General features: G+C 41.2%; 7 protein-coding genes and 1 pseudogene across 9 annotated transcripts; 6 read left to right on the forward strand and 2 right to left on the reverse strand.

Annotated features, from left to right (window-relative positions):
- The first annotated feature begins 4,937 nt into the window (after positions 1-4,937).
- camsap1b (calmodulin regulated spectrin-associated protein 1b) lies at positions 4,938-40,731 on the forward strand. 2 transcript variants are annotated; one of them, XM_083979667.1, is made up of 20 exons: positions 4,938-5,275; positions 9,364-9,529; positions 15,651-15,913; positions 22,187-22,348; positions 24,453-24,533; positions 25,349-25,381; positions 28,018-28,159; positions 28,450-28,589; positions 29,178-29,274; positions 30,175-30,298; positions 30,796-30,881; positions 30,994-31,078; positions 32,109-32,662; positions 33,467-35,217; positions 35,348-35,484; positions 36,295-36,536; positions 36,870-36,972; positions 37,103-37,215; positions 37,356-37,474; positions 38,866-40,731. In XM_083979667.1, the coding sequence occupies exons 2-20, from the start codon at positions 9,364-9,366 to the stop codon at positions 39,160-39,162; spliced, it is 4,695 nt and encodes a 1,564-aa protein (XP_083835793.1). In that variant the 5' UTR covers positions 4,938-5,275; the 3' UTR covers positions 39,163-40,731. The 2 variants fall into 2 exon arrangements, with proteins under 2 accessions (XP_083835793.1, XP_083835794.1); XM_083979668.1 differs by lacking the exon at positions 25,349-25,381.
- A 13,839-nt stretch (positions 40,732-54,570) lies between these two features.
- On the forward strand, positions 54,571-56,052 carry LOC310991919 (nuclear factor 7, ovary-like; the record flags this gene model as incomplete). Its single annotated transcript, XM_083979848.1, has 1 exon — positions 54,571-56,052. One exon carries the CDS (start codon positions 54,571-54,573, stop codon positions 56,050-56,052), a length of 1,482 nt encoding a protein of 493 aa, XP_083835974.1.
- Positions 56,053-62,694: 6,642 nt separating this feature from the next.
- LOC310991920 (nuclear factor 7, ovary-like) lies at positions 62,695-64,176 on the forward strand (the record flags this gene model as incomplete). The annotated part of the gene is made up of 1 exon (XM_083979849.1): positions 62,695-64,176. The coding sequence occupies one exon, from the start codon at positions 62,695-62,697 to the stop codon at positions 64,174-64,176; it is 1,482 nt and encodes a 493-aa protein (XP_083835975.1).
- Positions 64,177-66,986: 2,810 nt separating this feature from the next.
- LOC310990758 (nuclear factor 7, brain-like) lies at positions 66,987-68,443 on the forward strand (the record flags this gene model as incomplete). Its single annotated transcript, XM_083978249.1, has 1 exon — positions 66,987-68,443. Exon 1 carries the CDS (start codon positions 67,016-67,018, stop codon positions 68,441-68,443), a length of 1,428 nt encoding a protein of 475 aa, XP_083834375.1. The 5' UTR covers positions 66,987-67,015.
- A 3,136-nt stretch (positions 68,444-71,579) lies between these two features.
- On the forward strand, positions 71,580-73,092 carry LOC310991922 (nuclear factor 7, brain-like; the record flags this gene model as incomplete). Its single annotated transcript, XM_083979851.1, has 1 exon — positions 71,580-73,092. The coding sequence occupies exon 1, from the start codon at positions 71,617-71,619 to the stop codon at positions 73,090-73,092; it is 1,476 nt and encodes a 491-aa protein (XP_083835977.1). The 5' UTR covers positions 71,580-71,616.
- A 4,960-nt stretch (positions 73,093-78,052) lies between these two features.
- LOC310991923 (E3 ubiquitin-protein ligase TRIM35-like) lies at positions 78,053-87,535 on the forward strand (annotated as a pseudogene). Its single transcript has 2 exons — positions 78,053-79,476; positions 86,400-87,535. The product of its transcript is annotated as an E3 ubiquitin-protein ligase TRIM35-like (transcript).
- A 4,279-nt stretch (positions 87,536-91,814) lies between these two features.
- Positions 91,815-171,707, reverse strand: LOC310991924 (potassium channel subfamily T member 1-like; the record flags this gene model as incomplete). Its single annotated transcript, XM_083979852.1, has 31 exons — positions 171,092-171,707; positions 167,130-167,178; positions 166,056-166,226; positions 129,809-129,888; positions 128,323-128,428; positions 127,253-127,315; positions 127,111-127,159; positions 126,834-126,893; positions 124,957-125,031; positions 124,569-124,652; positions 123,084-123,178; positions 121,648-121,828; positions 119,660-119,824; positions 118,596-118,732; positions 117,347-117,410; positions 117,042-117,150; positions 116,164-116,272; positions 113,593-113,742; positions 113,256-113,491; positions 110,768-110,981; positions 109,516-109,621; positions 108,688-108,860; positions 107,594-107,665; positions 106,322-106,456; positions 105,825-105,940; positions 103,955-104,052; positions 103,219-103,302; positions 102,974-103,102; positions 101,716-102,013; positions 93,591-93,675; positions 91,815-91,935 (listed from the first exon to the last, which is right to left on the reverse strand). The coding sequence occupies exons 1-31, from the start codon at positions 171,156-171,158 to the stop codon at positions 91,815-91,817; spliced, it is 3,681 nt and encodes a 1,226-aa protein (XP_083835978.1). The 5' UTR covers positions 171,159-171,707.
- Positions 171,708-172,491: 784 nt separating this feature from the next.
- LOC310991925 (uncharacterized protein) lies at positions 172,492-187,871 on the reverse strand (the record flags this gene model as incomplete). The annotated part of the gene is made up of 8 exons (XM_083979853.1): positions 187,708-187,871; positions 187,400-187,554; positions 184,935-185,118; positions 177,508-177,651; positions 176,906-177,039; positions 175,002-175,213; positions 174,278-174,384; positions 172,492-172,549 (listed from the first exon to the last, which is right to left on the reverse strand). Exons 1-8 carry the CDS (start codon positions 187,728-187,730, stop codon positions 172,492-172,494), a joined length of 1,017 nt encoding a protein of 338 aa, XP_083835979.1. The 5' UTR covers positions 187,731-187,871.
- Positions 187,872-212,308: the final 24,437 nt, after the last annotated feature.

The following is a 212,308-nucleotide window of genomic DNA, read 5'->3' on the forward strand; positions in this document are numbered from 1 at the left end:
TACCATCAAATTCTTGATAAATACATTTTCAATCTTCCTGAAAAAAAATGACAATATTCTGGAGTCATGGTTGATGAAGTTTGGCAAATATCAGAATTTTATCTCAAAAACTGAATTTTTGAGAACATTTTGAATTCTGCTCTCATGGGAACAACTGCAGTCAATGTGAGTGTGGAATTTTTAAACATCATATTTTCTCTTATGAAGCAAAACACTTATCATTAAAAACAAATCACCAACATTTCCATGCTGTCAAGATGCAATTTATGTATTATCAGATTTTTGTTTAGATAACTGAATTATTGACATTTTGACCATTTCATCACAACAGCTGCCCGGGCACTGGCTCACCTGAGTGGATAAATGAAGCTACACAGCAGGTCTCACTACCAGCCAATTAGCTCAGTGAGTTAGGAGCTGGTTCTTGGTGTCAGAGATTGTGAGTTCGAGACCCAGCAAGGGTGATGATGATGATGATGACGGATCAAAATGTCACATGTCCTTAAGCTGTTTTGCTGTCTAAATGCAATTTATGTAGCCTATTAACAGATTTTTGTTTGGATAATAGAATTTCTGACTTTCTGAAATCTGCCTTGACAACAGCTGCCTGGGCACTGACTCCCTGAGTGGATAAATGAAGCTACAAAGCAGGTCTCACTACCAGCCAATTAGCTCAGCGAGTTAGGAGCTGGTTCTTGGTGTCAGAGGTTGTGAGTTCGAGACCCAGCAAGGGTGATGGTGATGATGACAGATCAAAATGTCAGTTGACCTCAATATGAAACACAAGACAATTGTCCTAATGGTGGCATCACAGCAAGCCTCTAAATTAAAAAAAAAAACAAATAGCTTGGACTGGTCCATGCGCGAAGGCTCCTAACATCTTAGACTCATAGTAGATGTTTGACAAATATCATTATTTTACCTCAAAAACTGATTTTTCTTTTTACTGTGGTTTCAAATCTGCCTACACGACAGTGAATGGCTTACTCAATTTGTGAAGCCACTGTTGATCTGCCACTTGTCAATTAGCTCAGTGTGATAGACAACGGTCTTTGGTTCCCGAGGTTGTGGGTTCAATCCTCAACTGATGCAAATTGAACATTACAAGGTCTACTGTCTTGTCTTCCTATTCTCCTGTTTGTTGCTCAGAATTGCCTAAATTTGCCCAAAAGTAGCCCGGACCCGACCCATCGCTGCGCAGCAGCTATAATTATTCTCCTGGTTTTCCTAAGTCAGATGGTCCAGTTCTTCTGCAGCCTGACGGTCCCTCTGGGATTAGCAGTTTTCCATTCATTCGTTCTTTGAGGTCTGATGACGCCCACCGGTTTACTTTCTCCCGCAGTGAGGAAACAGCGTTTGTCCTTGCCTTCAACATCACCTTGGAGATTCTGAATATTGAAGCTGATTTACTGTTTCTGTTGCTCCATGAGTTAATCTTTTGGTGCACTGACTGGCATCCAGATCATTTTCAGTTTGTCAATCAACTTTTTACTGTCATTTTTTTACTGACTTGACTGAGACCTTTCTCTAGCATACAGGGTTGTTGCATAGGGGAGAAAAGTGAAGGTGAGGGGGCGACAGATTTAACACAGTAATTACACAGGAATTGCCTAAAATGTGATATAACATGATAAATAAACTGATAATAATACTGAATCATCCCATATTGAACATACTTAATCAGCAGTTCCTTCTCTGAATCGATACAGGATGCATTTTCACATGCTCGTATGACATTAGAAACAAGAAAACCAAAAGTTTCATGAGACATAGTGGAGAAGTATCAAGATGACAGGCACGTTGCCTTTTACTGTCACTCACCGTCATCGTTGCCCTGGTTGAAATAAATAAAACATGATAATTAAGTGGCAATAAAAAGTCAAGGGATGGGGGCCCACTCCAGTATTTTTCCCGGGGGGCCAGAACTACTAGCAACGGCCCTGCTGCTAGCATATCAGTACAATAATTAATAATCCCAAATGTCCATATAGCCATAGTACAAACTAACTGCAAATGACATATACATTTGTATATCACATTTTGAATATGTGGTAACAATATCCTTATTCTTCCTTTTATCCTTCTTCCATCTTTTTTGTTTTAATATAGGCCTATTAGCGTATGTGTAAAGAAGCACTGTTACACAACAACTTGATACTCAAGTGTACATTTTTATCTGCTCCAGTTCACTACAGGCACTAATGTAAAAATAATAATTTGCATGCAAGACAAACAAATGGCTCCATGTTATGCTCCACCTCATGTCCCTCTGCTCTGTAATTACTGCACATATCACTTATATCACTTACTGCACAAAAAAGGAAATTACAAGTGAAAACACACACACACACACACACACACAGAGACACACACGCAAACAAAGAAGTGGTTCGTTTTGTATTGAAGCTTTGTGTAGCTGTGACCTCCTCAGATCAGACACTTGTGCCTTCATGTTCTTCCATTTCATTTTTTTTCAGCCTCTTTCTTCTTCAAAGTCTTTCTAAGAGCAGCTCCGTCTCTTCTCTCCTGCTTCAGGGCTTCTCTGTGCTGAGTTTGATAACTTTTTTTTTCATACATAATCTTTAAGTCGCCCTCTAGAATAGTCTTGGCGTTTCTTTCCTCCTCTAGGGCTTCATGGTGGTGACCTTCTCCCTATATAATATGAAACACAAAGCAATTATTAGTTTGAGCAGTATTTTTTACCCCAACTGTGTTCATTCTTGAACCATGTTTGTGATGTGTAGCAGTGCAGAAGTGACAACAAAAAACGCAACAACAGCATCACTTGGACAAGAAGAAGTAAACCAGAAAGATCAACACAAGCTACACGTTTACATATGACTGTAATGAAATAGTAATAACTCATGTTATGTAAATAGATGAGTTGTGTGCATAACAATAAAAACACTATGTACTTTCTGCACACATTAAATATAATCTCAAGTCTACTCATAAATAAACCATAGATTTATATATGTACATAGGCCTATATTTGCTTTTTTCTAAGGATGCAGAGTGAATTTATTCTTGTGTATGAGGTGATTTTTGTATTATAGTGAACATACTTTATGTATATTGTGTGAATTTTTGCAAACTCTTATGTCAAATACTAATATGTTAGGTTTTAAGGATGAATCATCAGCGTCTCGTTGAAACAATGAAGGTTCAGGAAGGTTTTAAACAAATTTCAACTGCTTCTTTTGGGTTTCTCGCCGTTTTGATGATCTTATCTGCCACCTCGCCGAGTGCAGCAGTAACTCTCTAACCTGCTCCTCAGTCTCTTTCAGAGCATCTTGAGTTGTTCTCACAGGGAGCCACAAAGAGCCGAGGAAAAAGTCCTCCTGATTTATCTCTGTACATTTTTCTTATCCTGGAAAAAAAATGCCTCTGCCTTTTTGAGAATTCATCATGAATGTAGCTGGGATAAATCCTGGGTTTTTAATAAACAAGTCGTGACATATGGATTTAATCTTTACTTTACATTTTAAAATGTCAGCTTACCCAAATTTATAAAGAAAAATGTCTTCTTTACCTTTTCCATCAGCTCCAGGAGTTATTACTGTATTTTAACTGCATTACTGTACCACAATAAACAGCTTTATGGAGTCACTCAGTTGTTGTACCACATCTCACCGCTAGATGACGTCATTGGTCAAAGTCACTGTGACAACATGGACCTGTGATAATAATAAAACGTGGACATACTGTACTGTACTGTATGTTGTGAACATCTCCACAGTAACAGACACACACACACACACACACATTGGAAATGATTAATTGTGACTGTATGAGAAACTGTGTAGCAATTTATGAGAAAATTACAAAAGTTGTTGATGAAATCATTTTTCCAAAGAGGAAAAAAACAAAAGAAAGAAAGAAAAGATAACAGTTATTTAATCTGAAGAACAAACAGGAAACATAAGTCAGGGAGTGAGTAGGCTAAGTGCCGGTAAATTATTGTGAGTAATTTAAATAACTATAGCCTATCTCTCAGCACCTGATAATTTCAAAGGAGAAAGAATGGTGTCATTTCAATTATTTTAATTAGCACTCATTGACTTGCAGGTGAATATCTTATAGAAAAACCTACATTTCATTGATAATTGCTCAACCAGTTTCTCTATAATTAATCTAAATAACAGAAACTGTGTAGAAACAAGAGAATGCATTTCCTGAAGGAAATACAGATGAATGCTGAAAGCTGAATAAATTGTTGAAATAATGCTGAATTAAGTGAAGAAATTGTTTAATCAATGTTGAAAAGATGAAACAATATCTGAAAAACTAAAACATGTAAGAAGAAGGCTGTATGAAATGGTTGGAAATTACTTGAATTGTTGAAGATTAGTATGAAGAAATTGAAAGTCGGAAGTCTATTCATATAGAAACTGACAGCTTGAAAACATTGTTGAACCATTACTAATATAGTGAAACAATATCGGAAGAGTAAAAGTAGGACATGTAAGAAGCTGACAAGAGCATTCACCCTAATTATGAGAAAATTACAGATCTCTAGGCTAAAATAAAACAGTTTGAGAAAAAAAAAAGATTTAAAAGTGGATAAAGAGGTTTTTTTTTAGCTTTAAAATGAAAATGAAACCTCAGTCGGACGATGAGTAAGTGGTATATTATTATTGTCAGAGTATTTATGACCAGTGCTGCTTGTAATAGTCTGGAAGGTGATCACGCATGCGCAGTCGCTGCCCTACTGGAGAAGGCTGGACCATAATTACATGTCTATGGGCAGAGCGCGAATACACACACACACGCCGCCGCCGCTGCTTCTTCTTGCTGCATAGCCCGAGTGTGTGTGTACTGTATGGGTGTATGTGTGTGTATGTGTTTGCCTATGTGTGTGTGTATCTATCTAACATGAGGCGTCTAATTCAGAGATAGTTTCACACACAGGGAATCGGGAAAGCCCTGCCCTACTGCTGCTGCTGCTGGAAGCCTTGCGCCGGGGAGCGGTTGTCACGCAGGCCGCGGATCGGGTCTTGTTGCTGGGAGGAGACCATTCAGACCTCTCCCCCCTCCCACCACCACCACCACCCTCTCCCTCTCTCTCCGCCTGCTAGCTAGCATTATTAGCTGGCTATGATGCGTCGCTGCTGCTGGGGTTTTTTCCACACAGCAGCAGCAGCAGGCCAGTCTACAGCGAGGCAGCAACAACAACAGCGGGTCCTCCTTGGTTGATTGTTCCCCAAGAAGGGAAGGGAAGTGAAGGGCGACGTGGAGGATACAACACACCACCACCACCACCGCACCTTTCAAGGTAATGTTGCAGCCGGCTACACTAACGTCATCCCCGGGGCCGATGGGGCTGCTGCTGCCGCTGCTGCTGCTGCCGCTAACCGTTAGCTCATAGGTAGTTAGCTCATTTACATTTCACCTCCTGCTGCTGCTGCTAAACCACCCTCACCTCACTCACGTTAGGCAAATAATATAACGGTAACACTTCCGTCACTGATAATGTTATGTTGTGGTGTTGTTGTACTAACATAGTAACTATAAAACTGAAACTATAAGCCAGATAAATGTAGCAACTATTATCATCAGGCTACCTTTAGCATCGAGCCGTTAACGGTTAACGTCACCACGATTGTGATTGTGCTACAGGTAACACAACAATAACTTCACCCAGGTGAACTTTTTTAGGGCAAATACAAGTTAAAAATCAAGTCTGTAGTGAGATATTATGTGTTATAGTCTACACTTAGTTTTTCTCATCTGCATACCATAATAATAATCAGTATTATCCATAAGTAACTTAAGTGAATTTGCCCACAATGTTAATAAGGGAATACATGTGCATGTAATTCTCACAACACGTGAGGTAGATGTAATGATAAGGCATGATGATATCAGGATTAACATTCAATGCTAAAGGTAACACAACAGTAACTTCACCCAGGTGAACTTTTCAGGGCAGAATACAGGTAAATCTCAGGTATACAGTGAGATATTATTATTTGTATACACTAGGGATGCAAACAATTAATCGACTATCGATTAATTGTCGATAAGAATTTAATCGATTAAATTAAATTACTTGCAATTAATCGTTCCTTTTCAATGGGAGTTTTACTGTGGAATGTAAACAAGCAAAGCCGACATAATGTAGCGGATCTCTGTGTAAACGTGTGCAGCGCAGCCACTGCAGCACTCAAGGGAGAGAGGGAGAGGAGGTGAAAAGAGACAACAACACCTGTTGTAGCTTTACGGGACTCAGGCTGTACCATCGCTAACACACAGACGACCAGTGAGTAACGAGTCAAAAAGCCGCCGACACGGAGCTGCCTGAGGAGTTGTAATGCAGCCTGAACGCAGCTCAAACCCACGGTGCCTCAGCACGGCGACCAAGCTTTGATAAACACACCGGATCCGCGCTGGTTTACAGTATCCTTCCGTAGTTTAGCCGGTCGCTACCGGAGCTTAATTTAAAAAAAAAAAAGAAAAAGAAAAAAAAAGCGCTCGTTGCGGAGCCGCGGAGAACAGCGCGTGTGTCCACGCTGTGTTGGTTTATGTAACTTGAGGGGACAAATGAACCACATATTTATTGTCATGCATTGCTGACCTGGGCATTGTTTCTCATTAAATTAGAAAACCCTTTCCTATCATTCCCCTTTTCCGTGCATGGTTGAAGGAGACTGGCTCGCATCCACACTCCCACTCCCTCCTGCGCCGACATGTCACCTTAAGTCACATAAACCTGTACGGGTGTGTGGACACAACCACCTATATTGTTGTCAGCACCTCATCACCGCTGGTGTTTAAAAGGCTCCGTTCTTTCTGCAGTCAGGTTAAAGCGCACATCCGCCGTGTTGGTAAACAAATAGTCCCTCTGTATCAACGGAGGAAACCGTGCTTGCAGGCTTGGGTTGGAGGTGGTGTGAGTGCGGGCCAGCGAGGGACAGAGGAGGGGGCATTAGAGCTTCAGCGCGGTACAGAACAACTGGCCCTAGTGTGAGTGCGCCCTTATCTGTGGCCGCTGCAGCGCCACACGGGCTTTGCCTTTCAGCAATCAAGCGCTGTTTTTGTCAATGTTAAAAACAATAACAGTAACAGCTGTCGGCAGCTGAGATCGCTGTGCCGTCACCATAGAAACGCAAGACGCATTACGGCTCATTAGCAAAATACCTTTCAATGGAAACACCCGCAAATGGCAATTGCACTTTTTCGAAGTTTCAGAAATATCGCTTTTATTTAGCAAAAATCTGTAATGGAAACGCAGCTCTCTCATCTCATCTCATTATGATAGGACTTCAACCTCAGAGCTCTATGTCCCAATAACGTGCTACTTAAACATTTTCATTGTGCTGTGCTCTTAAAATAAACTAACAAATACTAGTGTAAGTCCATAAGGAATGTTGATCTTAAATTTTCCCCTAAAATTTAGGTTCTCAGGAAAATCGCCGCTTATCAATTAATCGATCATCGATCGATAAGGTCTATCAACTATCGATTAATGAATTACTCGATAATTTGCATCCCTAGTATACACTTTTCCCCCCCCCCTCATCTGCAGAGTCCAGACTAACATTTTTATACTAGGGGCACAGTGGCCACAAAGTTACAATTGTAGGAGCACAAGCAGAAAATCTAGGAGCATAAAATCAACTTATTTACATTTTTTCATTCATGATCCTCACACACATTGGCCTGCTGCCACCTGCAATGATGCTTTTAGCCGCACCTTCAATGTTAAAAAAAAAAAAAGTTTGTTGTTTAAAGGGGCAAATTTACTGGTTGCACATCACACAAGTAGATGAAAATGTTACTTTCACTGTGTCAAATTTTAGGAGCAAAATGCTCCCATTCAGGAGCAATCTGGAGCCCTGATTAGTATACATAAGTAACTTCATTGAATATGCCCCCACTGGTAAGGAAATAAATCTACATGTAATAAAGTAGTCTAACAAGTAGGCTAATACTTGAGGGTAGATGCGATGATAAAGCAAGATATCAGGCCTAAGGTGGAATTGAAAGTGAAACAGCTCAGATTGATGTTGGCACTGACTGGAAACATTAGTGCATCTAATGTATCAGAGCTCCAGACTGCCCCTAAATGGAGGCCTTTTGACCCCCTTGAGACAGTGCAACCAGTAGGCTAAATGTACCTTTTTTTGTTGTTGTTTTGGTGAAACATGGAAGGGGCGACTCAAAGAATCTGGTATTCTGTCATTGCAGAGGTGGCAGCAGGCCAATGTGTGTGAGGATCATGAATGAAAAGGAAATGTGAATATTTACAGTGTGTGCATCTAAATCTTCTACTTGTGCTTCTAGGCATAACGTGGAATTGAAAGTGAAAATGCTCCGTTTGATGCACTGATTGGAAACATAAGTGCATCTAATTTACTGCCTGATGATTATGATGATGATGATCATAACAAGGATGATAATAGGAGCCTTGAACAGCATAGTTTCTTTGGAAACTAGTATCTGCTTGCTTCTTCAAATGACCCAAATTAATAATGATGATGATGATGATGATAAGAATAATAAAAAGGGACAGGGTGCAGAGAGATTTACAGATTTAAACACAGTCACCGAGGTAACAACACAACTCTTTTTCCAGAGTTTTTTTGGCTCTGACAATAAGATATAATCATTTTTCACTTTGAGTCTAGACGGGGTAATCGCTGCCAGAGTTTAGTTGCACAATCCCAAATTATCCATTCCTGTGAAAGTGTGTGTAGTTTTGCTTCTATCAGGTCAGAACATGTCAAAATGTGCAATTTCTCAGTGATTTTAGTCCAAGGGCCTAGTCTATAATCACAAAAGTTCGACCAGTATCTTATTTATTTTGCAGTTGCGGACTGGTACAGTACATGATACAGTTATGATGTGTGATTGTGAGCCACTGTGCTCTCACATACTGTCCAGAGTAGTTTCAGAGACTGTTTTAGGTCACCATGGCCTCCCCGTAGGTTAATTTAACCACCAAATACTTGCAAAGACACCGTCTCCACTCTGTCAACAAGCATTTACCATAATGACTGTGATTGTGCCTGCAAGGTTGCTACTTTGGCGCTTGTTGTGTCTCAACCACTGGATTGCAAGCTCTAATTAACCAGGGAAAGGGCGATTAAGTGCAGCACCCAAAACAATGATCTCCTTAATAATAATCAACAAACACCATGCTGGATGAGATTTTATTTATTTAATTCATTATTAAAGAATGACTCTAATGGAGCGTGCCGTGCAGCTATTGACAACCCATGCCAAAGGGATTTTTGCATCGTGGCAGATTGTAGATGGCTAATGTGCTGTTATTTGGCTGTGGCTCTTCACTCTGCAGTATGTTCAGTATAATCGTGACTGTAACATCAATGTTTTTTTTTTTTTTTTTTTGTTTTATAGATGGATGTTGATTTTTGTGCTGGCGGGGACAGTACCAGGAGAAAAGTGGATTTGTCCGGGGTCGCAGAAGGCACAATGGACGTCGTACCGTTGGAGATGTACGACTCGGCCAGAGCAAAAATAGCTGCCAACCTGCGGTGGCTGTTTGCCAAAGCTTACGGCATTGGTAAGTAATGCAAAATTTACATTAAAAGTATGTTTTCTATTCTTAGATTCAGAGTCATCCATATGACTTCCCCTCCCTGTATATCATCATATCTAAATGTCCTACTGTTACAAATGAATCTGAAGATAGTGCCTGGAAATTTGCAGCATATTTCCTTCATACTCTAATAGTTATTTTTGAAAATTCAGACGTCGTCGTCGTTTTTGTTGGAACAATCTGTTTACTCGTCGTCTCAACACACTGATAGTCAGCACATTGTGTGGTGAAACACTGACAGCAAAAGGCCCGAGAGAAAGAAATATTTGTGCATGTGTACCCTGCACTCAGGCCAGCACTAATTCCCAGTTGACACTTGGCAACTGAAGCCCTTCCTCACTGACTCACCAGATCCTTCCTTTCTTGTTGGGTGGCCAGCGAGATTGAACCCGAATCGGGCCGAGCGACAGACACCGAGGATTAGGCTATATTTGTTAGACTGTACCGTAGAGCATGGAAAATACTGATCTGCAAGGGTTAGAGTTAGGTGGCATCAGCATTAGCATCTGGGCCTTTATGGGGGGGCAGATTTTTCTGTAGTTGCAACAGACAAGAATCGAATTGCATAAGTTTCAGGAATGAGATGTGTGAAATTCACCGCAGGCCTTTTATGGATGTGTTTTGTTGTGGCTGTAAAACCTCTCGCGGCCCAGCATGGCCACTACTTAAATCTAGTTATGTAGTCTACTTTCAGAGGATACAGCTGATCAAGTTCACAATGAAAGACGGCTATTATTCACCAGATTCTTCTTTGTATTAGACAGGTTTGGCAGACAATCGAAGGCATGTTTCATAATCCTTGCTCCATGCAGAAATGTATTCAGAAGTTTATCTGCAAACTCGCTGTAATCAAATGGATGTTGTTGGTTGTTTTAGCACAGAATCCCCTTGGAAACAAACAAAGAGCACCCTTGCAATAAATCTTACCTGCTCTTTTACGCTTAATATGTTTTATTGAAATGTGTTTGAACTCATTTTAGAGGCTAAAAAATGTTCAAAACAGGAAGAGAGCTTCGTGGACTCCTGTCTCAATACAAGGTGCTCTTTGAAGAGGGATATAGGAGATGTTAAAACAGAGAAACAGTTTTTTTTTGACTCCCTGATAAAGGTTTGATGCTGAAACGCATCAAAAGTTATTTTTTAATATGTCATTGTGACAATGCCAGATGAATAAAGGTATTTTATTGATTTAAAGAGAGTGCCTTGGAGTTTTCCTCTGTTTTTACATCATTTTAGAGGCTGTTTTGCTGTTTTTTGTGATGTATTGAGAGAGGAGTGTCGTGAAAGTGATGGACCATCTCTGAAAAAGCACCATTGACAAAAAAGAGTCTAATAACTGGAGTGTGTTGGTGTGTAAATAGAGATACAAACTGCCTGCATATCTCTGTAGTGGTTGGATCACTGTCCAATGTGTGTATGTGTGTGTGTGTGTGTGTGTGTGTGTGGTGAAAACCTTACACCTCTTATCAGCAGCTGGAAGTTAACCGTCGCGTGCAGGTTTCCTTGTTCTACTTTTATGTAACCAGACCCTGTAAAGAAGAGCATTTGAATTTTTTTTGAGTTGAATGTGATTTATTATTATTAGAGGCTTGTAAGTCCAGCTTGAAAATAACTCTCTGCTCTGAGAGCCTCGGCCTCCACTCGCATAATAAATGTATAACCTCTAAGCTCAGACATGTCGGCAGGGAACATCCTGACTGTTTGGCAGGTGTTTAATAACCAGCCTTCAAAAAAGTGTTGCAGGATTAACATGGCAGCATATCGTCATTGTTTCACTGCGGAGCTGCTAGTTAGCTTTTCCTTTCTTTTCTTTTCTTTTAATGTTCTGCAGGGAGGGTGTCTCCTTATCATAGCAGCTAAGCTCAGTCCGTCAGTGTTGTAGCTGTGTCGGCTATCTGATGCTCAGTTCCCATCACTCACTGCTTTGCATGTCTGTGGTATTGATGCAGCCTCGGGGTCGAATCAGCCGTCATTATTTCAGATGTCCGTAAAAGCTTCCCTTTGTGTTCTGCGGCCTCTTCCATATCTGTGTGGTCATTACACTGATTTCCTAATGCAACTGAGGCAGTCGTACTACTCTATACAAATGACCATAAGTTGGTTTTAATGGTAATTGGTGGCCTTTTTTCTTGGTTGCATTGTTTCATATTTTTCTCAGAGTTCATATTGAGGCTTGTGAGCATTTGTTTGGCTGCTCCCTTCAATCTCTTGTCATCACAGGCCCTCTGCTAATGATGCAGGCCTGCAGATGGAGCATGACAACATCTCTGTTCAAACAATAATGATGTATCACAGATGAACTTGGGTGGAGATCCTGTTCGGTTACAAAAGAGAGAGAGAGTGTGAGAGAGCATACAGACAGAGAGTAGCCCCATGAAGCTGTGGCAGCCCAGAGGGAGGCAACTCTCAGGTGCGGCCACAATTATCCTCCTCCCTCCCTCCTTCCCATGGGAACTGAATATATTAGCCCCATTTAAATTTCACCCGATGGATCATAAGTTGTTTACTTTGCCAACACAGTGGCTGTCGGACACGAACGGTGCAGCGTAAACAGTCTTGATTGAAGTGAAGTCGGGGATTCAGGTGCATTATCTGGTTTGTGCGAGCCCCCCCCCCCCCCCCCCCCCCCCCCCGCCTTGTTAAGTCTCTGATCAATCATGCATGTCTTGTCTATGTTTGTTGTGTACATGCTCTCCTGTCCTGCTGCCCTCTGCATGTGCCACAGCTGCTCCCAGCCTGAGCGACACACAAACCAGACACACACACACATACAGACACACATACAGACACTGCCAGGCAGCGAGAGTCAGCAGCACCTGTCATGGTTGCAGGCATGTTGTTGCACTGTGCCGTGTTGTGTTTGTGTGGTGGTGATGATGATGATGATCCTGGTTGGCTGGTTGCGTCGTAGCACATCCTGGTTCTTGTTGTGGTTAGATGCTCCACCCCATCCCAGTTTGTACATTTTTTTCAGACTGGCTCGTGGTAGCAGGAGTGTTATTGGGCAGGGAGGAAGAAGAGGAGGAGGAGGAGGAGAAGAGGAGGGGGGGGGGCAGCTGCCAGACAACATCAGCGTCTGCGAAATGAAGTCAAACGTGAAGACTCGCCCCGGCCAGACCCCCTTTTGTTTTCATACACAATTACTCCCACTGTTCTGATGTGTTTAAATACCCAGACGCACCTCCTCTTCTCCAGGAACGGCGTTTCAAAATGATTGGACGACATCGTTATTAGCACCGTGTCCGTGTGTATTATGTTATGAAGGCAGAGACGGTTCATCTGTGAGGCTGACACTGTCCATAATTCATGCAGAGTACAGTTTACAGGATCAATATGCTTGGAGCATTAGCAGCTACTGAAATACGGGGCAGCACGGTTAATCTTATTAAAATTGCCGTGTCAATTCATGTATCTTTGCAATTTCATTCTCACATGTAGTTTGCATGCTGTGTGCATGAGCAGAGAGACCACCGAGGCTACGTGCTTGCTAAGTTGCATCAGCAAATATAACAAACCTGCAATAAGCCACATGATCTGTGCACAAGGAGGGCAGCAGCTTAAAGGACGAATCCAGGTAAATTCAACCTGGGGCTGTAGTTTCCTAATATTTTAGGTCTCAAATAATGAATCTGAAGATTTTCTTTTTATTTGCTCCTGTTCTGCAGTAGTTCTGTCTGTTCTGTTTTGAGATCGGACGGATCTTAGACTGTTTACATCCCACAAAAACGCTTTCTTTCTTTTCACGGACCACTTCAGATGGCTACACTGAGGGGTTTGTTTACTTCAAGAAAGCCGACATGTTTGTAAACAGAGCTGTAATATAAAGTCTCGCACGAGAGTCAAGTTGACGGCTGCAGGTCGTCTGAAGCTCCCGTTTGTTTTATCAACAGAGGAATATCAACTCAGAAGCACCACGTTTTGTAGCAGTAAGAGCAAAACTTGATACTGTTTATTCTACCTTTAAACATACCGAGCGTGTCAACTTGACTTTGTATTACAGCTCCGTTTACAAACAAAATGTGTTTTTGTGGGATGTAAACAGTCTAAACAGCTTAAGATCTGTCCACTCCCATTATACGCTGCTGTGGCGATGCAAGGACAAACTGCAGAACAGGAGACATTAAAAAGAAAATCTTCAGATTCATTCTTCTTTCATTCTTAGGCCTAAAATATTTGGAAACTACAGCCCCAGGTTGAATTTGCCTGGAATGATCCTTTAACTCAATAGGCATGAAAACAACTAGAACATCCTGTGCACCATCACATACCTTATCTCATTGAAAAATACTTTCCCCAGGAGTTTTGACAGAGAACCAGTAGTTAATTTTGTCCACAACTGGGCAGCTGTAACAGAGATTTAGATACCGGTACCTCTCTCTCTCTCTGTTGAGCCGTGGTTTTACAGCTCATTATTCTCTCCCACCGCATTTTAGACACTTCCCTAAGCCTGGTGTGTTTGTTGCCTCCGTACTTGTGCTGCTCAACTTTTGTCCTTGGTACGTTATCGTCCACAAAAAGCAGCTGGAAGAAGCCGCGTTCCTGTTTTTTTTTGTGAGCGGGCTAGATTGCTGACGGAGTTGCTTCCTTTTATCCCGTCTGTCAGAGCAGACGCTAAGAACACATCACATACTCGCATGCAGCTTATGCTCTGTTTCTGGAGCTCCGGCTGAGTTCAAAACAGATTTAATGGAACTGGGTTTTTTTTTTACTATCATTGCACCATTTTTGTGGGAAAACTGTGATTTTTGGACTTCTGTTTTTCTTTAAAAATCTTCTGTATGAGTTTTACCTTGCTGTGTAAATTTGGGTTAGTGCATGCCTGGAGTGAAGTGCTCCCTCCGTCCTCCTGTCCTTATATGGCTCAACTGTTTGGTCTGAGTGTCTGAATGACTTCACATCCAAAGCAACAAGAATCTCTGGTGTAGGTCATAGGTTTCTTTTAGTTTTTGTTGCTCTGATAGTTAAATAATTTGCGCTGGCCAAGCCAAACAATGTCACCTCAAAGAGAGAGAGAGAGGGAGGGCCGCTCTCGTTGCAGACTCGGCTCAATCTATTTCTCAATGCACTCTTTAAGGCCGAGTAAGCTGTGACTTACAATTACAGATGGCCATGTTTGCTGTAAGTAAACTGAAGCTGGCATACAACTAATATTTCACTTTAAGTGCTTTGCTTTGTTGCATTCCTGCAGTGCGTGTTGACATTGTAGAAATATGATTGATGTAAGCTGAGGCAGACGGAGTTGTTGACATAGAAGGTCAGGGTTCATACGCGTCCTGGAAAACCTAGTTGAAAACAAGTGGAAAGTCAAATGTCCTTAGGGCTCCAGACTGCCCCTAAACAGTGAAAGTTTCATCTACTTGTGGAGGTGCAACTAGTAAATTTCACCTTTTTTCTGTGAAAAGTGGGAAAGGCGACTCAAAGAACCGGTATCTGTCATTGCAGGTGTCAGGCCAATGTGTGTGAGGATCATGAATGAAATGGCAACTTGAATATTTCCCCTGCAAGTCGATTTACAGTGTCTGCCCCTAGATTTTCTGCTTGCACTCCTATAATTTTAAGTTAGGGGGACACTGTGCTCCTGGTAAAAAAAAGTTAGTCTGAGGCCTGATCATGGAAAAGCTTAAGTTGCCATGATATCAGCTACCAGAGCTCTATTTGACTTTTTCAGGCACCGCTAAGGATTTCTTTTCCAAAGAAGTGCCTTGCGAGAAAACTAGAGACTCTGAGTTGATGCTGTTACCATGTGTTGGACCACAAGCATGAGGGTGCACATCTTTAAATCAGATTTCTGGGGGTGAGAGAGGAATAAACATAGAAACAAACAGGTGAAATGTACAAAATAAGGGACACAACTGTAAAAACAAACTCTTCCCCAAAGCATGAATGGGACAGGGGGATGTATTAGTGTATGGCGTAATAACATGTCTGTCAGACTGTAGCAGGTGGAAATGTCCTGGACAATGATTTTGTGGAAAGAGTGGGAGGTGTTTGCCATGTTTTCTGTCCTCAATTCAGGAAAACTGAAACACACATACGACTTTGAGAACACACGGTTGACCTGACCCACTCTCTCTCTCCGTTGCAGATCACATCCCAGAGGATTTAAGGGACCCGTTCTACACAGACCAGTACGACCAGGAGCACATAAAGCCGCCTGTGATCCGCCTGCTGCTGTCCTGTGAGCTCTACTGCCGCGTCTGCACCCTCATCCTCAAGACGGAGCAGGCGGCGTCCCTCCAGTCCCACCTGTCCGTCATCCAGGCTCTGTCCAGGAAGGGCATCTACGTCGTGGAGAGCGACGACACGCCCGTCACCGACGGAGACCTGGCCTGCGTGCCCATCAAGATGGTGAGTGAGTGGGAGCGAGCTGAAAGTTGATATGCAGCGCGTTTACATGGCACAGCTGAGATTTGAGCCTCTCGTCGGACTTCTGTCCTTGTCCCAGTTTACATGCAAAAGGGAAAAACCAATAACTGGCGGTGTCGCCTCCTCAACGTAGGTGGTGGTTTCAGCAGGTCGATCCAGTTGACTTTTCTGTCACTGAGTAAAAAATGGAAATAAATCACTTGGAGTACCTGACCGGACGCAGCAATTGTCTATAACCAGTACAAATGACTTGGGCCAGGTCGGTCCACAGGCTTCCCTTTTTTTGTTGCTCGTCGCACAGTATGAAATGCACTCAATCGGTGCTGATGCCGCTTTTTAATTTTTTTTTGCCGGGTTCCGGCCGGCTTCTGTGCTCCACTTTGTGTCATCTTAACTGTTGCCAGTCATGTGCACATGCACTGTCCAGTTTCAGTCCGACGGTTCTATTAGGCCACATTTTGAAAACACACAAGTCAAAAGTCCCAGCCCCTTTTTCTCAGACTTCTCTCTGAAGCCACGCCTTCACCTTTCTGCGGACGTGGGTGAAGATACCCGACGTGCTTTGCCACAGCTACACTGCCGCCCATCAGACTGGAGTGTGGCTTTTCCGCGGACGTAGGTGAAAACGAGGACGGAGAGAGACGGTAGCTTGATTGGGCGTAGGCAGAACTAGACATGAAGGCATCTGATTGGTTTCTTGCTCTTACAGTGAAAAGCATGGATTGGTCAGAGTTTTGTCAGTCCTGCAGCTGCCACAGAGATCTGATTATTTTCGTTCCTTTTTCTGCATAGTGCATACATAATGTATTGACTACTCTCTCAGGACAGAAGCACCATTTCACCCAGTTTAACAAAAAGAGTTTCTGAACAGGGTTATTAGGCTACATGCAGAAGAAAATCGATTTCCAAGATTATCTGGGCGTCTTAGTCGGATTTAGAGAACTCCAGTATTAGTCGGACTAACACGTTTACATGCATTTCAATTGTCCAGTTAAGGCAACAGTTAGTTTTTTAACCATCATGTAAACGTACTGATGGACTTGTTGCAGAGTTGCCTGAATAAATGAATGAGAGTCGTCAGAGGCGTGAGCTGGAAATTACTCTTTTCAGTTTCACGATCAGTGATTGAACATTTTGAATTTGAGCTTCCGTCCTGTGTGAAATTAAATAATATTGTGACTGTGACTGTGATATGTTTATACTCTTTAAACTCCTCGGTGAAACACCCTGCAGCAGCAGCAGCAGCAGCAGCACCAAGGCAGGCTGTGATGTTGCGGTAGCTTTGACAAAAAGCACAGATTTGCCTGTCAGAGAAGAAGGAAACCAGCGTGAAACTAAAACAGCCTTTGCACACTGCACCTGTAACATCCCCAGCTCTTCCTGTTTCTGATGTATTATCTTACCACAGTGATGCCGACGCTCGTATCCTCGTCCAGCAGAGCAGCCAATCCCGGCCACAGGCATTTGAGCCACTGGGAAAGCTCCTATCTGTTTAGTAGAGCAACTTTAAAACCTTGTGCAGAAGCATTTAGTCACTCGTTTAGCTTTAAGCGCTCTGTATAGAAGCGAGTGGCGTGTTGCCTGTTGACGTGATGTTTTGCTGCTTGTAGTAGTAGTGCAGGGAACTGTTTCCGGATGATTTGGGTGTACCCTTATCATTTTTAAGCAAATTAGTTGTGTGAGGTCTTCCATGCCTGATAAGCCTGAGATTAGGGTTTGTGATGATGTGTTATTCGCAAAGTTGTATCTAGTCTGTGGAGTTTATTGACTTTATTTTACTCTTTAAAACACGTTTTTATGTTGTTGTTTTTTCATATTTGTCTAAAGCTTAATGATAGACAATCTTTACTATAAAAATATATTGAACAGTTAACAGCATCTCAATAGTTTTGTCACTTTGCTCACAAAGTTCACAGTGCGTCATCATTACTAATTATGTTTCCTTTAAGGATGCGAACGGTGATAGTTTAGTTATTGATAAGTTTGCCTTTGGAAAATATGGATTAATGGTTTGCAAAATGACAGAAAACTGTGAAAAAAGGCCAAATTGATGTTTAGATTGATTGTTTTGCTCCTCATATTAGTTTACACAGTGACTGTAAACTGAGACAGAGTTGAGCACATTTGTCATGTTCATTTCACATGACATGCAGCTGTATTATTATTATTATTGTGACAAGCTCGTGTTTAAAATACCACGTTTTAATCGGAGGACATAGCTCTGACAGCTGATAGCTGAACTCTGCTGCAGTTGTCACATGTGGAACTAGCTGCTGTATTACCGTGTGAAAAATATCACTTCCTATCTATCTCATGCATGGAGAGAAAAAAACCCTTCAAATCCTCCCAATAACTGAGGCCTGTGCTTTGCCCTCTCTGAACAGGAGGTTTAATCAGGGGCATCAGTGTTAAGAGGGTTACTCCTTTGCTAATACTTCTACGAATGGATTTTATTGTGCGTGATATTTTTCTCAGCTACATTTTTTTTTTTTTTGCCAATCTCTTAAGCGTATTATATTCTGAATGTTGGCACTTGAAAACCTTCAAATCTTCACCGGTTAGTCCTCGAGTTGAATAAAAAAGCCTTTCTCTTCTTTATCAGTTTGACAAGTAGGTCGTATCTCGTTCGTGCAGGAAACTGGCGGCTTGGCTCCGCTGACCTGCTCTCTAGTCGACATCACGCTGTGAAATACTCATAATATTTTCACAGATCAGCTCATACACAGGTTTAACGTCCTCCTCCCTGTGTGTGTGTGTGTGTGTGTGTGTGTGTGTGTGTGTGTGTGTGTGTGTGTGTGTGTGTCCTGCAGCCTCCAGGTCATCGCCTGAATCAATAGCAGCGTGCAAGCCCCCGCCCTCCGCGTGGTCAGTCCGATCTGTTGTATCATGATCTCACCAAGAGCAGCTTTACACACACACAAACACACACACACACACACACACAGGATACGATAAAACACCGACCGGTTCTGTTGCTCTCTCTCTCTCTCTCTCTCTCTGCCATCTTTCCCTTTGTTACCTTGGAAACCAGCAAGGGTGTAGAAGAGCAGGCCTCCTCTCTGCAGGCAGGCAGGCAGGCTCACTCGTCTGGGATGTGTGTGTGTGTGTCTGTGTGTGTGTGTGTGTCTGCGTTTCCTGTGAGCAGGCCTGACAAAATAATCCACACACACACACACACACACGCGCAGGCCTGTGTGTGTGTGTGTGTGAGTGAGCAGCAGCCAGACACAAAGCCTGGTGAGGGGACGGAAAATCCTGAGCAGGACAACGCTTATCTTTGATAGACTGGTTGGATGGATAGACTCCCCCCCCTCCCCAACCCACCCCCCCTGCAACTCTCAGTTTGCTGACTTGACAAGGCGTTTCCATAGCAACCCACATTTTCAGACTTTGTGTGTCTCTCTTTCTCTCTCTCTCTCTGTGTGTTTGTGTGAATGAAAGTCAAGAGATCCCTCCCATTATACCTGCAGCAGACGGTTTCCCTCTCTGCACCTTCTTTGATTCTTGTTGGGGGCAGGAACAGCTGGGGCTCGCTGGCCGTACTCTGGAGTCCACTTAAACTTTTGTGTGTGTGTGTATGTGTTTTTGTGTGAGAGAGTGTGTGTGCACGCTGTCTGTCTGTCTGTCTGTCTGTCTGTCAACGTGCACACACAGCTCAGGGCAACAGCAGCTCTCTGCTCCCCATGGGGCTTCACACTGCGCTGATGAAGGGCAGAGTTGGTGTTTGGTGGAGAACAAAAGATTGAACAGCTCTGTTGTTGTTGTTGGACTTATCTTTTGTGTATTTACTGAGCATCATTTATTACACACTTAAGTGCCATCATCATAAATGCATTATGCTATACTTACTGTGTTGCACATGCACGCTTAAATCAACATTTTCCCCTTCTTTTCTCCTATTATAAAACATCTCAGTGTGACATGTCGGTACGTGTCAGTCTCAGAGATCTGGGAGTGTTGCAAACTCACTGTAAACAATGAAAAACAGAAACAATGGTCCAACCTTTCCTAATGAGATCAGCATCTTAGTAAATCCCAGTTATCCTTCAAATAAAGGCATAGCAACAGCAGTTTCTATGCTGGTCTGCCAGCGTAAGACAGACTAATATTTATCCAAAATGTCCTTCCTTAACGCTTAAATAGCCTCTGAAAACAAAACAAAAAGCCAAATCAGCTTAACAGAAGCTGCAGTGTAAGTGAATTAAATGACCCAGCAGAGACTGTGCAGCTCTTGGCTTCCACTTCCCACTGAGTCTTTCCTCTGTCTTCAGTACAGTGAAGGTTGGTCTGGAAGTAGACCGTCACCGCTGGTGTTTTCCTGTGTCCATGTAGGTCGCGCCGCGGAGAAAGCTCTGAATAGCTTCTCATTTGTTATGTTAACCAGCCCTAATCTCTGAGCACTTCCACCACCAATTGGATTAGACTAGCAGCCTGTTACACAAACAATGACTGAAACAATGGCATGTATATATTTCCTCCGTAATGAATTCAGGTGCTCCATATTTGGCTGCGATGCTGTGGACTAAACCCCTAATTAAAGAGACTTTTACCTAGAATGAGGGTTTGAAATTAAGCTAAAAGACCAACATTGGGTTTTTCCAGCTGGGGACAAGGATTTCTCAGTATTTGGCCGGTGTTAATTCCCACTCTGGCCGTCAAGGGATCAATATTTTCAGAGGGAGGAGGCACCAGGTGTTAGGCTACTTGCAGTAAAGACGCCCCTGCTGAGGCTCTTTATTGCATTAGCATGTAGAGAGAGTGGGTTTAAGGTCGGACACGCTTTGTGCTGAATCACCTTTTGATTAAGACTTGGCGTTTATTTAAAGCTGCGCAATTGTTTAGGAACCGCCCACTCTGAATTAGTCAGTGCCCTTATCCATTTATCCACACCCCATAGTGACTGTTCATAACTCTTCTTTTCCACCGATACTGAGAACTTCCTGCTTCTCATAACCAATACAGATACCGATAACATTTTTAATAGTTTATATATATATATATATATATATATATATCAATAGAAAAAGACGGCCACCGCACACTGATAAGACTCTGCTGATATACTTTATTAATGAACAGTTCATTAATAAAGTATATCAGCAGAGTCTTATCAGTGTGCGGTGGCCGTCTTTTTCTATTGATTTTACGCACTCCTGCTACCCACCTGCACCTGAGGAACTGTGGCTGTGCAGGGAGATTTGCTTTTCTTCAATATATATATATATATACACACCTGAGGTTAAGAAAAAACATTATATCTCTTCCTCTGACTAACCAAATCATATAACCGACCATCAAATATAATATAATGTAATCACAATAAAAACAAAAACAGTTATGGCTCTTCAATATCAATATTTAGTATAGTTTCCAATCAACTTTGTGGGCAAACTGATAAAAATCAAGGCAATTTTGGCTAATTATAATTCTCTAGTAATGTCATTATCACACTTAATTGAGATAATTATTTGCTGATGATTATCTGTACCGATAGTTTTTGTGTATCTCTAGCCAAAATAATAGTTTAGTGTTAATCTGAAAATGTTTGATGGCTGTTTGGAAAGTTTAGTGGTTAAATCTATGGTGGTTAAATTTATTTCTTTTTTTTTTGGTGTGGTGCTGTGAGTGTGAGAGAGTTTTTCATCTTCACATGAGAAACGTGTGAAATCTGATAAATTGCCTGAAGCGAAGGAGTGAGGTCACCAGACTCGCTGCTCATTCAGTCTAGTGACTTGACGCTACATTAGCTGCAACTAACAGTAAAACATACCTGAAGAGTCAAATGGCACAGTGGGTTAATTAGGAGCAGGTTTTACAGGTGTGTGCAGTCAGTGTCATGTGGGTAACAATTATTGTGGTATTGAAAACCAGGGCGAAACACCCAGATGTGACAGAGACACTGACCAAACATACTGCTACTATGACGGCATTTATGAGGTCATGTGTGATTTTAAACGGAGATTAAAGCTGCATTCAAGCACACCGACTCCTTAGGTGGTGGAACGAATCATATGACAGAGCCTTGCTACATTTATTATGAGTGTATACTCAAAAAAGAAAGAAAAAAAGCACGATCTTCACATAGTCTTCATTGCTTGTTGACGAAATAAATTAATATTTGTGTCGTTTAGGTTGTTAGGTTGGGTAAATCTTCCATCTCTTTATGTTTGCCTCCAGCTTTGATCTGAATTATATTGGAAACTGGAAATTGAACTGTCCTCTGTGTCTGTGTCTCTCTCTCTCTGTCTGTCCCAGAGCGCTCACATGCCGATGATCGATGCCCTGATGATGGCCTACACAGTGGAGATGATCAGCATCGAGAAAGTGGTGGCCTCCGTCAAGCGCTTCTCTACCTTCAGTGCCTCCAAGGAGCTGCCCTTCGACCTGGAGGACGCCATGGTCTTCTGGATCAACAAGGTTCGGACACACGGATTATAAACTAAAAACAGCGATTTTCAATTATCTCTTTTTTTCTTTTCTTTTTAGAATATTTATTTCAAACATGTAAAACCAAATAAGGCACAATTTCAGTTTGTTCCTTCATATGTTATAACAAGTTGAAAAACCAAAAACACAAAAGCATAATCATACATATTCAAAAAGGAGTGAGAAGAAGCTGTGCTTATTGTATCCAACCCAATTTTCACAAATCATAAATAAATTGATTACTTGTCCCACTTCCTTAATTGCCCTTCATTCCATTGTTAGAAAAAAAGAGGAAATGAAAAATATAGGGCTGTCACTTTTTATTTGATATTCGAATATTAATTTGAACGTGGGGTGAAAAGTTCATATTCAAGCGTATTCGAATTTATCCTAACGAATTAGGGGTCATTTTATATTTGTTCGAACCTAAATTTTCTAAAAAAGTGACAGCCCTAGAAAAATATAACATAAATAAAGATAAAAATGTTTGAACACCATCTCCAGAGTTATGTTTTTGTACTTTTATTTTGAAATGCTCCATGTTGGGACATTGCTTTAATTCATTCTTTAGGCTGTTCCATAGTTTCACACCACATATAGACACACAGAAACTTTTCCTTGTTGTTCTTACTTTTGCTTTCCTCCGGTTTAGTCGTTTTATTGTTAGGAAAAAAAAATCCAGCTGGTTAAGGTCATGGCCTGCCACTCATTCATCACTCAGCACCATGTGGGATGAACGATGACATTGACAGCCCGAGTAACAGTCGTCCACTTGTCTTTTTAGAGACCGGCATGTCACTGGTGCTCAGAGATGTGCCAACACACACACACACACACACACGAGGCTCAGGCTCATGTTGCACTCATCTTTCAATGAGATGAAGTCCTGAGGCAGCGAGCGCCATGACGCAGCTTGTCCATGAATCATCATGATGTGCCACACCATTATTATCTGGAGAAAGGAAAGTGTCTGTCTGTAATGATTCCCAAGTAGTGAAGAATGTTTTCCCGGTTTAACTTGCATACTTTCCAAAAATCACACTGACTAATCTGTGAATTGTTTAGCCCATAAAACGCCATAAAATGTTATAAATTATTATAATATCATGTTAACAAAGGCAGCACATTTTTCACTTTGAGTGAATGAAAAGGTTTTTCTTTTATAAATTACTGAGATAAGTAGGTTAGCAAAATTGTTGTTGCTTCATTTTCTCTTCTTTTACATGAATTTGCAACTATTAGGGCTCAGGACTTCATCCAAAAATAATCGAAACCGACATTTAGACAACAACAACACTGTAATCTGTCAAAAAAGTTCAATTCATCATGATTTTTACCATAATCGCCCAGCTCTATAGGAACTATGTGATCAGAAGGAAATAAGAAATTCTGTAGCAACTAGTTTATTTCTTTAATAGCCTTGATAGTGAAACCAAAGTACAATCTCTGTTGAAAACTAGTCGGCTTAGAGAAATTTACAGTGAAGCACAGACTTAAACCAGATATTTAGAAAAATCAATTGCAACATTTCACTTTTCTTGGTCCTGATATAAAAAGTTGGTGGTATTTATTGTTTTATGTCATTATCTCATCACTCACACAGAAGATGATTTCATCCGAGGGTGTGTTTTTCATTTTTCCACTGAAGTAGAAACTCAAGTCTGCTCTTTATATGTCTTACTCTCTCTAAGCTCCTTTTTCTCTCTCTAAGCTCATTTCCACTTCTCTTTGTTGCCTTTGACTTCCATCAATACACCAATTTCTCCACCTTAGACAAAGTTTTGGAAGAGTTTTTTGTGGACTGAGAGGAAAAAAAAATTGCATTCGGCAAACACAGGTGGCGTAAACCCACCGACCGGCTTAAAAAAAAGAAAGAAGAAAAAACACAAAATGATTAAAAACAAGTACGTCAATCCTCCTAAAAAAAAAAGAGAAAAGGTTGAATGTTTGGGAGAAATCTGATTGCTGCCGTGCTGTTCGTGGACACAGAACATGTAACAACTCGTTCTTCGATTATCTGCATGACCTCGTTTTTCCCTCTGAGTGCATGTAAACGTACTGTACTGAACGTGTTATTACTTTTTTTTTCCTGCAGTTGAACATGAAGATGAGGGAGATTACAGAAAGGGAGCACAAAGTCAAGCACCATCCGCTCGAGTCCCCCAGCCACCAAAAGGTAAAAAAAAAAACACTCATTTGTTTCTTCCAGATGTGCCTTTTACCTGACTTTTAATTAAATACCTTTTTTTTTTTTTTTTTTTTAAATCTGAAGCAATTTCCTCATTAAGTCTTTATCCAGGTGGGTGTCGTCGCCACAAAAACCATCTATCAAGTGAAAACGTGGTTCAAGACAACAGGATTGTGTCTCTTCCTTTTTCTTTCTCTCTCTCTCTCTTTTGCTTTATTGAGTACAATAGGAGTATATATACACAGGTTAACAACAAGACAGGAAAAAAATTAAATAAATACTTATTCAGTGAATATTTTGTAAAGCTTACAGAGATCGTATGTTTTTACAGCTTTTTTATTTTCACAATAACTTATAGAGGAGATATGATGTTTAACATACGCAGACAGTTCCACAAAATTTGGCCGGAAAATTTAAATTTGTATGTAAACTTTTGATTAAATAATAAATGAATGAATCAAATAAAACTGGGAATTTAGTTTCTCATTAAATTCAGTGTAACCAAACAGAAGATTTTCCCAGCATAAATGAAACTGGGGGTAAATATGATCACTGATAAAACGTGCCAGTTTGCTCCAGAGTTGTCTGGTGTGTCTCTTCTTCCCTGGTGACATTTCAGAGTTGTTCTGACCCTGCCTCTTTCTTTCTTTTTTCCTCTATGTGAAACCGGAAGCAGATAAAAAAAAAAACTTAAAAAAAAATCCTTTTTGTCTGTGAAACTCTGACCTGTTAATCTTTCTGCTCCTGTTCCTCATCTGTCCCTCCCTCCCTCCCCCCTCTCTTATCCCTGCAAACTTGGATAGTCTCCCTCCAAATGGTATTGGAAACTAGTCCCTGTAAGTTGGATGCCAGCCCCCCCCGCCCCCCCACTCCTCCTCCAACCGTCCTCCTCTTGCCCCCCCCCCATAACCCCATTTTCTCAGCCCCCTCCCTCCTGCCCTTCTCCCCCTTGCACGCATAGTTATGTGTTGATGTGCGCGCACACACTCCACCATGGCTCATTCAAGCTCGTACTGTGCTGCTTGTAGCCGGTGTGTCAGCGAGGGGGAGAAAGCCGAGTTATTTTTAAGTAGTTATGTTTATTTTTATTTTTTTTCCCCTTGTGGCGAACACGTCACAAAGGTGTGAGGTTATTACAACCTTGGTTACAGCGCTCAAAACATATTCCTTTAGCTGCGCTTTGTCGTTGTTGTTGTTGCTGTTCGCTACCTCATTTCAAGCTCAAGTAGAGGCTGTGTGCGTATGAATGCGTGCATATGCGGTATGTGTGCGTATGCGTGTGTGTGTGTGTGTGTGGTATTTGCCTGCCCAGTGAGAATAAAAGCAAATCCATGATGCCTACACCTCTCCTCTGCTTTGCCGTCCCATCCCTGGCCACCTCCTCCTCCCTCCTCACTGATCTGCTTTGTCATCGCCCCCCCACCCACCACCCCACCGCTCCGGACTCTCTCTCTTCTGCTCTCACACACTGTTTCCTCTGTGCTCACGGTCTCTTCTGACAGTATCTCTGCTCTGTGTGTATGTGTGTGTGTGCGTGCGTGCGTGTGTGTGTGTGCGTGTCAGCCTGATGCCGTGCACGAGCTGGCCCACTGCATGCTGGAGCCAGAGGAGCTCTCTGAAGCGGTACAGTGTTTCATCTTAGACAGGAGAAGACTCACTTCTGTAGAGGGTGTTTTTGTAATCGAGCTTCCTGTTTGTAGGTTTAGTTTCACCTGTGACTTGTGACAAAAAGCTGCTGCCTGACTACTGTTGCTGTAGTTTTGTGGTATAACCTCCAAATAGATAAAGTAAATATGCAGTACTGTAGTATGTTTAGACCCTTAAATTGTTTTGGGTAACCCTTTAATTTACAGGCTGTTAATTATGTGATAATGTGAGAAATGGACAAGAAATAGCCTAGAAACAACGGTCAATTTCATATTAATGTCATGTTTTTCATGAAGGTAAAAGATTACACATGCTTTTCATGCTTTGCAATTTTTTGGGAAAGGCCAAAATTTTTCTCCACCAAGTCCCTGCAATGGACCGATCAATATTTTGTGCTTTTTCTACGCAATCAATCGTTATTTCTTGGCTATATTTCTCAACATTACTATGAAATTGTTAATTATTTCCAGGCTATTTCTAGACATTATGATGCAGTTAATTGTTATTTCTTGGCTATTTCTTGAGAATTATCACGTAATTAACAGCCTTTTAATTTAAAGGTTTACCTTGTTTTGCTTTTGAGCTGTTTTGTGTTGTGCATACACATTAAATAGTGTGTAGTTTCCCCAGACTTCCACCAGGGATCAGTTTGTTTTGTCAGCCTTGACAGGACAAAAACCATCTCTTAGGCTCTTTGTTAAGACTTTAAATTGTTGATGGATAATCCCCTCCCTTAGTTACACATCTATAAAATCTAATGCATATTATACCTTAACAAAATTCAATCTATATCTCTCAGACCTTGTCAATCCAAATATATATATATATATATAGTGTACCTGAATAAAGTCCACAGCTCCTATTCCTGTTGGAGTCATTTCCAACTCTGCAACATGTTTGTTTGTCTCCTTTACCCAGTTATTCTCCTTCAGGTCTCTCTCATTAGTGTCATAGAAGATGTCAGGTTGATTAGTGGCAGCGGTATGTACAGTATAATGTGGATATATGTAAGTCGTGCAGAAGCATTTGACAAGGAGACAAGCAGCAGGACCAGTCGGTACAGAGTCAGACTGCTTTGAGATCCAGGACGGTCTATATATATGTATGTGTGTTGCTCCAAATCATATGTAGACCTGTAAGTGATCTCTATTTTTAGTTACTGTATCATATGTACACGCATCATTCGAGTCTTGTTATTCTATCTAACAAGTTTGTGCTTGCTGGAATAAACACAGATATACTGTATTACTACCACCAGCTGTAATAGTAATAGAGCATGTGTCCCAAAACTAAAGCATCTGGGGTGAGTGAGTTGAGTTCCTGCACCAGCCACACACTCATTTCCCATAAGTGGGCCAGTGATTACCCCAGTTTCTGTCCCAGTCAGCTGCTTCACGCCGCCTGGGTGGACTGGGTGCCACCGCTGGCTGGCTGCCTTCCCCGTTAGAGCCGAGGTGGGGGGAAGGCTGTCCATCTATCTACTCTGTGTTGATCATATCACTGCTCTAACACCTTTCACCTCACCACATCACCTCCCTGGTCTTCGGGGTTCTCCCTAAAACCTGGTGATCACATTTAGACCTGCCGTTGTTGAGATCAGCTGAAGAGGAGTTTCAGCTTAACTTGTATTTATAAAAATGAAACCAAACAAACAAAAAAAACACATTTTTTGCTTTGAAACTCCCAGGGAGAACCTTGATCCGATGCTTTACTGGATTTGCCAGAGCATTAACTGTCATTTATTGTAGTACTGTGGTGGTATGTGATGTTGCTGGAGCTTTTTCTTCTCTCACATGCCCCTCTTCCTCCCCCACCTGGTGGTTAGGTGCGGTATCGTCGCGAGCACGCCTCGGGCCGACAGCTTCCCTTCTTCCCTCTGCTGGAAGACCTGATGAGGGACGTGTGTGACGGAGCTGCGCTGCTCACCGTGGTCCACTACTACTGCCCCGACCTCATGAAACTGGAAGGTACGCTTTGCAATGCATTCACACATACTCGCAAAAAAAAAAAAAAAAACACGCCCTGGTTCAATATGCTGTGTCATTTTTCAATTATCATTTGGCCTCAAAGAATCTAAAGAGCATCCAGCTTTTTTCTCTGCTAACATTGGATTTAATATCTATGTGTGATACTATTTCTGGCGCTCGGCACATGGCTCACAGTTCCAGTGCAGCCCAGTGTGACATTTATAGACATAAGGTCATCGAGTTGCGTCCCGGTCTGACCTGTTCTGCCGTTCGTTTGGCCGCCCGATCAGATATTTGCCTGAAGGAAGTGCCCTCCATCGCTGACAGCCTGTACAACATCCAGCTGCTGAGAGAGTTCGCCAGCGAGTATCTGAACAAAAGTTTCTATCTGACAACAGAGGACATGCTCTACTCGCCGCTCGTGCTCAAGGTATAAAACTCGACATACAGTGGTTTAATCAAAAAAAAGTTGCAGTTTTTTTTTTTTTACCTGTAAATTAAAAGTGTTTTTTTAATATTTAATTGTGAAATACAAGACAAACAACAAAGTGGACATACATCAATGTACACAAAGTGTGAACAAGGTGTGTGTGTATGTGTGTAATTCAGGTATAATATATGTATGGTGGTCGTAATAGTGATAGCAGTAAGAAAGAAAGAAATGAATGAATAATAATAGTAATATTGGTTATAATAATATAACAGTATAAATGGTATTAACGATAACAGTTGTGATAGCATTAGCTTGACAGAAATAATAACATAACTCATAATAGTGATAATAAGAGTTATAAATCTGAAAATGAGAAAGAAAAGTAAGAACAAAGGGTGAAAGAAGGATGTGGGAGCGGAGTGAAATTTTGAAGAGAAAAAAAAAATCAAATACATCAGTCAATAAAATGAATGAAGCTGTGAGAATGGAAAAAAACAAACAAATACGTGGCAAATCGGCAGGGCATTTTAAAAGTGTTTTTGCAAGTCTGTCTGTTCACTATGTCCCTTTGTTCTCTCTTTGTAGCACAATGTGATGGTGTTCATTGCCGAACTCTTCTGGTGGTTTGAGACCGTCAAGCCAGAGTTTGTGCAGCCCAGAGATCTCCAAGAGTTTAAAGATGGTAAGCATCATCACAGGGTGACGACACAATACACAGTGAAAATATAACATCGATGAAGGTTTTGTGGATTTGAAGGTTATGCAGGTTGTTGTGTGTTAAAACCTGGACCATGGTTTCAGCATCATTAAAGTCAAATCAGTCATTTCAAATAAGACATGAAAATTAAGCACTTTTCACATAGTAATGGCAGTGAAGGAGAGGTCATGTTGTGCTGTTCAAAATGATCTGTCATTGTGTTGAAATTTTGTATACTGTACATATATGAAGAGAAAAGGAATCCCGCACACTGTGTAACTTGCTCAAGATTATTTATTGCAACATTTCGGTCAACAGACCTTCTTCAGGCAAACACTGAACAGTGGCAAGAAGCCATCTTTAAATAGGGAGTGGTTGCATATTGTACCGTATATATAAAAAGTACAAGTGGTATCGGTGAGTACTCGAGTGAGTCTAAGCACTCGTAAAAAAGTGGTATTGAACATCCCTAATTAAAAACCTGCCTAATATAAATAAATGTATTCTTATTTTCATTACCATTTTTTTTAAATAATTGTCTTTACATTACAAATAATTAATGAACAGAAAATGAATGGGCAATCTTTTTCCTGTTATTCCATCATCTCTAATATGAGGACTTTCAGTTTCTATCCCTTTTTACAGTCGGTCTGACAGAACAGTCAAAAACAAAGATAATTTGATTAGGAAAAAAACTGCATTTTAATGTCAACTAGTCTTTCTTTTTTTTATTTGGGTCCTTTATTTATTTAAGCCTTTATTTTTGAGCATGTAAGGTAATATATAAAAAGAAACTCAGTGACTCCAGGTTAAACTTTTTCTCTACTAACGTAACGGTGAACCTCAACCAGTAACCTGATCCTCCGTCCTTCCTCTTTCCCGCAGCTCGAGCCATAGCTCAGCCCAAGAGTGCCCGTCCATCAGTGCCCATCTCCAACGCCACCAAGCGCAGCTTCCTCGTCAGCCCCGGCGTGGCTGACAACCAGAGCAGCCCCGAAGTCTGTAACAGGTACTTCCTGCACCCCGAAGACTCTGACCCCCTGTAAGTCTTCTCTCGCTTTCCTTCTCATTCCACCTCATCATGATCCTGTCTGCTAACCAGTTACAGTAACCCTGCGAGGACGGGTAGCTATGCAGACTCTCACTTTCATGTGCCCTTCACCTCTAACCCTCGTCCTGCACTGAAGTGAATAATTATAATAATGATAATACGCACTAAGTAAAGCTGGTTTTTGGATTGTCTCTGTCTGTGGGTGCTTACTGTGAACTGTATGTTGGGATTTTTCATGCCACGTTCTCACCTGTTATGTGTTAAAACACGTGTGAGCTTGTGTGTGTCTGGTCTCTTTGTCTCGGGGCGTGTACCGATCCAGTGAGGTGTTTGTGCTCATCTGTTCTGCTGCCCATGTTTTTGCCACAATAAACCTGACACAGTGATGGGGCATGTAAAATCTTGCACTGATTTCTGATCCTTTTTTTGGGGGGCTTTTTTTTTGGCTTTTTTAGTAAAGGGGGTCCGACCTTCAGCCCCTCCCACCCACTTCTGCCCCTACGACAGAGGCAGCAGAAGCAGCAAGGAGAAGATGGTGCAGGTCAGGAAAAACCACACATCTCGATCATCCTATACATAAAACCAGCCAATGATGCAGCTTAATATATTTAACTTTTTATACCTTCCTAAATTACTCGTGTGTTTCTGCCCAGGTCTGAGAAACCGTTCAAACTCTCTGACTCAGATGGACGGACAACCCCGAGGCTCTGTTGTCGCATGGCCCGACAAGAGGCAGAGGTAAATGAAAATATTATAATAAAACAAGTTGGAAACTTTTTATTTTACATACAGCTGTAAACACCACTCCAAAAGTTGTCTTAATGAATCAGCTTCTCTACATGTATGGCAGCCATTTGATTTCCGTGTCTACTTGATGAGGTACTGATTAGGTGTTCACCTGAACCAAATCATATTTAAAAACCACTGCTGTGATTAAAATTGGGGTTATTCCACTAATGTTAATTTCTGAACTCTTCCTAAGTTAAAAAAAAAAAATTCTATAAGTATTCTTAAAAGTGAATATTAAAGAGGAACTAGCAGGACTTTTCCCATGGCTATGCTACATTTTTACCTTAATTAAAAAGCTCCGGAGTAATTATGATAGTTAACTACATGACTTGTGACTTGTTACTAGTGAGAACGGAGTCTCTCTGCCTTCCACCTTCTGTCTCATGGCTGAAAACCAACCTTGCAACAACAGTCTCTGCGGCACTGCGACACAAACGCACTCCGTAACCCATAATCCTTTGTTTATGACAGTTAAGACTACACAAATATACACGTCATAACGTTGTATATGTTATATAATGTTATCCGCTGCTCCATGGATTGATTTTTCGCCGGTTTCGTTAAAAACAAATGCACATGGCCTCTTTAACTTATTTTCTTTCGCATTATTCGAGGTCTGAAAACACTGGGACTTTTTTGTTCTTGGAGCAGTTGCCATTTTCTACAAATAAATGTTGTAAATGACAATATTTGTATTTCAGATTTGGGAGAAATGTTGTCAGTGGTTCACAGAATAAAACACACCTTTATGCACGCTGTGAAGCACTCTGTGTATTCGAACTGGGAAGGGTGCTATATAAATAATTACTTACTTACTTAAATGGTAAAAATGAGAGAAATGGGTCATTTTAAAGTGGTCTCTTAATTTTTTTCCAGAGCTGTCTATAGATCTCCATAGAGATTTCTCAAAAAATGGTGGATTTATGGACAAATGTGTTTTATGTATGGCCTAAACGTCTCTCTCTGTGTCTCTCTGCAGACCACTGTCCACACTGAGCCCCTACATGTTGCACTCGGCTACAGACGGCGATGCAGACCTGGCCTCTGGTGACAGTGTGAGTCTGGCTCGCTCTATAAGTAAGGACAGCCTGGCGTCCAACGTGATCAACGTCACACCCAAGCACCAGACCTCTGTCCACCCGCCCTCGCAGGCGGCGATGCGCAGGGTCAACGGCCACGGCCTGCTCGGCAGCGTCGGAGCCGAGGGCCAGGAAGAAACACTAATGGCGGTCGCAAGGACTGACGTTGCCGCCACTCCCACTCCCACTCCCAAACGGGCGGACGGGGCGCAAGCGACTGCCAAACCCTCCGCTGAGTCCAAACCTGCACCAGATAGCTTTTACTTAGAACCACTAATGCCTGCCGTGCTCAAAGCGGCTAAAGAGAAGTCTGTATGCCTAAACAAGGAGGAGGAGAGCGGCGAGGGGCCACGATCCTCGGGCAGGGGCTCTTTACGCCGAGGCGACGGATCTACGGCGGCCGTTCGCAGAAAAGCACCCTGCACCCTAAACCAAACCTTCAGCCCTCCTCCAGGTATGATTTTATAACTTATTGTAGTGGCGGAAAAAACTTTTCGGACACCCCATGCATTTGTGAAATTTCATTATTGCATTGCAAGAATCACTCTTAGGTCTTCAAGTGCAATTTTTCAAGTGCAACAGTACAGTCATAGCCAAAATACTAAACAAATCCTTAAAAAAAGGAATTAAAAACTTTAAATTGATTGGTTTCAATAAAATACATAAGACATTTTGAGTATTGGGTCATTTTGGTACCAGTGATCCACTAATGAAGGTCGTGCTCTTTATTAAAAGACACAATTTTTGTTGCCGTGCTTCAAGTCTATATAAAGCGTGCACATTTGAACGTTCTTCAGTGATAAAAATGGCTGAAACAATGAACCTAACGCAGGAAACACGCCTAAAGATACAGATTCTCAGCCAGGAAGGGTACAGCTGCTGCTAGATAGCCAGGAAGTGCAGCTGCAGTCCTTCGGCAGTTGGATACACTCTGCAAAAATACAGACAAACCAACAGCGTGGAAGACAAATCAAGATCTGGGTGTCCGAGGGTTTCTTTAGAAAGAAATGACCACATCCTGATCCGCATGTGCAGAGAATTTGAAAATATTAAGGGTGTCCGAAAACTTTTTTCCTTCACTGTATATTGAATTAACACATAAAGTACCTTTACCTTTTATATGGAGAAGGGATGGGATTCAATAAGCTTCGGCTTCTTCCCACTCCTTTTGAACATTAATAATTTCGTTTTTTATGTTTTTATGTTGTTGTTCTTTTATTCTGTATTCAAATAAACTTTCATTTATTCATTCATCCAGTTGAGGACGCAGACCTGCCAGAGGAGCCTCCGGCCGGTTTCAGACCCGCGGCCACGAGCAGCGTGGACCCCTCGTCCAGAGAACCACCCGGGGGTTTCTACCTGCATTCAGATTCAGAAGAACCAAAGTCTGGCCCGGGCCCGGAGGCTGAGCTGGAAGACCTGGACGAGGAGGAGGAGGATTTGGACGAAGCGATCACCACTAAAGACCCCAACTGGCCGAGGAAAACCTTCGACGAGGAGGACGAGGAAGAAGAGGAAGAATCGGCCAAACTCCAAGAGGATATGAATGTGAAAGAGCACGAGGACAAAGACTTGAACGGGGGCAGCGGGCGCTCCAGCCCCTGTCTCAGCGCCCACTCCCAGGCCAGCAGCATGGCCAGCGGCAGCGTGCGTATGACCTCCTTTGCAGAGCGCAAAGCGCAGCAGCAGCGCTTCGGCAGCAACCACGACCTCCGCTCCAGCGCCTCCAGCTCCCAGAGGACGACTCCGGACGGGTCGGAGAGCAGCGGGCCGCTCGCCTCCTCCTGGAGGATGAAACGAGACCAGAGCCCCTCCTCGCCACTGGGGGGATGCAACCGCACCGGGGATGGCGGCGGCGGCACTAACGTGCTGGCTTCCGAAATCATCCAGCTTCGTATGCAGCTGGAGGAGAAGCGGCGTGCGATCGAGCACCAGAAGAAGAAGATGGAGGTGCTGTCGGCGCGGCAGCGGCAGAAGCTGGGGAAGGCGGCTTTCCTGCACATCGTGAAGAAGGGCGGAGGAAAGAGCGACACGTTGCCCAACCCGCTGAAAGCTGACATCCCTAAAGACGAGCGCAACGGAGAAAAAGGTCCATCGAGTAAAGACGACATGTGCGTCGACGCCCTGCGGGGCGACAAAGAGCTGGAGGGAACGACTCCGACCGGTGCCTTAGAAGCCGACAAGAAAGGAAACGGCGGGAGCTTCTACCTGGAAGAGGAGCTGGACCTGAACGAGTGCAGCCGCTCCATCGAGCTGCTGAACGACGCCATCGGCAGCATCCAGCAGCAGATGATGCAGCTGTCGCTGCAGCAGGACATGTTGATGAAACAGAATGTACAGTCGCCCCCGGGCGCCGCCCCGCCTCCCCCCGCCGCCGACAAAAACAGTGACTCTAAGGCGGCGGCCGCCAGCTTTCATTATGTGGAGCATCTCTCCGGCTCAGGCTCCGCCCCCGCCAGGAAACCCCCCAAGCTGAGCTCCGGCCGCAGCTCCAGGGCCAAACCCTCAGAACTGAAAATCGCCAAGGAGCCGGGTCGCCACGGCCCCCGGACCCTCACCCCCACCCAGAGCGGGTCAGACACGCTACCACACCCGAGGCCGTCGGCCGGGGGCCGGTCCCCCCGGGTGGAGCAGCCCGGCAGCCCCAGGAAGCCGACAGCGGGAGAGACGATCGACCGGCCGGGCGCGGGCCACATCCGGAGCGCCACCTTCCGGCTGCAGGACGACGCCAACATGCGGCTGCCGACCCGCGTGGACCCGACGGCGATGGCGGCCGCCCCCGAAGTGTCCTTCGACGAGTGCCTGTCCAGCACCATGAGAGAGTCGGAGCTCAACTCCTCCGACGGCTCGGGGAAGGAGAACATCCCGTCGGACGAGTCGCAGCGCAGCAAATCCAACCTGATCGAGGTGGATCTGTCCGACCTGAAAGAGGACGAGGAGGGGGCCGCGGACCGGACGACAGAGGGAGGGGACGGAGAGCAGAAGTCAGTCTTGGGCTTCTTCTTCAAGGTAAAGCTAAAAAATATTCATGTACAGGTGCATCTCAATACATTAGAATATCATGGAAAAGTTTATTTATGTCGGTAATTCAATTCAAAAAGTGAATTTCAAATATAAAAACGATCATGTGATGTTGTAGGACGAGCAGAAGGCGGAGGACGAGCTCGCTAAGAAAAGAGCAGCGTTCCTGCTGAAGCAGCAGAAGAAAGCCGAGGAGGCTCGAGTCCGTAAACAGCAGCTGGAAGCAGAATCCGAGCTGAAACGAGATGAAGCACGGTAAACTACCATGTACCAACATTTACATTAGAATTCATACTATTCTTTTTTTTTTTTTTTAAACAATATCTTTATTACATTTTTATTTTATAAAAACACATACAAGAACACATGACAACAACAAAATGACACAAAGGTGTGCAAACATACTGCATCAGAGTCAATTTTTTTCATACAGTACAAACTAGGTCCATACAACAGTACCAACAAAATGAACCCTTTTTCCAGAGGTAAACGAGGTTAGGTCCCAAACTTTTTTTTTTACATCAAGGACCCCTAAATTGACATAAGTTAGACCACAGATCCCCATTGGACAACATTTTGAAGCAAACACCAGAAATACACAAATATTTACTTAGTCGATGTACGTTCAAATTAGGTGTGAATTTTTGGAAAGATTATGGAGAAATTTCTGGAAAAAAGTTGTAACTTTTCTAGGAAAAAAGTGGTAAAAATTATCCCCTCAAAAAAAAGTTTAAAAAAAATTATAGTGGTAATAAAAAGTGGTAAGACCCCACAAAAATCTAGAAGTTGGGGGCCCCTTTAACCCTCTCAAGGACCCCTGAGGGTCCCCGGACCCCACTTTGAGGACCATTGCTACACGGCAATAGCGGGTTTACCCATGTTTCCATGATAAGGCTATTGTCCTTTTTGCTTGTAGAGAACACGTTTATAAACGTGTTTTCATGACACTTTATTCTACGTCCCTCTGGGTGAAGGCCGAGCAGGAAGAGTCTAGGTTCCAGTTAGGATTCATACTACTCTACCATGAAGACGCTATAACGGCTGTGTGTTTGATTTCCACACCAGGCGAAAGGCGGAGGAGGACCGGCTGCGTAAAGAAGAGGAGAAGACGCGGAGGGAGCTGATAAAGCAGGAGTATCTGCGGAGGAAGCAGCAGGAGATGTTTGAGGAGCAGGGGCTGGTGAAGCCCAAAACGCCCAAAACGCCCCAAACGCCCAAAACGCCCAAACCCAAGCAGAAACACCGGCCCAAGTCCGTCTTCAGGGAGGAATCCTCCAGCGACACTTTCTCCAAGTGCTCTTCCACACGTAAGATCATTACATCAGCGGTTTGACATTTAGCTACGAGCCACATTTTTCTTCGTACATGTCTCGGCACGGTTGCTGCTTGCTGCTCTTCATTTGTTTTTTTTCTGAGCCCAGGGACGAGTTGAACGACTGCCAGTTATTTTCCTTTTTATTACAACCTGCACATGGCCCACAGTTATTCATAGCACATTCATATCGAACATGACTGTTGGTTATGAGGATTTTTCTGACTGCGGAAACCCTGTTGTCTCTCAGTAACTCCTGTAGGTTGTGAAGTCCTAACGGTGTCTTTTCCAGTTGCCTCTAAATGTTGTGTAATATTATTTCTTACAGCCGACAACCTGAGCAACGCCCAGTCAGGCTCCAGTCTGTCTCTGGCCTCGGCCGCCACCAACGAGGCCGACAGTGTCAACTCTGGAGGAGCTGGTTCGCAGCGGTAAGAGAAGCTCCGGGTGTTTTCACTTTTCTTTTTTCTTTTTGTGAGCTTGTGCTTTCATAGAAAATAAAAAAGATTATTATAACCATGTAATAATTCATGTTGTTCCTCGTTCCATTATCTCATCCAGCTGTGACTCTGTGGAGTCGTTTCCTGGCAGTCGCAACAACAGTCGAGCTGCAGAGAGAGACTGGGACAACGGCTCCACGGCTTCATCCATCACTTCCATGGCTGAGTACACTGGTGAGTTCACAGGTGTCGAACTCAACAGCAGCAGCCGTTAATTTACTGTCATCTCCGTCATTATTGTCTTTCTTGTTTTATTTTGTGTTACATAACACTCGTGTGGCGTGTCGTTGTCTAACTGGCTTCTCCTCCTTTAGGTCCCAAACTATTCAAAGAGCCCAGCGCCAAGTCAAACAAGCCAATCATCCACAATGCAATCGCTCACTGCTGCCTGGCTGGAAAAGTCAATGAGCCCCAGAAGAACCAGATTCTAGAGGTACTTCCTGTTCCTGACAGGAGCTGTTTGGTTTAACCGTGTCTGTCTAAGACTGTGTAGCTGAAACATACAAAACAAATGTTCATAATTCGCAGTTTCATGACCTGATCCTTAGAGCTGAGATGTGATTAGTCATTAATTACCGAGGCCCTGAGAGGAAGGACAACACATTCTTTCACTTGCCCGACACACAAATATGTCGACCATGTTTAATCGTGTTACATAACTTTACTAAGACACAATTAACAAACACATGATGGAGCAGACAAATATCACCTGGGGAAAAAAACACTTCCACTGAGGTGGTGGTGCGCTGCTGCCTCCTGTGGCCAAAGTCGGTGTTAGAAAAACAAACATTGTTTTTTCACTTGTCTCAAGGCTTTCATGGGGAATGGGTTAATCCCCTGACAAATGATTCATTAATTACTGAAATACTTCCTTTCTTTGTTGTAAATCAGTGTTGATGTAATGTTAAGAGGCTTTTGAACATTTGTTGAAGCAAAACAAAGGAGTTTCACAGAAGATGTCGCCTTCACCTTCATTGTTTTTGACACAACACAAGAGCAGGAACTCTGTTCAGATCTGCTTTTATGATCAGATAAATATCTGATCTTAAAATATAAGATGCCATCTAATTTTTGAAAGGTGGTTTCCTAATAAAATAAAAATACATATTTTCAGCCAGGACAGACGGGGATATTTCTATTGCTCACTCAGCTTTATAGGTCTTAATGCTACCTGCACATCAGAAGACTTTGAAAAGATTTGGAAAATACTCTTGGAAAACTATCCTCTCACACCTGCTCACATCTAAAGACAAGTTGTAGAGTTTTTAGTCTCAGACTGAGATTTTACAGTCTGGCCTTGTGACGCCACCTAAAGCCCCGAAATGCGAAATTGTCCCGAAAAAAATTAAATAAAGTCATTTCAAGCTTGTTTTGTAGCGGAAGCTTCTCAAAGCTCCTCTTCCCGGTTCGTCAAATTTGGACGAACAAATGTTCAAAAGCCTCTTAACATTACATCAACACTGATTTACAACAAAGAAAGGAAGTATTTCAGTAATTAATGAATAATTTGTCAGGAGATTAACCCATTCCCCATGAAAGCCTTGAGACAAGTGAAAAAACAATGTTTGTTTTTCTAACACCGACTTTGGCCACAGGAGGCAGCAGCACACCACCACCTCAGTGGAAGTGTTTTTTTCCCCAGGTGATATTTTTGGGTGAACTATCCCTTTAACGATTGAGATGACGGGAGAGCGCCATGACTCCTAAATTTACCTTCCGACTTTCAGTTTTTAGTCTGTGACTGTGAAGCGTGTAAGCCCAGGATTAGACTTAGCCTCCAATATTAACCAGTGTTTTTTTTTTCTGTCTCCCCTCTGAAACCAGGAGTTGGAGAAGTGCGAGTCCAACCACATGATGATCCTGTTCCGCGACGGCGGCTGCCAGTTCAGGGCGCTCTACTCGTACTTCCCCGACACGGAGGAGATCCACAAGCTGACGGGCACGGGGCCCAAGAGCATCAGCAAGAAGATGATCGACAAGCTGTACAAGTACAGCTCGGACCGCAAGCAGTTCACCGTCATTCCTGCCAAGACTGTGTCCGTCAGCGTGGACGCCCTGACCATCCACAACCACCTGTGGCAGGCCAAGAGAGGCTCGGTGCCAAAGAAAAGTGTAAAATAGCAGGCTGGATTTTTAACCCCTTCCTTCCTGACAGTCATCCAAATCATCTTCATCTTCTTCTCCCCCTCCTCCCATCTCGCTTGTGTCCTGAATAGACTGCATCGACGCTCTCCGCCATGTTGGTCTGGAAACCTACTCAGGAGTCGCCACATCTGTGAGCATGTGGTCGTGTGTAGGTGGACCGAGACAGAAACAAGGGAAAAGGTGTGCGTGCGTGTGTGTGTGTGTGTGTGTATGCCTGTTTGTGAATGTGTGTATGTGTGTGTGTGTGTGTGTGTAACAGGTGGTCTGAGGAACTGGTGCTTGCAACAAAAAGAGGAATGCCGGCTGAATCTGCTTCTTCTTATTCTGCTTCTTCTTATTCTCCGTGTGATTCTCTGGATCTCGGAGCGTGGATCTGTTTCGAGGGGGGGGGGTTTCTCCGTTTTTTCTACGACAACCACGAGTCAAGCATGTGGCATTTTGTTTTTCTCCCTCCCTCCCTCCCTCCTCTCTCTGTCTCTCTAGTATGTGGTGGATGTTCATTTTTTTACATGGAGTATTTATTAGTTCAGCACTGTCATGGTCAGGAGCTCAGCTGCAGCACTAAAATCCTTCCTCCTCCTCCTCCTCCTCCTCCTCCCATCCGGAAGCGCCTCTCTCCTTTTGGACTTTGGATTCGGACAGAAAGGAGAGGGGGAAATCGTCGGTGGGGAGGGGGGGATTTCTGTCGCTCCTTTTCAGGATAATCTGAAAAGCGAAGGGACCTTTCTTATCGACCCTTTAGGACCGTAAAAACACCAATCTCTTCCTGTGTGGACTGTCGAATCTGTAAAATCAGGCTGGCATTACCGATTTTGCCTCACCAGGGATCTCCAAAAAAAACCTGCTGCTCTGAACTGTCTTCTTTTGTCTCTAGACATCCGTTGGCCTTTCACGCATCGTGGTACTATCGTCTATTTATTCAACCGCTTTTTAAAAACTAGACGCTGATCGTGTAGCACTGGATATGTGTATAGCTGAGAAAAAAACTAAAGAAAACAAAAAAAACATAAACAAACGACGGTCATTTTAAAGATAAATGTTTGATCATCCTTTTTCTTGAGGGTGTCAAAAGAGGGCGAATGATAGGCTTTGGTACAGAAATGATGCTTTTTTTTCTTTTTGTTTTAGCTTTTTTTTAATTATTATTATTATTATTATTATAATTATAATTAAAGCAATGTGGTAATGAGTTGAGCTGATGTTATGTGTTTTCATCATAACAGGAATTCTCTGATGTTTAGAGCTTAGTTGTGTTTTCTCTCCACTGGGCACTCTTGAATTGTCCTGTATAAAGGTGCACTCATGAACACTTGTCGACGGCTTCTTTCATGCAATGTAACTCCCTCTTCCTCCCTGTCTCCTCCCTCCTGCCCCCCCTTGAGTGTTTTTGTCGGCCTGTCCCATCTTTATTAACCACAAGAGTGGCACACACACTAACACACACACACATACACACATACACTCTTGTTGTGAAGAGTGTTTTCGTGCTGCTCTGTAACCGGTTCAAATGACAGTATTTGATATATTCACAAAGCGGGGAGGGGAAGGGGAAGGGGATGTCTGTGTGTGTGTGTGTGTGTGTGGGGAGGGGGCTGGGGGTGGGGGTGGGGGGGCTGGTTGGTGGCGTGGAGGCGGGGTGGGGGGCTGTGGTTCAGTTATTTACCAACATTAAAGAACATTCCTCCAAGGTGTTGACAAACACTGCCACGTCGTCTCTCTCTCTTCTCTCTCTTCTCTTCTGTCTTTAACATTCATCAAAGTGCTTTCTTTGCTTTTTTTTTTTTTTTTTTTAGAAACCGTTCGTTGGCCTCGAGAACAACCAGAAGTGTTGCACAAGCACTTTACTTTCTGTTTGTTTTGGGAACTGTTACCCTTTTTTTTTTTTTTTTTTTTTTGAATGGGCATAAAAAAAACTCAAGATGAACTAATTAATGATAACACTGCTGTCGTGCGCTCCGAAATAATAAATCAATAAATAAATGAAAATAGTGTGAAAACTAAACCAAACGCTAAGATTTAATACTGACACATAAATCTGAAGGGCCTCCGCTGAAATGATACTACTGCTGTCTCCAAAAACTACAAAATACTTGATTTGCCATTTGCAACATTTTGGAGTTTATTTTGGGGGGGTGGGAAGGGTTTGGGTTGGGTTGGGTTGGGGGAGGGTGGTAGATCTTTAACTGTATGTGAGTGTATTTTTATGTTAACTAAAAGATTGTATTGGCATTTGGTCACCATTTTTGTTACACTAGTGTACTTTTCATCCTTGTTGATTTTATCTTTGATCCCATGCCATCTATTTATTTTGAAATGGAAGCACTGAAACAGAATAAATTTTCAAGTGAATAAAAGTCACATTTTTTTCATTTTTTTTCTTCTGTTCTTTCTCTCATGGCTTGATTTGTTCATCTGTGAGACTCACTGTTTGATTTTCTTTTTTTGCTAGTTTCACACACCACACTGATTTTAACCTTTAACAGCTCACCTGTATCACAGTAGTTTGTTGTTTATTCACTCTTTTTTTGTCTGTTTTTTGGTGAACTAAAAGTGTTGCTGCACCTTTTCACTGGCATGTTAATTTATCTTTTTACAGTGTTTAGTCTAGCTTTACATTTACATCTCTCTGGAGCAACAACAGGTCAGTGTCAGCCAATCAGAACAGAGGAGGTGCAGAGTCTCTCTTCTGATTGGCTGACTCTATTCTGAGCGATCAAATAAAAATAAGATACTTGCTGTGTCCCAAGGACGATTACATGAATTGGGACACAGCTACAGTAGATTTCAAGTAAACATGCAGAGAAACCAAATCCTACACATCCTGACATCACAAAGTTACAGAAGTCCTAACAGCTCGTTTTCATTTAAGCCTTTAAATTTCTGAATACAGGCTGTGTATTCCTCTGTGGACTGAAACTTTGATACTTTCACACTAGTATTAATATAGAACTTAGACCGACTGATTTATAATTAAAAGAGGCAGAAATCTCACTTCATCCATTTTGGGACCTTTAAAATGAGCTGAATCATCTCAAAGCAATTAAGAAGGGAAAAAGTATCATCCGTCATGACACCATGTTTTCTAATTTAAGCAACTTACATTGTCAAAATGTCCCCCAGACCTCCCCTGGAGCCTCGCACTCCACCAACCAACTGGAACAGCGGCTTTCGTGATGATTCCTTCACGCCAGAGCTCATAACCATGGCAAACTCTGATCTGCCATAGCAACCGTGTTTTCTCTTTCCACACCTGGTAGCTAGTTCAGGTGATCACAAGACCGTCATCACACTCAGTAAACTGTCCGAGCTGTAGAACCTGCATCCTGCGTTGATGAGACCGATCACTATGATAGGTGAGTCTTCTTGTTTCATACTTGTACCACACTTGGAAAAACACCAAGTGTGAAGAATCAAGAATCAGGTGAATCCTGTTTCTCCACAGTCGTAGCCGCTCTCGCTGTGTTGCTGGTGAATGTGCCACTGAGCCAGTCATGTGACGGAGAAGGACCAGTGCTCATCTGCCAGAACACCCCCTTTGGTAAGAGCTCAAGGTTTGATTCAGTGTTTAATAATCAGCTGCATTACATGAAGTAGATATTGTTGTTAAAGGGATAGTTTAACATTTTGACAAATTAGCCCATTGCCTTAATCCCTATAGTTTTAGGAGTAGGTTCTTTACTGTACCTTTAATTGTCGGTGCAAACTGTTTTTGCTCAGAGCTACGCTATGGAGGCTCATGGGATTTCTTGGTTTCCCTCATCAAACTCATCAAATACACAATCCAACAACTCCAAAACGCTCTGGTGGACAAGTTGTGACCTGCACATTCACCACACTATGAGATAATAACAGAACATTACGAGACAGAGTTGTTTTAGAGGTAAATTCATGCAAAACCGCTGATGCACGTTCCTGTCGGGGGCAGTTTTTCAGCAAGCAGTCTCTGTATTTACCTCTACAACAACTCTGTCTTGTACCGTTCTGTTATTATCTCATAGCGTGGTGAATGTGCAGGTCACAACTTGTCCACCAGAGCATTTTGGAGTTGTTGGATTGTGTATTGATGAGTTTGACGAGGGACACCAAGAAATCCCATGAGCCTCCGTAGCGTAGCTCTGAGCAGCTCACGGCTCTGCTCTGCTGTTCTAAAAATAGCTTGCACCAACAATCATAGGTAACGAACCTACTGCTAATAGGGATTATGGCAATGGGCCAATTTGCCAAAAATGTTGAACTATCCCTTTAATTTTAATCCTGATATGATTGGTTCCTTCTTTACTTTAGTTCTGTTCACTGGAAGAAAACCAAGGTTAAGATCCCAAATCCTTTTTGCATCTTTTCCAGTCAGGACCAATTGAGTCTATTGAACTTCCCTCTGCTGAGAAAAGCAGGTCTGAAAAAATATTCTGAACATGACACACCAAGGTGTTTAATAATAGGTATCTGAATTCTTTTAGATTTCACCCCCGGGTTTTCGACCCTTGTGATACTCCTTCAAGACATTGGGGAGATCAACGCCACCGTGTTTCGCAGCAGCAACCTCGCCTCAGTGACCAGACTTAAGATCGACAGTGCCGGCGTCACAGGGATAGCTGACGGGGCCTTCGGTTCGCTCCAGAACCTCACAAGTGTCAGTCTAAAACGCAACGAGCTCACGCAGATGAACTCAAACTGGTTCGGCCGGCCCGCTCTCCTCAGGGAGATCAGCCTCGAAGAAAACCAGATTGAAGTCCTGAGTGAGTCCACGCTGACTGGACTGATCGGCCTCACCAAGCTCAGTCTGAGGATGAACAGAATCAGGACCATTGAGTCCAACAGTTTCCTCTCACAGACCAACTTGTCCGAGCTGGACCTGTCCGGGAACAGACTGACTCGGGTCTCACCGCAGGTCTTCAGGACTCTCGGGTCCACCAGGATCAGGCTAGACGGGAACCCCTGGGACTGCTCGTGTGCAGCTGAAGAGTTTGTCCTCTACATACAAGGTTTGTGAAACACAAGACAAACAACAACAGGGCCTGTGTGTTTAATGAAAACTTAAAGGTGACATATTATGGAAATACTACTTTTGAAGGCCCTTTAACATACATTTGGGTGTTTGTCTTGCCATCTGGTCCCCAAAATCTGAGAATTGACAAAAAAAATCTGTAATTTGCAGGCTCCCTATAAGCTATGTGGATTTATGAGCTGTTCACTCAGTTGTCATACATGATGTCATTCATTTTAAAAGTACTACCGGTAGAGGGGGGCGGGGTGGGGTGAGCAATGGCTCATTTGCATTTAAAGGGACAGGCACTGACTGAGGCCTGGTCCACACGAAAACGGAGCTACACCCAAGACCTTCTTTTTGTGTTAGTTTTGGAGAAAAAAACAACAACTCCATAAACATGGCATTGTTTCAGGAAGTATCTGCATACACGCAAAGATTGACTCAAATCGCTGTAGTACATACTTCAGGCCTGTGTGTGGTGCTGTAACGCTTCCACACATACAGTAAACATCACAATCAAAGAAGGAAAAGCTTCCCATTGTATTCAAACTCCAAACAAGTTGACTGGGAGTCGTGTCAGTGTGAATATGACGATTGATGCTGATCTAACAGGCGCAATTCAGCCGCGGTGTCTGGGGGACCTAGTCGACCGTTGTTGTTACGTTACGTTATGTCCATATATATATATAGACTGTAACGTGTAGCGGTGTGTCTCAGGTTACAGAGTGGTGGGGGGTATGACATCATCGTTTTTAGAAAAGATCAGTTTTGGGCGTGTACATGAAAACGCTGGAGCAACATTTTCAGATATTCTCACTCTGGGTCCCGTTTCCAAAAAAATACCGTTTTGACCCCCTGAAACACCGTTTCCATCTGGACAAAATGCCAAAACGATAAAAAACGTATATGGATTAATTAAATTCGTATCTGTCTAAACGGCTCTAACACACCTGGGAACTATTTTAATTTGTGGAAAAAGGGCCATTACAGTGTATGTCTCCTTTAAAGCTGCTTCCCTCCTCAGACCTTCAGAACAGATCTCTGCTGGACCGACCGACGGACGTCACCTGTGAGACTCCGCCCCCTCTGAGGGGTCGACCTGTGTGGAACGTGTCGGAGTGTGTGACGTCACCTTCGTCTGAACCACCGTCAGCATCACCATCAGCCGACCTCAGACCCACTGATACACCCCCAACAGTCCCTGCAACCTCTGGTACATCTGGGTCCTCTCCTCTGTCTTTGACTTTACTTTCAAAGGTCTCATATTAAAGCAGAGAATTTACTGAAAACTTTTCGTAGCTGATTTTTGTGTGATTTCCAATAAAAGGCCAAGGTGAGTCACAATAGTTGGTGTCAATATGCATCATGTTCCAGTACAAATAAAAATAAATACATCATCTTTCTTGATCAAACATAAAATGTGCCAGTTTTATAGCATGTGTATGTTTTAGTCAATAATCAAAATGAAACATAAAAACCAAACAATATCCAAAGTAAGAGATAACAGCATCTAATAATAACAACATCTATTGAAACTCAAACACTCAGATTTTTTTAAATTTTTAATAGGAAACTCTGATCGATATCGACATCTAATCATGATCTATTTCACTTACAGTACCTACTGTAAAACATAATTTCTTTTTGTTTTGTTTTTTAGAACAAAATGGAAATGTTTTTTGTTTTTCCAATCCAATAAACAACGTTAGGAACAGGCATTTTCTGCGTTTCTCTTGTGAATAGAACCAAATTGTGTTGGCACTTGGCCTGCATCCCAGTAATTTGCATCTTGAGTTGAGCTAATTTTATCATTTCCTCATCTAAGACTAACCTAAGAATCCAGAAAAGTCAGAGGAAAATAAACTCCTCCTTCCATCTGTTCACTTTGGGTCTTTTATGTCTCTTGTTTCTTTTAGCAGAAGTTGTGACAGCTTCACCTCAAACAACCTTCATTCAAAACAGATCCACTGTCTCACCCACAACAGTCTCTGCACGCACGGGTACTTGTTGCTTCTTCTCGTTGCAGTTTTTGATCTTTAAAATTCTTCAACACAGTTTTATATTAAGTGTTGTTACTGATGTTGTTCTCTGCAGCAACAGACCCAACACAACCGACATCTGCCCGACCATTGTCCACTGATGAAAGCGCAACACAAACTAGTACTTTTATTTCTTTTTGTCACAGTTTTCCTCAATTTAACAAATGTTTAAGCATCACATGTGTATTAATTTCAAAAAGTTATGTTGTGCACTTCAAAACTGCAGCTTTAGTTTGAGGACAGGTACATTCACTTACTCTGGATCTCTGAATCTTCCTGAAATTTAGTGTTGTAGTATTTTACCTACAGATGGCGCCAAAGCAGCATGTTGAAATAACTTTAAACATTAATTTTTGTGGACTTTTCCTGTCTGGATTTTCTTCAACTTTAACTATGTTTTGCTGCTTATTCAAAATCTAAAATCTATCTATTTTCTGTAACACATTTTGAAGACTCTGCCTATTGTTTAGCATTTCTCTTGTTTCTCATAGCAACTCATGTGACTGCACCACCATCAGAGACAGAAAGTTTGACCCCTCCTCCCACTGGAGTGACCGGTGAGTTTGATATTTAAAATATAAAAATATAAGATTCAGACACTGGCTTCAGTCCTTAATTAAATAAATTGTGCTGTTTGTTCTAGAAACGTGTGTGACCTCAAATTCAGATACAAATACCGTCTGCACACTCATCATTGTGATAGGTAAGTTTGTTTTACTTCTTTTTTTTTTTGCACATTTCTGTTTAAGTGCTGATTAACTGACAACATCTCGCCTCCCCTGCAGTCGTCCTGTGTGTGCTGCTGTTTGTGGTGTGTTTCCTGGTGCTTCGGCACAGGAGGAGACGCAACAACAAAACTGTGATGCCAGGACGTCCAGAAGAAGAACAAGAACAAGAACAAGAAGAAGTGAAGGAGGTGGAGAACGACAACAGCAGATCAAACCTTGATCCGTCGCCAGAAGAGAGCAGAGACCCGGAGGGGACGGGGTGGAGGCCTGTCACTGGAGTCAGAGCTAAGTCGGCCGGTGCTGTTCTCTTCATGTCTCCTTCTTGTGTGTCTGTGAAAGATCAAGTGGCGTTGCAGCACGAGACGGAGGCTCAGTCATCATCAGGCAGAGAGGCAGCAGGCGGAGAGCAGAAAGTGGAAAATGAAGCAGGAGGAATTCAGACAGAAAATCTCACAAACACTCCCGACACGACTCAGAGACGAACCGACACCGGCGGGAGTCTGGATGACAACTCCCACTGTGTTTCTGTCAGCACTGACACTGTAGCATATCTGAGCATCGGCGGCATCACCAGCAGCAGCGTCAACAAACCCAACCCGGATAATCTCAGCAAACAGCCCACCGACAGCTCAAGGTGTCAAAGGTCACAGATGGGGAAAATTATAGGGAGGATCTCCACCTGGCCTCCTACTGCTGTTCAGTGGCAGGCGAGATGTAAAATGATGCAGGAGGAGGAGGAGGAGGAGGGGAAGGAAACTGAGGAGACAGGTACAAACAAACAGGAGCCTCCGAGTTTTCGTGATCATGAGGATGAAAATGTGGAAAATCAAATGGAAGATGTAGTAACGTCTCCAAACAAAGATCCCCTGAACATAAATACACATGGCATGAAATTGAAATTCTGTGAGGTTCAAGCTCAACGTGACACCAAGAAAGAGGAGGACCAAGCCAAAGTGGCACAGACCGGAAGTAGAAACCAAACTGTAAATAAGGAAAAACGCAACCAAAGGCAGCGGGGTGTCAAGTCTGTGGAGAAACCTGCACAAAACAGCCGCAGCACCAAGAGAGACGAGGCCAGCAGGCCGGACAACACCGGCTCCGGCTCCAGGGCTCGGTCCAGCGGGGCCTCGCCGGACGACGAGACGCTGTTGCGCGGCAACGAGTACGCCTTCATGGACCTGCTGCACGAGGTGGCGCAGAACAACGGCCGCTGGACGCGAGAGAGGTGGAGGCAGGTTCACGTCAACAAACAGCGGCGTTAGCACTGGGGTCATTCCGATGTTCCCACAGCCTTATGTTCCCACATTTCTAACTTTTTTGTGACTGAAAATTAGGCCCTATATGTTCCCACAGCCCTATGTTCCCACCATTGGTTGGGTTTAGGCAATGAAGAAAAGAGTTGGTTAAGTTTAGTAAAAAGACCCGGCAGAGGCTAGACAGGCCAGATAGATAGAGTCCAGATAGGTAGAGAGAGTCCAGTGGGAACATAGGGCTGTGGGAACATAGGCATGGACCCGCAGAACCGACCCACGGAGCCTGGAGAGAGATTCAACACAGATTAAAAGTTTTCTACTTGTTTGATTAAAAAGTTAAAGTTAGATTAAAAGTTTTCTACCCTCCTGAGTTACAGGGGCATCACTTTTTGGCAAAGCCTTACTGAAAAGTGACTGCCCCTGTAACTCAGGAGTTCAAAGGGTGGCATTGACCAAATTCACTGTACAGTACATGCACCTGGTACCCTCTACAATCACTCCAGAAAATTCTGTCAATATCGCCCCTTGCAGTCCTGAGTTACAGGGTGCAGCCAGTCAGTCACTAACTCGATATGTTTGTATAGCTACTTGTTGTGGATCCTTGATAATTAGCACATTTATTTATCCTCCTAAAATCATTGAAACTGAAATTGGTATTTAAGTCAGCTGTAACTTCATTTATAGGTTAAAACAGTGTAAATTCACATGTCACATTACAAAATATTATGTTTTTTTTTATTATTATCTTACAACAGCAGCAGCAGCAACAACAACAACAACAACAATAAAAGTATATACCACCAAAACTCACCTCATGATTGTTTATTGAAAGACAAGTTGTATGACAGAATGACAAACGCGCAGTTCTGCTGTGGATAGACAACACGCCGGTGGGCGTTCCCGTTGGGGGTCAGATCGTTTTTTGGCACGACACCGGCAACAAACGTAGGCCTAGTCCTCTCGCATGTGACGTTGCGTCTAATCTCCCGCTTGTTTACGTGATATTCTCCCGCAAATATCTTCAGTTAGAAAATGCCCAATTCCGTCCTTTCCCCTGTGAACACTCGATAATAACTTTCACAAACTGATAGACAAGATACATAGGAACTTTGGCTGCATTGCATTGAGTAATCACACATTCCTTTAGCTGCGGGAATGTAATGCTTCCATGCCAGCGGACTACCTGTAACCATGGCAACAACAAGCAGACATCACAGAAGGGACAAGTTTTGCAGAGTTTATGCAGTTTGACAACAACGACGACTGGTTTCATTTCGATGGGCGCCCCTATCAGTGTGAGACCGAGTTTACCGAAGACGAGCTGAAGGAAATGGAGGAGAAAAGTGAAAGAGAGACAGCTGCCGGTGGAGTCGTGCTGGGCCTGGGGGAATCAAGTGGTCAGTGTGGTCGACTCTGAACGCTCACCGGACGGATCTCTCAGTTACGGTGGCAGTGCTTCCACCGCCGGCTGCGCATATCAGACTAAACAAAAATAAGGCTATAGCAACCTATAGCGGTCCTGAAGCGTGTACACGAAAAAAATTGCACAGTGTACAATACATGTAGCCCAGGCTATAAAGTGACATTATTTTGTTGAAACTATTCCTTTAAAATAATTCCTTTTATTTGTGAAAGAAACAATTTATTGAAAAAAGTCATTAAAAATTCTAAAAGCAGTTCATTTTAGTTTGGAATAAATAAATAGATGATTCATAAATAGTTCATTTTATTTTTAAATAAGTTGATATCCATTGAAATTGATTTAGCTTTAACTGCTAAATTACAATTTAGGTCTGATGTTTTTGTGAGGAGGTGGCTATCTATAGCAAGATACCTCTCTAACTGAGGGGAACCCCACAGTATGCTGGAATGTCTTAACTGTACACTTTTATTTATTTATGTATTTATTATTTTTTCATTCATGTGTATTATTAAGCTTTCTGGGCCCAAAAGTTTTTTTTGTTTCTTTTTTCTTGTCTTTAGCAGTCATACATAATTTGTGATGTTGTCAAGGAATGTTTGTGTTTCTCTTTAATAAAAATAAAGTTAGAAAAAAAGAAATTGATTTATATGCACCAACAACTGTTAAAAACAGGGTTAAAAGTGGTTAAAATGGAGAAAAGGAGAAATAGAGAGAAAAAGGAAAAAAAAAAAGAGTTGCTGCAGAGGGCTACGTAGAACGAGCCAATCAGTGAACCCCTGTGAGCTCAGGTGGTCAACCCCGTAGGGTCACGTCCGGTCTTCTCTTCCGGTTTTGCGGTCATGTTAAATTGTGACCTGGCCAGGGTAAATGCTGAAATGGTGCTCGTAGCTTGATCAATCGGTGAGTGAAAATACCCCTTAACCTGTTCAGTTAACTTGGAATGTATCTTATATTCATGTGTAACCTGTTTGGTTGTGTGTAAAGCAGCTAAAAGTCGCGTTAATCTGCGCAGATAGCCATGAAAAAAAGTGCTAACGGTGCTAATAGCCACCATAGACTGTGTGTTGTGATGCTAATGGTCCATTGACTGAAGCATAGCCACTTAGCTCATTTGGTGTCATATGCAAATTATCATTTAAATGTGTTTTATAGTTGTTTACTTCAGAATATTTTCCTAAACTATCGTTCACTACATATGTTGAGAGAATAAGATGATGGTGAGACTATTGATGTGTGTGTGTGTGTGCTTGTGGTAGGCTAAATGCAGAGGTGAATGTTTGGTGCAGTTTCTCACTGTTACTGGTGCAAGGGGAGACATATAAGCACAGTAGGCCTTAATGCCTCTAAATTACCATGAGTTTCTCTGAATTTAATGCAGTTTTCTACAAAAATTAAAGGGGTACTATGCAATATTTTTTTGTTTTTGTAAAATTATATTGTCTGTGTTACTAATGTAACTACGACTGTTTCAGATTTTTAAACAGTTATTAATGTAGTTACAGTACTTGAATATAATTATAAAATGCACTTTAAGGTATTTATAGTTTCACAACTGTAAATTAATATTAGAACTGAAGATTTTTGTTGTACAACTGAACCTTTTGAGAGCATGATTTAATCCAGTTAAAGTGAAGTAGTATTATTGATTGGTGATAATCAACATGCTATTTGGATTTCCTTTGACTTCTTTGTAGGTCAGGTTTTTTTTCCCTGTGACATCATTAGATGACATCCCAGCCACATCCCACCGTCCAGTGGAGAGCTTCAGCTGGTTCGTGTGAAGTTTCCAGAGATCCAGAGATTGTTTCCAGAGATCCAGAGATTGTTTCCAGATCCTAGATCCGTAGATTCCCAGTGTGAGCTGGGTGGCGAGCCGCATCGAAACTTCTGATTCTGAACTCTGAGAGTGGTGAAGGATTCTTTCATTCCCCCTTCCTCACGGACTGTGTGGTAGGACAGAACAAACATACACTGACACACTTGACACGGATCTGAAGAAACAAGGGCCCCAACGGTAACTTTGGGACACAAAGGGTTTTATTTTGCCGGCTTTATTATTTTAGTTTGTTATTTTTCATACAATGCCTTGCAACAAACTGTTGTATTTTCATTGTGTTATTGTTTAATAATAACAAGTGGCCACACAAAAAAACTCTCAAACCATTGCCTGTGTCTTTTGGTTACACAACAACAAGGGCTCTCACTAGCTAATAGTCTTCTATTACTGGTCCATCTCTTAACATTGACTATTACTTACCTGTGCTCTGTTATAACATCGTAATAAGGGTTACATACACGTGTACATATTTTTAGTACACATTCACATCCCTAGTTAAACTAACTCAAAATTTAAGTGAATGTCAGATAACATCAGCTTAGTTTTAGTTTTATGTGTGGAGATGTCTAAAGCTGCATAGAAAACGCCACAGCTCAATATGGGACGACTTGGTGTACGACCCACAGATAGATAAGATAGATAAGAGAACATGTAACGTAATGAGGACTGGAACATTATGGGATGCAACTAAAATGGAAAAATCCCACAAACCCACAGAAGTTCATCTCACAGAAGCTTTCTCCTAATACCTAAAAAACTAAGATTAGCTACATTAATAAAAAAAAAGTTAAAGGATCATAGGGCAGGATTTGTGAGAACGGCTAGTGACGCGATGGCCGCTGCGGGTAACTACAGCAACCAGCGAAGCCACCGGCACGGGAGCGCGCACAAACCCTTCACTGCAGTGCAGGTGCTGACTATACTTGACGCTGTTCTCGGACCCCATGTAAGCGCAAGCATGATGTCAAGCGACGAAGTAAGTAACAAACATGTTTATTTTAGTCGAACTAGTTATGTTGAAGCCTGCATCGTGTCGTCATTATCAGCTGTTTCCCCCGGCCTGTGATTGGTGTAGTGATATGGTAGTGGTGGTGTTTGTGGTTGTCATGGTGATGATACCGGCAAGTAAAGACGAGAGCAGACCTTAGTAGTGGACATTGGACGTTAGCATGCATAGATAGATTGCATAGATTTCTCCGTTCCTGTTTTCCTGAGCATCAAGATCAGTACCACCACAACGTACCCTCAGTTTACACAAGTTTACCTTCCACTGGCCAAATGGTCACTAAATGTTCAAATTTCACCACCCAGTCTAGCAATTGTTTTGTTACTGACGAGTGAAGCTAATTTACATGGCACTTAGGTGATGGTATTGTACGAGCATATGGCTTTGTGGCTGACTGTGGTAATTACCAACATAGCTAGTATTTACCTATAACATTTTATAAAGCTAGCTAACAAGCTGATGTAAATGTGCAGTCATTATCATGTAACAGCAATAGTATGATTCAATCTTTCAAGCCTGACTGACTTATATACCTGGGTGAATGCATGCATGTATGTGTATGGCACTATGATAATAAAAAAAGAAACCCAAGCCACTGACATAATTTGTGAAACCATTTCCATTATAAGGATTGATTGATTGATTGATTGATTGATTGATTGATTGATTGATTGATTGATTGATTGAGTAGTTTTATTTTCAGAATTACTTCTGAAATTTTTCTTGCATCCAAGACACTTGTTCCTCGTGACAAAGAAACATCACAAATATAAACACAATAAAACACCAAATCAAAACACCAAACAACCATCAAACAAGATATCACATCAAACAATGCACCGAAAAAAATACAATACAACAGAATAACAGATAATAACAATAACAGAATACGAACGTTATGAATATCACTGTTATAAAAATGTAAATACAAGAAAAACTGAAATGTCAATGTTGAATCAGAAATAAAATTGCATCAAATAGAATCAGAACATCCCATATTATTGTTCTCATTGTGTTTGTTTTAGGATTTGGAATTGACTCTGGAAGGAGTGGCACAGATGGAGAACATTTCAGAGGAGGAGTATGTGCCTCAATCTCGTCCAGACTCTGATGAACCATGGGAAAGTTTGAGACCAGGGGGTAAAGGCAAAGGTGGGAGAAGAAAGGAGAAAGGAGGAGGTCACGCTGAAGGTTGTGCTCAAAAATAAAAACAAAACTCTGCTTCATCACTTGTTGATATAACTAAAACTAAACTGAAAAAAAAATAAAAAAAGAAAAGTGGAAAAACTAAATAAAAACGAATGAAAATTATTTTTAAAAAACTATGGCCTGATAACCTTGCTCTGTGGACGGTATGGCGGACACAGCTGGCTCCGTGTATGGCCCCCTATAGCGGGGTGGGGTGTGGGTCATAAGTGCCATGATAAAGTAGTAAAAATATATCAGCCTACTTCAAAATACATGAAGGTTTGTCTTCAATTTGTTTTTATTTACCATCTTTACAATGAATTGTACATTTCTGTTATCTTCAACCATGTGGATCTTTGTCCTTCATATTGTATAGTATCCTAGTTAAAACATTAGTTTATTTAGTCTTAGTTTTTTGATCCTTTTGATTATTACATGAAATTTCTATTCTTATATTCTAGAATCAGACAACAGACTTTTTTACTCTCTGGTTTCTTTTATTTGCAATGATAATGTTTATTAACAAACTGACATATAGTAGCCTATATGTTTTATTTTTTTCTCTTATTTCAGTTGAATTTTTGTTTGAATCTCCTGCTTTGTGTTTTTCTTCATATTATATTACAATAAAAGCAGATGTGATTACCCTGATGTTGTTTTGAAAATATTTAACCAATAAATGTAAAAGATCCACATGACTTTGAATGAATGAAACAATAATGTAAAAACTGCTGCAGATAAACAAGAAGAACAGGACAGGTGACATTCAGTGACACAGGTAGAGAGGAAGTGAAAATAAATCAGACAGTGTTGATCGGAGCTGAGACGCCATTACAGGGAGTGAGATCTCTACTGGAAAACACACGTTCAGAGGACTATAAGAGGAAAGTTGTGGACTCAGTAACTTGGTGAGTTTTGCTGAAATGGCTGAGAAAGCTGCTCTCTTTGAAAGTTTCCTGAGTTGCCAGGTGTGTTCAGAGACTTTCAGAGATCCTGTGTCTCTGGGCTGCAACCACAGTTTCTGTTCAAGCTGCCTGAACAAATTCTGGGAACAAGCTGAAAACAAGAACTGTCCCATCTGTAAAAGGAAATCGTCAAAGGATTATCCAGATATCAATCTTACACTAAAGGATCTGGCTGATTCCTTTGCTGGGAGCCAGAAAACTGCATCATCAGAGACGGACTCCATCTGTGTTGAGGGGGAAAGCAGTGGTTCACCTGTGAGAAAAAGGAAGAAGGAGGATGAGGTGGTCTGTAGTAAACATGAAGAGGAGCCTAAATTGTTCTGTAAGGATGAAGATCGAGCTGTGTGCACCGTCTGTGAGGTTTCTCATGACCAGAGTCACAAGGTTGTTCCTGTAGAAGAAGCAGTCAGTGACCTGAAGGAGCAGCTGAAATCTGACTTAAAGTCTCTGAAGGACAAGAGGAAAAAATATAAAAAAGTGGCGAAAACATACGATGAAATGTTTCAACACTCCAAGAAGCAGCTGTCGTCCACAGAGAGGCGGATCAGAGCAGAGTTCAACAAGCTCCACCAGCTCCTGAAAGAGGAAGAGGAGTCCAGACTGGCAGCTCTGAGGGAGGAAGAGGAGCAGAAGGGGAAGACTATGAGCAGAGAGATGAAGATGATTGAGGAGCAGATCTCCTCTCTGTCAGACAGTATGTGTGCTGTTGAAGAAGAGCTGCAGAAACACAAGGCGGCGTTCCTCAGCAGTTATAAAGCCACTCAGACCAGAGCCAGAGCCCAGTGCTCACTGTCAGATCCACAGCTGCTCTCAGGAGCTCTGATAGATGAGGCCAAACACCTGGGCAACCTGTCCTTCAGAGTCTGGGAGAAGATCAAGGAGAAGGTCAAAGAGAAGGTCCACTTCACTCCTGTCATCCTGGACCTGAACACTGCATATCCCATCCTACATCTGTCTGATGATCTGACCAGTGTGAGAGATGGAGACACAAAGCAGCAGCTTCCTGACAATCCAGAGAGACACACTCAGTATCCCAATGTTCTGGGCTCTGAGGGCTTCAGCTCAGGGAAACACAGCTGGGAGGTGGAGGTGGGAGATCATCCTGGCTGGACTGTGGGTTTGGCTAAAGAGTCAGTTGACAGGAAGGGAGAACGAGGAGCTTCACCAAAAGATGGAGTCTGGTGTTTATTGTATGGTGATGGAAAATACACCAATGGTGTTGGTAAGCCTTTGACAGTGAAGAAGAGTCTCCAGAGGATCAGAGTCCAGCTGGACTATGACAGGGGGGAGGTGTCCTTCTACGACCCTGAAGACATGACTCACATCTACACTTACAGAGACACTTTCACTGAGAAACTCTTCCCATTTTTTGAAATTGGAAAATCTGGTGATGCTGAAACCTCTGATATCAAAATCTGTCGCGTTGAGATCAGTCTGTGATGTTCAGGTACGTTAAACATGATGGTTTCAGGTTTAGTAAACTCTAAACTAATTTTTCTGTCATTTTGTCTTTAAATCACAATTAATCAGTATCTCATTAGACTGATCAGCAGTCTAGTTTAGTGTGTATACTGTGTAACATTCACTGAAAAGTTTTTTTTTTTTTGGATCATGTCCATTTTTACCATTATGATTAACATCTGAGAAGACTTAAAACAAAATGCTGAGAGTCACATGATCATCAAGAGATAAACTTGTTCACATGTTTATTGTACTGGTTATCAGCATCTTGTTCCGTGTCACACAACATAATAGTATATAGTTGTTTATCCACACATCCACTGTACTGATGTTTTGATTTTCTTTCCATTTTTGTGGCTGTTTGTGAGCAGTTTTAGTTTTAAAGCCTCACATTATTTTTTTATTTTTTATTATGATTTCATCACTTATTGATCTGTTGTTTTATAGTTGGGAAACAGGTGCTAGTAATGATACATTTTATCATCAGATGTTTAAAATGAAATGCTAATTCCTGTTAAACTGTCAGACATGTTTGATTCTCTATCATCATTACGACAATTTCCGTTTCATCTCTCCTTGTGCTTTTTTCTTCACAATGAATTAATACTGTATCTTGGTTAAAACATGACTCAGTTTGTCCTGATTTACTAAAGCTGTACTACACAGATAGACAATGAGGGTTTTGCATTTAGACCTCTCAGATAATCTTGTTTAAAAACTGTGTGATGTCATGGAGGGATATGGGTTTTGTTATATTGTGTTTCTCATAGATTGATACCACATTGCTGTAAATTATGGTATGAATGTCTGTTTTCTATTTGATTTAAAAAAAATCTTTATTGTATTTAATTTACTTGTATTATTTTAAATTCATGAGCTCTTATGTCATTTTTTGTAAAAAAAAACAACAAAAAAAAACAGTGATGTCAGTAAAAAGCAAATGTTATAGAAAATTTACAAAACTATTCAAATTCATGAACTGTGGCAGAATTTTGTTTAATCTCATTTAACAACTTCACTATGATGCCACAACTTTTTACTGCCTGTTGAACACGTCGTAGCAGTTGTTGAATTACACATCAACTGTGAGTGATCACTGTTTGTTCTGTTACCTGAACACCTGAGAAGAAATAAAAACACCCATTCATTCATTAGATCTGGCTGCATGCAGCATTTATTTGTTCATATTTTATATACGGAGAAGGACACTCGCTTCTTATAAGAAATAGTACAAAATGGATCAACCCCTTTTTGACACGTGACTTAAAAACAAAGTGGAGGTAAACATAATATGGAGGTTTCTGATAACACCGAGACGACATGCATGTTCCATACATATAAATACACAGTATCAAATAATGGATCCAACTTGCAAGCAAGTGACAACAGAGCAGTGTTATCTAAAAAATGTAACAAGGAAGCTATCTGCTTTAAGGCTCCTGCAGCTGTCAGTATATAAAATACAAAGTAATGGAGAAAGGACACATCCTTGTGGTGAACCAGTGTTAGAGACCAGAGTTTTAGACAAGACCCCATTGACTAAAACCTGCCGTGTCCTGTTTGTTAAAAAATGTAAAAGCAAGGCTAAAAGCTGATCAGGCACATTAAAATAAGACGCTAGTCTCTCAATTAAAATATGTCATTGAATCTCAAATCAATCAAATCAAATCAAATAGCCTTTATTGTCATTGCAGCAGACAAGTGCAACGAAATTTGTGGTGCCACATCCATTCCAGGGCTAAAACAGACTAAAACAAGCTAAAAAGGACAACCTCAATGACACTAATGTATACTCATACAAGAAAAAAATAAATAAGTAAGTCATCCAGTTATTAAAAATCAGGATTATAATAAAAACCTGTAGGAATAAATAGATATTGTACAATAACATTAAGAAAGTGCTGTTTGGTGCAGTGGTGCAGGGTTATTTATTTTGGCTGGTTGCTGTGGTTAATAAGTCTGATGGCCCAGGGGTAGAAGCTATTTCTGTGTCTGTTGGTGCGTGACTTGAGACTTCTGTATCTTCTGCCAGAAGGAAGGAGGGAGAACAGACTGTGGCCTGGGTGTGACTGGTCCTTTCTTATTCTCCGGGCTCTGCGGAGGCAGCGGGAGGTTGCAGTGTCTTCCAGGGTGGGCAGAGTGCGGCCGATGGTTCTCTCTGCCATCTTAATCACTCTCTGTAGGGCATTTTTTTTATCTGCAGCCGAACAGCCACAGTACCGCAGGGAGATGCATTATGTCAGCACGCTCTCGATGGTGGAGTGGTAGAAGGTGACCAGCAGCTGTTGGTTGAGGCCGTTCCTTCGCAACAGTCTCAGGAAGTGCATTCGCTGCTGGGCCTTATTCACTATGGCTGTGGTATTGGCTGCCCAGGTGAGGTCCTCGGAAGTCTGTACCCCCGGGAATTTGAAGGTGGAGACCCTCTCTACCCTGACCCCGTTGATGCATAGTGGGGCCAGCTCTGCTCTGTGTCTTCTAAAATCAATAACCAGCTCCTTGGTTTTGTCAGTGTTGAGAGAAAGGTTATTGTCTGTACAACAACCCGTCAACCTCTGGATCTCCTCCCTGTACTTGGACTCGTCCCCCCCCTGAATGAGGCCCACCACGGTGGTATCATCGGATAATTTGATGATGGTGTTTGAGGGGTGAGTTGGAGTACAGTCATAGGTGTATAAAGAGTAGAGGAGGGGGCTCAGCACACAGCCCTGTGGGGAACCGGTGCTGAGGGTGCGGGTGGAGGAGCAGAGGGGGCCCATTTTCACAGTCTGTGGACGGTTTCTGAGAAAATCACTGATCCAGGCGCATGTGGAGGGGGGAAATCCAGGTTTGACAGTTTATGGATGAGTATGTCAGGGATGATGGTATTACATGCTGAACTAAAATCAACAAAAAGCATTCTAACGTAGTTACCTGGGAGCTCAAGATGGGACAGAGCTGTGTGGAAGGCTGTGGTAATGGCGTCCTCAGTTGATCTGTTTGCCCTGTACGCAAACTGATGGGGATCGAAGGAGGGCTTTGATGTGGTCAGCCACCAGCCTCTCGAAGCATTTCATGACTGTGGACGTCAGTGTGATCGGTCTATAGTCATTGGGGCTGACAGATGATTTCTTGGGGATGGGGATGATGGTAGCTGATTTCAAACAGGAGGGGACAAAGGCTTGTGACAGGGACTGATTGAATAACTTGGTAAGGACCCCTGAGAGCTGGACTGCACAGGCCTTAAGTACTTTCCCAAGTACTCCATCAGGTCCTGGGGCTTTCCTGGGATTTACTCTTGCCCAGTGGCGTGCACAGGGGGGGCGGTCGCCCCCCCTTGTGGCCCAATTGTTGAAAAACGCGTGCTAAAGTGCCCCCTGGGAGCCAAAACGCGCGTTAAAGTGCCCTCTTGGAAGCCAAAACACGTGCTAAAGTGTCCTCATGGGGGGCAAAACGTGTGTTAAAGTGCCCTCTAGGAGCTAAAACGTGTGCTCAAGTGCCCTCATGGGGGCCAAAACGTGTGCTAAAGTGCCCTCTAGGAGCCACAATGCGTGCTAAAGTGCCCTCTAGGAGCTGAAACGCGTGCTTAAGTGCCCTCTTGGGAGCCAAAACGCGTGCTTAAGTGCCCTCTTGGGAGCCAAAACGCGTGCTTAAGTGCCCTCTAGGAGCCAAAACGTGTGCTAAAGTGCCCTCATGGTAGCCAAAACGTGTGCTAAAGTGCCCTCTAGGAGCCAAAACACACGTTAAAGTGCCCTCTTGGAAGCCAAAACACATGTTAAAGTGCCCTCTTGGAAGCCAAAACACATGTTAAAGTGCCCTCTTGGAAGCCAAAACACATGTTAAAGTGCCCTTGGAAGCCAAAACGTGTGCTAAAGTGCCCTCTAGGAGCCAAAACACATGTTAAAGTGCCCTCTTGGAAGCCAAAACACATGTTAAAGTGCCCTTGGAAGCCAAAACGTGTGCTAAAGTGCCCTCTTGGGAGCCAAAACACGTGTTAAAACAGGCCACATCGATGTTTTTTAGTCTTAAGGTATTGATATTATAAAACAGGCCAAATCAACGTTTAAAAAGGCCAAATTTTTTTCGCCGCCGACCTGTGGTCGCCGGCCAAACGCACCATGTCGCTACAGTCTCACTCTTGTCATTTTCTGAAACTTGGCAGCCCTGAAAGTGCCCTATATAGGAGCCACATCTAGGAACCAAAACGTGTGCTAAAGTGCCCTCTTGGGAGCCAAAACGTGTGCTAAAGTGCCCCCTTGGAAGCCAAAATGCGTGCTAAAGTGCTCTCTAGGAGCCAAAACTTGTGCTAAAGTGCCCTCTTGGGGGCCAAAACACGTGTTAAAACAGGCCAAATCGACGTTTTTTTAGTCTGAAGGTATCGATATTAAAACAGGCCAAATCGATGTTAAAAAAGGCCAAATTTTTTTCGCCACCGACCTATGGTCGCCGGCCAAACACACCATGTCGCTACAGTCTCACTCTTGTCATTTTCTGAAACTTGGCAGCCCTGAAAGTGCCCTCTAGGAGCCACATCTAGGAGCCAAAACATGTGCTAAAGTGCCCTCTTGGGAGCTAAAACACGTGTTAAAGTGCCTTCAGGGAAGCCAAAACGCGTGCTAAAGTGCCCTCTTCAGTGGCGAGGACGCGCTATTAGGTGCCCTTTTTTTTCCTTTTCGCCCCTGCCCTTCAAAAAGTCTGTGCACGCCACTGCTCTTGCCAGCACTCGTTCCACTTGCTGTTCTTGGACAATGAGTGGGGGGAGGGAGTTGGTGGAGGAGGATGGCGGGGGCCAGTTTGGGAAGGGCCTGTTCGTTTTGAAGCGGGCAAAGAAACTGTTAAGTTCCTCTGCCGAGAAGGTGTCGCATCTTGTTGATCCATGTGAGCTTCCCTTGAAGTTGGTCAGCTGGTGTAGCCCCTGCCACACTTGCCTAGGATCGTTGTGTGCAAGGTGGTCCTCAACCTTCCTCCTGTAGTTCTCTTTGGCAGCTCTTATGCCTCTCCTCAGGTTTGCTCTAGCCACGTTGTACTGGGCCCTGTCACCCATCCTGAAGGCTGCGTCGCGGGATCTCAGCAGGGACTGTACTGTACATGTCATCCAAGGTTTTTGATTAGGGTAAACACGTATGCGTTTCTCCACAGTGACAACATCTGTGCAGAATGTGATATAGGATAGTACAGCCTCTGTGTGCCCATCCAGGTCCAGCTGTTCAAATACATCCCAATCAGTGCGTTCAAAACACTCCTGTAGTTGGGGCAGCGCATCCTCAGGCCAGGTCTTTATGTATTTCATGGTGGGCCTAGTTTTCTTATTGTGGGGGGTGTAGGATGGGATTAAAAGCAGGGAGAGGTGGTCTGATAAGTCCAGGTGAGGGAGTGGTACTGCTCTGTATGCAGATTTCAGATTTGAATAGACACGGTCCAAGGTGTTTTTCCCCCTGGTGGCGCACTTCACATGTTGGAAAAATTTGGGGAGCACAGTCTTAAGGCAGGCATGATTGAAATCTCCAGCAACAATGTGGACACCATCAGGGTAGGACCTTTGCTTCTTGCTGATGATGCATTGGAGAAGGTCTAAGGCTTTACTGGCGTTGGTGTCAGGTGGAATGTAGACAGCAGTGATGATCACTGCCATCAGCTCTCTGGGGAGGTAGAATGGTCTGCACAGGACAGTCATTGCTTCCAGGTCGGGAGAGCAATGAGTGTGGATTGTTCTACAGTTTGTGCTCCAGTCATTGTGAACAAACATACACAGACCTCCTCCCCTGCTCTTACTGGAGTCAGAGTTCCTATCAGAGCGATGGAGAGAGCGCCCCGCTAGCTGCACCGCTGCGTCTGGGATCCGCGGATTCAGCCAGGATTCCGTGATGACCAGTACACAGCAGTCTCGTACGCTGTTGTCGGCTGCCAACCTTAGCTCCATCTCCTCGATTTTGTTGGTGATTGATCTGGCATTAGCGAGGAATATGCTGGGGATCGGCGGTCTGTGGGGCTGCTTCCTTAGCTTAGCAAGCAGACCCGCCCAGCAGCCTCGCTTCTGCTTTCGCTCACGCCGCCACCTGCGCTGCCTCTCGGGGCCGACAACAATCCAGGGGCTCCCCGGCGGTCTCGCTATGTCCGGAGGTATATTGTTCATCCGCTGGAAATCGGCCGTTACCCCGGGTCGATGCCTCCAGCTGATGTCCAGTAGGGTTGTCCGGCTGTAGAGCTGCTCGGCTACGGCGTACCCATACATCCATAGTACAATCAAGCACACAAACACACACTGGAATAGCGAGCCAAAAGCCACTGCGTCAACGCGCGCCGCCATCTTCTTCATTAAAAGCTGAAGAAAAATCGGCAAATAATTAAATAAAAGCGGATGTGTTTACCCTGATGTTGTTTCAAAAATGTTTAACCAATAAATGAAAAAGATCCACATGACTTTGAATGAATAAAACAGTAATGTAAAACTGCTGGCAAACAAACAAGCAGAACAGGACAGGTGACATTCAGTGACACAGGTAGAGAGGAAGTGAAAATAAATCAGACAGTGTTGATCGGAGCTGAGACGCCCTTACAGTGTGTGAGATCTCTACTGGAAAACACACGTTCAGAGGACTGTAAGAGGAAAGTTGAGGACTCAGTAACTCGGTGAGTTTTGCTGAAATGGCTAGGAAAGCTTCTGTCTTGGAAAGTTTCCTGAGTTGCCACGTGTGTTCAGAGACTTTCAGAGATCCTGTGTCTCTGAGTTGCAACCACAGTTTCTGTTCAAGCTGCCTGAACAAATTCTGGGAACAAGCTGAAAACAAGAACTGTCCCATCTGTAAAAGACGATCTTCAATGGATTATCCAGATATCAATCTTACACTAAAGGATCTGGCTGATTCCTTTACTGGGAGCCAGAAATCTGGATCATCAGAGACTGACTACATCTGTGTTGAGGGGGAAAGCAGTGGTTCACCTGTGAAAAAAAGAAAAATGGAGGATGAGGTGGTCTGTAGTAAACATGAAGAGGAGCCTAAATTGTTCTGTAAGGATGAAGATCGAGTTGTGTGTCCTGTCTGTGAGGTTTCTGTCCACCAGAGTCACGAGGTGGTTCCTGTAGAGGAAGTAGTCAGTGACCTGAAGCAGCAGCTGGAATCTGACTTAAAGTCTCTGAAGGACAAGAGGAAAAAATATAAAAAAGTGGCGAAAACATACGATGAAATGTTTCAACACTCCAAGAAGCAGCTGTCGTCCACAGAGAGGCAGATCAGAGCAGAGTTCAACAAGCTCCACCAACTCCTGAAAGAGGAAGAGGAGTCCAGACTGGCAGCTCTGAGGGAGGAAGAGGAGCAGAAGGGGAAAACTATGAGCAGAGAGATGAAGATGATTGAGGAGCAGATCTCCTCTCTGTCGGACAGTATGTGTGCTGTTGAAGAAGAGCTGCAGAAACACAAGGTGGCGTTCCTCAGCAGTTATAAAGCCACTCAGACCAGAGCCAGAGCCCAGTGCTCGCTGTCAGATCTGCAGCTGCTCTCAGGAGCTCTGACAGATGAGGCCAAACACCTGGGCAACCTGTCCTTCAGAGTCTGGGAGAAGATCAAGGAGAAGATCAAGGAGAAGGTCCACTTCACTCCTGTCATCCTGGATCCAAACACTGCATATCCCATCCTCCATCTGTCTGATGATCTGACCAGTGTGAGAAATGGAGACACAAAGCAGCAGCTTCCTGACAATCCAGAGAGAAACACTCAGTATCCCAATGTTCTGGGCTCTGAGGGCTTCAGCTCAGGGAAACACAGCTGGGAGGTGGAGGTGGGAGATCATCCTGGCTGGACGGTGGGTTTGGCTAAAGAGTCAGTTGACAGGAAGGGAGAACGAGGAGCTTCACCAAAAGATGGAGTCTGGTGTTTATTGTATGGTGATGGAAAATACACCAATGGTGTTGGTAAGCCTTTGACAGTGAAGAAGAGTCTCCAGAGGATCAGAGTCCAGCTGGACTATGACAGGGGGGAGGTGTCCTTCTACGACCCTGAAGACATGACTCACATCTACACTTACAGAGACACTTTCACTGAGAAACTCTTCCCATTTTTCGAAATTGGAAAATCTGGTGATGCTGAAACCTCTGATATCAAAATCTGTCGCGCTGAGATCAGTCTGTGATGTTCAGGTACGTTAAACATGATGGTTTCAGGTTTATTAAACTCTAAACAAATTTTTCTGTCATTTTGTCTTTAAATCACAATTAATCAGTATCTCATTAGACTGATCAGCAGTCTAGTTTAGTGTGTATACTGTGTAACATTCACAGAACTGTTTTTTTTTTATCATGTCCATTTTTGCCATCACGATTAATATGTGAGAAAACTTAAAACAAAATGCTAAGAGTGTATCACATCATCATCAAGAGATAAACTGTTATCAGCATCTTGTTCCGTGTCACACAACATACTATTATATAGTTGTTAATGTTTTGATTTTTTCCCCCTTTTTGTGGCTGTTGGTTTGTGAGCAGTTTTCGTTTTTGAGCCTCTCTTTTTTGATGATTTCATCACCTATTGATCTGTTATTTTATAGTTGGGAAACATGTGCTAATAATGATACATTTTATAATCAGATGTTTAAAATGAAATGCTAATTCCTGTTAAATCTGTCAGACATGTTTGATTCTCTATCATCATTACGACAATTTCCGTTTCATCTCTCCTTGTGCTTTTTCTTCACAATGAATTAATACTGTATCTTGGTTAAAACATGACTCAGTTTGTCCTGATTTACTAAAGCTGTACTACACAGATAGACACTGAGGGTTTTGCATTTAGACCTCTCAGATAATCTTGTTTAAAGGGACAACGAGGAGTTTCTCCATCAGCAGAACGAAAAATTCTGCGACAATAAAAAAGTCTCATATTAATGTGGATGAATCTACGTTACCCACACTTGTTAATGGGCCCATTTTCGATAAATATATCGTTTTGTCTCTATCATCAATTTGTTATTATTAGTGGTGGCGGAAATGCTGGGTGAGCCGACCAGTGTTTCCTTACTTTCAGTTTCGCGGCGGGTCATGAGAATAACGCCGCCGAATCACCGTTTATGGTCGGGACTACGACAGTATCTGATCGTCTTCGAATCTTGATGAATGAAAACATGAGTCTGTCTTGCACCAGTCAAAGAGTTTCACGGTGCGCGCGGAGGCTCATAAATGTAGTGTGAAAACGCTTCGCTTTTGACACGTGACTTAAAAACAAAGTGGAGGTAAACATAATACGGAGGTTTCTGATAACACTGAGACGACATGCATGTTCCATTCATATAAATACACAGTATCAAATAATGGATCCAACTTGCAAGCAGTTGACTTGATTATGGGTTTCTCTAAGGACGGGACATCACATTAAATGTCCTAAATGTACAAAATGTATCGTTCTTGGCAAGCTTGTATATCAAAACATGCTTTTTTCTTTAAAGTGTTTGCATTTTATCATCAGATGTTTAAAATGAAATGCTAATTCCTGTTAAACTGTCAGACATGTTTGATTCTCTATCATCATTATGACAATTTCTGTTTCCTCCCTCCTTGTGCTTTTTTCCTTCACAATGAATTAATACTGTATCTTGGTTAAAACATGACTCAGTTTGTCCTGATTTACTAAAGCTGTACTACACAGATAGACACTGAGGGTTTTGCATTTATTCCTCTCAGAAAAACTGCGTGATGTCATGGAGGGATATGGGTTATTGTTGTATTGTGTTTCTCAATGATTGATACCTCATTGCTGTAAATGATGGTGTGAATATCTGTTTTCTATTTGATACATTTTTTATTGTATATAATTTACTTGTATTATTTTAAATTCATGGGGTCTTATGTCATGTTTTGTAAAAAACTAAACAAAACAGTGATGTCTTAAGAGAGTAAAAAGCAAATATAGAAAATTTACATAACTATTCAAATTCATGAACTGTGGCAGAATTTTGTTTAATCTCATTTAACAACTTCACTATGATGCCACAACTTTTTATTACCGGTTGAACAAGTCGTAGCAGTTGTTGAATTACACATCAACTGTGAGTGATCATGTTTGTTCTGTCACCTGAAGACCTGAGAAGAAATAAAAACACCCGTTGATTCATTAGATCTGGCTGCATGCAGCATTTATTTGTTCATATTTTATATACGGAGAAGGACACTCGCTTCTCATAAGAAATAGTACAAAATGGATCAACCCCTTTTTGACACGTGACTTAAAAACAAAGTGGAGGTAAACATAATACGGAGGTTTCTGATAACACCGAGACGACATGCATGTTCCATTCATATAAATACACAGTATCAAATAATGGATCCAACTTGCAAGCAGTTGACTTGATTATGGGTTTCTCTAAGGACGGGACATCACATTAAATGTCCTAAATGTACAAAATGTATCGTTCTTGGCAAGCTTGTATATCAAAACATGCTTTTTTCTTTAAAGTGTTTGCATGCCCCTTGTGGTATTGTAAGTACGGACAGTAGGAGATCTGAAGTGATTTTGTTGTGGAGTGTTGTGAAGTGAGGACCCAGGAAGACGTTGAATGAATGGATCAACACACCGATCGTATCCTCCATCGTGGTCGCTCGTGCTTTCACTCCTCAGCTCTCCTGCCCTGTAAACTGACACTTCTGAGGGGCTGCTGAGCAAAGATCAACAGTTCAATTCAACTGGACTCTTTGCTAAATGTATCAATTGTAAAACATAGAGAGAGAAAAAAAAAAGCTTATCCTGATTCCTCCTCAAAAGGCAGATTTCAAAGAGAAAAAAAAAGTGTGAGACTGTGCAAATTAAGATCAAGGTAAGATAAGACAAAGATATTTATATGATTCAACAATTTCTACGTCCTCACTATGAATCGGAGCTGAGACGCCATTACAGGGAGTGAGATCTCTACTGGAAAACACACGTTTAGAGGACTGTAAGAGGAAAGTTGAGGACTCAGTAACTCGGTGAGTTTTGCTAAAATGGCTGAGAAAGTTGCTCTCTTTCAAAGTTTCCTGAGTTGCCACGTTTGTTCAGAGACTTTCATAGATCCTGTGTCTCTGAGCTGCAACCACAGCTTCTGTTCAAGCTGCCTGCAACAATTCTGGGAACAAGCTGAAAACAAAAACTGTCCTATTTGTAAAAGGAAATCTTCAAAGGAGTTGCCTGATGTGAATTTTACTCTGAAGGATCTGGCTGATTCCTTTGCTGGGAGACAGAAATCTGGGTCATCAGAGACAGAAAAGCAACATGAGAAACGAATGGTGGTTTGTAGTAAACATGAAGAGGAGCCTAAATTGTTCTGTAAGGATGAAGATCGAGCTGTGTGCACCGTCTGTGAGGTTTCTCATGACCAGAGTCACAAGGTGGTTCCTGTAGAAGAAGCAGTCAGTGACCTGAAGCAGCAGCTGAAATCTGACTTAAAGTCTCTGAAGGACAAGAGGAACAAATACAAACAAGTGGAGAAAACATACGATGAAATGATTCAACACTCCAAGAAGCAGCTGCTGTCCACAGAGAGGCAGATCAGAGCAGAGTTCAACAAGCTCCACCAGCTCCTGAAAGAGGAAGAGGAGTCCAGACTGGCAGCTCTGAGGGAGGAAGAGGAGCAGAAGGGGAATACTATGAGCAGAGAGATGAAGATGATTGAGGAGCAGATCTCCTCTCTGTCAGACAGTATGTGTGCTGTTGAAGAAGAGCTGCAGAAACACAAGGTGGCGTTCCTCAGCAGTTATAAAGCCACTCAGACCAGAGCCAGAGCCCAGTGCTCACTGTCAGATCCACAGCTGCTCTCAGGAGCTCTGATAGATGAGGCCAAACACCTGGGCAACCTGTCCTTCAGAGTCTGGGAGAAGATCAAGGAGAAGGTCCACTTCACTCCTGTCATCCTGGACCCAAACACTGCATATCCCTGGTTCCATCTGTCTGATGATCTGACCAGTGTGAGACGTGGAGACACAAAGCAGCAGCTTCCTAACAATCCAGAGAGATGCAATTACTTTGCAGATGTTCTGGGCTCTGAGGGCTTCAGCTCAGGGAAACACAGCTGGGAGGTGGAGGTGGGAGATCATCCTGAATGGAGTGTGGGTTTGGTTAAAGAGTCAGTTGAAAGGAAGGGAGAGTATTTACCTTCACCAAAAAATGGAGTCTGGTGTTTATGTCATCGTGATGGAAAATACACCAATGGTGATGGTAAGACTGTGACAGTGAAGAAGAGTCCAGAGAAAATCAGAGTGCAGCTGGACTATGACAGGGGGGAGGTGTCCTTCTACGACCCTGAAGACATGACTCACATCTACACTCACAGAGACACTTTCACTGAGAAACTCTTCCCATATTTCAGTATTGGACCGTCTAGTGATGCTGAAACCACTGATATCAAAATATGTCCCACTGAGATCAGTCTGTGATGTTCAGGGATGTTAGTTTTTCTATCATGACGGTTTGAGGTTTATAAAACTCTAAACTCATCATGACACTTTACAGCCAAGCTGCTTCTACACCTGCTCACCTGTTATGTTGTCTTTAAATCACAGTTAATTAATATCTCATTAGACTGATCAGCAGTGTCGTTGAGTGTGTATACTGTGTAACATTCACTGAACTGATTTTTTATAATCATGTCCATTCTTACCATCAAGATCAATATCTGAGAAATTGTAAAACAAAATGTTGAGAGTGTATCACATTGTCATCATCAAGAGACAAACTTGTTCACATGTTTATTGTCCTGATTATCAGCATCTTGTTTCGTGTCACACAACATACCGGAAAATATTTATCCACCCCCACTGTACTGATGTTTTTCCATTTTGTGACCGTTTGTACATGAGCAGTTTTAGATTTTGAACCACGTATTCATTTTTTTTTTTTTTTGAAGATTTCATCACTTATTGATCCGTTGTTTTATAGTTGGGAAACAGGTGCCAGTAATGATACATTTTATCATCAGATGTTTAAAATGAAATGCTAATTCCTGTTAAACTGTCAGACATGTTTGATTCTCTATCATCATTACGACAATTTCTGTTTCCTCCCTCCTTGTGCTTTTTTCCTTCACAATGAATTAATACTGTATCTTGGTTAAAACATGACTCAGTTTGTCCTGATTTACTAAAGCTGTACTACACAGATAGACACTGAGGGTTTTGCATTTATTCCTCTCAGAAAAACTGCGTGATGTCATGGAGGGATATGGGTTATTGTTGTATTGTGTTTCTCAATGATTGATACCTCATTGCTGTAAATGATGGTGTGAATATCTGTTTTCTATTTGATACATTTTTTATTGTATATAATTTACTTGTATTATTTTAAATTCATGGGGTCTTATGTCATGTTTTGTAAAAAACTAAACAAAACAGTAATGTCTTAAGAGAGTAAAAAGCAAATATAGAAAATTTACATAACTATTCAAATTCATGAACTGTGGCAGAATTTTGTTTAATCTCATTTAACAACTTCACTATGATGCCACAACTTTTTATTACCGGTTGAACAAGTCGTAGCAGTTGTTGAATTACACATCAACTGTGAGTGATCATGTTTGTTCTGTCACCTGAAGACCTGAAGAAATAAAAACACCCGTTGATTCATTAGATCTGGCTGCATGCAGCATTTATTTGTTCATATTTTATATACGGAGAAGGACACTCGCTTCTCATAAGAAATAGTACAAAATGGATCAACCCCTTTTTGACACGTGACTTAAAAACAAAGTGGAGGTAAACATAATACGGAGGTTTCTGATAACACCGAGACGACATGCATGTTCCATTCATATAAATAAATACACAGTATCAAATAATGGATCCAACTTGCGAGCAGTTGACTTGATTATGGGTTTCTCTAAGGACGGGACATCACATTAAATGTCCTAAATGTACAAAATGTATCGTTCTTGGCAAGCTTGTATATCAAAACATGCTTTTTTCTTTAAAGTGTTTGCATGCCCCTTGTGGTATTGTAAGTACGGACAGTAGGAGATCTGAAGTGATTTGGTTGTGGAGTGTTGTGAAGTGAGGACCCAGGAAGACGTTGAATGAATGGATCAACACACCGATCGTATCCTCCATCGTGGTCGCTCGTGCTTTCACTCCTCAGCTCTCCTGCCCTGTAAACTGACACTTCTGAGGGGCTGCTGAGCAAAGATCAACAGTTCAATTCAACTGGACTCTTTGCAAAATATATCAATTGTAAAACATAGAGAGAGAGGGAAAAAAAAGCTTATGCTGATTCCTCCACAAAAGGCAGATTTCAAAGAGAAAAAAAAAGTGCGGGACAGTGCAAATTAAGATCAAGGTAAGATAAGACAAAGATATTTATATGATTCAACAATTTCTACGTCCTCACTATGAATCGTGCTTACAGTGGTGTTTGCTTTATGTTTCCTAAAAATCAATAACCACTGTCTTAGTTTTTGAGACATTAAGGTCAAGAAAATTGTTGCCACACCACTTAATGAAATCAGGAAGAGCATTACCATGATCTGACTCTGTGCCATGAAGAATGACAACAACAGTGTCATCTAAAAATGTAACAAGGAAGCTATCTGTCTTAAGGCACCTGAAGCTGTCAGTATATAAAATACAAAGTAATGGAGAGAGGACACATCCTTGTAGTGAACCAGTGTTGGAGACCAGAGTTTTAGAAAAGACCCCATTGACTAAAACCTGCCGTGTCCTGTTTGTTAAAAAATTTAAAAGCAAGGCTAAAAGCTGATCATGCAGATTAAAATAAGACACTAGTCTCTCGATTAAAATATATTGTTGCATCTTATTAAAAACCCCAAAAATAAATTTAAAAAAATCGGCAAATAAAAGCCTGACATTAGGTTTCTCCAGGTGTTTATATATTTTATCAAGGATAAAAAGTTTTGCATCATCCACTCCCTTATTTCTTTGGTGGGCAAACGGAAGAGGATCAAGTTTGTCTACAACCAGAGAGAGAACCTTGTTTTTTTTTAAAGACTTTTCACTACAAGAGAAGTGAAGTGGTCTGAATGCTTGTAATTCCGGGGGGTTCATAACCTTGGGAATGGTAATTATTGTGGAACATTTCCATGCAGCCTTTCTTTCCTGAGGTTCACCTGAGAAAAATATATTTTTCTTTTTACAATAGGCTACAATGTTTACTGACAAACTGACACAAATGTTTTATTTTTCTCTTATTTCAGTTTCATTTTTGTTTGAATCTCCTGCCTTGTGATTTTCTTCATATTATATTAAAATAAAAGCGGAAGTGTTTACCCTGATGTTGTTTTAAAAATGTTTAACCAATAAATGAAAAAGATCCACATGACTTTGAGTGAATAAAACATTAATGTAAAAACTGCAGCAGATAAACAAGCAGAACATGAAGTAGTAAGTACTCCACTGGACGTGTCCACAGCTCTACCTGCTGGTGAAAACACAACATGACTGTGTGTTAAAGTACAGAGGTCGATGAAACTGAAAGTATATGTGACATTGTCGATCGGAGCTGAGACGCCATTACAGGGAGTGAGATCTCTACTGAAAAACACACGTTTAGAGGACTGTAAGAGGAAAGTTGAGGACTCAGTAACTTGGTGAGTTTTGCCGAAATGGCTGAGAAAGTTGCTCTCTTTGAAAGTTTCCTGAGTTGCCACGTGTGTTCAGAGACTTTCAGAGATCCTGTGTCTCTGAGCTGCAACCACAGCTTCTGTTCAAGCTGCCTGCAACAATTCTGGGAACAAGCTAAAAACAAAAACTGTCCCATTTGTAAAAGACGATCTTCAAAGTCTTATCCAGATGTCAATTTTACACTTAAGGATCTGGCTGATTCCTTTGCTGGGAGACAGAAATGTGGATCATCAGAGACTGACTCCATTGCTGGCTCCTTTGCTGAGGGGGAAAGCAGTGGTTCACCTGTGAAAAAACGAAAGAAGGATGAGGTGGTCTGTAGTAAACATGAAGAGGAATCTAAATTGTTCTGTAAGGATGAAGATCGAGTTGTGTGCACCGTCTGTGATTTTCCTCACCACCAGAGTCACAAGGTGGTTCCTGTAGAAGAAGCAGTCAGTGACCTGAAGCAGCAGCTGAAATCTGACTTAAAGTCTCTGAAGGACAAGAGGAAAAAATACAAACAAGTGGAGAAAACACACAATGAAATGGTTCAACACTCCAAGAAGCAGCTGTTGTCCACAGAGAGGCAGATCAGAGCAGAGTTCAACAAGCTCCACCAGCTCCTGAAAGAGGAAGAGGAGTCCAGACTGGCAGCTCTGAGGGAGGAAGAGGAGCAGAAGGGGAAGACTATGAGCAGAGAGATGAAGATGATTGAGGAGCAGATCTCCTCTCTGTCAGACAGTATCTGTGCTGTTGAAGAAGAGCTGCAGAAACACAAGGTGGCGTTCCTCAGCAGTTATAAAGCCACTCAGACCAGAGCCAGAGCCCAGTGCTCACTGTCAGATCCACAGCTGCTCTCAGGAGCTCTGATAGATGAGGCCAAACACCTGGGCAACCTGTCCTTCAGAGTCTGGGAGAAGATCAAGGAGAAGGTCCACTTCACTCCTGTCATCCTGGACCCAAACACTGCAAGAGGATGGCTCCATCTGTCTGATGATCTGACCAGTGTGAGATATGGAGACAAAGAGCAGCAGCTTCCTGACAATCCAGAGAGAAACACTAAGTATGCCACTGTTCAGGGCTCTGAGGGCTTCAGCTCAGGGAAACACAGCTGGGAGGTGGAGGTGGGAGATCATCCTCGCTGGAACGTGGGTTTGGCTAAAGAGTCAGTCGACAGGAAGGGAGAACGAGTAGCTTCACCAGAATATGGAGTCTGGTGTTTATTGTATGGTGATGGAGAATACACCAATGGTGATGATAAGACTGTGACAGTGGAGAAGAGTCTCCAGAGGATCAGAGTCCAGCTGGACTATGACAGGGGGGAGGTGTCCTTCTACGACCCTGAAGACATGACTCACATCTACACTTACAGAGACACTTTCACTGAGAAACTCTTCCCATTTTTCGAAATGGAAAAATCTGGTGATGCTGAAACCTCTGATATCAAAATTTGTCGCACTGAGATCAGTCTGTGACGTTAAGGTAGGTTAATCATGATGGTTTCAGGTTTATTAAACTCTAAACTAATTTTGCTGTCATTTTATCTTTAAATCACAATTAATCAATATCTCATTAGACTGATCAGCAGTCTAGTTTAGTGTGTATACTGTGTTTCATTCACTGAACAGTTTTTTTATCATGTCCATTTTTGCCATCACGATTAATATCTGAGAAAACTTAAAACAAAATGAGTTTATCTCTTGATGATCACATAATCATCAAGAGATAAACTGTTATCAGCATCTTGTTTCGTGTCACACAACATACTAGTATATCTATAATGATTAGATTTTTTCCCCCTTTTTGTGGCTGTTGGTTTGTGAGCAGATTTAGTTTTTGAGCCTCTCTTTTTTGATGATTTCATCACTTATTGATCTGTTGTTTTATAGTTGGGAAACATGTGCTAGTAATGATACATTTTTAAAATGAAATGCTAATTCCTGTTAAACTGTCAGACATGTTTGATTCTCTATCATCATTATGACAATTTCCGTTTCATCCCTCCTTGTGCTTTTTTTTCTCTTCACAATGAATTACTGTATCTTGGTTAAAACATGACTCAGTTTGTCCTGATTTACTAAAGCTGTACTACACAGAGAGAGACTGAGGGTTTTGCATTTAGACCTCTCAGATAATCTTTTTTTAAAAACTGTGATGTCATAGAGGGATATGGGTTATTGTTATATTGTGTTTCTCAATGATTGATACCACATTGCTGTAAATTGTGGTATGAATGTCTGTTTTCTATTAGATTTTTTTTTAAATCTTTGTTGTATTTCATTTACTTGTATTATTTTAAATTTATGGGGTCATGACTCAGTTTTTCCTGATTTACTAAAGCTGTAGGCTACTACACAGAGAGACACTGAGGGTTTTGCATTTAGACCTCTCAGATAATCTTGTTTAAAAACTGTGTCATAGAGGGATATGGGTTATTGTCATAGATTGATACCACATTGCTGTAAATTATGGTATGAATGTCTGTTTTCTATTTGATTAAAAAAAAAATCTTTATTGTATTTAATTTACTTGTGTTATTTTAAATTCATGGGGTCTTATGTCATGTTTTGTAAAAAAAAACAAAAAAAAAACAGTGATGTCAGTAAAAAGCAAATGTTATAGAAAATTTACAAAACTATTCAAATTCATGAACTGTGGCAGAATTTGGTTTAATCTCATTTAACAACTTCACTATGATGTCACAACGTTTTACTACCGGTTGAACACGTCGTAGCAGTTGTTGAATTACACATCAACTGTGAGTGATCATTGTTTGTTCTGTCACCTGAAGACCTGCGAAGAAATAAAAAACACCCGTTCATTCATTAGATCTGGCTGCATGCAGCATTTATTTGTTCATATTTTATGTACGGAGAAGGACACTCGCTTCTCATAAGAAATAGTACAAAATGGATCAACCCCTTTTTGACACGTGACTTAAAAACAAAGTGGAGGTAAACATAATACGGAGGTTTCTGATAACACCGAGACGACATGCATGTTCCATTCATATAAATACACAGTATCAAATAATGGATCCAACTTGCGAGCAGTTGACTTGATTATGGGTTTCTCTAAGGACGGGACATCACATTAAATGTCCTAAATGTACAAAATGTATCGTTCTTGGCAAGCTTGTATATCAAAACATGCTTTTTTCTTTAAAGTGTTTGCATGCCCCTTGTGGTATTGTAAGTACGGACAGTAGGAGATCTGAAGTGATTTGGTTGTGGAGTGTTGTGAAGTGAGGACCCAGGAAGACGTTGAATGAATGGATCAACACACCGATCGTATCCTCCATCGTGGTCGCTCGTGCTTTCACTCCTCAGCTCTCCTGCCCTGTAAACTGACACTTCTGAGGGGCTGCTGAGCAAAGATCAACAGTTCAATTCAACTGGACTCTTTGCAAAATATATCAATTGTAAAACATAGAGAGAAAGAGAGAAAAAAAAGCTTATGCTGATTCCTCCACAAAAGGCAGATTTCAAAGAGAAAACAATACATTTTAAGATTCCTTCATCAGAGCTATCACTTCATCTTTGTCGTGAAAATAAAAATGGCACGTAAAGTAAGCTTTGCAAACATCTGCAAGGTGTGCATGTGCACAATACTGCACATCTGGCTGTCTTTGCTTCACAGGAATGGTTGAATACTGTCCGCTGTGTTGTACAGATTCAGCTTAAAGGGTCATGCTGTTTTGCTCTAGACATCCCCGCAGAGCTTAGTGCAAAAATAGTTCAAGTCCTCTTTCACTTTTTAAATCAAACAGACAAGACTGAAAGCAAAACATTTTTTTTTTAAATGGCAAACGGTGAATATCATAAAGATACTATTTACAGTCAATGAACCAAACATAGAGCTGAACAAATGAAAAGATTTTAAATTCTGCACAGCAACGCTCTTACACACACACGTGGCCTGTACAATCTGGAAAAGGAGAGCACTTCATCTCAAGTATATTTCTAAGCTCATTTGGAAACAAGATTACAAGACTGAAACAGATTCAACTGTTGCATGTCAATATCTGTGCAAAAACTGTTCTGCTGCCACTTCTACTGCAACTCATTAAAGAGTTAGCCTATGTAACCGGAGGATTAACGATCAACTCCAAATAAATTCAAGTTAAAACTAGAACCTGACTAACACTGGATCGATACTTGATATTTGACTTGTCTGATATTGATATATCAAATCCTTTTTGAGAACCTGTAGCACACATGATTAACTTTCTCAGAGTTCAATGATTCTCGTCCCTATAAACTAAATAACCGCCAACAGCCAAAATATGTTAGCCTAGCTTAGCATAAACACTGGAAGTGTGGGGAAACAGCCAGCCTAAGATCACAAATTAACACATTGCATTTTGTTTAATGCTCCGAAAAGTGAAAACGGTCACAACAAGATACAGTATGACATGTTTATTACAGTAGCAAGCTTTAAAAGTGCTACTTGATGTTTCCCTCTACTTCCATGTTAAACTAAGCTAAGATAAGATAACATATCTCCTGCTTCCTGTAGCTCTATATAATTCATACCGATGTAAGAGGCGTCGAGCTGCTCTTTTAAATATCCAATGAGCAAATAAACACGTTTCACTAAAAAAAAATACAGCTTTAAACAACTGAAATGAAACAATATTCCTAAACTTATCGACAAAAGTAAGACAAATATTTTCATAAAAATATTTTATTATCATATGGAAAAATCAGAGGTACGATAAACTATAGGCTACTGGCAAATTAAGTAGTGTGCACTGTGGGCTGTTTTATTAAAATTAACTTGATTTGTGATTGTTTCATTAACTGATAGGCTACTAAGTAATTCATATTTTGTATGAACGTGTCCCTCATTTGGGCCTACTGGTATTCTTTTTACTGGTATTTCTATACAGAAGATTTATGTAGGCTACTCGTAATGGTCAGGCTCATAAATAAAGACAAAGAAACCCCACATCCCTACATTTCTATTCCTTTATACTCTAGAAACAGATGGTCTCATTTAAATGATTTTTTTTACGCTTTGATTTCTTTTTTTTTTCAGTTAGTTGAATTGAGTTGAGATCACTTTACGTATCCCATACGACAGTTCTGTTTCTATAGTTGACCATTTGCAGTCATTTACACGAACATTCATACAAGTGAGGAGGAAAGTGCGAGACAGTGCAAATTAAGATCAAGGTAAGATAAGACAAAGATATTCATGTGATTCAACAATTTCTACGTCCTCACTATGAATCGTGCTCACAGTGATGTTTGCCTTATGTTTCCTAAAATCAATAACCAATTCCTTAGTTTTTGAGACATTAAGGTCAAGGAAAGTGTCGTCACAAATGAAATCAGGAAGAGCATTACCATGATCTGACTCTGTGCCATGAAGAAGTGACAACAACAGAGCAATGCCATCTGAACATTTAACAAGGAAGCTATCTGCCTTAAGGCACCTGCAGAAAATACAAAGTAATGGAGAAAGGACACATCCTTGTAGTTTTAGACAATACTCCATTGACTAAAACCCGCTGTGTCCTGTTTGTTAAAACATGTAAAAGCAAAGCTAAAAGCTGATCAGGCAGATTAATATAGACACTAGTCTCTCGATTAAAATATATCGTTGCATATTGTTAAAAGCTGATGAAAAATTGGCAAATAAAAGCCTGACATGAGATTTAAATTTCTCCAGGTGTTTATATATTTCATCAAGGACAGAAAGTTTTGCATCATCCACTCCCTTATTTAATAGGTAGGCAAACGGAAGAGGATCAAGTTTGTCTACAACCAGAGAGAAAACCTCATTTTTTAAAGATTTTCTCAAAACTTTTCACTACAAGAGAAATGAGGGCCACAGGTCTGAGTGCTTGTAATTCCCGGGGGTTCTTAACATTGGGAATGGGAATTATTGTAGAACATTTCCATGCAGCCTTTCTTTCCAGAGGTCCACCTGAGAAAAAGATTGTTTTCTTTTTACAATGGGCTACAATGTTTACTGACAAACTGGGTCAAACTGACACAAATGTTTTCTTTTTCTTTTATTATTTCAGTTTCATTTGTGTTTGAATCTCCTGCCGTGTGATGTGTTTACCCTGATGTTGTTTTAAAAATGTTTAACCAATAAATGAAAAAGATCCGCATGACTTTGAGTGAATAAAACAATAATGTAAAAACTGGCTGCAGATAAACAAGGAGAACATGAAGTAGGAAGTACTCCACTGGACGTGTCCACAGCTCCACCTGCTGGTGAAAACACAACATGACTGTGTTCAAGTGAAAATCATTGATAGAAGTGAAAGGAAGTGAAAGTAAATGTGACAGTGTCGATCAGAGCTGAGACGCCATTACAGGAGGTGATATCTCCACTGAAAAACACACGTTTAGAGGACTGTAAGAGGAAAGCTGAGGACTCAGTAACTCGGTGAGTCGTGTTGCTGCTGTTGTGTATGAAATGGCTGAGAAAGCTGCTCTCTTTGAAAGTTTCCTGAGTTGCCACGTGTGTTCAGAGACTTTCAGAGATCCTGTGTCTCTGCGCTGCAACCACAGCTTCTGTTCAAGCTGCCTGCAACAATTCTGGGAACAAGCTGAAAACAAAAACTGTCCCATTTGTAAAAGGAAATCTTCAAGGGATTTCCCTGATGTGAATTTTACACTGAAGGATCTGGCTGATTCCTTTGTTGGGAGACAGAAATCTGGATCATCAGAGACAGCAAAGCAACATGAGAAACAAATGGTGGTTTGTAGTAAACATGAAGAGGAGCCTAGATTGTTCTGTAAGGATGAAGATCGAGCTGTGTGCATCGTCTGTGAGGTTTCTCATGACCAGAGTCACAAGGTTGTTCCTGTAGAAGAAGCAGTCAGTGACCTGAAGCAGCAGCTGAAATCTGACTTAAAGTCTCTGAAGGACAAAAGGAACAAATACAAACAAGTGGAGAAAACATACAATGAAATGTTTCAACACTCCAAGAAGCAGCTGTCGTCCACAGAGAGGCAGATCAGAGCAGAGTTCAACAAGCTCCACCAGCTCCTGAAAGAGGAAGAGGAGTCCAGACTGGCAGCTCTGAGGGAGGAAGAGGAGCAGAAGGGGAAGACTATGAGCAGAAAGATGAAGATGATTGAGGAGCAGATCTCCTCTCTGTCAGACAGTATCTGTGCTGTTGAAGAAGAGCTGCAGAAACACAAGGTGGCGTTCCTCAGCAGTTATAAAGCCACTCAGACCAGAGCCAGAGCCCAGTGCTCACTGTCAGATCCACAGCTGCTCTCAGGAGCTCTGATAGATGAGGCCAAACACCTGGGCAACCTGTCCTTCAGAGTCTGGGAGAAGATCAAGGAGAAGGTCCACTTCACTCCTGTCATCCTGGACCCAAACACTGCAGATCCCATCCTCCATCTGTCTGATGATCTGACCAGTGTGAGACGTGGAGACACAGAGCAGCAGCTTCCTGACAATCCAGAGAGATTCACTAGGTATCCAGATGTTCTGGGCTCTGAGGGCTTCAGCTCAGGGAAACACAGCTGGGAGGTGGAGGTGGGAGATTATCCTAACTGGAATGTGGGTTTGGCTAAAGAGTCAGTTGACAGGAAGGGAGAGATAAGTGCTTCACCAAAAGATGGAATCTGGTGTTTAAGGCACCGTGATGGAAAATACACCAATGGTGATGGTAAGACTGTGACAGTGAAGAAGAGTCTCCAGAGGATCAGAGTCCAGCTGGACTATGACAGGGGGGAGGTGTCCTTCTACGACCCTGAAGACATGACTCACATCTACACTCACAAAGACACTTTCACTGAGAAACTCCTCCCATTTGTCAGTATTGGACGGTCTGGTGATGCTGAAACCACTGATATCAAAATGTGTCCCTCTGAGATCAGTCTGTGACGTTCAGGGATGTTAGTTTTTCTATCATGATGGTTTGAGGTTTATTAAACTCTAAACTCATCATCACACTTTACAGCCAACCTGCTTCTACACCTGCTCACCTGTCATTTTGTCTTTAAATCGCATTACACATTATGCTGATGTACACTTGAAACTTTCATTCATTTTTTTGATCTTGTCCATTCTTACCATCAAGATTAATATCTGAGAACAATTGAAAACAAAATGTTGAGAGTATCACATCATCATCATCAAGACATAAACTTGTTCACATGTTCATTATCCTGGTTAGAGAACAAAGGGAATGGCGTGCTCGACTCTAGTGTAAAGATAAAACTGGGTGCCGGCCCAAAAATCGAAACACTGAAAAAACTGAAATGGCAGCACTCACAAAATAAACTTGAAATATTTATTTAACGCACAGCAGTGCCTGACGGACGCGTTTCAGCCCTTGGCTTTCTTCAGTGTGAGGAGTCCTCACGCTGAAGAAAGCGTCCGTCAGGCACTGCTGTGCGTTAAAAACATATTTCAAGTTTATTTTGTGAGTGCTGCCATTTCAGTTTTTTCATTATCCTGGTTATCAGCATCTTGTTTTGTTTGTTTATCCACACATCCATTGTTCTGATGTTTTGATTTTTTTCCCTCCATTTTGTGACCGTTTGTTCATGAGCAGTTTTAGTTTTTGAGCCTCTCATTAATATTTCTTTTTTTATGATTTCATCACTTATTGATCCGTTGTTTTATAGTTGGGAAACAGGTGCCAGTAATGATACATTTTATCATCAGATGTTTACAATGAAATGCTAATTCCTGTTAAACTGTCAGACATGTTTGATTCTCTATCATCATTACGACAATTTCTGTTTCCTTCCTCCTTGTGCTTTTTTTTCTTCACAATGAATTAATACTGTATCTTGGTTAAAACATGATTCAGTTTGTCCTGATTTACTGAAGCTGTACTACACAGAGAGACACTGAGGGTTTTGCATTTAGACCTCAGATAATCTTATTCAAATGATGTCATGGAGGGATATGGGTTATTGTTGTATTGTGTTTCTCAATGATTGATACCTAATTGCTGTAAATTATGGTATGAATATCTGTTTTCTATTTGATACATTTTTAAAAAATCTTTACTGTATTTAATTTACTTGTATCATTTTAAATTCATGGGGTCATAATGTGTCATGTTTTATAAAACTAAACAAAACAGTGATGTCTTAAGAGAGTAAAAAGCAAATATAGAAAATTTACAAAACTATTCAAATTCATGAACTGTGGCAGAATTTTGTTTAATCTCATTTAACAATTTCACTATGATGCCACAACTTTTTACTACCGGTTGAACAAGTCGTAGCAGTTGTTGAATTACACATCAACTGTGAGTGATCATGTTTGTTCTGTCACCTGAACACCTGAGAAGAAATAAAAACACCCGTTGATTCATTAGATCTGGCTGCATGCAGCATTTATTTGTTAATATTTTATATACGGAGAAGGACACTCGCTTCTTATAAGAAATAGTACAAAATGGATCAACCCCTTTTTGACATGTGACTTAAAAACAAAGTGGAGGTAAACATAATACGGAGGTTTCTGATAACACCGAGACGACATGCATGTTCCATTCATATAAATACACAGTATCAAATAATGGATCCAACTTGCAAGCAGTTGACTTGATTATGGGTTTCTCTAACGACGGGACATCACATTAAATGTCCTAAATGTACAAAATGTATCGTTCTTGGCAAGCTTGTATATCAAAACATGCTTTTTTCTTTAAAGTGTTTGCATGCCCCTTGTGGTATTGTAAGTACGGACAGTAGGAGATCTGAAGTGATTTGGTTGTGGAGTGTTGTGAAGTGAGGACCCAGGAAGACGTTGAATGAATGGATCAACACACCGATCGTATCCTCCATCGTGGTCACTCGTGCTTTCACTCCTCAGCTCTCCTGCCCTGTAAACTGACACTTCTGAGGGGCTGCTGAGCAAAGATCAACAGTTCAATTCAACTGGACTCTTTGCAAAATATATCAATTGTAAAACACAGAGAGAGAGAGAAAAAAAGCTTCTGCTGATTCCTCCTCAAAAGGCAGATTTCAAAGAGAAAAAAAAGTGCGAGACAGTGAAAATTAAGATCAAGGTAAGATAAGACAAAGATATTTATATGATTCAACAATTTCTACGTCCTCACTATGAATCGTGCTTACAGTTGTGTTTGCCTTATGTTTCCTAAAAATCAACAACCACTTCCTTAGTTTTTGAGACATTAAGGTCAAGAAAATTGTTGATACACCAGACACTTAATGAAATCAGGAAGAGCATTACCATGATCTGACTCTGTGCCATGAAGAAGTGACAACAACAGAGCAGTGTTATCTAAAAATGTAACAAGGAAGCTATCTGCCTTAAGGCACCTGAAGCTGTCAGTATATAAAATACAAAGTAATGGAGAGAGGACACAACCAGTGTTAGAGACCAGAGTTTTAGACAAGACCCCATTGACTAAAACCCGCCGTGTCCTGTTTGTTAAAAAATTGTAAAAGCAAGGCTAAAAGCTGATCAGGCAGATTAAAATAAGACACTAGTCTCTCGATCAGGGCCGGTTCTAGGCAGGCGTATATGAGGGGGCAGTCAGAAATGTGAAGGGGGCATCATGTGAACACATTATGCTCCAGCACTTTTTTTCTCTGTGCTTATAGTAACTTAATTGCATTGGGTTGTTGACTATGTGTCCAACCCCAACCTGGGGCCTCATTTATCATCGTGGATACACCTTTTTTTTTACGCCATTTTCCCCTCGTTTTGTGCGTACGCACTTTTCTCCGCCAAATTTGGGATCTATCAAGCCAAAACCTGACGGGGAAAAGTGCGGACATTTACACCCATTTTGACCCTGGCGTACGCCTTTTTTGAGGAACAGGAGGAATTGGCGACACCGTTGCTGAGTCAGAGAACTGCAGTGTGAGAGGGAGAGAGGAGCGGAGTACATTTAGAAGAGCACAGAGGATTTTTTAAAGTAATTGTGGTAGTGGTGGACCGGTGCTGGCAATCCAACCCGCTCTATAATAACACTAGGCTTTATGTTAATTGATAAACAGAGCGCATTGTGGATTTTGCTTTTTTGATTAGGCTATGTGTGACGTCCGACAAGGATCAAACCATCCAAGTTTAAAAACACACCGGCAGCAGCGCCCGTGATCTGCAGCTACTGAGACTGTTATTATTCTGTCACCTGAGTTAACGAGGTGCACGTGTGTTTGGAGCTGACGAGAGGGGAGAATAAAGAGCTAGACAACGCGGCCCTGAGGAGGAACTGTGAAGGACTCAGCTGTAATGGAAAATGACCTAAACCGAGTCCAGTAGAGCTGTAACTGTGTAGTGGGAAGGCCTGCAAAGTAATGGTAACTATCGTCCTGCTTCCTACATTGTTTTAACATCTAGGTAAAAAAAAAAAAAAAGATTTTCTGGGATAAACGGGCAGATTATATAAGATTCTTCTTCTTTCTGCTCCCTTTTGTTGAGATTTGGGAGGTTTTTGTTTTTATTGTAGCTTATTAAAATGCAAGATCATTTTTCTGACTGATTTATTGCCCGTGTATCTGCTTTCGGAGAAGCGGAGAAGTTCCGCTTCTTTCCCCCGTCCTCCGCCCGTTGTCTCCGTTGTCACTTTGTTGTCACAAAAGTTGCTGCGCCACAGAGAGCACATGGCTAATTAAATATGCACGTGCTGACCATATAGAGTTGTATATAGGCGTTCCGGGGGCGGAGTAAGAGGTGTGTTCACGTGTGCACCATTCTTGAGTCCTGTGTGATTTTTTGCGGAGAGTTGTGCGTACGCACAGTTTGATTGATCTGAAAAAGGTGTAAATATTTAGGGTGTACGCCATTTTCGTCTTTTCGCCGTACGCAAATATTTAGTAGCAGTTTTACACCCTCTTTGATAAATGAGGCCCCTGGAGAAGTGGATTGCACTTTGTCAGGCCTCTACCTTCAGACCTGTCCAACTAGGGGTCAGGGGGGCCAACCAGGGTCTCAGAGCCCAGATTTGTTACTGTCGTAATGCAAAGAGCCACATTATATGGGGGGTTAGGGGTGCATATGAAGATGCATTGCAAACCCAGAGGGGGTGAAAAAGGTGAGTAGCTAAACCCCTGTAGGGGGGTCTGGGGGCATCCCCCCCAGAAAATGTTGGTGATTTTAACATGTAAGTGAAGCATTCTGGTGGTGGGGGGGGGGGGGGGGGGGGGGGGGGGGGGGGGGGTCTATGGTCAAGATTTACAAAACTGAAAGGTAGTCTTATGAATACTAAAAAAGAAAAAAACAAACAGAACATTTTAGAAAAGAACAGTGTCCCTTTTTGGCAGATTTTTGTGCTACTGCAGATAATTTTGTCAATTTATAATATACACATTTTTGAGTATATTAAAATGTTCTTTCTCAACTTCTAAAATTTTGATTTGAGGGGGCAAGAAATTTATTTGAGGGGGCGCTGCCCCCTCTTGCCCCTGCATAGAGCCGGCCCTGGTCTCGATTATTATGTTGTTGCATCTTATTAAAAACCAAAAAAATAAATTTAAAAAAATCGGCAAATAAAAGCCTGACATGAGATTTAGGTTTCTCCAGGTGTTTACATATTTTATCAAGGATAAAAAGTTTTGCATCATCCACTCCCTTATTTCTTTGGTGGGCAAATGGAAGAGGATCAAGTTTGTCTACAACCAGAGAGAGAACCTTGTTTTTTTTAAAAGACTTTTCACTACAAGAGAAGTGAAGTGGTCTGAATGCTTGTAATTCCGGGGGGGTTCATAACCTTGGGAATGGGAATTATTGTGGAACATTTCCATGCAGCCTTTCTTTCCTGAGGTTCACCTGAGAAAAAGATCCTTTTCTTTTTACAATAGGCTACAATGTTTACTGATAAACTGACACAAATGTTTTATTTTTCTCTTATTTCAGTTTCATTTTTGTTTGAATCTCCTGCCTTGTGATTTTCTTCATATTATATTAAAATAAAAGCGGAAGTGTTTACCCTGATGTTGTTTTAAAAATGTTTAACCAATAAATGAAAAAGATCCACATGACTTTGAGTGAATAAAACAATAATGTAAAAACTGCTGCAGATAAACAAGCAGAACATGAAGTGGTAAGTACTCCACTGGACGTGTCCACAACTCCACCTGCTGGTGAAAACACAACATGACTGTGTTAAAGTGAAAATCATTGATAGAAGTGAAAGGAAGTGAAAGTAAATGGGACAGTGTCGATCAGAGCTGAGACGCCATTACAGGAAATGAGATCTCTACTGAAAAACACACGTTTAGAGGACTGTAAGAGGAAAGCTGAGGACTCAGTAACTCGGTGAGTCGTGTTGCTGCTGTTGTGTATGAAATGGCTGAGAAAGCTTCTGTCTTTGAAAGTTTCCTGAGTTGCCACGTGTGTTCAGAGCAGTGGCGGCTGGTGACTGAAAAAATTGGGGAGGACAGGAGGAAAACCAGTCCACGGTGTCATGTTATTTTAGTCAACTACCTATCTCTACTTTCTTATATTCGATTTAATTTGAGTAATAAAACAATGACGTACAAGACTTCTTTAAAAAAACATTTTATTAAATGATAAAAGTCTGTTGACATCAGGACCATGAGTGGAGGTGAGTGACTTTGACATCAGGACCATGAGAGGAGCAGAGATCCTGTTGACAACATCAGAGGTGCAGAGTGAGCAGAAATCAAACTTTGTCAGTTTCATAGTATAGTCACCGGCATGCCAGCCATCTGCTCTACCCACTACGCTACCGCAGCAGTTTACAAAGACTGCAGGACAGCACAGCACATCACACAACACTCATTAGTACACTCGCCCAAGACAAAGTGCGTTGCTGTTCCGTATTATGTCCCGCTGTTGTGCCGCTAAATATCTTCTCCTTCCGCGCCTCGACCCCAGGTTACCGTTGTGACAGTCAACGCGAATGCAGCTGTCAGAGTAACTACACGACAGCAGCATATCACAACAAAACAACTTCGTTGCTGCTCCGTATTGTGTCCCGGTCGTGCCGCTAACATTATGTCCTCCAACCGATTCCAATATCGCTGAAAACTCCATATTTCTTGTCCGAGCATAGCTGGTAGTGAAAGCTGTAAAATACATAGCGGTATTTCCTGTTTACAGCTGTATAAATGTGAGAATGAAATTTGGGAACTGTTATTGGACCAACCTGCTGTCAATCTTGTGTTCTGATTGCTGATTGGTACAGAAGAGCCTCCTCCGTCATGACGTCATTTTACGTGTCTTAGCCAATCACAGGTCAGGATGAAGACATCCTAAATGCATTGAGTCAATGGAAGAAGATCCCGCCCCGAGGCCAGTTAGGGAAGTAAAAATCTTGCCACCTCCGTAGAGCCCCCACCTTCCTGCTCCCTGCTCCTCACACAGCCTGCTCTGTCTCCTGAGCCTGCTGGCGGCGCAGTTGAGCCGTTTTAAGTGGATTTTCTTCCAAAAAACAAACTTTTTTTATGATAAAATACATATATAATATTTTATAAATTATACTGAGATTTGGTAATGATTTATTTCAACCAGTTACTCTTTCTTAAATAAAAAATAAATTTTCCTTTTGCCTCTCAAAAATAGAGGAGGACCAACCTCCTCTGCCTCAATGGACCAGCCTCCTCTGGTTCAGAGACTTTCAGAGATCCTGTGTCTCTGAGCTGCAACCACAGTTTCTGTTCAAGCTGCCTGAACAAATTCTGGAAACAAGCTGAAACAAGAACTGTCCTATTTGTAAAAGGAAATCTTCAAAAGAGAATCCGTGGGTGAATTTTACACTGAAGGATCTGGCTGATTCCTTTGCTGGGAGACAGAAATCTGGGTCATCAGAGGCTGAAAAGCAACATGAAAAACAAATTGTGGTTTGTAGTAAACATGAAGAGGAGCCTAGATTGTTCTGTAAGGATGAAGATCGAGCTGTGTGCACCGTCTGTGAGGTTTCTCATGACCAGAGTCACAAGGTGGTTCCTGTAGAAGAAGCAGTCAGTGACCTGAAGCAGCAGCTGGAATCTGACTTAGAGTCTCCGAAGGACAAGTTGGATATATACGAGGAAGTGGAGGAAACATACGATGACATGATTCAACACTCCAAGAAGCAGCTGTTGTCCACAGAGAGGAAGATCAGAGCAGAGTTCAACAAGCTCCACCAGCTCCTGAGAGAGGAAGAGGAGTCCAGACTGGCAGCTCTGAGGGAGGAAGAGGAGCAGAAGGGGAAGACTATGAGCAGAGAGATGAAGATGATTGAGGAGCAGATCTCCTCTCTGTCAGACAGTATCTGTGCTGTTGAAGAAGAGCTGCAGAAACACAAGGTGGCGTTCCTCAGCAGTTATAAACCCACTCAGACCAGAGCCAGAGCCCAGTGCTCACTGTCAGATCCACAGCTGCTCTCAGGAGCTCTGATAGATGAGGCCAAACACCTGGGCAACCTGTCCTTCAGAGTCTGGGAGAAGATCAAGGAGAAGGTCCACTTCACTCCTGTCATCCTGGACCCAAACACTGCAGATCCCATCCTCCATCTGTCTGATGATCTGACCAGTGTGAGAAATGGAGACACAAAGCAGCAGCTTCCTGACAATCCAGAGAGATGCAATTACTTTGCAGATGTCCTGGGCTCTGAGGGCTTCAGCTCAGGGAAACACAGCTGGGAGGTGGAGGTGGGAGATCATCCTGACTGGAATGTGGGTTTGGTTAAAGAGTCAGCTGACAGGAAGGGAGAGATATTTACCTTCACCAAAAAATGGAGTCTGGTGTTTATGTCATCATGATGGAAAATACACCAATGGTGATGGTAAGACTGTGACAGTGAAGAAGAGTCCAGAGAAAATCAGAGTCCAGCTGGACTATGACAGGGGGAAGGTGTCCTTCTACGACCCTGAAGACATGACTCACATCTACACTTACAGAGACACTTTCACTGAGAAACTCTTCCCATATTTCAGTGTTGGACCGTCTGGTGAAGCTGAAACCTCTGATATCAAAATCTGTCCCACTGAGATCAGTCTGTGACGTTCAGGGATGTTAGTTTTTCTGTCATGATGGTTTGAGGTTTATTAAACTCTAAACTCATCATCACACTTCACAGCCAACCTGCTTCTACACCTGCTCACCTGTCATTTTGTCTTTAAATCACTGTTAATTATGTCATTATGCTGATGTACGCTGGAAACATTCATGTCATTCATTCATTTTTTTGATCTTGTTCATTCTTACCATCAAGATTAATATCTGAGAAAAATTGAAAACAAAATGCTGAGAGTGTATCACATCATCATCAAGCGATAAACTTGTTCACATGTTCATTATCCTGGTTATCAGCATCTTGTTATAGTCGTTTATCCACATCCACTGTTCTGATTTTTTTTTTCCTTTTTGTAACCGTTTGTTCATGAGCAGTTTTAGATTTTGAACCACTTATATTTTTTAATGATTTCATCACTTATTGATCCGTTGTTTTATAGTTTGGAAACAGGTGCTAGTAATGATACATTTTATCATCAGATGTTTAAAATGAAATGCTCATTCCTGTTAAACTGTCAGACATGTTTGATTCTCTATCATCATTATGACAATTTCTGTTTCCTCTCTCCTTGTGCTTTTTTTCTTCACAATGAATTAATACTGTATCTTGGTTAAAACATGACTCAGTTTGTCCTGATTTACTAAAGCTGTACTACACAGATAGACACTGAGGGTTTTGCATTTATTCCTCTCAGAAAAACTGTGTGATGTCATGGAGGGATATGGGTTATTGTTGTATTGTGTTTCTCAATGATTGATACCTCATTGCTGTAAATTATGGTAGGCCCTATGAATATCTGTTTTCTATTTGATACATTTTTTAAATTTTTTTTATTGTATTTAATTTACTTGTATTATTTTAAATTCATGGGGTCTTATGTCATGTTTTGTAAAAAACAAAACAGTGATGTCTGAAGAGAGTAAAAAGCAAATATAGAAAATTTACAAAACTATTCAAATTCATGAACTGTGGCAGAATTTTGTTTAATCTCATTTAACAACTTCACTATGATGCCACAACTTTTTACTGCCAGTTGAACAAGTCGTAGCAGTTGTTGAATTACAAATCATCTGTGAGTGATCACTGTTTGTTCTGTTACCTGAACACCTGAGAAGAAATAAAAACACCCATTCATTCATTAGATCTGGCTGCATGCAGCATTTATTTGTTCATATTTTATATACGGAGAAGGACACTCGCTTCTCATAAGAAATAGTACAAAATGGATCAACCCCTTTTTGACACGTGACTTAAAAACAAAGTGGAGGTAAACATAATACGGAGGTTTCTGATAACACCGAGACGACATGCATGTTCCATTCATATAAATACACAGTATCAAATAATGGATCCAACTTGCAAGCAGTTGACTTGATTATGGGTTTCTCTAAGGACGGGACATCACATTAAATGTCCTAAATGTACAAAATGTATCGTTCTTGGCAAGCTTGTATATCAAAACATGCTTTTTTCTTTAAAGTGTTTGCATGCCCCTTGTGGTATTGTAAGTACGGACAGTAGGAGATCTGAAGTGATTTAGTTGTGAAGTGTTGTGAAGTGAGGACCCAGGAAGACGTTGAATGAATGGATCAACACACCGATCGTATCCTCCATCGTGGTCGCTCGTGCTTTCACTCCTCAGCTCTCCTGCCCTGTAAACTGACACTTCTGAGGGGCTGCTGAGCAAAGATCAACAGTTCAATTCAACTGGACTCTTTGCAAAATATATCAATTGTAAAACATAGAGAGAAAGAGAGAAAAAGCTTATGCTGATTCCTCCACAAAAGGCAGATTTCAAAGAGAAAACAATACATTTTAAGATCCCTTCATCAGAGCTATCACTTCATCTTTGTTTTGAAAATAAAAATGGCACGTAAAGTAAGCTTTGCAAACATCTGCAAGGTGTGCATGTGCACAATACTGCACATCTGGCTGTCTTTGCTTCACAGGAATGGTTGAATACTGTCCGCTGTGTTGTACAGATTCAGCTTAAAGGGTCATGCTGTTTTGCTCTAGACATCCCCGCAGAGCTTAGTGCAAAAATAGTTCAAGTCCTCTTTCACTTTTTAAATCATACAGACAAGACTGAAAGCAAAATGGCAAACGGTGAATATCATAAAGATACTATTTACAGTCAATGAACCAAACATAGAGCTGAACAAATTTCAAATGCTGCACAGCAACGCTCTTACACACACACGTGGCCTGTACAATCTGGAAAAGGAGAGCACTTCATCTCAAGTATATTTCTAAGTTCATTTGGAAACAATATGACAAGACTGAAACAGATTCAACTGTTGCATGTCAATATCTGTGCAAAAACTGTTCTGCTGCCACTTCTACTGCAACTCATTAAAGAATTATGTAACCGGAGGATTAACAATCAACTCCAAATAAATTCAAGTTAAAACTAGAACCTGACTAACTGGATCGATACTTGATATTTGACTTGTCTGATATTGATATATCAAATCCTTTTTGAGAACCTGTAGCACACATGATTAACTTTCTCTCTCAGAGTTCGATGATTCTCGTCCCTATAAACTAAATAACAGCCAACAGCCAAAAGATGTTAGCCCAGCTTAGCATAAACACTGGAAGTGTGGGGAAACAGCCAGTCTAACATCACAAATTAACACATTGCATTTTGTTTAATGCTCCGAAAAGTGAAAACGGTCACAACAAGATATGACATGTTTATTACAGTAGCAAGCTTTAAAAGTGCTACTTGATGTTTCCCTCTGCTTCCATGTTAAACTAAGCTAAGCTAACATAAAATAATCTCCTGCTTCCTGTAGCTCTATATTATTCATACCGAGCTGCTCTTTTAAATATCCAATGAGCAAATAAACACATTTCACCAAAAAAAACAAAAACAAACTACAGCTATAAACAACAGAAATACTCCTAAACTTATCGACAAAAATAAGACAAATATTTTTCTAAAAATAGCTTATTATCATATGGAAAAATCACGATAAACTATACTGGCAAATTAAGTAGTGTGCACTGTGGGCTGTTTCATTAACATGAACTGAATTTGTGATTGTTTCAATAGCTGATATTAATAAGTAATTCATATTTTGTATGAACGTGTCCCATTTCTATACTGAAGATTTATGTACTGGGTAATGGTCAGGCTCAGAAATAAAGACAAAGAAACCCCACTAACACTGATATCATAAAAAATAGATGCAGAATGGCACATAATGTAGAAATTTAAACATTTAAATATATTTACAAAGAAAGAAAGAATAACAAAATGGCACATAGAGTAGAGCAGACATGATTGGAGACTAATAAAATAATTAAATAAATTAACAATAATCACTTTTTGACAATAGCTACAACAAAAATGAACTTTAAAAAAAACATAACAGAACCTTTTCTTTCTTTTTACATGGCTGATTAAAAATGCCAGAGGACAGTTTGTCATAAAAAAGTTTGTGCTCGTAAAGAAAATTAAAATCCTGTCTGATAAAGAGAATGCAAACAGTCAATACAAACCAAACGAATAACAAAGTAATAAATTAAGGAAAAGTGCACATGTAGTGATGTCATAGTAAATGCTTGAATACTAGCGCCTTATTTCAGAGCATTTACCGTTCTCGAGAATTCGGGTTTAGGTAGAAACAGGTGTAGAGGAGGTCGGTCGGTCGGTCTGAGTCGCGGCGTGAGGGAAACTTCACCCCGGAGCAAAACAAGTCGGGTGAAATGATGATTTGATTTCTTATACTGTATGTGCACAAAAACAAAAAAGAAAAGAAAAAGAAAAAAAATCCTCATTCTGTCCAAAGAGCCTCTCACAACAGCAAATCCAGTCTCTCAGACCTTTGGTTAGAGGGGGGAGGAGGAGGGAGGAAGGGGTCGATTTCCAGTGCCCGTTTCTCAGTTTCAGATGCGTGTTAGTAGAGTTAGTTAAGGTGTGTGTGTGTATGTGTGTGTGTGAGTGAGGGGGGGGTCGATGACGAGGCACTCTTCATGCATCCTCCTGTAGCAGCTCAGTGGGAACCAGCCGGTCTCTCAGCGCCGTGGCGATTGTTTCTGGTCTGAGCCCGAGAGACACATAATGCACATTCACTACAGACTGTTCCTGTTCTGTTCCTTGGCCCGAGACGAGTCTTCTTCATCTGCGCGAGACAAACCAGCTCCGTCTTAAAGAGAGTTAAGGGTCAGGGTGTCGAGGACTGGTTGGGGGTTGGGGGAGGGTTGGGGGGGAAGTGGGGTAGCTTGGGTTTGGGTGTTTACAGTAGGTGTGTTGGGGTTTCAGAGGTGAGTCTCGTCTCTCGTCTCTGTGCCAAAGTCCTGCTGGTTCCTGGTGCTGTGCGGCTGCCCCGCCTGCGAGTCCTCTGGCATGTGGGCCAGAGGGTCGGACCGGATAATGTACCTGAAGAGAGGAAATCCACATTATCAGGCAGAATGGAGCAGAGAGGCTGAAGGATTATAGTGTAACAGCTGAAAAACAAAACTGGACTCAAACTTTAGAAATGAAAATTAATCACAGAAATCAAAACTCAAATGTCTCAGAGCTAAAGTTTAAAAAAAAAATAGCTGGTTGTTTGACTGTGGTGTGATACTACTGTCACTTAGTGATGCTATCTTAACCTAAAACTAAATAAATGTATTTGTGTATTTCCTGTGCACATCTGTACAAAACCGTATTAAACAGTAGAAAGTTTTAAGAAAATCTGAATGGGATATAATACATTGGCCTGAATATAACCCAGGGTGTTTTCATTTTCTTCCTTATGAATATTTTATGAAAAAGTGAGGTCGCCCTATATTCAGAGTCTTCAGACTTGTAAATACAAAACAATACACGTCCACAACAGCAGGTGGCGCCTAATACCTCCTTCCTAAGGCGGCCTGAATAATGGAGAAGCACAGAGACTTCCTGAACGTCCTGAACAAAGTGGCTCAAAAGTAAGGCGAGTTCGCAAAGAGATGAAGAGAAGTCTCGATGCAAACTTTTAAGATGACAGCGATAAAAGCAGCAGAGAGATATGGTGTCACAGAATATAATGTATCAGAGATGGTAAGTCCAAAAAGACCTCGCTTACTCAGTGTGTTTTATTATTTTCAAATATAATACGGACATATATTTTAAGTCTTACAAAAGTGGAGGTTTGAAAGGTTTTGAAAAGGGAAGGGGCTGTTGTTTACATTTTTTCTATAGTTGCGGTGAATCAGGACCAAAACCTCTTGGCACAAAAACAGCTTCTTCCCCCACTGCTACCATAATGCCTACATTGTTTTTTTCTTCTTTTCTTTTCCTATTTATTTATTTTATGTTTAACTGTGTTCTAACTGTATCCTTAACTTTTCATTCATATATTTAACTGTGTTTTTAATGAAATTCGTATTGTTTTTACCGTGAGCCGAAGGCAATTTTCCACCATGGTGGACAGTTTTATTGTATTGTATATTTGTAAATTATGATTGTAATAATATATTAGTATTTAATCATATTACAATATTACATTTATATACCGTATATTACGTCCATGTGAGTATTACTGTCTTGTGCTACTACAGTATATGTCATACATACACCTTGCCTGTCACCAATCACCAAAGGAAATTCCTCGTAGCTGTATAATTAAGTTGTACTGTAACTACCTGGCAATAAATCAGTTTCTCATTCTGATAATCAGGGTCTTATATTTAAGTCAGTACGGTACACAATTTGGTTTATTTATTAAAACATCAGACTCACTACAAATTTAAACACAATGTATTTTTGTCTACTTGTGTAAAAATGTGTGCCCTTCCTGCAATTATCAACCTTTTTAGAGATATGCTCTTGTGTAACTGCTGTATCCTCTGATGGCCTGTTCCTCTCCTCCTATCTTTGCCCACATCTCTAATTCAAACAGTAAATTACACTGTGAAATGAAACGGCAACCGACTCTTGAAATGAGGCTGGAAACTAACACTCTCACGGCAAAGGCAAAGTAAAGTCCAGTGAATAAATGTAAAAAAAAGAAGAAAAAGGAAATAAAAGATGAAGACAGTAATATATTCTTCTGTTCTGGTTCTTACACGATGTCATTGAGCTCCAGCATGGTGTCAGGAGGAGGATTGATGAGGACGTAGGACAACGTGTTCTGGTGGTCGTTCATCTCGTCTGTAAGAAGAGATAGAAAAGACCTTCAGAGCCGCTCTGGAGCCCTCCCTCGTCCTCCCCCCCATTAAACAGTACATCAGCCAGGAAATGAGCCCTCTAACCACTTTCAACCTTTCAAGTGAGGACAAAGGCAGAGTAACCCACATACAGAAATAAGACCAAGTGGTTCAAATATCTGACATAATTAGTGGTGGGGATGATGCTCTTTTCCTAGACTGGCTGTAAAGTGAAGAGAGATGCTTGTTACAACTGTTGATTATGATTAACGATCACATTTCTTTTAAAACGAGAGCGCACGTTGCTGACATCAATCAAGCTGACAGTACGGTTTTAAAAGGGAAACAAAGAGCTGAATGTGCAGTAGTTTGGTCACTGATGGGATGGCAGACAAGATATGAACCCAGCAGAACATTTTTACTGTTTACAGATTTTTTTTTGTTACTCATCTGCCTTCATAAACGTAAAATAATGCAACATTATACTAACATATATCTATAGGAATAATGTCATTTGCTTTGGATCTGTTTTTAATGTAGCTACAAATGGTTTCATTAATTAACGGTAACCTTTGTATGTAGCAGGCTGCGGACATCAGTAGTAAACACATTTGTAATCCAAACTGCAGTGACAGTAAATCAGTCAGTTATCTATTATTCTATTAGGCTATTAAAAACTGTACCGCCAAGATGATTTATATTGATTATTTTGACAGATTGTTCTATTGTATATTCTGTAATACATTACTCTTAATTAAAAAAAACAAAACATCAACAAATTAACTGGTTTTAGAGATATTTTTTAAGTTTTGCTATTGCTATTTTTTGCTAATTGTCAAGAAAACCAGTCGGCTCCTTAAGTTAGCATGCAACTCTCTTGACCTTATAAAACTAATTAGTATCCAGTGTTGCCCTGAAGAAGTAGCACTGCTCAGAGAGTGTATAATGACCTTTCATCATATAAACAACACTGCTAAGTGAACAGCTGTTCATACTAATCCTGTCTATTTAGCAACAGCACAACTTAGAAAAATTTACATTGGACGCCATTTTATTTGTGCATTAAATTAAATCTGTTATACACACATCAACAGTTGCAACAATATCATTTCATTGCATCCACAGTGTAACTGAATAAACTATGGAAACTATTCTGCACAGTGTTTGATGAAAGTCTTAATCAATAAGAGGAAATCGATTTAACAGTCATTCCCCAGATACTCTGTGTGTGTGTGTGTGTGAGTGTACGTACGAATGTGTGTGTTATTCATGTCTGTATGTGTGTTTGTTTGCATGTATGGGTGTTGGTGTTGTTGTTGTTGTGTGCTCTCTCTGTGGCAGTGGCTCCTACAGTACTTGCGTTGTTGTTGCGTGATGGACAAAGGAAGGCAAAGGAGGGCAACATGTGTCTCCATGACAACCCACCTGCTTGTGGCCCTTTTTTTTTTTTAAAGCCAGGCGAGGGGGGGCGGGCGGGGTTGGGGGGGTGGAAGAGAGAGAAGGGCTAACCGTTACTGACAGGGCACTTGTGTGGCATTAAAGGGGGGGGAGAAGGGCGGCCCATGCTGCCTGCTGACTCAAACAGGAAACCTCATGCGCAGCTTCAGAATAATAACGGAGCCAGCATGCAGACAGCGTCCGCGGCCACGCAACATATCGATCTCCATCGCATTCCCTTTTTTTATGTCGATCATCCTGCGCATTCCACACTGGACCAACAGGCTGGTGAGGCGGGCGGCAGGTTGCCATGCCAACGGACGACACTCAGCATCCCCGTCCGTACCCACTACCCACCCCCCCCACAAAAAAAAACAAAAAAAAAACAAGAAACACATCCCCGCCCCCCCCTCCCTGAGTGACATGTGACACACCCACAGACACAGAGGACATGCTCCAGCATCCGTCAGACTGGACCAAAACGCAGAGCGACTCAAACCAAACTGAGAGTGAAGCAGAACACATCGGGAGTGTGAGAGTGGAAGAGGACGACCTGCAGCTGGATCATCACCTGGGACAATCAATAACACTAAAAAAAACAAAACACACCCTATAACAGTGGTGAGTGGAGAGAAGAGATGCCGGCAGGATTCATGACTGTACCAATTGTCTCCTCCCTCCTCTAATCCACAATTAGCTGGTGCAGACTACAGTGTATTAAGTATAGATTATACCATGGCCACAGGAAATACTCATTTAACATTAGTGGAGAAGTGTTTTAAAGAAAATAAATCACACATACCGTATACAGTGTGATGCAGTTAAACAGTGTTTTCATTGTTGTGGCTCTGTGATCCAGCACATCAGGTTTTACACATCAAACAACTCAACTCAAATTTTTATTTATCTACCACGTTTAAAAACAACCTCAGTTGTCCAAAGTGCTGCACAACATAAATGTAATCAAGTGTCAGCAAATATAAATGACAGTAAGAAAACAACATAAATTACCAATATAGATCAACAATAATAGTTAAAGGGATAGTTCAGCATTTTGGCAAATTGGCCCATTGCCATAATCTCTATAGTCATAGCAGTAGGTTCGTTACCTTTATTTGTCGGTGCAAGCTATTTTTTTGAGCCACAAGCTGCTCAGAGCTACGCTACGGTTGGAGGCTAACAGGATGTCTTGGTTTCCCTCATCAAACTCATCAAATACACAATCCAACAACTCCAAAACGCTCTCGTGGACAAGTTGCCTAGCTCTGAGCAGCTCACGGCTCTGCTCCGCCGTTCAAAAAACAGCTTGCACTGACAATTAAAGGTAACAAACCTACTTTTATGACTATGGGGATTATGGCAATGGGACAATTTGTCAAAATGTTGAACTATCCCTTTAACTATTATTGTTAATCTATACTGGTAATTTATGTTGTTTCTTACTGTCATTTATATTTGCTGACACTTGATTACAAAATGTTGTGCAGCACTTTGGACAACTGAGGTTGTTTTTAAATGTGGTAGATAAAAATAATAAATAAAAACAATCACTAAAATGAGGTCAAATCCAGATAAAAGATATACTAAACAATGACCAAGTTTTATAATATGTTGACTTTTGATGTTTTGCTTAATAAGTATATGTAGATATTGTATCCTAAAGATCCAGAAATCATCTTTACTGCAAAAGTCTTACAGCCAAATATAGAGCATTTTGAGCATACACCACAGCCTGTATGTAAATCCTGTGTCTATACACAATATCTATAATTCCTTATAAATCACTACAGTAAAAACCCTAGATGTCAGCAAAAATACAGCCCTTAAGATGCTATTTTTACACCTTTAACTGTACCAATTAAAGATTTAACGTTATGATTATGTTTCATTTAAAATCCCGTGTGCTGGAGTACAAAGCCAGTGCAGTGAAAAGCGTTTTTCTGTCCTAATACTTGCAGTCAGGATAACCACCACTCTGCTGTCAGTGAACCCTTTGGAATAATCTGTCTCCATGTATGAATTTGTTTTAAAATATGGTCGGATGGATCTAACAAAGTCATATTCAAACATTCACAGTGCAGGATGGAAAAGGTCTGTAAACCCCTTAGTGAAAGTTGAAAGCTAATTGGAGTCAGGAGTTCCCAAACCTGGAGTCCAATCAATGAAACAAGATCAGAGGTGAAGGAAGGTTGGAGCTACTTTGCCTTTTAAAAGAAGCTCTGAGATCTCAGAGGACTCGTCTGGACAGCTCCCAAATCATCGGGGCTGAAATGAATCTAGCTAAGTTTATCCTGTATCTGGACAGGAAAGGATAACGACAGGGTGGCTGCGTGTAGCAGAACAATGACTGATCTACTACAGAATCAGCTCAAACAAAGGAGTTGGAGCCCAGAGCTTAAACTAACAGATATGTTTGTCCACGTACACTGATGCATTCAATTTACTTTTAAAGTTGGGCATTTCAATCATGAGTTTGTAAAAGCAACTGTTTTGTCAACCATTGTTTGCATCGTTAGCTAATATCACCTGACAATACAGTACGTGGTAGTTTATTAAAACGTTATGTCTAATTTAATGACACAAAAACAAGACTAAGTGTCTAATAAACATTGTCATGTACGGCTTTTATTCACTGTTCAAGGTTACTGAAGTTCCTCCGAGTTTCCAAGTTGGAATTACGACTTTAGGTAGCGTTTCTCATGACGTAGCTAACTGGGAACACAAATCCTGAACCTTAACCCCTGTAAGTTGAACTGAACATACCATAAATCCAAGGCTTCTTTCTCCCAACCAGTACTATGGATGTTTAATGTGTGTGTTCAATAGTTTATATACACACTTATGATGAATTCATGCAGGAGACCAGATCATTTCAAAGGGTTCACCTACTTCTCTGTAAATCAGTGCACAAACTGTATTAAACTGCAGGAAGCCATGACAACAATACAGGTTAATAAACTCTAACTAGCAAAAACTACCTTAAACTTTAAGAAAAACATAACAATTTAAAGGGGTAGTTCAACATTTTGGCAAATTGTCCCATTGCCATAATCCCTATAGTTTTAGGGAGTAGGTTCATTACCTTTAATTGTCGGTGCAAGCTATTTTTAGAACTGCGGAGCAGAGCCGCGAGGCTAATGGAATTTCTTGGTTTCCCTCATCAAATACACAAGAGACAAAGTTGTTTTCGATGCAAATGCAGAGACTGCTTGCTGAAAAACTGCCCCTGACAGGAATGCTCATCAGCGGTTTTGTATGAATTTGCCTCTAAAACAACTCTGTCTGGTAACGTTGTGTTATTATCTCATAGCGTGGTGAATGTGCAGGTCACAACTTGTCCACTAGAGCGTTTTGGAGTTGTTGGATTGTTTATTTGATGAGTTTGATGAGGGAAACCAAGAAATCCCATGAGCCTCCGTAGCGTAGCTCTGAGCAGCTCACGGCTCTGCTCTGCCGTTCTAAAAATAGCTTGCACCGACAATTAAAGGTGACGAACCTTCTCCTAAAACTATAGGGATTATGGCAATGGGCCAATTTGCCAAAATGTAGAACTATCCCTTTAAGCACTGCTTCTCTTTTTACCTGTGACTATGTGGCCATTGTATAAAGTGATTAATACGTTCTTAGGAGTGTGGAAATAAAAGAGACAAGATGGAGGTGAAGGAAGCATCGTAGCTTCTCCTCCTCCTCTATATCATCAGGAAACCTCTGAGACACATTATTCTTTTATATGTGAGGTTGATATTATTAATCTACACCTACGTAGCCTTCCATCCACAGACATAACATGTTCCGCTCCACTCTTGAAGCCATACTCTTGTGCCCTGCAGTACTCTAGCCAACTGGGACGTCACCTCACGGGAACACAATGCAGAAAAGACCAGATAGAGAGATAGTAGAGAGGGATAGTAGAGCGAGATAGATTGGCTGCTGATCTACCACTCAGTCCGGCAGGATACATATATACACACACACACACACACACGCACACGTACAGTACACAAAAACGCACACGCACGCACACACTCATGCAGTAAAGTTGCAGTACTGTGATCAACCAGCTAACCTGACGGCCTGGTCCCCTCTGTATACGGATGCTCTGAAATGTCCTGCAACTCTAAGCAATGGCATTCACTGTTAACTTCAATGTCCTGATGTGTTCATTCATAAATAACTAGAAAATGTAGAGTATCTATAACAGATAAGGCAAAGTGTGAGGAAAAGAAATATCTTCTAGTGGTGAGTCGTTCGCTATTCTTCAATGGATGCTGGTGAAAGGACAAAAATCTCTTTCTCCACAGGATGGTAACCACTCACATGTTGTAAATGAGTTATAAACAGCACACAAATTACCTTGCAAATATCCTAGATTTACTCGATTCATGACATCGCTCGCAGTGAGATTAGAAACATCCTCTACAAGCCAAAAGGGGGGAAGATAGTCAGATAGTCAGAGAGAGAAAGCAGGAAGAGGAACAGTAGTTGGAAGAGGGGGGAAAACAAGAAAAAAAGGGAAAACAAAGATCAGGCAGGCAGCGAATGCATTTGCAGTTTCGAAAAGAACTCTTGAAAAAGGTGATAGCGATGCAAAGAAGCCATGCATTGGTGTGTGCACAGAATCACTTCCAAATTATTCATTTGTCACATGTTGCAGTAATCCTCACTGACTTTCATGGATCTTAGGAAGATCTTGGGCTTTTGAGGTTCTTCCTGAAACGTATTTAATTGACACGTTACATTATATTTAGCAAGTGTGCAACACATCTGGAGCATGATTCTGCTTTTTGTTGTTGGTTTTTTTTTTTTAAGCATGAAGCTGGGAGGAGAGAAGAACTAAAGAAACAAAAAGTCCAGAAGTGAGCAGCTAAGAATGCAGGCAATTGCACAGTCTGTGGTTAAAATGCAATTGAGAAACAAAGGTTTAGTGCTCCTGCATCTTCATGCATGATGTGTTCACATCTACATGTCCGTATGATCACGACTGGTGGGATGAACGGTGGTGTGTATGATTTATGGCACACAGGTTGATGAGTGTGACTGTGATGTGAGAAAAATGAGGATTTCTGAAGGTTAATGATGATGAGGTGTGATGTTAATGATCTGCCCTATCAAGACCCACTGCACCACGTCTTGATGACTACACAGAATGACTGGGACCACAGATTGGAGTTTTAAATAAAACTTCATGAGCACAGCGTTGTTCTTGTGGCAGAAATAATCTAATTGACTGGGAAAAGCCGAAGTGGGTGGAGCTACTGTAAAGAAGCACCGCATGGCTTTTTCTACTGAGTTTAAAGTTAAACAGAGCAGCAACCTGGCACTGCTACTGCACTAAACAAACATCTATGGTTGTATGTAATCACCTGCACCTTTCACAGTCCAACAGGGGCACAGAACGACCCATTATCCAGGTGGGCTTTCCTAAGGCGGACTGAGGCCCGGTGGTAACAGAGCAGCTAATGAGGAGCTTGTTATCCTCAAAACTTAAACTAAATGGAGTGCACTGACTGCAACTTCTGGTCCTAATGATGTCTTTGTGAGACCCATAGAGCACATGCTCCTCATATGAAGCAATAAAAACAGATGTAACTCCGCTGTAATGAGCTCAGGCCCGTGGCCCGGAAATCAATCGCGCGTTGTTCTCTGTTCTCGGGGTAGTACACTGGTTTCAAAACGCTCTAATTGTCAGTTTCAATGTTGCAAAACCAGAGTGTTTTGTGAGTTTGCGTCATTAGGTCTGCTGCAGACAATTTCCTTTATCACTCCATTTGACATTATTAATCTGGAAAATGACTTCCTCAATTTTTCAGCCAGTAATATTTCAAGGAAAACGGCACTCACGTGTCCCTACTGTACATTCACTATTAAAAACACATTTTACAGTCGAAAACTCAAACAGATTAAATCTAACTACACAAATTCACCATCAAAATGGTTTTAATAATTTTCTTATCCATCAACTAAATGTTCAGTCTGTGCCTGTGTGTATCAGCTTTACTAGAGTAATAACTGATAAGATACGGATAATAATTTTTATATAGCAATTATCAAAATCAAGATTAAGTAAGTAATTTAAAAGACTTTTGTTGCTAGATGAAAAAAAAACACAGAACAGTGTTGTCCCTTGTGAGGTACAAAGAGGATCATCCCACTGACCTTAAGTCCAGCCTACCCATACGAGCTCACAGCTACAGGTCTGCTCATCTTCTCAGGCTACGATCATGAATATGAAAATGAGCGACCATCATTTGCATTTTATTCTTTCTAAAAGAAAAGAATTCTTCAGCTTCACCCGCTGAGCCTGAACTCATTATTTCTGCCACCAGAGCTGCTGTGACCTTACACAAATGTTTTTAATGAACAGAGACTCCAATCTGCAACAAACATAATTTTCATTATTATTCATTTTCAGTTGTATAATCACTTATTAACATTACACATTTTAGTAGAATATAGTAGAATATCCACAAATAAATAACTGTTAATCATCAGTTCTACTGTATTTTAGTCTTATTTACTGTATTACATATAGAAACTGTTACATCTAACAAGTCAACTTCTACATATCAGCCAATCACGGCGTCACACCATCAGCTGCTTTACTCACCATATCCCACGGTGGGCAGGCCCAGGTGCTTCATGCGGTTCTTGACTAGTTCGGAGAGCTCTTGTCGCTCGGAGCGCCGGTACAGGTTGAGTCTCTGCTGCGAGATGCGCTCGGCTCGACTCGACGGTTTGTTGGACTTCCTGCTCAGGCGCCGCGCCCACTGCATGCTCTTCTTCCTCAGCAGCGGATGCTCCGACTGGTCGCTGGAGCTGGAGTTTCTGTGGGCCGTCTTCTCCTTCCAGGACTCTCCGCGCTCTCGATGCTCCTCGCCCTGCTCCACGTTGATGGACACCTGAGACTGGGAGAGCAGGGTGACGGCGGGCTTAATCCTGTTATCTTAGTTGCATTTTTCAAAAGATACATAAAACTATGTGACATTAATTTTACAGGTGCTATTTCCGGAGGCCTGCCTTATAAGGAAATTATAATCATGAACTTTGGATATTTATAAATGCCAGAAAAATGCCAACAAAAGAGCATTTTTCATCTTTGCTCGCTTTAAGCAAAAGATGTGGACTAAAATATCCAAATTTAAAAAAAAAAGCATGTTTGGATCTTACCTGTGCATAACTGTCCTTGCACTGAAACAAAAAGAAATGCAATGAAAGATGGGGGGGCATCCAAAGCAAACAAAATTATTAAAGCCTCAAAAGGCAGCACGTGAAAGAGAAAATATGACGGATTTCATATTTGATAAACAATTAACAGTGGGAAATTAACAGCGGCCAGCTTAGGCACATTTCTGGCTGATGGCTGGTGAGTTAGTCTCTTGTACCAGCCACTTAAACAACTGATTTTAATAACCACAAGACAAAAAAAGTTAATTTCCTTCCCTGTTGTCATATGAATGTCATAAGACATGAAAAAAACAAAAACAAGAAAACAATAACAGAAGCAAACAGAAGATGCATAAAAAAAGGTTCAGAAAAAGCGAGGCAGTGGAACAAAGACAGGAGAGAAAGAGAAATAAAGGCAAAATGGAAAAATACAAAAACAGAGGGAAAGAAAGGCAGAAAGTGAATTTAAGAGAGGAGGGAGGAAACTAAAAGATAAGGGGAGAAAATAAATGACACGAAGATGAAAAAAATGCAATAAAAGCAGGAGGTGAGAAAGGAGAGGAAATCCCTGAGAGATATAAAAATGGAGGGAAGCCAAAGATGCAGCAGAAGCCCAAGCTGAAGCAGAGCCTGAGCCTGAAGCTGAAGCCGAGGCCAAGGCCAGGCGTCTGATCCAAAGCGTCTGATCAAACTGAACTTGCCTCCGAGCTGGAGAACATGTGCGACTCGGTGCGGTAGATCCCGATGGGGATCTCGGCGCTGGAGGAACAGAGTTTCTGGAAGAGTCTGCCGTAAGTCCTGATCCACAGATCCTCTTCTGTCACCTTCATCTGAGGAGAGAGGGGACGACAGCTCAGTCGATGCACATCTCACACACACACACACGCATATGTTACATACATTTACTCAAATCCCAGGTTTCAGGTGCAGGAGGATTCCTACTTACAGCACACAGGTACCCGGAGCCAGGCGTGGTGTCGAGGCCGAGGAGAAGCCTGGCGATAGCGATCATGTAGTCTTTAACAAAGGACTGTCGACACAGAGAGAGAGACATTGACTGTGATGAATACCTTTTCAACTCCAGTAAATCCAGCCGAGCAGCAATTAGTTTAAAACATGAATGTACATATATACAGTGGGGAAAATAATAAGTATTCAACCCTCTGTTGATTTTTCGCATTATTTCACTTGATCAAATGTAAATTCATTTATCAACTTTTATATAATGACATTATTTCTGGAGTATTTGTTATTATTCTGTCTCTAAACATACCATTAAAACTATAGACCGTCCATGTCTTTGTGGGGGAGCAAACTTACAAAATCAGCAGGGGATCAAATACTTATTTTCCCCACAGTATGCTCCCCCACACATACTGAGCAAATCAAGTCTTTATTTCATTGCATATATGAGCATTGTTCATTATCACTCCATTATAATAATTTCCCTTTTATGAGCAACCATTTCTAAAAAAAACAAAACAAAACAGACTTTGCAGCTGTTTAAAAAAAAAAGCAATTACAGACTTTTCAGCTCTTTGCTTTACTTGCTTTGGGCGACTGTACAGTAACAGCACAAATTTCAGAGATTTGACTGACATGTGTGCCCCCCCTCAGGTCTGTACTTATCTTGACCTCGTCCATAATCAACCAGCGTTCAGCCCCAGAAGAAGTTTTCCCACCTGGTAAAGCAGCGTATCCAACATGCTGATACTGAACACCCTGCCTGCAGCGAACGGCAGCCGGAACATGAAGGCCAGGTTGGAGCCCTTATCTCGCTCTATCTGGATAAACAGATGAAAAAAATGAAAAAAATTGAGAAACTAGATGATGAAATATCTTCTTTTTTTTCTCCCTGTCTCTATTTGATTAACTATTGCTCTTTCAAACCATTTTCAACACCATTTTTGTGGCTGCTTTCTAATAACTCTTACTTAATAATCCGCATCCACAGCCACAAGAGACATTAGAAAACATCAAATTGCACATAACAAAGAAGCTAGAGTTGCTCTCAATTGTTCACTGCACACACATATCTAAAAAATGCACCATAATTTAACACGGCTTCTGGTTAAAAACAGACTAAAAATCGAGTCTTCCAACTTTAATTAGAACCACAGTATTTCTTAGATCAGATAGTGAACACACCTAACACACCTAAACCTAGAATAAACCTTCTAAAACATCCTGTAATGTACAGAGCCTTTACAGGATGGAACTCATTTACCAATTATATCAAAAATATTAACTTAAAACATACTTTCAAAAAAGGGAGAAAGAGACCATTAAAGGGATAGTCCACTCAAAATTGAAATATTCTCCTTACTCCACTCCTTCCTGGTCCGTCCAAATCTCGCAGCAGTGCTGGGAGCTTCCACTACAAACAAGTTTAAAATATAGACTTATTTAATTTTCTTCAGAACAATTTCTCATGTTGGGGCTTCAATACAAGAGTGACATTACAGACGAGCAGTATGGAGGTATTTGGATGTTTTTTGGTGTGTCTTTTTGGACGAAGAAAATTGAGCCCGGTTCGCGACCGCCATATGGACATGCAGCGCTGCACGGAGCCCCGCTGTAACTCAGAGAAGCCACGGAGGACTCTGAAACTTCTCCCAGCCCTTAGTCCACATGAGGGTGAGTAGATAATGAGTGAAATTTGAATTTTGGGTGAACTATCACTTTAAATAAATACTAAATGTAATGAATAAGACATATACTGTACTGTGGGATGATTTATTGTAAGAAATTGTGAAGGGTTGAACTGTTCTGGTGATGTAATGTGATGTCTGTTGTATTCTCTGTACTTAATCATGAAGTTTTGACTCGACTGTTTGCTGTTTGTGTACATGAGGTGCATGATTATGTGATTATGTATTAAAGCAGAAGTAAGTGATATATTTGTGTTAATATAAGTCTTAAATAGTTCTATCTTCCGACAGCAATCACTTACATAGAGTGTTTGGACTGAAACACGGGTCTCTCAGTCCCTCTGCTCTGCTCTGAGTCGAGGAGAAAACATTTATCGTATCCTACAGTTTTTATCCAATGAGGAGAGAGAACGGCATGCAGGGCTGTGTGTGCAGCCAAGGAACGCCGTGAATGTGGTGACGTAGGGACGAGGACTGTTATGGTGCGTTCAAGGAAACTCGTATTTTTCCGACCATGAAGTCGTACCAGTTCAATCTGGTACGAGTTCACCGGTCGGAAGTTACGAGTGGCCGTTATATTGACTTTCACCGGTAAAACAGGTCGGAAAAACACGAGTGGGTTGCCTGGAACGCTACAAAGTCGTAAGTTGTGACTTGAAGCTGTAATTTACGATTTCAAAAGCCTGCCTGGAACGCAGCATTAGCGAAAACGACCGGACCACTTACTTCTGCTTTAACTTAAATGTAAATCTTTGATTTTAATTGCATGGGGGACCGAAGGAAGAATTAGCTAATGTTACAACTTCAGCAAATGGGGATCCTAGAAATAAATAAATGAACAAATCTAAGTCGAAGATTTTACTGATCATCTTGGTCAGTTCCTCCTCAGACCTTCAACCACTGACCTTCTCCAGTTTGGAGAGCGCGAGTGAGTAGCAGTCCTTGGCTCTGAACTGCATGAACCTCATGTTGGACGGGTGTGTGAGCTCAGTGATGATGCTGAGGCTGGGGAACAACCTGAGAGCGGCGGAGATAAAGACAGAGAGAGAGGGAGGGAGGGAGAGAGGGAGAGAGGGAGGGGTGTCACTGGAAAGACGAAACGCTTTGAGCTGAGGGGAAAACCTGGCGTGGCATTGATAAATGTCTTTAATTTTAGCTGTTAAATAAAATAGGAGCTTCAGAGATTTGGCAACTGCAGTTTGTCTTTGAGATGAGCTCATTCTCTATTCTGGCAAACACCAAAAAAACAAAACAAACATTTACCCTTAGATGAAGTTAATTAAGCAGAATTGATTCACATTTCATCCAAAACTCAGTGGTTTCAGCTCATAAATAAAACATCCACTGTCAGTGTTATTTACTGTTTATTTTTCTACACAGTGAATCACTCTGTGTTACCTGAACATAGTCTGGACGTTGACAATCGTCTTGGCGTCTGCCATGTAGTCCTCCTCAGCGCTCATGGTGCTCTCTTTGTCCACCACCACCAAGTTGTCAGCGTAGATGATCCCACACTGCAGCAGGTTGTCCAGACTGGTGCATCCACAAAACAACAACAACACAGCAACAGGTCAGCAAATATCTCCATAACAACAGTGTAACTTCAACCTGTTATCTCCAATGCATTCAATTAACTACTAACTACTTCTCTACATTTCCTACTGTAGTAAGACTCTGAAAAGTCGTTCTTCCATTGAGTTAAGCTCTTAGTCAATATGTCCATCCGCTTACTGCCAGGTGTGGTGCTAGAACTCACATCAGTTTTGCTAATATATTCGTGACCTAACCTTGAAAATGCTGTTTAAAGGAGATGCCAGTTTGATATGTCAGTACTGCCAGATTACAGATGAACACAAATAGCATCAGTCAGTTTAGTGCATTTCTTCTATGTAATCAATGTATTGTAAACTGCATCACTACTAACTACTAAACCAATTTCTCCATTAACGCAGATACAAATAAAGAAAGCTGTATCTTCATTTACAAAATGAATGTCTATATAAACAAGTTTATTATATCATCATTATTCTTTTATTTATTTTTTTCATTATTATTTTCATTATTATCATTATCAATACGCTCACTATGTTCTTTTCCATGACGCGTTCTTAGGCTAATTGTCTTTCTCTGAGAATCCATATTGTATACCTTGAAATATTTTTTCGTTTGACTTAATGAAAATGAAAATATAAATGTTATCACAAAAAAAAAAGTTTATTATGTCATACGGCCAATGAAAACAAAACTTTATTGAGCTCCCAGTTTATACACGAGTTGAATCTTTACCAGCAATGACTGTCTACACTTTAACGGTTTAAAGTAATTAAGTTAAATCACACATTTTAAACTATTTAGCAGGCTCCTAAAACCCAGTCCTGTGTGTGCACTTCATACATTTCACAACATTTCTAAAACTGGTCTCTACGTCTGGATAATTCATGCTGTTTAATTTTTAAACTTCACTGCAAAAAACCTAAAGACTAGAAAGCAGCCTTATCAATTATCAGCCTCTATCACTCAATATAAATACTCTGCAGTCAATGTCCTCTCAGATTTTAATGTGGCTGGAGACAATCTGCTTTGCTGGCAATAAAAAAAAATACACTGAGATGAACATGATCCTCAAATTAAGATAATCAAACAACAGGTTTTTACACTCCAAAAACATACTTATCAATAGTGCCGGCCATGAAGTAAACCATTGGGAAGCAGCAAATGGCCTCTAAGAAGTGGTTGTCAGGCCTGCGGGAAACAGGAAACATCATGAATGAACATTTCACACTAATGGTCTCCGAACCCCCGTGGGACATCGTGACGTCGTGTTTGTGTAATTCACTGAAATCTCTTTTTGTTTCTCAGTTGATGAGGGCAGCGGAGGGTTTTTGTTTGAGCTACACCAATTGGTGGCTTATAAGGCAACAAGCGGTGAAACAGAGGCTCAATGCTTCGATGCAAACGGGAGGATTTAATTGGCTGCTATGGAAACTCCTGAGGGTTGTCACTTTCTTGGCTGTCTCGTCTTTGTAGTTGATCTGTTTCAGCGATTTGCTGAAGATCTGGTCGAGGTTAATGAAACCCACAGTGACTTAGAGCAGCAACAGTGTGTGGATCGCTGCAACACACACACACACGTGTATACTGTATCTTATGAGGAGAGAACTTTTGTTTATGAATAATGCAAAAGCAATTTCTCCTTTATCTTGGAGGCAAAGCTAAGATATAGTGCCAATTTTCCACTCAAAGCAATTTTAAAAATCCACATACGTCCACAAACGAATGCAGATGCGCTACAACATACAAACCGGCATACAGTAATGTTGGCAAGAGATAACATGTATGTTCTTCAAGCTGTAACTACAGTACCCACTCCACTAAAGCTAGTTCTTGCACCTGTATCGTAGATAGCAGATGATTGTAATCTGTGTCAAACCATAAGAAATGCTGAAATAATACACAAAACTATTCTTCTTTACTGCATATCAACATTACTGTAGAGTGATGTTGACATACATTTAGGAAAGGAGGGCATGAGAAAGGTCTATTATTAGTTGCTGAGCCTATCAATATGCTAACCACATGGGGAATTAGCATACCGTCTCATCTTTGTTGTATAGTATGCACATAATTATAGGTGGAGGTACTGTATAATACGTGTTAGAAGCTACAATATAAAAGACATTACTCTATTATGAGTTTTTAATGTGATTATTTAACCTGTGTCTACTTTACAGTATATTAAATGGTCTGTTTAAGCTAAGTCTTACGGGTAGTCCAGCAGCAGCACTATGGGGTTGAGCTCCTTCCTGGGCCGGTAGTAAGCGCGCAGAGGTACGATGAAGTTGTAGAGACCGTTTCCTGCCGTCTCTGCCGACACTATAATCAGCTTATTCTTGAAGCCGTACGCCTTGGCATCCTCGAAGCTGTTATGTGTGCAGCCCTGGATGGATGAAGACAGACAATTCAATCAGAAGTCAGTCAGCCTTTTCACAAAGAGAGACATCAGACAACAGGACGGGTTAGCTCACATCAATTCCTGACAGTGCTTTATGTCTGCAGTCGCATATTCAATATCAAGGTTCCTGGAATACTCATATTTTTCACAATATATCAGTATTTAACTGGAGGAAATTGTGTAGTAAGTAAAAAACTCATACACATATATCAATATCAAGCTTTAGTTTTACTTAAAACACAAGTTTTGCTCACATACGCACAGCCTATTGCTACCTAATTCTCACAGACCAGAGTGTGGCATACTTTTTAAAAAATCGAATTAATGAAATGTAATGTTTTCAGATAGTCTTTTGATAAAAGGATATCAACATTTGATTATGACCTACAAATAAGGAAAACCAAAGAAACAATAAGAGAGCATTTTCTCTCTTTCCTTCATGATTAATACTAAATGAAATCAGCTTCTCTCAGAAACATCGTTGTAATTTAGAGCTCAGGAGCAGCTAATGTTCAGGATATTATGAGAGAAGTTTCTAGGAAATTATCTGGTTGAGATACGACCTGTAAAATAAGATTTTGTGGTTTATGTTCGTGCTGTTTGTTTTGTTTGTTTGTTGTCTTCCTCTGAGGGAATTCACCTTGTCGAGGCGAAGGCAGCAGAACGGAGCTTTCTGTGGTAGGAGGTGGCACAGAGTTGGAGAGCTGCCGATGTAGGGCGAGTTGGGAGGGTAGCCCTTCACAAAACTGGAAAAGAAACAAGAAACAATGCCTTTGAGAAAAAGAAAAGACAAAAAAGTTCTACCAAACTTTAACAACATTGTAAAAAGTCAAAGAAGTGGAGTTGAACCCCTCTGGTATATTGCACTGATATCGACTTTTTGTTAAGTATCACCCACAGTTTCAACCCTCTGTACAAAATGTGCTGATTCATTATGAAATAAAAGTTTTCACATAATGAATCCCTCTTCATCAGTAATAATCACCAACAATATTCCTGCTTTTCATTTTACTATGATTGTGCAGCTGTTTTGAGATCAAGTCCAGTACACTACGTCGACAATTACAATTTTTTTTCCCTCAGTTAGTTTAGTTTAGTTTTAATTGTGTCTCATTTTGGTGTCAATTTGGATGTGTGTCCCTTGATTTGTAATGTGTCAGTTGCAATTATCCTTATCTATTTCACCCACAGTGCCCTCTCTAGTTTGCCAATAATAAAAGACTCTGATTTGTTTACTAATGCAGCTACAGCCACAGATCACCACACGGTGGCACTGTGGGACCTTGAGGTTTTTGTTGTTTTTCTCAATCACTCCTCCTGAAAACTCCTCAAGGAGAGAAAACTGCTCTAGAGCCACGGGTTGCCATAATAAGTGTGTTATGTCCCCGCTTTTTGAAACCCACTCATGTCTGGTTCAAACAGCTTCTGTGGGTGAACGAGCATCTGATCTATCCTGGACTTTTCTCAGTCTAATGAAACCACAGAGAGAAAGAGAAAGAGAAAGAGAGTAAAGATGAGATCAACCGATTCCTCAGACTATCTTGAAGGGGTGAGGATTTATCTAAGGACGCACAACATGATGAGCCTCCCCCCGGGAGTAAAACTGCTGACCCCGTCCCCCCGTCATGATGTACACATTCATCACCGCATGACACACAGATAACACACTTATCCCAAACCCATCCATCTGTCCACCTTCAACCACCGAGGCGTTAAAAAGAAGAGGGCAGGTGAAATCAATCAAGTAAAGCGCACTGACTGAACAACACGTTTCTTTTACTGCCACACGACAAGACATATTGTTCACTACAAAAGCACCAAATCTCCACGGGGGTCACAATACGGTCTCTACGGTGACATGTTAACCCACGGATAATAACGACGTCACTTACTCCGACCCCACTGAGCCCTCCTCGTCCGACTGGTTGGTCTCATCCTCCGATTGGTCGCTGAGGAGGTCGCAGGGCAGGATGGCGGAGGAGTCGGCGATCTCCAGGACGGGCGCGATGCTCGGTCTGCGGCTCCCGGCGCCGTTCTCCGTCGGCAAGGTGAGTTTGCCGCTTTCCTCCGGGGGATCGGGGTTCTGGAGATCGATGGCTACTGTGCCTGAAAGCAACAGGACGTTATTTTGTCGTATATACTGTACAACCACAGAGCGTGAAACTACGTAGAAGGGCACATGGCGATTGATTTTAGACAATCTTATCCTGTCAACACTGTACTACATAACCAGAACATTGAATTAGTGGATTCTTATAAGTACAATACCACACTTTTATCAGTTCAGAACAATTTAAATCCATAACTGCATCTTATTTTACCTCCAGCTGCTTCTGTTTTTAACTAGACTTCTCCGTTTTCAATTTATCTTTGTCACTTTACTTTTTGATATTTCGGATTTCGGATTATGCTTGTATGTTTCAAGCATTTTCTGTTATGTCTTGTCCTCAAATGTTTTGTGTTTTGTCTCGGCTATATTGCAAATGAGGTTGCTCCTCAATATATTTCCGGGTTTAAATAAAGGTTATAATAATACTATAGCACTATTCTCGATATAAAACTGACCTTTGAGTGTAACACTGATTCAGTGTATAATCCAGTCTTTTATCTTTTATACAGTTCTTATCATGCACTTATACTGTGATTGTATTCTATAGCTCCACTTGTAGTGTAGTGTATTGTACTGCCTCATTTGTGTTTATTTATTTATTTTATTTTATGTTATTGTCCCATTATTGTATGTACTGGTCTGCGTTTTTAATTGTCTGGATGAGCGAGACACCTGAATTTCCCTACTGGGATTAATAAAGTATCTATCTATCTATCTATCCATCTATCTATCTATCTATCTATCTATCTGCAACATTCCCAGTTGTCTCCCTCCTCAACTCTAAGAGGAAGAGGTACCTTATTGCACAGCGCATTTTAGGTCCTGCAGCAGCACAGTGTTTTTAATTTTATTAATTATTTATTGCTTTTTAGATTGTTAACATCTGCATTTATTGTTGTCATATGTGTTTTGTGTTTGTTTGTTGTTTTATGCTCCCCACTCCTGCAAATGAATCGCCACATTGGGGACAAATAAAGTTGTTGAAAAAAAGAAGAAGAAGACCATTTACTCTAGAAACAGCAGGCACAGCACTTTTTTTTTACCGTCAAGTGTTGATAAGCCCACAGTGGATATTACTGTAGCACACTTATAACCTTTTTTTTTTTTTTTAATCTCACACAACATTCATGTGCAGGAAAAGGCCTTTTCATACTGGATGTTATAAAGCCTGCGTTTAGCTGGTTCAGCAGCTTCGCTCCCATCTCCCTCTTGAGCTCAGCTGTTTGACCTTGAGGAGAAAATGTGTTGCTTTCTGAATCATGTGATTGTACTCTCAGGCTAGGTCGTGCAAACTGTAATGATATTGTGTTTTTGTCAGCCTACATCATATCAGCAGTATCTAATATGATGTATGACATATACTGTACAATACATACATACATTGTATACATCTGATAAATGATGTATGCACAGTATGAATGTACACTATGTCTGAAATATGATAAAAATATGTACAAATAATTAAATATCAGTCCACTATACAACGTATTAGGAAACCGTGTCCCAATTCAGGGGCCACATCCTTAAGAGGCTGTCGTCTACTGAGAGTGTGGCTCACAGTAGCTGTCGTACACTCTGAAAGTCTACAGAGGATTTTCGCTGTACGTCACCAACTGTGCCCGCTGTTGCGTTGTAAGGCACCTAGCAACCTTGACACATAACTAACAAATAACTTGTTTTCACAAAAATGTGAGGTTTAACAGAGCTTGGTTTGAACCTGTCAGTGTTTAATTTCATTTCTCACTGCATTTAAACCTTTAAATTAGGAAAAGTTGACTTTCAAACAATCCACTTCTATGAATACCTGTCTAGTTGCACTGCTGGAAACCAGTCAGTTTTCAAAAGCAGCCTCTGATGGATGAATTCCCTGAGTTGAGACTCTTGGTGCAGCTTATAAATTGTTAAACATTTTTTAGAAGCAGCAAATTAGTGTGAAAATGTGATGCGCCATGCACAAACTTACCATATGAAGTGGCCTGATCAACTTTTATAGGTCAAAGAAAAAGCACAACACAATAATGTGAGCCGTTAAAGTAAAAAAAAAGCATGTAAGAAAAAACACCAAACACATGCATACTGTAACAGTCAGCAAACACCGAAGCAGCCGCTCTTCAGAAATGCATTAGTGCGAGTGCAATTTAGAATAAAACATCAAGAGCAAAGCATTTTCTCTGCCTACAAGGAAAACCTTTCAACCAATCAAATATCTGCAAACCTACAGACTGTCTCTTCTACCTTCCTCTCTTTACTTCTCTAACACTTCCTCTCACCCATGCTGGCGATGATGCTGTGCACCGGCAGCCTGGAGGGGGCGTCGTAGAGGCCGGTGACGGGCAGACCCTTGCTGTCCTTCTCCTCCTGTTTGAAGATGAAGGCCGAGTTCTCCTCCTTGGTGATGTTGATGTAGTAGCAGGTGTCGGCGGCGGCCATGATGTGGCGGGGGCCGGGGTTCAGCATGATGCTCTTGTTGTCCTCCCTCTTCACCCCGATCAAACACACGCCGTACCTGCGCGTTGGGAGGAAAGATTTAAAATCCCCAAAAACACCAATAGCTTCTGTAATAATAAGATAACATATTATTATAGTGTTAAAGCTTGAATTACTAACTTCTTATGGGCATGGAAGGAAGCGTATGTGAAGCTTTTTCCATCGTACTCCCCAAAGAACTTGCTGTCACACAAGCGGATATGGTAGACCTCGTTTCCTGAGCAGCGTCCGTACATCCTCTGCCACTGTTCTGGAGACAGCTGCCCCTCCCTGGAAAAAAGCATTATCGGGATATTTACTACCTGGAATTACAGTAGCATGAGGAATTACACTTCTGCCGTGGACTGCTGGCAAAAAGCAGCCCTGAATTGGACCTCAGAATATATGTGGGCTGCCATCAATTCCTCAATTTTTACTTCAAATATGACTCAAGAGGCATTTCAAGTCAAAAGAAAGCACCTTTAAATCAAATTCAAAGTCAATAGCTCTTATTTCCCCATAGAGTTATAAATCCACGTGACCTTTCATGACCTTCAGACCCTGTGCTGTTACATCCGAGTCTCCATAATGAACTAAAGAGAAATTGCTACGACATCCTTTTATTTAGGCAGTTGATGTACTTCAAAACCTAATCAATTATGCAATTAACACTTAATTTAACGCTTGCCACAGAGAAGTCTATTTGCATTCCTGTCACCTTCACAGCCCCAAGCCAGTGTAAATCCAAATAACGGGAGTTACATTGGACAGCGAAGAGGCTACAGTCGTCACCTGGCAGAGAACGTGAAAGACACAGCCAGGCTTTCCAGCCTAAGACAGAACAAGTGTAATGTTTACCGACTTGACAGTGACAAGTTTCTGCAGTGGTGACAGTGCAGTAGTCAGCTCTGCGGAGAAGAAGGAAAAAAAAAAAAAAAAAGCCAGGACCAGTCTTTATAACTGTGGAGACTCTGCTGCAGGGATATCAGTCACTTTCCTCTTATATTAATAATAATGCAGGATTAAAAAACATCAAAAGAGCGCTCGACAGCTAGCAGGAAGATTGAAAGTTTACTGAATAAAAGCATTTCATGGGGGGTGAGCTCCTCTGGAGGAAGAAATAATGTCGCTGGTTGAGTTAAATCTCAAGTTCAGTTGTTGATCAGTAAAGTTAAAGGTGAGATCCACTGAAAATAAGTTCAGTAACTCTCAAATCGGGTCAGGGCAAACTGAATCCAGGGTCAATAGGCTACGTAGCTTAGCTGGCATTTCAACAAGAGTTGCTCTACACTGCAATTCTCTGCTTAAGTATGACATGATCACGAATACATTAACCAAGTCATTGTTATTCATAACAAGGTTGCTATTTTTTATAAGCGTTCCCTTTTCTTCGAATGAGATTCACTACCTGACGTCTTTAAAAGGTAATAAAAATCCACCTACAAGCATCAATAAAGCTCATTAAATGGCTATGTCTTGTTATCTGCTCAAAAACCTGCTTAGGTAGGTAAAATGTAGACAGAGCAAGGCTTTCCCCTGTCTCATTCTCAGCAGCTCATAACAGTAATGACACTCCTCTGCTGCTGCTCAGCCCACTCTTCTTCTTGATCAAACTGCTCCGGTTTCTCTCTCAGGTTTGATGGGCGCCCTTTGCCATCTGCGAGTTTCAGCTCTTAAATTTTCAAGGGGGATTAAGACTCGGACTCATAAAACATCTCTTCAGAGCGGTCCGGTCTTTCCCGGCTGCTATTGAATGTATGTTTTAGAGATCATTAACCTGATGGAGGAGGAGCCTTGACCTGCCTGTGAGACGGAGCTCTCTGATACCGGGCAGCGTGTTCCCTCATCTGCTGCTTTCATTGTGCAGATTCAAAGCAGCCTGTGCAATGTAAGTCCACACACACTAAAAGACACACACACCATGTCAATCCACAGTGGGGATTGTGTTCTTTTCTTCTGTGAACATAGAACTTGGTGCGACTTAGCCAAAAGCACCAGCTTTGTTTTGATCTGACGCTCTGGGATTTGCCGAAATTCAAACAATCAGTCTCATTATGTTTCACTTTCAAACATGGGGGACGACGAGTCACTGCCGTATCTTTATCTTGGAGGTCAATTTGCATTGGTGTCATAGTTTTCCTTGGCTCTGGTTCCAACATTTGAACTCTCCGTCTGTGCAATGAATCTGAGGTTAATTTCCCTCTAATGGCCACGTCCAGGGAGATTAGCTTGTTAATAATATTAGCCGCTGTGGCCGCAGGAACATCCGGCCTCCACCTCGACCATTCACAGCTAAATATTTTACCTTCTTTATCTCCTCGGACAGCTCCTCTTCATCATTATTCATGGTGTCCGTGCCGTGCACACAATGATGCCGAGCAGCTATTTCATTAAACAGGCTTAATGACTGATGGTGAGATTGAAGACACCTGTGATACTAATTAAGAACAACAGTCTGCTTGAAACATCAGTACAACCCCCGTAATTATCACCACCCATTCACTACTTGGTGCTCACAGCGTCTTTGTTTTATTCTATGGCTTTTCATTTCAACACTTTTCAACAGGAATGGAGTACTGTTTTGTTTTAGTGAGATGTGAGGTGAATATAAATATATTCCAAAAGTAATAAAAGAAGACGTGACTGCAAAAAAAAAATGCTAAAACATAAATAGTATTATAAAATCAATGTAAAACAGTGGTGTGTACTCACTGTCCTCTGGAGGTGTGAACCAAGAGCGTGACTAAGGTGGACGTGGCTGGACACACACAGTTGAGTGCCAACATGGCGTACTTGAACTCCTCTTCACACACAACATGATCTGATTGAAATGGATAAAAAAAATTGAAATTATATCACAGGTTAGATTTAGAAATGAAATGAAAATCTAACATATAGTTAAAGGGATAGTTCAACATTTTGGCAAATTGGCCCATTGCCATAATCCCTATAGTTTTAGCAGTAGGTTCGTTACCTTTAATTGTCGGTGCAAGCTATTTTTAGAACGGCGGAGCAGAGCCGTGAGCTGCTCAGAGCTACGCTACGGGATTTCATGGTTTCCCTCAGCATCAAACTCATCAAATACACAATCCAACAACTCCAAAACGCTCTGGTGGACATGTTGTGACCTGCACATTCACCACGCTATGAGATAATAACAGAACGCTACCAGACAGAGTTGTTTTAGAGGGAAATGCAGAGCAGGCTGCTTGCCGAAAAACCGCCCCCGACGGGAACGCGCATCAGCTGTTTTGCATGAATTTACCTCTAAAACAACTCTGTCTGGTAACGTTCTGTTATTATCTCATAGCGTGGTGAATGTGCAGGTCACAACTTGTCCACCAGAGCGTTTTGGAGTTGTTGGATTGTGTATTTGATGAGTTTGATGAGGGAAACCAAGAAATCCCATTAGCCTCCGTAGCGTAGCTCTGAGCAGCTCGCGGCTCTGCTCCGCGGCTCTAAAAATAGCTTGCACCGACAATTAAAGGTAACAAATCTACTGCTAAAACTATAGGGATTATGGCAATGGGCCAATTTGCCAAAATGTTTAACTATCACTTGGGGTGTGTGTGTGGCCTTCACACACTTACCGGCAAACTTGACGTGAAATTTATTTTCTGGTTTGAGGATCTGGACGTAGAGGGGACAGTTTGGAGCAAAGTCCTTCGCAGCCCAGGCCCTTAAAATTGTCTGGTGATCCTGTGGGACAAGAAAAATATTCTATTATCCAGTGACTCCTTTGAAAATTCTGAATCTGAATATCTCAAACCTCTTAGTTGGTTTTGAAGAGGAAGAAAAGACTGAAGAGAAATTGCGCTGCCATGTTTACAGGTTTTTACTGAAAATGAAACAGGATTTACAACTTATTTGATAAATCCGTTTTGACGTGACTCACAGCGGCAGTTCGGTCCACTTCGTTCCTGCTGCTCAGGATGAAACAGGCCTCGGCGTCGTCCATCCTGTGGAGAGAGCCCAAACAGAAAAACAAAGACGCACAGACAGGCAGGGTCACGGACTGGTGACTGCAGAGAGCTCATTCAACCAAACAGAAGTTTTATCATTTAGACAGACCAATGTGTGGAAGAAAAACTAGACATGGACGAGCACTGATGCCCCGTGACGACGGCTGAAAAGGTTAACAACCACACGCTGGCAGTGTTTGCCATCACGGAGAGTAGAGACTGTTCTTTTGTGACTGAAAACTCACATATTGCATGAAATTACATAAAACTAAGACAACCATAGGAAATGATTACAAAGCGATCTTACAGCGGAGCAGTGCCAAAGTGTCTGCGAGGTTTACTTGGCTGGATGATTTTATCTGATACATATCAGTGCGTGAAATTGCCATAGCATCTAATCCCCTGCACATCACTTTGCACGCTGAAGAAGGGGCTTATGGAGACGTTGTGGGGGGTGCAGGGGCGGGCGGCTGGACAAATGTACGAGTCTAACTTCTCACCAGAACACGACGGTGTAGAATCAGACTATTTTACTGCATCACAGCAAAGCACAGCACAACAGGCAGTGAAAAAGCTGCAGGAAAAAAAAAACATGGCCAGTGTTAAGCTCCCCTGAAGCAAGCATCAAGCCACGAGAGGCAAACTGTCGATGCTGCTGCTGCAACATTTTGCATCAACTGAGCCAAGACTGGCAGGTTGAACATACTCCAACAGGATCTTTCAGTTTTGTTTTGTTTTTATTGTTGTCTATGTATGTGGCCTTTGATGCGAGCAGATGCTAAAATACAGAGTGAATCCCATTACACTGATGTGCAAGCAGAGGGGCAGCCAAATGGACTTGAAAGTATTTCACACTTGCTGCACTTCAGTGGCTTTGCTTTTATTTTATATTTACATCTAAAATAGAAAGTAAAAAGCTCTGAACTGAAACTCAAAACTTTCAAGAAGCTTCAAAGGATTGATCTAAGAACTCGGTATAAGAAAAGGAAATAAAAACCCGGGCAGATGATCGTACTGAATTCATCAGGCATGTCAGCAATAAACAAAAAAGTCTGAAGTCTGCAGCATCAGTATGCACCGTCAAGCTCTCACATCTGCCAAAAACACAACTGAAACATAACTACGTGCATGTTTTCTAGTCTGCTTTTATGTGTTTGCCTATATTGGTAAACCTTCACTCACTTGGCCCTCATCAGGTCCTGGTCTTTGAGGGCGGATCCCTGCAGGTAGATGACGCGCTGAGACCACAGAGGGATCTGGAGGATACGGCGAACCTGAATGTCTATCTCCGTCGGGCACAGGATCACCACGTAGTAGTCCTGCGTGACAAAGACACACAAGGAAGGACCTGCATTTAAATCCACCTTCTTATGGATATAATTATTCCTGACTGAATAAGCAACAAAATTTTGCTTAGACTCATGCACTGCTAATTGACTAGGGAGCGGCTCAAATAGAAAATACTCATGAGGGCAGAAATGTACAACCAAACCCTCAACACAGTGAGCAGATTGAGAGGTTTAGCTGCATGTTTATTTATTAATATCAATATTATTACTTATGGTAACACTTTACTTGAATAGGTATTCATAAGATTGACATAACACTGTCATAACCATGACATAACAGCTGTCATAAACATCAATGAATACTTATGACAGCTGTCGTTAAGTGTCATTCGGTAAGTTATGTCACTTTTAATGCAAAGTTGACATTGTTTGAGATGTTTTTGTTCTGACAACTTGACATAAATACAATTTAAACTGCCATAGCAGACCTAATTGCCAAACTTTAAAAATGATGTCAAGTTCTCATAACAACAATGACACTTAACGACAGCTGTCATAAGTATGTCGACAGCTGTTATGTCATGGTTATGTCAATCTTATGAATACCTATTCAAGTAAAGTGTTACCTTATTTATTTATTTTAAATATATTTAGATGATGTGTGCTGGTTTAATATAAGTCTTTCCAAAAAGCAGTGAGGGTTTCCACCTCTCTGGGATAACCATGACCTGAATGACTGAGAATCTTCAAATCAAGTCTGATGATGCCTGGGATGTTTTTTTTTTATGTTTATAATGGTCTAACACAATACTTTAGCATTTTGAAATGACACAGTAATGGTTGAAAAATCTAAATTCATTCTGTATTTATCCAATAGGGAAAATGGCAAATTAGTACATCTAAACACAAATCTATTGTCTATATGGCTATTTGTGTTGTGTTTCCACATTACTGTACCTGTAGTCTGGGATGAGCGTAGAACTCGTTGAGGAAGTCCATCAGCAGGTCGATCTTCAGTGAGCTGACACACAACACCACGTGCTTCTCCGTCTGTGCGCGGTGGCGGCTGTAGTTCCCCCCCAACTTCTGGCTCTCCATCCACAAGTATGCCAACTCTTCAAACTGACAACAACAACAACAACAACATTATCAGCGTGATGTCACAAGCAACAGGAATCGAATAAATAATGAGACAGGGATGGATTTTCTCTCTGGACACAGATGGGGAATTTGAGCGCTGTGAGTGAAAGCTGCTGATGCAGTAGTTTGTAAGCAGCAGGAGTTTCTATTTCTATTTCTCACTGAATTTGCTCAGCAGGGACAGTAAAAGATCTACTGTACAAACACTTGAGGTGATAAACGTGTTTGGGGTCTAAAAAAATAAACAACACGGACAACAGGTGGATTTAGCAGGGAGGGAACGACAGGACGCGGCCTGAATTATGAATGAGATTTGCAGCCTTCCTGTGCAGGAAAAGGACGTCAGAGATTGAAGCACTTAAGTAGGTTTTTATTTGCTGCCAGTCTGTGAAAGCTACAATCAAATGTCAGTGAATGTTTGCTGATAGACCCGTAAGGATCAGAGAGCTACAGATGATAAGACAGACACAAGATTTACTCAAGGATGGATGGCCCAGATGTTATCTGCCTCTGGCACTCAGACTGGTCTCAGGTTACATGTCTGTAAGAAGACTTTATCGATGCAACCATACAAACGAAAATGATCGTTTTGGATTTCGCCATACAAGAACAATTGTCTTTTGTTGGAAAAATGTAGAACCACCATCACATGACATGAAAAAAAGCGAGCTGGTGACACATCCTCGCTGGAGAGGTTGACATATTGTTAAAGGTTTGTTTTTATATGGGACTGTTTTATTTCTCTGTGCAAATATGTGAATGCATGAGGGGATTTATATATATGTGTACACACTGATGTATATTTTTGATATATGCTTGAATTTTCAATAAAAATATTGTTAAAAAAACATCTATGTTAAAGGGATACTTCACCCAAAATCGCTAATTCACCAATTTTCTACTCACCGTCATGCCAAGGAAGGGTTCAGAGAACTTTCAAACAAAACGCTTTAGGAGTTCCAGTGGGGGTCCGGCTCGCTACGGATTTTCATATAATGGCGGAAGATGGAGTTCATTTTTGAATCGTCCAAAACACACACTATGAAACATCCAGATACCTCCATACTGCTCGTCTGTACTGACCCAAGTGTCCTGAAGTTGTTCGGAAAAAAATAATTTGAGCTCTGTTTTTAGCCTTGTTGTAGCAGTAGCTCTCAGTGGCTCTGTTGTTGCGCGAGATTTGCTGCAAGACGTTCGTTGGTCGTTGTAAACCACTGGATGTATGATGTAAACATGGAAGAACATCTGGCAGCAAATCTTGCGCATCTCGCGCAGCCACTGAACAAGGCTAAAAACAGAGATCACATTAATTTTTTCCTATTGGGTTTTCCACTTGGGTCAGTACAGACGAGCAGTATGGAGGTATCTGGGTGTTTCATAGTGTGTGTTTTGGACGATTCAAAAGTGAGCACTATCCGCTGCCAATATATGAAAATCCGTTGCCAGCCGGACCCCCCCTGCAACTCCAAAAGCGTTTTGATGACTCCAAAAGTTCTCCGACCCTTCCTTGGCATGACGGTGAGTAGAAAACTGGTGAATTATTGATTTTGGGTGAAGTATCCCTTTAAACTTTTGTCATAATTGCTGTGGGAAGTCTTGGGTTATAGCTAAAAAAAAGTATTGTGTGAGGTCACACTGACCTTCACCACCAAAATCGGATTAATCCATCCTTAAGTCTGAATTAATGTTTGTGCCAAACTTGGTTGTCAAGCAAAGGACAGACGTAGAGAAGGGCAATGAGAAAACAATACTAACTCTACACTCCTCTGGCTGTGTAATTAGTTCATTAAGGCGTCCGTCAGTACCTGCAGTGGGAGGACCACCAGGGCAACACAGATGAGAATGACCACCAGCAGCTGGGACGGCCAGATCTGTGGCGTCACGTCCCCGTAGCCCACGGTGGAGAAGGTGACGATGCAGAAATAGAACGAATCAAACAAGGTCAGGTGCTTCCCCGCTCGCTCTAGGTGCTGGATCCCACAGGCCCTGGAGAACAGAGAGGGGATTATACACCGACACCAGACACGGATGAAGATAATCCAAATAAAACACCGGAGGAGATATTTTAATTTGGGAATCCGGTGCAGTGTTATGATTTAGACTGGAGGAGTGCATATCAAAATTCAATTTACCCCGGGATCAAAGGGCACCAGAGTCAATATCGCTAAGGCTCCTCAGTATGTCATGTGAGGTGACGCCGCTGATTGCTCTGTCAGTTCCACCTCACTGCCCGTGCCTATTCGTTTGTGTGTGTGTATGTTTTTTTCATTGATAAGTTGAAGATGTATTGAAACCCTGAGGCCGAGTGGGGGATGAGAAAGTCTCACTGCACTGGAGTTTAGCGGATGAGGGAGGTGCTGGGTGTTGGCCAAGGGCTCGTGAAGGCTGCCAAGGAGCCGTGGTCTGAGAAGAGGAAGCTCTGATTAAAATGAATTGGAATTATGAGAGTAGAAAGTTACGACGCATATAAAAATGAAGGGTGGGTGAATAAGCACTGGCCGTTTATGTCAGAAACCTTTTTCCTTTAATTTCCCTTGTTCCTGTCATATTTTCTTATTGATGGTTTCTCATGTGACCTGATATCCATCTAGTGTTTCTGCACATTTCCTCGCTCTTATCAGCTCAGTTCCAACTTCAGGATGATAAAATCCAAGGGATTGTTTTTATTTTCTTGTTCACTGTGTTTTAGATTTGCCATTTGTTCTTGAAGCCCTTGAAGTTCTTTGATCTTCATATAATATCAAACAAGAAAAACTTATGCACACCTCAAAAGACAGACAGGTGCATCGGAGCGGACCGAAAGGCCAGCGAAGTTCAAAAGAGAAAACTCTCGCACACTGCATCAGGTTTATTAACATTTCGGTCTAGAAGACCTTCATAAGGCCTTGTGAAATAAAACTGATGCAAGTGGAGATAGTGTGCAGGAGATTTTTCATGTAATATTAAAAAGCTCCAACCTTTAACATTTTCTTGTCTTTCAGTTTAATTTTACTCTGTCATACAAGTTGTGCTCATCCGACTCCTTCACTGAGCCAAGAGGATGACAAACCTGCTTCCAAATGTCAAATCTCAATCTCCCTTCTTCTGTCACATCACAGATAGTTTTCATGAATTTTTCAGGGACCAAATTTTGCAGCGAGGGGTCAGTAAACAGGATGATTCCAGAATAAAAAAAACCTCTGTGGCTGGAGATACATTTTTCTGTGGTTAATGCCACAAGGAAGGAGAGACGTTCACTCACCCGGTGAAAACCAGACAGAGTAAGGTGCAGATGAGGATGAACACCTGGTTGAACATGGCAGAGTGGGTCCGCTGGATGGCACGGTGGAAATCATTCTGGACAGAGGAGGAAGAGGCAGATTTCACCAACATATCCATTAATTTTCCATCTTTATATTTATGTACATCTTTATGTTCTCAATAAAAATTGCATTTGTAAAACGCTGCTGAAATATCCAGCCCTCATATTTATTAACTCCGCCTTCACTTGCATTGATTCTGTGTTAGGATATGACAAGGATGGACTGCATAAAATTACGCCGCTCCGTCCATTTTTATTACCGCATGTTTGTACTTAATCCATATTGTGCTTCCTCCCACATTAGCATACTGTCCATCTTGAAATATATAAGCAGCTCACGACTCATTTCCATTCACACCTTGTTAGCATGTTCCTGCCTGCCACCGCCGCCTCTCCATGTTCTGGTCTACTTGGCCCCCAGATTCAACCATCTGCCCAAACTAGCGCCTTGGCATGAGGCTTTAACTCTGTCGTGGTCTCATCTGCATCGCAGCGAGAGCAGCATACACCACAGCAGTTCGCTTTTCACCTAATTTGCTTTGAATCCCATGTACTCTGTGACTTTGTGGGATTTACCAAGGGTGCAAACTGAATTTCTTTTTGTTTCCCTCCGTGTTGCATTGCAGTGTTTGGTCCTGTTTTGTTTAGCTTGCACTCGCCTCCTTCTGTTTGGCTTACCTTGATCTTGGGTTTACTTTCGTCCAAAATATGCTGCTGCAGTACCCCGATAAATATAATTCATCATCACCTCAGCAAAGGTCTCCAGTGTATAAAGTATTTGCACGCTTTGCTGATGCATTGCTACTGTAAACCCTCTGCTACTAAAGCAACAGCTACAAATCAATCTAATTCTCTATGTAAAGATCTGTCAGAACTTGCTGTGCTATAAATGTACATCTATTTAGTAATTGGCCTGAGTTGGACTCATTTCATTTTAAAGTAATTGTGAAAATGCCTCCATCCCTCACCACTCTTATCTTTTCTCCAAACAGCAGTCAGCTCAGTTAATCCAAATAAATGGTCGCCGTTTGCTTTGCTAGCCAACTAATTAGCCGGCGAGCGAATTTATCAGAGTAACCAGTGTTACTGTAATTCTAAACGTGTCGCACGCTAGCTTCGAAACGAATGATGTTGGCTAAAGCACAAATTAGATGTGTTCACAAAAAGACAGTGTCAGCTAACAAGAACGGAGGAATTTCCCTTGGTCAATTGAATTCAGCTCAGACGGCTAAATTGTATAAAGCCACTCAGCCCTTTCAGTCGGTCTTAACTCCTGAGCTGAGGAGACCTCCAACATGGCTGCCACAGGATGAATAATGCTCCTTCCCTCTGTGAGCCAAACCCATGCTGCTTTCTGTCTTTGTAATACATCTACAATGGGTGCAATAGAGAAAATAGAAAATAAAAAATATCAAAATGACTTACAATCATGTTCTCCAGGGCACCTTTGGCAAGCCAGCAGTTAAGAAATACAGGGACAAATATGTTTCTCAATGGCTTCCAGAAGATCTGTAGAAAATGAGAGAAACATGGGTGAAATATTGATCAGATAACATACCAGAAGACACAAAAGGAAATCTTTATCCCCAACACAGATAAAGAAAAAAATTGGCAATTTGTCATAAAGGGTATTTAGATGGTAAATGTTAAGGCCGGCATCTGGTACAAATTGTATGGAGTCATTAAAGCTGATTGGATTGTTCTGCACAATCCAATAACAAAATGACCTCGGGCCTAAATCGAGATACCTGCGCAAATACAATTTTGTGGGGAACAGTGACCGACTGATCGATTGATTAAGTTAATGACTCACCGTGATTATAAATGGCACTGTATTGATCATCTCCAATATGAAGGATATCTGGAAGATCTGCTCCCAAATGTTCCCCTGGAAAAGGAAATTGAAGAGAAATATGTCAATGAACCAGTGACAGGTGAGATTGTTTGACAGGGAAGTGTAATTAAATCGACAGCAACAACAAAGAAAAGAGTATAAAAGGCAAGAAAATGGTTTTGTCAGTTTGTCCATGTAGCACTCTCATGGGTGAGTAAAAAAAAAACAAGCTTCTTTCTTTGGCGTAAACAACAGGAATGGAGCTGTAATTAATGCAGGGTCAGGAAACAACACTCCTCCCTGACCTGGTTTTGTTCTTAAGATATTCAAAGCATGTACTCTATGTTAATGCAGCATGCTACTGATGCCCAGCAAATGTGTAAGAGGTCATATAAAGAAAGATCTTCTAATAATGTTTCCAATTAAATCTGTCATCAACACAATTCATCATCGTTTGAGGAGATTACCTTTGAATCTACTGCAAGCTGCCTTCTCTGCTCCTACTTTTAGACATGTGTTATATAATTTAAGTTTCTTATTATGTGCATCATAATAAGCTATTACCAAAGAGGACCAACACTAGTTTATTTTAAGATGGATAGGACTCTGTGGCCAGTGGCAAAATGCAGACTTTATCTTCAAGAGGCCAGACGACACAGCACATACATAAATAAGAGAGTGGTTGGTTGCAGCCAACTCACTGCGTATTGAGAGAGCAGCTGAGACACGAAGGAGCAGCTCTGATGTGGGCTCTGTCTATGATGGAGCTATCAAAAAGCTCAATAAAGGAAATAAAAGTTTGTGACAAAGCTTTTTACAAGGTTCCAAGTCAGTGCCATCAAAAAAAAAGAAAAGAAAAGAAGAAATTCAGGCATCTGGCCCCTGTGAAGTAAACACAGTAGTAAACACAGAGTCCCTACATGACCCTCTGAGGGAAGGCAAAGGAGACACGGTGAGACACAAAAAGATGAAGAAAAGATTGCATTTAATAAAACCCACGACCAAACTTTAGAGGCCACCACTGGGGAAGGAGCTGAAAGCTATAGAGCGACATGTTCAAGACACTAGACACTAACCCTAACCCACTACTGGTCTCACAGCAGCAAACATAAAAGCTACGATCTCAAAGCAAAGCGAAACTTCTTTTGAAACCAGCAATACTTTGGAGGACCTCGGCCCCGGCAGGATTCAGACGTGATCTTCAAAAGCTGTGGGCAGCATTAAGAGGACAGGTGTGTGTGTGTGCTGTGCTGAACGTTTGATCCCCACATCCTTAAACCCCAAGGTAAACAGCCCTGCTGCATTTAGACACAGAGCTTTTCTTTAATGTTGACATAAGGTAACCCCAAAACAGCAACGCCTGGATGTAGCGCATTAGATTGTAAGACGTTGTCCACATCATTTACATACCGCTTGTTGCCGAACATTAAAGGTCAAAAATCAGCTTCATGTGCAGCCTCATTATCAGCAGAGGAATCTCACACTTTAACTGACCCTGGCTATTTGTGAGGTTTTTTTCCACATACATACATAATGTGGATGTGTGAACCAAGGACAGAAGTGCACCTTGAAAATGAAAGCCACAACATGCCAACAGTTCCAGCTCTATTTTTTTTTTTACATAACCTGTTTCTGGAACAGACTGTGTGATGTCTGAGGCTAAATTTAGGCCAAGAGACTCCCAGCTCCCGTGTCTATAAAGGCTCTTTGGCACTGGGGACTTGGACTGGACACGGAAAGCTGTCGGCCCACAAAAAATGAAACAAACAGGCACTGCTGGGCCATGATCAGGCAGCTGCAAGACATCAGCATGGATGAAAGAGGGAATACTGTGCACTGTGGACTCGGTTCCTTACCTTGTAGCTGAGATATGTGATAAGCATGGTCTCCAAGAAGCTGATTAAGGCCACTGTCACCTGGAGCAGAGGGGGATAGGGAGTTAAATGAGCCGAGCAACTGCAAACTCATCACTTCTGACTGTTCACCAACCTTCACCGAGGAACTACTGTGCTCTGCAATTCTTTTATCAACCAAATGGGCGCCGGTGTTTGTGATTGAATTCGGCATTCAGTTCATGCACTGGGAATTTGATTTATGTGCACTTTCACTGGCGGTATTATTTATTAGTCTCACCTGTATCGCCCATACCGACTCCTTTCTGTTCACCCAGAAAATCAGCCCCCTGTCAAAAAGCGTAAGAAGGTTTTCCTCACAAGTTATTACATTAGAATTTCACCTCTTGTTACAATGAAATACCATTAGGATGGAAACGTACCACTTGATTTCTGATGAGTCGGATGTGTTTGTCAAACTGTTGTTCCGGCACGTGGCACTGGCACTGGTGGGGAAAAATAGGAAGGGCATGAAAATGTGTGCATTGAGTGGAAATATCCCCACTGGGAAACATTTCCATCAGCTAACATGTTACCATAAAGAACAAACCCAGCATGTGTCTAAAAGCTGCTTGAGTTAGGCACAATACAGTCTTCAACTTCTGCATGACTGTGCTCGAGGATCAACTCATCTTGACCCATTTTCACTTATTGTATGTTTTAGACCCACAAAATGAATATGGTTATCTTATCTTACTATCCTATCTTACTCCAAATAAAGAATTTACAGGGATAGTTCGACATTTTGGCAAATTGGCCCATTGCCATAATCCCTATAGTTTTAGGAGTAGGTTCGTTACCTTTAATTGTCGGTGCAAGCTATTTTTAGAGCGGCGGAGCAGAGCCGCGAGCTGCTCAGAGCTACGCTACGGAGGCTAATAGGATTTTATTGGTTTCCCTCATTAAACTCATCAAATATACAATCCAACTCCAAAACGCTCTGGTGGACAAGTTGTGACCTGCACATTCACCACGCTATGAGATAATAATAGAACGTTACGAGATGGAGTTGTTTTCGTGGTAAATTCATGCAAAACCGCTGATGCACATTCCTGTGGGGAGCAGTTTTTCGGCAAGCAGTCTCTGAATTTCCCTCTAAAACAACTCTGTCTGGTAACGTTCTGTTATTATCTCATAGCGTGGTTAATGTGAAGGTCACATCTTCTCCACCAGAGCGTTTCGGAGTTGCTGGATTGTGTATTTGATGAGTTTGATGAGGGAAACCAAGAAATCCCATTAGCCTCCGTAGTGTAGCTCTGAGCAGCTCACGGCTCTGCTCCACCGTTCTAAAAATAGCTTGCACCGACAATTAAAGGTAACGAACCTACTCCTAACACTATAGGGATTATGGGCAATGGGTCAATTTGCCAAAAATGTTGAACTATCCCTTTAAAGGTAACTATCTGAAAACATGGACACATTAGACATAAGAAACAAGTTGCGTGACTCTCACCATGTGCTGCCACTGAGATCCTCGGGGTCTTCCAGGCTGACTCTCACGATGTAGAGGACACAGGTGAGGATCTTCAGCGAGAAGTTGAACAGGCGGATTCTCAGGCCTGAGGAGCGACAGATACAGAAATGTGGGACACATTACCAAAAAAAAAAAAACTGCCTCTGGCTTAACTTCACCAATAATGACTTGCATTTTTAGGTTTGTTTTAAAACTCTACACCTACTCTGTTCATTTTCTCACACCTATTTTTTTTCCCCACACTCATTTGCTGCCTCATGCTCAGTCCCTGCAACGTTATGATGACCACCTCTGGGATTTTAGGTTCTGCTGCTGACAACAGAAGCTGCCACATTTCTCCTCATTAGGAGGCTGATGCTGCCTGAACAGCGGTTGTTTAGGTACATAAACTGCCTTTCACGAAAGACTTGAAGTGACTATATCTGTCGAAGCCCACGAAGCCTGACTAATGCGGCTCAGTATTGCTCTGGCACCTTGTCACAACTGATTTCCCTCGATGCACAACTTGCAAATCCTCTAAGAATATAAATAAATAACACGAACACCTTCATGGACCTGTAATATGACGCAGGACAACAGAGCGAGATGAATAAGTGCTGGGATTACACAGATACAGCCCTGAGGGATAACGTTAATGGAATCGCAATCTCCTGTTTAAGTAAGTGCGAGCATATTCTGATAAGGACTTTGGAAAGTTGGAAATATACAGAATGGAAACTTGGGTGTGCAGTGCAGACATGCCTGCCGGCCAGAGGGTGGTGCTAGCCGTTCTGACCAATTTTCCCAATCAGCCTCGGCAGCAGCGACCTAATCGCTTGTGACGTGACCTCTTCACATGAAGCCAACCCAGCGTCAATGTTAAAATGATTTGAAAGCTGGACAAACACAAACAACAGACCCCTGCAGCCTGGTGTGGCATTTTCATTAAGGCTCTGCCGTTTTATGTCAAACACTGCTGGAGGATTAGTGACAACAACGACGCAGCAGAGCCTTGTCATCAGGGTCGAGGGATGTGTTAACGACACGTTTTTACCAGGGACACAGAGCTCCCACAGCATCCAATTCTTTTTATTTATTTTTTTACAACTAGATGCAAATGAACAGCTTCCAATCCAGACACAATGCACCAAAAACCGCTGAGCCGCACCAAAGTCTCTTTCTGAGATGTTGTGGCATTGCCAGTCTTATCTCCTAATGAGGAAAAACACTGCAGCCCTGTCTCCTCTCGCAACCAATGAGCCGTGCACTTCTGTCCATGCTGGGCCACAGTGCGCACAAACACACACACACATGCAAAAAAATAGTCATTTAAAATGAGGCAGTTAATGTAATAATATAAAAACCCCATCTGAGACAGAAATTGGATATGTATCATCACTGGCTGCAATTTCCAACATCATTCTTTTTCATTTCTTCGTTTAGCTCTGAGCATAATCTACTAACGCTCCCGCTCGGCTGTACTTACTTGACCTTTGGTTTTTGATGAAGAAAAGCTTCAGCCTCTCCTTAAAGGTGTTCTCGTTCACGTAGAACTCCACCTGCACCCTGTGGGGAGGGGGAGGGGGAGGGGGGGATGGTGATAAAATGTCAGCGTGAATATTACAGGTGATTGTGCAGAAACACTCCAATGAGCCGCCGCGCCGCTGCCAACACATGCACAGCACAATTCATGACACATAATCGAAAAAAAAAAGAGGGAGGGGATTACATCAGAACAACCAGTCAAGCATATAATATCCAGGTATGGGGCCATGAAATGTGTTTGCACTTGCATACACGAGTTGAATTCAACATCACTTACAGTACAGCACTAGAAGATGTGTATCGATGGTTGTGGTCCATACAGTCATTCATGTTTGCAACCAGGATGTGTATCATTGCGAGTCTGAAACCAGTGCCAATACCACACCTGAGTTTGTCTACTAAACCTTTATTTCAACGATGTGCAGCTATGTTCTACGAAAACCTGTTTCTACCATGAAAGAAAATAAATATTCCCTCAAGGAAAGTCATAATTATGAGATAAAAAGTCGAAATTATGAGACAAAAAGTAAAAAATGACGAGATCTCTGTCAAATACCTAAGACCTAATACCTAGACCTGTTGTGCTCCAGTATCTCCTTACTTTGACATTTTATCTCATAATTCTTTAACTTTTTATCTCATAATTATGACTTACAGTACATTGAGGATATTTATTTTCTTTCCCTGGCGGAAACGGGCTTCCATAATGTTCCCACTGTTTAAGAATACCAAAAATACAACTTTGATCCTACAACACAGTTTGATACTTAATGCTGAGGAAGTGCAAAACAACTTTTATAACCAGCCTTGCATCCTGTTATTCAACTGTTATTTCTCATAATGATTCATGGTGAAGTTAATCAAAGTTCCCCTTCACAGAAATGCAACAGTCGCAGATGCTAACACATATCAATTTAAATCCTTACACGCAGCAGTGGTATTTGTTCAATAATACAGAATATTACAGACCGAGGCCTAATTTTTCATACATTGATGCTCTGTAAATGGCGCCCTTGTGTACGCACACTGGAAAGAAATGACAACCAGAGTTTACAACGGATGAATACAGGTTTTTAATTGCTCTCCTGGGACATTGATCAGAATTGATTAATTGGTGCATGGAACAGACACTTGGGGGGGTGGAGAAGTTGAGTAATGTAAGTCTGTATTTTATTATAAACATTTACTAACCAACCACATCAAAGACAGGCTAAACGCTTAGGTCTTGACCATGTGAGAACATGGTTTACACTACAATGAGCACAGACACAAAGTTATCCATTAATAATTGAGAACTGTCGATTACAATCTACAGTACTTCAAATCTAACAGCGGTGTTTTCCACCAGTGACGACATGTTAGTTTGACAAATCCAAAGCCATTAAAGTTTCCAGCAGATGTAATGGACTTTAATAGGCTTAGGGGGCTTGACCTGATGACATATTCGGCACAAATGATGATGATGTAGCCTCCGAAGGTCGGCTGAGATGAATGCAGGTAGTCGTCGGACAGGTCTATTAACAGTAACCGTACTGTAGGGCGCTTGTTGTCGTTAATGAACGTGGAGCGCTAAGTAATAACGGCCCTTACAGCCTTCTTACCTTATGTGACAAGATGAATACAGGGTGCAAGAATACAGGGGAGGAGAGGAAAGAGAGCAGGGCAGCGGGGGGTGATTACAGCTGCCGACTCCTGAGGGATGTATGTATGTATGTATGGATGTATACGTGGAGATAGAGTGTAGGTGGAAGAAAGAAGATGAAATATGCACCACCGTCCTCCTCTTAGTTAGTCCCCCTCTCCCCCTCATTGCCATGGAGACAGCTTCCAAGGCAGGAAATGTTCCCTGCACTGTGCGTTTCCAATATGCGGAATTAGGCGAAGCTATACACACAAACACACACAAACACATACACAAAATGAAATATTCTCGTCTATAGGAACCAAACGCACCACGATAATCCACCCAACACTCAAACACACAGCTCGACTGCAGTAAAAGACTGTAAATCAAGACCAATGGTGCAATCAGGAAATCTGTGAACCACATATACGTACGTGAGAGCAGATCTGAACAAACTGTAATCACAAGTACCTGCAATTACACTTAAATATAGAAGATGTGGACGCAGCAAAAACTAAAATGTGGTGCCAAAACGAACTCATTGCATTGGCACCGGCCCCCGACGACAACACTGTGAAAAAGTGACAGAGCCAACCTACTGAGATTCAGTCTGTGTGTGTGTGTGTGTGTGTCGGGTGGGTGGAGGGAGATAATAACCATGTAATATGTGATGTGTCATCTCCTTTCTTTTAATAATATTTTAATGTGAGGCTTTCCCTGCCTCCCTGGGTGGATGATGAGATACCTGCAGTGCAGCAGTGTGAGAGTGTTTTCATCCATATTGAATGACGTGAGCAGCAACTTTCTCCCCACAGCTTCGGTGACTTAAATAAAACTCAAATGACTATTTTTGAGTTGCCAATTATTTATTCAGATATTAAAAATATTCTCTCAAAACACACATAGTTGGGTCGTCATATAGCTCAGGGGATGTCAGCAGGCCGTAGATGTCATTCCCTCTCTCTCTGCCTACACATTTCCTCTCTATCTCTACTGTCCTGTGAATTTAAGGGAAAAAAATAGATAAATACACACAAACTTTACGAGACATAATCCAACATCATAAAACTCAATGCCCTATAGAATTTGAGGGGACAAATATGTTTAGTTGAATAAACAACACAGACTCCCTGGTCAGTCTCTGTTGACTTAAATTAAAGGAAATACTCTTTACTCATGAGAAACATTAATTCTGCTGAACTATTCCCTCCTCCACCAGCCTGTTATACTAAACTATAATAAGGACGAGTTCCAAGAATAAGTCCACTGAGAACAGTTTGCAATAAGCCTATCTCAGACTCAAAGACGCTACAATCTCATGACGAGACGGGCTGATGTGGAAGTTACCCTCATCAGTCCAGCCAGTTAATCAATTATTCACATAAATACAATAGCAGGGGGAAAAAGTCAACTTATATTATTATTTTTATTTGAAAACTCTGTTATCTGTTGGGCCCTAAAGAAAATCCCTGTTTTACTGGCCAGCTTTGCTTTTACTATCTGTTTAAGATGATTGTGTAAGAAAAATGTCAAAAAATGAAATGTTGTGTATATTGGTCTATAGGGAACACTTTCAAATATCCTAACAGCCCCAAGTCTACACTATATATTTATTCACAGTGGTAAAATAGCACAGGTTGCTGTGCCAAAAGCAGTAAATGTGTCAAACTTTTACAGACCACAGTGTTAGCGTTTGCTTTTAACCACAACCGCAAAGTTGTGCCCCTTACTGCACCATCATTACTGTGACTTATGTTTGCAAAATTAACAAGCACTAGAATGTAAATGATGATAAAGATCTCTGCATCTTCCATCGAGGGTCTACTGTAAGTAGCTCCAACTACGGCTCCAGACACTGCAGCTGTAGTTCATCCACATGATGAGCACTACCTTTTAAGTACTCACACTCTTCTGTTTGGCACCTCTGTAGTCTGCAACCCATCACTGCCAAGCTACGGACACTAGCCAAACTGTCAAATACTATAAACACAAGCAGTCTGAACGTCCAAGATGCCCGACTGCAACTTATTAAAGGGATAGTTCAACATTTTGGTAAAATCCCTATAGGATTAGGTTTTCGAGGTAAATGAATGCAAAACAGCTGATGCGCGGTCCTGTCGGGGGCAGTTTTTCAGCAAGCAGTCTCTGCATTTGCCTCGAAGACAACTCTGTCTCGTAACGCTCTGTTATTATCTCATAGCGTGGTGAATGTGCAGGTCACAACTTGTCCACCAGAGCGTTTTGGAGTTGTTGGATTGTGTATTTGATGAGTTTGATGAGGGAAACCAAGAAATCCCATGAGCCTCCGTAGCGTAGCTCTGAGCAGCTCGCGGCTCTGCTCCGCCGTTCTAAAAATAGCTTGCACCGACAATTAAAGGTAACGAACCTACTCCTAAAACTATAGGGATGATGGCAATGGGCCAAATTGCCAAAATGTTGAACTATCCCTTTAAGCTTAGAAAGAGACACTTATTTACACTAAAATATGTTAGTAAAGGAATAAACCAGGAGTGTTTGCACAGACACAATAGATGCATCACATGACCTCAACTAACCGGTCCATATACACATGAAGAGCCTCTTGTCTACATCATATTGCAGCCATTTAAAATATGTGACAGAGTACACAATGACTTCATGACCATGACGATAAGTAACTGGGTCTTGTGGGTCGGACCTGTGTTGAAGTTCTGAAGCGTTAATGCGGCACAGACATTCACACAAGGGTAAACCATGACCCCTGCCAGTGATTGGATTACAATTTTATGCACCCGTGCCTGAGACACTGAGCGGCTACAACTGCTTTGTAGACTCTGTAAATAAACATCAAACAGCTTGTTGACTTGGGGATATTCTCGCTGGCAGAGGGAGAGCCGTTCAAACGCCTGGGTTCAGCCTAGCACTGAAAGAAAAAACACAAACAAAGAAAAAAAGAAACGAAAAAAACAGCTGCCAGATGTTATACCATATGGAATATGTAGCGTATGAGTGGTGCAGGGGCAACCGATAGGTGAGCAATATTATCAGCTAACCTGGTGGAACATCACCTGGGGGTAAAATGATCATATGAAGTGTGGGAGGAAGTTACAACACAGATCAGATCTGAAACTGTGCGCCGATGCTCCACTCCGGCAGAACAGACTCTGCAAACACTTCCTGTGTAGTGGTCTTGTAGAAGGCTTTATATAAAAATGTGCAACAGTCAACATAAAGTAGCCTGGCCATAATAAAATGATCACGACAACTGCTGGCATAGCAACAAATGTGCGAATTATCAAACTGATCATCTGTGACCGATGAGGTTGCCTGAGGGAAGCATGTTTCATTTCCTATGATACGATCTAGTCTTTGAGATGGAGAATCAGCACACAGACACACACACACAGGCTGCATACTGTAGTGTGTTTTATCTGATTAACTTAAGATTTGGAAAATAAAACATGCTTTATTCTTATTGTTTTGTGATTGCAGGTTTGCTCTGCTCCCCCTCTGATGATGGAAAGAGATGAAAATAGAAAATTTCCCATGCACCACCTTCAGATGTGAGCCTGATAAAAAAGCTGCGGGGAATCTAAAAATATTGCACTCGGACATGAATATTCAAACGCTTTGTTATTCTCTGCTTTTGCTGCATCTAAAAACCAAACCTTCCCCTGGTGGAGGCGAAGGCGCTTCTTTGTCCAGTAGCCTCATCATCGCAGTTCAAAAATAGTTGAACGGGCTTCAGGCCAGACATGGGCCGTGGTGGCAGCTGTTAAAGTAGTTTGTCGAACGGACACTTGAAGCCAGAAACCTCAAGAGGAAAACCGTGAGAGGTTGTGTTCATAATCAGATGGGAGCGAGGGGGGGAGGAGGGGGGATAATGAACTTTAGGGAGGGCGACTGGTGGACTGACAACATCATGATGAGGGAGCAGGTGTAGGTCACTTCAGGTCCTCTGAGGGAATCTCGTACAAGCTGCTGTATGTGTGAACAGCGAAGGTCTTTGCTCGCCTGTATTTGTGTACGACAAATATTTAGATGGCGTATTATATTAAAATCTGAATCTCTATGAGGAGCTGTTTTACACATCGCATCCCCGTGGGGTTGAAAATCAGAGAGACTTCAGCCCTTGAACAAGAACTAAAAGTGCAAAGCTGTCAAAAAGTAAATAAAGGCCACAAAAGGGGGTTTATGCACGAGATCCACTTGCTTAGTTAGCATCAGTCTATCAGCACTACTGCAGCATCAAACTATAAATAGTGTGAAGCTCAGAAAATGGCACATTAAGTTACTCTGTCTGAGAATTGGGGCATTCAGCGGAGTAAAAAAAGAAATGATACAGTCTACAGAAATGTAAGAAAGCCAAAGAGGTCATTACCTGACAGAGCACATGTTAGTGTTGAATGAAACCTCGAGTGTTTTAGGACACGGGCTTTATCTTTATGTGAAGCACTTAAGAAAATCCTTAAAAATGAGCAAGGACATCAAGTGAACCTGAGGTTACATCACTGATGTTGAAAGAAGCCTCTGAAAATAACCGCTTTCTCTCCAACAGAGCTTTATTTTTATGTTGGTTAAATGATGCAGTGAGGTTGTTCTCACCTGGTGAATGTGAATTTACTGTATTTTAAAACCAAATGATGGTAGGAAATGCCAATTGAAATGTTTCTAGACTAGAACAAAACAAGGCATATTTTGACAGAGGGAGCTCTAAGCAGCATTTTATGCTCAAAGTTTCAAAGCAAATGTACTGTGAAGCATAACTGTTCAGAAAATAATAACTATGCATAAGAAACTACATTCAAAATAAAAAATCTTAAAAAATAAAGGTACCATTTCTTTCACATTTTGTTACAGAAAAAACCCCATCTGTCTTTAAGGTACTTTCACTATTGTATACTCTCCATGATTTCATTGAAAAGCTTGTTTCCTACCTAGTGGAGCTTTCCAACGACGTCTTGCTATCAAGTGTGTCCATAGTGAGAAGAGTCAGGTGAACTAGTGTGAGCACCAGCTAAGATCCTCTCTTTCAATAAGCTAAGATAAACAGTCCAGTTACATGTTGTCTCTGCGTAACATGCACAGCTCTATATTTTGTGTATATCAGCAGTGAGCAATTGGTCATTTCCTGAATTTGCACTTGCAGTTTGACGCTTTGATGATCTGAAACCAACATTTCCTGTGATGCTGCAAGACAAACTAACCTCACCCCCTGACGTGTGCCACTGAAACAAACACCTCAGTGTTGTGATTCAGCACAGTGCAAACAAATTAGAAATGCTTGTAACACATGTACAGCACAGTATTGTGGCGATGGAGCTTGTTTTCCTGGAACAATGTTTATGATCATTCCCATTAACATCACATTGAGCCTCACACGGCCCTCAGCCTTTTTTATTTTTTTTCCTTGTGCAAGATTCATATCGTGCGGATCCCGAAATGCAATATGGTCTGTCAGCATGCATTTCCACTCAGAATAAAACTTCCTAAGATGATAAGAGTGATGAAGAGAAACACTTGCATGTCGACACGCGCGTATAGCTGTATGCTGTAAGCATATATCACCACTTAGCCAGATCCCCAAGGATCAAAATCCATTCTCCAACAGCAGCGTGGCCCACACGCCCAACAAACACCACACTCTATTAGCAACGCACCACAGCTGAAAGCTTAATTGCAGTTTGGCTATTACTGTACCACGAGCAAATGTAAATTCAACAAGTAAATTGTGGGTTTTATATATAATGTCATTTCAAAAATAAATAGACAAAAGGTCCCAACATCCCTCCAGGAATACAATGTTGGTATTTAGTTTGACACTCTTCTTAAAGGGATAGTAGCATTTTGTTTTAAAGTGGGGTTGGGGTTGTATGATCTACAAATAGCCCCTAACTACATTAATTGCAGTAGATGACTCTCTGCACTCCTCCCGTTAGCAACGCCAGCCCATAGCCCTGCCCAGAGATTTACAACAAACGGGTGCAGAGAGTCTTCTACTGCAATTAAAGTACATAGGGGCTACAGTATTTGTAGATCATACAACCCCACTTTAAAAAAAATGCTACTATCCCTTTAACTGACTTATAGCAAACGCTGCTTTATCAAGAGACATCATGGCCTCAGGGGAAGTGATATGTCTCCTTGATTGACAGATGTCAAAGCCCGTCACTGTCAGCCTCCATGGGACATCGCTGTTGGCTTGTCCCACAGGGGATCCTACTTGAATTTTGGGGTTTCATTTCGGTAACTACTGTGGACATTCCCACTCTTGCAGACTCATTCATTCCTGACGTCCTGCATACACAGAGCTGACAGATGCTGTCATTCATCAATTTGAGATCTGTATCTTTAAAACATCTCTTGGAATTATGTAAATTTGCTGCTGCCTTTTTTATTTTACACAAATCCATTTGCAGCACTGAAAGTACCATCTCTTAGCAAAGCAAAACATTTCAGTCAAAGAGCAAAATGAACATAATTTTCACAGAAACACCAATTTACTGTTAATTACTAACTACAGTTTGGCCTCCATGCTACAGTTTCAACATGTTTCCATCACCACATCTCAGCAGCTTTCGCATCACTGAAGCATTTCAGTGTTCCCCGAGGTGAATGTGGTAAAAAAAAAAAAGCTGACACTCCAACACTTGCACCGCCACCGTCTGAAGCTGAGGTATTCACAATCTCATGATCAGTGATTCAGCAGCATGCACAGTAACAGCACTTGACATGTTTCACCAGTGTGAGCTTTAGCTATATTAAGTTTGCCTGGAGATTTTTTCACCTCCGCTCACGTGATTGATGTGTCAATTCCAGATTTCACATTACCGACAAAACGAGGATCAGTGTGCATTCAGTCAAAAAGACAGATAGATCAGATCATACACCGAGTACAAGTTGATAAAAACACACAAACAAGCTGCCTTTTCACCATTTGTTGTGGTAGGATTTCATGTGATAGTAATAGAGGATCTGCTAATTGTTTTTTCTTTGAGTCTTTGAAACAACTGTTGAAAAGGGAGCCACAAACGGATTAGATATTCCTGGATATCTGATCATTACCACAACAATCATTTCCCACTTTGATGATAACAATAGCAATACAACCTCCAAACAAACAAGGCCACATATTTTAACATCCATGTGAAATTCAGAAAAAATGACAGTAACAGTGCTTTGGTGCTCGCAGAAATTTCCCAATCAGTCCTGTGTACAGTTCACCATTGCAGTCACAATCCATGCCATGCAAGCATGATGCTGCCAGGGACTTACTGGGCATTGGTTGAGTCCATACTGTACTCCTCCTGATACCTGGATGCAGCACACATGGACACAGACAGGCAGAGATTAGGAGAGAGCGAGGTCGAGGTCAAAGGGAAGGGAAGGGAAGGAAAGGAAAGGTTGAGCCACTGCAGCAACACCACCGCAGTTTATTTGCATTCACTTGCATCTCGAGTCAGATTGCAACCATTTTATAGACTTGAGGGAGAATCTGAACAGTTTGTGCAGTAAGAAGGCGCCAGTTGTGATCTTATAGTATACCATGTTAGCTGGATCATGTTCCAGAAAAACATGGAAGAAGATTTGGTCATCATGGTTATACAGGCTAGGGATGGGCAACGATTTTCGAATATTCAAATGGTCATTAAATCATAAAAAAAAAAAAACTGAATAGTTTATGAGACTATCGACTTGTCTGAAAAAATGTAAATGTTCCCATTGTTTTTACTGGTGCACAATGAGGAGAAATATGGAAAGACTCTTACAGCCATTAGAAAGTTCAAAGTTGTGCAACTCTTTTAAATAAAAAAACAAATTCAACTGAGGGGCAATGCAAACTCTGCAAGGTGCAGACTTTGATGTGAAGCGGGACCAGAGAATATTCAGATAGATAGTTTTAAGCTGGGAGAACAGACTTGATGAGGACTTAATTAAACCGGTACCATTACAATATTGTCTGGTACCGCTTCTCATCACAGTCTGTGATTCCATCTTTAAATGATGGATGGATTTTACTCTTCTCTGGTGCCGCTACGCATTTAAAATGAGAGTCGAATTGTCGAAGAGTGGTCAAATAGTTCCCAGTGATTATCAAATAGTGCTTTTGCTTGAAATGCCCATCCCTAAGGGAAATTAGACTTGGGTGTAGATACCTTCAGTTCTGATTGAATACGCCACTTATCAACAATCAAGTCCAGTTGCCCTTGATTCAACTTTTCTTGAACACTCAATAATGTGTTGATTAAATCCACTGTGATTGTCCAAGGAAAGTGTATGAATGTATTTGAGCAGCTGCTTCTTACTGCACAGTCATGGCGTTTACTGTCGAGACTTTTCCACCAAGGTTTCACTGAGCCACCTTCAAACTCCACCAACACACAAGTAAATAGAAACATTTACAGTGGGAATTGGCAGATTCTGAGCTTGAATGGGAATATAAAATGTATTTCAGAGCTGATAATTGACAGGATACATGCAAGGCAAAGACTAGGTATACATTAACTTAATCAGAAAAATAATAAATGCTTCAGCTGACTGAGGAACAGATGGGACACTTAATGCAAACCACAGGGGGATCAGTGGTCACACCCCATTGGTCAGTCTCGAAGGTTGTTTTATTGAGACGACCAGAATAGGGGAAGTGTGTAACACTGAAGGACGTTGACAGACAGAGAGACAAACTCAAGATATTGACTTCTATGACACATATGGACAATTCTGATGGGCTCGTGGTCAAAGGTTAAACGCAACAGAACAAATGGACTTGTGCACATTATGGCCATTATTCCTGGAGAAGCCATGTTCAACCGTTGAGTTACTATACTGCATGTAAAGATTCAGACAGTACGACCTTTTAAAAATTTAAATTGCACATCTTTCATTTCAAATATGCAAAATTGCAAAGGAAAACCAACCCAGTGACAACATAGGTACAAGTAACACATAACAGCACAATATGGAGCTCTTGGCTGAATCAGACACCAACAGGAACCAAGCCACTCGGTGTGACTAATGACATTAATCATGGCTGCCTTCCCTTTAGGTTCTCCAGCATGTTTACACCGTGGGATTGTTTACCAGGAAGCACTAATGAAATTCAGCAATCATTAAACTTATTATGTACAAGTGTGTTTTTTCCTGCAACGACAAGTCAGAAAAAAGTCAAAGGAACACAACAGAATTAAAAAAAGGTAATTTGTCTCATCAGAGAAACAGAAAGAGCTTCTGTACTGATGGTTGTTTGTTTTCTATCCTTGTCCATTCAATAGCAAATATCATTCTTATGATATTTAATGGGAACTGATGTAATTTCTTTGAATTTATGGCTTTTAAATGGACTAATGGTGTGTCCATTAAACCGCAGGAAGCAGCTTGGTCACAAGAGACGACCTGCACCTTCCCAGTAATTGATAAAGAACCTTTCAGCAGTACGCATTACTAAAAAGTTATGGCATTCAGTTGTAACTCTCTAGTAATGACACCATGACAGTGAATACTCAACAATTGTTGAATCATTCTCAGTGAGTTTCTCGTATTTACTACAGTAAGCGACCTTGACCGGTCTGGAAATTACCTTTTTGGTTTGGTTTCAGATCAGTCATGTTTCATTATGACAAGAGTTTCCACATCTTTTGAAGCCGGATTCGATTCAATATTTTCGCTTCATTTAATTCTCATTTAGACCCATAGTGGTATTATAAAAAGATATGATACAAAAAGGATGGCCTGCCAGGTAGAGTGAAAAACTTTTCAGTAACACTAACACTGAACTGCTCTGACAGATACGCAACTGATGATGTAGCGCGATTCACCAGCTGTCACCTCTCCTTGGTAGAAGTTAGTTCAGGAATGAAACAAAGCAGTTATGAAGCGACGAGTCCTCTCCTCAGGTACATTGTACACAACAACACCAAGCTCATCTCCTCTGTTGTTGTCTCACTGTCCATTTGGTGGCTATTTGACAGCAGTTTAATGAGCAATAAAAGGTCATGTGGCTGCTAAGAGCTGAGCTCCAGCAGCCTGCTGGTAAACACCGACTCTCTTTGCTTCCATTAGCTTACAACTCATACACTGAAGCACCACCACGTCCCTCTCTCTCTCTCTCCCTCTTGTGTTTTTTGCATAAAAATCAAAAGAAACTCAATCCAGATATACAGTACATGCAGTTAGCGCCGTGATGCCCTTGAAGTCTCACACTGATTAGGATACAGTACATATAACACAGAAGAAAATTGAATCTCACCTCTGGGATCACGAGTGTGAGCCGAGCCACCGGGAGTACAAGTTGAAAATGACCAGCACTTTCTAAGTATGCTTTCAATCACATTCACTGAGAACTGCCTCATGCACTGACTGACGGATCTGAAGGGGGAGGGCCTCACACACGTACATTATCTCTGCACCACTTTCAAGGACAAATGGGATTTGTAGTTTTCAGTCCATTCACCTGCCTCCAAATGCCTGTCATTTCCCCCCCTACAGTATACAGCTTTGATAATTTTCTCTCGCATGCCAGAGGGGCAGCTCAAGTTCCCCTGTCCAAAAATATGACTAACTCTGGCCCTGGTACAGTAACTTAACACCTGGTTAAGAGGGAAGACTAAACCCAGGATTTCCCCAGCAAAACAACAACATGCTGAGTTGTAGCTGAATCGCCAACATGTTTGCTCTGTACATGATACAAGTCATACAAACTCATCAACACCCGTACACTCTGGTTCACCAATCTCAGAGAAAATACCTTCCCCTGACTGGCTGGCAGGCGTCCTCTGAAGTGCTGTGATAGGACACGTCTGTTTACTGCTGCATCACCGGTTAAGGTAACTCGTACAACAAGCAATATGGTATTTTATTTAATTGTTGCTCTTTTTAAAGGTTGCCCTTTACAATTAGTCCCTCTAACGATGAAAACTAGCTTTTTAAGCTAACTCGGGTGCATTTACATTTGTTTTTTGTTTTTTACAATGTTTCATAAATGTACATTGTCCCTTTTAAAATAAACTAAACTGAAACTGAAACTGAAGCTCAACCAACAGTTGAAATGATCACAAGCAAATGAACAGAAGGGAAATATTTGGATCATGATTCAAACAAAGCTTTTTTACTCTAGCAAAAAAAAAAAAAACTCCCTCATTAAAGCAGAAGTAAGCGATCCGGTCGTTTTGGCTAACTTCCTGTCAGCAGATGGAGTTAGCAGCCCCCCCCCCCTCGTCCCTACGTCACCACATCCCTTGGCTGCACACACAGAGAGGACCGCCCCTTTATGCCGTTCTCTCTCCTCATTGGATAAAGGTTGTAGGATACAAGAAAAGTTTTCTCCTCGGCTTACAGCAGAGCAGAGTGACTGACAGACCCGTGTTTCGGACCAAACACTCTATGTAAGTGATTGCTGTCGGAAGATATAACTATTTAAGACTTATATTAACACAAACATTCCGCTTACTTCTGCTTTAATAATGAATTATTTTCATATATGAGCATCTGGACACCTCGTTGTTATTATTGTCTATACTTATGTACTGTAATGGCCCTGCAACAGGTACTATAGGTTTGTCATCATACAGTTTGTGCTATAATGTGTATTTTTTGGACTGTGTGGCACATATAAAGACTCTTCTCTGCACTGAACAGCTCCTTTTTTATATGATTATTGTAGAGGAGTTACCAGCAACGTTAGCGTATCATTACATCTATTGACCGAAAAGAGGCTCAAAATGTTGTGTAGTAGCTCTAAGCGCTGATGGTTCGTGCGTACAAGAGATTCATCCATACAATTATGGCCTCAGTGTTAACAGCACTATTAAGAGCTCTCTGCCAGGCATACTACTCCATCATAACGCTCCTCCCTTCCATTGCAATCAACCGAGCGATCAGAGGTTAGTGATAGCGCCAGCCGCCGCTCTGCACTCAGCTCACACCTCTGGATGTGCGTTTTCTGGAGTCGTTTGCGTGAGCTTCTTGAGTCTGACAGCTTTGCTAAAAATGTCGCACATCTTCACATTCCTCTAGCCTTCCAATTGATTCCCCTGCTAATTGATGCTCTTAAGAAACTGGATCAATGGTTCGGCCTATGCGCGTATACGCTTGTTGTTACCTACAACTAGGCAATCAAACACGCACATTATCTCTGACAGTGCAGCTGTGGCGTAATTAAAGGCCACTTGCATGCTTTCAGATGTATCCTCCATCTTAATAAAAGTTAATTTTGTTTAGGAGAGAGCCTAGCAACAACCAGGGAACTTGTTATTTTTGCGCCTCAACTCTCAAGTCAACTGCCGAGACATTTTCTCCTCCTGGTTTAATGAACAGTAATGATGGACAACATGTGATTTACCCCGAGAGCCACGTTAAAGCCTCCCATTAAACCTTAGGCACTCAAATTTAAATGAAAGTATAATTGTTATGTGAAAGCAGGGTGCTATAAATAAACAGTATGACAAAACGGAGGACAAATGTTTCTTCTAGTGCTGGTGTAATTGAGCAGCAATGAATGTAAAAGTGTAGGAGAAGATGAGATGTTTTCTATTGGTAATAATGTTAAAAAACCATGTATAAAAGGATGGTGTTTTAAGCAGGCAACCAGAATAAGACCGGCATCCTACTATAAAAGAGAATATAAAATAGTCAGGATTGTAAACAAGCACCGAGGAGGTCTGTAAAATAACACCCTGTTTGTTGACTAGTGAGCTGCTGCTTTCATTACGTCAACACTAATCTAGTATTCAGGGAAACCGTGCACAAGCCCATTGCCTTCCCAAATGACTCCTGTTCACACCACAAGAGAAGCTCATTTGGTTGCTGCAGATTAATGAATCTTTCTTATCCCAGGCATACTTTCATTTTATTATTATGCCGGGTGGAACTCAACATATGGATTAAGTCTCAACAGACTAATTTCTAACCCTCAAATCCATATAAGATTGTGTATGAGAGGGATAATACACTGCACCATTTTAAGAGGATAATGGCATCAAAGTATAACAAAAAAGGTGCAGAAGGGGAGGGAGGATGAAAGTTTACTCTGGTGCATAGTTAAAGTAAGATAAGGATAAGGAAACTTTTATATTTAAGTCACCAGTGGTTTATATTTTGTGCCAGGCAGCAATTATACCTACAAATAGGATCTTTCTTTTCTTGCAAGGAGATATCCTCCTTCCTGATTCTTTTATTGGATCTACTGGTTTACTGACTGATGAACATATCATGTAACCATTGCAGCTTGACTTCAGATCCTGCTGAAGGATGTGCTGCAGCATAGCTTTCCCTCCATTTAATCAATTTAACTGTCAACTGAACGGAAATGCAAGAAAAATATAGAAATTAATCACTGTCATCCTTTATGTCAAAGCATCAGTTACACTGAGGACAACATAAATAAATTGCAACATAAATAAATTGCCAGTATCAAAGTGATTTAGTTTTGATTTTGAAGAGGCACTGCATCGCTGCTTTAAACTGACAGACATCTGTGCTCTTTGAAGACTCAGTGTTGCTGAAACAACAGCATGTGGTATTATGTCGATACTGCATATCAGTCAATCTAATGCCCTACTTCTTCTCATCTTGCTCAGTTGGCCTATATCCAGTAAAAAAAAAAAAAAAAAAACCCAAGTCATCCAGTAATATGGCACGAGTAAATATACGACTCCCACTTGGCTCTAAAAATTCTGATTTATGGCACACCAACCGGGTAAAGCAAATGCCCATTATCCAAGCAGATTTTTCACAATAAGGCAACATTATGGTGAGTGTGGAGGAAGCCAAAATAAATCTGCATGAATTTATCTGTTTTGACCACATCCTGCGTGTAAAAGCTGGTCAACCCCCTCTGTTCTTGAAGATCCTCCAAGAAGCTCCTCAGCTGGCCGCCCAGCTCACTCTATTTGGATGTCAATACAGCACAGACAATCCCACCACACACACACACACACACACACACACACACACACACACACACACACACACACACACACACACACACACACACACACACACACACACACACACACACACACACACACACACACACACACACACACACGAGAAGGGGAATTCCCAGGTGCTTTAAATTATGCAGAAACACACTATATTCATCAGAGGCTGTGTTGTTTGATGGGCTAGATTATTGATTTTTTTTTTCTTTCACCCCTCCCTCCACTTGCACTCGTTCTCAACACGAACACTGGACATAAATCCCACGCTGATCGCATCTTACACCCTGGAAAGCCCTCTGATTCCCGACTACATCCTGTCAGCTTGCAGGAGACGTTCAGGGACGAGCACCGTGTGTAGAGTTTAGAAATAAAATATCAAGTTAAATGTGGATATTCTCATTTGTCCAGGTCAGGATAAGAGATCAAACGTATTCCTAGAAAAATACAAGTCCAGTTGCCTTCGATTCAATTGCTGCCCATAGAAAAAAATCAAGTTTTGTCCTTTCTGATAGAGAGTAATAAGACGGGGAGGAGGGGTCAACCAGGGCAAGACATATACCCATTCATTTTAGATATGAGAACTTCATCCTGAGGGCAGCAACCCAAATGGTTGACGGCAGTCGTAATCCGGTTACCCGGGGCAACTAGCCAACCGATGCATTAGGTTTTCACAGCTCCGGCCATTCGCAGATATTGTGTATTAGTTCCTCGTACAAACAGTCTGGCTCTGCAATACGGCTCCAGTCAATACTGTTCACTTTCTCTAAAACTCATTGGCAGTCTATATGCTCTTCCTCCAATTGCTCCCTCCTTCTCCAGCTTGTTTTTTATTTTTAAGTCGAAGACTTTGATTGCTCCTAGACATCTGCAGTCATTACTTCAACCACACACATAGAGATCCATCATCTCCATCACTGCATGTTATAGCTCTGGCTTATTATTCACCAGCAGTAATGGTGATATTAAATGCAGCTGTAGCTATATGTCACCGTCTTTGCCCTCTTTGCCATCATTTACATTAATGCCACTATAGCGTCCCTATACATTCTGCAATTACTGGACATTTGACACAAAAGAGGAAGACATGGCAACATGGGAGGAGCTGGAGCAGGATTTTAATGGTGGCAATAACAATTTGTTCATGTTTTTTTTATAGCTTTGATGACAAGCTGCCTCATTCATGTCAACCTCTAAACCTCTCTCCATCTCCACTGTTTTGTTACCTGCTCTATAAATCACGCTCACTACACACGTGCTGCACATCCATCTTTAGATGGTACTGGTTGACAGAAACCAGATTTGTTTGTTCATCAAAAGCTCCAACATACATCATCAGTACAGCTGCCATGAAGATCAAAGTCAGCAGCTGAGAACAGGTAACTCAATAATACCATCCTTAATGGAGTCATCACCACCATCATCATCATCATCATCATCATCATCATCGTTTCTTGCATCCTTAGCTGAACCGCCTCAGTTCTTGTTAGCGTTATGAGAGCACTGCACTGCACACATCGCTCCCAGCTAAGCTGTCGTTTCCAGACCGAGATGATTTCAATCAGCAAACATCAGAAGGTTTAGCAGGAAGAACGACAACAAAACAACATTTGAGAAGTGTGAACCTGAAGGTGCTGATGGTGAAAGGTATAGTTTATAATTGGGGGGCAGCTTGTCAAAGTATTACATTTTATTGGCAAAAAGGTGCACAGATCAACACAATGCACTTCCCTGAGGAGGTGATTAAAAAGGAAAGCAAAAGGAAAGATGTCCAAGCAAGTTTGAATATCACCTTGAGCTGAAAATACTGTGCAAAGATTTTCTGACCCGTCTTCAAGGCCAATCCGCGTGTGTATTCTTTAGACAAGGGATGACGCTGCCAACTCTAACGCACCGTGACATCTTCACCGGTCTGTCACACTAAATAGCCGCTGAGAGAAGAGACATTTATGCTCCATGGGAAATACAGACGCATACTGTAGGTATACTGAGTTTACTGGAGTTTTTCAGCTGAGTGAAAGAAAAAAAAAACTGTGAAAAGTGCTGAGGTATTGGTGGAGTTGCATCACTGAGCATTTCTCCGTAGCTCTTTATTATTGATGTGAAATTACAGTTTCTAGTGAAGGAGAGAGAGTTAGAATTTTATTAATATTTAAAAGACATTTCACACAGTCAAGCCTCATGGCCTAAGTAATGGTGATGATGCTTCTGAGATTAGACTGCAATATTTGAAGCACATAATCTTTTACCATTTTGGACTAATATTATATGGACTATGCAAATTTCTGTTTTAGTAAATTTTGCAGCTTTATCAAATTGCAGAAGTTGAAAACCACATAAATATAATACAGTTATCTAGGTGTTAGTTCAGATTGCACATTTCTAATCACAAATATATACCAATGCACTCAAATAAATATCATAAGCCAGGGGGAAAAGTGTGCAGTAAATAGTGTCGACAGAACACACACACTGCAGCACCAACCAGGCTGTGCAGTGGTATCTGAAACACTGCCAAACTCTCCATTTTTTCAGTCAAACAGATATAACCATATAACCTGCAGAGAAGAGTACCAATCTGCAGCTCTCAAGTTCTATTGTGTCTCTCTCTCTCTCTGTGTAAAAACAATAATGCCTCCCTCAGTTGTTACAGGTTCAGCCCATTTCACATAAACCACAATCTAATTTGGCTACCAAATGGCAGGAGAGTGTTCTCACAGTACAGAGTGGTGCGGACATGTGCAGAAATATCACATGCATAGGGCTATCCAAAATATGGAGGTACCATATAAGGCAATACAACCCCCCCTATGGTTTGCATTTTTATCCCATCCATGGCTCTGTCATGTCAACCTATAAAAACATCAGGATTCATAAAACTGTAATGGGTACTATGCAGCATGCACTGAATTATGTAATCACTATACACTGCGGTCATTAAAATGTATCTGTGTGATGCTGAGAGAGAGAAAATGATTGACGGCGGAAGCGTGTGCCTTCATTCAGCCACAGTATCCACCATGAAACTGACTCATAAATCGGCGCACGGGTCGCGATAATGCTTCAGCCCCAACGGGGGAGAATATAGCATCCGGTGCGTAACGATTATGTCACGCACATTCCTATAAATTTTCGTCGGGAATATCATTTTACGCATGAATAGATTTAAAGATAATGGGGTATTGATCGCGCCGTATAACTTTTGCGTGAGGATAATTACGAGCCAAGTTCGCCTGTACTAGAAAGACTTGCTGCACCGCGCGCGCTCGCTCGCAGCATCATGTTATTAACGCGGATGCTGCTGCATGTGTTGCAAGCCGAGCTGCATTCAGAAACATCATGCCCCACTCTGGTGCCGATCTGCGGCATGAAGGCAGCTCCGTCTGTCTATACCTTTGGCCGGCATCGCTCCCGAAGGAGCCCATGGTCCGGAGCGGGCTGGAGGGGTTGACCCAGGTGGGCTCTGTTGGGGTTTTCTGCACATCGGTCTTGACGTCTGGGTCGATCTCCGAGGGCGAGGGCGTCAGCTTTGCACCTGCCATGGTTTTCCCCCTCCTGCTGCCTCCCTTAGAGTTACCTCCAGCAGAGAGCGGCCAATATGTTCTCCTCCTCCTCCTCCTCCTCCTCCTCCTGGTGTCAGCACAGGCTCAGTCAGCGACCGACGCCGCCGGAAAACCGCATCCCCCGTTTCACTGGCGCTGCGCGAAGGCGGAGGGAGAGCGTCTCCCTCTCTGCCGCATCACGGGCTCCTCAGACTCACTGAGGGCAGCAGCAGCGGTGGTGGTGTGTGTCTCCTGGTTATGGAGCTGCTCCTCCATCCCTGATGGAAATGTGAGGTCCCCGTGCGTCTGTTGAGATTCACACGTCGTCACGATGTAACGTCAACCCGGTTGGCCAACCCAACGGGCTCCCCAACCGCCTCTTACATAATAACCCAGCCGGTCAAATGAAATGATCCTCGGTTCCCTTTGATCACAGGAACGTGCCAGTGAGCCCCCATTAAAGGAGTTTCTGACAGGAAAATGGAGCCACGTTAAAACTATAGAGCTGTCCATTATTCAGCTTCTTTCAGCTGTTGTTATCCTTTTGACTGTATGGACAAAAGACAGTCAAATGAGCAGGTGGCCTTAACAAACACTCAGTGGTATTATCATGTTTGTTTACACAGACACACACACCTGGAGCACACCTTGCATGAGACAAACCCATATATGCAGGGCCGTTGCTAGGAATTCTGAGCCCCCTGAAAGAATACTAAAGTGGGCCCCTCCCCCTAACTTTTCCACTTTTTTTTCTTAGACTACGTATGCTTTATCATTTTCTTTTTTGGCCTACTTTGTTGTGATGCTAATGCAGCATTACTATGAGTATTAGTCAGGGTCGTATGCAGAATAATTCAGTCATACAAAGATTAGACTACTGGGGTTTTTTGTGGGGCCCCACTGGGCTCTGGGCCCCTAGAATTATCATCACCTTTCTCCCCTATACAACGGCCCTGTCAATATGTAGAAATGGTGCCATTAAACCAGTGGTTCCCAACCTTTTTTGGCTCGTGACCCCATTTTGACATCACAAACTTCTGGCTACCCCATGTGATCAATCAAGATGCTCAATTTATATTTGAGAAAGTGAAAGTATAGAATACTTTTGTTTAAGATTGTGTGTGGTGTTTTTAATCATAATTTTAAAAAGAATAATAATTAGGTAAAAAAAAAAAAATCAGTATTTTTCTTTTTTATCAATTAGCAACTGGACATTTCAGGGGAATTCCAGGTGATGCCACATGGGGTCCCGACCCCAAGGTTGAGAAACACTGCATTAAACAAATATTGAGCGTAGCGTTAGTTCTGGCAGGCCACGACGTCAAGCTCTAACTGCATAGCTGTCATCACCGGCGCAGATCAGCTGATGGCTCAGCTGACTCTGCGTGCCCGCTTCCTATTGGGAAATTGCATTAAGAGCGGGGTATTTAAACTGCTCTCGCCCGACCCTCCTTCCTGCTTCCTCTGCTGCTGGCACTTTCGCAACCCACCTCCACCCCAGCTCCTCCTGTATTCATGTTGGTTGCTCTGCTCTGTCTGGGTTTTCTTTTGCTGCTGCGCTCCCTGCTTATGCCGTTCATGATGGCTCGTGAAGGGCAGGAAGGTGCTCTTCCTGCCTCAGGCTTTCCACGCAAGCGCGTGGAAGAGCAGGGGGCCCCAGAACAGTATCATACCGCCAAATTAAACTGTGCAAGTAAATAAAGATTATTTTGACAAAAGTGGTCCTGACTGAACTCTATTATGAGTTTGCAGCAGTTAAAGTTGAAGCAAAGATGCACAATGACACATGTAGACAACTGCATTCTGCATTTTATTTTTACATCTGATCTAATTTGTCAGTGTGACTTTGAGGAGTTTATTTCAGAGTATGAACTCCTCAAGACCCCCCCCTCCCCCCTCCTCCCCCCGCAGGAGTAAACACAAGATGTTGTCGAGATGTAAAGGACAGACACGCTGTGACTGGACGTGTCCTTCAATTTGATTGATTCATTGTCATGGAGAACTGAGCTCACCACGACAGCACGCATCGGACAACGAGCAGGGAAATGTCCTGCACATGGCACCATACTATACCACCAACACACACACACACAGCCAGCTAAACTTACAGTGACACTCATTATCCAGTTTCCTCCTTCTTGTATCATCCGTCTGACTCACGTGTGTTTGGATTGAAACTAGAAGAATAAACCACAGAGCACTTTAATGAAACCTGCAAACGAGATTGGGATGAGGGAGAACATCACAGAGGAGGAACCGTGAACAAACACCTCCCTGTGCGAGGTTAGAGTGTGAAACCACAGATTCACATGCACTTTGATAACAACAAGTCAAAAGTTCACATCACAAGCATTCAAGAACTATCTGATCATTTCTGAATTGAACTTGTGACCTGAGGCAGAGGGAGGAGGGGGGGAGGGGCCCGAGCAAGTGATTTTCCCATCATCAGCCAGCAGGCTCAACAGGTCAAGTACACATTATAATGCAGGAGATATGGATGAATTATACTGAGATTTCTCTAACTCCCATTTTTCACACAACCCTTTTTTAACATTAATTCATATTTTCATCTAATTTCTTCTTTTTATTGACCCTTCTCTCTCTCTTATGTCCTGATTGGTGGAGCCTTGAGCACTTTTAGCATCATGTCAAAACAAAAAGTCAAAACATCTTTAATGTCCCAAAACAGGGATGATGGGTTTGCAGCCAGGAAGATGCACAGAGAGACATTCAATTTATTATTATTATTGTAAGGATAAAATATGTTTATATGTTAGTCAGCTCATAAGTGTTGGTTTTGTTTTGTGTTTACGTGTCAGAAGGATGTCATCATCTGATCATCTGACTACAAAACAAATCTATAAGTACAAGTACAAATCTGAACCTGAACCTGAACCTTCTAGAGATTAGATTGGCATTATCTTTATGCCAGATGTTTATTTACAGCAGCTATTTAAGTTAAATGTTTCCCATCATCATGACAATCTTAAAGTGAGTGATGTTTCTAATGTAACTAGAGGAGCCACGGGAGCTGAACCCTCATTAGTAATTCATTTAGGAAACAGATAATGCACTGCGCCGTCATTCCACATGACATTTTAGTTTCCAGCCTTCGTGAAACACATTCAATCATCTGTTGATAGTATAACCTCGGGATTAGAGAGAGACAGAGAGAGAGAGAGAGAGAGAGAGAGAGAGAGAGAGAGAGGTGGGGCTGTGGATCGAGGACTGAACATTTAATCCACATGGCAAACAGACAGGGAGGTGAAAGAAAACAGTCTTCTTTGTCTTTAACAGCTGATATGGACATACGTACATACATGTGAGCTAAAAGAGACTGATGATGAGGTCTGGTCATACTTGTGATGTCCCTGTACTGTATACATAATATAGGTTTAAATGTTAATCTATGTACTAAATCAACTTCCTCTGCATTTTCCACCTCCACTTCTATCCTAATTGCCAAACATTATTATCCAGCAGTTAAAACCATAATGTATTTATGAGAATGCTGCTCAATTATCATTGTGGTATTATTTAATCACGACAGCAAGCAAATCAGCTCTTGTGGAGACTGTGTCTGCATGTGCTCTAAGTGCCCGTGGGTGGGTGGACTGGTTTCCATTGATTACAAGTAAACAGTCAAAGTCATGAAAAATGAATCTAAAAATACAAAAGAAAAAGAAAAGGACTGGATGGACTGAGGTATAGGAGAAGGATATCAACATGTGCCGGAGAGCGACACATGGAGAAGGAGGGATGGAGACGAGTTCATCAGCGGCAGTAACGAGACAGATTTGAGCACAGAGACACGATGTGGTGAAGCAGAGAACTGCACAGCGTTGAGTCATCTGCCAACAGCAATACAGTGAGAGAAAAACATGCACAGACATCAGGCAGCGCTGGCTTAATGTACTTTATATCTAATGACACAGATGGCAGTATAGCCCCAGGTTTGATCTCTCTCGTGCGGCCGTGCTGCAGTCTACCGTTGAACAAGCTGCTCAAACCCCTCGCACGCCTTCAGGTACATCAGAAGAGCTGGTGGAACCTGCAACACCACCACCAGAGCCAGATATGATCTGTCACGCTCAAATGAAATTAAAAAAGAAACTCAAATTTAATAGGACATGGTGGAAAAAGTTATAAAAAAGGAGTATTAACCTACTTAGTGGCTTCAGATTCCTGCAGAATATTCATAAAATACATGGTCATATCAGATGTGGGCTCGGGGAGCATATATAGGAAACCTAAAGAGAGCTGCAGTGAAGCCTTTTAAAAATTGTACAACCCAGATTCTGCAAGATGAATCACTTCCTGCCACCAAGATGAAAAAGACCAGATTAAAAGGAAAACCGAGTTTTAGGGACAGAGCTGATAAAGGCAACACCACGTTGTGCCGGAGTGACACCGCTGCTGCGTTGTGCAAAAAAAAAGAGAGCAATCAGGGATTACTGGAAAAATGTGTTTGTGATGTTGGATAAAAGGAAACAGCAGGAGTTAACCAGATTTTCTTACCGCTGCTGTTCATGAAACATGGACAGGTTTGATATGGAGAGCTGCATTAAAGGAGAATTCCAGTCATTTTCTCTAAGTACCGCTCTACAGCTCTATAGGTCCCAGAGTGCGACCATAGGAATAAATCTGAGAAAAATACAGTATTTTTGCAGGTGCAGCCCGGACCTAGCTCTCCTCCTGCTAGCTGCACTGCAGTTAAACAGTGAAGTAATGGGGGCAGTTCTTCTAGTCGAGACTTTGGCCTCTATATAATGCTCAAAAAATGCTTTGCAACATCCACCAGTTCCTTACCACACAACCCTGAGTGTGAATAACTCCGTTAATATGAGAGAGCAGTGTTTAAGTCTGTTTTTTTCCCCATCCAAAATCTTTTTTTCTTCCTAAATCCATGTTTTGCTGATATGGAAACAATCCCGAGCTCGACAGTAAGGTACTACCCTGGAAGCTAGAGTAAACAGAGGTACGTGATAAAAACACACGTTAACACTGCTCTCTCATATCAACAGAGTTATGCAGACTCAGTGTTGTGTGGTAAGGAACTGGTGGATGTTGTAAAGCATGTGTAGTGATATTTTGAGCATTATATTGAGGCCAAAGCTGCCCCCATTACTTCACTGTTTAACTGCAGTGTAGCGAAGCTAGCAGGAGCACTCGGGGACCTAGAGCTGTAGAGTGTTACTTTAATTGCAGGTGCAAGCTATTTTTAGAACGGCGGAGCAGAGCTGCTCAGAGCTACGCTATGGAGACTCATAGGATTTCTTGGTTTCCCTCATCAAACTCATCAAATACACAATCCAACAACTCCAAAACGCTCTGGTGGACAAGTTGTGACCTGCACATTCACCACGCTATGAGATAATAACACAACGTTACAAGACAAGAGTTGTTTTCTGGGCAAATGCAGAGACTGCTTGCCGAAAAACTGCCCCCGACGGGAACGTGCATCAGCAGTTTTGCATGAATTTACCTTGAAAACAACTCCGTCTTGTACAGTAACGCTCCGTTATTATCTCATAGTGTGGTAAATGTGCAGGTCACAACTTGTCCATGAGAGTTGAGGGAAACCAAGAAATCCCATTAGCCTCCGTAGTGTAGCTCTGAGCAGCTCACGGCTCTGCTCCACCGTTCTAAAAATACAGTAGCTTGCACCGACAATTAAAGGTAACAAACCTACTGCTACAGTATGACTATAGGGATTATGGCAATGGGCCAATTCGCCAAAATGTTGAACTATCTCTTTAAGCGAGTGACCACCAGGCCTCCTCTGTCCGAAGCACCAAAATCACTGGGCGCGCCTCGGCTGCTTGCTCCGTGCTGCAGATGGGCGTTGAGAGCATGTCATAATACCTCCTCTGTCAAAACATATTAAGGCAGTGGAGCTAGTGCGGCTGTGGGCGAGCTGTCTGCCTGAGCACTGCATAGCCAGAGAGGGGGAAGAAGTCTAGCCAGTGCCACTGGCAGGCTCACACACACACACACACAGGAGTGCACACACACATGCATGCACTCCAGCACTGCACTGCATTCACATGGAGGCTTCTGCTCGTCAACTTCTGGTTTTGCTGAGGGCTGTTGTCGTGCAAAGAGGTTCAACTACCCATTTATTGGTCCTGACCTAATGTTCTATTACAAAAATGAAGATGCCCATGTAAGACCAGGTTGATTTGTGTAGTCTTAGAATATGTCTGGGATCCTTAAATTATGCTCTTTAATGTCTTATGTGGAAAGATCAGATTCCCCGTTGAACAGAGAACAGAATACAGCTACTTCAGAAATATGTGCAGCATTTACTCACACACCAAGCCTGCAAATACACACACATACACACACACACACACACACGAATATGATTATCTTTCATTTCCAATTTAAACCTCTGAAAATATGCAGGCACTTTTATTAGGCCACATTACTAACAAATAGGCCATGTTCAACAGTTCCATGAATAAAACAACTGCTCCCAGCGTGACTCTGCACCAAAAAGCCAAGAGATTATTCTGTTCTCATTTGCATGAGACGGAGGAATCAGCTCACGTGTTTATAGCTGGTGACAGAATAGTTTTCTAAGTAGGTGAACAGCTGCTTAATTTCATAATTGATAGTAGCAAGAATTTTTTCATCTTCTATAAAGTAATAACTCCCAGTCTGGTCTGTATTGATCTTTACCAGGGTGAGCTGTGAGTAATGGCCTCGCTGCTCACCGTCTCCCCAAAGGTATGGTCCTCTTTCATTAATCAGATATTCACCCACTATATATATTCTTTAAATTTCACTCTGTCTTTAATTGACAGGAAGGTATACAAGGCTAATGAACAGTGTAGTTTTAAATGCAAAGTCATAAAAAAAGCATTTGCTTTTGCAGTTACATGACCAACTCACAAATAGCCTATATGTCACACTGGCATCATGGATATTTAAAGATCTGGTATACACAAAGTTATTCTATATCTACACATTGATGTGTTGAATCAGTGCATTACACTGTATATATATATATATATACATATACACACAGCCCTACTTTTAATAATTTCACAGCATCAAAAATGAAAGCCAAGAGCCAGCAGCACCTGCAGCTTGGACTTGAGTGTACAATGTAAAATGTATGTGTTACTGTATCTTCCCACATCGGCAAGCATTTAGAAATGAGGTGTATGTCATTATTCATGGAGAGCAGGAATGACAACAATTTAGTATAAACGAAGGGAGGTAATTGCTACATGCTGTAAACAGACAGTGGGTTAGAGGGGAAAAAAATCCTCATCATCAGAGCTGCAGGCAGTCGAGGCAGTCATTTTCTCTGGGGTCATTACTAAAATAATGCTGCAAATCCGTGATCAGTGAACCACAGCAGCTATATTGATTATGAAACATTTTTCCTGATTGTCTGGCCAGGCAAAAAAAAAAATCAAGCAAGCAAATAAATACATGAACAGATTGAATCTCGTAACTTATACAATTACACAACAGCCAGTGCAAGACACTAATGAGCCATAATTGATTAGTGCTTCAGATTATTCAAATGAAGGCAAAAACTGAGTGCAAAGTGTTTGCAAAACCAAGTAGCATACTTTATCGTCCTAATGCAGCTTCAGTATTTAGGTCTCACACATTTGATTAAATCTCTTTGAACTAGTGGAAGAGCTTGTGTTCTGTGATTCCTGAATAATCCTCTATGTGATGCTGCACACGCCCACAGCGCTGGAAACCCCCTCAACACACAGAGCTGCTGACAGCCTCATCAAAATGTCTCCATCCTCACAGCTGTTTATTAAAGTCTGACAAGCCGACTGCACCGATGCTAATTAAGTTGGCAAGACAAAGGATGGAGAGCTAAACTGCAAATCTGCCAGAGATTCACAGGCAGAAAGATGCAATGGGCCAAAGGAGGAGTCAATTCTAAAGGGGGGGTAAAGAAAATCCTGTTTTTTCTCTAAGCACTCAATCCCCTTGATCGGTTTCTCTTGGCAGCCAACCTTTCAAAGGGATACAGTAGTTCAACATTTTGGCAAATTCACCCATTGCCATAATCCCTATAGTCATAGGAGTAGGTTACCTTTATTGGTGCATGTTGTTTTGAGATCAGTGGGGCAGAGACACAAGCTGCTCAGCTAACGCAACGGAGTTTCCCTTATCAAACTCATCAAATAAACAATCCAAAACTCCAAAACGCTCTGTTGGAGTTGTGAAGTTGTGACCTGCACATTCACCATGCTATGAAATTATCATGTATAATTATGTAATATTACAACACACAAAGCAAATACTCAGAACTACTTGTGCTTTTGAAATCACTCCGCCCAGCAGCCATATCTGGAATGTAGTTCCGACTCCAAACAACTCCGTCTCGTAATGTTATATTATTATCAGTCTTTTGTCTTTTGGAGTTGTTGGATTGTGTATTTGATGAGTCTGATGAGGGAAAGGCAAAATTACCGTTTGCCTCCGTTGCCGAGCAGCTCATGTCTCCGCCCCGCCGATCTAAAAACAACATGCACCGATGATTAAAGGTAAACCTACTCCTATGATTATAGGGTTTATGGCAATAGGCGAATATGCCAAAATGTTGAACTATCCCTTTAATTGTTATAGCCATTTGAGCTAACCCCTGTGAGAACTTGTGCTCAGCCACTGTAATGTTTCAAATGATTTCAATATAAATGCCCTTTAGCAGAGCTGTTTGGTTTCATTCTTTCCAGCTGATCCACGTCGGGCCACTTTCAATAAAACTTGTCGTCTGTGTAAAGGGGGAATAAATCTGAAACTGCTGAAATGGAGCCCTGTTCGATTTGAGCTTTTCAGGAATGCAGTGCCTTGTCTCTCTCTGTCACTTTACTTGGTCACATTCCAGTTTCTGCTCACTGGGCTGCACAAATCCTTTAGACAAACTAACCCCCTGCTCCCCCCCTATTGAATGTGATAAAGCAGGCAGAATGTGCAGGACATGTGGGGGTCATCATCGTGACACTATAAGAGTAATCCTTAAACTGACAGCACGTCAAAAAAACACACCGCCGCCTCACGCTGCTCTGCTCTGCTGCTGCTGCTGCTGAAAACAACAAGTCTGGCAGCCCTCAGGTGTCGCCCACCCACTCCATTGCTGGTGGTGATGACTAATGCCACCTATGGTCTACATCGCAAACTCTGGTTGCTAAGAGGATGGAAGCAGTAATAACACCTGTCTCACCCGTATCGGTAAGATGACGTCTGGGACATTTTACCTGTCACAGCATGAAATGTGAGGAATTTAGGAGGAAGTTAAAAGTTACTAAGTTTAAATTTGCACATGGACAGGAACAGATCTTATTATATTAAATACACAAAGTTTCTCTCCTGAACAGCAAACGTCCACTCACAACTTAATGACCATATCTAGATAAGGCCACTCATTACAGTAATAACCAAAACGCTATCACCCAAAGGAAAGTTGCAAGTCATTAGCCAGCCAGCTACATTAGTTTGAGTGGTGGACCTCATCTGAAAACTCTTCTCTCAAAAGTTTAAAAGTGAAAAGATACTTGTACCCCAGCGTGCATGTTGGATGATAATTGCTCAGACCTTTCATTTTCTCCTCGGTGTAATCATAACTCCAGGCATATAACTACCCCTACACTGCAGAGCAAGAGCAATGCTCATTCTTCGTTTAGCATAACATGAGTCATCGGCTGGTGAGGATGGATGCAGACATGGAGACTTTTGGCACAAAAAATGAAAAATGAGTGGATGTATAATATGGGGTGACTTTTTAAAAAGGCTTGTTGTTTTGAAATAAATCAGCTGCAGGCATTGTTTTCTACCAGTGTCTGCCAGAAATGTTCTCAGTTGCTGTTCCCACATCACATTTCTACATCTTTACTTGTTGTTACATTTACAAATGTATGTGTGCGTGCATCTACAGGTATCAGGAAAATAATAGCTGCCATTCCGAATCTATAAAAATGTGCGGAACTGGGAAGCGATGGTGCAGTGTGAACACAGCTTGAGAGCACTCAGATGTTAGTCCTCCGTGACTTATTGGACCTAATCATCCTCATCATCTTCACATCATCAGTCTCATTTCTCTCTGGTGCTTTCGCCTCCCTCTCCTATCTGTCATCTGTTTCATCCTCCCCGTTCCTTCCCTTCCTCTGGGTTTTTGCTGTTCCTTTCTGCTCCTCACCTCCCTCTTTGTCTTTGTTCTCTATCTTATTATCAGCCCTCCCGAACTCGCCTCAGATTGAAATCATCCAGGCATCAAATCCCAGCAGTCACTTCTGCCACAGAATCAGCGCAAAAACAAACAGCTGCTGCCAGTATCAGGGCATCATCATTGTCTTTTGACGGTTTATTCCACGTCGAGCTTGGTCCTATCCATCGATCCATGATGGGCCTCCGAGAGATGCATCCCCACCTCCACATATGAAAACATCACATTTTTGGAACTGACATTACCTACATTTAACTGGGACAAACTTCTTTTTGGGCTTGTATCCTCAACTACTAGTGTGTGAAGTGTGAAAAATAAATATTTAATTGGAATACTGGGTTTAGCTGCTAGAAAAGCAATTACAAAGAAATGGTTTAAGCTGTTGACCAATGGTATGATATCATTTACGATATATTTGTAATGGAAAGAACCACTTTTTCAATGATGCTTCAGCAATCTAAATTCAAAGACATCTGGAAGCAATGTCAAATTTCGTTCTGTTTAAAGGTGTTAGCTACAAGGTTAATTCCTTCCGGCCAGTAAGTGTCACACTCACACTTGACCGCTCCCGCGCCAACCTTCAATTGTACTGGTTGCCAGGTACGCCTATAGGGAGCGGCTAGTAGCTAAAGCTAAGCTAACGCTAACCGTATTTAACTCACCTGCCGACGAACTCGACAAACCCACAGCATCACGTTTGCACCGGAAATGTTTCAGTATCGCCTGACCGTTAGTTAGCATTAGCATTAGCACAATGCCATTTCTCCACAGAGCCATCACCATCTGGCCCCTGAGCTCCGCCTCACGTGACATCAACGTACTGTTGGCGCAGAGATTATTTCATGCCGACGCTGAGATGCAGATGTAAATATTTTGATATTTTGGACCCGTAAAAATTTATAAAACAATGATTTATATACTATTAAAAAAAAAATTTTAAATCAGTAAAGTTAAAGGGATAGTTCACCCTAGAATGATATTTCGCTCATTATCTACTCACCCTCATGTTGACTAAGGGCTGGAAGAATAATCAGAGTCCACCGTCCCTTCTCTGAGTTACAGGGGGTCTCGGCGTCGCAGTGCATTTCAATGCAACGGTTGCAAAGGGACACCAGAGCTCTTCGTAAAAAAACACACACAAAAAAACATCCAAATACCTCCATGATGCTCGTATGTAATGTCCGTCTTGTGCTGAAGCCCCAAATTGCGTAATTGTCCCGAAAAAAATTAAATAAGTCTATATTTTAAGCTTGTTTGTAGCGGAAGCTTCTCGAAGCTCCTCTTCCTGGTCCGTCCAAATCTCGCGTGATTTGCGCCGGCGTCAGTGCGGTTACTGCGAATCACGCGAGATTTGGACGGACCAGGAAGAGGAGCAATTTGGGGCTTCAGCACAAGACGGACATTACATACGAGCATCATGGAGGTATTTGGATGTTTTTTTGTGTGTGTTTTTTTACGAAGAGCTCTGGTGTCCCTTTGCAACCGTTGCATTGAAATGCACTGCTACGCCAAGACCCCCTGTAACTCAGAGAAGGGACGGTGGACTCTGATAATTCTTCCAGCCCTTAGTCGACATGAGGGTGAGTAGATAATGAGCGAAATATCATTCTAGGGTGAACTATCCCTTTAACACTTTTATTCTGCACCACTCTAGATGTTCTGTGGATGGAATATTTTTGAAAAATTAATTGTTTTGATGAAAAAGTTGTAGCTATAACCTTTAGGTTTTATATACAGTATATATACACGTATATAAGATTTACTTTCTTTTTTTATTTTATAGTATTTTTATAAAAGAAAACACCCCATGTTCATGAGTTACCATAAGCATATTGGCAGGGAAACACAAATCAATCCAAATCCACTCAGATATGGATGATAACATCAAGCTGTCATGTTGGTCATAACAGACTTTCCCGGCAAGATGACTGAATGATCCGTCCGTGATGAGCTGAAGACACGTCAGTGCTGGGTCATCGTTCCCTGTGCCACTATTTGACTCACAAGGAAGTGTGGGTTAATTTAGTGACCAATTAGTAACATTAGTCACTTAATCGACATTACTCCCATCAGCATACTGCCTTGATTAGAGGAAAGAAAAAAAACAAAACAAAACAAAACAAAAGAATCAAACAGGAAACAAGATTAGACAAGCAGAGGAAAGATAGATGGAACCAATTTTCTCCCTGCTGCTCTTTCTGTTTTTCAACCCTGTTGGCATGTACAAAAGTGTTTTTGTGGCTCGTTTCTATTTCCGACGTTGACTGAGGCTGGCCCCCCTCCGCTGGCTGACAAACTGAGAAGCAAGCCCACGTACACACACATACACACACACACACACTCGGATGTATAATCAGACACTTGCAGGCACACACACACCGATGTGTCCACACTAACAGCGCATACACGAACACCTGCAGAGACAATACTCTCTTCTCTCTGACACGCACACACACACACACACACACACACACACACACACACACACACACAGGTCCCTTGTCAGACCCATGACTTCAGCATGATTGCTCCTCTTGAGCACCCACACAGTCGAGCCGTCATTACGTCCCTCTGACACCCAACCCTGGAGATAATGACAGCCCAGGAGGAACCCAAACCCCCACCACCACCACCACCACCACCACCACTCCTGCTCCCCCCTCATGCACACTGTACGCCCACATCCACAAAGAGATGAACGGATATAGAAGGACCCACATACGAACGGCACAAAAGGGCTCATTTGCCTGCCTCAACACTGTCGGTTTGTTTTTATGTCTGTCGTTCTCCATGCGTGTCACTCAAAGACATCCACACACTGACACTGACACGTGCGTGCGCCTTGTTGTTGTTTTTGTAGTTTTGCGGAGAGTTCGGGACATTACAGCATCACCACAGATGAGCGGCGTTATGTAAACAGACAGGTTGTAAACAAACATCAAGTTCAACCGTATTATCTAAACCAGACCGGGGTGGTCACGACAGAAGACTATACAGGTGCATCACAATGAATTAGAACATTATGTAAAAGTTCATTTTTGAAAGTATTTCAATTCAAAAAGTGAAACTAATGCATTATGTAGATCCATTACACATGGAATGAAACATTTCATGTCTTTATTTATTTAATTTGGCTTACATTTAATGAAGACCTGAGATTCAGTATCTCAAAAAATTTGAATATTACAAAAAGACAATTTAAAAAAACGTTTTAAATATGGAAATGTATGCCCATCTATATGCACTCAATACTTGGTTGGGGCTATTTGACTTGAACTACCATACTAGAAATGGACTTTTCCATAATATTCAAATTCATTGAGATGCACCTGTATGTACATTTGTCAGCTGGCAGAGATTTGAAAATTACCCCTCAGATCATATGATGAAATATCAATGGGATATTTCAATTTAATCATTTGCTAAATTAAAATGTTTATGTCTGTTTTTTTAATCTATCAACCTTTCAATCGATATCAGGGGTTGGGGAATCGATACGGCATTGTATTGTGATATTTTGTGTGGCAATATCATATCTATTCATGGACACCAAGTATCAATCTTTATTTTATAAATTGAGTATATGTACTGACGATTTTGGTACTAGAATATGAAAGTACTTTTTATGACTATTGGTGAGTCCCATTTTGATATCACAGTATGTTTTTACAATACTCAGGATGTCCAAAATATTGTATCATAGCCTCAGTATTGTCATAATATTGAATAACGTGGCCTCTGCTGATTCCAACCTATAATCGGCAAATTCAAAATATCACAATAAACCAAATAAACATACCATTTGATTTTGATTTTTGAGTGCAACATAAAGGGTTAGGTCAGTCAGGCTTCCACAACTGTTCAGTATTTGCAGAGGTGTTTCCTGAGTCAAATGTGGCCATCTGTGCCCGACACATTTTTCTAATGCAGTGACAACATGGATAACGAAGAAAAACTACCCTTGTACCAAGATGTTTATGCATCTGAGCGCTCTTGTTGCCACGCCCTTCTAGCCACGTTATTATGTTTAGTGAATTATCACTGTCCATCGGTCCAGTGCCTTTTACTGCCACAGCCCACTATGACGGATGCATCGAAACAGATGCAAAAGGCCATCAGGACAGGGAGGAGGCGTTCTGGCTCTCCCTCTAGGGGTTAATTTGTTTTGAGGGTTTACACTCGACAAGGCATCAGCACAGGAAATAATCAACATGACGACCATGAGCATGCAGAAGATCATCAACCACGAAATAGAGCGTCCCCGAAGCTCAGTGACACCGTCTGCTTCCGTTTCCACTCCAGAGCTCGGAAACGAGCAATTTCTGTACGCTGACATAAGACGCAGCTCATCTACGGTGGCGTTTTCCCCTCCAGTCTTTCCCCAACACACATTGTGCCAATCTGTGTATGTATGTGTGTATTAAAAAGCTGATCGTGACATGTTTACAGATGATATTTGTTCAGTAAAACAATGGTTGTATTGTTTGTCATGGCAGGATATGGAATTATTTATCTCTGTGACAAAACTTAGCATGCACATACTGTACACACGCACAAAACAGACACTCTTAGCTATGCATGTGGTGGTAGCCCAGCAACAAGCCCTAATAGCCTATGCAGTTCAATATTGGTCAGAAAAACTAATCTCGGGACACCTACCAGCACACAAAACACACCACCACTACACAAATATGATCAATACATGCAAGATCAAACAGCTTGATTCACATACTTAAGCATCTCAATTTCTTCAAGACGTACATACACACCAGTGTGTGTTGGCTCATTTACATGTGATTAATTAATTATGTAATATACAGTATGTGTTTTCTTTTATGTCTACAGAGCTGACAAAGGCAAAGCATTTTAGAAATCACTACACCCTTAGGAAAGGCACAAACTGACACCTATGTGTGGAGGGAAACGGTCAAACACTGGGTCACTGTAAATGTTATGTGTGAACAAAAGGTCTCACATTGATATAAAACATACTGACAGCTTCTTACTGCAGGGACCCCCAGAGAGAGAGAGAGGGGAAAGGGAGAGAATATGATGGCAAAACAGAATCCAGTATTTACTATATTCAGGTAAAAAATGTGGTTCAGTGTAAATCTTCACCTGTGATGATGTTCATTCTCCATTCACACATGATATAGATCAATGTGCTAATCACAAAACACACACACACACACACACACACAAATAAAGGCTTCCACACAAGCTTATTGACTCTTCGCTGAAACCTTGTTGCTGCTGAGAACCAACAGTCTGGGTCTGAAAGATAACATACACAGCGTGCTCACGGTCAGCGCGCTCACAGTCAGATTCAACTATTGATAAAATCGTAAATCAGTGGTAATGTTACAAGCACAACAAGCTTTACAAACCAACAGGGCAAACTTGTGAATACAACTCTGTGGTTATTGGCGCATCGATGGTGATTTAAGAGTCAGGGTTTACACGTCGATATAATGAGGGCAGCACAGCTTTGGGTTTGAATGTCTCAAAACAGACAATTCAAACAGCAACTGCACGGCTAAGATAAAAAAAAAAAACGAGGTAACTTGCATTCATTTGCATGAAATGACCTATTCAGTGGAGCTCAGACCTCTGCCCTTTCTCTGTCCAGTTTCTTTAATAAGAAGCTTGCTGACCTTTCTCCTTAGGGCAACATTTTTGGCCAGTTTTAAATCAGCCAAGTCGGATATGTCAAGCACCCTCAGGCCAAATGTAGCTGTTGATATTACACTATAAAAGTAGATACTATAAAAAAAAATCTGCTTTATCAGTTCACAGCAGAGTCTTAAGACGATCATCCAACAAACACGGCGAACTGGATTTAACGGTGCAATAAAGACGAAGTAATGAGTCTCATGGCAACTTTGAATTTAAAGTTACTGACATAGCAACAGTAAGACTTTGCAATAATGCTCTATGTGGGCTGTGTTGAAGCCAGTGCTGCTTTAGTGAGAGAGGTTTGATTTCAGCACCACGGAGAGCGCCACAGTTCTCAGCTGCGGTTGATGCTTTCCTACATCTTTCCCGTCTTGAGCAGCAAACAGCATCTGCTGGTCTTGTTTCTGCCAACCGCAGCTGCAATTGAGCTCTTCAGAGACTCCCCAACACTCCAGCCTTTTAATGACTTGGTGCACCAGTCAAGGACCAAAAGGAGGAGGTTATTTCATGCTTAGTGCAGCAAGAGGGAAATGCAATCTAAAAATCTACTCAACACTCAACTCTACTTGTGATGTACTTTGCTCTTCTATTCTCAATTCAGTTGTTTTTTACCTTTTCCTGTGGACAGCCGTCTAAAGGTAGTATCGGTTTTACAGTCAATCCCTTCGAATCAGGGAAGAATGACTCGTTTCTGAAGTGACTTTGAACAAATGTGACACTTAGACTGGGAGCACAAAGTCATAATTGAAGAGGCGGGGATACCAATTTCCTTCTTGGCAGTAGTCCAAACAGTCGCCCAGCTCAACACAGCCATCAAGTCTCCATGAGGAGCAGGGCTCTTACTTTTTCCTATCACTCTGAGGTTTCTATTTCCACTCCTGTGTACACCTACACATCAAACCAGCAGCTTAGTCGCGCCACGTTCTCAAGGGGGGCTGTTGTAAGAAGTCACTCAGGGCAATGCAGGGAAACAGTACGTGTCGTGAACTAGAAGCAGGAGTAGACGAGAAGAAGGAAACAATGTAGTCTGTAACACTCAACAAACATAAATGTTTCTTCTGGCGTGTGCTGACTACCATTAGACAAGCATCTAGGGAGGTTTAAACATAAATTAGATGTGCACACACACACACTTGTACACACAAACATGAAGCCGCTCCCTCCTGGAAAAGCCCTGGGCCGCCTCTCACATCCTGCACACTGAACATTAATAGTGTTTGTCATGCTACCTGTCATCATTCTGAAATGTCTGGTCCCCCAGCAGCAAGTCCCTGAAGCGGTAGCGCGGTGGAAGAGGAGGCACCTCGGTGTCCACCTCTGCCATCTTGAGAGTAGAGATGTCCAGGATAACACCCGAGTTGCTGCTGTTGTTCTTCTGCAGGTTCTCCGTGGAGGGCCTGCTGTACGAGAACAACAAGAAGAGGATCTGCACATCAATATTCCTTCTATTTGTAGCAGCCCGCTTAACGCCACAAATGGTTCATATTACAGCACGATTTCTGAGTTAACTGGCAGAACAATAAGACTTCCGAGATAATTTGTTAATGCAGTGAATCCAAGGCAAACAACGAAATGTCCATTAATGGTTTGAAGATTTGCTGCTTTGCTTAAGGCAGTCACATGGCTGCACAATCGGCAAGAGCAGACTGTTTGCAATGAAAACAATCAATGTTCAGACTCTGACATTGTTTGTTTTTATTCATCTAGATAAGTTTTGGAATAAAATAAAGGCAGATTTTATCTGTTCCATCTCTACTGATTGCAAGTAAACATTGCTTTTTTTTAATAAAGGATGACTGAGTAAGTACCAAGTGATGTTTTCATTGTGCCTCATCTGAGCAATTCAAACACTTGGATGACAGTTCTAAGCTGTTCTGTGTACAGCATCAATCACAGCTGAGGAAACAACTTCAGTGATGTGATTTGCTAAAAAAGGGACACGATTGTCTGAGGTGAACCAAGTCATGCATGAAAGTCTGCACCAGATGATGTAGATTATGTATGCAAACTGTCCTTTTCTTTTTAGCATTTATTATTTAACAAAATCAAATCAACATATTCAATCGCGTACATTATTCAGAAAAGAAAAACTAACATTTTGCCACTGTGAATATGGACAAAGTCAGGAAAAGATGATCATCATAAAAGACAAATATGAAAATGTTCCAGTATAATAGTAAATGCATGCAGTTTTGTGTGTGCACCTATGAAATACAGTATCGGCTATACAGTATGTTGTTTTCTATGTGCTTCATACACATGTCACATGTAGGTGAATGAAGTGCGTCAGGAAATTACTGTACCTGTCACTAGGGCAACTCGATGGTCGGCGTGGAGGGCTCATGACTACCTCTTACGGAGGGGATTTCAGTAGCAAACGAGGGAGGGGGTGGGGGGAGAGAGAGAGAGAGAAGACAGAAAGGGGGAAAGTTTAAACAAACTTATTAAAAATTCACCTCTTTAAGACTTAGAGAGAATGTAAAATGATTACATTCCCTTTCTGTGTCGCAGCTTAACTGTGCTCCGGTTTGAACAAGCCCTTTGAAATGTGCTCCTCTTTAAAGAGAGTGGGATTACACCAACCCACTTTCATGCAGCGGTGCAGTTTAATATTAATGTATGCACTATCCTATCTCACACGTGGCCCAATTGATGCCATTTTATTATTCATAATACATATTCTGATAAAGTGGGAAGTTGTTTTTCAGGGGGGAGTCAATTATCTATCTACATCCTATTATGTATTTACTAAAGGAACCCTAGGGTATAGATTTTATCTTGTGCAGCTTTGGTTAGGAGGGATCCCCCTTATAAAGGTTGTGTTAAACTGATTTTCTGCCCATCAGACAAACAGGAAGAAACCTGACACTGACATTTCTACCACATCACTCTACACTGTATGAATTTGTACAAATGTATTTGTCAGACTCATTCATGTGTGGATCCATGTTCAACTTAGTTTACTGATGGTTTTTCCAACATCTAAATTACAAGACCAACCCGTGTATAGTGTTGAGATTGCTTCGATTTCCCTCTAAAGTGGCTACAGAGGGAGCAATACTTGGGTAATACAGAGCTGTGTATTTGTGTGTGTGTGTGTGGTCATCATAGTACAGTGTAGGCAGCCTTGAGTGCGCTAATAGCGCCCGGAGACATGCTCTGCTTGATTAACAGTGAAAGCACAGGGACACAGACAGAGGAAAGAGAGCCGGGTGATGACAAATGAGTGTGTTGGAGGAGGAGAGGAGAGGAGAGGAGAGGAGAGGAGAGAATGAAGAGGGAGACTGCAGAAGAGTAAAAAAAACAAGTGACAAGATAAAAAAAGAGAAAAACACAAAAAGATGAGTCTGGTGTGCGAGTAAAATAAACCCTGTCCCCTATGAAAACCTGAGTCAACCTTTGAGCGCTGACTTAATGGATGCGACGAAGTGACCACAATAATAGCAAACAGGGTTGCCCCAGGTAAAAGACTGTCCCCACTTAAAAAAGGAGAGAATACAATACAAGATTCAGACCAAAGAAAAGAGACCCAGCAAGAATAAATGCATGCATGGCAGATAAAGATGAAAAAGAAAAAGGGAGAGAAACTAAATAAATAAGCCCCAGGCTGAGAGGAATGAAAAACTGAATTAAAACTGACTAATGAGCTGTGTGAAAACATGCAGTCTCATGAACACTGACAGTGTCTTGCATGATTCTTGTCAAATGAAAATAAAACTGTCAGACGGGGTTTAGCTCTGAAACACATCATCATATTTAGCGAAAACTTTGGTAAATACAACACAAACCATAGAAAAACTATTTTCATTGGACAAAAACTGTGCACCTTTACTTATGTCAATCGTACATCAAAACCTGGACACTTTTGCATATGAGAGGCTTAATACTGTATGTGCAACCAAAAGAGGTGGACACTGAACAAACACACAACTAAAAGATCTGCAAAAAGAAAGTCTAATAAACTCTGATGTGAGCACCACTGAAAAACTAAGCATAAACATGCAGGATCACAATGTTTAAAGGCAACAGAATTGCACCACAAGCTGGTAATATTAAGTCTGTAAGAGTCCACTTCAGAGATAAAAAAAAAAAAAAAAAATTGCAGTAAGTCCCCTTAGCTTGAATTGCAATGTTATGGCCTTGAAACTCATTATTTACTTTTTTCACGATGCTAAGTGCAGTGACATGCAAACATTTGGGCACAATTTCTGTTAATGTGAACAGTTAAGCAAGTGGAAGATGAAATGATCTCCAAAAGGCATAAAGTTCAACATGAAACACTCTTTTGCAATATTTTAAGCAATATCAGTAGCTATATTATTTTTGTTTTCAACAATTTTAGCATGAAAAAAGGAAACAAAGCAGCACTCTGCAAAAGCATGGAAAGCCCAGGAGACTTGAGCTCTCAGATAACTTTGACCAAGGTAAGCTATTTATTACTATTTACACACTGTGTGGTAGTAAGGGAGGGTTACCTGGTACTAACTAGGGTGCCCAAACCTTTGCTATGCTATTTTGAAAATGTAGCTATAAGATGAAAAACACTGAATGTAAAGGAAATGTGACATCTCTAACTGTATGCCTTTTGTAGATAATTTAATCTTCTTGCTTAACATTAACAGAAATGTTGACCTGAGGTTCCCAAACTATTGCATGCCACTGTAGCTTAACTTGAAACTGCAGCTTCATAAAGTCAAGACTCCCTGCAGACTACACACTTCCTCTTTTACCTGGCTGTGTTCCCGAGTCTGTCCGAGGTCCCATCATGGTAAAACGAGGTTTGTTTTGAAAGACTTCAACACACTGTCCACACAGCACTGCCTGAGTGACAGAGGATGTTTGCCACCACCATCAACGCGTCCCTGTGGCAGCTCTTCTGCCATCATTGGAAAATGGCAATTGAAAAGAAGAGGGGGGGAGGGAAGGAGTCTACCCGAGCGAAGAAGAGTCCAACCGGGTCAGATAAATCAAATTAGTCCACTCACGATGACCAAAACCTCGTTCACTGACATGTTATCTTACTGTCACTAGCCTACTACACATCTGTCATGAGGGTTAAGCTAGTAGTTGGGTTGTTTAGGTTCATGCAGGGAAGAAATGAGTCCCGGTCCTCAGCTTCAGCTCTGATTGGCTGATGACGCGCGCATTCGAGAACGTTGTAAATCTTTCACACACCTGACGGCTAATTTACATATCAATGCGCGGTACTAAACGCCACCGATACAAACTGCTACTGCCAGACTTCACAGCACAGTTGTCGCCTAGCAACAACTTTGTTTGTAGCCAACGTTGACGAACTACATTGCTCCGCGGAGGAACAGATGAACTCAACTTGATTTCTCACCTGACCTGATCTTCTTTTTCTTTTTAAATTAGCTCGCTCATCCGTAAACGTTTTTTAAAAAAAGGTCCTACATTAAAACGCTCCTTCCTTGAGCCGCGCTTCTTCTCCGTCGCTCCGTCTTCATTGGCCACTGGCCAGCGGAGCTATAATAAGGACATCACGAAAGCGCGCTGTCCTGGCTTGTCTGTTGGATTCTACGCTTTCCTGTCAGCAGCATCAGCATCAGCATCCCTCTCCTCTCCTCCCGGGGAAGGAAGGAGCAGGAGGAGCAGGGCGACCGTTTCTTAACCTGAAGTCACCCACCACCACCAGGGGTGCCTCCTCGCCATCTGCTGGAGAACCTTTAAAAAGGATCACGGTGTCTGCAGAGGTAACGTTTTAAAAAGCTGCAATGGAAACTTCTCATTAAAAAAAGCCTCTTATGACTGAGATGAAATTACACCAAACCGAGGATGCTGCAATACTGCGTCGTCATGGTTTTGTCCACCCCATTTTCTAAATAAAACTTGCAAGACAGTGCAATTCCCGTCTGGGTAAACCAAGACTCATTTTCTCTTATTCTTTTTTAAGAAATGTCATATGGGGCTGAATAGCCTACTAGTGTCGATCACGTGTACACACAATATTATAAGTTAGAGTCATCTGGTGGTTAGAGATAGAAAGTGCAACTTTGCTTCACAACTGCATACGATCTACTTCTGAAAGAAGAAATTAACCATACACACTATAAATACCACCTGACAGAGTAAGGCTTTAAATACCCTGTATAGATAAACAGTGCACTGGAATTAAACAACAGTCACAAAATGGTTATTTATTCAATTATCATAACTTCACAATATCCAGCATCAGTGATGGAGCTCACAACACATCATAGTACAGTATCATAGTAGGCATCATGCTGTATATTATAAAACATACCTGGAACAGCTCTTTCCTCTGCTATTTGCCTCACAACTGTTCCTCTCAAATTGAAAAAAATGTTCATTTTTTGTGTGCGCAGAGGGACCGGTAATAGGAGAGAGACGCAGCTGGCTGGTGTGTGCCTCTCCGGGAAAATCCGTGTTGCTCTATGTGCGCTCCTTGTGCTCAGCCTCTCCACATTTCCAGCCTATTATTCTCCAGGGGAAAGAGCTCTGAGCGTCATCATTTTAAAGCCCACACAGCTACTTATGCTTTCCCATGCCAGCAGTCACATCTCACTCATTGGCTTATCGCACTCGAGGATCTTTATTCCCACAGATCTTCTTTTTCCACAACTTCGGCCAGCTGATTTGGTTTTACAACCCATTCTATGAATGTTAACCCGAAGCTTAATGATGAAATATGATGGTGCAATGTTTATCCACTCTGCTGCTGCTGCTGGTCATTTGCAGTGCAATGGCATGACAAAAATTCATAGAAGCCAGGGCGTGCACATAATGTGTCATGATTTACATGTACATATAAAAAAAAAAGAAATAAAAGATATGTCTCAGTATAACTGGAGCGATTCAAGGCGGCTCCTATAGCTATTACTTCAATGTGCCTACTTAAAGAGGACATGGTTGGTTAATTTTACATTCAGCACAGCATTTTCACTTCCTACAGCCACCTGGGGTTTCCACCTTCAAACCATCCTATTACAATAATACATCAAGGCTAACATGATAACGTCCATCCATACAGCCATCATACTGTGCGAGTAGTTCTTTCACATCCAAATCCTTTACTTCCTTGAACCAAATACCTGCATCAAATCCACATCAACCTTCATTTCATCTTATTGCCTCATGCCTGTTGATCCACATTAATATATAAATCAGTACAACCACGGCTGAAAATCACATCACATCACATTATTTACAACTAACATTTCCGTCCTATTCCTTAAATCATAAATTCACTTCATCATGTTTCACTTTGTGATTATCTTATAATATAAAGGTTACTTTCATATTCATTCTGTATTTGAATTGATATGTTCATATGGAACAAATTCAACCAGAAATGTATTTGCCGCTGGTTTATCTGAATAGAGGATGTCTGTTTTGTAAGCTAGATACATAAAAAAAAAGACCCATAGCTTTAATGGTAACCTAGTAGCCTATAATGTGGTTTGATGCTTGCAGTTGTTTTGTAACAGGAGTTGCCAGATTCGACTAATGCAACCATGTCTCATCTCGGATTGAACTCCTTAATTATTCAGTCATTACATTTCCTTACTTAAACCATATCACAGTGTGTCCTGGAGCCCAGCATAGATCCATTAGGGCTATTTCTCTCTAACACCTTTTTTTTTTTTTTTTTTAATGTTCATATAATATGAACATTGTGGAGTCTCAGCAGAGCACAGCCACTCTCCCTCCTGGATGCTTGCTCTTCATGCTTCCAAAGTGTCTAAAAACAGATGGAGAGGGAAACGGTGAGACTCAGACAGCGCAGCACTCAGATTCAGTGAGCAGCCTGAAGGCATATATAATATATAGAAGCTGTACATCGACTACATAAAGCTGGGTGCATGAATCACAAAGTGGCTCTATGTACGTATGTGTTTGTCTGACTGAAAGCAGCAGACAGTCTTGATGTAAAGTATTTTGTTCTTGAGCTTGAAATATATTTGACAACTTCTTTCATAATGGGAAGATAGACTCTGATCTGTAGCATTAAGCATATCCATTATAAGATACATTTGGATTTCTGTATATTGGAACATTTACACTGGGTAATAAGGCTTCCCTCTATTGATTCATCATATTACTTTTTTTTTTTTTGTGGAAAAACCAACGCCTTCTGCCCTCTTTACAGTGTCTACACCACCGTAATCCCTGTGTGACTTCCCACTATGATTATAAATCATTTAAATAATTATGAATAATTGAAACTTTTTCTTCCCTATATGTGTTCAGGATCCAGTTACACACAAAAAAACGATGTATGTTTTTCTTACTCGTGCTCACTTCATTAAACCTTTTCTCTGTTATGAAAAAGACAGTGAGCTGCCAGTAACTCAGCCTCTATTTTTGGGTCGCCCCTCCAAAGCTTCTGAGAATATTGTATGAACAAACCATGGAAAGTACAAACAATGAGCATTCCCTATCTCATTCCCTTAATGAACCCCATATGATGCAAAATCAAATATACTGTACAAGCGAACCCACCCCTCTCTGAGCCCAAGTCATTATTTGTCAGTCAAATGGGTTACGCTGCCTAGTTTGCACCACAGGTCACATGTTGTTATATCAACTCTTCCCGGCAACAGCACTGATATAAACTAAATGTCTACCAGGAAGCTGCAAGTATTTCACCATGAATTACAGTAAATGAGTTAAATTGTGGGCTTCAACTTATTTTCACCCCATTTTGGAAAATTTCGTGTAACAAATTAGCTATTTTAAGTTCCTGTTTATTATGTGCTATCCAATGTACCGGCAACTATCACTTGATTTACTGAGCACTTATTTTGTCTCTGATTTATGGATGTTTATTTGCGACGATGTTCTCACGTCTGTGAGTTCAAGTTCAAATGAATCGTGACTCAGATTTCTGACACCTATAGTTGACACTGATGTGAGTTTCAGCTGTTTTTGGTACAAAATGTGACGAGTTTTGGATATTAATATTTGACGACTTGTTAAATCATCTTATTCATCTGATTTGGTTTGTAGATCAGTTTGAGTGTTTTGACATGCTATTTGAATAAATGTGGGCTCTCATAAAGCACCTCTTATTTGGGCACAGTAGTATCTCTCTGATGCCAGATGTAGCTGCCGCCCCATATTGCTATATTACGTATTTCGTACTTTTGTCCACCTTGTTTTTTCTCATTTGTTCAATCACAAACTGTTTCCATGTAAATATGCTTCCCCACAATGTGCAAATGCCCCTGTTAATTGTTTATAATTCAGTTTGCAGCCTCTTTTGTAAAGCGGTAACAAGGTTATGGCTTTTAAATTTCCTGGAAACCACAATAAAAAGGAATTGAAATGGATCCGTGTAGATTTTGGGGGGCGTTATTTGATCGATGCAGTGATTGAAGTCATTTCTAGGGAATTCCAATTAAAGAAACAACACAACAATGAGCACTAGGTAGCAATGAGGATGTCACAGTATCAGCTTTCCTCTTACCTCCATGTGTTGGTTTCCTGGCTGTAAACTTCTATTGTTTTCAGGTTGGTGGCACCGTCAGAGCCTCCCACAGCCATCAGGACGCCATTGTAGACTACGAGGGACGTCTGATGCACAAAAGAAAGAGCTATCAATGGATTCACTTTAATAGAATATATTTTTCTATTTCAAACCAGTCAAGGAGGTACATTAATTTAACTGCACACTACTGCACCATCATATATTTATATAACACCATTTTTTCAAATTAAGCATGGCTGAGTGGTTGGAGATGTTGGTCACTTGACCCACCATGTTGCTTGAGGCTGGAAGATCTCAACTGCCTTTGGATGGATTGCTGTGAGAGTCTGTGCCTCATGACTTTGGTAAACCCTCCATTACCTTCCATGCAGCGCCACCAACAGGCCAAACGTTTTAAGATATCTCAACATATTTAATACTAAATGATGAATGGATTGTTATAAAAGTTCAGCACTGAAACTCTTGTCACCCCTAATGATGAATTAAGATAATTTTGGTGATCGCTTTAGTACAAAAATAGGAGAAATATTTAGACTTTTTAGGATAAGATAGTAATGAGATCCTAAACTTCAACCGATGCATCTTCTACCAATCTGTCATTTCATCTTCCATCTTCCATGTTTTATGTTAATACACCCCAAACATGACAGTAAATCTGAGTTAAAATCTAAAGTCTGGCCTCTCATACTCGTCCGTTACTTACATTGTTCCTCTTGTTCCTCATGCGTTTGACTGGCGACCACCTCATGGTGTCGGGGTCGAACCTCTCAGCAGCGCAGAGCTCCAGGTTGAGCTCGTCTTTGCCCCCGGCCACGTAGATGTGTCCCAGGTACACGGTGCAGCCGGCGTTCTCCCTGGGACTCAGCATGTGAGCGCATATCGACCAGGTACCGTCTTCAGGGCTGTACCGCTCGACTGCAGGGGAACATTTAGTGGACAGGACCAGTCAGAGGCCATACTGTGTATATATCATATAATATAATACACGACTACACACTGTATGAGTAATAGTGCCTTACAGAAAGCCAGTGGTTATATCTATATTTGAAAATGTCCAGGTTATATTGATCTATGACGATTTTAGAGTCTAAAAGCAAGATCCCAATGGTATGGATGTAATGTCTATTTTTGAATAAAAGTCCTGTTTGAAGTGATGAATAAATATTTTAATTTTAAATGGTTTCTCTGAAGAGCTTGATGGGAGCCTAAAAAGGTTGTGGGAATTTTAGTGACGTGCTATTCTCACAGACTGAAATAGTCAGTGACAAGTGGCAGCACAACATAACCCCTGTTTATCTTTGGCAAGGTCAAGGGGCTCAAGAATGTATGTGTGTGTATGTGTGTGTGTGTGTCCTTGAATGTGTGTGTGAATGTGGGATACAGGCAGAAAATAACAGGTCAAGTTGGTCGCAAAGTGTGACTCGAGGCCTGCTGCGCCTCAAAGAGCTGTCAAAGAAAGCTGAGATCATTCAAATGATGAGGGGAACTCGATTCACAAAATAAGAGTCAGCTATTGGTTGAGTAGCATTCCTGTTTTCTATTCCTGTGTGCTATTCCTTTTAAAGTTGTGTTTTGTATTATTTAAGCCAGCTGTCAGTCACATAACAGAGAAACTCAACAACCATATAAGAAGATATTTATGGTTTTAAGAATGAAAAAAGAAAAAAAGAAATCTCAATGTTGTTTTACATTTCCTCTCTCAGGCTTCTCTTAGCCTCGCATCACCAGGCTCTTCAGACAAGCGAAGAGCCTGGTGTCAGTTACCTCCGAATTAGTCTGCATTCTGGTTCCTGTCTGTAGCGGATACCGAAATCACCAAAGTCACCAAAATAAAAGTATTCACCAACATAAAACTTATAAAATAAACATTAACTTGTAATACAATAAAAGCAAAATGTTAACTTAATGGCTCGGGGACTTTCTTGTAAATTATATTCCTTAAATTAAAGAGTTTTACCGCATTTTATTAGCTTGGTGCTTTTATTTTGAAGGAAAGGTCTGTCTCTCTCGCCCTGGATCCGTTTCCTACCAAAACAGCGAGTCAACGGCCCCAGACTAGGCTTCTCTCTGGCGCTATTGCAACAAAAGGTCAGTGAGCCAATCAGAGGAGAGTCTCAGAGTCTCTCTTCTGATTGGCTGATTGTTTTCTGAGTAATCACCTACAATAAACCATAGCAGATTTCAGGTAAACACTATGAGGAACTAAATCCTGCAAGTTTAGGCGATGGGTCCAGGTGGGCAAGCCTGGGAGCTGTGACTGCTCTGTTGTGACATCACAAAGTTACAGAAGCTCTGACTGCTCATTTTAAGGCTGAGTTTCCAAATACAAGCTTTGCGCATTTCTCTGTGGAATGAGTGTTTTGATAATCTCACAGAATTAACATTGGATCTAGATCTGACTAATAATCAACAAAAGATTTAGATACTTACTTTACAGAACATGGGACCTTTAAAAATGTGTTTGTAACTCACTTTAGGCTCTGGAAATTCATAATAGGCATTTTTCACCTGACTCAATAGTTACTTGATAATTGGAAAGTTGATTGACAGATTAATGGAAACACTGTCTGAGTTTTACAGTCAAATACAATCCCATCTATCGCTCACCTGAGTTGAGAGCCATGTCTCCGTCGTTCCCTCCAACCACATACAGGTGACCCTCCAGCACAGCCGCGGCTGCTCGGGCACGTCTGGTCAGCATGGGCGCCTGTTTGCTCCACGAGTTCATTTTTGGATCGTACCTAGAACGATGACATCGAGGTTAAGCAGGAACAATTTAACAAAAAGCGTGTCAATCACTTACATTCTTGTATAACCCGCATGAATCATTTCTTTGTTCCTTCCTCTGAATCAGCCACTTTAGATTGCTTTCAAAGTGGTGTGAAATGTCAGGGAATTAAGATCATTATTACTTTAATCCTGGGAATAAGACAAAGCCCACTCGTGCCTTGTTCATTTTATCTTTATATTTTAAAGGAGATGTATTTTTGCTGATGGCACAAACAGGGAAAAAGTAGCAGGTAATGTGAGGAATTACAGAAAAATGAAAATCTGTTTCAAATCTTTATAAAAAACAATATGACTGCAGCAATTGAAGGCGATGATAAATACAAGACACTGTCTCATTTGTTTCCACTAGTGAATATAAAAGCAGACTCGCAATTAATTCTGTGAGATAATGATCTTTAGGTGCACTCATGCTACAGTACCTCTCCACAGTGTTCATAGCAGTGATGCCATCGTGTCCTCCAATAGCATACAGGTATCCGTCCATGGCCACCAGACACACTCCGCTGCGGGGGCTGCTCAAGGGTGCTACATCTGTACTCCAGCTGTCTGTGGCTGGGCTGTACCTGGCATGATGGAGATCAAGGAGCGAGGGCTGTCAAAGTGTTGGTGGTTGGTGGCTAAAAACATCTACTCGTCGTAATACAGTAAATAGCTTGACTAGAGCTGCATTGAACACAGAGGCATAATCTCTCCTGGAAAACATACTGTGTATTTTTCGAGTGCTTTGTTTTGTAAGCCTGGTGCCGTCATGTGCTTTTGAGGAACGCACATACTGTACTGTAAAAACACACATTCACACACTGGAAGAAAGCATTTTTGAATTTTACGAGTGTCTGTGTGTAAGCATCAGTGAGAGTGTTTCCCTCTCCAGTGGGGAGCCCATCAAAAATTGTTTCCTCTTTCAAGGCCATTAGAAGAAAACCCACATCCCACAAAACAACAATTCGCTCTAATTGGAAAAGTTTTTTTTTGTTTAGAGTGATGTCAGACATGTCGCAGAAACTGAAACCATTTCCTCAGAGACTACGTAGGTGCACTACGGTAACCAAAAAAAAGAAAATGAAAAAAAGAAGAAGGGAGAGCTAGCTGATTCAGACCATTAGGAGCAGATGAGAGAGGATGGTCTTTCCCCTACTGGTCTGCAGCCAGCTGGGGGATGATCATTACGGGGGTCAGCTGGCTGGCTGGCTGGCATTCATTTAAGGAGTGACTGTGGGAATTGGGATCGGAGCCAGCTCCCCTCGAGACATCTGATCTAGTAGGAGGAGAGGAAGTGGGAGAAAGTGTGCTACAGTACAGGAGAACAGGGACTAGTATGTGTGTGTTTATTTTTGACCTTCTCTGCCTGTGAGGAATAAAAACCCAGGGAACACGAGTAGATGAGGGGAAACCAGAAAGAAAAAACTTAATTCTGGCTGGCCCCTCTCCCTAGTAATAAAAAAAATGATTCAGGGTTACAACTTGCTCTACAACAGGTCTGTATCTTATTTCTGCCCTAATGCTGACCTCTATTGTTCAGTTGTGAAAACAACAGCAACAACAGATGAAAATGTTTCTTTCTTTTCTCTAAAAAACCTGTTTGCCCAAAACAAGATATCTTTTTATATCCAGTGTTGATTTTACAGTTATACAGCCAAGTCTATTTGGATACATTTTTTTTTAATACTTTATGCTTTTAGAGTTGCAGTTGCACGGAGGCGGGAGCTAATCCCAGCTGACACTGGGCGTGGGGAGGGTACACCCTCTACATCACTGGGATGACATGTAGAGACAAACCATTCCCTCCTATAGGGAGTCACCAAATCTAAAATCTAATCTAATCTAAGTGCAGCACAGAATATGAACCTCCTTGTTGTGAAGCCACAGTGTAAAAACTAATGCACCACCTTTATCTACTGTATTCTTCTCTGCTAATGCTGCTGCTCCGTCAGGTTTTTACTGAAGCTTTTTAACAGTAAGCCTGAGACATATTTCTATGACCAATGGGTTCTTAGTTTAGCTGTGGTCAGCTCTTCCACTTCATGGTCTCATGCTCCACACGTGAACCTGTGGGGACTGTCAGAGCGAAGCAGCTCTTGTACGACTTGTATTTCAAACCCCACTTTGACAGCTAGTGAGGCAATTAAACGATTCATCAGAGCTGTAGGCTACCCAGTTTATAGCAGAAAATCATCACAAAATAAGCCAAAAATAAACCATTTCAATTAGAGCCAGTCCTAAAGTCAGCAGTTTGATATTTGAACTAATAAACTGGAACATGAGATCCAAAGCAGCATGTGACAAAACAAACAAATTGATCCTTTTTTTTCCCTTCAGGAGCTTTGAGTGATAAAACCATGGGAGATTAAATTGTTATAGTGTTGACATATGGAGATACGTATAATGGTCAAATTAACTGTGACTGTTTGAACAAAAGGTGGTAACACTTTACACTAAGGTACACAAAATTAGAGTAGTTAATGAGTAACTAATGAAGAACTAATGAGGAACTAATGAGTAGTTAGTGAGGAACTGAGCTACACAAAATTACAGTAGTTACTGAGGAACTAAGGTACACAAAATTACAATAGTTACTGAGGAACTACTGATTAATTAACTATTAGTTAATGGTCAGTTCTTCAGGAACCCCTGATCAAATTTCAGAGGAGTAGTTAATGAGGAACTAATGCGTAGTTAGTTAGGGAACTGAGATACACAAAATTAGAGTAGTTACTGAGGAACTAATGATTAACTAACTATTAGTTAATGGTCAGTTCTTCAGGAACCCCTGATCAAATTTCAGAGGAGTAGTTAATGAGGAACTAATGAGGAACTATTAATGATCAGTTCTTCATTAACTCATGATCAAATTTCATAGAAAGTTAATCACAACTTGATGATTAGTGAACTAGTTACTTCATCAGTACAGAATCATTACTCAGTAACATGTCCAGTAGTTAACCTTTATGACCTAAAGTGACACATAATGAGTGGTTTTTCATTTCTTCATCTTCATCTTTACATTAGTAGTTCCTTAAAAAATCACAGACAGCAGGATTCTTTAGAAGATTTTATTCATTAATTTCAGACCACATACACATCAATATGACCATCCATGTTGCCTTCGAAATAAATATGATAGTTTGTCACATGTTTGGTAGGCTAAATGAATGTATCATGGGGCTGTGTAGTACTGTATACTGATCACACCGTGGTTCACAGTAAAGTTGTTTGAGGTGCACAAAATTTAGAGTAGTTATTTACTATGAAACAAATTTGGAATGAATGAGGAACTCACTATTAGTTAATGGTGAGTTATTCAGTAACTCCTAATCAAATTACTGAGGAACTAACTATTACTTAATCATTAGTTACCCTTGTTGTGTACCTTAAGGTAAAGTGAGACATCAAAATGAGTAGGTAATGAGTACTGAATCATTACTTAGTCATTAGTTACCCTTTTTGTGTACCTTATAGTAAAGTGAGAAATCTAATTGAGTAGGTAATGAGTACTGAATCATTAGTTACCCTTTTTGTGTACCTTATAGTAAAGTGAGACATCAAAAGGACTAGGTAATGAGTACTGAATCATTAGTTACCTATTTTGTGTACCTTATAGTAAAGTGAGACATCAAAATGACTAGGTAATGAGTACTGAATCATTAGTTACCCTTTTTGTGTACCTTATAGTAAAGTGAGACATCAAAATGACTAGGTAATGAGTACTGAATCATTAGTTACCCTTTTTGTGTACCTTATAGTAAAGTGAGACATCAAAATGACTAGGTGATGAGTACTGAATCATTACTGAATCATTAGTTACTCTTTTTGTGTACCTTATAGTAAAGTGAGACATCAATATGAGTAGGTAATAAGTACTGAATCATTACCTAGTCATTAGTTACTATTTTTGTGTAAGGTACACAAACATTACAGTAGTTACTGATGAACTAATGAAGAACCAAAATAATCATTTGCCTCTATGTGCACCAAAATAACTTTTGTCTTCACGGGCACCAAAATAAGATTTTACCTGCACAGGTACATCAAAATAACATTTTTTTTATGTCCACACACAAGAAAATATGATAGAATGTAAAAAAAAATAATAATAAAAAGAGAAAGAAAAGAAAAGAAAAACCTTTGTAGCTTTCTTGTTTTAATAATAGCCTAATAAAAAATAACAAGTGTGTAGCGTCCCCAGCTAAATGATGGTCACAAATGATGAAACTGATGGTTCACATTCCTTCATTCCATGGACCGTATTCAGTTGCAGACACACCGTAAGAGCTATGAGAAGAAAATAAAATACAGTTACCTTTCCTTTTACATAAATGAAATTATTTTTAACTGCTTTTATCACATAAACAATCATAATAATAATAATAATAATAATAAATTTAATTTGTAATGCACTTTTCATCGGCACGATCTCAAAGTGCTACAATTGTTAAAACAAGGTAGGGAAAGTAGAGTTAAAAACAGGGTAGAAGGAAGAGTTAAAAATGTTAAAAACAGGGTAAAGGAAATAAAAACATGCTCAATGTAAGTTGACTCCCTTTTTATCTATTTAATCAAAAGACAATATCCAAATGGAGTGCTGTATTACCATGAAATAAATATTTTTAACCGTTTGTTTTTAATCCAATAAACTGTTTTTAACCTTACCAGACCTCACATCAAACAGACAAAACAGTCCTGTTGCATTAATAAAACAATCAACGAGTTAGCTTAGCTTTATCTCACTTCAATGTATTGAAGTGAGATGGAGCTAAGCTAAGCTAACTAAGCCGAGCCCCTCTCAGCCGAGCTGGCCAATGCTAATAGCTACCGCTAACCACAACATGTTCCATACATACATGAGACTATCAACGGCGACCAAACTCGAGCCGGACATAAATATAGCATGAAAAGGTAACAAAAACAAACCTTGTGCCCCTTATTAGCCAGGTGCTAGGGCGTTTCATGTAAGTTAGGCACACTTTTAGCATTGAAGACACTCTGGCCTTGCAGACACACTGCCGGTAAAATCCGTAGCACCGGAAGTTTATGAGGTCTCGGCGAGACGCTTTCAAAATAAAAGCACTGAATATAACGTCGGCGAAATAAAGCCCTGACCTTGACTAATGTTCAGAAACTAAATAAATAAACATAAAAACAACAAATGAAGTAATGTTCTTATCATAAAGGTCATTTACAAAGTGTCATTTGTCTTTTATTTTGGAAACGAGATCATCATTTCCTGTGCATCTTTACTGTGAGGAGCAGTGAATTCACTTGGCACAAGAGAAGCAATTGACCATGCCACAAGAGAAGCAATGGACCATGCAGGGAAAAGCAAAAGAAGGAAAATCCCATTTCGACGATATCTCGAGGATGAGGGTGTGACCGTACAGTGATATTTTAATGGTATCTGTCTTTTTTTTTTTTTTTTGGAAGATGTGTAAGATGACTCCTCAAATTTTACTATGCTAACTTTCTCCAAAGTGACCTAGCATAGCATCGATGCTATGGTCGGTTAACAGAATGTAGCATTGATGCTACACTTGCACACGTTGTACAAAACATTAAATAACCTGTTAACTGCATCTGAATCGCGGGATTCTTTGCTTTCCGAGGGTCCTTCAATGGTGCCTCTATGAAAGTATGCTCAAGTGTTGCATTGATGCTAGCTCGGTTTAGCTCTGTTCCCTTACCATGTGGTTACATGACGCATATCGTCCCTTGTTGTCATAGAGGCACCATTCAAAAAATCCAGTGATTCAGATGCTGTTCACAACTCGTCTCTATCATATACGGTTCATAAGTTATTAAATATTGACAAAAATGTGCAACCTCAGCATCAATGCTATGCTCGGTTTAGCTTCTCTTCCAGTGTCACGTGTTGTCGTAGAGGCACCATTCAAGGACCCTCGGAAAGCGGATAACCCCCCCGATTCAGATGCTGTTCACAGCTCGTCTCTATCATAAACGGTTCATAAGTTATTTAATGTTTTGTAAAACATGTGCAAGCGTAGCATCAATGTAACGTTCGGTTAACCAAACTACGGTCGGTTTTAGAGGGCTAAATTCACTTTGGACAAAGTTATCTTACAGTAAATTTGAGGAGCAATCTTACCGAATTTGTATATATAAAAAAAAAAGAGAGAGATACCATTAAAATGTACTTATACTGTACAGTCACATCCTCATCCTCGAGATATAGAACGTCTCTGATATAGTTGAGATGGGAGCTTCTGCTCTTCCTTGCTCTGTCCATTACTTCTCTCATCGTCGTCAAATGAATTCACTGCTCCTCACAGTAAAGCTGCACAGGTGAGCCACCGGAATTGAAGATCTTGTTTCCAAAATAAAAGACATGACTTTTTTTAAGCAAGTAAGTTACAAAGGTTTTTGTTGTTGTTTTACATTCTATGTCATTTTGGTGCACATGGAGGCAAATGATTATTTTGGTTCCTCATTAGTTCATCAGTAACTACTGTAATGTTTGTGTACCTTACACAAAAATAGTAACTAATGATTCAGTAATGATTCAGTACTTATTACCTACTCATTTTGATGTCTCACTTTACTATAAGGTACACAAAAAGAGTAACTAATGATTCAGTAATGATTCAGTACTCATTACCTAGTCATTTTGATGTCTCACTTTACTATAAGGTACACAAAATGGGTAACTAATGATTCAGTACTCATTACCTAGTCCTTTTGATGTCTCACTTTACTATAAGGTACACAAAAAGGGTAACTAATGATTCAGTACTCATTACCTACTCAATTTGATTTCTCACTTTACTATAAGGTACACAAAAAGGGTAACTAATGACTAAGTAATGATTCAGTACTCATTACCTACTCATTTTGATGTCTCACTTTACCTTAAGGTACACAAAAAGGGTAACTAATGACTAAGTAATAGTTAGTTCCTCAGTAATTTGATTAGGAGTTACTGAATAACTCACCATTAACTAATAGTGAGTTCCTCATTCATTCCAAATTTGTTTCATAGTAAATAACTACTCTAAATTTTGTGCACCTCAAACAACTTTACTGTGAACCACGGTGTGATCAGTATACAGTACTACACAGCCCCATGATACATTCATTTAGCCTACCAAACATGTGACAAACTATCATATTTATTTCGAAGGCAACATGGATGGTCATATTGATGTGTATGTGGTCTGAAATTAATGAATAAAATCTTCTAAAGAATCCTGCTGTCTGTGATTTTTTTTAAGGAACTACTAATGTAAAGATGAAGATGAAGAAATGAAAAACCACTCATTATGTGTCACTTTAGGTCATAAAGGTTAACTACTGGACATTTTATTGAGTAATGATTCTGTACTGATGAAGTAACTAGTTCGCTAATCATCAAGTTGTGATTAACTTTCTATGAAATTATATCATGAGTTAATGAAGAACTGATCATTAATAGTTCCTCATTAGTTCCTCATTAACTACTCCTCGGAAATTTGATCAGGGGTTCCTGAAGAACTGACCATTAACTAATAGTTAGTTAATCATTAGTTCCTCAGTAACTACTGTAATTTTGTGTATCTCATTTCCCTAACTAACTACTCATTAGTTCCTCAGTAACTACTCCTCTGAAATTTGATCAGGGGTTCCTGAAGAACTGACCATTAACTAATAGTTAATTAATCAGTAGTTCCTCAGTAACTACTGTAATTTTGTGTAGCTTAGTTCCTCAGTAACTACTGTAATTTTGTGTAGCTTAGTTCCTCACTAACTACTCATTAGTTCCTCATTAGTTCTTCATTAGTTACTCATTAACTACTCTAATTTTGTGTACCTTAGTGTAAAGTGTTACCCAAAAGGTAATTTGACAGCGCATTGCTCTCACCTCTCCACACTGCTGCAACACCGCACGTTATCTTCTCCGCCCACTGTGTAGATCTGGCCATCCAGAGTTCCCACGGCCACGCCGCCACGGCTGTTGACCATGCGAGCTGCCGTTCGCCACTCGTTGTACTCGGGACAGAACTGCTCCACCAGACAGGAGGGGTCGTCCTGGGTCCATCCCCCCACTACCAAAACAAAGCAGAGCATTTCATATTTTAAGACAGCTATCAGTTATGATGTCTCTTCAGGCCTGTCTTTATTCTGTATGACTTTCTTTATATCTGAATATTTTTGCATGAACTGAGGAAAAAGGGGGTAATTTCAAAAAGAAATAGCTTTATCAAACATCACAGAAAAAAAAGTATTAAAAATTTTATGAAGCTGAAGATGCTTATTTTCTCACAGCAAAAAAAAAAAAATAAATAAATCAATCTCTAAATTCAGTTAAAGCAGTAAACAAGCCAAATGCAGGCATTGATCCAATCCTGTGCTGTTTTGACTGGTCTCCATGGCGATCCTTGGCAGACAGAGGAGTGATGAAAGTGGACTCAAAATTATGAGTAATTTATTAGGCTGCAGATCCACAGATGGACGACAAATTAAAGGAAAAATCAACATCGAAGCGTCTGGTGTTGAGCGGCTCCAGTTGCTCTTTGGCAGCGGAGGAACGAGCCGCTGGAACTCAGCACTTTTCTTTCTAAAACTGTAGCCTATTCACTGGTTTTGTGTTGGTTGTGATGGTTGGATTCATTACACTGTCTTTGCAACTTGGTCCAAAATCTCTCCAATTATTTCAGTGTCCAGTGTGAGAGCAGCTGCATTCATTATCTTTCTCAATTGATTCCATTGAGGTTTGTCCTTTATTTGTCATCTGCCTGTATGCGTTAACACGGACCCAGCGCTCCACTCACCACTGTTTGGCCTTTTTACTTTGTATAATTTGTAGTCACAGAGAGCCGCCTCTCTCGTAGACAACATGATAAACAGTCTCCAGAGGAAGTAGTAGGTTATCCTGTCCTTGCATCGGACACTCTTGCACCTATAGGCTGATTAATGCATGTTGCCCCAGCATGGAGAAGGTATAAGGAGACTTGATGTGTTCATATAGAGACTCTATGGAGTCACTCTGACTGGGAATTGTTGGTGGTGGTGGCGCCTATAATTACTTACAAGACTGAGTGAGTCTCTGGGCAGAGCGGTGTCCATACAGAGACCAAATTGCACACACTGACATGTCTTCCTGGGACATTCAAGAGGAACTGAGTTATCATTAATATTATTAGTAATTAGTAAGCTAACTCTTTTCCTGCTACGACTAAAAATATCTGCAGTGAAAAAGGTTACAATCCATTTATCGACTGAGAATTATTAGTGTTGGCAGTGGCACTTATAATATATTTCATAATTAACTGTAATGTAAACGTTGATCTACATGTTACATCCTTGCAATGCATATTAGCTAATAATCCATCCGGTAGATATTAATAGAAGATCCATATCACATGCTGCCGCCCAGAACAGACTGGATCCATTAGAGATAAAGGTGAACAGTCTCTACAGGCAGTATGATCTATTCATACACATAGAGAGGACATTTGAGAGGAACGAGTCCTCATTTATATATTCAGTAATTAGTATGACTGCCCTTTTCCTAGTATAACTTAAAATATCTGCTGTGAAAAAGGTCAAAATCGACTTATTTTACACCATCTGAGCACTGTGTTGGACTGTAAAAATCTGTGTGCTTATGATAGGAGAGGGAGTCCAAATAAGATGATATGTAATAAAATGGAAAATCCAAGCAGAGATGAAATCATCGGAGTCATTTTCTCAGACTTCAGAAAGCTGTAGAGTCACAGAGGAACTAATATAACCAATTTCAAAAACAGTGGAGTGTCTCTCCCTCATGGGCTACTTTTCACTTGGTTCCTGTTTCTGGAGTTTCTAAAAAGCCTTCATTGTGTCAGCTCCTCCTGTGTATAAGGCTATTTTAGGCAAACTGCCTCCATACCTCTGCTCAAAGTTTACTGCTGTTCAAATTACACATGATCTTAGAGCTAATAGCTGGTTGCGATTTAAGGTTCCCTTAAGGAGGACAGAGTTAGGGATGAGGACCCTCTCCTACTTTGGGCCTTGGTCTTGGAATGACCTGCAAGTCAAGATGAGGATATGAACTCTCATCACTCTTTCTGGTTTTAAACAATCTCTCTCTGAACTATTAGTCACCAGTTGCACCTGTGACTCTTAGCTCTCAAATTGTATTGCACTTTTGGGGTCTCTTTTATTGTATACATTATCATTGTCTCTTTGCTACCTTGCTTGTTTTGATTGTTTGTTTTGTAATGCTTCCTGACCAGGACATCCTTGGAAAAGAGATTGTCAAATCTCAATGGATCCTTCCTGGATAAATACAGGTTAAAAAGCAGGAACTCTCCCTGACAGATCTATGTGAACACAGGAACTGACCCACAAACATCATGTCAGCGGGGACGTCTTTGGGGGGAAGTTTGCCGAGACGTCTGTGGAGGGAGAGGCGGGTTGACGGACGGCGTTGATGGGAGGTTCCTCCCTGGTTCCTCTTGATCACCATATGTTGGAGCTCCGGCTCCTCCACGGCCGCCCTGCAACATACAGTCACAAAATAATACTAAATATACTGTCGATGAAGAGATTTTGAAGATTTTTTATTGTTTTTATTTGCAAAACAAGTCTCAAAGTCCACTTAAACCCTCTTGAATTGCACCGAGGCTCTACATTCGGATCACTACTCTTACCCTTGCTCATTGTAGATTCCCATCTTTTATCCCCTCAGTCAGGATTTGTGCTTCTGCCTCAATGCAGCACCTTCACGTCAGGTCAATGGCCTCCTGTGCTTTATCAGTCGCCACCAGGCTGCTCCCTGCAGTCTAAACTAGTGGTTGTCACTGCTCTTCTGCTCTGAATGACATTGGACTTGACTGCTCCATGGAGTTAAATCTCCTCCCCTCAGTGACAACACATCCACCCACTCACCCACTTCCCCGAGTGATTCATCCCAGCATGCCTTGAACCTGAAACCCAAGACTCCCCTCACACACCCTTGGCTTCCATTTGGGAAACCGTCAGGCTAAAAGGAAATTGTTGGTTTCAATTTTTAGGTCCACACCAGACTCCATCAGTGGCCTTGAAGTTACTGTGTCACTGGTGTATGAGTTTAGACCTGGGATAGGCAACATGAGTCCCAGTGGGTTTAGTTTAGTTTATTTATTTGGATATGGATCCCCATTAGTCACTGCCTCAGTAGCAACTATTCTTCCTGGGGTCCTACATTATAATATAAAATGAAAACACATATATATACACATATGACATACATGTGGTCTTCTTTTCTATCTGCTATGACATGAGTGATAATAAAATGGATTTGGTTTGAGAGTAACGTCCCTGTTTGTATAAAATATAGTCTTTCCCAAGGTAGATTAGATTTGCCAGCCCTGTTTAATTATTTAATTATGTGAATGTGTAGAACGCTATAGCTATGTCTTATATGAGGAAATTATGGTGCCCATTTTGGTATAATGTCTTTGGACATACTGTATCAAAGATCTGCATTGTTTTTTTCTTTCTTTTCTTTTCTTTTCTTTTCTTATGTCTTTATTTATAAGAGTCTTTTCATTATGTATTTAATTCACGGATAGTGGGGTATGAGATTGAGAATGTTTTGGGGATGATGAATTGTGGAGGCGATGAAGGTTTTTTTTGAATGAATTCTGAGTTGAATAAGATATTCCCTGCCTTCAACTTGTGTTGTCTTTTTTTTTTCTTCGAAACTATATCCCCATCTGCCAAACTTTCAATAAAAAGAGATTAAAAAAAAAACATGTTCAAATATTTAAGACATTTGAGACAATTCTCCTGAATTACCCTACAGCAACAACAACTATAAATAGAGTTTGTCATTTTTCAGCTTCTTTCCCTTAATGGTAATGAACCTGAGTTGAAGGATTTACGTTTTTCTATGTGCAGTGCGTTCCTCTGCACACATTCCTTTACTGTAAGCTGATAGGCCACGCCGGAGCGTGACTTCCATAATGTGGGGCTGCAAGTTAAAATTACTGTACAATTTCTATCAACACATTAGTTGTTAAATGGGTTACATCAAATATAAACTTTTCAGCCTACAGGTATCTTATTTTCAAGATTCGATCTCAGCAAAATGTCTAGTGAGTGCAGTGCAGACGTAGTATCTGAGTATCTGCAGCTTTCAACCACAGCACATTTCACGCCCTTAGCTGTCACCAGCAGATGGAAGATTGTGACAAAGACCAAAAGATGTGAAGACCATGAGACGTTTTACAGAAAAGAGAGCTGTGGTATTCTTTGTCAGACTATTTCCAAGGTTAAAAACAAACTTTCACCCTGTCACAACGATTTCAAACAGAAAACTCAGCCCTGTTAGTGGATTGTGAGAGTGAGGGATTCTTTGTTACCGACGGCTCTTCAGGTAAATGGGTTTCCTCTCTGTTATACTGAGCGACGTGTACAGCCAGTGTTGGCAGCTGCATTCGTCGGCAGCACCGTTTCTATATCCATTACCGTCTGTCCCGACCCCGTCAGCTCCCTCTCACCTATTCCATCATTTCTTTCATGTCTCTGAAGTTTTCACGACTACCTGTGCTACAGAAGAAAAGACCATATTTATATCTCTGTCCAGTGGAAACGCCTCGGATGGCAAAATGACTCATCTTATGTAGGCCACAGTGCGAGTAGGAAGCAGGCAGATAGACAGACAGACAGAATCAGAGATGGACAGACCAGGTGAAGCAGCTCCTGTGCTCTTCTCGACAAGGCTTTCCCAGTTAATCCACCAAGAGAGCACTCCGGGGTCTTGCGGTAGAAAGAAAATAGATCCTATAATTATCCAGATAAGAGTACAGTAGCTGAGACTTCCCCTAAGGCCAAGTGATGATTAAAGTCTCATCCGCTGAAATGGTCCTGGACATGCCCTCGCAGAAGCAACAGACAGACCCAAACACTTGGCTGGCAGCTCTCATTTGGCCACTTTATGACCTTGGCAGCTTTAGCAGCACCCGAGCCGCCTTGGGGCCGCCTGAGTCATTCGGCCGTAAAATCCAACATTTTTCAGGGAGGTTAAAGGTTTAGTGAAGTTTGTGAGGGTGAAAAAGAAATCCGCTGACAGGCTATCTTCTGCACCACCAACAGGTCTTCCATGTAAAAAGAGTTTTGCATTTTCTTTCTTGATTTGCATCAACAGAAAACATCCTAACTTGGAAAATGTGGGTGGATATTTACGTTGCACTGGTCAGTGGTCTGTGGCGGATTGCCCTGAACAGTTGACAGTTAATCAAAGTCCAACATCCTTCTGGTTTAATCACTGTAATAATAAATTGCTATAGGCCCTACAGTACTACCTTTTCTTCACTCAGGAACCAAGTAAGTAATGGGAGCTGTCATGGATCTGGCAAAATGTTGGGCTGCTGATAGGATTTGAAACGAGGAACCATGTAGCAAGAGGAGTAAAAGCAAGAAAAGTAATTATTCTAAATGCAATACATCAAAAGTGACAAAGTACATATAGAGGGCTCCAATAAAAACACCACATTAGTTTCATCCAAGGCCGGGATACACGTGGAAACAGTCATCCTTAATCATTATTTAAATGTATATTCATCTTTCAACTACCTCATAACTGCCTGTTTCATTTGTTTCTTGTGTGACTAATATGTAGAAACATGAAGATGTTATTTTTAAGAGGTTATGTAGAATATGCACCCAATCTATTTCTTGACCAACAGCTGGCTCAAGTGAATGCATATTGTATTTCGAACATTATGTGCTCACACCCATAAAAGCCAGGTGACTCTTTAATGTCTTGACTATCAAATTCCCATGAATAATGAAAGATGTAAGACTGAAACACTTTTTATGGCTGTTAATACAATAAATGTTACCATTTGTTTTGTATTTTTGGTTGCCGGAAATGCCTTCAAAAAGCTCAGAAATGCATGACAGTCTGTGATTTGAGCCATGATGGGTGATGTAGCTTTACAGTACAGTTATGGTGGTCATGTGAGAGGGAAGACCTCATGCAGCTGACGCTCCAGAGCCGTCAGTCCTCCTCTCACATGCCCGGGAGACACCCAGCCGACACACACACACACACACACACACACACACACACACACACACTGACACACTAACCTGCCTGCAGCTGTCTCCAGAGACTTACTGCCATTCACATGTTATAACAGTGAGGCATGCTGCACACATGCAGCAGCCATGAAAGTGATCCTGGGCCTTTACACGTCATCCCCTCTGACAGTGGGAGAAGATATACTCCTGGCATGTGAGTGCTGGAATGTCAAAGGAAGGAGAGGGATGAGGAAATAGGATGTGACATTTATATCAAGGAATGGGAAATGTAGAATGAATATAGCATGACCACAAAATGCTTTTGTTATGACCTAAGGCAGGAACTGACTATCAATTAGAAATGTCCACTTCCTCTACCATTTACGCAATCTTTGACCTGTATATTTGTTTTTATAAGGTGTGTATTTATTGTACATGTATGTAGAGAGAATTACAAGCTATTTGACATAAACATTTGCAAATTAGGTTAGCTTATAATAAATCAGCACCATGGTGGAAAAATCTATGTTAACACGATTTTACATGTAAATCTTGTTCATGAGACTATGAAGAAATAAAGTGTTGGCTAGTTAGTAACTCCTTACAAGTGTTTATTTATATACCTTTACATTTTTTTATTGCTATATTTTATTGTTGTTTTTAATCTTCATGCATTAGTCTCCATGTTATTCTTCTTGTTTCACCTATTATATATATAAACCTTTTCAATCCAAATGTAAAGCACTTTGAACTGCATTTATTTGCTTTGGAAGGTGCTATATAAATACAATTTGATTGATTGATTGATTGATTGATTGATTGATTGATTGATTGATTGATTGATTGATTGATTGATTGATTGATTGATTGATTGATTGATTGATTGATTGATTGATTGATTGATTGATTGATTGATTGATTGATTGATATACATTTCATGTGCTTACATTAGATTTGGAAGCTCCAATCTAAATGTTGCAGCCTTAAATTACTTCACATCAAGCTCTCAACATTTTTGAAAAAAAAATAGGGTAAGTGTTGACTAAAATAAAGGCCACTAAAAATATCTTCCTTGATGTTACCTCAAGTCTAAAGTGGTTGGGGAGGAAAACTAAAAACTCTTCTGCAGTGTTGTTGACACACATACAGTACAGTATGTTCTGGGGTGTTTTTGCTGTCAGCGGTGCAGATGAAGCGACCATAACCCCGTGTTAAAAAAAGAAAGAAAAGATCTTTAAAGGTGGTGGAGATGGCACGTTTCTTGTGGTGGTGGTAAAAGGAAAAAAACATGTGCTGCATCTTAAGCTGACACAAAAACCCAGTTAGAAAGGAAAGTGATCTACTGTACATGTCATGGGGTGGACGTCAGGAAGAAGACCCCGACCTGCATGGACACTATAAAGTTAACAGCTGTGCAGTTTCATGTGGTGGCGCTCCTGACAGATGATCTGGACGACTGGAGGCCTCTGAGTGGAGAAAACCACAGAGGATCTTCACAGTCAGGTCAAAACCGTTTTCACAGACCTAAATATTTCAACAGCTTCATCCATTCTATTATTATCTGTTTTCTGACCTCAGTCTAAAAGAACCAAAAAAAAAAAAGTTAGCATTTGTTGTCATCGTTTTTTAACTTCAAAGAATCCTTGGGCGTTTCTAGTAAATAACAGATGTAGTCCTAAACATGCCCTAGTTTTCACATCCATCCAGCTGCCAATGATGAACAAACTAGTGCATATGGCCACATCTGAGTGACAGCTGTGATTCTTGAAAATAAAAGAACATCGTTACTGGAAATGATAATGGTGAGGCAGGATGAGCGGAGCAGTTTCTAAGATCGTCCTCATCAAAGTCTGACTACAGGTCATGTAGAGTACTACTGCGTACACGGAACAAAGCTCTCGGATAAACTGAACCTGGGTCTAAAGTTTACAAGTTTCAAAATGAAAAGAAAATGTGTGGGTGTTGAGTCAGCAGCAGCGAGACTTCTGTAGCCTCTGTAGCTCTTTATCTCTGCTGCGTTCGACACCCAACGCTACATCAGCCACTTCAGCATCACAGATGGCTGAAAGAGTGTCTGGCTTCTCCATTACTTCTGTATAATGTGATCCACTAAAAATGTGGCATATACTGTAAGGGCAAACTGTTTTAACAAACTCAAGCTGCATTGTGGGCAATGTAGGCCCCAGGTATTGGCACGGAAGACTAATGTCCAAGGAGATAAGGCGTGCGAACTCAGTGTCAGCCTTTAAATCACTTCTTAAAACCTGCTTTTACAGACTTGCTTTGATGTGATGTCATCCTTTTCTTTCATCATCATCATCTATTGTACTCACAGATTTACTCATATTTTACTTTACACCTTCTTCTGTTTTAATCCCTTTTATCCCATCTTTTCTTATCTCATTGTATCTCATCATATCTATTTTTATCATGTATATTCCCCTTTTTATTTATTTTATCTAATTAACTGCATCCTGCATTTTAATTTGAGTCCTCCTGGTCTCACTTTGTTGTTGGGTTCTCGTATTGCCTGTGTTGCTGTACAGTATTACAGTACATTGGTGGGCCATCTCTTATGGATTTATAGCATTTGTGACTTGTCTCTTATACTGTATGTGTCTCTTATGACTTGTGCTTTTAAAGGTGCTATAAAGTTATAATCAGTATTATTAAAGGGATAGTTCAACATTTTGGAAAATTGGCCCATTGCCATAATCCCTATAGTCAAAGCAGTAGGTTCGTTACCTTTAATTGTCGGTGCAAGCTATTTTTAGAATGGCGGAGCAGAGCCGTGAGCTGCACTACGGAGTCTAATGGTTTTCTTGGTTTCCCTCATCAAATACACCATCTAACAACTCCAAAACGCTCTCGTGGACAAGTTGTGACCTGCACATTATGAAATAATAACAGAACATTACGAGACAGAGTCGTTTCGAGGCAAATGCGGAGACTGCTTGCTGAAAAACTGCCCCTAACGGGAATGCGCATCAGCGTTTTTGCATTAATTTACCTCTAAAACAACTCTGTCCCATAACGTTCTGTTTTATCTCATAGCGTGGTGAATGTGCTGGTCACAACTTGTCCACATGGAGATTTCTGGATTGCAGGTCATGTAGATTACCATCCTCCGGAGGGTGTGTGAATAAGACACAGTAATAAAGTGACCATCCAAACATGAACTCCTGCTGTTTCCAAAGCAAACATCTGCAAACTTCCCATTCAAATAAACCACACATGCCCTGAATTCTGTTTCCTGTCTGTGCACATGGCTTTCTATTTTTAACAATGAGAAAATTATTAATGGTTATAATCACATCATTGCTAATCCACCAAACAAAACAGCCATCAACAGAAACCGACTGTTCACTGTGCACAGTGTATTCAGCGCTAATGCTGCACAGCAAAACCAGAAGCAGGAGTCCATTAGTATGTTCCTGCAACACAGGGGGCTCAGTAATCAGATTCACATCTTTACTGACTTCCCAGACAGGTCTCAGAAGAGCCTTATATGCAGCCCACACACCTCTATAAATCTGCTCTCTGTGCAAGTGTTACTGTACCTCTAGCTGACATTACGCAGGGTTATAATGAGAGATTGGAGGAATTATATGCTATAATCATAAATTTATAATGCAGAATGCACCGTACCATCACTTAATGTACAGTATGTTCCCCTTCAGGTGGCAATTTTCCAAAATGAAAATTAGCTTTTTTTTCTGTTAAGAAGTCAGCACTAATGTTTCGTTCTTCTCTATACGAGCTATTGTCGGTGCATTAAGTGATATGTCTGCAGGCAAGTTACACAAAATGATGGTTGTTTACTGCAGAGCTGTAGATGTGATACATGAAACTTCAGCTTGTTGGATGCAAGTCATAAAAAATGAGAACTTTGGACTTTGTTTCTCTCATTTTGAGCCAAATTTCAAGTCACGACTAAAGCTTTAAAAGCAATAACATTCATTTGGAGTTAGATTTCTGGCCACTTATTAACCATTAAGTCCAGTATTCACCCTGTTTTAGCTCCATTTCTCATTATCACCAACTCTGGTACAGTAGGCAGGCAGTATCTACTTATCCAAGCTTTGTTTCTGGAAACATCTGCTGCTTTGCTGAAAAGGAGAGAGGTTAGAGTAATAAAGAGTGCAAGTTTCCAATTTCTAATGGGCATCACATACTGTATATAATTCACATACTGTTTGCTTTTATTTTATATATAGCCAACATATTTCTTTATGCAAATGTATGTATATATGTCACATTTGCATATGAAGTTTGTGGCTACTGCTGTCAAACATGGGTATCGTGATTTGGCCACACCAACCATTTGTTAAGAATATAAATAGTGACCATGAAAGATATTTTAAATTGCAGGTGCCTTTCATATGATTGTCTCAAAGTTTAGTAGTCACTCTAAACATGGTTAGGCCTATGTGACTTCCTATCCAAGTTAGAAAACCAGATAAAGTGTTAATATAATAACAACCAGCAGCAGAGTGAAATTGCCTCTGCAATGCAACAGATCATTTCACTGTCAGAGATTTTCCTTGCGTCACTGATACAGTACCAGGATCTTTCTCTCTCCCACTCAGCTGCCTTTGACAAAAGCAGGGAGATATTTGTTCAGGAGAGACGTTGCTGTGTGATAAATGAGATCTGCTGCTGCTGCAGAGGCACACATTCATGTCAGAAGCACTAATCCTGTAACACGTCTGTAAAAACCTCTGCAGCAGGGATTCAGCAATGACTCCGCTTCTCCCTCCGTCACCTGAGGGCTCGAAACAGTTCAAAGGTGTCTGTCCTGGGTTTACCTGTCTGACAGCTTACTCTCGGCTTTTTCTGTCTTATTTCGGATTTTGCTGGTGATGTGTGAGGATCTGAGTCCTAAAGAGGACAACTTTTTATTCTTTGGAGCAACAGTCACAGTTTTTCAACCTTGGGGTCGGGACCCCACGTAGGGTCGCATGGAATTCAAATGGGGTCACCTGAACTGTCTAGTAATTGAAAAAAATTACTGATTAAAATATATTTTTCAACTTATTATTATTTTATTCTTTAAAGCCCCTGTACGGAGCTTTTAACTGGATACGCAAAAGTCTCTGGTTTCTGCTGATGTGTCTCTGTTACCTACAACAGCAAATGAGCCCATCAGTGTGAAGATACGCTATTTCTAAGTAGTAGTAGTAATTCTATACCTCTGGAAGGCATGGTCGGGTCGGACCACTGGCGAAACGATATGAATAGATACATTACCACGTTGCAGATAGCTGCTAAAAAAAAAAAGTTTTCAAAGCAAGTCCCGCCTTCTTTCCGACGTTTCCAAAACAAATCTACACGCGCCGGCCAGACAAACGTCTTCATGACAGTGGGAAATGCAGTCTTCATTCCGCCGCTTTCGTCCACAGGGGCCGCCAAAATCAACACTAAATGAAAAGTCTGTACAGGGGCTTTAAATTTGATTAAAAACACCACACACAATCTTAAACAACTGTATTCAATATTCTATTCTGGCACATCTTGATTGACGGCTGCGATCATATGCAGACACGTGATCGCCAGAAATTTGTTATGTCAAACTGTATGGGGTCACAAGCCAAAAAAGGTTGGGAACCAGTGCTTAAAAGGGATATGATAATGACCTGGGAGCTGCTAATCATTCTGTTTCTAATTAGAGGTCGTATTGTTGTTATTGTCCTGCTGTCAAAAGTCAATGTCTGTGTCTGTTACCATGGTGCTTTCTCAGTTGTTTTGGAAACTAAGGTCAAAGGAACAGTAGTAACATAATCACTCCTCCATCAACTTGTCACTACTGGACAACAGTACTGCACAGTATAAAGTTACAAACCCCAGTGAAGTAAAGTAAAACATACAGTATTGAATGCAAATATATTCAAACTTAACTTGGTCAGCCCTGCAGCAGGTTTGAGGATAATAACTAACAGTGAAACAAAAAAATATAAAAATGCATTTAAGGACAAAGAAAATGAAGTTCTTCACTCTGTGCATCTTATTTTCCCTCTGACCCAGTCAACTCTAACAGCTGGGGTCAGCATCTTGCTCCAGGACACACTGACATGTGGAGCAGCCTGAGGACTGAACCACTAGACAACCAATTATACAACTCCACCTCCTGAGTCATGGCACGGCTAATGAGATCTCACTAATTCGTATACGCAGCGGCGGCAGCACACAAACACAGAGGAACGGGCACAGATGGATACAACAGATTCACATGTAGCAGAGTTTCAGCTCATGTGAATGAATGAATGCATGTCTGGACAGCAGGGTGTAAACACATGCATATTTTCAAAGCCAGCGCCCTCTTAGGCTGCGGTGAGAATACAGTGCTACACTACATGATGCCGCCTGCAGTGTGTGGTGGTGCTGGGTATTAGAGATGAACATAAACACGCTGGGTGGTCTTTCATCAGACTCCATCATCATTTCAAGCATGTCGACTCTGCACCACACTTTGGATGAAAAGCTTCAAAATTCTTGCTTTTGCTACGAGCCACTAACTGCTCATGTGTGATGATGATTAATGGGACATCATTTTGGGGCTTAAACAATATTTCCAGTATTTTCTTTTTTCTTTTTTTTAAATCAGCCCTCACATACGGTAGGACCTGCTACTGTAGATGCCAACCTGCCACATGGCTCTACCCGTCTCCAGCTGGGACCAGCTCCGCCACCCCTGCTGCTCTGCGCAGATGGGACGGGCTACTCATACTTTCCTCTGACACAATGCATGGATGTGATGTTAACTTACTGTAAGATCCCATATGGATGGAGCCACAGAATTGTTAAACCAATACAGTGTGCACCCAAACACTTGAAAGCCAGTGAAGAGAGTTTCACAAACAGCTAAATGCTGCAGATAAGCCAAATACAGATATTAGATTTGTGGTTTTAAAGCAATATTTTAAATGCACAATATGAGTGACCTGTGACTTGTTATTTATTTATTTCTATTTATTGAAAATGTTTTTTTCCCCTTGTATCATCACTTTGTCGTATCTTATCTGCTTTTAATCCTGCTCAGTGAACATTGGAAGTACCCATGTCTGTTTCATGCTGTGTGTTAACTCGTCTTCTGTATGTCCTGTCATCAATGTGTGTGAGACGCCCTCTCTGCACAACAAATCTTCCTATGGTTATTAATAAAGTAAACTGAACTGAACTGAACTGAACTGAGGAAGTTTATTATTAGTGCATATCTACAATGACTGAATGAATTTCAATTTGTTTCTTTCAAAAATGATGCATTTCTGTAAACCAACAGTAATGTGAGGTTCTTACCTGAGAGTTGACACAAATGAGAAAGTGCATTAGAGCTACTGTATAGCTGCGATCATCTGCAAAAGAAAGAAAAAACACAAACAATTTGTCACTTTAATTGATTTAAATGCAAACTGAATCAGGCAATAAGCCAGTTCATCTAGAAATACACATTATATGCACATGGTGCTAGATATATTCAAGTGGTAAAAGCTGCTCTGCCTGGTCAGGAGGATGCTGAAGCAGTCACAGCCCAGTAAAGCCATTTGGAGCATCGATCAGCATCAGTTTGCACAGTTTTTAATTCCTGCTTTGATATAAATTTCAGGTTCCCATGTTAATTAGACCCCTGTGCTCCCAGGAGAGTGGAGGGGAGCAGGAACAGGGTTAAGGATGCCCGACAGTAAATTATACTTAACGTGAAGTAAATTAAACATGACAAAGTGCATCACAGCAAATAGTTGTGGAGAACGAGGTATTTGTATACGTGGTTGCATGCTAGGATTAATTCCTAATGTGTGAAATCAGTGTGCAATAAGCACTGCCTGTGACCTCTGCCAATTCCCTTTTTTTTTTCCTCACAAAATTTAATTCCCTTGTGTGATGTTCGCTTGCCTTTTGGTATTAAATTAATTTAACCATAACACGAAATTTGATAGAGTGTTGAAACTGGGCACCGAGCGGCTACATCCCAGACAGCCTGGTGACCACAGCCGTATGTGCAGCAGGTCCAGTGTTTAGTGGAAAACTCCACTACACCTGCCAATTAGAAGTTTGCGAGGCCACAATAAGCAGCTTCGACTTCAAGTTTCTGACAGCAGGAACAGATGATACAGCACTTCAGAAACTCAGCGAGGTAATTAACCACAGTGGATCAACACACCACTGGGAGAGTTTCAAGAAGAGCTGCCAGACCTCCCTCCTGTGAGCTCTGAAGTACTGTAACGTGTGAGGGGATGAGGCGGTGAGATGGGCTGATTGGTCTTCTTGCGCCCTCAAGTGGCGAAACTCTGACATGACAAGATGAGAGAGAAGGTTTTTTTTTCACTATGACAACACCAGTGCAGTGAGGGCTCAGCTATACAATCACGATGCATTTTATATTGTGCCATATTTCAGTGACATAATACACACTGATAGCAGCCTTTAGATAATAAATGGATGTCAACACCCACACGGAACAAGGAAGACATTTGAGAGCCACGACGAAAAGCTCGAGCTCTCAAGATGTATGAGGGAACACCTATAAAACTTATCTACACCCAATATTTCTTCTCCAGAAGAAAGTTATAAGAATTGTTGCTAAAGCAAGCAAATCCACTCTTTAATAAATTTAACGCCCTAAAAATACATGACCTAGTAAAACTTAAAGCTGCTGTCTTTATGTACAACCAGCTGCTTCCGAGCTGTTCAGGCCAAGAGAGAGCCGGTACTAACTTAAGTGTCTGCATCTTCAAAAAAAGCTATGCAAGAACAACCACTGTTTATCCATAAAAGGAGTAACCCTTAAGAACCTTCATTATGAATTAAAAAACTGTAGCTCAATCAATAAAAAAAAAAAAAAAATGTTATTATAAAGATATCATAAACACCTATAGGGAGTAAAATTAGCAGAATCTAGAATTTGAGCTCATTTGGTCTTCTTGGTCTTTTGTTTTGTTTTGCATTAAGTCATAATATTAAACCTGCCCGGTCTTGTTTTGTTTTTATGTACAAAAAAGTAAGTACAGAAAATAAAGAGCTGCAAACTCCTTAAAGTTGTGTATGGTACAGTGAAGGATAGGAAAGGTTACCTGCAGACTAGTGAGAACTAAAAGAATCTCAAGAGTGAAATTTATTTTAATTTTCAATTTTCCTCATCTAGTTGTTTATGAGTCTTGGATGTCTGCCAGTGTTGACATACAGGTTTATTTAGGTGTATAAATTTATATTATATATCTTGTGTTTTTATGTGATTTCTATATTGTGATCTTTTGCGTTGTTCATCTATTTTTTCTGTGGGTTATGCTATGCTTTTGTAAATTTGAAAAGAGAGAGCTGTATATGGAAATTAAACTTAATTTAAAAAAACACATTAAGGAAATTAACTTTCATGATCAAATCCTCAAATTTTCATTGCAAGCAATAAAATCTCCACGGCAAAAGTATTAACTGGAGAATAACTGGAGAAATCGGAGCAACAGTCCATCTTGCATTTCTCTCCAGGATTTAAAGACAATGTTAATTTAAATACATCAAAACTAAAATGATTCTAGTCTTCTGATCATCTTATATTTCACATCAACTAATTTCATGGAGAAAAAAAAACCTATTAAATCATGATAGGATGTTCAGAACTAAAGTTGACGGGACCCAGTTTCCACCTCCCCCCCCCCCCTAATCCACACAGCTCTAGTTCCTCCCGAGTGAACTGTTGTTTCAAATGCATGTGTGATATTAGTGCTGGCTGTTTTCCCATCTGGGCACATTTATATTTAATAGTTTTTGAAAGCTGTGTTCACTCCGACACAGTCGAACACATTAATATTTGGAAGCTGCCCAGTGAAACTATTGGGCCACCGAGCGGCTCCGCTCCCTCCCCATGGGGTTAATGTGCTTATTGAAGGGCACCTCGGTGGTGGTAATGAGGCAGGAGAACCACTGCTCTTTCACTTCAACCACCTACATTTGGTCCCGCTGCTCCGACAAAATGAACTGTCAACTTTCCGGTCACAGTCCTGTTTTCCAATCTTCGGGCCAGTAAGTCCCAAGTACCTCAGGAACTCACTTCTGTATAGCTATCAAGCCGTACCTGGTGACTCAGCACATTGTAAGTTAGGCTCAAGAAAAACTAGTCAGCAATCTCACAGATTGATACATAAAAGTGCCACGGTCGCTGTGTTTACTCGCCTTGTTGAATTTCTGTGCCGTCTTCTTATCTATTGAAGGTTTTGATAAAGGGTTCCTCCAGCTCATTTGACTCATCACTGCTTTAAGGCACTGCTGCTTTATATTGGTTACAAATTATACAATAGGAAGAATGAGAGGAAATGAAATCTACTCTGCGTCTTTTCTTCTCACAATGAGAAGCAGGATGAAGGGTCAGTCATCTAAACTGTCCCCTGAGAGCAGGATATTACATAAGCAGTCAATAAAACTCCAAATAAATGGCTTTAGCGAAGCTTATGAGCTCCAATGTCAACAATCAATGTGGCCCCTCGCTTCCAAACATTCACTGCGGCACTGATCATCAATGACTTTTTTTTTTTTTTTTTTTTTTTTTACAAATCTCAGCCCTGAAAAGATGCTGAGTGGAGGAAAATGACAAATCGGCCCTCCTGGAAAGAGCCGCTCACATCATGCGTCACCATCTTGGACACGGGAGGGCGGAGGTGTGTGTGGCGAGCTCATAATAAACTGACACATTGCTTCAGTGAACATGGCAGGAAGCAAATGCTGGACTGCCAAGCCAAATACACTCAGACCCCCTATCAGGCTTTTGGATGTAATGGATCCAGCAGGCAGACGGAGCGACGTTGGCCTCCAGAGGCCGCGGCACATAACAAAACTGCATGGAGCCATGAGGGTGTATAGTTGGCGGCGGGGTCGTGGGCTTTTTTTGGGGGAGAGAGCCGAGGCGTTGTGCACAGTGCGACCATTCAGATATAGCTCAGGGAGGAAAGATGAAGAGAGACTGCTCAGGTTTTTTATGAGAGGGGATGGCAGGAAAATGTCGGTTATATAACAATAACAGCCTGCACTGCCTCAAGAGAGTTGTTGGTCTCTGCCCATCAGACGAAACCATTTGGAGATTTCAAGGCGCGTTTCATATGTTTCGTATCCGCTGATGGAAATACCGTGATGGTGATCACATGTCTGGATTTCCTTAATCCCTCACATGAATGAGGCGAGTCCTTTTATATTTCTTCAGCGTGTCTGGCAACAAGCTGTGTACAGTCAAAACTTCCATCCCACTAATTGTGTCAACATTGAGCTCAAGGATAGGATGCATATGTCAAACCTCGCCATAATGGAGGGGACAGCACTGTATCTCCCAATGTGTTTCCACTGGAAATGAAATGATAGAGCAACAGGAAGACAAATCCCCCCCAAAATGAATCTGAAGTTAATTTGAGGCTTCAAATCAAGCGGGTATCCTCCAAAGCATAACAGTCTTTGTAGTCCCAGACTGCACCTCAGCAAACAAAGACTGTCTGGGGACTTTAAGAAGAAAAAGGAAAGATGAAGTTTCTGCACAGAAGTGTGGATTTTGTCTCAGATCAGACAGGCAAAGTCTTCCTTCAATATTTATACCTGCGTCTGACTATTATATATATTTTTAAGACTTATTCTTTGCAGATTATTTGTTTAATCGCAGTCATATATCCCACATTTTATATCGTGGTGGACTGCAGAGTACATCAGCTCTGAGGTAACTGCCTCATACTTCAACTTTTTTGGCATTGAAGCAGTTAAAGAAAAGACAGTATTATTAAGTTTAAGGTGTCCCATGGTGCTCTTAATGCTGTTTCAGAGGGTTTTTATGAAACAGGTTTTAAATGATGACACACACTAAAAACAGTTGGGTTAAAAATAACCCAATTTTAACCCAAATGTTGGGTTGAATAAGGACCAACCCAACATTTGGGTTATTTTAACCCAACAGGTTGAGTTATTTTTTTTAACCCAACTTTTGGGTTGAATTATTTAACCCAAGAGTTGGGTTATGTTAACTACAACATTGGGTTATTTTTAACCCAACTATTGGGTCGTGTAATAAGTGCTTGCTCAACCCAATAGTTGGGTTAAAAATAACCCAATGTTGTAGTTAACATAACCCAACTCTTGGGTTAAATAATTCAACCCAAAAGTTGGGTCAAAAAAAATAACTCAACCTGTTGGGTTAAAATAACCCAAATGTTGGGTTGGTCCTTATTCAACCCAACATTTGGGTTAATGTTGGGTTATTTTTTTTAACCCAAATGTTGGGTTGTTAAAAACTACAGAGAGTGCTCCAAACTTTTCTACCAAGTGACACCACTGTCACAGAAATAAATGGCAGTGGTGTCACTGGTTAACAAGTTTGGAGCGCTCCCTGCAGACGTAGATTGAAAAGTGGTTAAGTGGTCCTTCAAGTACAATTACTTATCATTAGTACCTCTTTAAAAGAGAAAGGAAACTTCCTCGATTGATTATCTTATGTTTTAATATAAACCTATTAAAAGTAAACGCTTGTAAAAAAAAAAAATAATAATAATAATAATATACACTTTTAACATAATTACAGTGTTTCTCAGTGAAAAAACAGGTAAAACAGTATGATATAGCACAGCACAGAATTTTATTGCAAAGTTCAACTTTACAGTAACTTACCAACAGCCGTGGTTGCCAGAATTTCACCATAACAAATATGGTACAACACATGAGGAATTACAGTTTGTCAGTATAGATTTAACAGGCAGCAACTCCTTAAATGATATCACAAACTAAGACCATTGTGAACCAGAGTAGAACATCATTGATAAACTGAAATAAACTCTTTTTGCATTTACACATTATGTGAAAAACAGGACTGCTCCAATACCTTGTCCAGTACACAGTGTTGAGATCTTGAAAAAACAGCATGTGTCCATATATGAAGGATAATCCATGGTGAAAGAAAATTAACATCATAATAAAATTAGCCACTTGCCCTTGGTTGATCAAGAGTAATGAGTCAATAGCGCAGTCTTGGCTGTAGGGTGCTTAACACGGTGTTCTGGGAAACTGGAACTTCAAGGATTTGCAGTCACCAACTCTGCATGAGACTCCTGTTGTTCATCAGGTGTTTGGACTGGCATGATCCTCTCTGCATTCAGAAAACAGAAACATAGCAAAAGTTAGATTGATGCAGTACCTTAGCATGATGCCCACACAGAGATAAACTCAGCAATCTGTTGCTCCAATGAGCTAGCTAAGCTAACCTAAATACAGATGCATCTCCTCAAACAATCAGACAGTCACCACATTTGGTTCAACACTGCTGTATAAACTTATTAAAAATGATTTTTTTGGCATTTGGCAACTAAACCACTGCTTACCTGTGATTAACCCTGACAAGACTGGTGTCAGAGTCATTGGTCCAGACTTGACTGAAGACAGGTGGGACAGTAGCATGGTGCGATGTTCAGGAAACTGTAACTTGAGCAGGTGGTGTCATTGTTTCTGCTGGAAGATTCCCAGGGTCTCAATCAGGTGTTTACTGTGGACTGGCATGATCCTCTGTATAAGCAGACAAAGAACAACGAGGAAGATTTTATCAGTCATAACTCAATTTTATCTATTTAATGATTCAATTTACAAATGTACTCACTGCTTAGTGTTGATAATGCTGAAGACAAATCAGTTTGCTGGCCATGCCACATTCCTGCAAAGTTGGCTGCCTTGCATTCTCCAGCTGCACCATGCTGTGGAGAAGGTGAAATTATTTTGTAGTGTTAAAAAGGTGTACAAGGGATGGTACAAAATTGTATGTTCAAATAGACAGTGGTTGAAAACAAAATTGCGGTAACTCATGCTCTACTTCATGGATATCGGACCAAGGACATTTTTAGCCTGGTGTATTTTCCCTCTTCTCCATAAACAGAGTAACAAATACCTTTTACAGTAATGTGTGATGTTGCCCTCCGTTGGGAACTTCTGGAGGCCGCTCCTCCAAGAGAGCAAGGGTCCTCTTCAGACTGTCTCTCTCCATGTGCTAGCTTCCACATACTTTACTCTGATTAGAAAACACAAAACAGTATAACATTAGGCTACAGTACACACAGTTTACTCTCTGGTCTGGTCTCTCATGCTAGTTGGTAATACCATCCAGACATACACACAAAAAACTGCCTGTTTGCCAAACAAAAGCTGAACATAAAACAGGTTTTCTTTTAGCACAACATGCTAACCTGAGTGCAACAACAACACATAATGCTGGCAGCAGAGGACCAGCCATGAACGGTACTTCACCACCGGCTGTGAGCCACTGACCCACTCTCCACGGCAGGTGAGCCCCCGTGGGGTCAGTGGCTTATTCTGTGATTGAACATCAGTTGTGAACCCTGTTCGCATTTAGCATCAAACACAGGCTATTTTAGAAGAAGGATATCTCCACATCTAACGTTAATTGACTCCAAACTTATCCATGACTGCTGCTATGATAAACTACTAGCGTTGTTAACTCTTTTCTCTTTTTTTGCATTAACATGCGGCAGCAGCATGTAGCTCATCCTCACACATCCACTGTTAGCGTTAGCCTAGCTCATGCGCTAAAGGCCAAAGTAACACAAATATACTCATTTTAAAATACTTACAGTTTATCTGTAGCTTTGCCACGGACAGTTGGTATCGATCCAGCCTGAGAAAGTCCAGTCCAGCGGTGCATGGACCCTTGTAGCTGAAGCAGTCAGACTTTGCCGACTGAAGCTGGGGCAAATAAAATTAACCCATGTCTCTTTGGCTGGGGGCAATATGATGGAGCGTGAGGGTTTGTCTCCAACAGAGCAGCTTTCCGGTTGTGATAGCGCTCCGGCGTCACATAAAAAAAGAGTAAATAACGGATCTCCACAGGTAGCTGTGGTGGTGGGTGGAGACAGCATTTTTCAAATGAACCGGCCGGTTACGTCACAGAATAACCCAACCCTTAACCCAAAAAATGGGTTACTCACTGAAAAGTAACCCAATTACTTGAACAACCCAGGAATTGGGTTAAATTCATAGCCCTATAACCCAGAAAATGGGTTACACCCTGGAAAAATAACCCAACAATTTAACCCAACACCAATAACCCAGAAATTGGGTTACAGAAATAACCCAACATTTTTTAGTGTGCACGACCAAGAGTGGTTTTAAGCTTCGTGACACACGTGCGTGGAAAAGATACCTGATAAAAGTCAGGGCGGAAAAAAAAAAAAAAAAAAAAAAATCCTCATAAACGGCAGCACATGTGGCCAGAGCGGATAGAGTGAAGGTCAGGGACGATTAAAGATGAATGAGGAACCAGTGCCGGGCGGCGGTGGGCCGGGCGCCGGGTGCCAAAGGTGACGGCTGCTCAGGTGTCACCGGCTGGCTGCAGTGAAGACGGAGCAGAGAACAGGAGATCAACAGCTGTGGAGGTATCAGGTCACCTGCTGGAAAGACACATTCAGCTCCGAACCTAGACAAGCTGACAGGTAAGATCTCTGGGCTGTGTGTGTGTGTGTGTGTGTATGTGTGTGTGAAGGGAAACTAAAGGACAGGGTTTTAAATTATTAGAGATAGTCATTCGAATGAATTACTGAATACTACTACGTCTGTTTTAGTAGGTAGTTGAATAGATATGGGAATAGCTGGGATTACAATGAAGGTCACAGTGGAGCAGAGGAACTGAGTGCATTTACTCAACTGTGGCTAAATTACAAGAGACTCGTCTTGAAATGAAGCTTTTTAAATTTTCAGTGGCTGCTCTATTTCATCACCTCTTTTATTCTGGAAGAAATTGTACTTTTTTACTCCACTGTGTTTATTTGATATCCACAGCAACTAAAAATGAACAAAACGTATACAGTAACCTTAGCTCCACCTAGACAAGAGACAACATTTAAAATGCTGCAAAACATTGGGGCATTCGTGCTAATCATCCAATTATTTAATTATAAAAATACTAGACCATGAAAGCTGTTTCTCTACTGAGGCTATAGAAAATATACTCAACATTTTTAAATACTGTTTTACTGCTAATAATGGTGGTACAATAAAATTCTTAGTACTTTTCCTTTAAAAAGAGATCAGAATATTCTACAGTAACAGTGGTGGAAATTTAAATAAAAAGTGGGTATGGATTAAATGATTGTAGGGTATTTCTTGGTGACAGATAATGAGGAATAACAATCACTTCTACATACTGTAGAGTTTAAAGTTACTGAAGGAGAGAGAATATTATAACAGCACAGGGCTTCGTGTCAAACACATACAGTCATTAGAGGCAATATTAGTCTCATTTCGCTGCTTCTTTTCTGCATTTCATGCAAAATTTGGGGCAATTACGACAACCTTCAAGAGAATAGGCTGGACTGACAACAAAGGAGCGTTCGCTTCTTGAAGCCCACGTCCTATTTTTCTTGCTATAGTATTCACCATCTGAGGCTGAAGTGCGCTCATGCATACATAGGCCACTAATCTCAGGAGATGGCTGCCTGCCTGCTGCCTCCTCTCTCCCAGAAGCACTAGTCCAGCACATGACACGGCCGTGGTGGACGCCATGATTAGGTTACAGATATATACTGTAATTCACAGACAGGCTGTGCAGGAAAACAAAGGCAGCTTGTTAGCCTACAAAGATTAGTGTTGTCTTAATTTAGATTTCCCCTATGCAGATATTTAACATGTAGGAGTGCTGGTATGAATTAAGCGCCAATAAACAGAGATTTCTATGCCTGACTATTCACTGAGTTGCAGGACCACAGAAGAGGAAGTCTCAGTCCTGTTAAAATCTGTTACACTTCTCCCATCTCCCTCTTACTCCAACTGTTATATAACATTTATGCACAGTAATAAAGTTACAATGTGTTAATGTGCTAATCTGGTATCCTCTGAAACACCCACATGCACTCCCCAGTTTTAGATTATTAAGGTTATTTGTCAGTAATTACTGATAAATTCATCAATAAACTGTCTGTTAACAGATTAGTCTGCTGTTTCTTCTCTTAAAGGGATAGTTCAACATTTTGGCAAATTGGCCCATTGCCATAACCCCTATATATAGTTTTAGGAGTAGGTTCATTACCTTTAATTGTCGGTGCAGGCTATTTTTAGAATGGCGGAGCAGAGCCGTGAGCTGCTCAGAGCTACGCTACGGAGGTTATTGGGATTTCTTGGTTTCCCTCTTCAAACTCATCAAATACACAATCCAACAACTCCAAAACGCTCTGGTGGACAAGTTGTGACCTGCACATTCACCACGCTATGAGATAATAAGCGTTTTGGAGTTGTTGGATTGTGTATTTGATGAGTTTGATGAGGGAAACCCAGAAATCCCATTAGCCTCCCTAGCTCACGGCTCTGCTCCGCCGTTCTAAAAATAGCTTGCACTGACAATTAAAGGTAACAAGCCTACTCCTAAAACTATAGGGATTATGGCAGTGGGCCAATTTGCCAGAATGTTGAACTAGCCCTTTTATGGCTTTAGATGAGAAAGCTGATACCATTCTCACTGTCCACTGACTGTACAGTAAGAACAAAGCTAAAAAGCCAGAGGGTGATTAGTCTGGCTCAGCCTCAAGACTGTCTAAATGCTAAGACAGGCTGACTCCTACCTGGTTAGGACAGTATAATTATAAGAATAAAAGCATTGAAACAAATCTTAAAATGCTTAACTGTTTTTATGAACTACATGATCAAAGACATAATGTTGTATTGTATTGTTGTCTGTCTGTGCTGTGTCAGTCCAGCATGGAGCCGTATCAGAGGGAATCACTGAGAAGAAGCAGGAGAAACAGCAAAACTCTCCTTCAGGATCTAATTTACAAAGGAGCCCACGGAGGAGACAGAGACACCCCTGTGAGTGTCTCATTATGACAGTCCTCATCACATCATCTCATCTGTGTCCAACTGTCAGCTTCACATTTTCATTAATGGCTGTCTGTCTTGCATGTAAAAACACATAAAAAGCTTCTTAAGTCATCATTGCTATGAATAGATGCACATCTGGTGCTCTGATCTTCTTTTTCTGAAAATGTTTTAACAGATCCCAGCTCAGTCTGGCCGAGATGCTAAAATGATCCACTCCATTGCCAGTCTAATCAGGGCAAAGAGCAAACTCCTCCTGCTTGAGAACCCTGATACTGTGGAGATCTACAAGGTATATTACTGCTATTACTGTGAAAGCTACTTTTGATTTGCAGTTTCAGTTCTGCTAAAGCTTGAGAGCTCTAACTGCATACAATATGCTGCAGTGCTACCATAGAGCAGATTTTTTGTCATTGAGAATAAAGCAAAATCCTCTCTGCAGTATAATCCCTTTTATTTGGTTTTGTATTAAACATTTATGACTCAAGTTTTCTACAAATTCAAACAATTCTTTATCAAAACTAAATGAGAAACAGAACAATCAGATCAGAGCTACATTTTTTTCCTGACTGACATTAAACACAAATATGCATAAAACACATTTTACTCAGCTCATTACATTTTAAAAAGGAGAATTATTGAAGTGGTAACTTTTCCTATAGGAACTAACTGAGCTTGCAGATTTGATCAGAATGACAAAAAAAGCTATTAAAGCATTTTCATTACTTAAAATGAGGTAGTACTTCATATTGTAGATGGGTTAGTAAGTGCTAAAGCGCCAAGTATCCCTCAGACAAAGACATATATTAGCCTATGTTATCTTGTACAGAAATGTTTCTCATGTTTGTGGTCAGTTAGGCCCAATAGTCTAACTCCTCATTTATGAGCCGACTATATAATGATAAAACAGAAATCCATGACTAAGTAAATTACAAACAAATATGACACCTATCACAGATTAACACATACAACCACTCACTGTAATTGACCATATTTTACAGCAGGGGTCTCAGAAGTAATATGTTATTTTCTGTAGCAGATGTCTGCAACTTTTTTTTCATAATAATATTCATGAGCAACTCTCACAAATTAGATGAAGTCATGTAGCATCCAGCCAATAAATCAAATTTAGACTTGATTTGCAAGGGGGGGCTGGGTTCCCTGTGAGTTCAAACCAATCATTAGGCTACACCATGTGATTTAAGATTAATAGCTTTCATTTTAGAATGAGTTGTGTGTTTGCTTGACTGAATAATCAACTATGTACAAAATTTACAACACATCTGTTCGTCAGGTTAGGCCTACTCTCTTCAACATTATGACTGAGATTATTAATTCTCATTCTCTCCATGCTAAACAATGTGTTGCTACAGCTGGAGCCTTCCTAAATCATAACTAAAAACCTACAATGTACAACTGCAAGGTGCAGATACAGTACATTACTGTAAGTTAGTGAAGGGGTTGAACAAATTTAAGATAAGGCATTATGTTGCTTTCTTTACTCTATTCTGCAAAACGTTTCTTGAAAGCACTCAAAATATTATATGCACATCATCTCAGCACTGGAACTTGTATCTGGAAATGATTACAAACACTTTAGTAGATGCAAAATATCGACAACATACCTTAGACAGGTAGGAGAAAAGATCCCGCGAGTTTTGGGATTGTGTTCCCTCTGTGATCATCCAGGTGGAGACATAAGCAATCGATCTCAAAAAAGTAGATTAGAGCTACGTCTGCATGCTACGTTTTCATTAAAACGCTGTTGTGAAACAAAAGCAGCATGTTTTCATCCAGGCGAGTATTTCAGCTCCATATCAGAAGCAATGTCCTTAGGCCTTCTACACACCTGAAAACGCGCGTAGGCCTACATAATGATAACTAAGCATGCGCGAACAGGTGTAAACAGGAAGCAGACTATCTGTTGATTGGCTACAGATTTGATAGGCCAGAGATGTGGCTAGGCCGACATCAGGGCAGCTGCAGCCTCTAGTGAGGAGAGAGGAGAACAAGGTTGGTAACACTTCAATTTCTTTATCCAAGTTGCTTTCACCTCTGGTATCCGGACAGGTGAGACAAGAGGGAAAGCGGCGTCTCCATTTTTCACTGGTTAGACAACTAAGCAACGCAGGAGTTAAAAAAAAAAAACTACAGTAGCTAATTTACTGTGGACATTAGACCACTCGGTAGATCACCGATCGTTCAACCATATGGAACTAAATAGACAATGAGAAATATCTAATTGGTAGAAATCACTCAGATTACCATTTAAATCTCTCCTTTTTTCTTATGATTTTTTAAAATGCATCTTTGGTATGGCCTGTCATGGTAATTTAGAAAAAGAAAATCTAACTTATTATTTCAAAAATAAAGTCATAACTTATGTAACCAAATAGGCCTAATCAAATGCCATATTCTTATGATTTGCTGCTTGAAATAAGGCTTTTCCCCCCGCCCTTGTTATATTATGATATACTTCTTCAATTATTATGATTTTCCTGGTCCTACAGTCCTAATCTACTGCCTCTTACATCTTGGACTGTTCACCACACTCATATTTTCACCTTTTTTTTTTGTGTTACAGACCAACTTTTTAAACATTTTGTGGTGTATTATTAACTTGTATATTGTCACTCATAGTTGAATGAGCCAACAGCTCGCTCTACTAGAGCTGGTAAAGATGACGTTTACCTGCCAGCCATCAAGAAGGCCTCAAGTCTGAGCTCACTCAGAGGGGCTCTGAGTCAGTCCTGCCCTTACCTGTATGACAAGCGAAGAGGATCTTTCTCCTCGGTCGCCTCTCAGCGAACAGGAGGTCACCCGAAAAAACAGGTAACCTCACCTGACATCTGCTGTTTCCATTAGGCATGGATTAAACTGTGCTTTCGGATGCTTTCGAATGTTCTCGGTCTTTCCTCTGTCTTCTCTCTTCACAACAGAGTAACCTTAAGGCACAGAGAGAGGCAAAGAAATCCAACGTCACCGTGACAATGACCTACCTAGGACAAAGTCATCGAGGGTCGGGGTTGGCGTCGACACAGGATGAACTGAAGGTCCTCCAGCAAGTCAATGGAGGGGAGAATATCTGTGTCTTCAAGGGTCTAGTGACTCCAGGAGGTAGGCTATGGGCGGTGAAATGTACTGTAAAGGTTTTTCTCTACAATGTGCAAAAGGGAACAATTACAATACAGTTCTATTGATCCTGTGTTTAAATGTCTTTGTTAGCAGCATCGTTTTCAAAGATCCCCTATGAAATATTACATTATGTCTTTAAATGGAGGACTAGGTGAGTGCATTTAAAGCTTATTGTCCCCATTGATTAATCATCTACCCTCAAAGCAATAATGTAAAAAGCAACATGATGATGATGATGATGGTGAGACTGGCCTGAGGCAGTGTTTTGAGTTGAACAAGAATTGA

This window comes from Trachurus trachurus (assembly GCF_905171665.1).
Source record: "Trachurus trachurus genome assembly, chromosome: 9".
Classification (NCBI taxonomy): domain Eukaryota; kingdom Metazoa; phylum Chordata; class Actinopteri; order Carangiformes; family Carangidae; genus Trachurus; species Trachurus trachurus.

Coding starts and splice junctions, on each gene's coding strand:
- camsap1b (XM_083979667.1), top strand. CDS start 9,364: ATGGATGTTGATTTTTGTGCTGGCGGGGACAGTACCAGGAGAAAAGTG. Junction 25,382..28,017: donor GGTATTGGAAACTAGTCCCT/GTAAGTTGGATG, acceptor CCTGGTGGTTAG/GTGCGGTATCGTCGCGAGCA. Junction 29,275..30,174: donor TCTCCAAGAGTTTAAAGATG/GTAAGCATCATC, acceptor TCTTTCCCGCAG/CTCGAGCCATAGCTCAGCCC.